Source organism: Antechinus flavipes, chromosome 6 (genome assembly GCF_016432865.1).
Source record: "Antechinus flavipes isolate AdamAnt ecotype Samford, QLD, Australia chromosome 6, AdamAnt_v2, whole genome shotgun sequence".
Taxonomy (NCBI): domain Eukaryota; kingdom Metazoa; phylum Chordata; class Mammalia; order Dasyuromorphia; family Dasyuridae; genus Antechinus; species Antechinus flavipes.
This window is the reverse complement of record NC_067403.1, coordinates 68,352,643-68,641,000: the sequence shown is the minus strand read 5'-3', so window position 1 is coordinate 68,641,000 and position 288,358 is coordinate 68,352,643. Positions and strand designations below refer to the sequence as shown.

The 288,358-nt window shown below is 35.1% G+C and overlaps 1 protein-coding gene and 1 long non-coding RNA gene across 3 annotated transcripts; both read right to left on the bottom strand.

Moving 5' to 3' along the window:
• Nucleotides 1-106,230: 106,230 nt before the first annotated feature.
• IL15 (interleukin 15) lies at nt 106,231-261,471 on the bottom strand. The gene is made up of 7 exons (XM_051965733.1): nt 259,429-261,471; nt 178,401-178,525; nt 122,372-122,478; nt 119,918-120,005; nt 119,618-119,662; nt 116,400-116,537; nt 106,231-114,879 (listed from the first exon to the last, which is right to left on the bottom strand). The coding sequence occupies exons 2-7, from the start codon at nt 178,464-178,466 to the stop codon at nt 114,769-114,771; spliced, it is 555 nt and encodes a 184-aa protein (XP_051821693.1). The 5' UTR covers nt 178,467-178,525; nt 259,429-261,471; the 3' UTR covers nt 106,231-114,768.
• A 2,125-nt stretch (nt 261,472-263,596) lies between these two features.
• Nucleotides 263,597-276,753, bottom strand: LOC127540841 (uncharacterized). 2 transcript variants are annotated; one of them, XR_007948297.1, is made up of 4 exons: nt 276,498-276,753; nt 266,954-267,045; nt 264,972-265,055; nt 263,597-264,653 (listed from the first exon to the last, which is right to left on the bottom strand). It is a non-coding gene; the product is annotated as an uncharacterized LOC127540841 (long non-coding RNA). The 2 variants fall into 2 exon arrangements; XR_007948298.1 differs by lacking the exon at nt 276,498-276,753 and adding an exon at nt 274,001-274,284.
• Nucleotides 276,754-288,358: the final 11,605 nt, after the last annotated feature.

Below are 288,358 nucleotides of genomic sequence, written 5' to 3'. Positions count from 1 at the left end.
AAAAAAAGTCAAATTCTCAGTTTCCTAAAACACATTAATCATGGTTATATTTGTGAGGGATGCCCTGGTTTTCCTGCACATGAACAGCCAATGAGGTACCATTAGCACTTGATCATTATGATTTCTACCCCCCTACACACTATTGACTCCTTTTTGCCCTTGGGTGATGGATAGTTTAAGCCCCAAGCAAAGACTCATGGGATGTAATTATTTTTTCCAAAACTTTCTTTTTCTTTTCCTTCTTAACTTACATTCTAGCAGCTAATTTCACACTAAGGACCTAATTACTTTAACTTTCCCAACCATCGACTCCACTTTGTAGATCTGAAGTGGCCACCAAAGTTGAATTAGACATCTTCATTAGAGCTAAGAAAAATTTACCTGGCAAGAAAATAATACTGATTGTTGAAATACATAACTTTTTGTTGTGTCCCCCATTGCTCAGCCATTTATAACCTATAATACTACCAAACTGGCTCCCACATTGCTTCTAAAAGATGCTGTGCCTTTTTCTATCCTGGTGCATTTGCTCGCATCATTTCCTTTGCTTAGGAGTGCAGCATTGGAAATATTGCCAATACCAAGTCAGAATTCAAATGGAAAAAATACCTTAACATCAGAAAACAGGGATTCAAATTCAAGTTCTGTTGCTTCTTATCTATGTGACTGCTAAACTCCTAGGGTCTTACATTTTTGCATCTATAAAATAAGAGAGCTAATTAGATGGCCCCTGAGGTCCCTTTGGCTCTTAGATTTATGATTGTTTACGAAACTAGACTTGATTCCCTGAGTCAAAAGGGCTTCTCTATCCATTTTCCTGTTTTTAAACTACTTTGCTCATAAATCATGGGTCTAAGTAAGAAGCAGCATGAAATAGTGAAGAGAATTCTGGATTCTGAGTCAGAAAAAGCTGGGTTATAATCATATCTCTTGACATTTATTACCCACATGATCATGGATGAATTCTTAATGTCTTGGAGCCACAAGCAGTTTCCTAAGACAATATCAAAACCAGAATATTTTTGATAATAGTATCAAGCTTGCCTCAATAAAAAATACTTAAATCACACAAAATAGGTAAAGAGATTTAAAATTTTAAAGTATTGTGTCGATATCAATCACTAATATGCCTTATTACTATTCTAGTTATTATCATTTTGTTATATAGAGATCAGATTTTTAAAAGTCACCAACCTGCTTTGATTCCTTTACGTTAATTCAGGTAGATAAAACGACTGAATTTTATAAAGAAATAAAAACATTGAGATATAGGCTCATCATCTGTAAACTTGTTGAAGACATTGTCAGGATCATTCCAAAAGATGTCCATACGAGAGGTGATTTGTGCTTCTTCCTATTCTCACATGAAGTCAGTTTCTCCCAGTAGGTTTCTATATTTTGAAATCTTCTTGTTTTACATATATAGTTAAGCAATTAAAAAAGTTCAATATGGTAGCATAAGACTCTTTGGTTTCCCTCAGGGTTTTCCTTAGCCTTTAAGTCTTATTATAATGCTGCTGTACAGAAAGGGGATTTACATTTTGATTAGAGATCTAACTAGATCAAAGCTTCTTAAATTGTGGTTTGCAACCCCAGGTCGGGTCATGTATCTGAATGTGGAGTTGTGAAATTGTGATTCATCAGTAAATGCTTTTTTTTTTTTTTTTTGGTATACTTATTTCATATACCCATATACCTGGAGTTATATAAAAATTTCTTGGGTGAAAAGGGGTGGCAAGTAGAAAAAGTTGAAGTGGGGAATCCTCCCTCACAAATAATGAAAAAATGAAGTGGGAAAATTATGCCAGTTGAAGGATTGCATGCTCCAAGTAGATCTTACTGAGTCTTGAAGGAAGGCAGAGATTACATCCCATGGGCCAGTCAGTACAAAGAGATGGGAGATGGAATGCTGTATGTGTGAAGCAGCAAGCTGGCTAGCTTGGCTGGACTGCAGAGTATAGAGAGGGGCTAATGTGTAAGAAGACTAGAAATATAGAAAGAAACCAGGTAGGAATGAGTTTTACATGCCAAACAGGAGATTTTCTATTTGGCCCTAGAGTAAAAAGTGCTTCTAGAAGTAACTGGGTAGAGTGGAAGGGAATGAGGGCAGATTATACTTTAGAAAATTACTTAAGAAGCCATATGGAGGATGGGGAGGAAGGGAAAGACTTCAGAATGGCTATTTCAGCGGTCCAGATGAAAGATTGTGAGGGATTGATTGCCCAAATGAAACTATTATGTGAAACTCACTACACAGGCTTAGTAAAAAAAGTGAAATTGGACAATTATTCCATAATCAGTCATTAAGCTTTACAATTAAAGGGGAAAAGATCTCATCAATCCGATTAAAACAACTTATATATTTAGCCTGGATCCTCTGAAATTCTTTAATTCATTCTGGCTCTATGAACATAGAGGGCCTCTACCAGTGTCTAATTCTGTCGCTTCATTGTGATCCAGGCCCTGAATCATGAGAAGCCATGTCATCCCAAACTGAGACATATTTGTGTACAGAGCTAGATGTCTTCTTGATTGACCAAAGGCTAGCCTAACTTTTAAGAATTTCACCCACATTAAGAATTGTTTAAGCATAGCAACTCTAAGACACATACAGAGAGAAATTACAATATGTATTGGTAAAGGGAAGCATCTTTTTGGTGAAATTACAATCCTGAAATAATGAAGGAAAGATGAATTTGTATGTTTTATATGGAGACACTATCATCTACACAGCTTATTTGAACAATAGTGGACTTGCATTCATAGCATTGTGAGCTAAATTCAAAATAGGCTTATCCGGAGCTTAATTTCCCAAAAGACCAATGTTATAAATGGGTGTTATATTCCCAGAGAACTCCCCAAAGGTCTATCACACCAAAAAAGGAGAGTGAAAAAGCAGCAATAAAATTTGGTAGTAAACAAATAAAATCGATAGATACTAATAGCAATAAGGCTTGTATTTACCCACCTATGCCTAAGGTTAAAATCCAGGGTGCTGAGAGAAAATGAAATGAAGAAAAATTGAAACACAACAATCTCCTAAGTCAAAGTTGTAAAAACTCAACAATATGAATATTTTAATATTTTTTGCTCATCTGATTTTTTTTTTCATTTTAAAGGTACAGTTTCTTGGTCTATAGCCAAAGTAAGTTGCCTGAAACTTCTCCTAAAAAAGAACAAAACAAAAGGAATCTTTTAGAAATATTTTAGCTATGCTAAATGCAATTAGTACAGTCATCAGGGTTAGGATTTTGTCCATTTAGAGCTCATTTAAGTATCATTCAATCTATTTTTAATTCTGAAAGGGAAAAAAAGTACAAAGGTAAATTATAGAAAAAAATTTTTGTCTTCCTTTTGCCTTACTGAAATTTCTTCTCAAGGAAAATAAGAGAAGAAATATGGAAGGAGAATTGTTTGACTCCAGAAAAACTTTTTCTGCCTCTCTCATAGAGTAAGAGTACTCTCATGGAGTAAGAAGAATACCTCAAAAAGTATTCTAGCTCAACTCCTCTAATTTACAAATGAAGAAACTCAGACCTGTGAAGATTAAATGATTAACCCATTTATACAGGTGATAAGTATCAGTGTTAGAAACTGAACTCAGGTCTTTTCATTCCAGAAAAAAATTGTTTTCTTCCATTGAAACATTATTTTAAACTGGGAAAACATTTTTACAATCAAAGGTTCTGATAAAGGCCTCATTTCCAAAATATATAGAGAATTGACCCTAATCTATAAGAAATCAAACCATTCTCCAATTGATAAATGGTCAAAGGATATGAACAGACAATTCTCAGACGAAGAAATTGAAACTATTTATAGACATATGAAAATATGCTCCAAATCATTATTAATCAGAGAAATGCAAATTAAGACAACTCTGAGATACCACTACACACCTGTCAGATTGGCTAGAATGACAGCGAAAGATAATGTGGAATGTTGGAGGGGATGTGGGAAAACAGGGACACTGATACATTGTTGGTGGAATTGTGAACACATCCAGCCATTCTGGAGAGCAATTTGGAACTATGCTCAAAAAGTTATCAAACTGTGCATACCCTTTGATCCAGCAGTGTTCCTACTGGGCTTATACCCCAAAGAGATACTAAAGAAGGGAAAGGGACCTGTATGTGCCAAAATGTTTGTGGCAGCCCTGTTTGTAGTGGCTAGAAGCTGGAAAATGAAAGGAAGCCCATCAATTGGAGAATGGTTGAGTAAATTGTGGTATATGAATGTTATGGAATATTATTGTTCTGTAAGGAACGACCAACAGGATGAATACAGAGAGGCTTGGACAGACTTACATGAACTGATGCTGAGTGAAACGAGCAGAACCAGGAGATCATTATATACCTCAACAACGATACTGTTTGAGGATGTATTCTGATGGAAGTGGATCTCTTCGATAAAGAGAGCCTTAATTGATCAAAGATGGACAGAAGCAGCTACACCCAGAGAAAGAACACTGGAAATGAATATAAACTGCTTGTATTTATGTTTTTCTTCCCGGGTTATTTATACCTTCTGAATTCAATTCTCCCTGTGCAACAAGAAAACTGTTTGGTTCTGCACATATATATTGTATCTAGGATACACTGCAACCCATTCAACATGTAAAGGACTGCTTGCCATCTGGGGGAAGGGGTGGAGGGAGGGAGGGGAAAAATCGGAACAGAAGTGAATGCAAGGGATAATGCTGTAAAAAATTACCCCGGCATGCGTTCTATCAATAAAAAATTATTAAAAAAAAAAAAAAAGAAACATTATTCTTTCTTTCTTTGCAATTGGGGTTAAGTGATTTGCTCAGGGTCTTACAGCTAGTAAGTGTTAAATGCCTGAGGGAGAATTTGAACTCCAGACTTCAAAGCTCTATTTACTCTATTAACTATTATTTACTACTCTATTTACTATTTACCATCTAGCTGCCCCTGGACCACATTACTTCTAGTTATGTAAACACAGTACAAACTCACTAATCCAATTCTGAGAAATAAAGATTTTACCTTATTGGTTGGTCTTGATGCTGAACTGAGCATTTTTTTAACCAACAGACTAAATAAACATTAACCAAAAAATGAATTTAAAAATAAATAATTAGTGAATGATTTCTACTTAGTTCTCAATTACCTCCAAATGTCTCCTTTATGGATAATTGGATAATTCTTAGCCTCTTGTCCCTAATATTCACTTCAGTCTAGATCACTAGTCAATCAAGACCAATGCAGAAGTGGTTAGAGCTTGGACTTGTGGAAAAGCAATGGTGTAACTGATTTCCTTATGGGACTTCACTTCTCCCAGCACTTGTTCTGTTGTATAGATGAAAGAACTGAAGATCAGATGGATTTAGTAAATTGGCCATTGTTATATTATTAGGGATTATCAGAGGCAGAAACTGAACCTACATCTCCTTACTCTAATTAAAGTGACCTTGCTCTTGATATTGTATTATCCATGTGCTAGTTCTGGGTCAGCATTTAGGGTTTGACTAATAAAAGGGAGCTGATACAGTGTGAAGTGAGCAGAATATAGAGAATGATATGTACGATAGAAATACTGTAATAATAAGTAACTTTGAAAGATTTAAGAACTCTGATCAGTGCACTGAATAGCCATGATTCCAAAGGATCATAGATGAAGCAAATTACCTACTTCCTGAAGGGAGTGATAAACTAAGGATACAGAATAAGCTATCCATCCATGCATACATACATATATATGTATGTATGTATGTATTGCATTATATATACATTATAATATTACATAGCATATATAACATATTATATATAATATACATATATATTAGAAGTCATCAGTATAGGAATTTACTTTTATTGACTATGAATATTTGTTACATAGTTTTTTCCCCATTAGGTAGGACTGGGAGGGATAGAAAATTGATTTTTATTCATTGAAAAATTGAAAATTTAATTTAGAAAATTTGGAAATTTAGAAATAGGACACCATTTTGAATAATCTATGACTTCTCTTGAGTAATCTATGACTATGTTTCAATGGAAAAAGCAGTTTTTTCTGGAATGAAAAGACCTGAGTTCAGTTCTTAACACTGATATGTATCACCTGTATTTATAGCCTTGCCAGATCTGACTCAAGTGGTTCTTTAGTCTAGGTTTGATATTGAAATAAAATAAGAGGCTGGTAGATGATTTAGTAATTAATAAAAGAAGGTTTTCTCAGCCATAGCCAAGAAAGGATATTCAGCAGAGATGCAGCATTAAAATAATAATAATGTTAACAAAAAGAACTAACATTTATATAGTGTTTACTATATGGGAGATGCTGTGATAAAATTTTTATAATTATCTCATTTGATTCTCACAATAGCCTTGGGAGGTAGGTGCTATTATTATTCCCATTTCCCAGATAAGGAAATTGAGGCAAAAATAAGTCAAGTGACTTACCCAGGAATACATAACTAGTAATGTCTAAGGAAGGATTTAAATTCAAGGCTTCATGATTACAGGCCTGGTTTTCTATCCATTTCACCTCCTATTTTCTAGTTAGCTTAGATAGAAGGGCCCTGTACACAAACATATCTAATTAGCAGGAAAGACCATAGTGACTCAGGCAGCCAAATCTCCAAGCTCCCTTGTGTGACAAGGGACAATCATTAGTATAATAAATAGCCGTGGCTTTATATCTGAGCACTGTACTCAGTATTCCATTTTGAGCAAAGAATCTGCTTTTTGTATTGGTTCTCTCACCTTTTTCTATATGATGAAGATAAGTTTCTTTTAAAAAAAAAAAAAGTTGCTCTTATTTGATCCTCACAATAGCCCTGGAAAATAGAGACCGTTATACCTAGATTTTTATACACAGGGAAATTATAGCCAATGGAGGTTTGCCCAGTTTTCCACAGCTAGTGTTTAAAATTAGGTATGAACTTAGGGTCTCCATGACTCCAGACCCAGTTCTCTATCCACTCTGCCAAAAAGCTGGCTCTGGGGTAACTTATCATGCCAGTTAGGAACGTGCCAAGGGAGATTTGCCCTCCAAAAACCTCATTTTCTGCCTTTACTCTGCCATCTTGGCTCCATCCCCCCCCAAAAAAAAAAAAAAAAAAACACCTCATTTTCCACTATGGATAAGATGAGGTTTAAAAAGGTTAAGTAATACAAACATGCAAAGTGATAAAATACAAATATGCAAACCAAGAAGCTACAATTTCAACTGTGTGAGAATTTTTTGGTATGCTAATTCCCTGCACCAATGGGGATTGCAATCCTTAGCCAAGGGTTGCATGAAGCATAATAAGGTTATTGCTTTATCCTGGGTCACAAGACTGCTAAATAACAAAAACAGGTTTTGAACCCGGGCTTCCAAGCCTAAGTCTGGCAATTCTGCCAGAGTATAAGTAAGCATTTAAAAACAAGGTCTTCTGACCTATAAATCTACCACTCATTGCCTGATACCACATTGCCTCTGCTGTATATTTTGCAGAAATAATCAAGTCATTTGTGCCGAAATAGAAAGTTTCTACTTCATTAGTTTCTCAGCTGAAGAGGTACAAATCCAGCCTCCCATTTCACATTCGCTATCTGTATTTTCATTGCTTTTGCTCCCAGTGGAATTAGTATCACTACTGGATTCAAACTTAACCTAACTTTTCCATTGATCAGTCTCAAGAGTTATACAGTATAGGGTACATGCAACCCTTGTCATTCTGTTTGAAACTTTCAGGCCAAATTGCTATTTCTTTCACCTTTTAGCACTCACTCTAGTTCACCTTCTCTTTCTGAACATGACATCCCTTTGTTCCTCTCTTCCCACCCTCACTTGTGTCACACCTTCAGCATCTCTGACTGTATCAAAAGGAAGCTCATGGCTAAAGCTTTCTTTCTTTATAACCATTTTTAGCACATGCTACAGGGAATTTCTTTGTCTCAGAAAATCCAAGGACATAGTACAAATGCCTTAGAAATCAAAATCCAAAAGACAACTTTATTGCATTTCGAAGCGAAGAGAAGACCTGGGGAGTAGTGGGCCAAATCCTTAATTACAGGATTTCGACTTGACCAAATCAATACTGTTACAGACTATTCAGGAGTAATGAAAACAAATGTTTGCCCACAGATACGGTAGTGAGAAGAATTCCAGATGTGTCCAAAGAAGTCGTACATTGGAACTTAAAAAAAAAAAAAGAGGAATAAAAGAAATGTCTTTTAAGTATTCCCTCATCCAAATATTTGTTGGTTTTCAGGGATTTTTAGTCATTTCTACTTTATTTCATTTGGATACTGAACTAGATTTGTAGCTGAGAAGCACTGGGTTCAAATCTTGGCTGTGTGACCACAAGTCACTTCAGTTCTCTTAGTCTCAGTTTCCTTATCTATAAAATCAAACAATCTATCAACATATATCTATCAATTACCTACTGTGAGACAGGGCTATGAAAACAAAGCAATGTTTAGCTTCAGGGAACTTACATTCAATCATTGAAAAAACATACACACACACACACATATATAATATACAAAATAAGCTTAAGAGAATTTCTCTTAGGAAGAAGGTGGTATATAGAGGCAATATCTGTTGTCAGGAAAGGGGAAAGGCTTCATGTAGATCATGGTTTTTGAGCTGAGCTTTGGAGAAACCTCCAGATTCTAAGAGACAGAGTTGAGATGAGGATGAAATGTGATGGAATTTAATTTATGAGAGACAAGAAATAGGCTATATTGGCTGGACTGTAGATCATGTGAAGGAGAGTTATGATTAATGAGGCTCGAAAGGTAGGCTGGAGGCAGATTAGGAAGTATTTTAAATGCCAAACAGAACATTTTGTATTTTCTTTTAGAAAAAATAACCACTAGAAATTCCTGAAATAGGAGGTAGCATTGTCAGATCTGTGCTTTATGGAGGAAGGAATGGAGAGTGAAGAATAGTCTCTCCCTATCTCCCTCTCCACTCTCTCCCCCCCTCCCCACACACATATGTGCATATACATACCTACACATATACTCTATGTTTAAGTGGGGGGGGAGAGAGACAAACAGACAGACAGAGAGACAGAGAGAAAGAGAATATTCTTTCTCTCTCCTTTTCACTCTCTCCCCCCATCTATAAGCACACACCCACATATGCATATATATATATATATATATATATATATATATATATATATATATATATATATATAGAGAGAGAGAGAGAGAGAGAGAGAGTATTCTTTCTCTCTCTTTCCCCATAGATATATACATACACACTTAGAGAGAGAAAGAGAGAAAGACAGTCAGATAGACAAAATATTCTCTTTCTCCCACTTTACACATACACATAGATACACACATATGTATACATATATACACATATACATATGTATGTGTATATGTATGTGTATATATATATTATATATATATATATATAATATATATATACACACATATCTCCTATAGACTAGGGTTTCTTAGATTTTTGCCACTTGCAACCCTTTTCACCAGAGAAATTTTGACCCCAGTTATATAAGTATATAAAACTGGCAGACAAATCAAACATTACCGATAATAAATCATAACTTCACAACCTCCACATTCATCCCTTTTGGGGCTGTGAGCCACAGTTTAAGAAGCTGGGCTATAGACTAAAAAAGAAACAGTATGAGCCTAAGATGACAGGAAAAAATAATGATGAATGTTGGAGGGGATGCGGGAAAACTGGGACACTAATGCATTGTTGGTGGAGTTGTGAACGAATCCAACCATTCTGGAGAGCAATCTGGAATTATGCCCAAAAAATTATCAAATTGTGCATACCCTTTGATCCAGCAGTGTTTCTATTGGGCTTATATCCCAAAGAAATACTAAAGAAGGGAAAGGAACCTGTATTTGCCAAAATGTTTGTAGCAGCCCTGTTTGTAGTGGCTAGAAACTGGAAAATGAATGGATGCCCATCAATTGGAGAATGGCTGGGTAAATTGTGGTATATGAATGTTATGGAATATTATTGTTCTGTAAGAAATGACCAGCAGGATGAATACAGAGAGGACTGGGGAGACTTACATGAACTGATGCTAAGTGAAATGAGCAGAACCAGGAGATCATTATACACTTCGACAACGATATTGTATGAGGACATATTTTGATGGAAGTGGATTTCTTTGACAAAGAGACCTGAGTTTCAATTGATAAATGACGGACAAAAGCAGCTACACCCAAAGAAAGAACACTGGGAAACGAATGTGAACTATCTGCATTTTTGTTTTTCTTCCCGGGTTATTTATACCTTCTGAATCCAATTCTCCCTATGCAACAAGAGAACTGTTCAGTTCTGCAAACATATATTGTATCTAGGATATACTGCAACATATCCAATATATAAAGGACTGCTTGCCATCTAGGGGAGGGGGTGGAGGGAGGGAGGGAAAAAAAATCGGAACAGAAACGAGTGTCAATATAAAGTAATTATTAAATAAAAATTTAAAAAAAAAAAAGAAACAGTATGAGCCTCTTGAAGTAGACAGTCCTTCATTAAGCACTTTTATGTGTCGGCTTTGACCTGTCTTGTGAGAAATACAAATATAAGCAGAAAGACAGTTCATGCCCTTAATGAATCTACACTCTAAAGGGAGAAAACAATACATTAAAGGAAAGGGTACTGAGGCTTTGGTGAGATAAATAAAATTTTGTGCAGATGTCAGGAGTATATTCTGGTGAGGAATGAAGACGTGGTTAGCCTGGGGTCCTTCCTTAAAAATGGAGCTTCTGGGAAGTTCTGGCCAATTAGAGGCGTGAGGGTATTTTGGCAGAGCGATCTCCCGTGGTTCAGAGTTCTGAGGTGTAGTAAAGTCCCGTAGAGATGAGTCAGGAGTCCAACTTGGAATGAGTGAGAGCTGAACTTGGGGGGCCACCACAGGAGGGGATTGGAGTTACTTACAGCAGAGATCATGGAGATAGAATTGATATGACTTAGAGTCTCACCGGAGGGCAGGAAAGGGAGAATGGGGACTCCACGTTGAAAAATCAGGGCAGCTGGAAGGATGGTGGAACTCTTGACAAAGAGAGCAGTTAGAATGAAGAGAATGAGGGGAACAATAATGAGTGCTGCTTTGGACATGTTGGATTTGAGATGCCACAAGGATGAATGTTCAGTTGAAAATATCCTCTAGATTTGTTGAAGAATCACCTAAAATATAAAACAATCATTAACATCATGAAAGAAGACTCAGATTGTAGACAAGCTAACAGAGGTCATAGCCATGAGCTAATCAAAAGATTTCTTTTTATCAGCCTTTGGAATACTGGGACAAATGGTTAAATGCTTTTTAAATGCTAAAGGGCTAAAGAATTGGAAGAAAAATGAGGAGCCAATAAAGTTGGGCAATGAATTGAGTTTGGTATGATTGCAGTTTTGCAAGATTGAATAACAATGAAAGGACAGAGAAAGCTAAGCAGGAAAAAGAAAAGGTTAATAGTTCCTAGCTAAGGTTATAAGTATATAACCGTTTGTAGTAATGTCAAAGAAATCAGCAGTTATCAACTCAAAAAAGTGCAGTGCCAGGCATTGAACTAGGTACAGGGGCTAAAAATGAAGAGTAAAACCATCTCTATTCTCAAGGACCAAGTGTTCCTCAGACTCCCTAGAAACACAACAAATTAGTAAGCCCTGTGACCCCAAGGCCGTTAGATGATGTAGGACCAGATCTCGGAAGAACAGCCAAAGGGGAATGATAAAACTTGTGCCCCTTACCTCAGAGGGCTGTCGTGAAATTCAAATGCTATCAGATATATAAAGTATGTTAATGTTACAACGGATGCATTTTAGATGGTGCTGGAAGTCATAGTAACTGTAGTAGCTGTGTTAGTGGTGAGGGTATGGGTGGTAGTGGTGGTAAAAGTAGTAGTCGTTGGAATGGTAGTAATAATACTAGTGGTGATGGTGGTGATAGTAGTAGTGGTACTACTAGTAGCAGTAGTAGTCATGGTAGTAGTAACACTAGTAATACTAGTAGTGATGGTGGTGGATAGTAATAGTGGTACTAGTAGTAGCAATAGTAGTAGTAATAGTAGTAGTAGTAATACTAGCAATACTAGTAGTGATGATAGTGATAGTAGTAGTGGTACTAGTAGTAGCAGTAGTAGTAGTAATGGTAGTAGTAATAACATTAGTAATACTAGTAGTAATGGTGGTGATAGTAGTAGTAGTACTAATAGTAGCAGTAGTAGTAGTAGTAATGGTAGTAGTAATAATGCTAGTAATACTAGTAGTGATGGTGGTGATTGTAGTAGTGGTACTAGTAGTAGCAGTAGTAGTAGTAATGGTAGTAATACTAATAATACTAGTAGTGATGGCGATGATAGTAGTAGTGGTACTAGTAGTAGCAGTAGTAGTAGTAATGGTAGTAATACTAATAATACTAGTAGTGATGGCAATGATAGTAGTAGTGGTACTAGTAGTAGCAGTAGTAGTAGTAATGGTAGTAATACTAATAATACTAGTAGTGATGGCGATGATAGTAGTAGTGGTACTAGTAGTAGTAATAGTAATACTAATGGTGATGGTGGCAATAGCAGTGGTACTAGTAGTAGTGTTGGTGATAGTAGTAGTGGTGGTGATAATAGTAGTGGTAATAGTAGTAGTAATAGTAATAATATTAGTGGTGAAGGTAATGATAGTAGTGGTACTAGTAGTAGCAGTAGTAGAATAATGGTGGTGGTAGTGATAGCAACAAAAAATGATAAGTAGTAGAAGTAGCAATTCCGTGCTATTTTCTTAGACTTGTGAATGAAGAAGTAAAGCAAGGTATTTATGGTCATTCTGCTTTAACATGGGAGGAATTTTGTGCACTGAATTTTTTTTTAAACCATAGGTAAGGCTATTTCACAGTCATTAGCTGACTGAACCTGACCATGAAATCCTCAAACGTTACCCTCTTTTACTTGGTACCATGGCCAAGCAGAGATGTCATAGCAACTTGACATCTCAGCTGAATTGAAAACAGTTCAAAGATGAGCAAGTTTCCCAAGGGAGAGATTGTAGGTTTTTGCTCAAGAGGACATAGGGTCTAATTCAATTCGTGCCCCAAATAATCTTTGAAGGGGAAATGCCAGCAACTCTAAGAAATGTTTCCTAGAGATTCTGAGTCAGCTGATTCTTGGTTGTCAATGCATTCTCCTGCTTGAAGCTATTAAAAAATGAGAAACCATTCTCCCTCCCACCCACAAAAAAATACAAGATTTAAAAATAAAATGTTTGATTTGTCACAGAATTTCTCTTAATAATTGATTCCCTTGATTTGATTCACTGTATGACTATTTCTTTTAAAATGGCCTCAGTATCATACATGGTAATAATTGCTTATACTTATATAGTGCTTGAAGTTTTGCAAAGCATTTAACATACATTATTACATTTGATCTTCATAATACCCATGGGAAGTGGATGCTACTTTCACTCCATTTTACAAGAGAGGACGTTGAGAATCACTTAACATACGTTAACTTAGCCAGGGTCACACAGTGTCTGAGACAGAATTTGAAGTGGTTCCAGGTTAGCAACATGATCCACAATGCCAATTTAGTGCATTGTTGTTCAATCTCACAACCAATATTTATCCTTTAACCAAATCGCTTTGAGAATTGATAGAACTCCATTTTACCCTACCCCTGTCGATCCCTCTTCTATACCTTTTAGCACTATATGAACAATGATAAAAGCAAAGAGATGGATATTATCTCTTAATGAAGAGGCAAGGGGCTGATCTTTCGCAGAAAGTAGACCTGAGGATCATGACTTCTGGACCCATTAAAGTAGTTCTGTTTCACTTATTAGATTATCATCTAATCACAGGATATGAGAAAATAAAGCCTCCTCCTGATTTTTCTTTATGATGTATGAGTGGAGTAGGAAGACTATTTAGGTTGACTTGATCTCTACTAGGTACTAAGTATTTTTCCATCCTCATTGCTTTTTTATTGTCTATCAACTTTCAGAGTTGGGAGTAGATTGAATGACCCAGATTGGTCTTAAGGGAGTTGTTCTGAATCTGAAAAATTTAGAACCTTTGGCTCCTAATTCCTTGGGTTGTGGGATGCATTGTATCCCTCTGGAGAGACTAAACTAAATTAAAAAGAACCCTCTGAAATTCTTCCTGTCTTATCACAAGCCCTCAGTTCCCATTTCTTGAATGAATCACATCAACTTAACAAATGTCTATTTGCTTGCTGACATATTTGTTTAAATTACTTTTTATTCGGTGCAGTAATTTTTATTGAAAGTAATAATCAAAAAAAAAAGCCACTATCAACAATCTATGTTGACTAACACTGAAAAGTTTTAAAAGATATTCAAGCTCATCTTGTAGCTTTTGCCAAACCCACACCTAGATCCCAATTGATTCTAGAGATATGCTGGGAACTCTATGATTAATTCCCAAAGTGATAATATTGAGTTGCATTGTGTCTTTTTAACAACAATTCCCACCATAGTAATTTTTAAATTTAATTTAATTCAATAAGCATTTAATTTTTTTTGTTTTAGCAAAAAACTTTTAATTTAACCTAATGAAAGTTGTCCATTTTTGTGTTTCATAATATTCTCTAATTCTTATTCAGTCATAAATTTTTCCCTTATCCAAAGATCTGATAGGTAAATTATCCCTTGCTCTATTAATTTGCTTATGATATCACCTTTCACAGTCAAATCATGTATCTATTTTGCCCTTATTTTGGTATGGGGTGTGAGATGTAGATCTAAGCTAAGTTTCTGACATTATTTTCAAGTTTTCCCAGCAACTTGTGAAATAATGAATTCTTACTTCAGAAACTGAAGTTTAGGGGTTTATCAGATACTAGGTTACTATAGTCATAGATTATTGTGTCATGTGTATCTAATCTAGTCCACTGATCCACTACTCAATTCTTTAGCCAGCATAAAATGATTTTGATGATTGCTGATTTATAATATCATTTTTAGTCTGGTACTGCTAAGCCACCATCCTTTGTATTTTTTTCATTAAATTCCTTTGATATTCTTGCCCTTTTGTTCTTCCAGATGAATTTTGTTATTAATTTTTCTAACTTTATGAAATAATTTTGGCAGTTTGATTGGTATGGCATTGAACAAGTAGAACAAGTTAGGTAGAATTGTCATTTTTATTTTTATCTCAGCCTGCCCCATGAGCAATTGATGTTTTTCCAATTGTTTACATGTGAGTTTATTTGTGTGACAAGTATTTTGTAATTGTTTTCATGCAGTTCCTGGGTTTGTCTTGACAGGCAGACACCCAAATGTTTTATTTTGTCTACAGTTATGCTAAAATGAAGTGGAACTTCAAAGATTTGGGGAATTTCTCTTTCTATCTCTTGCTGCTGGGTTTTGTTGGTTGCAACTTTCCTAAGGCTGTTAATTATTTCAAGTAAGTTTTTGGATGATTTTCTAGGATTAAGTATGTCATCATATCAAAGATATGCAAAAAGTGATAGATAGTTTTATCTCCTCATTGTCTATTCTAGTTTCTGTAATTTATTTTTCTTTTCTTATTACTAAAGCCAACATTTCTAATAAAATTAATAAAACCAAGAGTTGATTATATGAAAAAAAAAAACACAACAAAATAGATAAACCTTTGGTTAATTTGATTAGAAAAAGTAAAGAAAAAAAATTGTCAGTATCAAATAAGAAAAGGTGAGTTTACTACTAATGAAAAAGAAAATAAGCCTATTTAAGAGCTATTTTGCTCAACTATATGGTAGCAAGCCTGATAATTTAATCAAAATGGATGAATATTTACAAAAATATAAATTGCTCATACAGTTTAGTAATTTATTTTATTTTTTAGAAAATAGAAATTTTATTTTAGAAATTTTAGAAAAAGAAATTGACTCTATCCTATTTGTCACACATAGCTACAAGTCACCAAAATATCCTTGACATGCCCAAGATCACTCTCTTTGACACTATTGCTCTCCAGGAGCAGTCTCAAGTCATCCTTCACTTGTTAGTTCCTAACAAGAAGCTAATAATAGATGCATCTGTCCATCTTTCCAGTAATTTGGTGGAAAATGCCCTGAAAAATTGGAGTAGAAGTCTCCTTTGGAACAAATGAAGTGGAAATTCAAAGATCTTGGAAAATATGTGCTTGAATATATTTCTTGCCTTCTCTGTTTTTCTGCTGACCTATTTGCCACCATTAAGCCAGGCTGGACAATAGAGACCCATCATATTCACCTCCAAATAAGTTTTTTCTTGATAGAATCTGTGCTCCTTAAAGGCATGCATAGTCTACTATGAGTAAGTATGTTTCATAGTCCATTCTGCAAAGTCAAGAATCTTCTCTGATTGGAGGATTGGGTTGAAACTTTTGTCTTTGTACAGTATCCTCAATTTTGCACAGTTCCTGATGTACACCTGAGATGGACCCTTATTCTTGTTCAGTCATTTCAGTCAAGTTCTTGGCAGAGATATTAAAATGGTTTGCCATTTCCCTTTCCAGCTCATTTGACAGATGAAGAAATTGAGGCAAACAGAATTAATGACTTATCCTGGGTCACACAACTATAAGCCATATTTGAATTCAGAAAAATGAGTCTTCCTTACTCCAGGCCTAATGCTCTATCCACTGCACCATTGAGTTGCCTCCTGAAATGAACCCTAATATCATCAGATTATGGATTTGGAGCTCTAAGGTTTCCTACAATTTATCTATCCCAATCCTTTCATTTTACAGATGAGGAACCTGAAAAGCTAAGCTGGCATTTGCTCAAATAATAATCAGTAGGACCAAAATTCTGAATTTAAGATTTTTATTTCCAAATACAGTAGAATTTCCACTGTCCCAGGCATGAAAATACATTGCTTGCATTTTCTTTTTGAAAGTGCAATTCAGAAGTTGATGAAATACATTTAGCAAATCTACTTGTTTCTTTTTTCAATGATTATGAGGCTACGATATAAAGCTATGAACTCAGAAGTTGATTTTGAAATATTCAGATATACAGTTAGAAATTAAACGTCCTTAACAAATCTGGCATCTTAGCTCCTTGGGGCTGTGCTATAATAAAAATGTCAATGGAAATGGAGACCTATTTGTGATATGTGATATTCCGGGTCACATGGAGGTTTCAGATGAATTAGGCTGGATTGGATATATTGGATGTGAGACCATCACGGTCTTTTGGTCTTTCTAAAATATTGTCAGATGGGAAAAACTCATCAGATATAAAACAGAAGAAATTATGATTTTGCAGGAATAGGGAATGATGCTAAAAGGAATAATTCTTTCAGGAATGATTTGCAGAGTTGTTGTCATTAAATGGAATATCCTCCTGGTATAGGCAGAACTCAGTTATGGACGACATTAAGTATAGAATGGAGGAAAGGAAGCACCAATAACATTTTCATTCATTCAGTCCTAATGTTTAGGATGCTTTGTGCTGTTTCTGTTGGTCTCCTGATCTCTCCTGTTCTCCTTTTCCCCTCCTCTGCTCTCATCAATCAGGAATTCATTTATTCAATAAACATTTATCATGTATTTAACTACATCATACCTCCGAGTTTTGTATTGTATAGAATACACAGTCTCTTTCTCTTCTATCACATCAAGTAGATTGATATAATTTTAAAAAATTAATTTTCATAAAAGTGTATTTGTGTAGAAGAGAGGGAGAGGGAAGAAGGAAGGGAAGGAGAGAGGGAGGGACAGAGAGAGAGAAGGAGAGGAAGAGAGAGAGGAAGAGGGAGAGTCTGAAGTCACAGAGAGCGAGAATGAGAGAGAGAGAGAGAAGAGAGAGAGAGAGAGAGAGAGAGAGAGAGAGAGAGAGAGAGAAAGGGAGAGAGGGAGAGAGGGAGAGAAGGAGAGAAGGAGAGAAGGGAAGGGAGGGGGAGAGAGAGAGAGAGAGAGAGAGAGAGAGAGAGAGAGAGAGAGAGAGAGAGAGAAGAGAGAGAGAGAGAATCTGAAGTCACAAAGTTGGAGAGGGAAAGGGAGAGGAAGAAGATGAGGGAAAGAGGGAAAGAGAGGGAGAAAGAGAGGGACATGGAGAAGGTGAGGGAGGGAGAGAGACAGACACAGAGAGATAGAAATAGAGACAAAGAGACAAACCGAGGCAGAGAAAGAGATTAGAGAAAAAGACAGAAAAAGAGAGACAGAAATACACAGAGAATGAGAATTAATTTGAGATGAGAAAAAGATTCTTTTGGGCCATTTAGGAAAAGCTTCATGGAGAAAGCATTATTTAGGATAGCTCTTGAGAGCTAGGAAGGGTTTCAACAGAAAGACACGAGAGAAAATGGCATTCTTAATACACGTAATGGCACAGGTAATAGAATGAGGCATTGGATAGGTTCAGGTGAGTATTCTACTTCGGTTGGAGTATAAAATATATCAAGGTGTATAGGCTGAGACAAACTGGAAAGGCAGGTCCTCACATGTCAAACTAAAGACCTTAATTAGTAAGTATTACATCTGGGGCTCTCACCACGCTGTCAAGATGAATGGGATAGAATTTCATACAGAGTCCCATCCAGAGACAGCCCTAGGTTGTCTCTGGGAGATGTTATCATCAAGATTCACTTATTCCTGGAAAACTGGCCAGCAGACATGATGGGGAGGTGAAGATCAAGCTCCATATGTGTACTTCCTTTGGAGAAAAGAGAAATACAGACAAACATGAGAATCCCTTAGTCCCCTTCCTAGAGCGTAGCCTGCCAGGGGTGATGTGACCGCAAATTAAGATGCATTTATGTGTTTTCCCAAGCTGTAGAATCTTTCCTGAGTATAAATAACCTTTTCTGAGGGCAACTAAAACTGGTACAAGGATCAAAAATAACGACTATGAAAGTTAAGAGATTCTTTCTTCCTCCTTCCATCCCCTACCAGGCAAGTCAATAAAGCATCGCGGATTTATTGGCCACCTATTCTCTGCCAGGCACTAAGCTCAGCCTGGGATGGAAGAATAGGCAAAAGACAATGTCCGCCTTTGAGGAGCTCCCATGAACCCTCACAATGGCACTGTCCAAAGTTCAGCTGAGAGCAATAGATTGCTTATTTTGCAAAGCGTGAAGGACTCTCCTACCCAATAAAACTGTGATCCTTGTCTGTCAATAGAGCAATCATTTTTATTCAGAGAGAGGCAACATGTAACCTTCCCCGTGCTAGGATTATCCCAGGACCTGCGGTAATGATGGGTGCATCACAATTCCTGCTTTCTAGGCAATCATTTCTCTCCCACCCTCTGCCTTTCTATCATAATGACTCTGTTATGCAGCATGATGGATCTGGAGTCAGGAAAACTCCACTTCTGACATGTAATATTGCTCATATCACTTATTCTTTGGAAGATTCAGTTAACTCTCTAAAGCCAAAAATCATCGGCGGGTCTCAATCTGGCGAGGGGAAGGTGTTCTCAAGTGGACAAAAATCAAAGGCTCTTTATCCTGTTGTACCTATGATGAAAAGGGCACTGGACTCTGCCATGTAAATTTAGAACAGTGGGTGATGAAGGGGAGACAGGGATTTGAATTCCCCACTCCTACTTCACTTAGTGTAATCTAAGATAAAAAGATGTCACCAGAATAGCAAGGTGGAGTCAAATAGGAAGGTAAGTCACTTAACCCCTCTCTCTGTCTCAGTTAAATAAGGAAAAATCCCAGGTTGGATTAGCTGGTCTCTGGGATTCCCTCTAGCTTCATGACTAAAATCCTATGAAAGACACTCTTTACTCTCCTACATTTAATCTCTCTGTGTCTCAGTTTCCTCATTCATAAATTTAACAGGTTGAATGAGATGGTCTGTAAGGCTTATGTTTCTAAACCCATAAACTGTTCAGGATTAATTTGCCTCAAGCCCCACAATCTCTCTGAGGGCCATCTCTCTTCACTGTCTTAGAGAGCAGCTCTGGAGGAACAGAGCCTTTTGTGTTTTATAGAAACATAGATACTCATGAAAGAAAAGAAAAAAATTCCTCCCCCCCCCCTCATAGAAACCCATTATCTGAGTAACAGCCCTCCATGTCAAGTCTGAGAAGGCAGAAAAACAGGCTGGCTTCTCATATCTCTCCTTTTAAAAATCTCATTGAGCAAAAAAGAAAAAAAATTAAAGAAATAAAAGAAAAGAAAGACAGTGTAATCAGGTATTTCATATCCTCACCCCAACTCCTTTTTTCCCCTCTGTGAGAAATCTTTGTAGCTGTTCCCCAGTGAAGGAAATTAAAGAAAATTAAAAAATTAAAGAATGGAAGTCAAGCCATTTTTTTTCTGAGACGTTAATACAGTCCCTAGAAATTTGGAAGAAATGTAGGGTTTGGCGTCAGAGGATCTGTGTTTGAATTCCTCATCACTTACTTGGTGAGTTCTAACTGGGGACTTGGGCTTTGGTTTTCTTATTTAAAAAAAAAATGATTGGCCAAGAGAGCATTATACATAGCAAACAAGATTATATGATGATCAATTCTGATATACGTGGCTCTTTTCATTAGCCAATGAAGTGATTTAGATCTGTTCCAATAGTCTTATCATGAAGAGAGCCATCTGCAGAGTAATGTGGGGGCTGTGTGTGAATCACAACATAGTATTTTTACCTTTTTTATTGTTGTTTGTTTGCATTTTATTTTCTTTCTTGTTTTTTTTTCCCTTTTTGATCTGACTCTTCTTGTGCAACATAGTTATGGAAATATGTGTAGAAAATATGTTGGATTACATACTGTCTAGGGAAGGGATGGGGAAAGGGGAGGGAAAAATTTTGGAATATGAGAGTTTTGCAAGAACAAATGTTGAAACTGTTTATGCATATATTTTGGAGATAAAAAGCTTTTTAAAAATGACTGGGTTAGACTAGATGGCCTCCAAAGTCCCTTGTCCCTCTAAATCTATAATTCTATGTCAATAGAGACAGTGACTCACATGAACAGTTCACTTCATCTCAAAAAGTGTCTGAATTTTACAGCTATATAACAAACAGTGATAATAAGAATAACAAGCATCAGCATGCTATAACAGTTAGAAGGTCAGTCTCAAAGTCAACAAGGCCTAGGTATAAATGCTTTCTCTTATAAATACTGGCTGTAAATATATTTATATTCTAAAAGAGGAGTCCTTAATTTTATTTTATTTTTTGGTCATGGACCATTTCTTCTCAGAATAATTTGGTTTTTTTTCTTCCATTAATAATTTTTTTTTAAATTGTAAATTTCAATTGTTGTGGAATAGTTTCAACCATGTGACCCCATTTTGGGTTTTCTTAGTGAAGATATTAGAATGGTCTGCCATTTCCTTCTTCAGCTCATTTTACTGATGAGGAAACTAAGGCACACAGGATTAAATGACTTGCCTAGGGTCATATAGGCTTTGAGGTCAGATTTGAAATCCCTGAGAAGAGGGAGGTGATTTTTCCTGACTCTAGTCTCTATCCACACTGCACCACTCAACTGCCCCTAAATTTCAATTAGAGGATAGTAAAAATAAAAAATGTACTTTCTCCCTATATATGTTCACAGACTTCTCTGAAATCACTAGGATTAAAAATCTTACCTTTAGACAGGATGTCCCCAAAGTCTTCATGCAGTTTTAAGCTTTAAAAGATTAAAATTGTACTTAGATTATTGGAAAACTCTGCTATATAGCTTTTACATCATATATCTATATATATTTATATATAGAGATATATATATTCAATAAACAGATACATGCAAAAGATTAAAACCTTCAAAGATAACAATTGTGCTATAGCTTGTATAATATATATGTTGAATAAACAGACACATACATATGTATGTATGTACGTGTACAAATGTTTTTCTGGTCCTGGTATTTCATGAGGAGGAAATATTTTATCTATGTCAACTAAAACTGGCTTGTGTAACTTGGAGTTTCCTAAACGGTTCACTATCGTGCCCAGAATCAGTCAGTAGGTATTGGAGAATGGCTTTGAACCCAGGTGATAAAGATTCTGAGACTAGCCCTCCATCTTCCTCCACCTCAGACCTAGCCCCCGCAGGTGGATTGCTTGGTGAAGCATAAAGCTCCCTATTTGAAAATCAAGTATTAGTAGATTGAAAGTTGGGCTGGGAGTTAAAGAGATCCAGGTTTACATTCTGACACATCATGAGATTGGGTGAATTATTTAATCTGTCACAGTGCCAGGCAACAATCTAAACTATAAATTTTAGAGATTGTACTAAAACAAAAACCCATTTGTAAAAATTTCCTCACTTGTGAGCTCCTCAAACTTGTGAAATCACAGGTCCAGTCACAGAACAGTGACAAAAATACTAATACGAATATAAAACCTTTGACAAACCTCTGTGATACTGAGATTATATATCACAGCTATCCAATAAGCCTAAAACACCCAAACAGCTCTCCCTATCACATGCATGTGTTTAATCACCTTCAGGGATTTATATTTTTGCCAAAATGCAGCATGGGAAATCTAACCCTGAATATTATTATCTTTCTCCTTTTAATGGTTTTTTTTTCCTCTCAGTTAAATAAGTGGCTTATGCCCCCAGCCACTCTGAAGTGTCAGAATAGCAATTACGTTTATAGCACCTCAATAATTTAAATCTATTTCCCTTCCAGGTTTGTCCACCCTCCTTTTCAAATCTCACTACTCACAGAGAGGTAGGAAGAATTGGCCCAGATTTGAATTAAAGAGTTTTATTTTTCCTTTGATGGCTTTTAATATAGTGTCATCTACATATGAAGAAAATTTTAAACAATACTTTTTTATTACAGCTTTTTATTTTTAAAAACATATGCATGCATAATTTTTCAAAATCTTGCAAAGTCTTATGTTCCAAATTTTCCCCTCCCTTCTTTTTATCCCCTCCCCTCGATGGCAAGGGGATCCAATATAAAACAATACTTCTTAAAGAGATAACATCCTTAAAAAGATCAGATTCTCCTTTCAACCACCAAAACAGTATGAGCACTTTTCCTTTATTTCACTTTATTCATATGGATAGGTTATTGTAGAGAGAATAGACATATAAAGAATAGATTGACCCATTGGGAACATGGCAAGACATGAATAGGGAGAAGATCTAATCCAATCTCCCCACAAAACCCTGTTTTTAAATTTTACATGTATTCTGTCAGGCTCTGGATTATCACCTCTGTTTTTTTGGTGTCTACCTGTCTAACATCCTTTCTGTTATAGACTGACAGACACATAGTTGAAACCATGATTAAAAAAAAAAAAATTCAGCTTAAGGAACCAATTAGGTTCCTAACTGAGCCTCTCATTTGTAGTCTCTTTCATTCTCCATCATTCTCAAGGGCAACTTTCTGGTCCTCTTCTTCCCCCTAGATATAAAATTCCATCCTGTTTCCCAAAGCCTGCACAACTATGAAAATTAGCCCATACCAAACACCCAGAATTATTTAGTTCCCAGCTCCAAGTACTTTCACAATATGTGAGGGGTGGGACTGCATATGAAGGATTCAACTGATTTCCTGATGAGAATGCTGTATTGTTGACTTGTTTGTTGGTTTTCCATCTATATATTCTCTTTTATCATTTCACATCAAGATCTTTGAGTTTTAAAATGTGGATTTGGATTTTGTTTTGGATGAAATCTTATTTTTTTTTTTTTATCTTAGGGCTCAGATTTGCTTTTGAGTTTAGCCATGATCACATTTGGCAAAACAGAATCTAGCTAGAATTTTAGCCAAAGCTGAAATCCAGAGCCTACTTGGAGCTCTCAGCACAATGACATTGTTATTCTGGCAGCCTGACAGCCAGCTACTGATCTCAAGGTCTGGTGGCTGGAGATAAGGACCCATGACATTCCAGGATGACTGCTTTCACTAACCCTATTTTGCAACTACTGTCAACAGGGACCAATGCCAAAGCCAGTCATTTGAGGGTGGTGTTTGTTTATGAATGAAAGGAAATTGACACAAACTTTACAAATATCTCATAGTTAGATTCTGGGTCTTTATAATTTTTTTTCTTTTTTTTAATCAAGGAGTTTAAACTATAGTCTTGAGAAATCCCATCTGGATGATTTTGTATCACAAAATCTAAGCAACAGAAGGGATTTTAAAGATTATTTAGTCCTAATCTCTCATTTCACAGGTAGCAAAACAGGCTTAGTTAGCTAGGTGATGTGATTTGTATAAGATCACATTGCTAAAAAGTGTCAGAACTGGGACTGGAATACTAGCCTCCTGTGTCTTTCATTACAATATGTTGGCTATCGAACGTGGGCTCTAGAGAGTGAATCATAGAAACTAATCACATTTTATAAAGGTTGAAACTGAAGCAAAGGAGAAAATAAGAAGCTGGTGGGGACCTAAAAATGAAAACAAGAATAAAGCCCCCAACCCTCTGAGAGTATAGTCTACACTTTTCTTGGCCACCTTCTTCCCTTGGTTAATGCTGGTTGTTGCCATCTTATCTTAGGCTGTGGAGGTGATATTCCTATGGTAGCTTCCTTTGGTCAGATAATATCTGTAATCTTAAGTTCTAGCTATCAAATTTTTGTAGGGACATTGAAAAGTTGACAGGTGACAATCAAGATGATAAAGACCTCAAGTTCAAGTTATAAAAGGAACAACTGAAATAAATGGGACATATTCAAGCTATAGAAGAAATGGCTTAGGGGAACCAAGGTGATTGCCTTGAGTTGTTTAAATGAATATATTAGAGAAAAGGAATTTGCCTTATTCTTGTTGGTCCCAGACATAATAGGACCTTCTGAGACAGTTTCTTTCCCCCATTCTTTTGGACAGCTCTAATTATTTAGGAAACTTGTCCTTAAAAGTCTTTACTAATTTTTTTTTTCAATTTTTGCCTATTACTCTAATCCTCTACTCATTTCTCCTTCATTATAAGCCTCCAGGCAGAAAATGAATAATTTGTAAAATGAATATGTTATCAAGACCTCTTTTTTTCAGGTGTGTCCCTGAAATCTCTTCCAATGAAGACATGATATGATTCTTTTAGGATATCAGTTTTCCTGTAAATTGGGATAGAAATGAATAAATGTTACTCAGAAAATTATATTGAAAAATAATTCAAATGGGGAATGGCAAATATGATCCATCTTTAGGATTATACAAATATAGCTGGAATTTATAGAATAATTTAGAACTCACAAAAGCTTGTTATCTCATTTAATTTTTACTACAAGTTGGAGAATGAGAAGTTCAGTTGAGCTGTGTATCATATCATTGACATTTTTATTTTTGATGCTTGGGATTTAGGTATTTCTTGGGATTGGGATGTTTCTTTCTTTTTATATTCATGTATTTCCTCTAGAAGTTCTTAAGCTTCAAGGAATTTTTATTAACTCCTGATATCATTAATGTTTTTTTGAGACATCATAAGAGATGCTATTATAGCTTCTCCTATCTTTTAGCACAAGTAGCTGATTTTAAGATAAGCACCTAAGTTCACTTATTGAATTGAACACCTAAATTCAAATAAGACCTCAGTTACTAATGAATTATGTGACTCTTGACTGTCATCTGCCTCAGTTTCCTCATCTATAAATGGAGATGATAATAATAGAAACAATAATAATACCTTTCTTTTATGGTTTTTGGCAGAATAAAATAAGATGGTATTTGAAAAACACTTTTAAAATATTATATAAACACTAGTAAATATTTTGTGGAAGCTTTACCTTGCTTATTATGGGATAGGCTATTTCCTAAACATATAATATTTCTGATTTTATCCAGAGAACTTCTCCAAGAAGACCATTTTGAGAAACCCCTACAACCAGGTAAGTATTTCCTATCCCTTCTCAGAATGTTCAAAGAACTTTGTACCTCTTTGATATGTGCACCATATCCTATATTGTGAAATACATATATATGTGCCTGGGGCTTATTCTAATAGATTGGAAGCAGAGGAATTGAGTCTTATTTGCTTTTTTATACCATGAGACCTCCTAGAAAAAAATCTACCTGTTTTAAAGTACTCAGTGAGTCATAATCTATTCAAATGCATAACTTCTGAATCCCTACCAGTGTGTTTACTTCCTCCACACACACCCCAAGGCAATTGAGGTTAAGTGACTTGCCCAGGGAAGTGTTAAGCATCTTGGGGTCAGATTTGAACTCAGGTCCTCCTGACTTCAGGGCTGGTGCTCTATCCACAATGCCACAAGTATGTTTACTTTTACTAGTCAGTCAGATGAAACAATGATCATAGATAGTGCCTTGTATTTATCTAATAGACACAAGTCAATATTTGTTGAATAAATGGATGGATGGAATGAATGACAATTTTCATTTAGTTAATTGACCTTATTTGGGGCATAATTCTATGATCTTTGAGAAACAACATGGCTTTAATGGATAGAGAAATAGACTTGTTAGAAACGCCAAATTTAAAATTCAGCCTTTGATATGTTATCTGTTTGATCAACCATAGGGTAGTTCCTTAATCAATCCCTTTGAATTTCAGCTTTCTCTTCCATAAATTAAGTATAATGAAACCTGTAGTTTTTATCTCTCAGGGGTGTCATGGTACTTAAATCATAATGGGAACAAAACACACTTAGGACTTTAAATGGACATAAATGTTATTTATTATTATTTTTTTATCCCCACTTCTAACTGATATACCCTATACAGTTAACAAATGTACACATACTATATCCCATAATCTAACCTCATCCTTAGACTTTGGAAACACTTCTGTGAATCTCCCCCCATTGAGCCTAATTAGATAGAAATACCAAAATATTATTGCTCCAATCTTGTACTGGACTAGATAAGCCCATATTGGGGGAATGAGCAATTTTCAGATGCATGATCAAGAAAATGAAAAACTAGTGAAGTTATTGAGATCAATGCCCCCTCAATACATGTGTTGTGCTTCCTGAGATAACCTTGTGAAATGTAACCTCCAATGTTCCTTGAATCCACTGCTTAATTTATACCCAAGGCCATTGAGTACTCCTATGAATAAACACCCTGTTACTAAGTTTATAGAATATAGATGGTAAATAGTCCTTGGAGAGCATATTGCAGGTTGTTATAATAGACACACATCCTTTTCAACTAAAACTTCAGCATCTGTTTCAGCCTCTGATTATAAATGCAGAAACTCACAATCATTCACCCTTGCTCCATAAAAAGGAAAGGTGGTGATTAAACCAGATGGGTATGATCTTTAGTCAAGGCAGAATTACAGCTGTCGAGGACTTCTTATGTCTAACAATTCGAGGAGAGTATGAGTCGTTGGGCTGATTACTTGTTTTCCAGATGACTATTTTTTGTTCTCTCTGCCCTACTGTTTATTGTTAAAATCTCTGAAAACAAATCTCTTTCTCTTTACATTAAAAATGAAGCATTAATAACAAAACAACAACATGGCAAATTTTCCTACTCTCAAGTTTTATTATTTTAACAAAATAATTATTGACCAAATGACCATAAGGGACATGTGATCCATATTCCAGGAGGTCCCTTCCCACAAGGAGATCTTGTTCTGAGCTCACAGGAAAACTGTAGTTATGCTTATGATAATCTGATCCCAAAAAGATATGATCAAAGTCCCCTCACACATTCTGCTTTCTTATGTCCCAATCTTAAAGTAAATTTCTAAAGAAAACCTCTAACCATTGCTTAGATAGATAGAGCTCACATCTATTTGGGTCTTCCCAAAAGGACTCATAATCTCTTCTTTGAAAAAAGTGCTCACTGTACAAAATAGGTGTCAGGTATAGAATAACTATTTATTTCCTCCAACACAAACAAAATGTTTAAAATATGACTCAAAAACATTAAATATATTATCATTAATTTTAATTAATTAATTATATTAAATAAATATAACCCATCATACATATTATACTCTTTGAGAGGTAGAGATAAATTTGTAGGACTGTTGAACAGATTTTTCACACTTGCTTTGGATCTGCACCATCCTAGCAACCAACAAAGTCCAGAACTTGTGTCAGTGCAGTATGAACCTTTGGTCACTTTAGATTTAGGATGATCATGTTGATAGTCATCTCTCCCTCCAGGTTTTGATGTAGTTGCAAGTATCACTTCAGGTTGGAGAATCACTGTGAACCAGGAACCCAGGTTTTCTTAAATATTACAAATAGCTCCCAAGCATGGAAATGTCCATTTCCCATCATCATTGATGCTCAGGGGGAAAAATAAACATGAAACAAAAGAGGCAGCAAAGGACTTTTGATAGTGTCTTGAGTTCATTCACATATGCATATATTCTTGCTACCAGGTACCTGTAGCCATAATTATTTTGGGTTGAGGATGGGGGAGTGGGTGAACAATCACCTTTCTCCGTGGCTAGAAGTTCAGAGGAAAGTTGACACTAACTACCTAAAAAGCAAAGGAAAGATGGCTTTTTGCAATTTTCATCACCCACAGAGATATCTGGTTCCTCCTTGCTTAGGAGCCAATCAACTTTGAATCTACTTTAGTCCCAGAAATCAAGGGATCTGTCAAAAGTTACATATGTATTTTGAGAAGGGATCAGACTATCCATGCTCAGATCTTTGAAAAGTACCACCATCTAGCAGTTCAGGAGACTTCCAACTATCCGTGTGACAGAGGAAATAGACAATATCAGTCACACAAAATTTTAAAAGCTTTTGCTTGAATAAAATCAATCACGATGGTAGAAGAAACAAAACTTCCCAGTGGGGAAAACATTTTTGTCAAGTATCAACGATACTTGACATTGATTTTACCAATGATAAAAGTTCCAAGATGAAGAAAAAATTGGTTTTATACATACATACATATACATATATATACAAATACAGTTCCCCATAAAATAGTCTTTGTGAGAAGTGTAAGTCTGGCGTCCAAACAATGTGGCCAGCCCATTGGAGCTGGAACACTTGGCAGTTTAGTTCAAGAAAGAACTTCAGTGTCTGGGATCTTACCCTGCCATCTAATCTTCAGAATCTTCCTAAAACAATTGGTTTAAGTGTGTTTGCTTTGAAAATGGTGTGTTTGCTTCTCATATCCTAAAACTGGATGGAGTAAATCAAGTATAGTTAGATTTATGTTTGCTTTCTTTGTTGTCTGCAAGGGGGTGGGTAAGAAAGAGTTCTTTTTTTGTCTTCTTGGGGAAACTTCCCAAATGGTAGCAAGTGGTAGGTGTGGACTCCCTAAAGGGGTCCTCAAACTTTTTAAACAGGGGGCCAGTTCACCGTCCCTCAGACAGTTGGAGGGCCGTACTATAGTAAAAACAAAAACTTTGTTTTGTGGGCCTTTAAATAAAGAAACTTCATAGCCATGGGTGAGGGGGATAAACGTCTTCAGCTGCTGCATCTGGCCCACGGGCCCGTAGTTTGAGGAGCCCTGTGCAGCCTAAACTCTCTGTGCTTAGGCTGAAGTTTTCCAAGACTAAATGTAAAATTATGGCCCCTCTTCAGTTGTCCTTTCTGACACACTGTGGGGCTCAGTGTGACGACCATTTGAAATTGTCTTGAAGATTTGATGATCCTTAAATAAAGCATCATAGTATTGGGAGGGGAAGAAGGGGTGTGTGTGTGTGTGTAGATAGATAGATAGATAGATATAGATATGTATAGATATATATGTGGTACCCTGCTGGTATTCCTTCTACCTCAACAAAGTCCTTCTGCTTCATATGCCTATAACTTATAATTAAGTTCAGACTGAGTTTTTTCAAGTGGAATAACTAATCAACAGTTTGAAAGTAAAGAAGAATTGGGGAGGTAATTAGGTGCAGTAGACCTATTGTTATGTAATGAACGGGATTCCATGGACTCTGGAATTGGGTTAAATGTGGGAAAATGGAAATATATTCTCAGCTTGAATGCCCATCCAGTGGAGAGTCTACTCAGACAAGGCAAATACATTTTTAATGGATTTAATTGAACAGTCAATATGGCTAATGGGATGCCCATGTTATGAACAGGGTGGAAAGCCCCCCATACGGACTCCCGTTCCAATGATGAAAAGGGAACAAGAGCTAGAGTACTTGAATGAAATCCAGGGGCTCCCTAAGATCTTGGAAGCACCTCTCTCCAGTGAGTCCTTGACTGCTTCCCCTCAGTTCTAGAGAGATTAAAAAGAATCCCCCCTTGAGGGGCTCCTGGAATTGCTCTCCAAACAATCAGTCAAGTGCTGACACACCATCAGCAGCCACTCTCCATGTCCACCCTAAAGCTGCCCCTACCAGCCCAGGCTTGCTGCTGCCATCTGGAAAGAGCTTCCCTCTTCTTCTTCCTGCTAGTTTGGCCCTCGATCAGTCCCCTTTAGTCTTAGACCTCCAAGTCTGTAGGTCGACTGGCTGCAGTTTGGTACTTGATCACCTTCCAATTGTCTTGGGCTCAGATCAGCGTGTGATGAATGTCTTAGGATCAGATCACTAGGGCCTCATGAATAATTCCTAAACTATTTTTCCTGATTATTTTTACCTGTCCCATCTAAGTGACCACAAAGAGGCCATTGACAAGCTCTCATAAGACTTTTCCTCTCTTCTCTCTTTTGAAAGTCTCTAGTCTGGATTCCTCCCTGGCTTTGCACAAATGAATTTCCTTTTTTTTCTTTCAGCAAAAAAAGGCCCTCAGGGCCAGGCAGCATGACTTCCCTCACTCTCAGTGCTTTATACTGGAGTTTTCTAAGGCTGAGCAAGAAATAATCAACTCTTCATTGGTTCTTTTTGACTTTCCCTGGGCCCTGCCATCATCTTGAATTATTTAATAATTCTTAAGTGATGGCTGATGCAGTGGGTAGAGCACTGGGCTTACAATCTGGAAGACTTCCTGAGTTCAAATACAGACTCAGACACTTAGACATGGTTGCCTTGGTTTCCTTATTTATAAAATGAGCTGAGGAAGGAAAAAGCAAACTCTTGTTCCTTTTTCTTCATTAGGATGGGAGTCTGTTTGGGTGAGGGGCTAAGTTATGTGGGGGACCTTCCACCTTATTTATAACATGGGCATCCCATTAGACATATTAAGACTATTCAATTAAATCCATTTTTTAAAAAATGTATTTGCCGAGTCTGTGAGTAGATGCTCCACTGGATCTGCATTCAAGCTGAGAATACATTGGATGTTGGATGTATTGGAAATCCCCCCAAAATGGGCTCCCAAGGAGTGGAACACAACAAACAACAACAAGAGGTCAGGATGCTAAAATAGAGAGTCACACAAAGTATAACACTGCTACTTCTCCAGTGGCAAAATCCTTGTCTCCTCTGTACCTATAGCTTGTTATAGCCCATATCTATATATTTATACACACTAATATACTGTGTTGTGTGTATATTGATATATAGTCTATAAGTTCAGACTGTGAATTTCTCAAGATGATTTTGTCAACAGTTTGGAAGTAAAGATTAGAGCAAAAGTGGGAAGGTTAATTAAGATGCAATGGATAGAATAAGAATTTTAGAATCACGAAAATCTGAGTTTGAATTCTGCCTCAGACATTAAACTACATGTTTGATCCTGGCTTTTGTTTGTTCTGGTTTTCTCGTCTGTAAAAGAGGGATAATTATTCCACTTATCTCCCAGGGTTGCTGAGAGAATAAAATGATATAATATTTGTGAAGCACCTCATTACTCTCAAAGGGCCATATAAATGCTGGCTATTGTTATTTTTCCTATTCCATTTTTCCCTTTAGCCAGATTAATGTTAGATCACATGGAGGTATTTAGAGCACCTTTTTGGACATCTAGCTGTCAGCCCCTAGCTCCCTCCCTAACATATCCATTTTTAAGTAACCTTTATCTCTTTCTTGGAACCTATTCATTTAAAATCTCCTCCTGTGATTCCAAGTTCAAGGTTCATAGTTTCAGCAAAATAGCCTCAGGGAAAAGAAAACAGACATTCAAGGACTACCTCTGACTTTGCTTATGTTTGCATCCCCTCATACTCAGTATAGTGCCTGACACATAGAAAGTGTTAAATAAAATGCTTGTTGACTGACTGACTCACTCACCAGCTATGTGATCCTGGACAGATCACTTAATCTCTCAATGCAATTCCCTGAGCTACAAATTTCAAGAAAGTGTCCACATTTTTATTAGTAAATATATTGATACATATATTAGTAAAGGAAGTTTCCTTCCCTCAGAGTTCCCCATATATATGAGTTCTCATGTCTAGCATTTATATGCTCTCTCCTTCTACAAAGATAAGAAAGGGCAAGAGATTTTTAAATGGGGAATAAGCTCTGAATTTGCAATAGCAACATTCCACTCTCTATCCTCCATAGTATTTTCAATCAATTTTCAGTCACTTTTGAATCTTTGTAACCCCATTTGTGGTTTTCTTGGCAAAGATACTAGGATGATTTGCCATTTCCTTCTTCAGCTCCTTTTGTAGATGAAGTCCATAAGGTTAAATCGCTTGCCCATTTTCACATGGCTAGTAAGTATTTAGAGCTGAATTTGAATTTGGGAAGCGTATTCTTCTTGATTCTAAACCCAGAACTGTACCACTGAGCAACCTAACTGCTTCTACTCTTAAGAAGTTTAAAGTCTAATAGAGGCAACATTTAAGAGTTCTATTGGATATACATTTTCTTCCCCTCCTAATATTTATTAAAATTAATAAGCCTTTATTTTCTCTCCTACTCCCTTTTCTTTCCTCCCCTCAAAAAACACAAGGAAAAAAGTCCTTGTAGCTTTAAAATTGAATATTTAAAATAAAAAGGGAATTGAGGACAGTTATCACACCATCTATGATTTAACCTGAAAAACCAGGTCACCTGACTCCTCAGAGGTCAAAGACAAAGAATGATTTACAGAGATGGTTTTTGTAACAACAACAACAAAAAAAAGGAATTGGAAAAATGACAGAAACTTGTTTTGGATATATTCAGTTGGACAAGGCAGGTTACCTGACTAGTTAGTTTTTCCTAGACTTTCTTCATCCTGTGCCAGATGTTCTTTCCTTCACATGTTGGTAACTTTGTTAATCAGAAAGTATACTGGAAAAGAGGACCTTGTGGTCAGTAGTTAGTGGTCACCCTCCACCACCTTTTGCAGAATACATGTCTACACTTAAAATGGAAAGAGGAACTTAACCTCTGGCTCACTTTTCTTCAGCTGCCAGAAATGGAGACTTATCCTCTGGACAAACTCCCCTTTCTTCTGGTAAGGAAACATAGCTTTTTAAATGATTATTTTATTATGGCTTATTCTAAATTATTTGCTACTAAATAATAAAGTCTTCTCCATCTATTCGCTAAATCGATAGATAACTTAGACTTAAAGAGACTGTGGTCATCTGACTTCTTTTAGGGTCTTCCCAAAAGAGGGAACTTAATTTTATTTTTTTATGACACAACAGAAAACATTTATTCAATGAGACCCTCTGTTTCAAACCAATTTTCATAAGTTATTTTTTACATGAAGGAAGCTATAAATCATAAAATATCTCATTTTCTAAGTTCTACAAATACAATGAAAACCAAATACATTTTAAATATTGTAAAATTCACTGAGTGATCCTCTTTAAAAATCAATAATTAATCCAAACTGACCACTTCTCAGATCATTTGAAATAAAGACATTTAGCAGAGTAGCACCTAAGGACTTTTTGAGCAAAATCTGATTAGAGGCAGGAAATTTTAATACCTATATTTTAATATTAACCAATCATAAAAGTTCATCCTGTCAATGTAGAGAACTGCTTTGTCCCAGAACTGCTACTTACATCCTATATTTATGCTTTTGGAATACCTATTGTCATTATTTTAAGATGATTTTTCAAAAGATGCTACTAAATTTTTCCCATCTTTTTGAAGGACTAAAGAGAGTTTATATCAATCCCTTATTTAGGGAACTTAATTTTATAATGAAACTAAAAATATCAGAGTAACTAAAAATAACTGATTTTTTTTCATAACAAATTCAGTCAAGTAAAATAAATTCTCATATCAGTTATGTCCAAAAACATGTGTCCCCTTGTCCACAATTTGTCCATCATTCCTCTCTCAGGAGGTGGGTAGAATATTCATTTCCTAAAGAACAGAGGGAGGGAATTCAGATATTAGGTTCCCAGTTACAACAGAGAACAGTCTGTTTAGTGAGCAAGAGTAAGAACCAAGTTTCTACTTACCATAATCATGCTGTTAGATTGAAGTTAGAGGAACTGAACCATATAATTCACTAATTGGGTGGAAAATAAGGAAGCCTTCCAGGCTTAGATTTGACACAAGTTAAAAGGTATGGAAATCCAAGTGAAAATCTACTTCTTTAAATAACTGTGTTAGTAGATAAAAGAGCTTTGGTCTTTGGGGAATTTCAGAGCCTTGCTTAATGATAGGAATTCATTGCCAGCAAAGGCCAAAGGAATTGCTCTGAATCCTGTGTCCCAAATCACTTTCATTCCCTGATTTCTCAGTGACACATTTGAGATGCTCAGAAAATAGTTGAAGGAGTAAATTCTTTGGATTGCCTGGCTGTTTCATAACTTCTGACTTCTTGATGTTTGCCCATGAAGAAAAATATTCTGGCCAAGAGAGTACCTTAATTGAGTGGTGTCCAGTTCAAGGTTGTCTAATCCAGTTCAGAAAATGGAGGTGAGCTTCCCACCTTTCAGCATTTGGAGCCCTCAAGTAATCATCTTCACCATCTTAGATGAAAGTAGGTTCCTCATTTGCATGGCTGCTGGCTGTAAGAGCTAAAAGCAGACAGAAGAAGACACAGTTGGGAAAATAGTCCCTGATCCTTCCAGAGAGGAGAAAGGTTTTTAAGAAAATCCCTTCTAGTCTCATTGCTGAAACATCTAGTTTCTCAGAATTAGCATTTTTATCCTTTGAAGCAAAATACCTTATGCCATTTTCTTTCCAGGTTATACATTTTCCCCAGGCCTATTTTAATTAAAGTTAAAACCCTGTTCTTCATACATGGGGCGTTTTCAGTAACACAGCTCTAATAGCCACTAGGCGAGCACAGGTCAATCACTTTCTTGGATTTCAGAATGAGACTAGGCAGCTTGCCCAGGAAAGGTGAGAATGAGAAGGGGCCTCTGGGAAATTGTGTTCCCTACTGCCTTTCCTGCAGCCTTCTCCTTGAAGTAAAAACCCCTGAAACATGTGCCCTAGTATCTGAAGAACTGATCTGAAGATCACCTAGCAGACTTATGATAGATCTTTAGCAGGCTGCAGCATATTGCAAATAAGGAGTTACATAAAAGAGGAAGTAAGGGTCCTCCAACTACTGCCTGAGGGCCAGATGCGGCAGCTGAGGACGATTATCCCCCTCACCCAGGTCTATGAAGTTTCTTTATTTAAAGGCCCACAAAACAAAGTTTTTGTTTTTACTATAGTCCCGCCCTCCAACAGTCTGAAGGACAGTGAACTGGCCCCCTATTTAAAAAGTTTGAGGACCCCCTGAAAGGATATTATCAGAAACAGGAAAGGGTACAGTAAATTTAAAAGGCAAAAAGTAGCCCAGCTAGACTAACACATAAAGTGTGTGAAGAAAAATAATATACAAGAAGACTGGAAAAGTAAGATGATCCCATATTGTGTTAACAAGCCTTGAATGCTAGACAAAGGAGTTTGAGCATTATCTGGTGGCCAATATAGAGATTCTGAACATTTTTTAAAAAAAGGTATTACATCATTGGCTCTATGTGAAATACCTGGCAGCAGCCTGAAAACTAGATTGGGAGATATAGGAAACAAAGCATCTGCACGTGGTATCAAGTTCAGAAAGACTTGTTTCATGTGTGATATAGAAATTTTAAAGAACTTCTTAAAATCTAATAATTAGGGAGGCTGTAGAGGCTTTGTCTAGTCCCTAAATCCTGTTTTCAGACAGAATCATCTCTAATAAATATTTAAAGACTTCTAAGTCCCTAAAAAGGGGGATTTAGCAAACTCCTTTTTTATTTGACTAAAAGGTAAATCTCCTTGTTATCATGAATTCTTTCTTATCTTTCACAATATCATAGTCTCAGAGGGTTAAAATCCTGTGTCACCCAAAGAGGGAAAAGCACCTGGTAAATGTGAATAAAATATAGGAGATAAGCAAGAAGGGTTGCAAAGTATTGTAGAAGTATCATTATAGAGATTTTTTCAATTGGTAAATGCAGAATATTGGTCATATAGCCCGACTAATGGGTGACCAGTAAGCAGTCTGTGCACCTTGTAGGTACCCATGCATATGAAGAGCTCAAGAAGAAAAGTTGCAATATGGTGAGTGATTCTTCTGTGATGGATTTATGGAAAGCATTTTGGGCATTGTGCTGGATACGAAATTTTTAAAAATGCTTGTCTTTGAGCAGTTTACATTCCTCTAGGAAAGTTAAACAAAAGTTGTCCACAAACAGATCTATTTGAGTTGTGAAATGGTGCTCTGGGGGGAAGAGTGTAGTTAATGAGATCACAAATCCAATCAGATTTTTAAAAATTCTTCCTTATACTATGTAAAAGGGGTAGAGCCAAGAAGTTCTGGTTCAGATTTTGCCTCTGACACATACTGGGTATGTGACTTAAGTTCTCAATACCTAGCTCTTCTCTTTCAGAGAAGCTACTGACCTGATGGAGCTTCTTCAGCTGAGAGTTTCCTATATCAATGAAATCATTAATCTCGTCCCAATCTTAGACTAAACTTAAATCCTCATACTGCCATTTATATTCCCTCTTCCCAGCCACCTCATAATGCAACTAAAAACTGGTATTAATGGCATGGTGCCATCCTGGCTCTTCTCTCTTTTTAGTTTGTAAATCCTTTAATTATTTCCTGGACACATTCCTGATCGCTTCCTTTTCCTGCATAAAGGGAGAGACAGAGACAGGGACTGAGAGACAGAGACAGACAAATAGAGATAGGGAGAGACTGAGACCAAGAGAGACAGAGACAGATAGAGATAGAGAGGGAGGGAGGGAGAGATGGAGATAGAGAAAAAAGGAGAGAGGGAGGGAGGGAGGGACACAGAGAGACTATTCCTTGTTAGTTCAATAAATTCTTTTAGTATTATTCCAGAGCATCTTTGAATACTGAGTTCAAGTGAAGTTTTTTCCTAATGGGAATTCCTGTCTTCAGTTGTTTTTGTTGTGGGTTTGGTTTTTGGGGTGTGGGGGTATGGGGAGGGGCAGATTGGGAGAATGTCTCTTCAGGGAGAATCAGCAGAAATGTAGCAATTATTAGAATGATTTCCTCATCTTCTTATCTGTCCTACATTGACAAAACTCACTCAAACTGTTGGGTCACATTATGAACAACTGACACCAAAGAAGTTGACAACTGAAGAAGAGATGTCATAGAAATAACTCATCTCGGAAGAAGGGGGACCAAGCTCCAGACTTCCTTTCAAGTTCTATCCTTTTCTAAGAGAAGAAAGAAAACTCAGCAAAAAAAAAAAAAAAAAATCCCTTCCTTCTTTCTTATCATCATTTTCTCCTCGATCATTTTAATCCTAACTGAAGCTTGAAAAGTATATGGATTTATAGTAGGCTTTGTTTCTCCTTGAGAAGATTGTTTCTCAGCAGTGTGGGAAAGGTTCCAGAGGTCCTCAAACTACAGCCTGGCCAGATGCAGCAGCTGAGGACGTTTATCCCCCTCACCCAGGTCTATGAAGTTTCTTTATTTAAAGGCCCACAAAACAAAGTTTTTGTTTTTACTATAGTTCAGCCCTCTAACAGTCTGAGGGACAGTGAACTGGCCCCCTATTTAAAAAGTTTGAAGACCCCTGAGAGTATAAGGACCATTAAACTCAACTTTCATTAGCCATACTTCTGGGCACTTAAAAAAGTCTTTCCTGGTCTCTGAGTTAGGTCATAAAAGGGAATATTCCTCAGAATCTTAGGCTCCATCATCAAACAATATATGTGGTCTTCTCCATTTATATAGCTACTTGGACCATGTGCTGCAAAATGTGTCCCTAACAGATCTGTTGAGTTTACAGCTTATGCTTCAAAAATGAAATGTCATTTCATTCAAAAAAGAGAAAAACAGCTTACAGGTAGTCTAGGATCCCTAACTTTTGCCTTTCTATTTCCTATATGTAAAAGATGAAACTAGAAGGAGAAACAACTAGAAAAAGAATTCATCAATGATAAAACCAATCCCAGTCTGACTAACAAAGACAAAAAGGAAAACAATTCCTGTGCTCAAAGAGGTAATATTTATTGAGGGTTTAAGGGGAGGATAATATGCAGCATGAAAAAAGATATTTGTGTGTGTGTATGCATGTATATATAGCAAATAATTGTGTTAGTCTATATTAATTTATATTTTTATATTATGGTATATGTATAATTTAGCATTTTATTTTATATATTTCTTTATCATAGTTCACATACATACAGACACATATAGTCATCCTTTCCACATCATGGGGGATAGGGCCACCGCACCCCTGAGGTTTGAAAAATCCATGTAAAATTTTTTGGTCCTCTGTGGATTGAACTTTTCTTTTTCTTTTATACATATTCTTTTTTACAGTGCCTTGTTATAAAATTTATGTTAATATTATACAATATTATACATATATTTTATGCATTTCTGAGTTTCTAAACCTTTTCTGTTTTATTCAAAGGCCTTCACTTGTCATCTACAACTTTCACAAAACTTCCACAAAATTCCTATTTCATTTCTTTTGCTAACCTGTGATATATCAAAACCAAAATGGGAAATGTTGTGATGTAGAAGGGATAACTATAAGTTTATAACATATATATATGCATATAACTGTAACATAAGTAAATAGTAATATTATATATACAAGTATATTATATATGTATACATATGAAATTATTTGAGGTGGAATAGGGAACACTTACAAATAAAGAAATCAAGAAAGACTTTCCATAAATGATGATACATAAGCTGAGTCTTGAAAGAAACAGAAGATTCTAAGAGAAGAGCATGAAGAGAGTGTGCATTCCAGGCATATAGTCTATGCAAAAATATGGAAATAGGAGATAGAATGTTATATAGTAAGAAGAAAGAGTAAATAGCCCAATTGGCTGAAATATAAAATACTTGGAGAAAATAATGTAAAATAAGTTTGAAAAGAACAGGTTTTTCACACCACATTGTGAAGGGCTTAAAATACCAGAAAAAAGAATTTTTTATTTTACCCTAAAGGCAATAGGGAACTATACAAGATTCTTGAGCATGGTGTATTATGTGATCAAACAAATATAGAAAAGTTTAGAGTGGAAAATTTTGGGTGGATTGCCCATTTCTTGGGCAATGGAGTTTAAATTATTTTCACAAAGAATGAACTAACTTATCATGGTGCAAGGTGGCTAACAAGAAGATGGAATGATAGAATCAAGCCCTTCTGCCCCACAAACAAAATCAAATCCATATAGCACAGATTCAATTGATAAGTAAGTCTAATGAGGCAGCCTATAGCAAATGGTTTGCTTCAGAACCAAAACCACCAGCCCTGATTTTTATTCATTAATAGGTAATTGTTCTTGAGAGTTTCATAATGAGAAATGTCATGGTGTCCATGAGACTCTTGGGTGATTGACATTGCTGTTCAGGCTATCAATGGCCAAAGTAATTATTGTTTTTTGGACCCACAGTTTATTATCTTAGAAAATTACTAATGCCTGATTCCCTAGGGGGAGGCTGAGGTAAGCCAAGATGAATGAACACTCCAGGGACTGCACATAGTCTAGTGGAAAGCCAGGATGTCAGATATGCTCATAAAAATTGCACAATTCAATTGTCTCTTAGAATTCTTTGCATTCTGAATTTTAAGGGCTTTAGGGATTTTGAATTTTCTTTTAGAACTGCAACCCAGACTAATGCTAGACTATTTCTTTGGTAATTGTTCTTACTAAAGATTGGGGATTTTGATTGTCAAGATCCATGTTTTTATTGCATTTGTCAATGTTTTGCAGCCATCTTGGAACATGCTGTGAAAGAGAATCCTGCCCTCCCTCCCCAGTATAATTGAAAATTAGGCTTTAATTACATGGGAACCTCTATATTCTATTTTTAAAATGACATTCTAGTCTCTGACTAAATTTAAGCCAAGCCATAATATCAATTCAAATAATCAGGGCAAGCAAAAATCAAGTCGGTAATTCATGATGTGAGAATAATTAATTACTAAAGATAAATTCAGTTGAGCAGAATGAAAGAATATGTTAAATTTTAGTGTCCTTAAAATTTTGATGTCTATTTCAAAGCCTTATTTGCCTCACCTTGGTTATAGCTCTGACTCTTAAGGGATATTTTCCTTCTACCCTCTGGCTTTTAACTTCATCATTCTAATTAAACTGTTCTTTCCAAAGTTTCCAGTGATCTCTTAATTATGTTCAGTGATAGGAAAATGGAACAAGGAATGCCAAAGTAGACCATAGTAAAAAGTTGAATTATTTCACCAAGCATTCAATGTAAGGGACAGCAGAGAATGTTTCTACTGTAGGGGTGATAGTTTGAGAAAAAAAGAAGAGATAGCAGCATCAAAGGTTAAAATAAGGATGAAGAAATTAATGGTTTTAAAGCATAAGGATGACATAAGAGATTATGATCAAAAGTATTTTGGAATTCATGAAGATAGAAATAGAACCTTTGTGAGTAATGATCAAGGGTATGGCTCTCTCATAGGTCAGGACAATTCAATAGTTTGAGGAATGGTAGTATGTGACATACTGATTGAAGAACACTTTGAAAACCTTAAAGCCCTATATAAACATCAGCTATTTAAATGTAACATTAATATCATTATTATTCATCTCATTCTTCTTATCTTTTTAAGTGGAGTTCAGATAAAACAGTCCTGGGACAAAGCTTTATCCTGCTATTATTCTTTTATGTAAAGTTCTGTGGGCTATTGCACAGGAAGATAAAATAATTGCTTTTTAGTAATTGGATGAAATTACTAGCTCTTAAGGTTATATTCTCTAGGCTTACTTTAGCAGCATATAGAATGATTGGGATAATATGTGCATTGTCCTATTCTCATACAACTGATTTTTTTCTACTGAGTTTCTATTTTAAAATCTTTTTGTTCCATACTACTTAGAGTTTAGTAATATTTTATATGGATAGATCCATTAAAATATTGTTTTAAAATTTTTATGCAACGATGTTTTATATATATATATATGAGTGATGTAGTATAACAATTATATTTCTCATAATCATATAATTCCAATTCAGCTTATTGGTTGAATTATCAAGAATATTTTATGGTCTGATTTGTTAGACAGGGATTTATCCACTATTGGTCTATGAAATATTTGATGTAAAACTCTAATCACTTGATTGGGTCTTTCTAGGTACTTTGTTGTTGCTATGTTTTGCATCTTGTTCTGTTGCATACTTTATGCTCTTTCCTTGCAAAATTTGCACTGATCTATAAGTCTACACTCTTAAGTATAACCCATCCACACTTTCTGGTAGCAATGACCTGGCTTTGAATTGCTATTATAAGCCATTCCCTTTCTTTTTCAGTCATTAATGCTTCTTGATTGACCTATTATTGGCTAAATTCATGTAGATGTTCCCCAAAAAGGACCTTTTGGTTCCAGCCTTGGATTATAATCTTTGCAATGGCTCTATCCAAAGGTAACCAGCCATAAATTCAATCCATCCACTTCAGGGTTCATTTAAAAAATGCAATATCAGATACATATGGTCAGCCTTAAAATTTATTGATGAAGTAATATCTATTTATTCCAAAAGAATTTCTCTTAATTTCGTATCATATGTTCCCTCCTTGATAAGAAAAAATTCATCTTTCTTTATAACTATTTTGAAGTGATAGGCCCTGTGTTCACAAATATTGTCCATATTTTCCAAATATGCTATGATCTATTTTATAGTTCTGAAAGCATGTTAAGACTGGCATTACCTAAGTGTTCATTGCTTTAAACATGTTGCTGATGCTTTCATTATTATTTTTCCTGGTAACAAGATCTTAGATTTCAACATTATCATTATTTTCTGTAGTCTTCTCCCATTTTCTTCCAGAAAAAAAATGCTTTTAGGTTTGCATTTTTAGCAATCAAGAGCTTATAAATCATCTCTGTAACTTTGTGTCTTTGGAAAATCAGATCATACCGTTAGAAATGTAAGAATCTTAAGGGGAATTACATGACTTTTGCTCAAGATCATCCAAATAGAAAAATGCAGAGCTGTAATTTAATCCCAGGTTCTCCAAACCCAAATCCCACACTCTTTATGCCTTATGAAACCTTCACTTTCCAATTTGAAATGCAAAGTATCCCTGTAAGGATCAGAACATTAATGCGGGATTTAGGACATCTATATTCTCCCAATTTTGACCATAATTCTTTGTGGGATATAAGGCAGTTATCTTGAAAGTTATTATTGAAAGTGAGTTCCAAATTCTGAAGTAATTTTAATAATCATGTTGATAATCAATGATTTTTCTGTGGTACTTTTTTGCTAATCACAGATTTTCTCATTCATTATCCTAAAGCTTGACATATTACCCACTAAGTTTATCCGTGGCAGGGTGAATGGAATTTTGGCCAAGATCATCTAATTTAAAGGTACTCAAAGCCTTTCAGTTCATTAGCAATAAAAAAGAGGGCTTAGAATTTAGCAAGAACATTTGACTAAAATATGAAAATAGCAAATGGCCCAACATTTTTTCCCCAGTAACTATACTTTAATGAGTTGTTTTTTTTTTGTTTTTTTTTTGTTTTTTTTTATAGTGACAGTTTCCCCAACAATGGATTCCTCTGATCTGAAGCAGGATCTAGGCTTAAATTAATTAGAGGGAATACTTCCTGCTTCTTGCCTTACATATTGTTGGTTATGGCTTCCTCCCAAAAGATCCCTATTTATGGTTCTAGTACTCATTCCCTACAGCCATCCTGAATCATCAACAGATGCACTATGAAGTAGTAGCTATCTACTAAGTTATTGCCAAGAAAACCCCAGATGGGGTCACAAAGAGACAGACATGAATGAAACAACAAAACAATAAGAAATTATTATAAGTTTTCAATGATCAAACTCTGATTCTTCTTATGCAGCAAAATAACTGTATGGATATATATACATATGTTGTATTTAACATATACTTTAACATATTTAACATGTATTGGGTCAACCTGCCATCTGGGGAAGGGGTGGAGGGAAGGAGGAGAAAAGTTGGAACAAAAGGTTTTGTAGTTGTCAGGACTGAAAAATTACCCATGCATGTATCTTGTAAATAAAAAGTTATAATAAAAAAATAAGTTTTCAATGAGCATTTAATCAGGTTGGAATCTATATTGACTTTCATTGAAATCATAAATTCTTAAATCATTAAAACTGTCACTGATTAACCAATGAATAAGGTCTTGTAGGGCAAATAAGAGCTTATTTCAATACTTATGTGGAAGACACATATCAGAAGGGTTACCCGTGTTCTACTTGGCCCCAGAGGAGAAAACCAGGAGCAAGTTGAAGTGACAGAATGTCAGATTTAGTCGTAATATAAAAAAATTTTTTTTTTTTCTCCCAGTTAGAGCAACCCCAAAAGGGACTGGCTGGCACAAGTGACAGTCATTCCCACTCACTGGAGACCTTAAGGCAAAGGCTGACAGAGTACCTGTCAGGTGCATTATGGGATTTTAGATATTGCCCTGATAGGGAGCTTATCTAGTTCAATCCTCTTCCTTCAAAGATAAAGAAACTGAAGTCTAGGGAGATAAAGCTTACTCAAATAAGAGATAGCATTTGAAATCTGCCCTGTGGCTTTAAATCCTCCAGCCTAATTTAAAGTGGGTATCACTTTGCATCCTTCATTATATTACATTGTCTCCCTGGAATAAGAATGATCTCTTCACATAAGTCTATGAGAAGGGTAATTCTGTATTGGTCTTTATCTCGGTATGAGAGAAGAAAAATTTTCCATAAATTGAAAAAGGGCTCCTGCCAAGTAAAAGATATAGAAGTGTTGTCTGAAATAATAACAGTGATGAGAACGAGAGGGAATATAGTACAGGGGGAGAGAGGGCTGGACTTTGAGTTAGAAAAATTTGAGTTTGAAATTCGCCTCTGATACTTATCTGTATTCCTGGACAGGTCACTTAATCTCAATATGCCTCCAGCAATTTCCCTAAGATTTATCTGTTTGGTTATGAATGGATTGTAAATTGCATTGTTGGAATGAGTTCCAGGTCATAGATGGCTTATGATCAATGTCAATAGAGGGAGTTTCCATACCCAGAGTTCCCTATGTTAAAGAAATCACAAGTTCTTCTCATCTTTCCAAAATAATTATGATAAAGTTTCCAATCACCAAGATAATGTAATTTGGCATTTGGTTAACCTTTTATCCTTTAGGAACTGAGAATTGTTTTCTGGGCCTTGGTTCTATTAAATTCATTTCAAAGGGGGAACAATGAGTACTTCTCAGTTCACAGCCTAAATTTCCTGTTCCTAAGGAAGTCACCTACAAGAGCAGCAAGTTTTCCTTGCAAATAGCTAACCTCACTCTGCTGGGTCAGGGAGCTAATTTAGTTCTTCATAATATGATAATGTTCCTTCTCAGGGGATATGAAGTGGAAATTGGTGTCCTCATGAAATAGCAGGTGAAAAGAAATCATGAAGCTACTAAATGAGCTTGGTTTGTTTAGACTAAATTTCTTCCTTTCATATAAACCTTAAGACTATATTTGCAAAAGGCTTCATTTAGGAGTTAGTGGGAGGAAGAAGGAAGACCTACAATTATTCCTGCAACTAGCCTTCATTCTTCCATGTTCACCTGAGGAATTAGTGCTTTTGAAATGCGCTCTCTGGAGTAAGCATTCTTATTCAAGGAGAATAGAGACCAAAGGAAGGATATAATAATAGATTTTCCTTGATATGGTCCCCATAGTCTCCCCTTCTACCCATTGTGAGACTTTTAGAAAGCAGAAGACAATTTCAGAGTTTTAACATTGCATCTATAGAAAACCTCTTCACAAATAAATGCAAACGACCTCACCATAACAACCCTTTTGAGCAGCAAATTATAGAAATAACCAATTCAAACATAAGAGAAAATCAGCTTTCATATAATTTGACAGGGATTCAAATTCCAATGAGAAGAAATTAAGTTTATTCAGTGGCTTGTAACTTTCTGTTCTTGGTAAGTGTTGAAATTTATGGTCAAAATGTCTTGTGCTTCCTTGTTTTTTTGTTTTCTACTAAAACATAAAGAAATTAAGGCCAAATTATTTTCCTTTTTTTATCCATAATCATATGCAAATATAAGAAATACTGAGAATAATTCATTAAACCAATTTGGAAAGTCATATATTGGTATACTTACTGCATTTCACTTGTTGTTCTGTCATGTCCAATTCTTTGTGATCCCATTTGGCATTTTCTCAGTAAAAAAACTAAAATGGCTCATTCTACAAATGAGAAAGTGAGGTAATTAGAGTTAATTTACTTACCCAGGGTCACACAAATGTCTGAGACCAGTTTTGAACTCAGATCTTCTTGACTTTAAGTCAGGTACTTTATCCACTGTACCACTTTGTGGCATCTTTCACTATACTTTGTAACTTAAATCAAAACTGCTGATGCTTCCTATCTGGGTATACAGATGTAACTGAAGACACAGTGTTTTCTCTAGTACAATCAAGTAGATACATGAAATTACTAGCTTCCTCTTTTCTCCTCTCTCACTCTCCCTTCTTTCATGGATTTCGAACCTTCATTGGTTCTAACGACTCAATCATTTGCTGTTTTGTTCATTTTGGGTATTGTCTAAGTTACTTGTTACTTTGCTATTATAAGGAGATCTGAGTTGTTAAAGATTCGAGGTGATCAGGTAAAGTAAATATGTGGGTCATAATACCTGCCAAAATTATCCATTGTACCTTTATCTGAAGTGACATAAGATTAAAGTGGAAGAGATATGCATCCAAGGGCAAAGAAAATGTCCACTGAGTTAAGACAAGTCCAATATCACATTTCCCAGTAGACAAAAGGATAGCTGCTATTCCCAAAATAATTAAGTCCAGAGAATCAAAAATAAACACAGAAGGTTAAGAAATTATCCAGAGTAGACAGTCAAGGGATTTGACCTTAAATTTTTTGGAGATTAAGAGGCTAGCCAGAAATGGACCTTATAATTAGCATTTGCCTGGTGGACAGAAGAACAGAAAATGGAGAGAGGGTCAGTGGTATATATTTAAGTGGAGAAAAGAATACCATGACCCTGTCAAGGCAGGTCTTTCTCAAAAGGATATAGTTGGACCATTTCCAGCTATGGAGGAAGCATACTCAATTTTTGAAACAGAGGTTCTTAATCTTTTTTTGGGGGGGGGGAGCAGAATTGGACAATTTGAGCAAACTGGTAAAGTGTAATAACCCTTTCTCAAAATAACATTTTTAAATACATAAATAAAATATAAAGGATTATAAAGGAAGCCAATTACATTGAAATACAATTATCATTTAAAAGAAAAAGAACATCCTGAGAACCCAGTTTAAGAACCCTTGTTCGAAGGAACAATGGATTCACAAGTGGTACTTGATCAGAAGTTCTCCAGCAATTCTTTGAGGAAGACAAGGGCAACCATGATGACTGAGGGGTACATAAGCAGGTATGTGCTGATCTAGCATAAACAATAAGATCTGCTAAGTTTCCAGATCGAATAGGTACAATATGGCAGACCTGATGAGGGACAACAGGAGGATTCCAGAAAACAATATTAGGGAATATATTATCTTGAACCCAAAGTTAACAACAACATCCTTTGTGGAAGTGTTTTCTATTCTCCTAACTTTTGAAAATTAGGAATTCAGAATGAAAGGTAAGTTGCAATGTGAGTAGAGAATTGGCAAAGAAGATGCTTTCTGAGATTGGGATTTAGATTTCTGTCATAATTTAAAGTATAGGAATGATGGGAAATTGGCCAGAAAAAAAAAAGCTTATAAAATATATTTGTAGGGAGTATTGAAAAATCTAATCATAAGTGTTTTAAAAAGAAAGGAGAGGATAAAAACTGTCTCTCTGAATCTGCCAAGTCCAAAAATTACAGACAAATATATTAAAAATAATGGCAGCAGAAAGGACCAATAGATAATTTACAGAAGACAACATTGAAGAACAGAGACATTAACATAACATAACATAATGGCCTTAGATGTCTAAATAAAAATATTCAATGTGTGGATGATAAATAGCTTGAAATAAAATCCTAAAACAAAGAGTCACACTGAAGATTTGGAAGCATCCAAGATGTGACTACAATATGATGCTGGAATGGTCTGGTTATTAATTCAATTTGACTCAATAAACATTTTAAAATCAGCTCCTCTTTGCCAGACCCTGTACTAAGTCCTGGATATGCAGAGAAGAAAAAGAAAGTTAGTCCTCATCCTCAAGGAGGTTACAATCTATTCGGGATAGTCAACAACAAAAAGAGTTAGCAAAGTAAAGGGCGGGACAAGTTTGTGGAGGTGAGGAGGATACTTGGTGCTGTTTCAGAGAATTGGAACCAGGCAGAGCAGCCAATGAAAAGTAGACTGAGCTGGAGTCTAATTTCTGCCCTCTTTGGAGGGATTTTATACTTCACCCTATAGCCCTTCAATCAGGAGAAGAGGCTAAAGGAGATGGAATCAAATTATTATATGTGTCAAAAATGAAGACTCCATAAATTCAAGAAATGAACCATGGAGAGTATTTGATGAGATCGAGAAAAATAAATGATAGTTACATGGAAATATATGGCGCCAAGCTGGCAATGCATATTAACAACATGAAAACAGACTTCAAAGAATTCAAAGAAGAGATTCAATAGTTGATTTTCTGTAAGGAAACTTGACTGGAGAGTGATGGAAAAGAAATATAAGATTTTTCCTTCTTAAGAAGGAAATTAGGAAAATACAAGTCATTTCATTTGGGAGGAAAGGGGAACTATCTAGAGGTTTAAATGTGGCTACATAGGGAATCCATTGACCAATTTATATTTTTAAAATAACTTCATAGAAAATGAAAATGACAGTATGAAATTTACAACCAAGAATAACTTGCCCGTTATAACTTCCCAATGGGGGGGAATGATTAAATAAAAGACTTCCAAGCATTTTTGGTGAAAACACTAGAACTAAGTCAAAATTTTGAAATACACATATAAAAATAAAGAGAAACTTAAAATGATAAATACTTTGGAGTATAAGAATGAAATGTTTCCATTCTGATGAAGAAAGCAATGAACTATAATGTCTGCAAAGGCCACAAAAGAAATTAAATTAAGGTGGAGGACCTGGGAGTAATTTTTGTGTTGTTTTGATGTCCTTTAAAGGATTAAGAAAAGGGACATATTTGGCAATGGGAGAGGTTGTATCTGACATCAAGTAAAAGTAGAAGTCTATAGGAAAGAAAAGGAAAAGAAATCTATAGGAAGGAAAGAAAAGGGTAAATTTGTGAACTGATGGAGAATGAAGTAAGCAGAACCAGAACCATTTATATTCTAGCAAAAACATTGTTAAAAAAAAAAAAGATCAGTTTTGAAAAACTTAACAACTCTAATCAAGCTATGTAAAATATAACTATAAACGAATTGTAGCTTACTTTTTGACAGATTAGAGACAGACTAAATAAATGCCAAGATATACATTTTGGACATGGCCAACTTGGTCATATTTTGATTGATATATTTTAGGGGATTTGTCTTTCTTGGATTTTCCTTAAGGGAGAAAGAGGCAGATACTTGTTCACTGAAAAAAAATTTGAAAAAGTGAGGAGAGTTTGCTTAATACAGATTAATAAATGATTTCTATTCCTGGTAAATTTTTTTTAAAATTTATTTTCAAAGAATGATTTATGAACATTTATCTAGAGAAAAAAGTGATCACTAACATAAATATGTATCCATTAGAAATATGTCATCCCAATATTTTATAAAATATATCATAACCTCAAGATGAATGTGAAACCTAAGTATTAGTCATACCATTAAAAATAATTAGAAGATAACAAAATACTTCCCTAGCTATGAATATGAGAGAATTCTTAACTAAATAAGGCATAGAGACAATCACAAAATATACTATTTTATTTATGAGCTCGGAAACTTTTGTATCAGTGAAAGAAATACAAGTAGGATAACTCTGACAGAAACTCAATAAACATTTACTAAGCTCTTAGAATGTGTCATGCACTGTGCTAATTATTGAATATGAAGAATGAAAAGGGAAGCTACTAACAGTGAAAAGCTTTCTATCCTATCTTTTGCTAAGGGTCTAATATCCAAGATATTTAAGGAAATAACACAAATATATAATATCAAAAATCATATCCCAATGATAGGTGGGCATAAGATAGGAAAAATTAATTAGCAAAGGAGAAATTACAAACATTACCCTTAAAAAATACCATTGCTATTCCTAGCAAGTACCATGGAAACAAAAATGTTCAAAGTTGTATTTTTTGGTAATAGCAAAAAATTTAGATAGTTGCCCATTGGAAAATAGTTAATCAAATTTTGTTACATGAATGTAAAGAATTCAGATCAACATGTAAAGACATAAATTAATATAGAATGAAGTAAGCAAAACTAAGAAAACAATATATAAAACTATATGTATAGAAATTAAAAAAAAAAAAAAAAGCAGAATGGTCAATGACACCAAACAAGAGATAAAGAAAATGCCTTCCTTCCCTTCTTTTGAGTTTTCCCCAAAATTCTTATCAAAAAGGGAATTATTCCCCCCAGTAATTTATTTGCTAATTCATTAAAGATGGGGAAACTACTTTTTTATTATGTATATTGCTGTCTCTTTTTCTCTATTAATTTCCTTTTCTTTTTTTAACTATATCAAATCCTTTAAATAATTACCATTTTAGGAATATAACCTGAAGTCTCATGATAGTATATCCCTTTTATTCATATTTTCCCTATCATTTTTCTTGACCTAGATTTCTTTTTTTGCTCAATGAACTTTGTTACTATTTTGTTTAATTCTAAAGAGTATCCTCTTGTTAATTTACTTAGTATGACATTAAAAATGTAATTTAATTTAGATTATATCATAATTTTAATTATATTGACATAGCTCAAACATGAGTAGTAGATATCTCTCCAATTTATTTCTATTTTGGTCAAGGGCTTTGTACTTATATTTATGCAACCTAACTCCCAGATATTATGGTGCGCTTATATTTAGAAAGGAATTTTTCTTATCTTTTATTTTTGTTGGTAGTTTCAAGCACTAACAATGTACACATTTATTTTGTAAGTTGTAGCTATTGTCAGGTTTTTGTTTTTGATTTTAGGGGTGGGGTTTGGCTGATTCCATGAGGAAAGGGGTTTTCAGATTAAGATCATATCATAAGCCGCTAACAATAGTTTAGTATTCTCTTTGCCAATATTTATGCCTTTGATTTTGTTCTCTTATCTGAATCCTACAAGAAGTATTTTTAGATTTGCATCAATTAATGGGAAGAGAAAGTGTTTTCTTATTTTATTCATTTGTACTGGAAAAGCTTCTAGTATTCCTTCACTGTAAAAAATGCTGACTCTTCGATCAAATAGAGAAGAACCTTTTGAATATCAAGCAGAGGATTTTATATATGATTGTGGAGTTAATAAGGAGCCACTGAAGTTTTTTGAATAGGAAGTGACATGATCAAATTTGTACTTTAGAAAGATTTAATTTGATAGCTAGATATGAAATGGATGGAGTGGACTGGGAGACACTCGAAGCAAAAAGATCGACCAGCAGACTATTGCAATAGACCAATTGAGAGATAATCAGTTAGAGATCTACAGGATGTCCAGTTTGGATGTCCAATAAATAGGAAGAGATTTGGTCTGGAGGTAAGGAGAGAAGTTAGAGCCGGATTGTTAGATCTGAGAATCATTAGCATAGAGATGATAATTGAATCCAGGAGAGTTGATGATATCGCTAAGAAAACTAGTAGCAAGGGAAAATGAAATAGGGCTCAGGACAGAGACCTGCATGACACTTACTTTTAGGGATATGACTTGGACAAAGAAAATGGATAGAAAGAAAACCAGAATTTTGAGAAAAGTTAGAAATCTTCTAGAGAGGAAAGATTCTCTCTTTCCTTCCCTCCCATTTTTTCAGCTTCCTTTTATGAGTTGTCTTCCCCCATTAGATTGTAAGCTCGTTGAGGGCAAAGGGACTCTTTCTTTTCCTTATCTTATACCCAGTGTTTAGCATAGTTCCTAGCACATTGCAAGTACTTTAAAAGAGTTTATTGTGTTATATTGTTGTAGCTACATCCTACAAGCTTTATTATGTTGTCGCATCTTATAATTTTCTGTAATATAATTATTTATGTTTCCATGTATTTATTAGCCCTATTATTATTCAGTACATCATTACTCAGTCACCAATTAGGTCTTTATCCTTTGCACATTGCCTTAGATCATGTAGGTTTTGGGGTTGTCATTTTTTTTTTATGCTATGTAAAGGGCATACTTATTATAACTGACTTTTTGCATTGGTTATAATTTCATTATTATCTTGCAAATGTCAAATTTTTCAACCTTCCAAAACTACTATAAGCAGCTGGGGGGAAAAAAGTGTTTTCCAATGTTCCCATTCAAAAATTAATATAAATTGATAAAATCAAGTCTTTCCAACAATTTTTTCTGCTGTAAATTTTCCTTCTTGTTTATCTTTTTATTGAATATATCCTGCTCTAAAAAAGGAATACTAAAGTCTCTTAGTATTAGTGTTACCTCCAGTGTCCGCTACCAACTGCCTAGCTTCTCTTTTAAGAATTAACTGCTCCCAGATATTGGATATTTAATTTCCTTATTTTTGCATTATCTCCGCACAGTATAAGTTGTTTTTTTCCTTTTTTTCCTTTTTTTTTTTTTTTTTTTTTTTTTTTTGCTTCTCTCTTGATTTTATTGATTTTTATCATTGCCTTTTCTGGTCAAGACTGCAAGTCTTCCTTTTTTTTCAGAATTTACTTAAGTATACTAGGTTTTATTTCATGCTCACAGTTTTATTTTATATATACCGTTCTCTCCCCTAGGCCATGTTGACTGTATATAAAGATGATGACTACACTTATGATTTAATTAGTATGGGGGAGGGGAAGCCCAGGTGAGGCATTTTCTTTACCAATGCTGGTGGACATGTTTTCAGCAATTTAAAATCTAAATGAACTGCCTGGAGCACTGAGAAATTGCTTGAGTTGGCCTGTGTGTGTGTGTGTGTCTGTGTGAACATAAATACACACACATTCAATCACAGAAACCAAATTGCAAAATCCTTTCAGCATCTCATCAATAAATGTTTAACAACCTAATCAAGCCCCAAGCTATAGTTTTGATTGTTTCCCCAATCCCACATACATGTTCCTACACATTTATGACTTTCCCTTCTCAGCACAAGACTCAATTTTATACTTTTTTCAAAATGAGCTTCAGCCTCTTATGTTTTGCTGGTTTTGCAATCTTTCAGATTCTTTCTTTTCTTCTCTCTTTTTTTTTTTTCTTATTTGGGATGTTTTTTTCCAAAATCCAATCTCAAGCAGATCAGAGCTGTCTTTGAATAATCTCCACACTGAGGATTTTTTAAAAAAATCTTTCAAGTAGATTAATTTCGTTTATAGGGAAATCAAAATAGATTTTGCTTTTCTAGTTGTCTGTTAATTTTTACTAATATCATTTTTCTTATATTATCTTCATTTATAAGTATATCCTTCCCCTTTCTCTACCCAGAAAGCTATTCTTTACAATATAGAAATAAAAAGAAATTATAAACAGGCAGTTCAACAAAACCAATACATCTATCAAGGTTGACAGTACATACAAGTTTCCACACCCATCATCTGCTACCTTTGTAAAGAAAAAAAAAAAAAGGTACATATTCTCATCTCTTCTCTGGCTATCATTTCAATAGAGTTTCAGTTTATTCCCATTTCCTCAAAATGGCTTTCAATTCTAGTGTGCTTTTCAGATTCTACAACCTTTTGGATTCAGATCAAATAAGATAATATTTTTAAAGCACTTAGCCTAGTGCCTAGCATATAGTAGGCACTTGTTCCCTCTTTTCCCATTGCATTTATATTATTAGGACTATGTATTTCTCTAAAAAAAATTTATTGCTACTAGGCAAAGATCTTGGCAAAGAAAAAAATATTCCACAGCCTTACAAATAATTCCTTCGCTTCCTTAAGCACTCTTTTTTTTCCATACCATATACTAAAAATTAATAAGTAGTTCAGCTGCGTGAAACATAGAAACTAACTATTCATTATTCCTCTAAAAGTTGAAACTGTTTTAACTTGGGATTTCAATGGAATCTTTGCCTCCAAAATGGATTTTCTTAAATATTTTTCAGTGGTTAAGTCAAATGACATTTTCCTTTCCTGGTCTGATTAATTTTCTAAAAGAAAAATGAAAAATAAATAATATCCAGCAAATTGTTCACTTGTCACATAAGATTGATTCTTCTCAAACACTACATGTTTATTTCCAAGAAGTGCCAAAAATGAGACCCAGGTACCAGCACAAACCCAGCTGGAGGTAAAGTTGCTTGGTTCTAACAAGTAGCCATTGCAGGATTTTATTCTTTTCCTGTAAATATTTATATTTGATGAGCTAACAAATGAATACCAAAACTAAGGGGAGCAGACAGAAAAGATGGAAAGATCAGAGAAATGGAAATGGCATTGGAGAGAAAAAGTCAAAAATACTAGACAAAGGGAAACTTATATATTGTAAAGATACCAAGGGAAGTGAGAACAAATATTGTGCTTTATTACTCAAAACTAATTCACAAAGATAATCTTCTGGCATTATGCTTGTATATCAGGGGCACTGGAATACCTTTGTTCTACTGAACATATTGAAGTTGAAATCTAGTTTATATGACCCATAGTTGGATGTCCAGGGCATTGATGACTCAGGATGCTGTATTTTCTTGGGCAAATTGCTCCCCCTTAAAATGAGGAAATTGAGCAAGATGATCTCTAAATTCCTGAAGGGATGGAGTTAAGTGATTTTCTCTATGTCACATAGTCATATGATGGCAAAGCTAGGAGAAGCAACCTGATTTCTAGGTATTGATATGATCAGTTTCCCTATCTATAAGATGATGAAGTTGGACTATAACCAAATGAATTCAAAGGTCAGTCTCCTGACATTACCTCCTCAACCCCTAAATTACGCCTTCCTTTTCTATCAGTACATGCACAGTGGGAAAAGGCAAAGTCTAAAAGATCATATGGATTAGCTAAATACAGTGGTTCTCAAACTTTTGTTCTCAGTATCTTCATGTTGTTAAAAAAACTATCAAGGATCTGTTCAAAGAGTTTTTGTTCACATGGGTTATATTTATAGCTATTTACTATATTAGAAATAAAAAATAATTTTGAATTTATAGACCTTCTGAAAGGGTTTCAGAGACCCCAACAATTCTTTGGACTACACTTTGAGGAACACTGAGCTAGAATATTTCAAAAATTATGATACCAAGAAGTAAAAAACGTCTGGGACACTCAGATCTCTTATGCCTCTGAAATTTTATGACTCTCGGATTCAAGATCCATTTCAGGTGCAATCTCTTACAAGAGGCCTTTCCTGATTTTCCTAACTTTTTACTTACCCTAGTGCATATTGTTTTCTCCTAGGAAAATGTAAGTACCCTAAGGGTAGGGAAGACTTTTTTGTTTATCTTTATATTCCCATGATAATCATGATACCTGTGCAAATGATAATTGCTTACTAAATGCTTTTTTATTTTTTTATTTTTACAAGATGTGCATGGATAATTTTTCAACATTAATCCTGGCAAAATCTTGTGTTCCTATTCCCCCACACACACTTCCACCACCCCCTTCCCTAGATGGCAAGTAGCCCAATATACATTAAACTTGGTAAAATATATGTTAAATCCAATATGTGCATTAATATTTATACAATTCTCTTGCTGCACAAGAAAAATCAAATCAAACAGGAAGAAAAGAGAAAGAAAATAAAATGCAAGCAAAAAACAACAAAAAAAGTGAAAATGCTATGTTGTGATTCTCACTCAGCTACTAGGGTCCTGTAGATAGCTCTCCATCACTGAACAATTAGAACTGGCTTGAATTATCTCATTGTTAAACAGAGTCACGTCCATCAGAATTGATCATTGTATAATCTTGTTGTTGCCATGTACAATGATCTCCTGGTTCTGCTCATTTCAAAATGCTTTTTTAAATTATTGGATTGTTTTGGATTGAATGAAGTTTGTTGAATTTTGGATTTATATATTCATTCCTTCCCCAAGGTGTTCCCCTGGTATTTCATCAGAGCATGAAATTGATTCTGGGTGCTGAAAGTCTATGACAGTAAAAGGCAAGTAATGACCAATTTTACCAAGCCAGAAAGGACGAGCCTGGTAGAAAGAATTGTTTTCTTTGAGCGCCATTAAATACTTCGGTGAGAGACAACCCAGCATGGCAGATAGAGCTGGCCGCAGATTCAGGTGCTTCCATGCGTGCTGTTCATCCCAGGACTAGCCTTGCCAGATTAGCTTCAGGGCAATGAATTTTTTGACTATAACAACCCTTGAAAACCACCAACTGAGTAGCAATTATGATTTGTGTTTTCCCCTAGAACATAGTATGTTCTTAAATAAATAAACAAATAAGTAAATGAGTAATTAATTGGCTATCCCTAGAAAGGAGTACTCATGCTGATAAAATCATATATTTTTGATATGTTGGAATTTGGCTTTCTTAATTTTATCTAATGAATTTTATAATTACTTTAATTTATTAATTTATGGGGAGGTAGAAGGAATCCCAGATCTGTGTGACTTTTTCTACCAATACAGATACATAACTTCTCTCTAGTTTATAATCTTAGAGATTAATTACTTAATTTCTATAAATTTCTACAATCTACATAACAAAAAATCCTCAAAAAAAAGTAAATCTCTAAGTTTCGACAATCTACATAACTAAAATGACTTGCCTAGAACCACATGGTCAGTATTTTGTCAGAAATGGTACTTGTACCCACTTCTTTCTGACTCCAAGATCAGCTCTCTCATGCTACTTCTCATTGGAGCATTTATTTGTTTTCAAAGAAAATAGTTCTTTCCATTTAAATTGTAAGGATTTTTTTCATTTTAACACATTTCTCTTGTCTATTCATTGATGATATGTCCTCCCTCACATTATATGCTGTCCCTCAGTGCTTAGCTTGACAATATTTCAAAAAACCTCTGGATAGAAATTGAAGCAGAGATCTCCTGAGAAGGGAACGAGCAGCCCCAGAAAGGAGCAGTTTATTCTCCCCTGCATTCAGACAAAACACATCAGGTAGCGTGTCCTCTGAGACAGAGCAGAGAAGCTGGCCAACTCAGGTGCACACGTCTGAGCCAAATGAAGGAATGGTATCTCCAGCCTCATTAGAGAGTGGTTTAATGACCCGTTTCCCTGGTAGCTGCAGGACATTTTCATGTTGTGATTTTAAATGTGTGTTCTCTAGCAGTGAATGATCTATGAGGTTTTTGTCTGTTTCTTGGCTTCAGTGTTATTTCAGCTCTCTGGAGATTCTTTTCTGAGAGCTGAATTTCATTGTCTTTCTGATGAGTTCCCTTTGAGAAATAGAGAATAATGAAAACATTCTCATCATTCTTTCTGACCTTTCCTTAAAGTGAGCAATGATCCTTTCACTGTCCAATGAAAGCAAAAGAGAAGGCCATGACTGGAGAGCAGGATTCTCCTAGAGCTAGATGATCCCTGTCCCTTCCTCTTTTCTGAAGTCACTGGGGGAGGATTATTTTCCAAAGCCAGTTAAATTCTTATCTTTGCATTGGAACCCAAGAAAATGTTTGCTCTTTTTCTACTATGGTAACCCAATCTCTATCTACATCAGAACTCTGTAGTAGAAATGTATGATTGAGCTTTCCTTCCTTTTCTTTTCCCTTTTTTTATTTTTATTTTTCCTCAGTTATATTAGTATTCATTTTTAAAAGTTTGAATTCAAAATTCTCTCTCTCCACTTTCATTAAGTAGGCAAGTAATTAGATATGTTATACACATGTAATCATGCAAAACATTTTCATAGTAGCCATATTGTAAAAGAAAATGTAGAACAAAAAGTGCTCAAAAAAAGTAAAAGAAAAAAAGTAAAGAAAGCAAAATAAGTGTGCTTCAGGCTGTATTCAGTTACTACCTTTGTCTAGGAATGGATTTCATTTTTCATCACAAGTCCCTGAGAGTTGTCTTGGATCATTGTATTGCTGAGAGTAGTTATGTCATTCACTGATGATCATCTTACAATATTGCTGTTATTTTGTACATAATGCATTCTGCTTCAGTTCATGAAAGTCTTTTCAGGTTCTTCAGAAAGCATCCTGCTCATCATTTCTTATAGCACATCAAGATCACATACTACAGCTTATTCAGATATTCTCCGAAGAATAGGCTCTATAGAAAAGAGCTTCTGTAACTACACACATGCACACACATAATCTTTTAAGATAAGACCTAATAGTGGTTCCTTGGTCAAATGGTACACATTTTTCCTTTCCTGTAGTGACAAAAATCTGCTCAAGGAGAAATAGTGTTTTGGTTTTGTTATTTTTATAATGATAGCTGAACTAATCTGTTAAATGATGCATATATAAACTTCTTACTAACAGCTGAGTTTGCCAACAAAAAGATACTTTGACATCTGAAGTATTTCTTTCAAGTTGTCCATAAATTATACAACTTTTTTATTTTAAAAAAAATTCTAATGAATGAATTACTAAGTGAGTGACTTGAACATAACAATCAAATAGGGTTTTCTCTGTGCCAGATTACATCGTATCTAGAAAGCTCGTTTCTTTTGCAGAATTTTTATATTAGGACTTGCTATGCAGAGCTCAAAAAATATACAATGTCACTATTTTTTCTTGCTTTCCACATTCCAGGTGAATAGAAATCCTTTGCTTTCCCTAATTGTGCTCATTTCATTCTTTATCCCCATGATTGTCTGTCTTCCACACTTGCTATTTACCCCTTCATCACCTTAAATCCTGAATTTTATTAAAAGTTTAGCCTTTCCTGATTGAATAGAATTAGATTTCCTGCACAGAGAGTATCCTTAACCTTCTGGCTTCATTCAATTAAAAAAATCAGTCAAAACTTTTTACTTTGTATTAAGAATTTAAGATGATATACCTTAAAATCAGTGACACAGAAATGCAAGAATCCCTGAGATCATATAGTTAAACCCCTTTAATCAAAAAAATAAGGAAACTGAGATCCAGAGAGGAGACATCATTTGTCTAAGATCCCAGAAGCAATACAGGGCAGTTGGAAGTAAAGACCAGGGCCATTTATTCTGAATCTCCCTGTACCATGTTGTTATTCAGTAGAAAGCAGTTCTCAGCTTATATCCTCAAGGCTCTTGGAGGGTCCCCATGGTCTTTTTGGAGAATCTGCAAAATTAACACTATTTTCACAATAAAACTAAGATGTTACTTACCTATTAAAATACTCTTTTCCAACTAAGTTTCTGCTTGAGGCTGGATTTTTTCCCTCAGATATTCTTATTCAGTTGTGTCCAACTCTTTATAACTCATTTAAGGTTTTCTTGGCAAAGATGCTAAAGTGATTTGCCTTTTCCTTCTCAAGCCCATTTTACAGATGAGGAAACTGAGGCATATAGGGTTAAATGAATTGACACAGGGCATATTACTAGTAAGTAGGTGAGGTCAGATTTGAATTCAGGAAGACGAGTCTTCCAGGCTCCAGATGCAGTGCTCTATCCACCATGTCACCTATTTCATCAAATAGAAAATAGAAGCAGATATGATTATCCAGTTGTCTTTTATTAAGCCAGACATTAGAGAGAAATGCAAAAATATAAAATACTATTTTTCTCATTAATGTGTGTGTGCACTCAGAGAGAGACAGAGACAGAGAGAGAATAAATGAATCAATGAGTTGCTTTTTATCCTTATAGCACTCTACAATTATCAGTGATTGTCATTATTAGCTATTCAGGAACTCAGAATATTGTAGGGGGAAGAAGAAAAAGGGCAAAATAGATGTGCTTCACAAGCTGTTAAGGGATGAAATTGCATGTGATTGTTTAGTCATTTTTAAGGTTAACAAGCAATAAGTAGCCTTAGAGTTGGTATTGGTTATTTGTAGTTGAAGAACTATTCAGAAAATAGTGACCAGGTAATTGGATATGAAGCTAAGGACTCTTGTAAGTGGGATTCTCCTTGATAAATGAATGGATTAATTAATTGATTGATTCTAGAGGGATCCCATAGATTTCTGTAAGACGGAGGCATGGCTACATGCTAATAACTCCTACAAAATATGGGAAACCCTAGGATACAAGATAAATGTAGTGTGGTGTGAAGTAGGCAGAAAGCAATAACAACAATAATGATAGCTACTATTTATATATCATTTTAAGGTTTAGAAAGTGCTTTACAAATATTATCTCATTTTATCCTCACAGCCACCTTAGATGCTGTTATTATCCCCATTTTGCAAATAAGGAAACTGAGGTACATAAAAGTGACTTGTTCCAAGTAATACAGTTAGGAAGAATCTAAGACCAGATTATTTTTGCAGAGTTTGGTTATGAGGTTCAACATTTAAATATGTCTATCAGCTTGCATATCCTAACTTCTCTGAGCTTCAATTTCTTTATCAAATGACCTCCAAGCTCCCTTGCTATTCTAAAATAATGACCAGAGATTACTCTAAAACTGGTAATCTCAGAGGAAAAGCTTGTTGTCTCTACTAGAATCTGTGGAGACTCTAGAACTGGAGACTTTCCAAAGTTTTTTGGATGGGGAGGAGGTAGATCATGTAACAAATAACTTATCTCTTCCTCTCTCTCTCTCTCTCTCTCTCATAACACACACACATACACCTTTGTCACTCCATCCTACTGTTGACAATCTCCCATGACATTCCAAAAGTTTTCATTTAAGTATTTAGGATACATCCAGAATTTTTCCCAATCAGCTACACCATCAAAACAAACAAGATAATAGCACCAATAATAAATATTGTGTCTTCCATCCAACATCCTCATCTCCTAATCACTCCCCAACCAGTCTGTTTTATTTTAAATGATGCTTAAACTTCACTTACAGTCAAGGTTTTTGCCTGCAGTTAAAAGTAGCTCCATGAAAAAGGTCACATTCTCCAATTGTCCAAAGAGAATAGACTTACTGGTCAAGTCAACTCTGAAAATGGCACCCACAGATTTAGACCAGAGATTATAAATTTCTCCTGGTGAAGGCAACATGGTGACATTTCTTGTTTCCAAATAAGGAACTGATGATCTTTTCTTACTTGTAATCACAGTAGACATGAAGACGCACTTAGAAAAGGTCCGGTCATGTATTTGGTTAACAAAGTGGATGAGACAGATTGAAAAGAAAAGTAATTTAGGCACTTGCCTTGGATATATTCTTTTTTTCAGAATTGTAGCATCTTGATGTCTTAATTATATCTTATTTCATGTCGAAATAAGTGAGTTTGAAAATATTTTTCTTATCCTTTTTTTCCTCTAGCTCTTAGTTTTTATTAGTTAATTTATTGAAGTTGTCTCAAATGTTCATTTGGTAAAGAATTGAGAGTTTGGGTCCATTTGGTCAAGATTCCTTTTCCAACTTCAAATCTCCACACATATTATGTCTACTTATGCAAAGTTCTTAAAATTACTTCTGAGTCAAGGACTAATTTCTTAACCTCTTTGAGTTCATTTCCTATTCAGTATGATAAGGATGACAATACTAAGACTCTTACCTTGAAATGTTCTAATGAGTCCATAGAGTGGTCACATTACCCAAATGCACGCTGCATATTTCTACTAAGGTAGAACCAATTAACATAGCATATATATATATATATATATATATATATATATATATATATATATATATATATGTATTTATATATGTGTATATATATATAATTTTTAATAGTACAAATTGGAAAAAAATGTGACTATTTTCAAGGGATTCATTATTCACACTAACAGGACCTAGCTGTGCCTCATAGAATTACTATGAGACAAAAATGAGTATATAAAGCTCTTTGCAAACTTTACAAGTGCTACACAAATAGTAGTGTTAAATAACTAAAAGAACACTGGGATAGAAACCTGAGTTCTGGACTCACCTTTGGCATTGATTCCATGGAACTATAAGAAAATCATACAGCTGCATAGAGTTATGCAAAAAAGTTCCTACTATCATAAGAAGATCATAGAATTTATCGTCAGTTGTGAGAACACAAAATTTGGAGAGGGCAGATTATCCTGTCTTCTAAGCTAGCTATAAGGCAAGATATAAGGGGGCCAATAAGTTCTTTCCCATTATGCCAATTGTAGGGACACAGACCCTTTCAGACAACACTGACATACTAAAGAAAGAGCTGGTATTAAGTGGGTTTTGGTAGTTTTTATTAGGTTAATTGGGTTATTTCAGGCACTTTATTCATAAGACACAGCTCTTGGTTGGCAGGAGGACAGAATGGTATACTGGATACCTGCACCAACCTTAGACCACATAGGATAATATATGGAAACAGAACTAAGAAGGCACAGTATCAAAGTGGCCCAGAGTCACATATAAGTGGCCCCATGAGATTGTTGAAGCTTCTTTTGCTATTTACATTTACTCAAAGTAGTTTACATTCTTCTGTGGAGTTATAGATCACATTCCTACTCTGGCTACCACTATATACCAGTAAGAACCTAATTTTATAGATAAAGAGCCTGAGGACCAGAGTTTAAATAATGTACTCAAGATTAATCCAATTATGATTAATAATTATAATAGTTCACAATGATATATCACTTTAAAGATTGCAAAGTACTTTGACAATAAAGTGTTAATGATTGCAATGTGAAGAGAGTGATAGGATTCTGATTTTTGTCCCCAGTCCAAACCCCACAGAAATCCTCAATCACTAGTTTAAAGGTACAAGTTAAAACCTACATGATCTATAATTCCATCCTCTATCAAGTCTAGACATACCATAAAAATTAACCAATAAAAAAAAGCATCATCATCAATGGGATGTAGACCAGGACATTAAACTACAAACTTTAATAAATCTTTCCATTGACATGGCACCTGTGTACTCTCCTTCTTTACTCTACTTTTGGGTAAACTTATGAAGAAGTCAGGATAATTATAATATCATTACCATACATTAATACTGTACCCAGTGGGCTTTTCTATATACATTCTGGATAATTCTAGGTAATACAATTCCATCAAGGCTTTAGGCCCTCCCTATGTTAGCTAACTCCTTCTATAATTTTTAAATGAACCTATCTTGTGCTGAAATCAGTACAATTTACTCTATAAAAATTCTTGTCTTGCTTTGCTAGGCTGCCAACTTCTTTAGGGTACTTGGTCTGCCCATAGAGCATGTAAATCTGATTTAAATGAATTTGCTTGGGTTAGAGACTGTCTGAACCTCAATTCTTTCAGAGTTGACACCACAATACATACCTGATAGCTTCACATTATTATCCCCATTTCAGATGAGATATGGAAGCTTATATAGATGAAAAGCATTTCTACTGGTTGCCAAGTTAGTAAATGTCTAAGGTGGGGCAACCTAGAACCCCCAACCAAAATAGTTTGTACATAGAAGAGTCTAAGTCTTACTTAGGTCCTGTCACTACAATTACAAGATTCTTTTTTGTGTTCTATAAATACTCTTAGGAAATAGACTTCTACTGTAGAAGAACAGACAAGAAATGGAGGTAGAAAACCAGCCTCTCAATATAGCTCATCTTTATCACATTAAATCTTTATTCCAGTTCCTGGAACACCAGACTACCAAAAATTCATTTTCTAACAATAGAACTCCATAAGTCTTATTAACATTAGTAGGCAAGACTGATTGACTTCTGGGAAAGGGCACAGAATAGATAAACCAATTTATAAGTTAAATCATCTCTATTTGGCAAGGGACAGATGAATTTCCATAGCACACCAACATGGCAGAGGAAGATGCTTCCTCATAGGTGTACCATGATCCCTGTGCCTTCTCTGGAAGTCCCCTCCCAACATTTCAGATGTCAGCATCCTATTGCAATGGTGCTCCTCTGCCAGCCTGTCTTACCCATAGTTCCAAACCAAAGGATTAAGTGCTATCCCCTTTTCCAGCAAGACTATCTTCTGGTTGTGCTCTCTCTTTTTTTTTTTTTTTTACTATCAGAATCCTCCAGTTCTGTCCCACATACCTATTTTTATACCTATTGAAAAATTTTCTCTATTACTATTTTATTCTTTCCACCATTATCATGTTTTCCCCAATGCAGCATCTGTTTTATAAGATCATTCTTCATGTAAACCCATCAAACAAATCCTAGTATATTCCAGGAGACGTCAGCCTCTGGGGAGGTGGTTTAAAATTTATTGAACACATCAGCCTCCTTTAGTAAGTTATACTTTGTTTTATGCTTAACTCTGATAGCAACTAGCAAAACACCTGTTGCCAGATTAAATGAGAGGATGCACACGGCAAGACTGGGGGACCACGGTCATCAATTTAAGGACAGGCTTTCATTTTCAGTGCAATTAGTTGTCTAATTGAGCATCCAAATTTAGCAGGGCATTTGCATGTGCAATTAATTATGATTTAAAGGCACTCTGCAGTAGTGCTTTCTTTCCCATTATCTACAAATGTAATTACAAAAGGGTGGATTAAATTTGGAAATCACTTGGGAAAAACATTTAGTCCCATGAAGCCTTGCACTATTCCTCTCATTAACTAAGAAATCAGAGCACCACACATAGCACTCAGGGAGGTTTAGAGGGCCAAGGAAGGAATAAGTTTAAGGCTGGGATAGGTATCTACTGACAATTTTCTACTTATTTTTTATGAAATTAAAATTTTGACAGTTGTAGGAGATTATCTTGGCTAGTGTTGTTTCACAATCTTGGGGAAAATCTCATGCATTTGGAAAGTATAAGACTAGTCCCGGAATTGTGTGGTTACAAATGCGATGACTTCCTAGGATATGTTATTTGTGACAAAGGAAGATCTGTCTTTTTTCCCTGGAACTTGGCTTTTTCTCTGGAACTGCTTTCAGGCTCCTCCTAGAAGCTCTCCACAACTCAGGGGATGAGGAGTGAGCACTGGAGACCATACACAAACCCTTCACGCATTCTGTCTTAGCTCAACAGTCCTCTTTTCTGTTTATCATTCACAACACCCCTTCTCCTCCATCTATGTTGTTCATTATGCTAAAAATGTTCTCCTTCACCTCCATTTCTTGAATCTTCAATTTCCTGCAAAGCTTCACTCTTGTATGAACTCTACAAGAAGCTATCCTGGGGGAATTAATAAATCATAACTACATGTTCTTCAATTTAAAAAAATCATTAATGCTTTCCTGAGTAAAATACATGTCTTATGAGAAGTCTTTTAAAATCTCATCTTTATCTCTTCCCTCCCCCACCAAAAAGTACTTCATATATATATTTTTTATGATTACCTATAGTTTTCCTCCACTCCAATAGAATGTAGGTTCCTTGAGGGCAGAGACTATTTCATTTTTACCATTATACCTTCAGGATCTAGCACTGCATAAGGCATAGCAGAAATTTAATGTTAAATGAATGAACAATGAAGTTGAAGAGAGCAAACACTAAAAGAGACTCTTCAAAAACTAAAAGTGAAAATAAGAACTCAGAAATTTTCTAAAATTTAATATATTGCAAGCATTTTAGTCAAAATCCCCACCAGGATTAGCACAAGATCTGGATCAACAAAAGAAAATGATATGGTTGCCTTAATAAAATAAAGGAACACAATGACCAGAAAACAGCTTGGATGAAATTAAAATCAGATGCTAAGAATGTATTAATTGAAGATACTGATATCAAAGTTAAGGGGTTGAAAGTACATGTAAGATTGGGTCTTAGTCTTTGTTTTTCTTACTTTGAAGAATAGTCATAAAATTCAGACTTTTTTGATTTTATAAAAACAGAACAAACAAAAAACAACCTGTCACTTCTGGAAATTTATCCAGGGTCTTATGCAAGTCAATGTGACTAAAGTGGAGATGGATAAAGTGAAAAGGATACACAATAAATTAATCTTGAAATTACTCCAAGAACTTTAGTCTCTTTGTTGTAGAACATGGGGACACTGGGTCATTGCACCATGCATCTCTGGGAGTTAATGACCAAAATGGCTCAGAAAGTAAGTGAAGACCAAGCTATTTTTTCTCCATGGGGAGAAGAAAAAAAATCTAGCCTAAGAAAGAAATTAGGTATAAAAGATGGTGCTAGTGAGGCACTAGAGGATTCTAGAATTTAATTTAAACCGGGCAATAGAAGAAAGAGGGTAAGAGTATGAAAAAAATTTTTCAGAAGAAATCTTTTTTTTTTAATCATCATAATTCATTTTTTATGTAACACTTTGCAAAGCACTTTGTTCACAATAACCTTGTACATCATTCCTAAGGGTCAAAGGAACGGAGCAATACATCCATATGTAACAAAAATCTTGTGACCCCCAAGTTTAGTTCTTTCTACTGGACTGTATTGCCTCTTAGGAAATAGATGTTTATTATGACAACATGACAAATGACTTGAGAATGGGAGGAGGGACAGCTTTCATGAATAGGTCACCTTTAACCTACTGAACCTTCCTTTATTCCAGTAAAGGTATTCCTTTTCCTAGAACTTATCACTGAAAAAAGATTCAGTGCCTATGGATATAATCATATGATTCTTATTAACATTAATGGGTAACGATTGGTTGACTTTTTAAAGAGGGCACTGAATACATAAACCAATTTACTAGAGTTAAATCATCTCTAAAGATTTTTTATGAGCAACATAGAAATATAATCTTATGTTTGCATGTTTTATGAGGTGTTATTTCTAGCTGATCACTTCCTACAATATTTCTGGGAGTGATGTACTGTAAATGCAAATGTTTTAATCTGGAAAGTAACAGAGAAGCAGGGTAGAAATGTGGGTGGATATATTGATCTGATAAGAGATTTCAAGAAAGAGGAATAAAGTTCACCCTCAATTAAGCTAACTATAAGTCTTAATGAATAAGTTTAGAGTGAATGTCAGCCTTTTAGTCAAAAAAAAAAAAAAGACATGGGTTCAAATTTTACCTAGGCTGCTGGTCCTGGAGTCAGCTGTGTGTTCCTGGGAAAATTTATTAAACTCTATCTGCCTCAGTTTCCTCAACTGTAATATAAGGGCAATAATGGCACTTACTTCCCAGGTTGTGGCAAAGATCAAATGAGATAATACATGTAAAGATTTTAGCACAGTACCTGGCACTCAATAAATGCTCCCCCTCCAGATGCACTTCCTCCTACTAGCTATATAACCCCAAACAAGCTATTTAACCTTTAAATCCAAGCAATTCTCTTGAAGCAGAAGAGGTGCTCATCACCTCTGAGAAAAGGAATTTCCTTTGGGGGGGATTCTCCATACATGAACTCATTGGTCTGATATCTTCTGGATTCTTCCAAAAATTAGTAATGTGGACACAATCTTCTAGTTCATTCTAAAATGTATTTATTAAGTGCTTACTATATGCAAGACATCATTAAAGTCCCTAGATAAATGTGAATAAAAAGTCCCTGGATATACAGATCAAAATAAAGTCCCTAGATATACAGTGAAATAAGTCCTTGCTTTTATGAAATTTACATTCATATAGAAAAAAAAAATAAAAGAAAAATATATACATCTTTTCTTGCTACTTGCTGGTTCTCTTTCTTTCTCCTAGACTGGGAATAATCAATGATTCCCCACCTTTACAAAGACAAATAGCCTGACTGATGTCAACAAAGGGAGATGGAACCTTTTATTAATAACATTGATTGAGTAGATCAAACAAGTCTACATATGAGGCTTTAAACAATATCCTTAGAGATAAGGTCAAAAGCTAAGGAGAGCCAGAATTAGTTGTTTCTGTCCCTAAGTGTCATTCCTCTTCCAACTGGATGAACAGGATAGACCTAACCAGTTCATGTCAGTAAAGGACATCAAACAGACATCTGCTAAAGGTAAAACGGTTTATAAAAGGAGATCTGATAAATGATAAATTATCAACAAAATGATTACAAGCTATTATCAAGCTAATCATCTTTAAATTATTTGTTACTTAAAAGTAATTACCCTTGTTAATTTTGGTACTTGATTCTGACCAATAGGGAAGATATAATTCATGAAGTGGAATTCAATTCTTCAATAATTAATTGTATCCTCAAGAAAACATTCCCATGATGATACCAAAATTTATTCAATGATGATGGAAGAGGGATGGTATCCAAAAACCTCACCTTAATAGCTGATCCCAACTTAGATTTGAAAAGGACACATACTAGTAGAAATGGTAGTTGGCAGAAAGGCCATGAACTTGAGTATAAATGAAAAAAAAAAAAAAAAGGCAGTCCCTACTTGATAAGAACCTTCTTATCTTCTCTATCATTTTGTGAGTTTGAAGGATAACTCAGATTTCCTACTATTCTGAAGAGGGAAGCAAAATCATTTCTACAGTTAAGATTTATTTAAGGTCCTATCTTAATGTAGTCAACTGTATAAAGCTAAGGAGAATAAGTCTGATACAATTTAACAAACATTTGTTAACCACATAATATGTGCTAGGCAATTGAGATATAAAGACAAAATTAAACACAAGTCTCTATTCTCAAGCAGTTTGCATTGTAGAGGTTGCAAAATGCAAATGAGTAAGTATGTATGTGATCATTTGATAAGTAGAGTGAGAGCACTAACTACACAAATCAGGAAAAACATCTTATGTGAGATGATTAGGAAACATGATTATCCATCCTCAAGGAACTGACAGACCACAAAACACAATACTGAGTTGGTTGAATTTATCAAAGGATTGATGAAATAATAGCTTATCATAACATCCAAACAAAAGACCAGGAACCTACTGGGGGAAAAGTTCAATAATGGGGATTTACAAGAATGTTTTGTCATTGCTTTCAAAGGGATTTTGTCATTTCTCTTTTTTTGTTAACGGGGAAAGCTTCAATCAACAAGTGGGTAATTTCAAGAATGGGTTATATGAAGAGAGAAGTTTTGGAGAACTTTAGCATAGTGATTCTCCAGGCTCGATAAAACCTGAGAGAAAAATGGAAAGTGGATAAAATGTACAACTAAGATGATCAAATAAATAGACTGTTGGATAGGTATTTAAGGAAGAAGCAGAGAAAACATTCTGAATAATATGACATAATAAGGGAAATCAGATAGGGTTTGCTGGTCAATATTTGACGATCAGTTTTTAAAATTTTAGGTTCAAAATTCTTTCCTTTCCTCTCTCTTCCCCGCTTCCTCAAAATGGTAAGCTTAATCATGAAAATGGGGAGGGAAAAAGACCAAAAAAAAAAATTAAAAATTAAATGAAAAGAAAGTTCTAGAGGCAGATAGTATTTTTCAAAATGAGTCCTTTGAAATTATCTTAGATCATTGTATTACTGGGAACAGCTAAGTAATTATCTGTTGAATCACTATACAACATTACTATTACCACGTACAATGTTCTCCTAGTTCTGCTCACTTCACCTTGTGTCAGTTCATATAAATCTTTCTAGGTTTCTCTAAAACCATCCTACTCATCATTTCTTTCTTCTTATACTCCTTTACAATCATATACCACACCCTGTTCAACTGTTCTTTAATTGATGGGCATCCCATAAATTTACAATTCTTTGCCATCACACAAAAAGCTTCTCTAATTTTTTTTTGGTACAAATAAGTCTTTTTCCCTTTTTAAAAAATCTTGTTGGAATACAAGCCTAGTAGTGATATCAAAGGGTATGCACAATTTTATGGCCCTTTGGAGGAATATCAATAGCCTGCTCTATTGAAAGAACAGTATCTTAAAGGGCCAGTACCTTATCAAAGGGAGAACTTTTCAGGATCTAAAGGTCACAGATATTATTCAGAAGGTTTTATAGTATCTAGTCTTCCAGAAATCCTAATTAATCACAGAGACATAATTTTTCTGGAAGTGGTTGCTCTTACCCAAAGGCAAGGTCATCCTATTTAAAGTCCATTTGTCCACCTTATATATGGATTAGTTTTTCTCAGACACAAAACTGAATACATGCTTCCCTTTAGAATGATTAAGCTTACCCTTCTCACAAATATCATCTTTTTTATTTTAAGGTAAACAGAGCTGAGTTGTTATACTTAAATGATCATTATTTGCAGAAACTGGCTATACCCAGGGAAGAGTTTGGGATGGATTAACAGAATCAGCATAAAATTGAACTAAAAGAGTCTTTAAATTTGCTAGGGTTAGTGACAAATAGTCACAAGAAAAGGCCTAAGACCTCAAAAATCTGCAGGCCAAGCAATGATCACCATTATCAAGTAACAAAACTATGTGACACAAATTTCCAGGGCCTAACAAGATCCCCTCGCCCCATCAAGACATCTGAAATTCTACTATTAGAGATTCATTTTCTTAAATCTAGAAGGAGTCTCTTGTTGGTTTTTTATTGTTGTGGTTATTTTCAAGAATCCCTATTAAAAAGCAAATATGGCTGAGAGGAGTAATAGTTTAAAGCCTTATTAGATGTCATTAGCACTAGCTATTTAGGCAGTGGACTACAGGATAGAATGATAGTGTGATGCCAGAAAAACTGAGGCAAGATAGAGATTAGAGAGTTTTTAATATTTTATTTGGATTTCTGAGAGGGAGAGATTGTGCTGGGGGCATGTTGCCCTTAGGGCTGATGTCCAAAGCATCCAGCAGCGAATGTGAGGTTCCCTTGAAATATATATACACATGTAGCTCCAAGCTCTAAACAAAGGTGGGAGTGAAGGAGGGGGGTTAGAGTCCAAACTCTGGTGAGCAGGAATCTCCAGGCAGTGACCATCAATCCAGTTCTGAAAGGTTGAGAGTAGGATCCTAAATTCTAACAAACTGGGAGTTAAGGAGATGTCCAACTAGAGCCAGGAATTCTAGACTTAGAGGATACAGACAATGCCAATTAGGTATCTGAGAGAGGACATCTGGAGTCTTATCTTCTGGTATGCCAGATCTCCACAGCTCTAATTATCTCAGTTCTAATGAACAGAAAAGGGGGGTTGCAACCAGGAAAACTGAGGCAGAACAATTCAAGGAAACGGAGGCAGAAAAATTGGGGAAACTGAGGCAGAACAATTCAGGGAAATTGAGCCAGGACAATTAGGGAAACTGAGGTGGAGCAATTTAGGGAAACTGAGTGAGGATAAAAAAATTAACTGTAGCACAACATTCCACACTCTCTCTTCTGAATATCCAAATCATTGAATTACCTTCCTCTAGATAGCTGGAAGGTCTTGGCTCCATAATTTTGGCCAACCCTATGTGAAGCAAATAAACCAAAATAAAACTAGAAAAATGCAAGGACAAATCTCTCCCTGACATCCCCAGAGTTAACAGCAGTACAAAGGTTTTCTGTTGCAAGTATGTCAGGTCCTTTGCTGTTTGATCTGAGTTAGATCTGTGGCCATTTGTGCACTTAACTTGCCAGTCAGGAGGGCTGCGGTGCTAAGGGCAGTGTCAGCCCAAGTCCTACTATGAGGGGAAGGAATGGCAGAGCACATCTCTGTCTGATAGACTCTGGGGGGGAAATGGGACCAAAAGTGTTTCTATCTGTCCAATCCTGGAAGGACAGACAGACTGGGAAATACTACTCCCAGGATATAGAAAGGATACAGATTTCTGAGCAGAGCTATCAGAATATGCAGTTAGACCATCAAGGCAGGCAAACCCCAAACTTTAGAGGCCTGATACAAAAGTTCAAGGTCCTTTGAGAATGCTGAAATACTAATTAAGGAACTGGGGTTACAGAAGTGGAAAAACAGATCAGAGAGACTGCCAGTCCCAAAATAGGTGTCTGATTTCTAGTTGTTTCTAAAAACTAATCCAAAAAACTGAGTCTGCCAGGACAATTCCAACAGAATAAGGAGTTTCGAAGTTAAAGCATAATCAGCAATCCTAGTCCAGTAAGTTTAAAGGAGTGCTTAAAGGACTTCCAATTCAGTCTGAATTAGTGTGACGGGGTGGGGCAGAAGTGCCTAAGGCAAAGAGAATAGGAACTAGGGGTTCCCATTCTTTCAAGTATTGAGAAAAATCCACCAGTTTCCCCAATTTCCTATCTCTTCCTCCCCCTTTTTTTTCCTCACAGAAAAGAATTATCAAATAATCATCCCACATATAAATCCCAAGAGTAAATTAAAATTCCTATACATAACAGATTAGTGTAGTCCTAAAGATCCCTCAACATAATGGCAATAGTTACACATGTTTAACAATTTCCATCCCAAATCTTAAACACACAATAATAGATGACCCAGTCAGGGTTTAATAGTCATTCATCAACCATTCCCCTAATTCCTATTCTCTTTGCTTTAGGCAAATCTTTCATATCCAAGTAAATATTTCATAAATTGAACATTATATAAATCATTTTGTTTTAAAATACCCAATACATAGAAAAATTCCAAATTGTATATTGTCCATAACAGAAACATTTTGAAAAGGACAAAGAAAAAGCTATTATTTCAGAGGCTCTTTAAATAACCAATACAATCAATTAAACTTATACAGAATATCCTACCACATACCACATAAGAGAATATGAAAGGTTCTTAAAAAATTAATTAAACTGTTAGAAATAGCCCTGCCAATTACAGACCACATTTATGACCATATTCCTTAACCAAGAAAACCATTATATATCTTTAAAAAAAAATTCAGTCAATTAACTTAAAAACTAGTCCTTTTAAAATCACAGTTTGCTCCTTTCAGCTGAGAACCAAGTTGCAACTTGATAAAAAAAATTGGCTAGAACACACTTGAGGGTAAAGGGGGGGCTGAATTAAACTGTACCCTGGACAAAAGATTCTCTCCCGTTTTTCCCTCCCCCATCTAACCTCTTTTTCCTTCCAAATACTTTCCCAATACTTTCTCTTACTCTCTAAAATCATCTAAACCTTTAATTGCTCCTACATATCAATCCTTCATAAATCACCTTCATTCTCCTTTCCTTTCCCTTCAAAACTTTTAAGATTCACAATACAGTGAATAGCTAAATAACTCCATAAAGCATAACTTACAATGTTAACAAATTACCCAATATGTTTCAGAAGGTAACATACTCTGAACCAAATCAAATGCAGTTTTTTTAAAAAAAAGTTATTTTTTCTTCTGCCTGAGTGTTCTTCTCACAGTAATTAGCTCTCTTCTCTGTCCAGGCTGAGCTTCAATCAGATTAGATTTTATTGCCCTTTACTCTACTCTAGCAGGCTTTGAATACCTGCTTTTCAGGGAAAAACTTTCCTGCCAGTTTAAAATAACCAAGCTTGTCTGTTCTTTTACTTATAAATTAGTACAACAGGGTAAGAAGTTTAAAATCACAAGCAAATTTGTATATACTAAGCAGTTGCAACATTGAAATATCCAATTCGTAATTGTTGTTCTTAAAATTATCAGAGCTTAACAAAACAGACAAGTCCCAGAACATAGAACACAAAACACACCAACATAGACTGCACAATTACAACATTAAACAAAGCATTTAACATACAAACTAGGGGCAAATTCCTGATATCTCAGGAGTGCCATGAGGGGAGTTTTCAGACAGACAATCTCTTCTTTCCAGAAACCCAAATTGAGCCTTGTAAATAGACTTCCAAGCCCCAATTTGGTGCATTTTTCTGCCTTCACAGAGAATGCCCAGATATAACCATTCAGTGCTCAAAGGCAATCACAACCAGATAGTGATACAGAGCATCCCATTGACACTTTCCAGAATTGAATAGTTTATTGGCCCAGCTGTTTCTGGGGACCCAAATTTGCTACCAATCAGATGGGACAGAAAACTTACCCTGCAGTGTTTTCAAACCAGATTCTCCTTTGGCCAATAAGGGTGTTGGTGGTGAGTTCTTGCTGTGGCTGGAACTGGTCTCTCCATGGGATTCTGGAAGAAACCAGATGCCGGCTTCCCTAAAAGAGTCCAGGACCAGCCAGCTCAAGGCTCCCTGTCAAGACCTGCTGTTCTCCAATCTCTAATCCTGCTGTCAGATCTCATCTCACTGGGGCCTCCAGATGTAATGCTGGAGAAACTGAGGCCAGATAGAGATTAGAGAGTTGCAACTAGGGGGACTGAGGCAGGATAATTCAAGGAAACTGAGGCAGAACAATTGAGGAAACTGAGGCAGAACAATTAGACAAAATGAGGCAGGACAATAAAAGGGAACTGTGGCACAACAGTAGGGGAGGGAAGAGTAGGAAAACTATCAAACATTCACCAGCAAACCTTGCCTGATTTTCCTTTTTATGTTTTACTATTCAATACCAAAGGCAAATTACTCTGGATTTTCCATTTTTTCCTGAGGATAGTCCTATGCTGAGGATGGATCTTTTTTTTCCCATCTATATTGTTTTAAAAACATTTTGAGTTCCAAATTTTCTCCCTTCTTCCCTCTGCTCATCCCTATATGGTAAGCAATTTGTTATAGATTATACATGTGCATTCATGAAAAAAAAATTTCCATATTAGTCTTGTTGGGAAAAAAACACAAAGGAAAGAAGGAAGGGAGGGAAGGAGCAAGTAAAGGAGAAAGGGAAAAAGAAGGAGTTTGCGATCTAGAATAGATAAGCCGTCTTTCTTTCCTTTTATTTTCATGAATTCCCTTGATATTCTTGACTTTTTGTTTTCTGGAGCAATTTTGTTATTATTTTTCTAGGTTATAAAATAATTTTTGGTAGATTGGTATGGCACAAATTAAATAAACTTAAGTGGAATCATCATTTTTATTACACTGCTTTAGTCTACCTGTGAGCGATTGGTTTTTTTCCTGATTGTTTAAATCTGACTTAATTTGTGTGAAAATTGTTTTGTAATTGTCTTCATATGGTTCTGGAAGGTAGACTCCCAAGTACTTTATGATGTCTATAGTTAATATTACAAGGCATTTCTCTTTCTATCTCTTGTTGCTTTACCTTGTCGGCAATATTTCAAAATATTAATAATTTATGTGAGCTTATTTTATATCCTGCAATTGGCTACAGTTGCTAATTATTCTGACTAGTTTGTTGTTGTTGTTGTTGATTCCCTGGGTTTCCTCTTAGTATGCCATCATGTTATCTGCAAAGGTTGATAGTTTTATTTCCTTGTTACCAAATTCCTTCAATTTTTTTCTTCTCTTATTGGTATAGTTAATATTCCTAATATATATAAAATAATCAGTCCAAAAATTTTGTTTGGAGCCAGATCATGATAACACTTAAAAATTAGGATCATCCTCTACATGTTCTCTATCAATCAGCTCCAAAAATATGGAGCTAAGAACCAAACACAATGATCCAGAATGTATCTGGACAGGGCAGAATACAACTGAAATATCAGTTCCTCATTCTAGATACCATCACCTTCATTGTTGTTCAGTCATTTTTCAGTCATGCCCCACTGTTCATGACCTCTAATAATACAGCTTTTATTACTGTCATGCCACATTATTGACTCACCTTGAACTTTTAAGTTACTTATATTGTTATCCAGTTCTTATTACTCTATCACCATTTAAAAAACATAACTTAGACATTTTCTTATGCTTTCAATTAGGAAGCTTAAATGCACTAGAGTAAGATTTATGTCATCAGCAATTTTCAATCTAAAGTGGATTTTGAACCTAGCATTCAGCCCATCTTGATTCATTCTCTGATTGAGATCTGATTAGCTCACATTTGTTTGTTTTTTAAAATATTGTTCTGGTTATGGAATATTATTGTTCTGTAAGGAATGACCAGCAGGATGAATACAGAGAGGACTGGCGAGACTTACATGAACTGATGCTAAGTGAAATGAGCAGAACCAGGAGATCATTATATACTTCAACAACGATATTGTATGAGGATGTATTCTGATGGAAGTGGATCTCTTCGATAAACAGAGCTAATTCAGTTTCAATTGATCAAGGATGGTCAGAAGCAGCTACACCCAAAGAAAAAACACTGGGAAATGAATATAAACTGCTTGCATTTTTGTTTTTCTTCCCGGGTTATTTTTACCTTCTGAATCCAATTCTCCCTGTGCAACAAGAAAACTGTTCAGTTCTGCACACATTTATTGTATCTAGGATATACGGTAACCTATTCAACATGTAAAGGACTGCTTGCCATCTGGGGGAGGGGGTGGAGGGAGGGAGGGGAAAAATCGGAACAGAAATGAATGCAAGGAATAATGCTGTAAAAAATTACCCTGGCATGAGTTCTAGCAATAAAAAGTTATTAAAATAAAATAAAATAAAATAATGTTCTGGTCTAAGAAGGGAAGGAGAAGAGAAATAGCCATACTGTGGCAAAGTGTTTCTTATTTGAATGTCTTTCCATTCCCCATTTTTAAATTTCTGGATTGAGAGACCATAGTAAAATTAAAATACTTAATTATAAATGGGCATTTGGTATGGCTTAATTAATGTTGACTTACTGCTGAACTTAAGATAACCTTTATTATTATTACAGCAACTACTCTAACTTTCAAATTACTTCCTAAGTATTTAATTTAGGTCCCACTTCATCATCTAATTTTTCTTATGATTTATTTAGGCAATATAAAATGTAAGGGGAGGAAGCAGCATAAGTCACTTTCCTTATATTATCTGAAAAGAATATTAGTCTATCCCTTCACCCCCAACTATCTACCCCCACAAAAAAAAAATAACAGCTCACTGCACCATAGCAATAAACAATTTATGGGTCTGGATCCTTGTGCTATAATTTAAAGCTTGGTAGATCTCTTGAAGCAAAAGGGGCAACATGAATTACCTTTCTAACCAGATTAATGTTACTCTTCAAAGTTAGATTCAATTCTTAGAAAAACCTGAAATGATTTTACAAGCAATAATTCATAGTGTAATGGCTATTGTCATTTATATATTTGGATTTGGAAAAGTTAAAATTCAGATGATTATCTGTTACCTCCTTAGTACTTTGAAAATAATTAGTATAAGCAACAGCTAAGTGGATAGCAAAATCTTATTTGGAAACTAACATGGGCTGATCTAGCTATAGTGGTTCGGGGGTAGAATACTAGACTTGGCTTCGGAAATACCTCACTTCAAATCTGGCTTCAGAAAATTAGTAGGTATGTAACCGTAGGTAAGTTAGCTAACCTCAGTTTACTCATCTGTAAAAAGAGGATAATAATAGTACCAACTTCCCAGGGTTGTTGTGAGAATCAAAAGACATAGTATTTATAATTTGCTTATAACACAGTGCTTGGTACATAGTAGGTACTCTATATTGTTAACTACTATTATTATGGTTTTAAAGAAAAAAACATGTGTACTTTTCCATTCAATCATTCTATTTATTTTTTTTTTAAAGATTTTCAAAAATAACCATCAGCTGAATTCAACAAATATATAAATAATATTATATCTACTATATAGGAAGTAGTTTTGTTGGCCTATAATTATATTAAGGTACAAAATTCAGACCAATATTTCAAGTGAGATTTTTTTTTACCAGTTGCATGTCATGGAAACCTTTGACAGTCTTTTGAAGCTCATGGACCCCTTCCCAGAATGTTTTTAAATGCATAAAATAAAATCCATAAGATTATAAAGACAACCATTTATACAGAAACATGGTTATCAAAGTATTTTAAATTTCAAATTACTGGACCCCCTGAAATTTGCCCATAGATCCCAGGTAAAAAGTTCTTCTTTTAAAAGAATATTATCTCCAAGTTTAATTATTTGCTTCATTGGTATTAGATGCTATTGTGAATCTCAATTTAATCAAAACTATTTGCCTGGCTCGAATAGAACTAATTATTAGTGTGGAAACAAAAAACAAAACCAAAAAATTTTCCCAGCTTCAATAGGCTACAGAGTCTCTGTGTCATTTGTTGTCAAAAGCAAACCTTTTCATCTATCAACAACTTCTTTCTGTCCTTGTCATAAGAAGTCTCTCTATAGAAAAGATAGAAGTTAATGGGCACTTCTAATACATAATGTACTCCAAATATGCAAATAAGTTCAAGAGCCATCTCTAAGTAAAGGGCTTTATCTTTTTCTGAGCATCTCTCTATGTTTGTATGACCATCCCTTAAGACCTTTACTTTCTCCATCAATGGAGAGAAGCAGAAAGAGAAAGATCTGTTATAGCTACACATTTACAGCATCAAGGACTATGGCTGTTATTTTTCCATTTGGAATGCATAATTTTTCACTCTCTCCATTGGACCACTACTTACCTATCTTTTTAGGAGAAACTCCTGCTTTTTAGCCATCAATTATTTGCATGTAATTTGCATATAATTCTTAAGTTTAAAAATTAAAAACCTTTGTACCTAATTTTTCCTGTTGAACTTTGGGTTTTGATCCAGATTTATTTCTGAGAAAGCTTGGAGTAAATGCTCACAACATCGCAGTTCAAATTCATAATCTCTTGAGATGTTACTTAGATCCTAGGAGAGACTTTGTTGAATCCAAACATAAAAACAGCAGTAAAATAGGTATTGTTAGCCAAACAAAAACATCACAGAAGAATGGAACTTTGGAATCTCTTTAATAATCCAGACAACTATATATGCAAGTTTAAATTTAAGCAGGAAAATAAAACAAAGCATATTAAAGTTATAAATGAATGCTGATGACAACTATCTACTATCTACAAACATTGTGATAATAGAAAAGTATGTACATTAGGTTTACAATGAGGAAGATTCTGGTTCAAATCCCTCTTTTGACACTTGGAAACAGATTGAGAAACAGAAGGAAATTTACATGAGGAAATTGAAGCCAAAAGAGATTGGGATTTAAGTGACATGCATAAAATCAAATAGCAAATAGCAGATCTGGGAACCACTAGCTTTGAGAACCTGGATCAGTCATTTAACCCCAAAGCTTAGGCAATTTCCTAGGATTTCTCATATTAAATCATCTTTTATCTGAACTATTGAAGTGGCAGGTAGTACACAAAATGTTTTAAAACCTCTGTTTGTGATATTGTTCACACCCTTAGTGTGTCCTTTGCCCAACCATAATTGGCTATTTATGCACAACCTCTTAATGGTTTTGACACCTGAAAACTAAATTCTCTTTCTTTTTTTATAGTCTTTCACCTTTAATTTAGAAGTATAGAGTAGTAGACAAGGCACACCAGCCTTGAAGTCTGGAGAACAGGGTCACATCCTGGTTCTTGCATATGTTGGCTGTGTGACAATTGGAAGGTCATCCCCTTTTTAGTCCTTGATAATAATAATAATAATAATAATAATAATAATAATAATAATAATAATTTACAGATGAGGAATTCTGACACAGAGGTTCAGTGCCTGGCCTAAGTTCACACAGGTAGCGAGGGTCAGAGCTGGGATTCAGATGTTCTCAGATCCCAAATCCACCATTTGTTCCCCTCACATCAAGCTGCTTCCTTATGTTCATGTAACTTCATAAGTTACTAAGAGACGCTGCTCAGTATTCAATAAGATTTCTTCCAGAGCCTGAGAAAAGCATCTCAGGTGATTATGAACTGATTTGTGACCCACTCATCCCATGCATAATGTAAAGTGTTGGGCAGGCATTTTATCAAAAGATTAATCCAGGTCAAAGCCATTGAGTGCTCACTTCAAAAGCAAACATGTTTGGCCATCAAGCATATGGACCACCATCACACTCTGTGGATGCACCAGAAATATTAAGTCAATCAATTAGCTCCCCCGATGGTTTAAAACTGCCCAAGTAGGCTATTAAAAAAAAAAAAAAGTCCATCATCATGATGCTTTAAATTCTTTCTCCAGAGATGGGCAGTGAAAGTAGCCTGTTCAGCAGACCCCATTATGTTAATCTGCTCTAAGTGGTTGGGAGGGAGGCAAGGCTCTTGACAATTGAACAACAGAAAACTCACAACAAAAGAGAATTTCTTCATTATGGGAGAAGCTATTTTATCTAGTTCTGCATTTACTCTACAATTATAATGCAATAAACATTTATTAAGCACTTACTGTGTACAGAGCACAAAAAAATAGATATTGAGAGAGAGATACAAAGCTAAATAAGAACAATCTCTTGGAACTTAGGTTCCCTTTGGAGGACATGTCTCAATCCTCCCTCTAAAATTTGTTTGCCCAAGTAAATAAATTAGGCTACTTGCTACTTCTCTGGGCCCCATTTCTTCATCTATAAAATGAGAGCATTGGACTAGATGGCCTCTGAGCTGCTAATCCTCAGATTTGATGACAGTTGTAATATAGTTCATGACAGAACCAAGAGAAATATAGAGCTATAAAACAAAATGTTCTCTGAGGGCAAAGGGGAAAGACTATCACAAATCTGGTCATCAAGGGTGACAAAAAAGTACAATTTTCTTCCATCCTCTATACTTTGCAACTTTATCCATGATAAGTATTTAGTTAAATATGTGTCTGTGCACAAGGCATTGGGCAAGACACCGTGGCTGCAAAGAGAAAAATGAAATAATAGCTGTCTTCAAGGAGCTTACATAAGAATTAACCAATTCACCCCTCAGAAATCAGAAAGTGCTATAAATCAGGTCTTGATTTATTGCTTTATTGATTTGTAGGCTTAAGAAAATGATAGGAAAAATGTTAATAATCTAGATTAAATTTATAAGTATATCAGGCATTCTCCACTCCTTTCAGAAAATATGAATTCTTTTTTTTTTTTATTCAACCCTTTCTGAATTGGGAAAGAATGAGAAGTAAAGATTATGACCATCGAGCAGAGAACTGTAGTATATAATTGTAACAGAATACTATTATCCTATAAAAATGAAAAATTCAAAGAATTAAGTTAAGTGTGAGAAGTCTTATGTGAACAGATTCAAAGTCAAGTTAGCAGAATGAGAAAAACAATCCACACAATGACCAGAACTTTATTTCTTTGAATTAGATTCGGTATAGGGAACTCCCAATAAGGAAACCCTTTCTACTGATGTAGGTAGATAGTAGATATACATGTTTTGAAAATAATTGAAGTCTGATTTAAACCATAGAGGGTTCTCTAAGACACTGAAAAAGCACATGATTTCACAGGGTGAAACTGCTAATAAGTGTCACAGGCAGGGTATTCACTATTCTGTGCTGCTTCTGTCTATAATGACGGGAAGAAAACAAAGTTGAATAACATTAGAACTCTCATCCATGTGATGATCAATTTTGAGTTTAGAGCACTAATTGTGAAGATTGCTTCCTTCTCCTTAAAGAAGTAGTGGACTATAAGCAAGGCTATGCTAGAGTCAACTCAAATCGGTTCTTGAGAGGCAATTGTTAAATTTTTCATTGTGAATATTTACTCTTCAGAAATCAGCAAACTCTAAAATATAGGGCTTGATTTATTGTTAGATCAATAGTATAAACTTAAGAAAGTGATGGAGAAAATGATAATGCATATTAATCTGTCTCATGCATACTCTCTCCCCCCCAAGAGTTGGTTGTTAAACATTCACCACAGCTATAAATGAGGTACATTATCAAAAACTGACAAACTATTCCTTTATCTTGTGTAGCTGTACTTTGTGACAGAAGAAGGCTCTGTTGAGGTATGGGGTAAAAAAAAAGAGGAATTAATGTGAAATAATAGTAATGTAGAAAAGAAATAAGCATCAATAAAACATCTATTTGTAATATAAACCAAAGAAATTTAGGTTACATGTTGAACTAATAAAAACCTGCCTATGGATGGTATGTTTTAGGTTTATAAGTAAAAAAGACACTGTCCCTCCATCATCCACCCTAAAAAAGCTCCTACATGGAGCATATATCTATATACATATACATATTAGAGCTGTATTTTTTTACCATGTTTGCATATAACATGCCCTATTTAGTGTGTGATCTGGGCCAGAATTGTACATGTATAATCTTAAGATTTAGAGTTGGAAAGAACCTCCATTTGACTGCTGAGAAAACTGAGGCCTAGAGAAGTTAAATGACTTGGCAAATATCTTACAAGTAATAAATAGAAATTCAGGTATTTAAACCAAAATTTCTTGTCTTGAAATCCAGTGTTTTGTCTTTTTGCTATACCTTGTTATCTTCTGATGTGGAGCATACCTTACAGTAAATAAATGAAGTAATAGATAGATAGATAGATAGATAGATAGATAGATGGATGGATAGATAGATAAATGGGTGATTAGATGGATAGATGAATAAGTAGATAGATGGGTAGATAGATAGATGAATAGATGAATAGTAAATAGACGGATAAATTGTAGATAGATATGTAGATAAATGTATATAGATTGATGGATGATTAGCTAGATGGATGGAGGGATGGACAGACAGATAGGCAGGCAAGCAGACAGATGGACTGACAGATAGATAGATAGACAGATGAGTAGATTAATGGATGGATAGATGTATAGTTTGATAGGTAGATGGATGGATAGTAGATATATGGACAAATAAATGTGTAGATAGATGGATGGTTGATTAGATAGATAGATAGATAGACAAACAGGAGGCAGGCAGATGGATAGATAGACAGACAGATAAATAGATAGATAGATAAGTGTATGACTAAGTAAATAAATAAATGACACATGCCCTGAGACTTTTCTACCCTGTTTTGAGAGCAATTTAATTATGTGTAGGAGGCTATGAGCTGATTCCACATATCTCCAGGTGTGAACGAGGCATAATCATTCAGATTCTGAATATGGTTAACATTTGGTAGTAAGGAGGGTTTTGTTTGGGGACAAATAGAGAATATACAGAATTGAGAAATGAACTGCTCTATTGGAATTTTCTTATTAACCTACAGTTGTTCATCAGTATTATTGAAATCTATAAGGAGTTAGCTTAATTTAAAATTTTTCATGAAACAAATTCCCATCCCCTCCCATTCCATTGTACTTGAGAGTTAACAAACTAAAACTATTATACTTTTCAAGCTGTTTGCTAAGTCTCCAAGCTTTGTACTTCAGATTAATCCCGAGGTAGCTGCTGCCTTTCCCATTGTTTTCTTTATTAGGAAGGCAAGATTCCCATATGTTTCCCTATAAGACAGAATGACTCAGCCATTTTATATTTAGTGCACCCTCAGATATCTGCTTTAGGTTTTATATGCTGCTGCAGAAGAGTACCAATTGGCTGTGACACCGTCTGTTGATAGAATACAGAGCATGTCATGGGGGAAATGGAGATTTTATGTTCATGGTGAAAATAGACAGGAAAATTGTGTCTGTAGATTCCACTGTTTGCTAGCTAAAAGTCAGTCAAATTAATTCATGGCAGTACTTGGGTCCCCATGTTTGGGCTAGAGAAGGAGAAACAACAAGCTTCTACCTTAAACTTAGTTATACATATTTCAGCAAAAAAAAAAAGTTCATGGTAGAATCATAAAGGTGTTTTTTAGAGTAATGCATCTAGCCCTTCCAATTTTTGGTTGCCCAAATTGATTCAACTGTTCTAGACCAGTGGTACTCTCTGGGTACCAGTTTTACCTTCTATAAAATGAATGGACTAGATTTGATCTTTATTATCTTTTCTTGCTATAAATAGTATGGAGCAAGGAAAAGCATGCAGAAGGCATTACTATGACATTTTCAGAATATTTAGAGGAACATAGATTAAGGGCAGTTAGGTGGCTAGACTATTATTCCTGAGTTCCATTCTGGCCACACACAGAAGAACATTCTGTTTTTCCCAGAATGTAAAATGAGCTGGAGAAGGAAACAATAAGCCATTCTTGTATCTTTGCCAAGAAAACTCCAGATGGGGTCACAAACAATTAGACATGACTGAAATGACTAAACAACAAAAGATTTAGAGATGTAAAGGATTCCAGGAGTCTTTTAGTTCAATCCCCTCATTTTACAAATAAAGAAACTGAGTAACTAAGAGTTACAAAGATGATGACAAAGACAATATTTGAACTCGGCTCTTCTGACTCCAAAGTCACTATTTTCTGCCATTTTGTCAGGCTGCTCCAGCCCTTTCTCTAAGAAGTTAGTAAAGAAAGTCATTCTCCAGTTCTCAGGGAATCACCAAAGAGAAAGCTAATGTCCTGTTCACAGGCTTTCATGGGATCATCACAGCCATGACTTTAATCCTGTTAAGACTTGGCCATTCTGCAATCCTATTAGTTACTCTGAGAACAACCCAGACAGGACCATGACTTAGGACCTCATTCATCCGGCTAGGTGAAGATCATACACAGCTTCTATGGCCATATGGAGGAGAATGATGATTCAGGAGACTAACCTTCAAGAAGGTTCCCTAGGAAACTGTCACTTTTTTGATGCTGTTGCTATTTCTCTGAACCTAATAAGTAACTGGTTTTCAGCAATATGGCATGATGAAAGTAGAAGTTAAAAAGCTTCAATGAAACCTGGTTGCTGTATTTGTGGAAAGCAGGTTTTCCTTTTCCTAAGTGCTTTGTCTCCTAAATCCCTTATTTTTAGGGATGCAAATGTATATTTCTTACTGTATTAGGTTTTATATATGTATATATTATATTACACAAATAATATGTATAATGTATATATATGCATATATCTTTGTATATAAGCCTGGAAACTTTCCATTATTAAGCAGAACCATTTTGCTCACTATCCCTGCTCTCCTTGTTCTCTCTCAGTACATAGCTGTAATTTCTCTATAGACTATATAAATCCCACACAGATATATTGATTCTTCATCAGTCTGTCTTTTGTCTCCTCTGAGGTTCTGCTTCTAGTAAGGCAAGTTTATAAAGCAATGTTACCGATCTTTTAACAATCACACCAGAACTTACACATTCCCATGAGGGTCATCCCCTTAGAAGGCTATTACATTCATTATTGAATGAAGAGGGATAAGGACAGGACTTGGGATTTCATTAGTTCAGAGAACTCTTAGTTAAGAAAACTTACCAGTGTAAGTTAATACCTTCTCTGAAACCTATACAGAGTTTCCAAGAGTCCTTCCTTACTTAAGAGACTGTTTCTCGGTCTTCCCATTTACTCATTGGATGTTTAGTAAATATTTGATGGAGTTTCAGAATATTTTCTCTTTTACTTTTTCTTCCTCCCTTACTTCTCATTTTTTACTCCTTCTGCTTTTCCCTTCTTATCTTTCTTCCTTCTTTTCTCACTTCCTCTTTCTATTTTTCTTTATTTTCTTGCTTCCTTGCTTTTTTCTTTCTTCCCCTCCATCCCACTCACTCTTCCATTCTTTCTTTTCTTTATTTCAGAACTCACAGGAAACCCCAATGATGGCAAAATCAGCTCAATAGGCTAAGCATCTCACTTCCCTTTGAAGTCATTCTGAACTATACTGTGAAAATGAACTCCATTTGTTAAGTTAATTGCACAGGTCTTCCCCAAACAACAGCTTCTTTATTCCTGCTGGGGAATAAATCTCATTCAATAAATGCCCTTGTCTTTATCTTCATCTTCAAAATGACTGATCATCAGTGTCCACGAACCATTTCAGTGTCCAATGATGGCCAAAATCTGACTGGAGTTGGTCTCAACCAATAGAAATAAAAACAAAGACATAGTTTGGCCATGTATATTCAGTGAGAATAAGCTAGAAATGGACTGTGTTGTATTGGTGTCTATATCAATAGCTATTTTAAAAAGTCATTCTGGTTGCTATATGAAGGACATGGTCTCTGTATCTACACAGCAAAAAAATGATAGAATGATATAGCAATTTTCTAGCTCAATGGATTAAGGCAGGCAGATCTATCTATCCAATAACTCAGACCTGAAAAAAATTTCCTGTTTGGATTGTTAACGAGATGACTTTTGCATCAGTCTGTATGTGCATAGAGACGGTATCTCTTTTTTTGCATTTTATACATAGAATTCTTGGTGCCTGAGGACTAATATCTGGGAAAACTTGACAAGTGAGAAATACACAAGTTAAGGATTCCTGATGGGGTATGTGAGCAAGGGGAAAAGCCAGTCAAGAGGAAATAAGGTCCTAAGTGCTTCTAGAAAACAAGATAAAGTAGAGGGAAATTATTTCTAGCAGTACGATTTCAGTAACTGCAAAGAGGAAAAAATGGAATTGCTAGTCAACAGCATTTAAGACAATCTCTGGTGGGGAAGGCTTTATGTGCCTCCTTCCCCACCACCCCCAAACCTTGTGATTGTCACAGAGTAAGATGAAAATAAACATCAATGAAAGAGTAAAGAAATTACCAAAAGAACACCTGAAATGTGTTTATGGAACAGAGGTATTAGAGGAAAGGCTCTTAGTTCAGGTTCAATTTTTGAAAGAAGTGAGATATTTGTAAATTATTGAGCAGTTCACAAAAAGATGTTGACTTAGCTCTAATATAGTAAAGATATGTATGCGATAATGATTTAATGCAACTTAGCTTCTTCTATTGATGTATCTCTCCTCCTCATGTCCATATAAAAATGCATCTGCTCTCAGCAGGGCAAGACATGGTGACTCATGTTCTTTGGGCATCCATCAGTTCAGATGGTACTGACACTATAGAGGTGAGACATTTCTGCCCTGAAGTGACCAGAAAGGAGACAGAAGCAAATCAGGTCCTAAAGAGAGCTTTGTCTCTTTTTATGGAATACTAGGATTTATCTCAGGAAGAGAGTCTTTCAAGTCATACCTACTTGCCCTTGGTGATAGTTGGGAATGTGTAAGGAGGTGATATATAAATTATTCATATGTACAAAAGCCTCAGGATTCTCTTAGCATGGGTTCTTGGAGTCAGTTCCCTTCCCTTTATTAATTCATCCCTGTATCATTTGAACAAGTGGTAATTGCTGATTTTTACAGTTTATTTTGGTTTAAACCTATTCCCTTGGCTTGAAAGTCTCTATATCCATTGAAGAAAATCACTTAACTATTACTGAAGTTTCCTTATTTGTAAAATGCAGGGACTGGACCAAATAACCTTTCAAGTCTCTTTTAGCTCTAAATTTATGCTACTATAGTTGTGAAAATGGGAGAAAAAATTAACATTTGACCTTCATTGATAATTCTATTTTATTATATTTTTAGTATTAGGATTTTTAGTAGTATTTAATTCAATTTCAAAAAGTTATTTATTGTAACTTGGAATAGAGGCTTAAGTAAGGATCAAGATAATGGGGAAGTTTTTTTGAGGAAATCAGGAGTGATTCATGAGTTCTGACAATACATAAAACCAAACATAAGGGCAATAAGAGCAAAGCAGTAACACAAGATATAGATCTTACAGGAAAAGAAGAAATCAGCTCTTTGAAAGTTATAGAGAACCTGGAGGTTATACCCTAAAGCTCACTAGATATATGGGATTGAGGAACTGATTGATAATTCCTGATCTTTACTATTGCATGGGGTTGGGTATTAATGAAAATAACCCCTAATTGCTACATTAACAAATTGAAGATTGGTAAGTGGAAAAAGCAGTTGTCATTGATCACATTTCTAGAAATAATTATTAAAAAAATTGAGTCTTACCTGAGAGTATTATCTAAAAAGAACAGGTATGTCTCCAAGCAATCTCCATTTATTTACTACTTTTGAGATTTGTGTGAACTAAGATTAAGATATTTGATTCAATTGTGAGGACCCAAAAACAATGTTAGAATGACTTCAGATTTTGTCTAAAGATGGAAATATGAATGCTTTTTCTACAGTATCTCTTTTTCTCATCAGATAATATAATCAATATTTTTAAAATTATAAACACAAAGAAATAAAAAGTTAAATATTTCCTGAGAATTTTACTAATTTCGAAATAAATTAATGTTTAGGGCACCTGCTTTGAAAACAGATTGCAATGGATTCTTAAAATGAAGTTAAGTTCCTTCTTTCTTTTCCTGGACACATAGATGTGGCTATGAGTAGAAAACAGCTAGTGGAAATGACTGACCATGATTCCTAAAGAACTTGATCTTTCCACCCAATTGATTTCATTTTTTTTTTCTTTTTCTCATGAGATCAAAAATTTTGGCTTCAATTCTTAGCTACTTGAGGTTCATGGAAGGTTAAGGGCTTCTTGTGTTTTGATTACAATTCTTTTCCAAAGATGAACCAACAGTCTCTACATGAGTTTTTGCTCTATATTCTTTTCCAAATATAAAAGAAATAACCTCTTTAAAGATTTAAATTTAATTTCTTTGCTGGATTTCCTTTTTTTTCTGTTTCTTTGTCTCTGTCTCTCTCTATTTTTTTCTCTCTCTCTATGTGTGTCTCTGTCTCTGTCACTCTCTCTTTAATCTTTTTCTGGTTACTTTTCTTTACATTTTGTAAGATATTTTTAACAGAGAACCTCAGAATCTCAGTTTACTTCTCTTCATATACCCCCCCAACACACACCTATAATTTATATAATTTATGAATTCATAGAAAGAACCTTTTCTAGGAGTCTAGGTTCTTTAGTTAAATTTCTAAAGCATTGTGTTAATGGGATCCAAGGTCTAAAACTTGAGAGATAATGAACCTGACTCAGTTTCCAGAGTTTAGGAGCATGATCCAGACTACCACCATAGGCTTTTTGTAATATTTTGGGAAGATCAGGATCCATATTATCATTTTCTATAAAGTATTAGGCTTTATTGTTATTCTTTCAAGATCTTTTAAGTTAAGCAGTGTCTCTAGAGCCAACTAGTCTAAGAATCTCTTATTGTTCATTCTGTTTTTGTTTTTTTTTTTTAAGAACACCAATGACATCATGGATAATGTCTTAACTTGTACATGTATTGAATTCAAGTGAGGCAGAGTTGCACAAAATCATTAGTTTCACTCTCTGTTCCAGTTATTAAACTCTAGTGTCAGGACAAAAGTGAAGATGACTGATGATAAATGATGATCCAACCTTTGCTTGTAATCCGCAAGTGCAGAGATAATTGCAATATACAACAATAATGCTTGTAATTTGTTATTGTCATTTTTCAGTCATTACCTACTCTTTATGACCCATTTAGGATTTTCTTAGTAAAGATATTAGACTCATTTGCCATTTTCTTCTCCAGTTCATTTTACAGATGAGGAAACTGAGACAAACAGTGTTAAGTGATTTGCCCAGAGTCCCTACTAGTAAGTGTCAGATTTAAATTCAGGAAGAGAAGTCTTCCTAACTTTAGGCTTGGCATTCTATCCACTGTACTACTTAGAACATTGCTAATTATAGTTCCAAGAAATTACTGGAAAAGTGTCCTTAAGGAGCCCAAATATATTGATTAATGTAGATTATCTTAATGTCCTTCCTAAATTTTGGCATCTGGAATTAAAACCAGTACTCCGATGTTGTCTGACAGGGACAGAAGATATTGTGATTATCACCTCCCATCTGCTAGACTAATTTTTTTTAATCATGATCTGTGATTTCATTGATACAGGGAACTTCCAGGGGAAAAAATTCCCTTTACTGATGCCAGTTGGCACTTGTTCTATAAATTGTAGTCTTAGAGTGTTACATGACATGCCCAAGAATAACGATGGACTCATGATGCAGAACAAGATAGACAATTCTGGACATGAACAATATGGGCATTTGTATTTGACTATGCATGTTTGTTACAAGGGTTTTGTTTTTCTATTTCTTATGAAATGGCTGTGGGATTAAGGCATGGGAAAGAGAAACAACAAAAACTTATTAATTGAAACATAAAATAAAATGAACCTAGAGTTTCCAAACTTGGAGGCAGGTATAGCTGATAAAATGCAAGACTTGAAGTCAAGAAAATATGTGTTCAAATGCATTCTCTGACATGTATTAGTTTTGTGATCCTGGGCAAGTCACTTAATTTCTGTTTGTGTCAGTTTTTTATTTGTGTGTGTGTGTGTAGAATGAAATGGTTGTGAAGATCCAATGAGATAATGATTATAAAATATTTAAGCATCTAGGGCCTAGCAGATAGTAAGCACTCTATAAGTGTTAGTTATCACCATCATCAACCACTCTGAGGCAGATTTCTGTTTACGGAACTGTCTGTACCTCTGTTCATTTTTGTGTTCCCCAAATATTCCAATCTCAAATCTAAAAGACTGTGCTCAAATTAAGCATCCTTTATGTAATAAAATTAGAGGAAAGCAGGAAATTAATCTTTTGGAATGGACTTGCCCCTATGAGAAATAAAAACCTCTGCTGTTTTTAAAAACCCCTGGAGAAAAAACACTCCCTTCCTTCCTTTGATATCTTTTACCAGTGTCTGGCAATCTCATTGAGAGATGACCAGCCAGCAATTCCTTAGTAGTTTATGGGCTCAACCCTACAGGTCGAACCTGAATTCCTTTTGCAACAGTAATTCTCATTTCCACTTGATGGATTCTCCTATGTCTGATTGCTACAACATTAAAACAAAATCATTCATGGGGACAATTTTATTTTTGAGTTCTTTGGAGAAACAACTGTGCAGAGATCAAATTATTAGTACTTGAAGAAAGTGGTGCCAAAAAAAGGCATTTTGTCTTGTGCTGATAGTGTGCAAAAACTGTACATGGCTTAAACTTGAAGACTCATTAAAAACAAAATGTTCCCCTTTGTGTTGGGATGGGCAATGAAAGTGTTCTCATCTAATTTCTGAATCATTTTACCTGACCCAAGGCAACTCTTGCAAGAATCACTAGGATAGTCATGAAAGGAGGGTTAGGGGAAGGGGGAGAGAACCAGGAGACAAAAGAAGAAAGAACATCTCCCACTGACTGATTGTCTAGGACAGACTCCACCTGTATGCATCTAGTAGCTATAAAGGAGCTATTTACATGAATCTGAAGATGTTTAGCTTGAGGAGTAGAAGATTACAGATGGAGACAGTATCTATCTTCAAATCCTGGATGAAGTCTCATTTAGAAAGAGGATTATTTATTCCTCTTCTCTTCAAAGAACAGAACTAAACTCAATGGGTAGAAGAAAGAGAAGGGCCAACTATCTTCATCAATAACAATATTTTTCAATAGATACACTATGGATGCTATCTCAGACTTAAATATTAGTTCCTGGAATTATCCACTCTCTTGCTCATCACCCCGACATCAGCCAAGTGGAGCTGGTCCAGAGAAAGATAGCCAAGGTGGTCAGAGAACTGGAGACCATGGCATATGAGAATAGGTTGTAAGAATTAGAGACATTTTATCCAAAGACATGGAACATTAGAATGGATAAAATAGTTATTTTCAAATATCAGAACTGTCAAATGGAGGAGGTTTGGCCCCAAAGGTCTGAATTAGGAGCAACAGGAGTTGAAGAGAAATAGATTTTGGCTTGAGGAAAGGGGAGAGGGGAGTCTTGATACTAAATAAATATGTCCAAAAGTAGAAGAGGCAAATAGAAAGGAAATAATAGAATCCTTCTCACCACAGGTCTTCAAACAGAGACCACAACTTTCATTCCCCATCTGATTGTGCTTAGGACTTTCTAGACTTCACTCTGATCTCCTTGCTGCAATCCCGGTATACTTTCTCTCTTCCCTCTTTTTAGTTTTCTTTAATTCATTATCTTTTTCTCTCCCTCCATTAGAATATAAGTTGCTTGATGGCAGGGATGACTTTTTTTTTTTACTTATATTTGTACCCCCAGCAACTCAAAATGGTGCCTGACTCTTAGTAAATACTTGTTCCTGACCTACCTACCTGCTGTAGTTATCTTCCTTGATTTTTAGCCTCTTTTTATATCCAGGACCCTTTTAGCAGTTTGATAAACTCCATGGATCCCTTAACAAAATTCTCTTTTTATAAGCATAAAATAAAATATATAGGATCCCAAAGGAAACCAATTACATTGAATGATAAATATTGAAATATTTTTTAAAATAAGTGTATGGAGCCAAGGTTAGGAACCTCTAAAAGTCTAAGTATTCTTCTAGTTGCCGTATCAATGTACCACTGCAGCCTTGGGAATGGGAAATGGTTGAGAGTGACTTATCCAGTGAGCAAACAGAAGAACTTCAGATCTGAAAGATGCTGTATCTTATCACCTGATGTGTCAAGCTTTGGAATCTGATGGACATTCCTCTTAAAGAGGAAGATATTATTTTCTGAGCCAGAGAAGGGAAACCTCATGCTAGTAACAGTTGTAAGATAGTTTCTTGGCTACACTGACATTTTCCTCTTTGCCTTCTGAAGTCTTGCTCACTTCTTGTAACTTTTCCTCCCTCATGGCATTTTGTATTCAATCTCTTAATAGGCACAATGAAAATGTTCCCAGGTATTATTAACCATTATATTACTCACAGATTTGTGAAGATTTAGTTGCTAACAAGAATGTAAAATAGCCACGTCATGGAGAACATGAATCCACTGAAGTCGTGTCTTGAAATAGTGTAATTTTAACTCTTTTTTTTTAATTGGAGCTGTGATTTTTCACATACAGAGATTATAATCTTTGGTCGTACTAAAAATCAGTTTTATTACTTTATCAATGATGTCACTGGGTACTGAAAGGTCAAATGTTTTCTCTAATATCACCTTAACATAAGACTGGACTCATAATTCACTTTTTAATTGTGTAATCCATTAGATAGTCCTGCATCCTTATTCCTGCTGTGACCTTAGATATAAATATGATCATAGATATGAGTTGTTTGATAGCACTAGTCATATACAATCTATCTTTTCATGTTTTACTTTGCTGTGCCTTCTTCACAGTACAAGGCAACATAATATAATGGAAAATACCCTAGGATCTTTATTCAGAAGGTCTGAGTATATGCTCTATGAAGCTCACATGAAGGAGCTAAAAATGTTAAGCCCAAGGAAGAGGTTTGAGAATGAGGAAATGTTACTATGCTTTTCCTTCTAGAGATTATGGGATAAATAGAGATTATAGGATGCACCAGATTATGGGATAATATAGTTTTATGGAATCTCAGAGAGTATATGTTTCAACCCCTCATTTAATAGATGGATAAACTGAGCTACAGAGAGAGAGAATGATTTGTCCAAGGTGACTGAGCTAGTGAGTAGCACAGACAGAATTTTAACCCATCACTCTGATTCCCAGTCTCTCATGCCTCTTATTTTCACTTTCCTGCTTGATTTTAAAGGGCTAATGAGCAGGAGTTTCAAGAAGGCAAACGTAGACTTCTTATAAAGAGAAAATTCCTCCTCATCATAACAATTCCAAGTATCATGGGATGCCCCTGCTGCTGGAGGGATTCTTTCTTATAGGAAATCTTCAAGTAATGGCCATAGGTCTGATGTGAAGGGATTCTTACTTGGGGGAGTCTTTAGCTGTTGGAAGGGCTCTGAGATGATCCCAACTCTCAGATTCTGTGACTTAAGAGTTTGTGAAACCTCTGTTAGTGAAGAAATCCCATTTCACCTTCTCATCTCTTTTTATCAGAAGCCCAGTTGCCTAAAGTCAAAATGGTACTGGAAAGATTGGTGTATGCTCCATTATGTCAAGTAATGGTGATGGAGTGGGGGAGGATGTCATAGCATTAAATTCTCACTAAAATTGTGTCAAATGCACCAGGAAACTGCGCTCGAGAAGTAGATCACTCCTTTTGTGCCCAGTCTTTTGTCACCTTCCTCAGCAATGATGGATAGACTGGATGAGAGCAGGCCTTGAGGACATGATAGCCTGCTGGATTTCAGATCTAACTGTCCTGTCAGCTGGAAGTAAGTAGTAAATACTGGTGGTAAATCCTCAGCATCTCTAAACCAGAATACAATAAAATATAAATAAATGAGTCAATGTCCAGGTGACAGTTTTCCTAGATCAACCTAGAGTGCATTCTCACCTGGAACTACTTCTGGGACCTGGAGACCATAACCACAGTTCACCTTTCCTCTCTAGCAGACATCTCAGAGAGAAGTGAGCCATCTTGTCTGGCCAGTCTACTGACTTCCCTGCTAGGAACAACTCAACATTAATACACAATGTCACCGGTATAATTGCTCCCTCCTACAATCCCGAGGGAAACAGAAAGCACTCTGTAGTACAATGTAAATCACAGGGCTTGTCTTTATATTTCAGTGATTTGGAGTGACATCCTATTAAAAGTGCTTGCAGACACAAACAGGATCAGGTGGTAAGAAGAATTAAACAAGAATTATGCTTGGCTGGGTAATCTCGAGCCTAAAATCCAATGTTATAACCATCAACTCTACCCAGGTGTTCCACTTGGATATGTGTAGTGAGCTCTTACTTCAGAAGTAACCTTAAAAGTAGAAAAATAATAATACAGGTTATTAGTCTTTGCCACTGCCGTTATTTCTTACTCTTGCTTAGCAACCAGCTGCCCTTTAGTGAAGGATGGGGATTTTTTTTAAAAAGCAGACTTTGTTTTATCTCTAGCCTGTCGTATCTATCAGTTTTGACAGCTCCCCAATAGCAAAATGGTGCTTGACCTCAATAGATTAACAAGTGGGAAGGAGAAGTCAAATAGTAGTGATAGAACTAGATGAAATAGCAGAAGGAAGAAACACCATAGATACCATCTTCCATATGAAACCTTTCCTGATTTCCCCAATTGCTGCTTGAATGGTCAAGTGTGCTGTCCATGGAGCACAAGACTCAGAATAATAAGAACCTGAGTTCAAAACCAACCTGATGCTAAGTGGCTATGTGAATCCAAGCATACCTCATTCCCTTATCTGTAAAATGGACACAGTAATAAAACCTACCTCATATAATGGCTACAAGAATAAAATTAATTACATCAAACCAACGAGTCAGATTCTGACTCTGGGCCTTACTATAAGCATTACTTTGGGCAAGCATTTAAACTCTCTAGAACTCAGTTCTTCATATGAAAAATTGGAGGGATAGTTTAGAAAATCACTAAGGTTCCTTCCAATTCAATATCTGTGATCACTCTGTCCAAGACATTAAAAATTTACTTAAATATATAAAGTAAATATTGATATGTAAGAGTGTGTCCTTTTTTTTCATCTAATTCTCATTCACTATTTGAGATTATAAATCTCAAAAAATCAGAAACAAACCTCACTGGAGTAGGTGAGTCTTTCAGTTCCTTCGTACCTCCATACACAGATCTAATCCAGATTTCTTTGTTCTCTAAGAACATAGAAAATGAAATCCATTCAATTGATTTTGTTTTTATTGATGCTTACTCCAGCTATTCTGGTAGGCACTAAAAATATGAAGACCAAAGTTAATCTGTTTCTGACATTACTGTCCTTCCCTTCTCCCCTGAACCTAGTTTCTGAGGCCATGATTAGGATCTGAATCTGTAATCTAACTGGCATGGAGAACTCCCAAGTGAAGAAATTGTATCTTCAAATGCCAACTCCATCCCTACAATTTATAATTTTAGAGAGTTGTAAAGTTCTTTAGTTGGTGGAGTGCCAATTCTAAGATTTCACCTCATTATCTGCCCTGGCCTTCAGAGGACTAAGCTTTGACCAATTCTCTGAATCAATAAGGAGAAAAATCTGGATCTCCCCAATATTTGGTTATCTAACAATTATTTCTCTCATTGGCAAACCTCACTTATTATATAAACATACATATATACCTGTGTATACATATATATGTGCATACATAAACACAGCATATACATATGAATATGTATATATGTGCATTTATATCTGTATGTATATGCTATATATTTACATGGTATGTATATATTTATACCTATATATATTTATATATGTATATATATATGAATATATACATACTTTTGAACACATACTAGAAGTAAGAGTTTAATATAGTAGTAATTTTATTGTGAAATTGCATTGGTTGGGACAACATAGTACAGGATATGCCTGTGTGGGCACTGACAGAATGACCTCAAGATATATACTATGTTTGTGTTCCTGCAAGACCCATTCTCCATAAATATGCAAAAAGTACAGACTGGTTTCCCTTCTTAGAGAATGCAGAGAGCTTAAAGAATTGCTCTCTAGTCTGCATTTTCTCTGGTAAGGTGAGGAGTTCTTAAACAGGATGGAAGAAATAAATCTAGGCAAGAAGCCAAAAATAATTTTAATAAAAACTAGAAAAAGAGATAATAATTCCAAAATAATGTAGGAAAATGTTGGTGAGTAGAATAATATGACAAGAAAAAATGTAGTGTCATCTAAAATTTGAAGTTATTTTAGTGTGATTAGGTATGTTGGGGGCATATGTATTTCTTAAAAATAGTACAATACTTAGTTTGATTATTCATATGAGCAGATAGGAAATGGAGAAGTTTAGAGCATCACATTATTAATATCGCTATTTCAAGAAATCAGTGGTCATTTGTGTAGGGATTTAAGCCAATCCAACAAACATCTTTCTTTCTTTCAATCATTAAGCATTTATTATGCACTTAATGTGTATAAGAAATTATATTGATTGCTGAGGAACAAAATAAAGCACAAGGCAGATCTCAAAGAAATCACTAACTGAAGTACTGGGAATTTGATTCTAGACTCCTAGAGGGATAAGGGGCCTTTTACTAATTCTTTCCTTTCTTTTCTTTCCTTTCCTTTCTTTCCTTCCTTCCTTCCTTCCTTCCTTCCTTCCTTCCTTCCTTCCTTCCTTCCTTCCTTCCTTCCTTCCTTCCTTCCTTCCTTCCTCCTTCCTTCCTTCTTTCTTTCTTTCTTTCTTTCTTTCTCTTTCTTTCTTTCTTTCTTCTTTCTTTCTTTCTTTCTTTCTTTCCTTCTTTCCTTCCTTCTTCCTTCCTTCCTTCTTTCCTTCTTTCTTTCTTTTCTTTTTCTTTCTTTCTTTCTCTTTCTTTCTTTCTTTCTTTCTTTTCTTTTTTCTTTCTTTCCTTCTTTCTTTCTTTCTTTCTTTCTTTCTTTCTTTCTTTCTTTCTTTCTTTCCTTCCTTCCTTCCTTCTTCCTTCTTTCCTTCCTTCTTTCTTTCTTTCCTTCTTTCTTGCATTTACTGAGCAGAGGAGTGACTATGTCACACCTGCATTTTAGATGAATTACTATGTGTGGAGGATAGATAGTCGTGGAGAAAGATTTGAGGCAGGGAAGTAGGTTGTTATAAAAATCCAGTTGAAAGATGATGAAGGTCTGGACTAGAATTGTGGCTGTGTGAATGCAGCTGAGGAAAATTATTAGAGAGATGGTATAGAGATAAAATTGACAGGATTTGGCAGCTCACTGAACATGTGGAATGAGTCAGAAGCTCTCGATGAAAACAATAGTGGGCCAAACAATGACCTAAAAACAACCTATATGCTAGATAAACAGAGAGAAAGCACTAGAATTAAAGATCAGCCAATCAGAAAACAAACAGCACCAAAACATTTATTATGCACCTATTATGTGCCAGAAAGTGACTGTCAACTCTGGTAACAAATAATTAGAATCACAGAGGTTTGGCAATCATTGTTAACTCCCAAATACCTCACACTACTAGTTAAAAGCAAAAAGCTTTCTTTTTTCTATCAAGGTAGAAAAATTAGATACATGTGTTGGAGCTTCTTTAGTAAGAGAAATTAAGCAATGAGGGTAAACCTTGATTTATGTATTTGTGACTAGATAAAGAATCCACATAATGTAGCAACAGTGGTGAGACATAATAGCAACAGTGAGGAAAAAACCATTCATAGAAGAACTTCATGGCTGGGCCTGTTGGTGTTTGTCCAGGCTCAGGGACCATCAGTTCTGTGAGTTAGTCGCAGGAAAGTTCATTTAGAGTCCAAAGAACTGTTAAACAGCTCAGGGATAGCTTGCTTGCTAAGGCTTAGTTCTGGAAAACAGTGTCTAAAAAGAGAGAGGTGGTCTTCGATCCTGATGAGATACAAGTTAGTCCTGGCCCTCAAAGAACTCATGATTTTTCAGGGGAAACAACAAACAACCAAATATGTACAAATAAACTACATACAGGATACATAGGAAGGAATTAAAGAACAAATTAAAGAGATATTGAGCTGAGATGTTGAGAAGGGCTTCCTATAAAAGATGGGACTTGAAGAAAGCCAATAGATAAAGATGAAGAGGGAGAACTTTTCAGAGAGAAGTGAGGGAGAGGGAATGTCTCAAATCAAGAAATGATGTGTTTTATTTGTGGAATAGAAAGGAGGTCCCTGTCACTGGATTGAGGAGGACATGGTAGGGAAAAAGATTTAGGAAGACTGGAAATGGTAGCATAGGTTATGAAAGCTTTTGGACACCAGAGGATTTTGTATTTGGAGTTTATTGGTCAGACTTGCACTTTATGGAAATCACTTTGGGCTGAATGAAGGATGAATGGGAGTGGAAGGAGTCTTGAAGACCACTGCAATGGTTGAAGCTTGAGATGATGAGAGCTGCACCAGGGGGATGGTGGAGGAGATGTTGCAAAGGTGAAGTTGATAGGCCTTAACAACAGACTGAATATGGAAGGATGGGGAATAAAGGGAGAGGCAGTAAGGGACTAATGATTAGACCTAGATCACAAGCCTGAAGGAATAAGAAGATGGTCGTTGTTTATCCTTCTTCAAGAAGACCATGACTTCAGAGAATGGGTGCCATGACACGCAAGTGAGGGAGGGCTGAACAAGGTGACCTGTCTTCCTTTCCCTCCAGAACCTTCTGGTCCAGTAGTCAGATATAAATCAGTATGACAAGAGATGGCCCTAGATACAGTGTGAGACCTTCACTTCAACAAGTCTTCAATGGGTCTCAAATTGACTAAGGCTATACCCATTTGTGATTAAAACTGGGTAGCAATTGAGGCAAATAATCTCCTCTTTGACTTAGTCCAAAATACAAAAATCTAAATAATAAATAAATAAATCTGGGATGGGGAGACGCTCAGGGTTTCTGGCCAAAGCAGAAATGATTGCTATTTACATTCAATTTGAGTCAATTGGCACCAAAATAACAACAGTAACAGAGAAAAAAAGGAGTGTGAAAGAAAGTGTTTAAAGGAAAAGATAATGAATTCCATTTTGGATATGTTGAGTTGAAAAATTTTACTGAACATCTAGTTTGTGGGATGTTCTGGGCCAGAACTCTGAATTTGAAACAAAGGATTCTTACAAGGTACTAAGTCAGTGGAATTGATAGAGACAATAGTTATTTCATTTAGCACGGTTCAGTATGATTAATTTAATCGTACAAGGAGATGTTATGGGCCAGAACTTGAAACAAAGTACTAAGTGGAATTGAGGAGACAATGATTAAATCGAGTTTAACATTGATTAATCTTACAACAAATAATGGTTTCCTAGTGATATAATGATTGGTTGTACTCAGTGTGGAGCATATAAGCTAGAAGCCTCAGCCAGGGAGATTCAGAGATTCAGAGACAAGTGGACAGAAGGCTGGAGGCTGAAGCTGGAGCACAAACCCTTGGACTCAGATAGATTCATCCCATCTCACACCACCTTGGTGGCAGGCTCTCCTGCGCTTCCCCACTGAAATCAAGACTCCAGAAGGCCTCCAGAAAATTGGCCATGTCCCAAGTGAAGGAGATAGAACTTTGAAAGAGATAATAAAGTATTTGCACTTTAACACCTGGCTGTACTTATGATTATTGAACTGAAATGAAGGCTGCCTCCAGAGACCCCAAGAAAATTTCAACAGAGAACATTACATTTTAGAGAGAACATTACAGTGGGAGATGTGAGATTGGAGGCCAGCAGAGAGGTGATTGGAATGAGGTTTCTCATAGGATTGTACCGTGGATTCAAAGGAAGTCAGGAAATGTTCCTATTCTCAACCTAGGAACAGCAAGGAATTTAGTCACTGAGTCACAGGGTCCATCGATGAGTGTGTAGGATGTCAGAATTTTTGTTGATTCTGAAGGTGATTGGGGGCTAATGGAGTCTGAGTAGAGGTATTGATGTAATATAGCCTCTGGGGGAGACAGCAATAATTTTAAGGTACTCTGACCTTAGGGTGTTTCTGTTTTTATAATATGTCGATGATTATAAAAGTCCTTTGGCCTAGGAATATAATAATATCTCTTCTCTTAGATTTTAGAGAAGATATATTAGTGATCCTGAGACTATCATTCTAACAATATGTCAATGATTTCAAGTCTTCTGGCCTTAGAATAGTCCTACAAACATTATTGTTGGTTGGTTAGTGATAAAATTCTTGAGACCACTCCTTGATTCTACCCCTAGGCCAAACATGAACATTTCATTAACATAGAGAACTGGATAAATGTGTCCCTTGCTTCTGTTTCTTTGCTAAAATTCTTGGAACTTATCCAGCTTATTATAAACTTTGCCCCTTGTCTTGGAGATGAGCTCAAGCCTGAAAATTCTTTTGAGGTACCTTGTGACACTAGTCTGAGACCCCAACTTTTGGGATCCCTTCCCCCAATCTCAACAGTGTGACTTGGTCAGTCCTTTGTTCTAGGAAGGTCATTAGCAGCTGAGTAGGATGAAGTGGAGTGTGGAGAGACTTGAGAGAAGGAGACCAAGCAGCAGACTGTGAGGGTTTGTGCTGGCAAAGTCAAAGTAGAACAAGACCCTATGCAAGAGATTAAAATCAACAAGCTTTGGCAACAGGATATATAGGAAGGTTGAATAAGCAAGTGAGATGACACCTGGTATGGGAGTCCAAGTGGCCAAAAAGATGGTCCCTTGACAGTAACAAGGAGATATGGAAGGAGGGAGATTTGGGGTGAGGAGATAATGAGTTCAAAGGTAGAATCATCCTTGAGTTGAAATAGAGTAGAATAGGTCATGGAAAATGAGTAAACTGAGCAGCTGGGATAAGTTAATAGTAGAATAAATCATAAAAAAATAATAAGTTGAGGAGAGTGTTTGAAGAGTCATTATGTATGTTGAAGTCCTTTAGAGAGACTGTGTACCAGATTAATTCACTGGGGAAAAATAAAACAGAAGTGTCATGGAGGGCAGAAAACAATAGTTGTCAGAATTTTGATTGAATGAACATGAGAGTCAGAAAGATTACTGAGTGAGGGGGAGGGAGAACTTGGAAGTGGTAATGGATACCAATGGGTATCCCCACCATGATCTAGTTGTTCAGAGAATGGGTAAAAAGGCAGTCAGTGCTGGAGAGGGAGGTCCAGGATACCAAGTCACCAGGATGCATGCAGGTCTCAGTGAGGATCAGAAGATGGAAGGAATAGCAAAGAAAAAGGTTCAGGATGACAGCAAGTTTGTTGTGAATGGAATAAGCATGTTCCTTAGAGTTGCAGTGGAATTATTGAATGGATTTAGATTGTAACACTGAAAATGGGTGAGGGAAGGCTGAAGGCAATGGACACAAGGCATTGGTCTGGAGGGGAAGAAATATAGTTGGGATGATAACCACTGGGAGTTCGGAATTATTGGGATGGTTGGAATATGGTTAGGAGTTTATCACTAAGAAGTAAGTATAATTGGATTTTCATGGTTCATAAAGGTTTGATCTCAAGATGGAGTCACTTTGGGGCTCTCTACGCAATTCAAGTGGGGAAACAAGTGTGTTTTTCCTTTTTTTCCAACAAAGGAAATGAGGCTAAAGCTTGAAGGAATGGCCTTTCTCCTCTTTCTTAGAAAAGAAATATGTAGTGATTGATGGAATGGTGTTTCTCCTTTACAATCAGGAGACAAGAGATCAGACAAAAAACCTTGCCCAACAGAATAGCGACTTTACTCCTAAAGCAGGAGACTGTGCAATGACATTTCTCCTCCTCTCCCAAGAGACAGGAGATGAGGCAGAAGACTTCATATGATGGAATGGCATTGTTCCCCTTAGCTTGGGGTGGGCTAGGGCATAGCTGCCTAGGGAGGAAGAAGGAGCCATGTGGAAGCTTCTCATTTTTAATTTCTCTTGCTAACTAGGTGCCAAATTCTCTTCTTTCTTCTGCTAGGTTAATCCAAAATGCCTGAAGAGCCCTATAAATTCAGTGTCATGAGTGTGGTAGTGGACACCTCATTCTAGTTATGGCTCTGATGACCAGGTAGAATCCAGCTGTACAAGCACGTGTTAAGGAACATATATGTCTACAATATACAAGATACTGGGATACAAGGCAACACCTTCTCCCTTGAGCAGCTTATATTTTACTAGAGGAATACAGCAAATAAATAACCACCAAAAAAGGGGTGCAGAAAGAGTAGAGATCAGCCCATCCATACCTTCTTATAATCTGTGATTCTTTTCATGTTCATTCATAGGTTCTTCACACATTGGAGGTTTTATTACAGCTCTTTCTACCAACACAACACACCTATTGTAGAACCAGCCCAGTCTCCTTTTCCCATCATTTATCTTTTCAATCTTACCCATATCCTTGGCCACATGGCATTGATAGATAATATGCTGCCATTTACTTATCCCCATTAGGTGTCTTATCCCCTTTGGGGGACCTTGATTCTCTAAATGTTGTGGGGATTCTGTGACTAGAAATCACATGCCAATAGGAGAATATTTGTATTAAAAAGATGGTATTCTGTGCTTGACACTATCTTGGAATCTTTGAACACTGTGCACATTTGAACTTGAAATTGCATTCATTCTTTGGCTTTTTGAACTCAGCTCAAATCACCCTCTGGCTGCTGTATCTGGTCAAGAATTTTTAAATTAAACACACACACACACACACACAATCTAGTTGTTGTCCAATTGGTTGTTTCTATATATATTATTCATTGATTGCTTTTGATTAATCATGACACTTATTTAGGAAACCCTGTAATATTTTGGATTATAGTAAACTTACCCAAACTGGAACACTGGGGGGCCTTGCCCTCTTTGAAGAAACAAAATCCTTTCATTTCAGGCCTGTGGCTCATGTCAGAGATTTATACTTTAAATGAACATACATCTCCCTGTAATAATTAAAGAGCTATTTTCTCCGAGGTTGTATTTTCAAGGATGCTCATTATTAAAGAAAAGTCCTTAAGCATCCTAAATTACTCTATATTGTTTGAGGTAAATCACAACCATTGATGACCTAAAAGATGTCTTAAAGAGGTAAGTGTCTGAGGCAGAGAAAGATTAAATAATTTGCCCTTGATTGAAAATCCTGCTCTGTCAGATTTAGCATTTGAATCTTCAGGCTCCAGAATTATATCCATTATATCATGTTGGCATATGTAAATGGAGTGGATAGAATGATGAAGTTGAAATCAAAAAGACTTACTTTGAAGCCTGCCTCATACATTTACTAGCTGTGTCACCTCCAGCTTTTCAATTAATCTCTCTTAGTTTCAGTTCCCTAATCAGTAAAAATAGGATAATAAGAGCAGTAGTGAGGATCAAATGAAATGACACATGTAAAGTGATTTATAAACCCTAAAGAGCTGTTATTATCATTTAACTTCAGCAATTTTCCTCTGTATCCTACATTAAGAAGAACTATAAAATAAAATAAAAAACTAGTAAAGAAATTATGAACTAAGATTCTTGCCTCTTCCATAGAATCCTTGCTGATTGATTGAATGAATATAAGGCAACAGAAAGCTGAGGTGAATACTTTGAGAATGGTTGTGTTGTTATGCAAATAATTTTCTACCCCAATACTTTGCACAGGTTATGACTTCTAGGATTTCTAAGATCAACTTCAAGGCAGATCTCTTGCTGAATTGTAAAGTTTCCCAAATTTAAAAATAAACAAAAACAACAACAAAATCAATCCTACTGGAGAGAGGGGGCAATGTTAGTGGTATTCCTACTGTTCAGACCACATTCACTGGTGTTAACTCCTGATGCTAGGACATACAGCCCTCCAGTCTCCTATGTCTTTTCAGAAACTAGACCTTGAAATCCCAAAGACATGATTTGGGTAAGGGAGGAGTACCTGATTTTAAAGACTCTAACCAGAGGGGTTGCTTCCCAGAGAATATATTATTGTTCTTCTTTTGCAGCAATTTGGATAATAGGATTGCGGTGTTCACTCTTTAATAAACTTGAGCTCACCAAGAGCCTTCATGGTATTGAAGAGAGAATATTTCTTTCCAGATGAGTTGTTTAGAGGCAGTGCTATTAATAAAGCTGTGTATAACAGCTGCCTTTATTTATTCATAAATATGACACAAACATCTTACTTGTCAAAAGGAGAGGATTTTCTTTTACTATAAAAAGATAATTAATTCAGGCTGGATAAACTTAATGGCGCATTTACCATCTGGGCAAAGCAAACAAAACACCAGAATAGAATTGTGTGAAGACAGAATAATCAAAATATGGAATAAAATTCCATGCTTAAACTGGATGTTGATCTCTTGAGCAACAAATAATTTTCCACCCCGAGTACTTTGCACATGTTGGTTTGAAAGGAGAAACACAACACAGTAGTGCACAGAGAAATACAGCAGCTGAGCTGGGAACCAAAGTGGCATCCACTTGTGCTTTAAATGAACAGCCCCATTAAATAAGGGCTCTGTTGTGGTAGCTCAGCAGCTGACTTTATTTGCTTCTCATGAGAAATATTTGCAGGTATGAACAGCCCCCTGAATCCTGAGATTCAGCCACCATTGAGTCTCAGGAAATATTTGTTTTGGAAAGTGAATAGTAGGTAAATGATGACCAAGATCTTCAAATTTTTCAGTTCGGACAATTGAATTTGAACTGAAAGATAGCACTTAGCCAAAGGAGAACTTTTTTCACCCCACCCTATAAGCTTTCCTTCTAGATATCACCATAGTCAGAAGGGAAAACTTTTTGGCTACTCTATGGAGAATGGATTGGAACACGGATAGACCATTGTAGTAATCCAGGCAAGAGATAATAAAGATTTGATATAAGATGGGGACTGTAACATTTAAGAGAAGGGAACATCTGGGAAAGATGCAGTGAAAGTAGAAACAAGAAGATTCAATTGAATATATTGGGTAGGGGAGAGTTATGAGTCAAGGATAACTTTAAGGCTGTGGACTTGAATGGTGATATCCCAGTCAATCACCTCCAATATATTACTCCCTATTACCTATGACTTTTAAAACTCTACAACCCTGACCCCAACTTATTTTCTATACTTAGAAAATATATTATTATACATTATTATTATATTAGAAATTACTATACTTTCCTCCCTTCTTGCACTAGCATATGAACTAGGATTGATAATTCTTTTCTCATCAACCTGCCTTTGCACAAGTTGCTTTCCATGTATGTAATATTCTCCCTCCTTTTCTCTACCTCAGATCAGAACTGACATCAAGCAAAACCTTTTAGTGAAACCTCACTTGACTATTCGTAACTGTGAGCACCCTCCACCACAAATTACTGGCATTTATTTTTTACATAATTTGTATGTGCTCAGATTTTTTATTTCTTCTCCCCTGAGAAAATGTAAATTTATTGAGGTAAAGGGTTGTTTTTTTTTTTTTTTTCTTTTTGTACACTCAAGTGAATACTTCACATTTAGCTAAGAGGATATTGATTATTTTGTTTTTTAAAATGATATTTTTAATAATGACCTTTTATTTTCAAAATACACACAAAGATAGTTTTCAACATTTACCCTTGCAAAACCTTGTGTTCTAAATTTTTCTCCCTCCTTCTCTCTTCCCCTAGATAGCAAGTAATCCAATATAGGTTAAACATGTGCAAATCTTTTAAACATATTTCCACATCTATGATGCTGCACAAAGAAAAATCAGATAAAATAGGGGGGAATGAGAAAGAAAGAAAAAAGCAAAAAAAAAAAAAAAACAGTGAAAAAGGTGAAAATATTATGTTGTGATCCACATTCAGTTCCTGTAGTTTTCTTTCTGGGTGCAAATGGCCCTCTCCATCACAAGTCTATTAGAAGTAGCCTGAATCACCTCAATGTTGAAAAGAGCCATGTCCATCACAATTGATCATCATATAACTTTGTTGTTGCTGTGTACAATTTTCTCTTGGGTTTACTCCCTTCACTTAGCATCAGTTCATGTAAATTGTAAGTCATAATCATCCTGCTAATCATTTCTTATAGAACAATAATATTCCATAACATTCATATATCAAAACTTATTCAATCCTTCTCCTTCTCTTTAATCCTAGTCACCATTCTAGATCAAATACTTATTTCCTCTTGCCTGGATGATTACAATGGTCTACTAAAGGTTTTCCCTACTTCAAGTCTCTCTCCCTCCAATCCATGCTCCATAGAGTTTTCCCTTCTGACATGTCACTATCCCACTCAATAACTTCTAACTGCCACTACAAAAAGGTTTGCTACAAACATTTTTGTACATGTGGGTCCCCTTCCCTTTTTATGATCTTTTTTGAGATACAGACCCAGTAAAGACACTGCTAATTAAAAGGTATGCACAGTTTGATTGTCCTTTGGGCATAGTTCCAAATTGCTCTGTAGAATGGTTGGCTTGGTTCACAATTCCACTAACAGTGCACTTGTGTCTGTTTTCCCACATCCTTTCAACATTTATCAGTATCTTTTCCTGTTATCTTAGCCAATCTGAGAGGTGTGTATAGTACCTCAGAGTTGTATTAATTTGCATTTCTCTGATCGATAGTGATTTAGAGCTTTTTTTCATATTACTAAAAATGCTTCAGTTTCTTCATCTGAAAAGTGTTCATATCTTTAGACTATTTATCAATAGGAGAACGACTTATGTCCTTATAAATTTGAGTCAAATCTCTATATAGTTTAGAAATGATGCCTTTATCAGAGTCTTTGGACATTAATTTCCCCCCAGTTTTCTGTTTCCCTTCTAATCTTGGGTGGATTGATTCTATTTGTACAAAACTTTTTAAATTTAATATAATCAAAATTATTCATATTGCATTTCATAATATTTTCTAGTTTTTCTTTGGCCATAAATCCCTTCCTTCTCCACAGATCTGAGAGATAGACTATCCTTTATTCTCCTAATTTGCTTATAATATCACTATGTGTGAATCATGAACCCATTTCAACCTTTTCTTGGTATAAGGTGTTAGGTGTTGATCAATACCTCCTTTCTGCTATACTATTTTCCAATTTCCCCAGCAATTTTTGTCAAATAGTGAGTTCTTATACCAGAAGTTGGTGTTTTGGGGTTTATCAAACGCTAGATTACTATAATCATTAATTATTATGTCTTGTATACCTAATCTAACCTATTCCACTTATAAACTACTTTATTTTTTGATCAAAACCAAAAATGATTTTAATGATCACTGTTTTATAATATAATTTTAAGTCTGGTATTGCTAGGCAATCTTTCTTTGCATTTTTTAAATTAAGTCCCTTGAAATTCGCGACCTTTTGTTCTTCCTGATGAATTTTATACTATTTTTTCTAGCTCTGTAATTTAATGGCATTTTAATTGGTATGGTACTGAATATGTACATTAATTTAGGTAGAATTGTCATTTTTATTGGTTTAGCTTGGCCTACCCATGAGCACTTGATGAAATGTTGAGTGCTGATTGAATGTTGACAATGTTGATCATTTCTTAACTAGCATCTTGGAATTTAAAGTTTAAAAGGGTCTTTAAATGTAGTTCAAATAAATCTCTGCAATATTCCCAACAAGTGGTCATCCAGCATTATTATAATACCTTCAGCAACAGATGTTGAAAGTGGAGTTCTAGTCCCCTCCCAACTAATTAACCCATCATCAGAGTAGATTTAGTGCTAGAGAATTTTTCAATAGTCTCATAATTTGTAGACACAACTTTAATCAACTTGAACTTTTGATCATGGAATGAAAAACAAATGATACCATATAGGAAGCATCTTTTTTAAAAAAGCTTTTTATTTTCAAAACATATGAATAAATAATTTTCAACATTCACACTTGCAAAATCTTATGTGTAGGAAGTATCTCATGACTAGTTGAGAAGAACAAGCCTTTTGGGCTTTCTATAAAAATGTGCACACGCACAAACATGTATGTGTGTTTGTGCATGATCCCTTTTGTGTATTTGGAGAGAGCTAGAAAAAAAGATAGATTAGATAGATATCAGTAAGCTAACTTGTAAATGATTTTAGCACTGAAAAATTCCAGCTTTAGGAATCATTTTATTACTAGAGAGAAGTTGAGGGGAAAGTTTCTTCCCTCTCTCTCCTTTCTTCTTCCTCTTCCTTTTCCTCTGCTTCTCCTCCTCCTCCTCCTTCTTTTCTCCTTTTTTCTTCTTTCTCTTTTTCCTCCTCTTCTTTCTTTTCTCCCTCTCTGTCTTCTTCCCTCTTTCCCCCTTTTCACTCTTTCCTTCCTCCCACTTCCATTGTAACCAGTAGGAGGCAATACATCCAGCCATAATGAATGAAGGTAAACAGCATCCATGAGTTATATATGGAAAGGACCTTAGCAACCACTAAGTCCAAAGCTCTCATTTTAAAGATGAGGAAACTGAGACTAAGTATCCTTTAATGATTTGTCCAAGCTCACACAATTAGTAAGCCTCTGATTTAATTTTAGGTCTTCCTGTTTCTAAAGTCCATGGCTTCATCCATTGTGCCATCTTGTTGTGTAAGTGGAAGAAAGGGAGTATTCCAGAGAAAAGGATAAACTACCCCCTGCCTCTGTCTCCTCCCCTGTCTGGAAGGGGACAAATCCCAGGATTAATGACCTAGGGCACAGAAAGAGAGAAGTGGCTATCTCTCACCAGACTGAAGGCTGTGACCACATACCTCTGTACCTGTTTTTCTCTGAACATTTATTAACAAATACTCTGAAGTAAATGTGTCTACATAGCACATTGCAGATTACAGGACACTGGCTAAATGGTCAGCTCAGCAGCAAACTGATCCATATAGCAAAGATGTCATACCCCTCAAGAAAGCAGCCCAGATAAAAGTCTCATCTATCAGAGGTGAGAGGTACCTTTTTGCCACATCTTAAACTATATACTTCATTACCATTGCACTTCAAATATGAACCCAGTCCCCTAAAGAACTTTACACAAGGTGAGAGTATACCCTTGTTTTGGAGAGGAGGAAATGTTTTGGTTCCAACTCTTCTTGCCATAACATCTTAGTCAATACCTTTCCTAAAATACTTTTGCTTACTATTAATAGTAAGCATCCTAATAGGGGCTTAAGAGTGACAGTAGGAGAAACTCAGTCCCTCAGGGTTATTCCTAGAACCTGGAGGAAAGTGAGAGTATAATTTGCCCAGACTGTAAAAGCAAGTGCAAATGGGTGGAACAGCCCTACCATGCTAGCTAATGAATCAGTATATTTTATTTTAAGATTTTTCTAATTGTGTGAAAATTGTTCTTTATATTGAGCCCAAATCTGTCACCATGTAAGTGGCATCTGGCACAACAAGCCAAATCCTCATCCTTGGGGTAGAATTTTGTATATTCAAATTCAGCTATGGTGACCCTGCCCTGCTCATCCCAATGTGCTCTTTTCTAGACAAACTCCCATTCTCTTCAGAGCCTTACATATAGTGCTTATTGAGTCATTGATGGATTAATTCAATCAATCTCTCTATTGAATCTTCTCTCATATACTCATCATCAAAACACCTCCACCTTAGACATATCCTATTTTGTTAACGTATCTCCTGAAACACTATGCCCAGGAATATGCACAACACTCTCAATGTAGTCTGAGCACTTCAGAATAATAGAACTATTATTCACCTCCCTCCTGGCTATTAACATAGTTTTAAAGCACATTAACCTGCTTAGCTGCCAGATCCAATGTCTGACTCATCATAAGTTTGTGGGCAAATAAAGACTTCATTTTTTTTGTTGTTAAAAGTTCATTAACTGAGCCATGGCTCTGCTATTCTGTGTAGTTTGGGTTTCTGAAACGATGGCAATGATCTGATTGCCAGGTTCTCTTAACTATTTCAAATTTATTATAACTCTCTTAAGCTCTTCTTCCAAGGATTCTAATAGTTTTACATATCCTCAATATATTACATTAAGTAAAGTAAGTAAAGTAAAACTTCCCATTCTCTCCAATTGCATTTTTAAAAGGAAACATATTTCTTTAGGGTTTTGAGAGTTATAAAGTATTATTGATACATTAGTTCATTTGAGAGTCAAAATAACTCAGGTAGGATCTATGAGAGTATTATCTCAATTTTGCAGGATGATCAATATTTGTGGAAGTTTCTAAAATCTCAGATCTTTGTAAGAATTGAAGATAGGGTTAACAAGTAGATACTGACATCACCTCACCAGAGAACTCAAAACATGTTTCATATACCTGGACTGAACTCTGGATCCAGTGTTAGAAAAGCCTGGTTTTTAATCCACTGCTATTAGTGAATACTTGTGTGACTTTGTGCAAGTAATTTCATGTTTCTTGATCTGTTTTGTCATCTGCAAAATGGGAGGGCTGGATAGAAAGATTTTTAAGGTCCCTCCCAGATTAGATTCTATGAAAATTGTTAATTTAAAGAAAGGGGAAGCCAGGTGATGCAATGGATAGAGTGCCAGATCCGGATTCAGGAAAGCCAGAGTTCAATGTGATCTGTTAATAGCTGTGTACTCCTGGGCAAGTCATTTAACAGCTATTTGCCTAAGTTTTCTTATCTGTAAAATGAGAAAATAATAGCAGCTTCCTCCCAGGGTTGTTATAAGGATCAAATGAGACAATTTTATTGGAGTATTTTAATACAGCACCCGGCACGTAGTTGGTACTGAGCAAATGCTTGTTGCTATCCTTCCTTTCACCCTCTTTAATAGAATTTTTCTGTTGATAACTTTCTCTTTCTTCCTTTTATAAATTCAATTTTATTTTCATTTTCAAATTCCCTTCTCATCCCATTCCCCCACTCAGTGAAAAAGTAAGAAAAACAAACAAACAAAAAGGATGATCAAGCAAAATTAATTATCTCATTAGCTATGTTCAAAAATGCTTGAGTCTGCTGTCTAAATCCATCATCTTCTATATCTGGAATGGAGAGCATGTTTAAACTGAGTGCTTTGGAATTTTGCTTTTGGTAATTTTTTCAGAAGAGTTCTAAAGTCTTTTAAAGTTACTTATCTTTAAAAAATACCATTGTTACAGTATAAATTGTTCACTTCACTTTGTATTTGTTCCATATAAGTTTCCCGAGGTTTCTCTTAAATCATTCACTTCATTTCTTTTTTTTAAAAAATATATTTATTTTTAACATTTTTTTTACATTTTGAGTTCAAAATCTTTCCCTTCCTCCAGTTCTTCCACTACACTGAGAAAACAAGTGATATTTGAGATTAATTATATACAAAAGGTCATGTGAGATATGGTGATTTTAGCCATATTTTTATTTTTAAAAAAAAGGAAAAAGGAAAAGTAAAAAAGTATGTTACCCAGAGTTTATCAGTTTTCTCTCTTGAGGTGAAGAACCCTTTTTTTTTTTTTTTTTTTTTTTTTATCATGGATCCTTTGAAATAGTTTTGGATCACTGTATTGGTCAGAGTGGCTAAGTCTTTGGCAAATGATCATCATTACAATACTGTTGTTACTATGTACAGTAATCTGGTTCTGCTCAGTTCACATAAGTTTTTACAGTTTTTCTGAAACCATTCTACTCATCATTTCTGATGACATGGTAATATCCCATAATATCCATATATAATAATTTCGTTAGTCGTTCCCCAACCATGGCTCTCTTTAATTTTTAGTTCTCTGATACCACAAAAATGCTGCTATAAATATTTTTCTACATATAGGCTCTTCTCATTTTTCTTTGATCTCTTTGGGGTATAGGCCCCGTAGCAATGTCATAAAGTCAAAGCCTATATACAGTTTGATAGCTTTTGGATTATAAGAAATTAGGTGGTTCATCAGCTAGAGTTCTGGGCCTGGAGTCAGGAAGACAGGAATTTAAACCTGGCCCCATTTACTACCTGTGTGACCCTAAAACTGCCTGTGTCACTGAATCTCCTTTTTGTTTCAGTTTCCTATTCTATAAAATGGGAGTAATAACTCCTCTCAGGCTTTTTGTGAAAATCAAATGCAACAATACAATAGATATAATATAAATGTTAAACTTTATATAATTAGTAGTAATAGTTCTAAGTTGCTTTCCCAAATGCCTGGAACAATTCATACCTCTGCCAATAGTGCATTAATATTCTTGTTTTTCCAACAGCTCCTCCAACATTTGTCATTTTCCTTATTTGTCAGTTTAACTAATCTAATGAGCAGGAGGTGGTACCTTAGAATCGTTTCAATTTGCCTTTCTTTAATTATTAGTGATTTAGAGCATTTTTCATGTGGCTCTGGATAGCTTAGATTTCTTCTTCTAAAACTGCCTATTCATGATCATTAAAGACTAAGATGATTTTAGAATTCCTTGCAATAATTTTTTTAAATATAGTGAAGCAGTCAGATGTATCTTCTCTCACGTATTATTGCATAACTCATTTAATCTTACACACTCTTTCCTCATTGATAAAAAGAAGATAAAAATGGTCCTTACCCTGCAGGACTCTTTTAAGAATCAAATGGGATGATGTCTATAAAGTGCTTTGCAAACTTTAAAGTACTCTACAAATGCTAGCTATTATTTATTGCTAACAATAATTTTTCTTGTTCAGTTACTTTAGTCATCTATGACTTTTCATAACCCCATTTGAGGTTTTTTGGCAAAGATATAGGAGTGATTTGGCATTTCCTTCTCCACCTTGTTTGACAGATGAGGAAACTGAGGAAAGCAGGGTTAAGTGACTTGCCCAGAGTCACACTGCTATTATGTGTCTGAGACACTCTATCCAATGGGCTACTTAGCTGCCTAACAACAACAATAATAAAATCACTGGGCTCACTAGTTTTACACTGATTCTGCTAGTAATTACCAGAGCCACTCCCTCTGAAACAGTCCTTTCTTCTTATCAGTATCCAGAGATAATAAGACTTTTTCCCATGAGAATGTTCATCACTATTGCTTCGGTACAGAGTCTAATCAGCATTAATAGCTGATCCTACTGCTTTATTCCATTCTGTCCACTCTCTTTTCAAAGACCATAGACATAGAGATTAATGTTTTATTTATCGCCTCTGTAAAATGCTTTCAACTTTTCAGGGGAAAGGTGAGATAGAAACCAAATGTATTATTCTGAGATGATGCTAATGATAACTGACATTTATATGGTGCTTTACGGTTTGCAAAGTACTTTGCATACATTGCCTTTTATTATCTCCATTTTAAAGATATGAAAATTTAGGACTCAGAGTAGTCATGACTCACCTGTGGTCATACAGATGGTAAGGATGGGATGGGAACTAAGGACTTCCTGACTCCAGGATCCTGTCCATCACAATACAGTGTGTCTTAGAAGGGCAGATGACAAGACTTGTCCAAATGGGTACTCTATGTGCATATAGATGGAACTCTGCACCCAAGAATTTTTTGGAGAGAGAACTCGTAACTAAATCATTGTCGTTTTAAAAAGAGAATTGAATAAGATACAAACTTATGCTTCATATTTACTCAATTGAGCTTAAATGTTTAACATCAAGAGGTAGCACAATATAAAAAGGACACTGATTGGACTTAAAGTCAGTAGGACCAAGGTTCAGATCCACCCTCTATTCACTTAAGATCATAAACCTAGAATTAAGAGGGCCTTTGGGAGGGCATCTATCCCAAGGCTTTCCTTTGTGACTCTTTTGCATCCAAGAAATTTTTATATGAGCCTGAGTATATAGGTATATAAAAATAGATATGCAAATCAAACACTTACTGATAAAAAAAATCAATCTTGCAATCCCCACATTCAATTATGAGACCCCTAATGAGGTTGCAACCCACAGTTTAAAAAGATGGGGCCTATCCAGCCCTCTCTACTCCTTTGTCTTCCAACTACTTATTCTATAGCTGAAGAAACTGAGCAACTTAGCAGATCACATGATTTACTCAAAATCTGAGAAGTTATATCAGAAGTAATATTTGATTTCAGATCCTCTGATGTCTGAACAGCTCCATGTCTATGTGAGTAGGGGGTAAGTCCTTTGACATAGTCTCAAGGGGATTGATTAACTCAATGAACTTTAAAGTCCTCTTCTATGATCCTATGAAGTATGAAAATTCCTTATATAAAATATTATTTACATATATGCAAATACAAATATATATTTATATATATATATACATATTGTGTGAAAATAAGATATACTTGATAAAATCACAAGTCCTGGTTTCTCAACTCTGACACTTACTAACTATATAATAACAGGTTGTTTCACGGAGTACTAGAGTTTCCTGAGGACTGAAAGCAGTCAGTGGTCAAAGACATGAGCAGGGGCTGACTTTCTGACAGCCTGGCCCTTCACACTTGTGCATAAACTCAATACATGCACAATCCAAGTTTTTCCAGTGAGATCTTGGCCAGTTCTCCCTAAGCTTATTTTCCCCTAGTGCTTACCTACTACCATCTGGTACCGAGAGCATTATATTTCTTCTTTCAGGCCATGATGATGACACTGAGAATACTTTGGAAATAAGACCTATTACTCATGAGTGACAGACATAATATCAAATTTATCTCACGGGGTCCAATTCTCTAAAATACACATTGAAGACCGTTATAAACTCAGGGCAGTGAGCTGGTTGTAGGTAGGAGACTATTCTGGGGAGGGGAGAGAAAGCAAACATTGTGTGTGTCTGTATAAGGCATAAAACTAAGATCCATTCAGGTTCCATTAAAATAAAAATCTATACATCCCTGAGAACCTACGTTCTAAACATTCTGTACTGACTTATTTTTCTATTAACTATTAAAGGTTGTAGAGTAGAAATAAATCAAAATATGTTCCTGAATACAACAACCTGAGAGTTATACTCTGTATACATTGAACAAGTAAAGAGAAAAACAAATACTCCAATCAGTAATTTTCTTCAAAGCATAGTAGATTTAGGGTGGAAAAGGATCTCAGAGGCCATCTAGTCCGCCACTCTCATTGGACAGATGAGGAAATTGAATTCAGTCAGAGTTTTTGAAGTCTTTGTCATTTGAAGTCTTGTCCTCTGATGCCAAAGCCGGTGCTCATTCTCCTGGGTAAATACTCCCACTGCCTTTTTCACTGATTTTGGTTTGTCTTTGCTCTTTTTCCCAAACTAGGATGTCAGGTAAAAGATTCTCTCTCTCTCTCTCTCCTACTGTCCCAGCTCTTTACCAACTTCAAGGTCTTGAGCTATTTACAAACCTGCAGCAATAAGTGTAAAAACCATCTTGCCCCATCATAGTAAGGCATTGCTAAAGATGGAAGCTAATAATATAGTTAGCATTTATATAGCACCTATTGTATGCCTGGCACTGTACTAAGTGCCAAATATCTTTACAACAATCTTGGGAGATAGGTACTATTATTATACCTACTTTATAATTCGGGAAACAAGTTACATCACCTGTAAGACAGTTTTATGAATTCTTCATTGTCATCAATAGATGGCAAAAAATAATGATAAAGCACCCTATCAATCTTGACTTGACCTTTGTTTTTCAAAAACCATTTTGTATTTGAACTACATAGATTCAAAATGTAATTTTTCATCTCAGTGAATCGTGGATTTACATATGGGTTGGACCTTGAAAGCAGTCACTTCTGGCTTTTTCTTAGTTCTATGATTTGGCAAATCATTGAATTTCTGTCTGTCTCAGTTTGCTCATTTGTCAAATGGGGATAATAATAGCATCATCCTCCCAGGGTAAAATGAAATAATGTTTTTGTAAGTCACTTAGACCTTAAAGCTCTGTATAAAGATTAGCAATTGTTGTCTTCTCCAATATCTTCCTTTTACAATTAAGGAAATGGCCTGGAAAAATTAGGGGACTTGCCCCAGAAGGACAAGGTATCCTAGAAGCAGAATTTAACTCATGCCCTTTCCCTCTAAATCCAGTACTCTTCTATCTTACTTCATTTCTTTTCTTTTGGAGGCAAGCAGGATTAAGTGACTTGTCCAAGGTCACACAACTAGTGTGAGAGCCTGACTCTAGGGCCAGTACTCTCTATTGCACCATCACAATGTCCCAATTTCACCGCTTTCAAAAGATCTTTTCCAGATGCATCTGTTCTTTAAATACGAGGCCCAACTCAGGCCTAAACAGCCTTGTTTTCCCATCCCATGTCATTTAGGAAGAAAATTAAAACTCATATTAGAACATTGTAGAGCTTCAATAATAAATTTAAAACAAAGGTAAAAGAGATCACAAGACAATTGGTTCATTTTTTGTCTTTGTTCTGCGACATGAATTAATTCCATAGTCTTGATCATTATCTTGATAAAATGGCAAATTCCAGTGACTTGAGGACACGAGTCCCTGGTCCAGGAGTCCAAGAAGAAAGTTTTCACCAATAAAAGTGCCGAAATGCAGCAAATGATATTAAGATGTGCCAATAAATAACTGGACTATGCGTATGAAGCTCTGTAAAAATTCTTTAACATTTTTTTCCTCCAGTTCCTCACATTCTTTGCATCCTGATTCTTTGATGTTCTGCCAAAGGGGAAGACAAAAAAAAAAAAAAGATTATAGCAAAGTAAGGCTCCATTCTCTTTCCTGGTGTATCCTATCAACTGAGCATTGTGCTAAGAACCTAAGAATGCCCATGAATTTCCTGGGTAGAGCTTTCAGAAAATGTGAGAAGGGTTTTTCTTTCCTTTACTATTGAAAAAGGTTGTAACAATAGCAAAAACATTGCATTTGTCCGATTTTATCCCCCTGAAACTATCATTCTCAAACAAAAAGTTCTTTATTGATTGTAAAATCTGAAATTATTTCTGCTATATGTGAATAAACCTTGTTTCAACCTTAAGAACTTTATACTGTTTTTCTATGCTGATTCAAAGAAAATTTGAAACAAAAAGCAAAAATTGAGTGCCTATTCCTTGCTAGGCACTATTTAGGCAGTTAAGCCTCCCTCCTCCCCCCCCCCCCCCCCAAAAAAAAAAAAAAAAAACCTCAAACAAGAAAAAATACAATCTACCATCAAAAAGTTCCTAATTTAATGGAAGCCATTAAAAAATAGAATTTAATTTTCTGGAAGGATGTGCATTTTAGAGACCTTTATTTCTTTAAAATACAAAGGATTGCCTGATCCATCCCCTAACCACTCTTTGGTAAACCTTTCCTCCTCTTCATATTTCTATTTTAACTCTTAGATACTTTAGATTTATCTGTGTACTTGTTATATATTATCCTAGTCAGAAAGTAAGTTCCTTGAGGATAGGGCCTGTTTGCTTATTATCTTTATCAACACAGAGCAAAATATTTATTGTTATATTCATTTTGAAGCTCTTTAGGTTTCAGTTTCCTTATCTATAAAATGAAAGTGTTGGACTGAATGATCTCTGAAGGTACATCCAATTCTATAATTCCATGAATTATTCTAGAGCAAAGAACAGATAGCAACAAGTTTATTCATTATTCTAGTATGGAGATTCCTTGAGATTAGCTCATATCTCACTCTGTATCTACACTACATGGTGAGACATATACTAAGTTTCATAAAGGCTGTTTGATTAATGAGCCCAATTTTATTTTCCCCCTATTTTTTTCCTTCAAATCAAATGAGCCTGGTCTAAAAGGTGAATGTAATATATAATCTGTGTTCAAATGATATCTGGAAAGTCTCCATTCAAAATGTCTAAACACAATGAATATGATCTAGGAATTATGCATAAACTGGAATAGATTTCATTAAATCAGATTAGAGTTAGTGATGTCTCAGACTCACTGTAGCAACCTTCTTGAGCCTTTTATTCATTCTAGGAAGGTTCCTTATCATCAGATGTGAAATATGGCATCAGACTTTTTCAATTTTGTTTTTGGTCTAATTTTTGTCCCTAAATTCTTTGTTATAAAAGGTTGCTTTCTGAGACGAACAAAAGAGTAGAAATAAAAGGAAAAAGGCAGATGATGCAAAAACAAAACATCAATAAATATCTACTAAAACTACAAACAAACAAAAAACAAAGTTACATCACATTTTTATTTTCAGTACAGAGAAAGCTCACCCTGTTTGATGATAATTCGTTATTGGCAAGGACGACGATGTTTTCTACTGTTTGATGGAGTTGAGTATTATTACATTCATAGGAAATCACATGTAGCTCCAAAAGAAAACACCTCATCATGGTGATTTTGCAACTTGGCTACAAACAGAATTGAAAAAGAGCTGCTTTACAAGAATTCATCGCTTTTTTTTTAGTAAATAATTTCACATTTTAAAATTCTTGATCAAAAACTCATCCTATCCAAACATTTCCTAAGGACAGGTCGTGCTCCAAAATGTTACATCTATGAATCAACTAAGTTAGGGAGTTTTTACTCTGGCAGAAAATGAAAAAGAAAAAACCCACATTCAGAAGAATCCACAATCTAGGACAGCCATGTGGTGGTACATGGGAAACATTTTGGATTAGCATACCTAGGTTCAAGTTATCCCCCAACCAGTCTCTTAAGAAAATCATGGATCTAAAATTGGAAGAAGTCATGAAGTCAAAACCCATCTTATACAAATGGAACCTCAGAGGCAACCTGGATCTCAATGGGAATCTCTTTCTATAGCTTTCTGCATGAAGACTTCTACATGAAGTTTTTCATCCCTAAAGAAAGAGACTTTTTGTCTCTAAAAGCAGTTGTTGGATCTTTTATTTTGGACCACTCTGATTATTAGAAAATATTTCTTGTGTTCAGTGTGGGGAAGGGTTTAAAATGAATTAGAAATCCTGGGTTTGAGTCTTGGCTCAATCATTCATTATCTGTCTGACCTGAGACAAGACAAAATCATATAAAATTTGCCTATGCAACTTCCTAACTCAGTGATTTAAATCTGAAAGGGTCTACTACCTCCGCCATTTTACAGAGGGAGGATTTGAACCAAATATCTCTTTCCCTATAGGCAAAATGGAGAGTACCTCTCACCCATCTCTCAGAGGTATTGAAATGATCACAGGTGATACTCTGTTGACAGTGCCCTGAAAGGGTATAAAGCATTGACACACCTCTGTAACTATTAATCCTTAAAAAGTGATTTTGCTTTTAGAGGGGGAAAACTGAAGTCTAGATAGAAAATGCTGGGAACCTATTCAGTGGTCTGACTCATTCAAGGAAGAATGTCTAAACAAGCAAATTTCACTTCAACCAAACCCTTGAGACTTGCAAGTGCTATTAACAATAAATCTTTCAGCTTGCTGGTGGTTAATTATTCATGTAGTCTGCATGGAAAAAGTATAAAAGTACAAAGAAGGGACTCGGGGAGAAGAAGATGACCAACACTAATCAAATAGTGCCCTAGTTGGCTGGGAGATTGAAGCCACGTTCCTGGCACTGGCAACGATTGACATTGCCAAAAAGATTCTGATTAGGATACTGTTGATGAGAAGCCCAATCGTAAATTAACCCAAACTTTGTCTTCCACGAAATAAAGGAAAAGGTAAGAGAGACTTGGTTTTTATATCCAGAAACATGAGAGAAACCAGATTGCCTCAGGTACTTTCAGTCCAATTAAGCAAGATGAAAATATTTCCTTTGGACATTTGAGAAAATTGATCAGTTTTATAGATTTGTTGCTTGGTTTATGCTACTTATAATAGGCAGGATTTTTTATTTTATTTGTAAGAGAGGGAGATTCCATCTCATTAATGCACACATTTGCTCAATTTACAGGAAACAGAGTTGATGTGGGTATATAATGAAAGTGTGGCTGGGTGGGCTGTAGAATTCTGTGGAGGCTAAGTCATAATAGGTAATATAATTGGCCTGACTGTAATGTTTTGTTTTGTTTTAACAATGACTTATATTTTTTCCTTCTATAACAAAGAAAAAAAAATCCAAAAAAAAAAAAAAAAGGCAGAGTTGTCTTACTATGGCTTACTACTATGAATATGTTTTCTCCCCCCCCCCCCTCTTTTTTGGTCTTCTCAGTTTCTTTCTGAGGAATGCAGCACCATATAATAGATACAGAGCTAGGTTGAATCTGTTTCAAACACTAATTAGCTGTGTGACCAAGTGAAAGTCTTATTCCCCTCCCCTGTGTTTAACTTCCTGATTTGTAAAATTGGGGGGAGGGGTAGACTAATTGATCTATAAAAGCATATAGATATAGATATGATGGTATAATCCAATGAATTTGAAGCTGTGAGTCTAAGACATTTTGGTATGAATTGGTAGTTTATATTATATAATCAAAGGTTCTTGGCACTGATATAATGCCAAGTTTGTCTGAAAGGAGATTTTTTGTCAGCATCCTATGAACAGGAGTCCATGGAGACTTTTTCACAATATTTTAATTTAAAATTAATTTAAAATTTAAAAATATACTGACTATAGAGGAACATATTGAAGAGTGAGACTTGAATTCTTTAACTTCAGCTAAATTATAAGTCCTAGCAGAACAAAGTCCTCTTTTGGCTTCTCAGAAAAAGTAATTCACATTCTTTAAGTCTGTTCCTTCTCATTTTATTCAGGGAAATGGGCTCAGCATGAACCAGCCCTAGAGGCAGATCCAGCAAGAACTAGACTAGTATATATCACAGAGGAGATATAGGTCTATAGGGGCAGTCATCTTATACCCTGGGGTACATTCAAGAGATGAACAAAAACCAGTGTATATTGATTTTGTTTCTAAGGCAGCTCTGGGATGATAGTTTTCTGGAAGTGGGTAAGGAGAAAAGTCAGGGATTATAGTAGAGAATCAGGAGACAATGTTCTAGCCTGTTCCTAACATTAACTCACTCATATCACAATATCTTGAAGAATGAGAAATATGAATTGTATGATCTCTATTATAGAGTCCCAAATTATCAGAATTGTAAGGAGGGTGGGGAGAAGGAATCTGGTTGGGGTCAGAGTCATTTAACCTCTGCCAACATGCATTAAGGAGCACTCATTAATTATCCCTCACAGTTGCACATTATAACTTTAGACATCTCCAATTATTAAAAAGTTTTGCCTAACATATGCTTTTCTGCAATTTCACCCATTATTCCTGGTTCTGTTCTTTGGGGTCAAGCAGAGCAAAACTAGCTCCTCTTCCACATGACAGCTTTTAAATTCTTGAATACAACTATCACAATCTCCCCCAAATCTTCTCCAGGTTAAGAACATTTCAGTTCTTTAATATAACCCTTCCAGGGTTTCTTGATTCTAAGAAAATTCCCTCTTCAGGTCTCCAGCAATAGAACAACACCATAATTATGGCACATGTAAAAGAAACGGCAAATATACTCACATGGGCATTACTTTCAGTATACAGAGTCGTATCAATATTATGTCCCTAAAAGAAAAGACAATTATATATGTGAAAAATTGGAGGATGAAAACATCGAAAAAATTTTTGAAATTAAACAAAGGATTTTTAAAACATGAAAAGAAAAGTGTTCATGTATCATTCCGCTAGAACCTGTTTATATTTTCCACATTTGGGCTGTGTACTAGCTAATACCCAGACAAGTAGACTTCCAGTAACTTTCTAGTGTTATACAGGTAAAGCCAGTTAGCCCCGAGTGGGGATAGGAGAATCAATACTTACTTCGATAATACCTGGAATCCGCTTCAATTCAACTATGACATCTTCCCAATGAGAAGCTTCAGTTTTAGGCAGATGGGCACTGATGCAGCTGAAACAAAAGCAAATTATGAGGTCTTTCTGTACTAGCATGCCTTTCGTATTAGTTAGCTACTAATAGGAAGAGAACATGGAATCAAAGGATCAAAGGCTTAGATGAAGTCACGTAGGCACTGATTAAGTCAGAAGGGTGAATAATAAAATCAAATACATTGACAAGACTTCATACCAATGAAAAGCTAAAACCCATTTTGTTGTTGCTGTTAGTAACATCCATTTTCATAGGGTACTTTAGTAGCACAGTGGATAGAGTGCCAGGAGGCAGGAAGACTCATCTTTCTGAATTCAAATCTGGCTTCAGACATTTAATTGTGTGACTCTGGGCAAGTCATTTAGCCCTGCTTGTCTCAGTTTCCTTATTTGTAAAATGAGCTGGAGAAGGAGAAGTCAAATCACTTTGGTATCTGCCAAGAAAACCCGAAATGAAGAGTCGAGTGTGGCTGAAAAATGACTGAACAACAATAGACATCCAAGTTAGTCATCTTAAAAATAATTTACTCTTTTAAGTAAGTTAAATATACTCCCTTAAATCATGAGCTCACTGTTAAATCTGCTTGACAAATCCATCTTTTATAGCTAGACCAGCAAGATTGGTCTACCAGAAATTTTAAAATCATCTATTTAGATTTAAGTATGCCTGAGTTTAAATACTAAAAGACAGTGAACAAATGATGCATTCATCCCACTTAAAATGTAGAAAGCCTCATCTTCCAAACTAGAAAGGCCTAGAGGTTTTTAATGCAAGTCAACACCTGTGTGACCTTGACCAAGGTCAATTAATTTTTTCTGGGATTTCAAGTGCTTCATCTGTAAAATAAGTGGGTTAGAGAGAGAGGACTGTGGGAATTGAGTGTGGATCACAACACAGCATTGTCACTCTTTTTGTTGTTGTTTGCTTACATTTTATTTTCTTTCTCATTTTTTCCTGTTTGATTTTTCTTGTGCAGCAAGATAATTGTATAAATACGTATGCATATATTAAATTTAACATATATTTTTACCATGTTTAACATATTTTGGACTATTTGCCATCTAGGGGAAGGGGAGGGGGAAAATTAGAACACAAGATTTTGCAAGAGTAAATGATGATAAATTATCCATGCATATGTTTTGAAAATTTATAAACTTTAGTGAAAATTTTTTAAAATAAGTGGGTTAGTTAGATGGCCTCTGGGGTGTCTTTTAGCTACAAATCTATGATAAAAAGAGAAGCAGAAGTAACAGCTGATTTTAGGGAATTTTTTACAGAGAAAGAGTCTAACCCAACCCTGTTCCACCTTGCCAGAAGGAATGGAATATGGCAGCTTATCACTTTTCTTTCTAAAATCTGATTCCATTGCCCTTCTGGTGATGTTTGTTACAGGGTAAAATGGGCTGTCATATTTTTAGATTAGGAAACATGTCACCCTAGGAAAATCCTCAGAGCAAAAAAACAAAATAAGAAATACTTTTGGAAACAACAAAAGAAAGGGGGGGGGGGGGAATCAGTAATCTGCAGAGACAAATGAGTATGTAGCTGGAATAAAACAATTAAACTTTCTTTGTATCCTCATTGATATAGGGAATTTCTAATGAGGAAATTCCCTCTCTTAAAGCAGATCATCAATTCCTCTGTAGTTGCCAGGGGTACTGGGAGTTTGGTACCTTGTCCAGGATCACACAGCAAGTATGTGTCAGACACAGTATTTGAACCCATATCTTCCTGGCTGGCTCACTATCCCTTACATCATACTATCCCACCTTCATACTATCCCACCTCCATTCTGCCTGATCTCCATCCCCCCAAACAATCCAGAAGATGGATTTCTTAAAAGTATGTATGGTACTTTTTATATATAGGGGGTCCAATTTATTTGGGGACACATAAGAAGCAACATGGTATCAGAGCAGGGTTATCAAACACAGAAAGGGACCCCTGTAGAATGCATATTGATTTAGAAAACAATTTCTATTGGTGTTGTATTTTAATGTATTTTGTTCAACATTTCCCAATTATTTTTAATCTATAGGGGGCCCGCTTGGGAATTTTGCCTGATATTAGTCTGATTTTGATACCTCTGTTATAGAGAATAAGGCTACCTAATTCAGGAGGATTTGAATTGAGGGCCTATTGCTGTTGCCCTCAACAACTTTCTAAGATTATAAATTGAAGGCTAATAATAAATCCAACCACACACTATAAATCAATTACACACACTACCCCCTTCATCCCAGATATATTCAAGGAAGAAAATGAATGAGGGAATATGCCTTTTCCTCTAAACCATTGTTTTATATCAAAATGCCCAGAATGTGAGCAAGTTGAATTAAGCAGAGACAACCATTTGTACATGTAGGTATAATGAAAGAGCATGTTACCTGAGAATGAAGAAATATGTCCCAGATTCATTTAAAATACTGAAAAAATGGCAATTTAAAATGGGCCACAAGTAGCACTGGATAGATGTGCTTCTTAAGTTTGATTTCTGAAAAACATAATTAGACAATGGTTATTTGAACAGTGTCCATTTTATGAAAGGTGCTGTGTTATGGCTAATAATGGGAAAGAAATAAATATTTATTAAGTTCCTACTGTGTGCCAAACACTTTACAAATATTTGATACTCACAACAATCCTAGGAATTAGATGCATTTGTTATCTCCTTTTATAGTAAAGAAACTGAGGTAGACAAGTGATTTGCTTAGCATCACACAGCTAGTAAGTCCTTGAGCTACATTTAAACTCAAGTCTTCCCCATTGCCCATCTGAATTCTATCCTTTGTGCTAGGAGGCATTAGAAGGCACATAAACAATCCTCACATTATAACTAACACATCTACTCACCGTTTCATTTATTCATTCATTTGCTTATTTATTTTTTAAAAAACACAAAAAAATTTGAGAAGGGGGAGAATCTGAAATATACAAGCCTATACATTACAAATCAGAATTTGATTTGTTTTATTGATTGTCTAGACTTAATAATGAAGATAATGTTAATTCAGATTTAACTTAAAAGTATGTCATTAATATTTTTTTAAAAGAAAAATTGTTTGTTAAATATTTCCCAGCACACCAGAAAAGAATGCACTAACCTGACAGGAGCTTTGACCATTTTCCCCCAATTAACGTTTGGCATAAATTAACTTGGATTGTGTTTCTCTCTTTCACCCTCTCAAATCCACTTGTTGGTAAATGAAAAGATATTTACAAAAACTCAAAATTTTCTTTAAACTATTAAAATCCCAGTTGTTCTGAGGTCTATAATAAACTCATTAGACAGGAATTTGGAACTTATATCAAGAAAGGAATAAAAGGAACTCACTGGAAATGTAGGTACTAAAATGTAGGTGCTATTTAATTTTCATCTTTTCTCTAACCATATCAAATATAGACTTTCACTTGTTTTATTGTGAGATTGTCTTTAGAGAGGGCTATCTTTTGCTCAATGTCTTTTTTTAATTAGTATTTTATTTTTCCAAATACCTGTATAGATAGTTTTCAACATTCATTTTTGTGAGACTTTGTGTTCCAAATTTCTTTCTCCTTCTCTTTACCTCCTTTCCCAAGACATCAAGAAACCTAATATAGATTAAATATGTGGAATTCTTTAAAATATATTTTTATATTTAACCTATTGCCACTTGGTTATATATATTTTACAAGATTTAAACTTTCATAATTATACTCTGCTTGGGTCAACAGCAACACTCACTCTAGAAGAATAATAGGCTAAAAATAAAAAGAGGCAGACTAGAAACAACTTACTTCTGCAGCTAACTGATTCACTAAGTGGATAATTTACATATAAACAAAAGTTCATAGATCTAGCTTTCAAAGGGACCTAAGAATCCATCTAGTCCAACCCTTTCTTTTACAAAATGGGCCTGGAGAAGTGATTTCCCCAAGATCACAAAGATAGGAAGGAATACAACTTGGATTGAAAGCAGGTCTCCAAATCCAGTGTTCTTTCAACTGTATACCACCATCCTCCTTGAGAGCTGAGAGTCCATGCAGCCTTCTAAATGTTAAAGGTCTGATGGCCCTAGAATTTCAAAACAAAAATTTTCATGGTAGGTACTTATAAAATCCTGGTAGGTTTTACACACATTATCTAAGTTTTTCTGCAGAATGCTCTGCAAATCTAATTATATTCATTTACAGACAGGAAACTAGGCTGGGAGAGACAAAGCGACTTCCTAAAGATCATGCAACCCCATAAGCATTTATTTAAATACCTCTATTTGTAAAGCTACCTAGCTTTAATCATCGAATGGATGTGAATCCAGTCAAACTGAGATCTGTTGAAGACCTGAGCTTAAAAAGCCCAAGGTCTCCCCTTTTCATATATTTCAACTTTTCTTTTTGTTACCTTTTTAGTTGTGTGAGAAATGGATGGGTATTTGTTTAACAAAGTTGTGAAAATTAAATTAGAAAAATGAAACCCACTGAAATGGTGACCTAAGATTTAAAAAGAATATTGTTTTTTTGCCTCTAAGCCTCCTCAGTTACCTCCTCCTTTCTAGAATGGAAGCTCCTTTGGGGCAGAGACTGACTGTGTAATAAAGGATGGAGATTCATGTCCGGTAACTTCTGTAACATCCAATTAATGGGGAACCAGGGAAGGAAATTGTGCTTCAGGATAGGAAATAAAATGCTGCCCTCTGGAGTTTCAAAGGTGTTTCTACTCACCTACGTACTCATTGTTGTAAGAATGTAAAATAAATCTTTCCTGCATTCATCAGTGGAGTTCTTGTTAAGATATTTTGTTTCTTACAAATGGGGGCTCATCCGGGATCTGGACATTATGAGTTGGTGTGGCCCCTGTTGAAGTACAAGGAGATGCAACCCATTGATTTCAATGACTTTGTAGCTTGGCTCCAGGTCCCCCTTTCAAAGACTGTCCAAGATCTAAAGATCATATTGGTAAGTAAGGACACTGATGAATCCAGGAAATCAGGAAGGGAAATATAGTAGGTTCTTCAGTAGCCAGGAAAATCTGTGCACAGCTCAAAGGTAAGACTCCAAAGCATCTATTATTGCTTTTGGTGTCTGGGGCTTTTGAATTGTCAGACTGGTAAAATGGGGAATTTTATAGTGTCAAGGAATGGGAAATCCTGGAAATATCTCTCATAAAATCCTGGAAGAGAGGGGATATAAGGAAATGTAGATTTGAGTAAATATTAATGATCTGGGATCACTGGAGTGTGAAGATCTCCATGCAGTGGTGCAGGAAGGATCTATAGAGATATTTACAAGAAACTTTAGGGAAGAAGTAAAGAAGTAGGATATTGGAAGAGAAGAGGTTCTTCTCCAGGAAGTAGAGAAGGAACAACTCTGTACTAGAGAGAAAGAAAAGGAATTTAAAAGCAGTTTGTGTTTAGTGTGTGAGTGTGAGTATGTTTTGTCTACTGTTTCAGTCAGCTGAATTACAAAGTAAAAGAAATGACCATTGGGGATTTAAAAGTGCTTGTTTTGTGCATCATGATGCAAAGTAACTTGAATTTTTCTTAAGCTTTCAAAGTTCTGGCCCTAGAGGGGAATGACCAGGGCTGCTGCATGTGGATTATGTCCAGTCCAGTCTCTCATGTCCCCATGCTCTGAAGTCAGCCTTAGTTTTTATCTAGATGGGTTCCAACCAGAATCCCAAAACTCTTCTCAGAGGGCTTTGGATTCTGTAAAAGGGTGTGGCCTACCTCCACATGGGTTGGAGAAATCAAGGGAAATCCACTTTATACGTTAAAACCTTTCCCCCTTCCCAATATAGCAGTCCACATAGGGAAGAAAACAAAATTCAGGGGGAGAGGGAGGGATAGGCGCCATTGTCATTTTGTTCTCAAGGGCTTGTGTCTCCACTTCAGGTATCATAGTTTATTAACATTCCAAAGATTTATGGCATTTTAGGAGAATGGAGTTTCTTTTCTTTTTTGAGGAGGAGTTTTCTCCCAAAAAATGGGACCTAAATTACTATGTGTTTAAATTTAAAAATCAATTGATGTATTTGGCACTAAGATTTTAGAAATATGTTGCATTAATATTGAATTATTGCTACTAGAATTTTGTCTGTATTTAACGTGAAGTTATTAAAAATGGGTATTAAAATACTTCTCCAGTTACTTACCTAAAGTAGTCACAAGTAGTCTATATCTCCTTATTAGATGAAATATATTTATCGCTTGCTTATTATGTTATTTGCTAAATTATATATTGGGCAATTTCTAAAAATTATATGAGCTATAATTTAAAATTTTTTCAGCTCTGCTGAACATAAGGTATAAATTTTGTGAAATTTGTTCTAAAGTGATTTAGATATTACCTATATTCTGAATCTAAAGGTTTATCTTGTTTTCTCTCTTTAACAAAGAAATACTTAAAGGGTAGAATTTATACAACTTTATAGAAAGTTTTAAAAAGGTAGTTTTAAAAACAAGAGACAAGAAAGATTGATTTGCAAAAGCAATTGATAATTTGAATGGAACATCTAGTAACTAGATGTTAGAATCTCACGGGCTAAAGTATTGATTTTTCAAATAATTTTTTAAATTGGTATTTGTGTTAAAATTGGAAACTTGACTGTAAATTACATGAGATTCATATCTACTTTTGTGATAGCCAAATAGACATAATATAGCCTATCACTTATGAAAATTGTGAGATTGCTAATTAAGTTATTTGTGGTTATTATCATAATATTGAAACCTAAAATTGATAAGTATTATAGATATGAATTATGTGTGGCTACAAAGAGAGGAATGGGATATTGAGCCGGCACCAAATGATGTGGTTTGAGGAGCCAAAAATGAGGTGGGTTGTGTAGACACCAGATGATGATTGATATCAAAAGTTGGAGTTTGATCATGCGAAAAATTCAGTGACCATTCTCTTTGGCAAAACATACATTTATTTAGGGAAGAGGTTGCAGATAAAATGGAGGGCTATAATAGACATCAGAAATGGTAAATATGAGATAGAGCAAGAGAGCATAGAAATAGGTTTTAATAATTAATGAGGGAATGGGTAAGTTCCTTAGTGGAACTTGCCATTTGCCAGGAGAAAACCCATGGTGTTGGTTTGCCTTTAGCTGACAAACTAAATTTTGAAAGGGACTTAGCTGCCTAAAAGAGTTCGCTATAAGGAAGAGAAGAGAGGTTGGGAAGCTTAGTGGCATTAAGGGAGATACCACATGGAAGGGGGTAAAGGAGTGGGAAAGACACCATGAGGCAGACTGACCCAAAGAAGGGCAGCAGTCATTGGATGGCCTGTAAGTAGATTTTAAAAGTAAATTTAACCTCAGAAACATAATGAACAGGTCATGGCAAGGTGAAATTGCTCAAAACCTCTACAGATGATGGGTCTCAGGAGTTTGATATTACTTGGATTTCAGACTGGACCACCTCCCCAAATGGGACCATGGAGCTAAACTGATTTCCATCAGTGCCTTCTCCCTGCCTGCCTCAGGGACTCTAAAATGGATTTGGATAGGGGAGGTGGATTCAGCTCCTGTTCTGGGGTCATTTCCCTCTTTTATGAACTTTCTTGGTTTGGAAAAAGCTTGATTCTAGGTGTAGAGTTCCAGTCTCTTCACCTTTAGGTTTCTGGAGGTTCTTGGTTGGGATTTTTGGTAGTTAATCTGAAATTTAGGATTGAAAACTGTATACTAGTTATTTGCATGATCTGTTGGCTCAGGAAGGTGAAGGCTTAGTCCACCCTTCCCTACTGGCTATATGGGAAAATTCACTCACTCATGCTCACCCTCTCTCCCCTAACCTTCCCTAATCCCCACTTCTAGGTGGTTAAATGAAATTCCTTTAACATTAATTGCTTCTACTGTTTGAAGGAATAGCTTATGTTTATATGGTATTAATAACTGAATCTTTATTTTTGTTTTTCAAGTCCATGGTTGTTTTAAGATAAAATCATTTGTGGTACTATATGAAAGGTTCTACTACTGAGAAATGCAAGGATAACCTTTAAAAAAATTTTTTTTGAAGTAAAAAGAGTAGGATTTCAGCCTGATAGTCCTGCATATAATTTTGATTGTGCTCTGCAGACATATGGGATAGGTAATTTAGGATCTAAAACCTCTGATTAGTGAAACTTGCTATCAAGATGAAATCTCTTGGGATTATAATGGATATTGTTTTAATTTTTGAATTTGGGAATGATTATCTGATGAATTATTGTTAGTAAATTTGAGAGCTGAGTTGGCTATAATGGGGATTGTTACTACATGACTGGTTGTCAGATGTGACTTATGAGCTCTCAGGCTGAAGCTCTAAAAGGATCAGTTTTGTGCAATTATAATCAGGCTCCTGATTTTTCTTCTTATAGCAAGATTCTATAATTAGAGTAAATGGTCAATAGAAATAATAAGCACAGTTCCAAGTATGTAATATCTTGTTGTTTTCAAACTGTTTTCAATCTAGTCATTATACTTTATAATTAGGTAAATGAGTATTTGACCTAGTCATCTATCTGTTGTGAGGGCCTTATTTCATACAGATATCAATCCTAAAAGATTTAAAAATAATGTAATAAGAATTGATACAACTATCTGTGGGACCTACCTGTTATTTTATGATTACTGAAACCAAAGCTGGTTTGGAGAAGAGGATTTTAGTCTATTCAAGTTTTCTTGGAGAGATGTAATTTAGGAACTATTTCGTTATATCAATGAGAAAGTCAATTTTATTTAAGTTTGTTATTAACATAGGAAATAATATTTGCTTGTATGGTGTGTCCTATGGCACAAACATGTTTTCTTAATTTATTTGACATGAAGAGCTGATGCCCAATCTATATTGGCCTCTCCCAGTAGAGAGATAATTGTCTAGGAAAAAAAATACTGGCAGAGAGGCTTTATACATGCTTCTTTTACAAGTTTGGGTTAATTTCTATCTTAATATCCTGGCTTTAGACAGGCAAATGAGGCCTCTGATAGAAGAATTTTGTATATACCTCTGTTACTATGATGAGATTCCTCCTTTCTCAAAATTGGTTTTGTTATAATGTAGTCTACTAAAAGAAATGATGCTTAACTAGCTATTTACAGAATCTTCAGGGAAGATAAGAGTGCACACCCCAAGAATGAGGGTGCTCTTAGTGCTCTCTCATACTCTCTCTAGTTTTCTTCCTTTAGGGTTAGAGCAATTCACTTTAAAATGATTAGCATCAGAAAACTGCATTGAAGAGGGGTCGGACTCAACCCACTAGTTCTTCAATCAGCTCAGAACTCCTCTAGGACCCTGTAGGATGACCCAGCTCAACACTATTTTCAGCAGGAAGTAGATTCAGAAGATGAGATCATTGTCCCATACCCCAGAGGACTTTGGCCATTTGTTTGAGAAGGAAATGGAATTGATTGGTAAGTGGACCCCAAACTACCCATTTTCTGAGTGGGTTCCTTGTAAGCAGTTCATTGATTCTGCGAAGGTGGAGGTTATATAGGATTAATGCTACACTCCTGCTACAATGTATTTGAGACTATGGATGGGGACATTTGATTAAGATTTGGGTTAATGTTGCTGTCAAGGATACCTCATGAACAATACAGCTTGATGCTTGTCAAATTATGGAATATGGGGACATAAGAATAAATTTTGGGTTAATATTACTGGGAAGAATACTCCATGAATAATACAGTTTGATGCTTGTTAAATTATTGAGGATGGGGACATTGGATTAAGTTTTGAGTTAATGTTACTGGGAAGAATACCCCACAAACAATACAGTTTGATGCTTTTCAAATTATAGTTATAAAGATTTGACTAGCCAGACAAGTAGTTGCCATAAGAATTTGTGTCCTGATAGAAAAAGAGGATTTTATGGAACTGACTGTCCAATTTGGAATAATATTTGTTTTTTACTACAAGGGCAGGACACTTGGAAAATGTAGATCAAAGAGTAAGTTTGGAATATATGTAATAGTTATAGATCTCTTAGTTTGGAATCAAGTCAAGGACTTAAGGCAAGTAATAGACATTAAAGCCTGGGTAGAATTTGGTAAAGTACTTTGCAAAGAGTCTGAATAAAAAGCAGTTTCTATGACTGTGGTACAGATTGCCCCACGTACAGATAGTGCCATTCCCTTTGCAGATGGAAAAACATAAGAGTTAATTCAAATATGGGATCCTTCAGTTAAATGAAATAACATTTCTAGGGAGAACTTCAATCCTTTTTTTCTACCTTTCCCTTTTATAAAGAAATAAACCAGGATATACTAATTGGTTAATATTTTGTATAATAGTATTTATATTAATATTTAGCTCTGGAGATCAATCAGTTTTCCTCTCATGGCAAGGTGAAAGATTCCTTGGGAGGTATGATAGAAGCAAGTATGATAGAGGTATCAAACCAGCTTTACCTGGGAACTGAGTGGCACCTGTGCACTGATCCAAATGGTTACTCTTTTTACCTTGGCATTCAATGAATTAAGAAAGACTAACTCAGGAAGAATTAAGTCAAGGATAGTAACTGATGAATTCAGGGCTAGAAATTTAGTTCTGCATTAAATTCATTCCTTCTCTAGTAAGTAAATATTATTGGATAAGTTATTTAACCAGAGAGGCAGTGAAGGGAACAGCAGAACAGTTAGATGCCACTAGCAGAATGGCATGGGAAACAGAATGATTCTAGAAAAGTTATTGACAAAAAGGAGGAAACAGTTAAAAGTAGTTTCATTTCTAGTACAGCCCTGTCAGAAGAATTAGCAGAGAATTCTTAATTATTCATCCTGTATAAGTAAATCTGTGCAAATGTTTATAGACTTCTATGAACTGGGATGTAAAAAAAAATATTAGCCAAATTTGAGGGGTTACAAAAGGATGTGGAAATCAAATTATTAAAAAAGAAAAATGGAGAAATAGTGAGAAATGGATGGGCCTTTGGTTTCCACAGCTATGAAAATTAAATTGGAGAAATGAAACTTAAATTAGAACACTGAAACCCACAAAGATATCAAAGAATAATCTAGGGTGGAACTTATCTTTCTCCAAAAGAATGTAAACTGCTTGGGGGGCAGGCACTGATTTTTTAATCAGGGGTGAAATCAGGGGTGATAGCCTGAGATTTGAAGAGAATTTTTTGTTCTCTGCCCTTAGCCCTCCTCTGTACCTTACCCCTTTCTAAAATAAAAGCTTGGGAGCAGGTACTGGCTATATAATGAAGGTGGAGATTCATGTCTTGTAACTTCTGTAGCATCTAATTGAGGAATCAGAAGAGGGGACTTGTACTTCAGAATAGGAAATAAAATGCTGCTTTTGGAGTTTCAAGGTGTGTCTACTCATCTAGGTACCCATTCTTGCAAGAATGGAAAAAAAAAATCTTTCCTTCATTCATCAGTGAGTTTGTGAAGTTCTTGGGAAATATTTTGTTTCTTACAGTTGGAATTTTATTTTGAAGGACATTTATCTATTAAGTTATGCTGGCACTATGAATATAATACTATCTAACAAAGCCAGTTAGGGTTAGTGTGACTAAAAGCAGATAGATAGGTGTTGACACAAAAATTACAAATTTAATTTATGCCTAAAATAAGGTATGACTATAAATTGTAAAAAAAAAAAAAAAAAAAAAAAAAAAAAAAGCAATGACCCGCATTGGTAGAAAGACACTCCTTATACAGAAGGTCTCTTTACCCAAAAAAATCATAGGTCTGGTTCAATCACTTTTGAGATTAAGTATTTAATTTGTCATCAGGTAAAAGAATTAATTTTTCATAGCACACACCCTCTTTAAACTATTTAAGTCTTCTTAGGCACTATTCCTATAATTCAAAAGCCTGCCACCAAGTAAATAATGGTGCCTATTTAAATATGTAAGACAGTTGGGATAACTGGGAGATGAGAAAGCACAAGGCTCTGTCTCTTAAGTATACCTTTCATGTTAAACAATGTCATGTAAAATAATCATACAAATATTAAACACTAATTTATTATTTGCCTATGACTTGTAGAATAAAATATCATTTGGAGCAAGTCATAATAGGGAGAAAAAAGTTCACAGTTACCTTAATTGTGATCAACCACTATTTACTCTGGTTTTCTTTGTTACTTCAAGAACAAATTTAAATCTATGAGAGCAGCTGCATGGTGGTCCCATGCTTTACCTTAACATTAAAATTTTTATTTGTTTATGTTTTCAGAGTAATAACTACCAATCTGCATCTGCTTATTCTACATCTGTTTTGTCTCTTTTTGAATTGATAAATTCTGCATTATGTGAAACATTTCCAACTATGATTTATACAATTTACAAAAAATTAAAAAAATTCAGCACAATTCTGTCTCCAAATGTGAGAATGCCAAAGAATGGATTAGAAATGCTTTTAGAGAACAGCCTTTTAAATTCATGAAAATTACTTAGAATGAATTTAATCAATAATAAAAGTCTTATATAGAACCAAATCAAGTTTTACTTAAAATCATTAACCTAGAATTCCAAATAACATGGGGGCAGTTATAAGGGCATGTTGGGATATGCTAGGTATCCTAATTATCAAAAAGCATTTATAATATTCTGTCTTGCAAAAGAATGATTCCAATATAATTCCTTTCCTCAATTACCCTATGACATAGATATTCAGATGTTCCTGAAAACAGGTAGAGGGAAGGATGGGGAAGAATTGTAACCCTCTCCTTTCTGGGTATGTCTCTATTATATAGCAATAATGTAGCTATGATTTTTTTTTTCAGGCTGTGTAAAGCTTCAAGAAAAACATGGCTAGATGACCCTAGGAAAATCATGGTAGGATCATATTATAACTCAGCCAGCTCTCCTAGAGTATTTTTCTTAGCAACCACAAAGTTAGTTTTTTTCTCGGACAAAACCCTGACTGTTCATAATAATAACAGCTCATAATTTAAACCGCTTTACTCTTATAAAGATGTTTTCACACAGATCAACACATTTGAGCTTCACAACCAGCCACCTGTGCTAAATAATTTTTATCAAATTGAGCTCATAATACTCCCCAATCCCCAATGTTGAGGATGCTAATGCAAGGGTATTTTTTTTTCTCTGCCTAATTTCCTCCATGGTGGGCTGCCATTATCATAAGCATCCAGGTTAAACCTATTGACAGCTTGCTAAGGGCAGGTGAAGAGATGTGAATAGAATTACACTAAATTCTGTTTGCTGAAAATTTTGCTCCAGGGCATGCCTAGCTTTTCTAATTTGCTTTAACAAGCTTTCAGAGGACAAAACTTGTGGAGGACACTATTTGCCATTGCTGCTAACCACTTCAGCAGTCTAGAAAAGCTAAGAGGATAAGGAACTATATGCTGTGATAATAGCCCTGGCTCCAGGAATATCAGTTAAAAAATGATTTTGTGTTTGAATGAATGGGGAGAAAAAAACATTGAGTACAATAGACCAAGCACTGGGAAAACAAACACAAAAGTCAATTCAGTTCTTGACATCAAGGAGTTTACATATTTAATAGGGTCACAGCATACCACCCAAAGATCAAGGAGAAGTACTCAGGTCCAAAAAGTTACAGGAATGATGAGTGTATTGAAAGAACAATTGCAGAGTTGATTCAATCATGGTTCCCAAAGGATCTTGGAGGAAAAGAGCAGAGAGGAGAGAGTAAAGTGGGAAAGGGTGGGTGAGGCTTTCCTGAAATAATGGTCTAAGACAAGTAGCTGCCCACTGGGATAGAAAGATCCCAAGTTTGCAAGATAATAATACATTCATGTATTCTTTTTTTTTTTTTAACAGCCATTCTCCAATTGATGGGCATACATTGTTTCCAAGTCTTTATCACAGATTGCTACTATGATTATTTTTACATACCCAGAAACTTAGATTTCCTTAGGATACAATGATCCTGAGTTTTTGAAGGCTATTCCCACACAGAGCAACTGATAGAATGCTAGATTTAAATTGGAAAAGATCTCATCAAGTTTAATTCCCTTCTTTTTTACAAATGAGGAAACTGAGAGACATAGTTTGACTAAAACGTCAAAGTCCTTGGGATATAGACAACCTACCTGAATTCATTCATCAGTAATTTAAAAACTACTTACATTTATTCATGTGGTTCTGAACCTACTGCAGTCAAAATCCGAATCATAATTGCCATCCTCCAGTTCTCACTGAGACCTGGCTCTCCTCCTGATGACATGACCATCCTTAGCTATTCTTTCCAGCATTGTTGCGCTTTCACTTATTTCTCTGACTTAGTCTTGGTAGGGGAATTGGAATACTCTTTACTCCAACTTGGGACACCAAGGCTCTCCTCTTCCACCATCTCTTCTCCTCTTTTGAGGTATACTCAGTCCATATGCACTTCCCAGTCAAAATTTGCCTTTAACCTCCAAGCCACTTCTCTTATTTCCTCAATGACTTTACTGCCTGACTCACATTCCCAAACTCCTGCCCTTATAAGTATAGACTTGAATATACATATTGATAACCCTTCAAATGCTGTACTCTTACAGTACCTTAATTTATTTCCCACCACCTATCCTTCTACCCATCTCACTTTGTTATGGATATGGTCTTGCCATGCCCTACAAATGTTCCACTTCTGTATTCTGAAATTCTGAAATTCCATTTTATAGTGACAATCTATTGTCATTTCACCTCTTCCTTAAAACCCCAAGCCCTGTTCTTCACCCTTACCATGACCTACAAACCCCCAACCTCTCCATTCTCTCCCAGGTCTCTGCCCTTGCACTACTTGCATTTTCTATCCCTTTCCTTATCTCAACCCTTCACTAAACTAGTTCAATTCTATATTCTCCTCTTTTCTCTAGTCCCTGGACAAATTAGTCTATCACCAATCTTCCCCTGTCCAACCAGACCCACTGACTTTGTTTCTAATTATACAAATGTGACTCACTGAAAATGGAGGAAAATAACTGGGGCAATCAAATTCTTTCACATTTCTCTAATTAACTCACAATCTCCCTCACCAATGCTACTTTTCCAAACTTTTTTATCTCTCCTTAGACTTTCTGTGATTCTCCTTCTCACTGTCTCAACTGAGAATCTTGCTCATAGTTCACTGAAACCTCACAATTTAGGGGTCATCCTTGATTCTGCACTCTCTTATTTTCCACATACACTCTGTTGCCAAGTCCTGTCAATTTTACCTTTGTAACATCCAAACTCCCTTTTCTCCTGCATCCACCATCCTCATCACCTTAACCCCTACTGATTGGTCTCCCTGCATTTCTTCCCACTCCAACTCCATTCTCCATATAGTTGTCAAGGTAATCTTCCTAAAGTGCAAATCCAACCATGTTAACCTCCTTTATTCAATCAATCCCACTGACTCCCTAACATTTCCAAGATCCAATAAAAATTATGTTTGACATTCAAAGTCCTCCCTCCTCCCCTAACCCCAGTTTTTTATCCAGATACAAATGGTTTCCTTGCAGTTCCTGGCACAAGATACTCTATTTCCTGACTTCTTGCTTTTCCATTGGCTGTTCCCATGCCCCACATTCTTCCTCTACTCATCACTACCTTCTGGCTTCCCTCACTTCCTTCGAGTCCCAGGTAAAAATCCCATCTTTTAGGAAAAGCTCTCTTAAATTCAATCCTTTTCTTTGGTTGCTTACCTATCATTTCTGGGTTTTGTTTGTACATAGTTTGCAGGTTGTTCCTCATTAGACAAAGACTTGAGGATAGGACCTTTTTTTGCCTTTCTTTGTATCCCCAGGGCACAATCCAGTGCTAATGCATAAAAGAAGCTAAATAAATGCTTATTGACTCACTCACCAACAACTATAAAATATCTGAGGTGGGCTTTATGCCCAGATTTTCTTGACTCCAGATCTGTCCAATACTATACTTGATCCATAAAGTCTACTGTCTGTCTCTCTAGACAAGAAAATGAAAATAGTATTGGAGTAACTAAACCCAGAAACTTTGAAATCACGTGAAAATGAATTATTTACTGCAGCAATTTGAAAAAAACAATATTTTACTTTGTTCTATTAATTAGAATTAGAAATTATTTTTTGGTAACTGCTTCTTAACCATTCAAAAACTCAAATCTTTTTCATTGTTGTTAGGTAGCAAGTAAAATCAATAAGTGTGCTCTTGCTGATTTAAAATGGATTTGACTCACCGAATAACAAAAATTTCCTTCTTTTTCCCCCTGATTACACAGAAGATACATATGGAATCTCAACCTCCCCAAACTACTTTAGTTATAAATGCTATTATATGTGTGTGTGTCCAGCAAAGAATTCTAGAGACCCAGACCAGAGTGAGTGAGCACTATATCAGGTAAGTATAGATATGACCCACCTCTGCCTGAAACATTTCAAGAATGACATATATTGCTGGTACTTTGGGAAAACAGGCATATTGAAATACTGCTGGAGTTTTGAATTGACATAATTTGCTAGAAATCAATCTGAAATTATGCTCCAAAGGTGACTAAACTGTATATAGCCCATGACTCAGAACCCATGAGTATAACACTCTAGCAGCTTTAACTAGAAACCAAGGGGGTATCCATCAATTGGGGAAAGGCTAAACAAATTATGACATATGACTATAGTGGAATTCTATATTGTACTATAAGTTAAGAAAGATGGTGTCAAAGAAACTGGAAAGACATGTAGAAATTTATTTTGAGTAAAGTGAGCAGAACAACAACATGCTACAGTATCAACATTATAAAAACAATTTTGAAAGTCTCAAAAACTCTGATCAACACAATTATCAATCATGCTTTAGATAATCAATAAATGATAGAGAAGTAATGTATTAAGATTAAGTCATATCTTGGGCAATATACAAATTTTTGTACTTGTCAAGGCTTACTTTTTTACAAGTATTTTTGTTTTGTTTTGTTTTTATGGGAAGGGGGAGGAAGAGTTGGAGAAGTGGGAGAAAAATTCTCAATAATTGAAAAAAATGAACTACTTTAAAAAGAAATACTTTTTTAATAAAACATATTTCTGAAACATCCTTCCCTATTCTAAGCAAAAAAGCCATTTCTTGAAAGAAAGACTTTTAAGAAGAAAAAGAAATCATTTCAGCAAAACTAATCAACATATTAGCTACAGCTGACAACTTGCACAATATTCCTCACTCATAGTCAGCCACTCCTGTGATGACAGGAAAGAGATGCATTAAAAAAAAAAAAAACTCTTTTCTAGGGTTCAGTTTAGCCACTAAAATTATGTAATATTTGACTTTTTTGTCCTTTCCATTTACATTTTTACAATTATATATATAATATAGTTAGATTAGATAGTTTCCCTGATTCTGTTTTCTTCACTCTTGTCTCACTTCATATAAATCTTCCCATTTTTCTATTATTTCTTCATATTTACCCTTTCTAATGGCACAGAATACTATAATTTTTTTCACCTACAAAATTGGTTCAGCCAGTCTCCACTTGTTGACCACTTACTTTGTTTCTTCTTACTTGCTGGATGGCTTCTTTCTATTTTCACTTGCAGAAGTAATAAAAAAAAATCAGTTTTGCTGTTTCTTCTCCCCCACATTTTTTTTTTTTTTGCTGTTCTTGTACTTCTTCTATATTTTTAAATTCTATCTAGGGCATTCTATTCCTCAGAGAATCCACCAGTTATTAAGATATTGAGATCCACCATATGTTCTAAGCTGTCATACTGTGGTACATTTTTAACCCTATGCTATTTTAAATGATTTTATTTTTAAAAAATATATTTTATTGAAGCCTTCTGTCTTCAGAGATGAAATGACTTGATAGCAAAGTAATTTCAGACCCCATTCCCTAAAGATATTTTCAACCTTATGAAAAAGAAAAAAAAAAAAACTAAGCAAAACCCCCTCCATGTAGTGATTCTAGCTGTTGATGTATACAGTGCCTTACCCTAGTTGTCCCTCACCTCTCTGCTGGGAGGGGGAGCTACGGTTCTCTCTCTCTTCTTTGGGACCATCATTAAATTTTCATTTACACAGACTTCAAATTCCTGTGATGTTATTTATACCCACAAAGTCAGGGTTGGTTTGTTCCTTGTTTTTGCTGCTTCTACTTTCACTTTGCATTCATTTACACAAATCTTTTCACATTGCTGTGAATTCCTCATATTTCTCATTTCTTGTTTCACTAAACTATTCCATTACCCTCATGTGCCAAGTTTTGTCAGCCATTCCCCATCCAGTGGGCACTTTGTTTCTATTTCTTTTCTACCACAATCAGGACTGCTTTGAATATATATAGATATATGCAAGTGTTTATATATGCATGCACATGTAAATATATTTTATTTTCATATATTATATTGTATATGATATATAATGAATATATAATTAATATTATATACACTTATTTTGCATATTTTATATTATAAATGTCTTATATATTGCATATATGTGTGTGGTGGTGTTATTATTCAGTTGTGTCCAACTCCTTTTGACCCAATGGGCTATAGCAAGTCAATAATGTCCATGGAGTGTTCTCAGCAAAAATACTGGAGATTTTGCCATTTCCTTCTCCAGTAGATTAAGGCCAACTACAGTTGAGTGACTTGCCTACTGTTCCTGATTCCAGTGCTCTAACCACTGAAAAATCTAATTGCCTATGTGTGTATACACACACACACACACACACACACACACACACACACACACACACACATATATATGTATATTTATGTACAATATATATAAAAAACACACTTTTTTTGTCCCTCCCTTCTCTGAGAAATATTTCCTAGAAGTGAATTGCTAAGCCAAAGGAAAGAGAAAGGTTAGTTACATTCAATGTCGAATTGTGATTTTTCTGTTTCCATCTATGACAGACTTAGTAAAGTGGTTTCAGGATAAGTGACAGACGTCAGCTTCTTGATATGAAAGCAGCCTCTGGGAATATGTTCCTACTTTGTTTTCCCTTCTTCAATTTAGCACTGTAGATTTCACTTCTGTAAAATAGCAAAGATTGGGGTAAAAGGATCAAAAGGATTGCAGGAACATTTCTGAATTACAGGATCATGGAGTGTGTCTTGGGGGGAATCGAGAACAATCCCCCCATTTGACAGATGAAAAAAATTGAGTCCCAGAAAAATGAAGTGGCTTAATCAAGGTCACAAAAGTGACAGCCAGGATTCAACTTCAGTGCTTTTCTCACTATATCTCCTTTTCAGAGTGAGAGAGATTGAATTAACTGTGTATGTCAATGTGGATGAATGGCATAGATTGAATTGGATGGTCCATCTAATTAAAACAAATTATTCTGGATCTAGTTGTAAATATTTGAACACCTGAAAGGAATTAGAAGTAAAGACATAAAGAGATTAAAATTACACACATACTCACATTATGTATTTATGGGCAAGAAGAGCTGGGCCCAAATTCCAGCAAGAGATCAAACTGGAAAGATAGCTTAGAAAAAAGGAAAACTTGTGCTCTGCAATCTGACAGTTTCACACTTGATGACTCAGTAGGGAAAAATGTAGAAATTTTTAAAACTCTGCAACATGCATAAGTCAACTTTTCTCTCTCTTCCTTTCATTCTCAGAGATCTCTTCAGTTCAGATGGATCTAATTAACATATTTATGCAGATGATATAGCTCCCCAGTATCTCCCTTAAGCTTTAGTCCCTCATTGCAAATTGCCCACTGAACATTTCAAACTGATTGTCTTGGAAATGCCTCAAATTCAACATTTCTAAAATATATTATCTTTCTCCGGAGCCCTCTCATTCCCCAATCTTTATTTGGTTGAAGTTACAACCATTCTTTTAGTCTCTCAGGTTTGTAATCATGATGTTCTCAACGATTCTCTCTCCCTTCTCTGATAATTCAATTAGCTGCAGAATCATATTCTTCCTACCCCCATACCATTTCTCGCATATGAACCCTTCTCTATCTTCTCACAGAGCTACCATCTTAGTTCAAGACCTCTTTACCTAAGATTATGACAGTGTCCTCATTGTCCTGGAAAGCTCAAGTTTCTCTCTCTTCCAGTTCAAATTTTAAACTATTACCACAATGATTTCTCTTCAACTCTAAAGAGATCACTTTTTTTTTGCTCAAAAACCTTAAATTTCTCTCCTCTGTTTTGATTTTAAAGCCCTATACAATCTTGGTGCTAATTTATGTTTCCAGTTTCATTGGACCTTGTTCACTCTTCCCACACTCTGTGATCCAATCAAAGGGAATATCTCTCTGAAGAGACCTAGAAATAGAAATTTACTTGTCCAATGTTATAGCCACAGTAGTAACTGGAAGATTTGGTACTTGAACTCAGGACCTTTGATTTCATATCCAATGCGCTTCCACCAGAAATAAAAGAATTATTGATCTATTACAGAAAGAAATGAATATTGTTATGTGGGAGGGATAAAGAAACAGGAAAATGTAAAAAAAAAAAAGTAGGAAAATGAAAGCTAAGTTTTAACAACCCTGAATTAATTAGAATTAGAAATTCCAGAATCTACAATTAGGAATGGTTCCATTCAATTTGGGGGCAAATTTTTTAAATCTATCAATCAATTAGCATTTATTAAACTGTGCCAGATACTGTATAAGAACTATAGATTCAAAGACAAATAGTCCAGATTGTATGGGAGCTTGTATTCTAATAAAAACAGAGTACATGTAGAATAACCTAAAAGAAAATGGCACTGGCAGCTGGAAGAGAGTAGTGTACAAGGAATCTTTTCAGAAATCAGGAATTCTAAAATTTAGAGGCTGGAAAAGAAAGCATTCCTAATATGATGGGAAAAAAAATTGTGCAGGAATAAGGATTTAAAAGATAAAGGTCAATGTGTGAGAAACAACACATAAGCCAATATGATAGAATGTGCAGTGTACAGAATCAAAGAAGGGTAGAAAGGTAATAAGAGGCTAGGATATAAAGAGTTTTAAATATCAAATAACAGACTCTAATATTTGACCCTGGAGGTAACAAGAAGTTCCTAGACTTGAGAGTGGGGAAAGAGGAAGTGTTAACATGTATTTCAGCAATATGGAAATCATCTACAGAATCTATTACCAGATATCTCCTGAACAGGCCAAAATAACTAGTATTCAGGTGGGAACCTTGAATACTAGATTGTCCAACTATGGCAGATTTTTCCCCACTCTACCTGGAATCAGCTAGGGATATGCTGGGAGCCAGCTTCTATGAAGATTTAGGCTTCAGAAACACTACCACTCAGGACTTTATTTATTGTTCTATTGATTGTATAGACTTAAAAAAATTAGAGAAAAATTAATACTGCAGAGTAAATTTAAAACCATGTCATATTTATAAGTTTTATTGCCCCATCTGGAGATCTGGTTGTTAAGCATTTACTAGTACACCTGTAAATGAGCCTGACTCAAATTACTTGGGATAGCAACTGTTGGCATTCAATGGTGGAAGAGCACAGCTTCAACATCTGAGTAGTAGAAGCTCAATGAATAGAGTATCCCTGGATTGAAAGTATTCTATACTGAAATACAATAATAAATCCAAATTCTGGCTAACATCACTTTGGATGAGAACTATTAAACTGATTTCTGAATTGCTGTAGAAGCAATTATATTCTATCTATTCAGTTTGGAATTGAAGGATTTATTGACATAAACACTTTCTCTAATATCTTGAATTTGTATAAGGTCCTTAATTTCACATTGGCTAGCATACATTCTCTATAGGTTATCTCAGTGGTTATAGAAAACCTGTGAGGTAAGGGTTAACATTATTCACATGTTACAGATAATCAAGTTGAGGCTATTAGAGCTTACATGACTCAAGTAGGATCACATAACTAGTATCTGAATTGAGATTCAAACTCAAGTCTTACTCCAACTCCAGTTTATCTACAGTGACATTTTTCTTCTTAACATTTCTTCCTGGGTTCCAATAGTACAATTACTAATTTTTCTATGTTCCTTTAATAGTCTGCTACTTACCCTATTATTTGGAAGGATATTTACTGACTTCACAAATTGGTTCTAGAGACAGAGTAAGAATACTTCTTATTCTACCCCCCCCCCAACACACACACATTCTTATCTCCTCTTACTTCCATGATCCAGCAAAATTACCCTTTGAAGCTCACACAATCAGAATTTTTCACAACACAGATTGTGGTGGTTATAGTGTAGCTAACTCCAGATTACTCTCAATTCCCACCTTAAGGAGTTCAGCAACTGACTCACCATTTTCCTGTCCTCTCCTCCCCAACTCCTGCCCTTATAAGAGAGACTTAAATATTCACATAGATTTGCCAACAAGCTCCCAAACACTCCAATTCTTCAGTTTTCTTAAATCTCACGTCAGCCACACAGAGGATGGCCACGTGCTACATCTCACCACTTGCTCACAAGAGTTTCATTTCCCTAAGTAGAAATTCTGATACTCCTATCTGACCATCTCCATCTAACCAAAACCTCCCATGAGTGCACTTCCCTCTATTCCCTTATCTCTCCTTAAACTACTCTTTTACCCACATTGAAACCTCAGATCCCTCTAACCTTTGATATTCTCTCATCATTACACACACTCTACTTCATTTTTTCCCCTCTCTCAATCCAATAGTTAATGATTTTAACTCTACTTTTTCATCTACCTTCTAATCCTTTGATTCCTCATCCCATTCATTGCTGCTTTTCTTTTGGCAAATAACAGTCTTGGATTATTTTCACTATCTGTCCCTTTTGCTCCTAGACATTAGCTTGTCTATGTCTGTGGGCAATGCATGTGGGCAAATCTCACGAGAGTGCTAACAAATTAAATTGAAAATTCATATTATCCATGTTCAAACTGGATTCTTCTTTTATCAAGATAGATAGTCCTTTTATTTCTCTCAAATCTACTTCCTATCTTATTAACCCACAAAAGTTAATACACAGCCTCTCATGCCTCCCCATTCCTCTCCCCATCCCTCTTATTTAAATCTTAATTTACTGGGAAAACAGACCATTTGACAGGAGGTCTTTCTTTTTCCAATCTTTTTACCTCAAAACTGCTGGACATTCTGTGTGTGTGTGTGTGTGTGTGTGTGTGTGTGTGTGTGTGTGTGTCTGTCTGTCTTTTCTGACTGTCTCTCTCCCTCTCCATTCCCAAAAGAATTGGTCCTTCTTTTTGCAGTGGCCAATTCCTTCACATGAGGACTTCACCACATTCCTTCTCATTCTCTACTGCACATTGTAATACCAATCATCCAAAACTATTTGAAAAGTCACAAGTATCAGCTTGGTGAAAAAAAGATTTAAAACAATACCACACTTTTCATGCACCATCATAAATCTAGATGGATGAAAAAACTTTGTGTTTTTTTTTAATACCATTAAACTTTATCAGGAAAATAGTTAGAATTTTAAAAATTGTGAACCGGGAGAAAATTCATAATTTAATCATGGTTAGAGAAAATTTCCAAAAGACAAAATGAACAGTTTTATAGAATCCCAGAACTTCAGGCTTACATAAGGTGTCAGAGATTCCATTATCCAATCTATTTCACAAAAGAATCCCTTTCACAATATACCTAGCAAGTAGTCACCTGGACTTTGTAAAAGACCAACAATAAGGCAGAATCTATTCCACCCTCAGCAAGCTCTTTCCATTTGGAGACAACATTAGGTGTTAGGAAATTTTTCTTGATATCAAGACTATATTCACCTTTTTGAAATTCTCAACTATTCCACCTAGTTCTGTCTTTAGAAAAAAAAAAAAACCAGAATAAATCTAATTCAGATTCAACAACATAGCTTATCAGATCCTTAAAGATAGCTATCATGTTCCCTAAGTCTTTTCTCCAAATAAAACATCCTCCAGCTTTCAAATGATCCTCAAATTATATCAACAACTTCTATCCTCCTTTTTTATGTCCTCTGGATTCTCTAAGATTATACATGTTTTTCCTAATATGTGATCCCCAGTAGAGTATTTTCTCTTCACATCTATTTTTTTCACAAACAAATCAATGGAGCTAAAATAAGTAGAGAACAAGTCTGGGGGTGGTAGAGAGTGTTTGAATTAAATATCTTTGAAAACATCTTTATATTCAAAATCTAGGCATTAACCTATATGCTTAACATACAAATAATCAAAGAATATGACAAAAATTTTTAAAGAAGGATATAAATTATTAATAGCCATTTGAAAAAGTGTTAAAAATCAGCCATTATGAAAAAATTGTACTTCAGAACTCTGAGGTAGAAATTCATCCTCATTTTGTTGATGAAGATGACAAAAAATCTGAAAAATTTGGCACTGGACAAGTTGTGGTGAAGATAAAAATGCTTATTTATTGTGGGTGGAGTAATGAATCATTCTATCCATTCTGAAACACAGTTTGGAATTATATTAAAAAGTCACTACATTTTTAACACTCAGACTCAGTGGTTCCATTACTAAGCAAATTTATACAGCAAGAATGTTCAAAACAGTAAGAAAGGACTCCCTTTTTTCCTCATTGCATCATTTGGTGTAAGCAAATAACTTTGCCCAAGCTATTTACTCAATGATTGAAAACAGTTAAAGAAATTGTAGCTTAATTGACCCACACTTAACACGGTATACCAAGATAAGGTCAAAATGGGTTCATGATCTAGACATGAAGAATGAGATTATAAATAAATAAGAAGAACATAAAAGAACATACCTCTTAGACCTGTGGAGGAGGAAGGAATTTGTGACCAAAGAAGAACTAGAGACCATTACTGATCACAAAATAGAAAATGTATATTAAATTAAAATGTTTTTATACAAACAAAACTAATGCAGATAAGATTAGAAGGGAAGCAATAAACTGGAAAAACATTTTTACAGTAAAAGGTTTTGATAAAGTCCTCATTTCCAAAATATATAGAGAATTGACTCAAACTTATAATAGTTCAAGTCATTCTCCAATTGATGAATGGCCAAAGGATATGAACAGACAATTTTCAGATGAAGAAATTGAAACTATTTCTAGTCATATGGAAAGGTAGATATCTCTTAGATTGGCTAAGATGACAGGAAAAGATAATGACAAATGTTAGAGGGGATGTGGGAAAACGGGGACACTTATACATTGTTGATGGAATTGTGAATGCATCCAACCATTCTGGAGAGTATTTTGGAACTATGCTCAAAAAGTTATCAAACTGTGCATACACTTTGATCCAGCAGTGTTTCTACTGGGCTTATATCCCAAAGAGATACTAAAAAAGGGAAAGGGACCCACATGTGCAAAAATGTTTGTGGCAGCCCTTTTTATAGGGACTAGAAGCTGGAAATTGAAGGGATGTACATCAATTGGAGAATGGTTGAATAAACTGTGGTATATTGATGTTATGGTATGTTATTGTTCTGTAAGAAATGACCAGCAGGATGATTTCAGAGAAGCTTGGAGAGACATGGATTAATGCTAAGGGAAATGAGCAGAACAGGAGATCATTTTATACAGCAACAAGATTATACAATGATCAACTCTGATGGATGTAGCTCTCTTCAACAATGAGATGATTCAAAATAGTTCCAATTGTTCAGTAATGAAGAGAATCAGCTACAGCCAGAGAGAACTATGTGAAATGAGTGCACACCACAACATAGCACTTTCATTCTTTCTGTTATTGTGTGCTTGTATATTTTGTTTTCTTTCTCAAGTTTTTTTTTTTCCTCTCTTCGTAGATCCAAAAGTAGTCACCTGGACTTTGTAGCAAGATAACTGTATAAATATGTATACATATATTGGATTTAACATATATTTTAACATGTTGAACATGTATTGGACTACCTGTCATTTAGGGGAGAGGAGGGGGGAAAGAGGGGAAAAGTTGGAACAGAAGGTTTTACAAAGGTCATGTTGGAAAATTACCCATGCATACATTTTATAAATAAAAAACTATAATAATAATAAGAAGAAATTGTAGTTTATCTGGATGGAAAATGGCATTCACATCAAGAGAAAGAACTATGGGGATGAATGTGGATTGAAAGGTAGTATTTTCTCCTTTTTTTTTTCTCCTTTAATTGTTTTTTTTTCTTTCTTATGAGTTTTTTCCTCTTTTGATCTGATTTTTCTTACACAAATATGAAAGTATGTTTTTAAAAATTGCATGCATTTAACCTCAGATTGCTTGATGTCTTGTGGAAGGAGGGAGAAAGAGGAAGAATAAAAATCTGTAACCCAATCTTACAAATATGAATGTTAAAAACTATGTTTACATGTATTTAGAAAATGAAATACTATTGAAAACTGAAAAAAAAAAAAGAAATTGTGGTTAATGAGTACAAAGAATATCACGCCATAGTAAACAATGAATGTGAAAAATTAACCAAAATATGTGAAGACTTGTAGAAAGTGATGGATGCAGAATACAGAGAGGCAGTCAAAAGAACATTGTATACTGTCCAATTACCACAATAAAATAATTGATGGCTGTATTCATTAGAAGGCAACAAAAATCAGGTGAATATAATAGATAATGTCCATGCCAGATTATGAAAGTATAATAATTCCCTACACATTGTACTTTAAAATTTCCAAAGCACTTTAAACACATTATCTCCTACATCTTTGCAAATGGTAAAGTACCAAAGTGGAAAATGACATGTACCATCTGTCACAATCACTTCATTAAGTGGTTTTGCATCAGTGTTGGGGAGAATGTTCTCTTCCTGGAGTTGTTTGGGTATTTTCTTGAGCATATCTTCTGTGTCAAAGCAAAATGCTTTAAAAAAAAGAAGCAAAGAAAAAGTAACATATTTAAAGCCACAATGTTAATAACTATGGGACTGGATCCATTTTTCAAATTCCAAGCCCAGAACACTTTCTACTTCAATGAATATTTCTAGATTGTTCCCCTCCAGAGGATATAAAAATCATTTAATTTTTGAGCTTGAAGATTATTTGCTCCTTTTTTCAAGATGAGAAAACTAAGAACATGAATTTAACTTGTGCCCAAGTAATTAATTGGGGTCTCACGCCTAATAATAACAACTAACATTTATATAGCACTTTAAAACATGCAAACATTTTGCAAACATTCATTCATGAGAAATCTCTAAAGCCGGTGCTTTTGTAACTATTATCTTGATCTGACAGATAAAGAAGATGAGGCTGCATAAGGGACCATAAAGACAGGAATTTTAAAATACCTGGAAGGACCAAGCTGAATCAATTAACACAGTGTAATATTTTCATCATCTGAGAGATAATAGGATCAAAATATTTCTTAATAAAATAAAAAAAGGTTTGCATCAATTTTCATTCAGTGGTCAAAGCCTGAGTGGGATTTAAATCCAGGTATTGCTCCCTAGGGATCCAGTACCCCTTCCATTATTGGCATTTCAGTGCTTCTTGAATAGCAAAGTATTGGAGCTAGAACCCAAGTGTCCCAGTTCCCAATCTCACTGTTCTTTTTGGAAATATATACTCTCTTTAAAAAACATAAAAGCATAGGGTAGCCTAAAAATCTTAGTACAGTTTTAAACTTTGATTGATTAAATTAATTTCATTTAAGCTATTTAAGTTTAAAACCACTTTGGGGACATCTTTTATAAGGGTAGCTATCATTTAATTAATGCTTAATAATCACCATGCAATTAATATTTGAAGATTGATAGGTTTTGTGCTTTAAGGCTTTTAAGACTAAACCAATGAAATGCATGCTCTAAATGATGTGTATTGGGAAATAATGGAAAGTCATATATATACAGATCAACCTATCAATAAGTTTGTCTTCTGTGTGCCAAACATTAGAGACAGGTTGAGCCAAGAGCCTGGATAACTAGCAGAAGAAGTTGGACATATTCTGTACCCTAGATTATAGAAATCAAGGCAGACTTTACGAAAGTAAATGACATAATAAAGGTAGTGATTACCCAAGATTTCTCAAAAAGTAATTAAGTATCATACAGATTTAAGAAAGTGCAGCCTTGAGCCAGAGATCAACTAAATGATAACATTTATTTACACATTTACATGGCTGGAAGTAAACCTTGGAGCAGCTGTTTCATCCATTTGTTTATCTATTAAATGCTGAGAGGCAATTTCCTTTATTTGACAAATGTTTTATGTGGTTCGCAGAACCGCGGGATGTCAGAGTTGAAGAGATCTTTGGGAGCCATATAATCTAACCCATATCTCAAAAGGTTACCCTGTTACCAGGCCATGCTTAAATACCTCCAGTGCTAATCTACATATTGGATGGCTCCAAATGGGGAGGAGCCCAGGGAGGCAAAGGGGAAAATGCACAGCATTCTCTCACTTCAATCCAATTCACTTACATGTCATGGCAAATCCTCCCTGAGGTCATGGTCTTTTTTGAGAATAAAGGACAAACAGCAATCTTTGTGAGTAAGAGTAGCTGCTGCCCCATTAGGGACCCGATCAGAACTGGTCAGTTAGGAAACATGGTTCTTTTCTTTGTTTTCCTTCCCTTTGTCCACAGAAGGCATCATACTCTTGCCTACAGTACTTTGCCCAAAAGAATGTAATTTTGATTCTTCAAACCTCCCAAGATTTCTCTGGGGTTTACAGGCTAGATTTCATTCTTAAAGACCATGCCTTCAACCCTTTTCATTGATTGGTCAACAATAAGTCCCAGATGCAGCCCTACTGGGTCATTGCTTAGTCCATAATAAACTCAGAGTAAATGTAAAAAGCAATTGTTTCTCTTTTTGCCAGAAACCTTGAGAGTCTCCTCCTCCTCAACACACAGAAGGGGAGGTGGGGGTGAGGGGGTAGGTAGGTATATAGCAATATAGATAGGTAGATCTTTGACTAGGTAAAAGCAAATGCTGACTCATTTCTTACCTAGCCTTAAGCACTGCATCCAGGGCCATTTCTGGTCCTCCTGATCGATGTCTTGACCCAGATAGCTCTATAGGGAAAAGTGAGGTTGATGACCTTGAACAGCCTCCCTCCTTTAAATCCAATTCACTTAACATATTATGGCATCCCCTCCCTGATGTCATGGTCCTTTGTGAGGATGAAGGACAAACAATAACAACAAATATCTCTAATGAACAAAAAGTTATTTAGGCTTATTAAGCATTGTTCCCTATCTCTAGGAAGGCTGGCTATCTTTAGGATCTGATGATGGACATCAAAGAGTCCTTAGTCAGAGTATTAATTATGATGGCTTGGATATAACTTAGTTAATTCTATCATTCTATAATGATGATCTAAAGGACAATAGAATTAAATCATCTCCTTCTGTACCTTCCTGCCAGGGAAAGGAAGTAACATTTTTGTTAGAAGAGGCTCATGGTAGAGTTGGGTCCATTGAGAGACTGTTACCGAAGAGAGATTAATAATAATTTGTGGTATATTTGGGAGTGGTGGTAAAAGTGGGGTCCCATATCCTTCAATATACAAAAAAGTAATTTACAATCTGCTCTACCCCCATACCTTTATCATATAGGAAAAGCTTTTTAAGATGCAAAATTAATCTATCAAAGGTATAAACTAGGTGTTCATTGAGTGACTTGATAATAATCTTAGAGTTGAAGGGAAATTACTCATGCCCTCCTGAATGCTACCATGTCTAGCAAATAGTAAATGCTTAAATAAATGCTTGTTGATTGATAGCTGATTGGGGGATGGGGATGAGGGATATGTGAGGGAGTATTAACAACTGAGGTTATTGATTAAATTTCACTTATAGAAGCTAGCAAGTAAGCTAAATTGGGGAGGGAGCTGAGGTTTTAATCTCTTTCTACTTTTAAGAAGTCAAAAGGACTTAATGGAAGATAAAATTGAAACCGCACACTAAAATCAATTATTTGTATTATCTATGAATTTGTTACATTATTTCCCTAGCCATACTGTTATATAAAATGAAAAACCTACTATTTATATATGTCTGAATGCCATATTTTCCCATGGCCCATTTTTTCTTTGAAATAATTTTTTAGGGGTGAAGGATTTGGAGTATCTCTGTGAAGAGAGATGTGTTGAGACAAAAGTGAGATATTAATCATGAGCATGAGGACTCATTGCATTTTGTTGCATGTTTAATCTTGTGTTACTATGACAACTAGGATGGGAGGGAATATATGAAAAGGCAGAGAAACATCACATAGAATAAGATCACATTTAAAAAATTGTCCCCTTGGTCAGTGGAAGGAACATCTATATTGAAGAAATAATACTTCTTTCAAAAGTATTAAAGAGTTTAAAAATATATTACATGTAATTAGAAAAAATATACAATTTTTCACTTAAAAAATTAAGAATTAATTCTTACTCAAGAATTCCAAACAAATCCACACAAGTAGAAAAAAATTCTACTTTTGTCCTGGAGAATAATCAAACAATTCTATGTTAGAGTACCCCACATTAATGAGTCTTGACTTGGTGCACAATAAAATTTCATTTAGAAGAACCTCATTCCACACAAGCTCCATGAAATAAGCCCAGTGATTAGTGAATTAAATTGCAGAGCTTAGTCTGTCTGCTTATTCTATGAGGTACCCCCGAGGAAACAGTTATGGCTCAGTGGCTCAAGATTGATCAAAATCAATGGAAAGGAGAAAATTTCTTCCTAAAATCACCAATGAACCTACTGCATACCTCAAAAGAAATGGTTGGGTTATTAGGTGAATAAAAGGAAAAGATCTGCAGAAAGGAAAACAGGCTATGAAGAATCACTTATTGGGAAATTATTTCTATCTTGCGCAAAAACAATCCCATATAAAATTAGCTGAAAAGGGGAAAAATGATATCAACCTACTTAGTTCATTTGTACCTTCTTGGGCACTCATTAATAAGAATGGAGTATATTCAAGTAAACAATATAATTAATTAGAAAAACCAAAGGTTTTGAAATTTTTTCATTTATAATATTCCAATATCTGAATTTCCTTCAGCCGTTAAAGATAATAAATGAAACTAATAAAATTTGGACAATTCAAAACATCACTGTGCTGTTTTTTACTATGGGTAAGCTTAACCTTCTTTAAACATGATGGACTAATTAAGCTTCCGGGTTTCTTTTTTATTCCCAATCTCGTGTGTGTGTGTGTGTGTGTGTATGTGTGTGTGTGTGTGTGTACACATATAAAATATTTTATATTGTGTATATATGTTTATATATAGTTAAAATTATTATATAAAAAGTTACACAAATTTCATATTATGTTAATATAAGATACAAAATATCAGTACATTATATACTACATATATATTTTTCATATTACATCATTACAACTCTGAAAATTTTTATATCTCAACAGAACAGGGAACAAAATATTTTTTTAGGGAAAGAGTTCGATTCAATCCAATTTAAATATCTATTACGTGCCAGGTTTTGGGTTAATACTTGGGGATATAAAGACAAAAAAAAAAAGGAAATAATCCCTAGCTTTAAGGAGTTTATATTCTCTACTGGCGATACAATATGTAAACATGTAACTGTGTCTAACCTGAAATGAAATAAAGAAATCTTGGAGGGAAGCATTATTTGGTTGTGTTCAATTCTTTGTGACCCTGGATGAAGTTTTCTTGGCAGATATATTGGAGTGGTTTGTCATTTTCTTCTCTAGTGAATTAAGAGGTTAAGTGAGTTGCCAGTGCATTAAGAAATTAAATGATTTGCTCAGGATAACACAACCAGTGCGCCTCTGAAGTGAGATTTGAACTTCAGGTGTACTTCTCTATGGACTAAGTTACCTCGCTGCTACAATTTTGGAGAGATATATAAATGCCTGAGGATTTTAATGTCAGAGAGAGAGAGAGAGAGAGAAAGAGAGAGAGAGAGAGAGAGAGAGAGAGAATGAATGAATGTTGCATACCTAGGAGACAACCAGTACAAATGCGCCATGACAGGAATGTTCAGGAGTCATGGCCAGGAATACTGACAGGACTATAGAACCAATAACAGTGAAATGTGGAAAAGCTTAAGGATTATTGATAAAATATCTACTATGGGTCACACCACAGGGCTAGACACTAGGAGACATGAGCACCAAAGAATCAGGAAGGTTTCCTTTGATACTTGGCAAGCAATTACATGTGGAAATAGAGTCTCTACAGGACAGTGATGATGTGCAGAATTACATGGCAGGGATGGAGAGGATGATGACAGGTCAATTTTTTGTGGCACTTTGTCATTGCCTTATGTCAGTACTATGAGGTAGGTGGTAGAGCATGAAGAGATTAGTCCAATTGGGTACAGACCATTACGGACAAACCAATCAGCAATGTGGGAAAAAACTGCACTGAAAGAGGATGGAGGAGGGGAAGCTTTACTAAGCCTAAGGTTTGTATCTTTGGACAAGAAAAAATAGAAAAGTCTGCACCAGATCATGAAAATAAAAAAAATCAATAAAAATCAATTCACTTATTTAAAATTAAAATAAATTTAATCCAAATTTTAAAATAAAGTAAGTTTACCTTTAAGATATACACAGAGTATGAGATGATTTATATGGTACAATACTATTTGTGGAAAGAGGTAAGAGAAGGAATCATAGAATAGGGATAACATCTGGTACCCTGAATTATATACCTGACACAAAGAATGGTCTTAATAAATGCTTTATCTATTTATCTAATGTTATATCAGCCAAAAGAAAAACAAAAGTGTAAACATGAAATCAAAAGGCAAATGCAGACTTGGATGGTTTCACTTTCTTTCTAAGTTGAAACAGGATCAGGAAAGTCTATCTGATTCAAGGAATCTTTGGGAATACAAGTGGAAAAAAATGATCTATAGGAAAAATAATGTGTTCAAAGAGTTTTGAGCTAAAAAGTTGCTTCAAGATCATCAGCCCTAAGTCATTTCTTTTTTTAAAATTTATTTTGTTTTTTAATTTAGTGAATGAAACAAACATGTCCATAAAATAGTACTTTTTTTAAAAAAGTTGATTGCACATGAAACTTACACCTACTATATATAACTTGCTATTACTTTTAAATACACACCTATCATGTATATTATATAAATTTCCTTTTTTCCCCTTCCCTCTGTCTCTCCTTACTTTTCCCTTCCCCACTTCTGAAAGGCCAAAAGATTGATTGAAAGTCATGTTTGGTGGTAAAGAGCACTTTGGGGTCACACCCACTTTCCTTGATTTTAAATTCAGCATTCTTTCCACTGCCTCTGGCTGCTACATAAGATGCCCTTGGTGAGTATTGCTAAAGACACGAAGAACCAAACAGTAAGATTTGGCAAAGGGAAAGGAATGCTCTGAAGAAAAAAATATTATGAAGTTTCAGAATTGCTATTTTGTTATGAGAGTATGGGTGGTATCCCGTAAAGATAATATCCAATCAGATTTTATGAGTTTTTTGGTTTATAGCCAGGACATTAAGCAATCTCAATGGAGGTATTCTTACAATAAGCCTTTATATCAAGTGTTCAACAGAAGTAAAGCCATCTGATATGTATCTCCTGTTCAAACAAAAAATAAAAATAAAAACAATAATATGGTATTCATTCAAGAGTTGAGAAACATAAAACACAGCCAATGGCAGACATCTGGACAAAGAGTTGGAGACATTAGCCCCTTTGCCTCCAATACTCCGACTCATGTTCTCCCTCCAGCTATCATAAAATAGTGTTATTGAGCTCAGAAATCATTGGGTTGGGTTCCAAAGCACATGGACTCGGTAGTTCCCTATCAATATCCTACAGCTTTATGAAGCCCCATACTGACAGAATGGCCATGTAAAAAGAAAATAAAACTCAAAGAAAACAGATAAACAGCTGTTTCCCTTTGCACTGACTGAAGCATCCTTGCTTTTATGTAGAGATGCATACATGGGTTTAAGTTCTCACACTGCAAAAGCTCCCTTTGTTCCTCAAATCCCAAATGAAAATGGGCTGACTTCAGGCTTTATTAATAAGCAACTCCTATACCTATGTTGTATAGAATACTAGTCTCCCTTCAAAAAAGAAGAAAAAAAAAAAAAGAACTGGAGCATAACACTCCATTCTAATGTATTCATACATTTCTTTATTTTAGGGAATGCAAAAGGGACCTAATCAATATTTTCACTGATATAAAGAACTCTCAAGTGAAGGAGACTCCCTCTATGGCATCTCCTCTGCAAATTATAATCTCAAAAAATTGCCTAATTATATAGAAGGTCTAAGAAGCTTTGGAATTTATTGACAACAGGTCTGATGGACTAAATAATCACATTGGATGAATTCTGCATTAAACAATGCCATGAATGTCAAAGACACTTAAATCAACCATTAAAAAAAAAAAAAAGAATTGCCTCTCAAAAGACATATCTTTTATATATCAGAGGTCCATCCTGGCTCAGAAAGCACTCTACTATCCCATACTATCTCCTATTTATTTTAAGACTTTTCAATTGTAAAAATATCCAGGCTTGTCACATTCAGGAGTCATGTATTTTTAGGTAATATTATTCAAACAACGAGACCAGAGTGGTACAAAATCATTCTCCTAAAGATGGACATAATCACCTTTGTTCTCTAAAAGAAATTATTCATTTTGGATCCCTATTCTATTTCAATCAGTATTAATTTGATAGATAGAATAATTTCAAAGTTCTATATAGAAAATCTCAGAGTTATGAGCTACAGATTCTAAATTCCCTTGCCTTAATTTTAGGCCCTCCATCCGTGTTTTGCCTTGTGATGATGACCAGTTTGGCAGAGGTGACAACTACATGGAAAGTCTCTCAAAATATTTTTGTACCTCCAGATCATTCCATTGTCCAATAGAAGCAGATGATCATCTTATGACTACTTGGATCCCTGACTGTAATAGCTGGTACTATTTCCTCCTGCCCAAATTAAGGAGAAGCCATCCAAAGTACGTGGAGATATTCCTTGCTTCACCCATCTTGTGACCCGCTGATATATTGCTTATTCAGTGGAATTATTGCTTTCGGTATAGCTGTTCTGGAATGACTGAACCTCTAGCTGTATGAAAATAGGGCCCAGGAAGGAGAATGCATCTCAGATAATGAGGAAGATCTGAGGTCCACTTCATTAGAGGGAACCATGGACCCTTTAATAATAATGGCTCAGAGCTCTGCCTCAGTCTCTCTTATTGTAGATGGGATAATTTTAATCTCCATATCTCCTGGCCATCAAGCTTTCCCTCAGCATGCCATCTCAGTCTTCTACATTTTCATGATTCCATGAAGATAGTTAAAAATATCTATTTTGGTTTTTATACTGTGCAAAATCAGGGCTGAGGTAGCCTTTGAATAATATGTCATGGGGTCATTTCTGGTTATTAAAAAAAAAGAAATGTATTTTTTTGCTCTGTTAGAAGAGCTGTAGGAACTAAGTATATAAAATATGAAGCAATTTTATTAAATATGGAAAACCACACCTATCACTTGGTCATTTTCTCTATAAAATTTGCATAAAGATATCTTTAATTCTATTTATGAGCTCTCTGGAGGTCTACCAAAATGTATTTCTCAGTACTCACAGAAAATGAAATCATACCAAAAAAAATGAAATGTTAGTGAATTTTCACCTCAATCCAAAAGATAAATAGCAAATAAAAATAGAAAGATAAAGAGCAGAGTTTTTTTTTTTTAATGTAGTTATATCTTTAAAATAGGATAAGTAACTGAGATTCCAGGAGATCAAGTGACTTACATAATTAATATGTGCTTTGGCTTTACCCAACCATCCAGGACTATTACTTCACCCACTCAGGATTCTAAGAGGATTCCCTGAGGGCTTGGATATTTCTAATACTATAGCCTAAGTCCCCACTGTTATTAGGTATTAGGTATCCAATTAACATCAACAAAAGGAGCATTTGCTCTGATGATATAGCAAAAACAGAGTAGTACAAACATTTTCCCCTAATTCGCGAGGATATTCTCCTCTATAAAACCTTGGTATCTGAGGAAAAATGTTGAAATTTAATATAGCCTTGGTCCTACCAAGTTCACACTTAAATGTTCCATCCAATATTAGTGGCTAAGTTCTTATATCAGCTACCACTAGGCTGGATCACTTCCAAAAGTCATGTCTCTGAGCCCCGAATAGCATGGACTTCCCTCTTTGCACTTTTCTCATGTCTTAAAGCTCATAATCTCTGATTACTATTTCTAATTTCCCCCTACTCTAAAACAAAGGAGGAAAGCCAAGAAACAAAGCCCATATTTACAAGCCCCACACCAGCCTCAGAGGGACATCCCAAGGCCTCTCCCTTTTAGAGCACTGTCTCTTTTCTCCTAAGAGACAGTCGGACAGGAAGAAATATTACAGAGCGTTAGGACTGATGCTCTGATCAGCTAATACCCTCCCTGTAACCCCCTTTCTGGCTATGTAGCCATAGGCTACTCTGTCACCAAGTCACTCAGGCTCCCAATCTGCCCAAAACACATCAGCATGCTCATTCATATGGTCACATGTTCATTAGGACTGGAATCAATGGCCAGAATCTCTTTATACTTAAGATCTCAGTGTATGGAAGTGACCTGTGGATCCCAGGTTTTCTTATTCCTATTCCATTACTCTTTCCAATTTAACCAAATCGGTTTTTTATGACACTTCAGCTAATTCTTCCACATAGCACACTATAGTGCTTTCTCCCTACTTCCATAATTTTTTCACTTGCTGTCTCCAATACCTGAAATAGGAAAAACAGAAAAAAATTATATAGCCCCTATTATACACAAGACACTGTGCTAAGAGCTTTATAAATATTATCATTTAATCCTTACAACACTAAGAGGGAGGTGCTTTTATTACCCCCATTTTGCAGATGAGGAAATTAAGGCAAACAGATTGAGTGATGTACCCAAGATCACACAGTTGCTAAGCAGAGATGATAAATTCATTATTTAACTTTCAAAGCTCACCTGCTTATCTGTTACCCTCTGAATAGTCTTCTCATCTCTGCATTTTTTTTTCAAAATGATTCAGTAGCCCTCGTTTTTTTTTCCTTTTTTGAGGATGGGAGACTGATATCACTAGGCACCCCTTTCTATCCAAATCCCATTTAATTTTTGAAAAAAGGAAAACACAATCTTTATAATAAGCATGAATAAAGAAAAATCAATCCACAATTTGACACTTCAAAAGTATGTCTCATTCTTCATCTGCAAGTCTTCATCAATCTGTAATTTTTTTTATTTTAATTTTATTTCATTTCTGTCCTCAATTTATTACTGGATAGGGTTCTAAAGTTTTTTCCAAGCTATTTTTCTTCATGTTGTTGTTGCTAATGTATGTTTCCTTTTTTAATTCAACAAACACTTTCCAAAAGAGAATATTTTCATGTACATAGCAGGAGGAGTATTATATGTGAAAACATGAACCTCTATTATGTACAGCTAGTTTGGGGATTTTTTTTTAAGTATACAAAATATACTTGGAGCAGCCAAGTGATGCAGTGGATAAAATGCAAGGTCCAGAATCAGGAAAACTTGAATTCAAATCTCTTCTCAAACATTTACTAGCTATATGAACATAGGTAAGTCACTTGACTCTGTTTGCCTCAGTTTCCTCATTTATAAAAGAAGATAATAATAGCACCAATCTTCTATGGTTGTTCTGATGATCAAATGATGTAAATATCAAGAGCTTAGCACAATGCCTGATACATAGTAGGCACATGGTAGGTTAGCTATTTGAATTATTCTCCTGGATCTGCTCAATTCACAAGAAGTTTATTCCAGTTTTCCCAGACTTTTTTGAAACTCACTCCTTCATAATTTCTCAAAGGAATGATGATATTCCATTATATCTATATCCCATAATTGCCATTTCCCAATTGATGGGCACACTCTCTTTATTTCCAGTTTTTGCTACAATGTAAACAACTATTATTCATATTTTATTTTTTTAACACAGAACACCCTCTCGAAACTAGCATCTCACTGAAACATATTTATCTCCACGTACTTTGAAAGCAGAAGAATTTCCATTTATTCTCCTACTAGACAGAAATGGCTCAAAACTTGTCCCAATGATTTGTGGGAAATTCCTAACTCTTTATAATCATTTTGAATCCAGTTCCCTGAAGAATCACATGCCCTCTATTATCACCTAAAACTAACAAATTAACAAAGGAGCAGCATTCAAAGGCTTACTATTTGTATCTCTCTTCTGTGCCAGGACAATATTCAACCTCATAATTTTCAGTTTTGCAATGAAAGTTACAAGAGGGTAGGGTGTGCGATGTTCTTTTACCTAATTTCTATAATTTTGATATATTATAGCTAGCTTTGAGTTATGGGAAAAACAGGCACTCGGATGGTAAGGGAGAAGCTCATCGGAGAATCAGAAAATGCTTTAGAGAATATGTTTAAAAGAATTACACGTTTAATCTATATTAGATCATTTGCTATTTTGGAGAGGGGAGGAAATAAAGAAGGAAGAGAGAAAAACTTGGATAGTCTTATAAAAAAGAATGTTGAAAACTATCTTCACATGTATTTGGGAAAATAAAATAATATTGAAAATAAATAAGTAAATAGATTTAGAGTTCAGTGGTATCAATCCCTTCATTTTATAAATGAGGAAAATATTCAGAAAAGTAGAATAGTTTGCTTGAAGTCACACAGCTAATGAGTATCTAACAAGGAATTCCTAACTTGCCCAGCACTGTAGCCACTATGGAGGATGTTTATGTAATGGAGGAAGAAGAATAAACTCAATATTGCTCAGTATGATTCTCCCAAAAGATATTCTAATAATTTATTTAATCAATTAATTTAATTAAATAATAATAAAATTAAAATCAATTAATTCAATCAATTCCATTCCACAAACATTTATTAAGTGTTTACCACGTGTAAGGCACAGTACCATGTCCTAGGGACAAAAGAATGAAAAATGACCTTCTTGTCTCCTCAGAAGTTCATGGAATCTACTGGAATAACATTGATAAAAACATCATACAATAGGAAATGATACAGGTAAATGTGCTCTAGAAAAATCAGAGGAAGAAGAACTTATTCAAAATCTTCTACAATCTAGCTTCAATCTATTTTTCCACACATGTTATATCCTGTATAAGCTAACCAAACTGGGCTATTATTATTCTGTCCCTTCCCACCTTTGTATAAACTTCCTATTGCTCCCAATACTTGAAATGCACTCCCCTATTTTTGTCTGTTAAAATTCTAAGCATCCTTCAAGGTCCACTTTAAATTCTGCCTTATCCTTCAGACCCCACAAAGGACATAATTTTGTAGCCTTTGTCTGCATTTATCATTTATTATTATTATGAATTACATAGACCACAGTGTAATGGAGAGACAGCCAAGAAAATATAGGCTGAAGTCTTGCCTTTGACACAGAATGACTGACTCAGAGCAAGTCATTGAATTTCTCACCATTCTGAGCTATTCTTAGACTATAAATTGCAGAGTCAGTGAAAATCTGGGGCAGGCACTCCTTTCTGGAGAGGGAGTTCCTTCTACCAAGAAAATCCTAGGTCCACTCTCAATGACTCATGTATGTCACCTCTCAAAGGTCTAGGAGGACAAATACCATGACTTGTATTTTCCCTCAGTACAGAGGTCTCCATATGAAGTAGATGCTTAATAAATGTTTATTGCTGTTTAATTCTCTGATCTCTTAATCTCAAAGAAACTTCTCTCTTCCCCCCGTAGTATTGCTTTATTTGTCTACTATGTACTTATATTTATCTTTGTATTGTGATAAGTTTTGTTTACATTTATAATTACCAGATTAGAAAGTGCTTAGAGGGCATTTTATGTCTTATTTATTTTGTTTCTCCCCAACAATCAAAGGGAAATGACAGACCCATGGCAGGTTTAAACAGTCTGTAACCAGAGTCAATAAAAAATTTTATAGATAAAAGCATATCTCCATGTCTTTTGACCCAGTTATCCCAGTGCTGGGCAGTCAAAGACAGATAGAGTATCCCATATTCTAAAACATTAATAAAATTACTTTTGTTCTACTTTAAAAATGGAAATGAAATGGGCCTTCATTGAGTTGGCAATGACTGAAAAGCATTATATAACACTATTGTGTCAAATAAAACAGTGTTCATGAAGAATACAAAGAAATATGAGGTCTGCAGGAACTGATAGAGTGAAAAAATCAGATCCTAGAGAACAATCTACAGAATGACGACAAACTTCTATTAAATTTTAATTCCCTATCTTCATCCCGAACACAGATAGTAAAATCTAATACTCTTCTCTCTCTTAGGATGAGATATTATAAATGGGTACCTTATTGTGTATGCTGTCAGATGTGGTGGTTGATTTTGCTTAATTTTTTTTCTTTAGCAAAAAGGGGTATTCCATATATGAATATGTCTGATATTTTTAAAAATGTAGAAAAAATTAATAGAGATTGTTTCAGAGTGTTATCATAGACCAAGCCCAGAGACAAATTCTGTCTACTGTTTGTATATATATAAGTTTGAAAACCTATATAAGTTTGAAAAAGTTTGTTATCAAAGGGTGATGAATTTTTGGGTAAAAGCCACTCTCAAACAGCCTTCGATCCAATATTATAAACATTTGCTAGCTATTTATCTTATACAAGGCATGATGCTAGGTCCTGCAATACAAAGACAAAAAATACTTCCTGTCCTCAACGAGATGATATTCCATAATTGCCAAGAAGCAGAGGGATTACAATCTGCTTCAGTGTCCAGTCTGCCAAAATTGAAGTTGTTTGAAACACAGAGTATATATCTATATATATATGTACATAAACCAAAAAATGGTTATTGTATTTTCATATCAAATAAAAATGCTTATTACATTTGTAGAGAAACTGCTCCCAAAAAATTCAGATTCTGTAAGGAGAAAAAACTGACAAGTGTAGACAATCAAGTGTAGAAGTATATATAATCACATATGGTGGATCTAACATGTATTTCAATATATTTAACATGTATTGGACTACCAGCCAGCTAGGAGAGGGGGTGGGGGAATGAGGACAAAATTTGCAACAAAAGATATGTAAGGGTCAGTGTTGGAAAAATTACCCAAGCATATGCTTTGTAAATAAAAAGCTTCAATAAAAAAAGAAGTGTATATAATCAATCAATAAACATTTATTAAGCAAGAATTTCTTCTTGTGTGCAAGAAATTATGGTAAGCCCAGGAGATATGAAGAAAAAACAAATATAGTTATAACCTTCAATGAATATTTTCTAATATTATTACATAGAGTAATAATATATTAATTATAAATTATTATAAAAATAGTGCTTTAAAGTATGTAATGCATGATCACATATATTAACTCATTTGATCTTCACAATCTTAGTGTTATTCTTATTTTACAAGTGAGGAAACTGAGACAGAGATGGGTACAAATAAAGTCAACGTCAAATAACCTAGGAATGGAAGTTTGCTGGGGAGACAGAAAAAGCTTTTTGCAGGTCTCAATTTGGGTTGATATTTAAAGGAAGAAGGGAATGTGAGCAGAGAGATCTCCATTCCTTAGATATGGGGAAAGTACAAAGATTCGGAGAAAGGAGACTAAATGTTATACATGAAAAATAGAAAGGAGGTCAGTGGATTGGGAATATAATAGCATATGGAAGGGGATTAAAATTTTAAAAGACCAGAAAGGTAGGAAAGAATCAGTTTGTGAAGAGCTTTAAATACTATCCTTGGTAAGGTCTGGCTCAGACCAGTCCAATGGTAGTTTAAATTTGATACTGGAATGAAATGAGACATTTGTAGGTCATTTAAAAATTAAAGGAGGAAAATTACTTAGCTATAGAAAGCAAGGTTAGAAATTGAGGAAGACACTTCCTGTTGATTAGTGAAGCAAAGCTGCCCTACACGAGTTGTTCTGATAGCAAGTAACAGATCTGAGATTTGAACTAAAGTCCCCTGACTGCAAATTTAATCTGAAAGCCCAATACTCTCCATTCCAGCTTCCGGGATGTTTCCTGATCATCACTGACCAAATACATGAGATGCAATTAGAAAAGGAGAACCATATGCTGAAGGAAAGTAGTAGGTCAGGATTTATACCAGAGAAGGGAAGGAGAGAATAAAAATCTAGAAATATTCCCAGGAGAGGCTGGCTTTCAGCTTTGATTTATGTGGAAGGATCTTAAAGGGTGCCAAACAATTTTAAATGACTGTAGCTCACATTATACAGCACTTTGCAATTTACAAAGCAGTTTTTTCCCCAACAAATCTATGAGGTATATAGTTCAAACATTACAATGCTGATTTTATGGATGATATAACTGAGGCTTGGGTAGTTTTTATAGCTTGCTGAAGGCTACACAGTTAGTCATTGAACCAGGACTCATAAGATGCATAAAATCTTGATGCTGGAAAGAACCTTGGGGATTATTTTATTCATTGGTCTCCAAAGTTAGGGCCATGACATTAAGAGTTGTGTGTTCAGCCAATCAGAGGGAACAAAAATGGGAAGAATCCCACCTTTACTGTGATAGTTAATCATGGGACATATCTCCAACATAGTCACACCTCATGTTCCCCAGTACAGCCCAATCCGCCCTCATTCCACTCCTTCTCATCAGATGTGGAATGATCCAACCTTCTCCTTTTTGAGATGAGCATCAGTCCCACAGAGCAGTTATAATTTATCCCTGACTGAAGCATCTGACAAGAATCCCTGGGAATATTACTTCTTCTTTCCTATCCCCTCTCCCACATCCCCCTAATCAGTATATTCACCCTAGGGGGTGGGGAAGAAATCTTATTGATAATCATGCATGAATATGTTTGAAACCACTGATCTAATTCAATTTCCTCCTTTAGTTGCATAATTCAGATGATCAAATTGAAGACCCCTTGTCACCCAAAGCTTTATTCCTGAATCTGTAAGGCTCCATTAGTCTCCCTCTCTGTTGTAAGTATTCTGCTGCCAAGCTTCATGAGCTCTCCACTGTCCCACTGGTGAAGATGGAAAATTACTAAACTCTTGGGAAAGGAATTTTCCATTATAATGACAAAAGAAATATGGTACCAGTTGAACAATGGACTAGAGGAGGAAGTATCTGTACTTGTTCATGGCCTGAATATAGAGAGATAAGAGGCAAAAATATCCAAGAGTACCCCAAACTTGGGGCTTGGAGGGCAGAAGATAAAGGGAAATAAATTAAACAGTGCCCAAAATTAGCATTAAGAAAAGCTTAGCAAAAAAAATTATATATAGTATAAAAAAGATAGAGCTTAAAAGATTTATTTTTGGCAATGATAAAAACTGGAATTTGGGATACAAAGTAAACAGACAATGAATCCTCACATGGGGCTTTTCAAACTGTGTTCCATGGACGTTTGCTAGGGCTCTGTGGGATGTCTGGCAAGTGGCTTGGGGCTTAAGGCCATTTGTGAAATTGCTGTACCTTTTCATTTTTAATGTTAGTGACTGAGGACATAATTTCTGAATCCAGTTCCTTTTCCTTCAAGTTTTAAATTACTCTTTCACATCTTTGCTCTGTGGGGGCGAATTTGTTCCCACAGGCAATCAAGGACTGAAGCAGAGTAAACAGAATAAATGTCATAACCTCTAGGAAGAGAATTCATGACTATTTGTTTTTTGTTGTTGTATTTTGTTATTGCTTTTTTATTGTTGTTGAGGTTTTTTGTTTTTGTTTTTGTTTTTTGAACTATGGCTTGGATAAGTAATACCATCAAAAGGAAAGAGAAATATTATTACAACCTTGAAAATTTCCATCCAGATGGATATGGTATAGGGGAAAGAGAAAAAGATTTGGTATTGGAGGACCTGGCTTCAAGTTCCAGCGTGCTATACCTGGATAATTCATGAGCTTGGTGCTTCAATTGCCTATAAAATTAGAATTATAATATTCATAAATGTATTAGAGTTGAACTGATTTCACAGGGTTGGTTTAAGCATAAGTCAGATTCACACCAATTACCCTCATCTCACTATAGTAAATATTCATTAAATATAAACAAGACAGGAGCACTTCCACTGAAAAATCAATCAATGACAGACTTTAGACTAGGTTTGACGCTGATCAGTTCTGTGTCTTTAGAAGTCAATGGATTAATTGGGGTCATGTTGCATAGAAAGTCTATTTAGAATAGTTGAGAAATGTGGGGCTTGTGTAAAACCAGTGAACTAGTTGGAATTGAGGGTTCAAGTGTCTGGCAGAGTGGAGACTCGGGGAACAATGCATCTGAGAAGGAATTGCTTAATGGGGGTGGGGGGAGAGGAGGAAAAGAAGCCTGATCTTAGCTTTACTTAGTCTCAGTCTCCTCTCCCCTATCTTGTGAGATTTGGTCTGAGAATGCAGACTTTTCCTTGGAGTTCTAGCACCATCTCTGGAAGAGTTAAAAGCATTGTCCATTTTAGCAATCAAGAACAGACTGAATATGAGGAGGAAAAGCAAGTCCAAGGCTCTCCAAAGAGCCTAGCAGAAAAGATACATGATACCCAAGAAAAACATCTTCAGGATTCCAAGAAAATGACTCCCAGGTACAATTAGAATTAGAAAATAAAAGATAATGACTCCATGAGATATCAAGAAACAATAAAAAACAATGTCAGAAAAATGAAAATATAGAGGAAAATGTGAAATAACTCACTGGGAAAATAACTAATCTGGAAAACAGATCAAGGAGAGGTAATTTGAAAATCATCAGACCACCTGAAAGCCATCATCAAAAAAAAATTTTTTTACATACCATATTTAAAGGAAATAAAGGAAAACTGCCCTCAATGTCATAGATCTAGAAGGTAAAATAGAATTGAAAATATCCACTGATTAGCTCCTGAAAGAGACTCCAAAGTGAAAATTGCCAGGAATAGTAAAACCAGTTTCCAGAGATTCCAAATTTTAGAAAATGCCAAGACAAAAAAACCAGACCTAATAAAAAAAGATAATCAGGGCAACTATATATTTCTAAAAGATAGACAATGACAATGACAGTATAGACAATGAAATATCAATACTGAACATATTGCACTACATGGCAAAGTATCAAAATTACTAAAGTAAAAGGTTACAGGAGTTACAGGAGGAAATAGATTGCAAAACTATACTAGTAGGGAACACTAATACTTTCCACTGTCAGAGATATAATAAAAATAGCCATAGAATAAATAACAAAGAAGTTAAGGAAATGAATAAAATCTTTAAAAAGTTAGACATGATAAACTTTTGGAGAAAAATGAATGGGAATAGTAAGCTCAGATTATTATTAATGGGAATAGTACCTCAGCTGTACCTGGAACTTCAAAAAAAAATTGACCATGTATTAGAGAATGCAAACATTAAAGCCAAATGCAGAAAAATAGAACTGTTAAATGTGCCTTTTTCATCACATAATGCAATAAAAATTACATTCAAGAAAGGGTCATAAAATCATATATTAAAAATTATTGAAAATTAAATAATCAAATACTCAAGACAAAGTGGTTCAAAGAACAAATCCTAAAAAAACCAATAATTTTATTAAAGAGAATGACAATAATGAGACAATATACTAAAATTTGTGGGATATATCCAAAGCCATATCTAAGGAAAATTTACATCTCTAAACATAAACATCAAAAAAAAAAAAAGACATCATCAATACTTTTTAACAAAACAAAAATATTTTGATAGCTAAGCCAAGGAGAGAAAAATTAGAGAAAGAAAAGCTATGAAACAATTTTTCTAGTGAATACTGATACTACAATTCCAAATAAAAAATGAGAAATGAGATTATAGCAATATATGACAAAGATCATATACTACGATCAAATGGTACATGTCAAAAATGCAGAGCAGTCTGAATATTAGGAAAACTATTAGCATAATTGACCATATTAATAACAAAAAACAAAAATCGTGCCATATCAATCAACACAGAAAAAACTTTTGAAAAATACAAAACTCATTATTAATAAGAAATACTAGAAAGCATAGCAATAAATGGAACTTTTCTTAAAATATCTGAAACCAAGAGCTATTATTATCTGTGATGAGAATAAAACATAACTCCCCAGTAAGATTAGGAGTGAAGCAAGAATGCCCATTGTCACCACTATTAATAAATATTGTCCTGAAAATGCTAGCTATGACAATAAGAGAAGAAAAAGAAATGGAAAAACAAAATTGGGCAATGAGAAAACAAAACTAACACTCTTTGCAATGATATGATAGTATACTTAATGTACTCTACAGAATCAACAACAACAACAATAAAACTAGTTGAAACAATTAACAACTTTAGCAAATTTTTAGGACATAAAATAAATCCACATGTCATCAGCATTTCCAACAAAACACAGCAGGAAGAGATGGAAAAAGAAATTTCATTTAAAATTTCTGTGGACAGTATGATATATTTAGCAGTGTATTTACCAAGACACACCCAGGGATAATTGCATAAAACTTTTCACACAAATAAAGAATAATTGGAGAAAAATAATTATGAGCCAATGTAATAAAAGTGACAATTCTATTTATATTAGTTTACTTATTCAGTTACATATTAATCAAACTGTCAATGAATTATCTTATAAAGCTATAAAAATAATAGCAAAATTCATCTATAAAAATAAAAAGTCAAGACTGTCAGGGGAATAAGTGGGGAGAAAATGTGAAGGAAGAAAGTCTTGCAGCATCAGATTTCAAACATATTTCAAAGCACTAACCATGAAAAAATAAAATAAATGTGATACTAGCTAAGAAATAGGAGTGGATCAATGGAAATATTTTATGTATATAATAAACAATAGTAATGATCATAGTAATACAGTTTTTGATAAACCCAAAGATACACATTTTGGGGACAAGATCTCATTATATGACAAAAATTGCTGGAAAAATTAAAAAGCAGTCTGGCAGACATGAGGCATAAGCCAACTGTAGTCAGGAAGACTCACCTTTTTGAGTTCAAATATGGCCTCTAAAACATGAGCTGTATGTAGAGGTCACTCTTATATCACTCTGAATTTCAAAATGGATGCCAAAAAAGGAGTCTGGTAGGACACCTTCTTTGCCCATTATTCCAAATAATTTATTTAATATTGGAAAAGTTGGTCTTTAAATATTCAGTAGAATTCACTTATAAATCTGTCTGGTCTTGGTATTTTTCCTGAAGAAGCTCATTTATGTCCTATTCAATTTATTTTTCCAAAATAAATTTGTTTAGCTATTTGGGGGCAGCTAAATGGCTCAATAGATAAGCATAGGCCCTGAAGTCAGGAGGACCTGAATTCAAATCTAGCCTCAGACACTTAACACTTAACTAGCTGTGTGACCCAGGGCAAGTCACTTAATCCCAATTGCCTTGCCAAAAAAAAAAAAAGTTAAAAATAGATATTCTATTTCCTCTTCTTCTAATTAAAGAAGTTCCTTTTTATAAGGAATTTTCCCAATTCATTTAAATTGTTAAGTTTTTGACATATAACTGGGCAAAATAACTTCTTACAATTGCTTTGATTTCATCTTCATTAGTAGTATATTTACCCTTTATATTTTTAATACTAGTGGTTTGGTTTTCTTCTCTTTTTAAAAAAGTCATGTTAACCAATAGTTTATTTTAGTTTTTCCATAAAAACAATTCCTAGGCATTGAACTTAGGCAATTCATATAACACTCTCTGCCTCAGTTTCCTCATCTGTAAAATGGCCAACCACTCTAGTATTTCTGCCAAGAAAATCCCAAATGGGGTCATAAAAAATCAGACATGAACAATAACAAACCAACCATTCTGGAGAATAATTTGGGATTATGTCCAAAGAGCTATAAAACTACATACCTTTTAAGTCAGCAATATTATTACTAGCTCTGATCCTAAAGATATCAAAGAAAAGGAAAAGGCCCACATGTGCAAAAATATTTATAGTAGCTCTTCTAATTGTGGCAAATAATTGGAAGTCTAAGGATGCCCATCCAATCTGAAGAATGAGTAAATTATATTACATATTATTAATATAATAATAAATTGTATTAATTTTATTAAATAATATATTATATTACATATTATACATCAATAATCACTATTCAAATCAACATTATTAAATAAATTATATATTAAAATTAAATATTGTATAATAGTGATTATTAATATTATTCACAATAATTAAATAAAATACTTTATAAATGTGTTATATATGTATATACATATACATAAGTGATGTTATATAATATATACATATACAAACAACATTATATATCCATTTACATATGGACAATATTATATATACATAAACTAAATATTTAAATAATATTATATTATTTTAACTATTATATTTGTAGATATAACATCTACTAAATAAGTCATGGGATTGTTCCCAATACATTGGGAAGTACTGTAGTATGAGGAAATAGCAAGATATCTGTAGTTAGGCAATATTTGGAATCCAGTTCTAGAGTCTGCCATGTAGTAGAGTGCCAATATTTGAGACATTCGATATCTGTGAGTCTCAGTTCCTCATGTTTGACGCTGGGGATCAGAGTAGTATAGAAAACTGCCTAAGAAACATAAGGTTTAAATTCTACTTCTAATACCCACAAATAATGTGATCCTGGGCAAATGATTTAACTTCTCAGTGACCCAGGCCACTCTTTAACACTCTGAATTCCAAAACAGATGCAAAAAAAAATAGTTTGGTAGGGCCCCTTCTTTACCTATTATCCCAAATAATTTATTTAATATTGTAATAGGTTGGTCTTTAACTATTCAATAGAATTCACTTGTGAATCTCTTGGTCCTAGTGCTTCTTCCTGAGGAAATTGCTATATGGCCTATTCAATTTATTTTTCCAAAACAGATCTATTTAGATATTTGGAGGAAGATAGATCACTATCTGTGGATAGAGTACAAGTCCTGAAGTCAGGAGAACCTGAATTGAAATCTATTCTCAGACACTCAACACTTTCTAGCTATGTGACTCTGGGCAAGTCACTTAACCCCAATTGCTTTGCCAAAAAAAAAAAAAAAAAGATATTCTACCATGTTTCCCCAATAATAAGATCTATCCCGAAAATAAGCCCTCCCCTTACTGTGTAAGATTCCTCTAAAATAAGCCCTCCCCTGAAAATAAGCCCTCTTGAGATTGCTGCTGTAGTGAAGGTGATCCCCCGCGCTACACACTACATTATGGTACCCTCTGTATGCACCGTCTTTCCCCCTCTTCCCCCTCCCCCTCCCCAGTGAAACACACGCCGCGCCTCGAGCTGCATCCAATCAGAGCTGCAGCAGTGAGCGCGTCATCCTGTTCTTCCCCAGTGATTTGCTTGCTGGCACCATTGAGAGCAGTGCCGCGGAGGAGAGCTGAGGCAGGACAACATAAAAACCCAGTATGTAAGTGGGAGTGAGGGGGCATGATGGAGGATAAAAGGGGCATGATGGAAGATAAAAGAAGAACTCAGGGGGCATCATGGAGGATAAAAGGAGCACTCAGGGAGCATGATGGGGTTAAAACATTATTGAGGGGCATGATGCAGTGAAAAGAAGGACTGATGGTCATAATTTTATTATTCTGTCTGCACGGGTCACCTTTGTTTTGGCAATTCGTTTGGATGGAAAGAAAGCCATACCTCTACTCATCAGTAAGGGCAAGAAAAATAAGACTGAACGTGTATCAGGCATTTACGTTCTTGAAACCGAAAAAGCCTGGTGTACACAAGCCGTTATAAGAAAGTGGGTTGATTTAATGCTGCCACTTGTTATGCGAGGTAACCAAAGAGGTCTGATAATCTGGGATTCAGCCAGCACTCACCGAGCTAAAGAAATGAAGAACTTCCTTGCAGAGAGAAGAATAGATCAAGTAATGATTCCTGCAGGAATGACTGCCTATCTCCAGACCCTTGATATTGCAATAAACAAGCCATTCAAGGACCATTTGCACATGGAAGTCAATGACTACATTGAAAACAGAATGGAAAGAAATCAGCGTGGAAACTTTATGAAGCCCTGTCTGCAAGAAGTCGTGACTTGGGTGAAGAAGTCATGGGATCAAATTACTGACAGCTGTGTCGCCAAGGCTCTACGAGCAGGTTACCTGGACAAGACATGTTCATTTAAAGAGAGCTATATTGCTGGACATCACAGATTGGGTCCACTTCTTCTGAAGGAAATAGAGACGCAAGACATCCAGGATGGAATTCAGGATATGGACACTTATGACGATGTTGTTGAAGAAGATGACATGATCATTATTGAATAAAGGTACTTTTTTTGTTCACATTTACCTGTTTATTAAAATTGTTGTCAATGTTCATTAAAATAAGCCCTCCCCTGAAAATAAGCCCTCTGGTGTTTTTCTGTCCAAAAAAAAAAATAATAAGACAGTGTCATTATCGGGGAAACACAGTATTTCCTCTTCTTCTAATTAAGGAAGTTTCTATTTTTGTAAATATTCTTCCATTTTACTTAAATTGTTAAAAGTTTTGACATATAATTGGGCAAAATAACTTCTTATAACTGTTTTGATTTCATTTTCATTAGTGGTATATTTACCTTTTTATTTTTAATACTAGTGATTTGGCTTTCTTCCCTTTAAAAGAAATCATTTAGCCAATAATTTATCTATTTTTTCATAAAACCATTTCCTAATTTTATTTATTGATTAAATGGTTTTTTTATTCTAAATTTTATTAACCTTATCTTTATATTTTACTGTTAGAAAAAATAATAAAATTCATTTGGAAGAACAAAAGGTCAAGAAAATCAAGGGAACTAATAAAAATGTAAAGGAAAGAGGTCTTGCAGTATCAAATCTTAAACTATACTACAAGGCAGTAATTATCAAAGCAATCTAGTAGTGGTTAAGGAATAAAAAGGTAAGAAAGACAATAGCTTTATGATTCACAGCAGCAAATGACTTGTAGCATTGTTTTTGACAAGTGTAAAAAGAATTCATCATTTGGTTAAAAAAATGTTGGGAAAGCTGGAAAAGTCTGGTAAAAATTGGGCATCAACCAATACCTTATACCATTTACCGACACTATTGATGCCAACACTATTGATAAGGTCAAAATGGACATATGACCTAGATATCATAAGAAAATTTAACAATCAGACTTATAGATAGATGAACAATTTATGAATAAACAAGAGGTAGAGAGCAGTGTGAGGTGGAAAATAATTACTTTTGGTTATATTAAATTTTTTACAAGTTTGTACAAATAAAATAAATGTAGCTAAGATCAGTAGGAAAGCAGAAAATTGGGGGAGATAATGGTTTCTCAGATAAAGGCCTCATCTCAAACATTTAAAGAACTTGTATGAAAATGAACCATTCCCCAATTAATAAATGGTCAAAAGATATGAACAGGTAGTTTTGCAATGAAGAAATCAAAACAATTTATATTACTGAAAAACATGCTCTGAATCATTATTGATTAGAGAAATGAAAATTAAAACAATCTTGAGACATCATTTTAATCTAAAATCATCAAACGGGAAAGAGACAAATGTTACAGGGGATGTGGAAAAATTTGAACACTAATTCACTGCCAGTGGAATTCCAAACATATTTAGCCATTTTGGAGAACAATCTGGAATCATGCCCAAAGTGTTTTAAAAGTACCCCTACCCTTTGGCCTAGCAATACCACTTATAAGTCTATTTCCAAAGATGAGTAAGGAAAAAGGAAAAGATCTGATATGTTCTAAAATATTGTCTCATTGTGGTAGCTTCATAAATTGTGTTTTCCCCATATGGCCACTTAATTATAGGCATAAAAAACAGTAATTGAATAACCTGATAATAGAAAATGCTCCTATTTATTTTACAAAACATTTTCTCCATAACCCTCTTATGAAATGAAGATTGTATTTGGTATTTTTACATTAAAACCATTTTTCTACTTTGGAATTTTTATGGAAGTTTTATCTTTTAAGTGATAGGAATCTAATTTTTTTCCTTCATACTGCCACTCCTTAGAAAAAGAAAAAACAAAACAAAATCAAATTCATCATAACACATATGCATAATCAAGCAAAAGAAAATCTTATTGGCCATGTTTTAAAAATATGAATTGTTTTGTATAGGATTTGCATGGTTCCCTGGAATCATAGCTGATTATTGCATTAATCATATTCCTTACAGCTTTCAGAGCTGTTTTTGTCTTTACAATGTTATTGCTATTATATAAATCATTCTCCTGGATCTACTCATTTCATTCTTCATCAGTATATAAAAGTCTTTAAAATTTGTCATTTTTAGAATGTTGTTCTAGTATAAATTGCTTTTCTACTTCTTCATCAGTTCATACAGATCTTCCCATTTTCTCTGACACTATCCTCTTCATCATCTCTTATAGCACGATAATAGCCCATCACATCTACATACCACAATTTGTTCAGCTATTCCCCAATTTATGAACTTCCAGTGTTTGCAGTATCTGTGCCACCACAAAGAGCTGATATCAAGATTTTCATATAGCTTGGGGGCAGAGAGGAAAAGAAAGAGGGAGATGGAAAAGGGTATGAAGGGGGGGGCAAACAGGTAGAAGAAGGCAGAGAGAAAGAGAAATCATTATTATGATTATTTTGAGTCAGGTATAATGGACAGCTAAAAACAGTTACCCTGCCAGAAGCAAGCAGTAACAACAGACAACAAGGGGGAGAAACAGAGAAAACCATACAGCAAATCCAAAAGACAAATATATATATATATATATATATATATATATATATATATATATTTACTTATTTAAACCTAAGTATCCTTGACCCATTTAGAATACGGGCAAGCAGGCTCAAAAAGAATGAATCTGTGTATTACATACATACATTACATTAATCAGTACTTCAGGTGATGACTCTTATCAGTAAAAGGTTTATTATTTGTTGCCTTTATTCTTTCTCAGAGGACAGAGAGGATACACTAATTTTTTCTCAATTTCCCTACTTTCTTTTATTTTAATTAAAGCTTTTTGTTTTTCAAAATATATGCATGGTAATTCTTTGACATTAACCTTTGCAAAACCTTGTTTTCCAATTATCCCTCCTTTCCCCACCCATTCCTCTAGATGGCAAGTAGTCCAATATATGTTGAACATGGTATGTTAAATCCAATATATGCATCCATATTTATAGAATTATCTTGCTGCACAAGAAAAACCAAATCAAACTGGGAAAAATGATAAAGAAAATAAAATGCAAACAAACAACAACAAAAAGAGTGAAAATTCTATGTTGTGATCCACACTTTGTCCCCATAGTCTCTCTCTGGGTATTGATGGCTCTCTTAAGATCACTAGAACTGGTCTGGAACATCTCATTGTTGGAGAGCCACATCCAGGATACACTATTTTTAAAGAAGTTTAATTGATATAAATCGATCTTCACACTGAGATTAACAAAAACCAACTCAACAAGCATTTATCCAATGCCTACTATGTTCTAGGACCTGTGTTAAGCACTGGAGATACAAAAAAATAAATAAAAAGCCACAAAATATGTTCTAATGGAGTTCAAAATATGGGAAGGAAAACATGAAAATAACTATGTACAAAGAAGATATTGGTTACGTAAATTAGAAATAACCTTAGAGGGAAGGCAGTAGCATTAGAGCAATTTGGAAAGACTTCTTAACAGAGGGTAGAATTTTAGGTGGAACTTGAAGGAAGCCAGGGAAGTGGCAAGATTGAGACAAAAAGTGAGAGAATGTCAGGTACAGGGAGACAGTTCTTGAAAATGTACTGAGTCAGGAGATGGAATGTCTTATGTAAAGAACAAAAAGGAAGCCAGTGTCTGAGTTTTGCAAAGTATGGAGAAGAATGTCAATTCAATTCAAGAAGTGTCAAAGGACTAGAAAGATAGGAAAGGAACAGGTTTAAAAACAAAAAAACAAACAAACAAACAAACAAACAAACAAACAAACAAAAACAGAGGGCCTTATATATTTGGTCCTAGAAGTAATAAGGAGCCACTGGAGTTAAGCAAATAGAGAGGCGGCTATGCTTTATGAATATCAATTTGACAGCTGATTGAAGAATGAACTGACAACACTATTACTTTGTCAGTCAGAAAGATAAAAAAGCCAAGGATAACCAAAGGACTCAATAAGACATCTTTCTGGGTTCAAATACAGCCTCAAACTAGCTGTGTCACTTAATCCTGTTGGTCTCAGTTTCCTCAGCTGTCAAATGAGTTGAAGAAAGAAATGGCAACAACAACAACAACAACAACAACAACAACAACAAAAAAACCTTCAATATCTCTGCAAAGAAAACTCCAAATGAATTTGCTCAAAATACTCAACAAGTCACACAATAATCTGGATGAGATCTTTTAAAAGGCCCACAATCAAAATATCATTTCTTGAAATCTGAAAACTTTAATAAGTTGTATTTTATTTTAAAATGTTAAGGTTTCAGCAAAGTTGTATTATAAACAAAGATAAATGTGAGCATCGACATCCTGAAAGAAACAATACAGTATAATTTCTGGGTTGATATTTGTGAACAAAAAAGAATCTCTTCTCTTCTTTATAAATGTACTGTAAAAACAAACCATCTCATCTCAACCTGCAATCAATAAAATTTAGTTAGGAAAATACACTCTTTAGTAATCTACCCAAATTGAGCAGATAAATGGGTTCATTAATTATAGCCAGTTAATGGGCTCCTTCAAATTACTTCTATCGATTTTAGTTAAATTGGGTCGAGTTAAGGAACTCAGATTGTTGTTTTTTAATACTTTTCTATAACGCCATGGATTGGGGCCAATTTTTTTTAATGGACAGAAACCACAAACTTCCACAAATATACTATATAGCCACATTTCTTGTCACTAGGTGACCTACTGGTCATAATTCCTATAGCTTGTTGCACCTAGTCAAGCATAAATGTCAGAAAGCTCCATCCTATGCTCATAATTCAAATGCCTGCTTTAGCCTCCTCGAGGCTTGCAAAGTCAGATCTTGGTTTATGTTCATTTTCAGGGTATTGTGACATTTGGGATTTTCTTACTTTCTTATCAAACTGTTTCACAATTTTAAAACGTCTACTTTATCCAAAGCATATATTTTATTTAAATTTTTCTCATTTGCATCTCTAGTAAATAGGATTCTTTACAAAAGATTCTTTACAAAACTGTTTTACTAAACTCCTAAGGAATGGAGAATGTTTCCACAGAATCATATCTTTGGATAGGAACTGTATCTGTCTTTTTCCCCATTATTTTTTTCCTAAGGACAAAGTCTTTAATGAAATTCATATTGTCTCCAATACATAAAATACTTTATCTCATCCTTTATGTTTGGAATATACTAAATCCTTGCCTCCAGGTATATTTAGTAGCCTCCTTTAGTGCTCAATTTAATTGCCACCTCCAACATGAAACCTTTTTTCATCCCTGCCCCTCTCACTTCCAATAATTCAAAGGAGCCCAAGATTTTTCTTTGGGGGGAGAGGGAGAAGAGAAAAAAGAAATATATTTTTATTTATTCATCTGGATATATACTGTTCCTTTTCAATGTATGTCAATCTTTTGTCACACATGAATGTGTATGTATGTAAATAATTATGAACATATGATGCGTGTATACATACCTATATGTATATGTGGTTATACACTCACCCATTCTATATTCATAATTGTTTACCTCTTGTTTTTCATTAGCATGAAAACTCCCTGAGGACAAGGATCATTTTTGCTTTTGTAGCCCCAGGACTTAGCACAGTGCCTGGCATATAATAGATATTTAATAAATGCTTATTGACTCGATCTGACTATATATGGATAAATACATATCTTAGGACTCATAGCAAAAGATATATGATACACATATACACAAAATACATAGAACCCATATCAAAGTAAAAAGAGTTCTAAATTCATAGAAAGTGATGCCAGGTTTAAATCCCAGATCTTCTAGCTTTACTCTTTGCTTAACCTTGGGCAATCACAACTTTTCTGTACCTCAATTTCTTCATTTGCAAAATGAAGGAGTTGAACTAGATCAAAGCTTTTTAAACTGTGGGATGTGCCCCCATGTCTTGTAACTGAATGTGGAGATCCCCAAATTATTTTTTATTATCAGCAAATGTTTGGTTTGTGTATTTATCTATATATCTGGGGGCATATAAAAATTTCTCAGGTAAAAAATGGTGGCAAGTAAGACTAAGTTTAAGAAGCCTGTACTAGATGACCTAATATTCCTAAATTCATGATCCTTTGAACCAGTCATACTAACAAGCCAAGAAAAATCTGTCCTCCTTTAGTTTTCATTTCAAAGGAATTCAGTAAAACATATATTAGATATATATGCATATATAAACATTTGTCTCTATAACAAGAACACAAGATACCCATGCTACTAGAAAAAAGGAAAGGATGCTACAAATGAATACATATGTTTCATTACAAAAAATATGTTATGATAGGGTAGATGGTCCTATGTAATAATATTTCTATACCTTATATGAGTCATATTATGATATATTAGGTAATAATTACATATAATAATGTTTTATATGTTATGTATTCCTATATTCCTAATTCAATGTAAAAAGTCAAAAAAACAAGCACTTTCCTGATTTAGTTCCAAAGAATTGTCTTCAAGTGGTAATCATATGATGGGAACTAAAAGTTTTTCAATCATACTTTCCCTCTCTATCTGCTTCATGTCTTTCCTTCTAAAGTAACCCTCCATCTATTATGTATACATCTTGCATATACCTATTAACATATGTGTTGTCTCTTCCTTTAGAATGTAAGCTCCTTGAAGGCAGGTGGGATCTGTGGCTATGAGAAAGAATTTCTTTCTTTTTTTTTTCCTTTTGCCCCATTTTAGGTCTCCAACACTTAGCATAATTTCCAGCCTATAAATATGTGCCTAATAAATGCATGTTGATTGACTGATTGTGATAGCCCTCCTCTTGTCACTCTCTTGCTTATCTCTGTGGGTTTTTTTTCCCTAAAATTTTATGCCAAGAACTAAATATAACACTCCAGATGGAGTCAGACTTAGTAGAGTAAAATGGCAAAAAGCCAACACAAATACTGATTTGTCTGGCCTCTATCACCATAAGTTACACTTCTGGGGAAAGCTATCAAATTAGGTGATCACAGCACCAGCAGGAAAATGGAATAAGAAATCTCTTTAACTACAATGTATTCATAAGTTGACTAGAAGCCAAACTTGATTTTCCACCTTTAAGATTCTGGATTTTTAAATATGAATAAGCAAGAACTTCTCGTTAACTCTTCTCATCCTTTCTAATCTCTGGTTTGTAAACCATTATCTTGAGAAAATTCAGCTCCCAAATAACTCAAGAATTTCATTCAAAAAAGGACCTAGGAAGAATATGATTGATACCTCCTTCTTTCCTCTAATCAATTCAGAGATAGGTTTTAATAGTTGCTAATTCAAAGTAAGGGAAATAGACCATTAGTTACTTTTTTTTTCTAGATCCCATAACTTGACAAAATAGCAATATTCCATGACCACAAAACATTTAACTATCCTAAATTGTTCAGGACAGTGGGATTTTATTTTTGACATCTTTGATTTTCTTAAAATTCATATGGATGAGAAGACCAAGAAGTACCTTGAATAGGAAAATCAACATCATCATGGATTTGGAAGGACTCTTAGAGAAAATCTAGTCTAATCCAAATCTGAATAAGAATGTCTACCACCACTACCACCAGCAACAACTGCAACAGAAACAGCAATGATGTATCACAGGCAACAAGTAGAGATCCAACCTTTGCTTGAATATTTTCCAGGGACTTCCTACCCAGGCAGCCCAATCCATTTATGGAGATTGACAGTTTTTCATTAATTTAAATCATTTATTTAACTCATTCCAACTTCTACCTACTGAACCTCATTGTGTTCTTGGAGACTAAACAGAAAGATCCCAATCCAACTTCCAATAGAGCCTCTTAAAGGCTTGTAAAGAAAGTTATTATTTCTCTTCTACTTCAGCCTCAAGGCAAAACATTAAGCCCTTCAAATCATTCTCCTGTGACATGAATTCCAGGCCTTTCACCATGCTGGCTGCCTTAATCTGGACACTGAACAGTCTGCCAATATTCTTTCTAAAATACGGTGACCCAGCAGTGAGCACAATGCCCTAAGTGTGATCTGCCTAGGGCAAAGTACCCTGAATGCCATACCACTCATATGAAGACTAAGACTGAATTCACTTTCTTGGCTGCCAAATGTCTCTACGTCAAAAACTGTGTCTATTTACTGATAAAGGAGATGATTAGAAAAGAGTCTAGATAGTATAGTTAAAAAGAGAGAAAAATACTAAGGGAGACATTTTCTCAGCACCTGCACTGTGGTTGCTCATCAAAAATTGTCCACATATTCATACCTTACACTTAGTTTGAAATATGGCAGCAAGATATTAAAAGCAACAACAACAATAAGAGGTTAAAGGACTCCAGGTTAACTCCAACCCCAACCCAAAGTAAGAACTAGCCACTCCAATAGCACAATCTCTTGAAAAGTAGAGAATTGTTTCCACAGATCTTATTGCTCAAAAGGGACCAAGTAAAATTAATGATAAGATTCCAATCCTGCTTCTGCTGTCAGATGCTGACATTATACCATCCGCCTTTAAGCAATGTTCTGGTATGGTGACCACCATTTTTTTCATTATTATTAGCCGCATAACTTTTTTGCATTGTATTGAAAACTTTTTTTAAACACTTACCCTACCCCCAATAGACTGGCTGTATGCTCTCGATGTCTTCCGTGGTACCCGTGACATTACCAGCATGGTGCATGATGCTGCAACGTTACTCCATGGAGCCAGATGGCTGCATCAGGAATTGGACTCTATAGAATTTAAAAGGAAAAGAAAAAAAAAATGAATGTTCTCTGCTTTAGAGTTCTGATTCCAAAATCAACAACAAAACAGGGTTTTGTTACAAAAAGTGAGTTAAAATGGGGATGAGCATAGCACTGCCATGATTGAAATTAGGGTAAACTGAGGTAAAAAGTACCAAACACCTGACTCCTCAGTCAACCAAGAGACTACAAGGAAGGCTTGCTAACCTTTACATAGTTTTGACAAGAAAACAAAGAACAGGAAGTATCAAAGATGGAAAACAATATTATTGGTCCCAAATTCTGAAGTATCATACATAATGGAAAACAATATGATTGGATGGAAGTCTGGAAGGCGGGACTAATAACAAATCCTCCTTCCATTTTGTTCTTATGGAAAAACTTTCCATAAACTATTAGGATAAACTATTGGTGGTGTCCACCTGTATGGCTAGTCAGTGTTAGCAATAACTGACTTACTGGCATCCACCTGCATCTTGTAAGGCTGATATGTGAGATAACATCTTCATTAATTGTGTGGGGATATGCAAAGCTGTATAGAGATAATGTAATTGAGTCTATAGGACAACTGGATTTTAAATGAGTTCTGAGAGGAAAAACTGAACTTCTGGACTCATGAACTTCTGAACTTAACTCAGGGGAAAAAAAATAAACAAAAACATGGCTGAGGTTGTTACATAATAGAATCAAATAGAAAATCAATATTTGATTTTCTACATGCAGATATATTTCTCTTGAGCTCACCTATTCAATCCTGAGAATCAATCAGGCACTGATTGTTCCAGGCACTGTAAGGATTTTTTAAAATAAAACTCATATTTATAGTAAACACGTATATCAGATTTTGGAGGAGAAAAACCTCAGTCTTGGTATTAGATTGTTAAGTTCCTTGAGGGCATAAACCACATATAAAGTATCTTCCCAAGAACTAAAATGGTTCATTGCAGATGCAATCTGACAAAGAGTCGACCAACTAGTCATCTATATGTCCCCAACAGTTCTGGGGACTGGGAATGAAAAAGGCAAAAACTGGTACCTTTCTACTTTCAAGGAGTTTTTATTCTATCGAGGAAACAACATGTATGTATAAAATTAATATAAGATATATAAACAGAAAGCACTGAAATCTCCATGTGCGAAGAAGCACTAGTAGCTGGGAGAGAATGCTAAAAAAAAAAAAAAAAAAAAAAAAAAACCCTTCCCATAATAGGTGGCTCTCAAGTTCAGCTTTGAAGCATACTGGAAGTTCTAAGTAGTAGCTGATAATAATTGGTGGCAATTAGCACTTTATTGTTCGCAAAAAGCTTTACATGTGTTATTTCATCTGATCAACAATAGTGCTGTGAAGCAGTTACCCCGATTTTTATAAATGAGGAAATTCAAACACAGGGAAATTAAGTGACTAGTCCAGGGTCACACAACTAGCGAATATGTGAGGCAGGATTTAAACTCTGATGTTCCTCTTTCCAAGTGCTGTACTGTATACCAGGGCTTCTGAAACTTTTTGTCATACACAAACCCTTTTGACTTGAGAAATTTTTATGTGACCCCAGATATACATAAAATATATAAATGAAACACTGATAATAAATCATAATTTCATGACCCCCATGTTCAGTTACAAGATTCCATATAGGGTTGCAAACCATAGTTAAGAAACTGGGTTCTATACCACCATGTCAATCAATTACCCTTAAAAAAAATGGAGGTAAAATATATTGGATTTAATATATATTTTAATATGTATAACATATATTGTATTACTTGACATCTAGGGGATGTGGTGGGGGGAAGGAGGGGAAAATTTAGAAAACAAGGTTTTGCAAGGGTTGAAATTTTATCTATATTGAAAAATTATCCATGTGTGTGTTTTGAAATGTTTTGAAAATAAAAAGTTTTAATTAAAAAAAATTAAATAAAACTACATACCTTTTGGTCCAGATATTATCTGTATCTCAGATAATAAAAAAAAAAATGGAAAAGGACCCATATTACAAAAAAAAAAAAATGCAGGTAAAGAGGGAGTACATTCCAATCATGAAGATTTGCTCATGAAAAGTCACTAAGACAAGCAGTGGAATGCTGTATAGAACAGCATGAAGGAGATTCTTGTATCATACGCCTGGAAAAGTGTACTGGACCCAGACTATAAAAGGCTTTGAATGCTGTATAGAAGAGATTGTACTTGATCTTTGAAATAAAAGACCACTACGGGAGCATTGTGAGTCAGGGAATAACATAATAAGAAATATGCTTTAGGAATATGATTTTGACATCTGTTTGGAACATTAGCAAGGTAGAACAGTATGAGAGAGAAGTGATGAGGGCCTCAACCTTGATAATGGCCCATGAGGGGAGAAAAGGGAACAGAAGCCAAGTGGCAATTGAGGTAGATCCAAGAGAACTTGGCAGCTGACTATCGGGTATGAAAGAGAATGAAGAGTTGAGGATGACCATAACATCGTACCCTGGATAACTGAAAGGACAGATGGTAGGTATCCTTTACAGAATTAGGGAAATTTTTTAAAGGGATGTTTTGAGAATACATAGAATGTGTTAACATTAAGTTTAGGATGGCTAGAGATATCCAATGGGAAATGGCCAATAGGTTATTGATGATGATGTACAGGAGTTCAGATGAAAGACTAGAACTAGATATATATACCTGCAAGTTATTTGCATAGAGATAAAACTCCGAGGAGTTTTAGTAATTATTTTTTTTACAAGGTTCACTGTTATCACATTTTATACTCATATAAGATGCTTTTTTCAAAGACCACAATTTTTTTTAAAGACTGAAAAATAACATCAATTATAGACTGTACTCAAGTTTTATATAAACCATGTGAAATGTTAAAAGTTAAGGCAATCAATATTTGGATCAATACACTAACATTCATTGCTTTGTTTAAAATAATTAATAAACTTGATATTAAATTATGTTATTCTCTAGAATAGCGAATAGAATCATAAATTAAGAGCTGAAAGAAACCTTAGAGATCAAGCTAGTCAAACCAGCTTGTATTACAGACAAGGAAACTGATTGACACAAAGTAATTCAACAAACAGAATTCAATAAAAATTTAAGTATCTACTGCAGACATAGTGCAACTAGGTAGCACAGTGGATAGAATAGTGGCCCTGGAGTCAGGATGATCTGAGTTCAAATGCAGTTCTCCAACACTTATTAACTGTATGATTCTGGGCAAGTCACTTAACATGATTTGCCTCGGTTTCTACATCTGTAAAACGAGCTGGAGAAGGAAATGGCAAACCATACTTCCTATTTTTCCCAGGAAAACACCAAAAGAGGCCATGGAAAGTCAGACACAACCAAAATGACAACCACTACCACTAACAAATCACTAAGCATTGCCTTAAAGATACAAAGACAAAAATGAAATAGATCCTGCTCTCAAAGAGCTTACATTGTACCAGGTAGGATACAGCACGTGTACAGATAAATACAAATCAAGTAAATGCAAAACCATATTGATGTGGAGGCAGAGGAATTAACTAATAGGGCATTCTGGAGCATTCTCATAGGGTCAATGGCATTTATTCCTTTCCAGAGAACTAAAATCTAACATTTCCTTAAAGGGAATGTTCTGTTACAAAAGAAAAAATCCTCTCCAATTAAAAGGAGAGATGGAGCACTTTAAGGAAGAAAAGCAGCTTGAGCTTACTAAGGGCTAGAACCTACAAATCTTGGTAAAGAGCTGTGATGGTAAAGAGCATGGCAGTGGTGTATTAAACCCAATCTATCTTTTTTAGCTGCACGTTACCCCTTTTTAGTAGTCTGCCAAAGTAGGTTAAGGCTAAGGTTTGGGTTAATGCTCTCTGCTCCTAGAGCTCCATGTGGGAGATAGATTTGGTACAGACACTCAACTAGCTTTAGCCCTCATGCAGTTCAGAACTTCCAAGCCCAAGTGATTCACTTGGGCTCATCTTGTTCAGTAGCTGGTATTACAAGGATGCACAGTAGAATGAGAAAAAATTGTTCCAATGGCCACAAAGGCAGCTAAAGCAGCTCCAGAGAAGAACCTAAAGCTTAGTCAGATATAGAAAAGATCAAAAACACCAAGATCTACTGCCTCCTGGACCATCCACTGTCATCTTAACTTTTGTCTTGCCACTGGACTTAGATGAATGAGAGAATGAAACTGATGACTTTACTTTATACAACACTGTCTCATTTTAGTCTAATTCATACTGGGATTATTCTTGACCTGTGATGTCATTGATCTTCTTCCAAGCAAAGGACATGCCATGTCCAGCCCATGCACATCAAGTTTAGTTAAATCCACAACTTCCATCACTTTTTTTCTAGTTTTTTCTAGTTGAATTCCTGAATGTCTTGAGGAGATGAGAGAAGAGATGATAAATATAAAAAGAGAAAAGAGAAAGGAAGAAAATAAAAAGAGGAAAAGGTAGAGGAGAAAGATGGAGAGGCAGACTGAAAGGGAGGAGAGAGCTGATCCCTAGTTCTCTTTTACTCTCTTACACAAACTTGAATCAGATCTCTATCTGCTTTTGTTTCTTCCCTTCCTACTCTAATGCTACCAAATATCAAATTAATAACTAATTACTGAGAGTATTATAATTTTTAAAAAGCCAGATTGTATAGTGAAGCAAAAACAACTAGTTTCCAGACTTGGTTCTTCTACTTATTTGCTATGCATTCTTAAACAATTCAACTCATTTCCTCTGAATCTATTTCCTTTCCTCTATACAAGAAATAGCAGAAAACTCTATGTCCTGGACAGATTGCATAAGGGGAAAAAATATGTATTTTGAATCAGAAGACCTGAATTTAAATCTTGCTCAGGTACCTGCTACATATGAGACTACAACCCAGTCATTTAGTTATTTTTAGGTCTCCTCCTCAGCCATAAAGTAAAGAAATTAAAGTAGATGACCTTAAGTTTTCGAACAAGGCCTTAAATCTATAATACTATGATGGGTTTCTGCTTGAAAATGTTCATTAACAGGAGAGTCCACTAATTCATGAGGTAGCCCGTTACAATTTTGGACCACTCTAATAGCTGGAAAATTTATCCTTACTTCTATGCTGAAATTTGCCCCTCATTTATCTTTACCCATTGGTTCTAGTTCTTCTCTTTGAAACAGCCATTCTAAGCAGATGGCCTGATTTAGACAAAGGATCCCAGGAGAAAACATACAGGATGTGTTAGTCATAGAAGGACCAGTCTTGAAAGAAGCTGAGAGCAGGTGAAAGGAAACAATAATAACGGCTCACAAAAGAATCATAATATTTCCTCACCATCATGGCAGAAAGGAATTGAAAGCCAAGATGGTATTTTGAAAGCAGACAGCCTTGAATCCAGGATAAATAAGTCAACAGCATTAGACAACCAGCCAAAGCTTTTAGGCCAAGGAACGACATTATTGGAATTATGCCTTAATTTAGACTGAATAATCCAAAGAAAGAGTGTACATCTGCTTTCTAGATCTCCTTGCAGATCACTGATAAAAATATTAAGAAGAATAGGACCAAGGACATAGCCCTATAATATGCTACTGGAAAATTCCTTCCTGATGGGCCCCTTCCATTAACCAATACATTTTGGGTACAATTACTGCTCTATGAATTCACCTATCATTTCACTTCCACTCTTCCAACTAAATTTATTAATAACATTATCAATTGCCTTGTTGAAATTTTGATAATGTTCTTTTAATGATAATCCCATGGTATGTCTATATAGGGACCCAATCAAAATTCAAATTAGAAAAAAAGGTCAGTTCAGCACAAATTATTCTTATCAATCATATGCTGACTTCTTATTATAACTGCTTTCTCAGTTTAATTATATGTTCTTAGAAATTTACTACAATGTCAAAATCACCTAGGCATCTAAGAAGTACAATGAATAGAATGTCAAGCCCGGAGTCAAGAGTTCCTGAGTTCAAATCTGATCTCAAACACTTAATATCTCAGTGACTCTGAGCAAATCACTTGATCTTGTTTGCCTCAGTTTCCTTATTTGTCAAATGAGTTGAAGAAGGAAATAGCATACCACATCAATATTTTTTCTAAAAATACAACAAATACGATCATAAATAATCAGACACAACTAAAACAACTGAACAACAAAACAACTTATTTTTTGTTTCCAAACTAATTCTTCTCTTTCTTATAAAATTTGGTCAACTTTGGACCATCATCTAGCAGTTACTCTATCCTTTAAAATTTTTCCCAGGAGAGACAAATAGATGGTACAGTAGAAAGAGCTCTGGAGTCAGGAAGAATAATGAGCTCTTGGCCAGAGATGGAGTACATCTAAAAAGGGTTAGTTTATTAAGGAAAAAAAAAGTATATTATCCAGAAGTTTGGAAAAATCTAATGAAAAAGCTTTTAACTAAAAAACAAGAGGGAAGAGAAAACTGATAGCCCTTTAATGCATTATATGTAATTGTTCTACTATCTCTATATCCATGTAAGAGCTGAGAGCATATCCAGCATATAGAGTTGCAAGAGCAACATTGAAAAATAGCAAAGAAATGCTTGAATTGACAAGAAACAAACCTAAAAAAACAATAAAGATCCTAGTATTAGATATTGATACACAAATATACACATCATGAATAAGAGATAAGCGAGAACTGTGGTTTTGGCTTTTTCAAAATAATTTTTTTTTATTTTCAAAATATATGCAAAAATAGTTTTCAACATGAACCCTTGTGTTCCAAATTTTACTCTTCTTCCACTTCCTCTAAGCAGCAAGTAATCTATGTTAAACATGTGCAATTCTACTATATATATTTCTACATTTATCATGCTGCACAAGAAAAAGCAAATCAAAAGGGAAAAAATAAAAAAGAAAGAAAACATATAAAGGCCACAAAAATGGAGCTAAATTTCAAGCTTGGACCAATAACAATTATATTTTTGCCAGCAACAACTTTCCTGCCACATGTTAAAATGGATAGTAGTACCAGTAGATATATATCACAAAGATCATATTCTATTACCAGGTGAGATTTATCCTAGGAATGCAGGACTATTTCAAATTTAAGAAAAGTATCAGCATAATTGACCATATCAATAACAAAAACAACAATCATATGATTATATCAATCAAGGTAGAAAAGGCCTCTAATAAAATATAACACCTATTAAAAACATTAGAAAACAGAAGATGAATCAATAGAGCCCTTCTTAAAATAAGTAGTATCTATCTAAGACCAAGTGCAATCATTATCTGTAATGGTGAGAAACTTAAAGCCTTCCCAGTAAGATCAGGAGGGAAGCAAGGATGTCTTCAATCACCATTATTATTCAAATATTATACTAGAGTTGCCAGCTCTAGCAAAAAAACAAGAAAACAAAGAAATAAAAAATAATCTATGAAGAATTAAACTATCAGTCCTTGCATATGATATGATAGTATACTTAGAGGACCCTGGAAATTCAATTTAAAAACCAATTGAAACAATTAACAACTTCAAGCAAAGTCACAGGATATGAAATGAACCCACATAAAATTATCAGCATTTCTATATACTACCAACAAAACACAGCAGAAAAGGTAAGAAAGTTAAATTTCATTTAAAGTATAGTTTATAGATGAAGAAATAAAAGTTATGTATATACATATGAAGAAGTGTTCTAAATTACTCTTCATCAGAGAAATTCAAATTAAAACATCTCTGAGGTATCAATTCACACATATCAGAGTGACTAAAATGACAAAAAAAGGAATGATAAATGTGGAAGAGAATGTAGAAAAATTGAGACACAAATTCACTATTGGTAGAGTTGGAATACCATTTTGAAGAACCAAACATTCTAGAGAGCAATTTGGAACTATGCCCAAAGGACAACCAAATTGTGCGTCCTACCACCACGTCTGTATCCCAAAGAGATCATAAAAATGGAAAAAAGTATCTACATATGCAAAAATATTTATAGCAGCCTTTTTTGTGGTAGCAAAATATTGAAAACTGAGGCGACAACCACCAATTAGGGAATGGCTAAACAAGCTGTGGTATATGAATGTAATAGAATACTCTTGTGCAATAAGAAGTTATGAAGAGGAAGATTTCAGAAAAACCTAGAAAGAACTGTATGAACTGGTGCAAAGTGAGCAGAATCAGAAAAATATTGTACACAGCATCAACAATAGTGTATGATGATCAACTCTAAAAGACTCAATTCCCAGCAACACAATGATCCAAGATAAGTAAAAAGGACTCACAAATGGAAAATGCTATCCACATCCAGAACTTATTCACTGAACTGAAGGACTCTGGATGCAGATTAAAGGTGAGACAGAGCTCAAATGCCTTACAGAATTTTCTAGCCTAAATATTCACTGATATTTTTGCCTAAAAAATACAGGCTGATGTAGTGAAATCAAAAGTTTTCTTACTATGGTACTATGGTTCAATTTAAGGAAATAGAGACCTGGGTAGAATTACCTCATTCTGGAAATTTAATAACTCCTTAGAAATAAATGGGCTTCTGAGCATAGTAGAGGTCAGTTTAGAACAAAGAGTTCAAAGTTTAGCAATGAAAAAAAATCAGTAAAAAAAAAAAAAAAAAAAGAATAGAAGATTTCTAAGAAGAGGAAAAAGAACAGCTAATTTCAGCCTAAGTCCCTGTAACTTCCTGTATCATGTTTTCTTAGCGGCTGATGAAATTGATTGGGAAAACTATATAGAATATTCTGTCTTTTGATTGAAAACAGATAAAGAAAGATCCATAGCTATTAGATGACAAAACTATCAAATACAACTGTAACATTCTCTTCAGTGGAAAGGTTTACTAATCACAGGCCCTTGAAAGTTTAAATGAGATTTGATGGGATGGCCCTGAAGCTTCAAACATGATTCAGAAAAGAGGTATTTTCTTAAAAAGAAAAGTAATGGCTAAATCATGGGGAAATTAAAGTATTGTTTCATATCAGATATATATGTGTGTATTCTGTGTATACATATATTTATTCAGATAAAAAAAATTAGGAATTTTAGTGGGAAAGATCACAGTAGAAAGCATCTATGTGAAGACCCATAGAAATAGAATAGAAGCAACATTGTTGTGAGAGAATATTACAGACTGTCTAAAGGGAAGGAGGAAAAGGAGAAGGAAATGAGAGATTAAGGCTACGTGCCATAAGCCTAGCACAAAAACATGAAGAAGTTTTGTGGAATTTCAATCGTCAGATAATTGCCAGAGTTTTCTCAGTCAAAAGAAGAACAAGTTATAAACAACTAATTGCTTTCATGATGATTTTACCCTTCAAATGACAGAGGAGAGGGGAAAAAAAAAGAAAAAGAAAAACCACACTGCTATTCTGCACCTCATTTTCAATGACCAAGAGTAATGGAAATAACAAGAATCTATTGTTTTTGAGTCATACCAGTTATGTCTAACTCTTCGTGACTTTATTTCCAGTGTTTGTGACAAATATACAAGAGTAGATTGCTATTTCTTTCTCTAGCTCTTTCAATATCTGGGGAAATTGAGATAAAGCGGATTAAGTGCCTAGGATCACAAAACTAGTAGATATCAGAGACCAGGTTTGAACTTCTAAAGATGAGTCTTGCTGACTTCAGGCCCAGATCTATCCACTTTGCCACCTAGATGCTCAGCAAGAACCTGAGGGATAAGTAACTGCTACATTTTAAAACATTATGTTAAGGAAGGAAAAGAAGCCAGGCATAGTCTAAAATACAAACTAGATTTGGGAAGAAAAGATTCCAAAGGGTTTCAGAAAAAGATAGCAAAAATGCCACAAGGGAGACCAGCCCAATGAGGATGAGAAGTTCAAAAAAAAAAAAAAAAAAAGGAAATTCTAAAGAAAAAAAGAAATAATCTTGAGGAGGAATGCAGTTTCTCCAAACAAACAAATGTAGATGCCAAACTTCTTAGTCCTCATATTTGTTTAATAAGGTATAAAGTGAAAGCAAAGAAAAATTATGAAAAATGAAAAAAATTATTACATTAGACACAGTAAAATTCAAAGTGAATATTGAAATAGTTTTTCCATGATTGCACATATATAATCTACATTAAATTTCTTGTCTTTTCTGTTAGTGGGATGGAGAAAAAGAGGGAAAATGGACAGAATTTAGAACTCAATTTTTTTTTAAAAGAAATGTAAAAAAAATTTTTTTTACATGTAATTGGTGGAGGGGGGAAGCCTGATAAGTCTGACAAGAAATGTTTAGGACAGCAAAATGGATTTAGTCATGAGAGCTGTAATAGAGGAAAACTGAAGTTAAAATGAGGGGTAGGACAGCTGTTTGAGGTAGAAGAGACAAGGATAAAAGAAAATAGAAAGCAAATGAAACATTCCATTCTTATTTGGATTATACTTTTTCTGTTGAGGAAAACGCTCTTTGGACAAAAGAGAATATAACAAAAATAACTAATGGAGAATTGAAATCCAAGATATGTAGAAAAACAATAAAAATCTGGCTACCCCTCTTTGATTATTTTAATTCATCAAGTTCAATCAAACCAGATCCCTACTTACCAAATAAATGCTAAGTAATTGTCAGTATCTCAAAAATTATGGGAAACAAAAACCAGAAGGAGAGAGAGAAAGAAAGAGAGAGAGAGAGAGAGAGAGAGAGAGAGAGAGAGAGAGAGAGAGAGATCTGAAAACCAGAAAATGGCCATTATTATCTTAATTTCCTTTTTGTATCTTTTTCTCTCCAAGAAAATCAAGGTCAGATTTATTTTAGCTGAGATTGATTGTTTGGGTTGTATACATACTCCCCCCCTCCATTACATGTAAAAAAAAAGTTCCAAACTGCTTTCCAGAATGGCTACATTAGTTCACAATTCCACCAACAGTACATGTCTCAATTTTTCTACATCTCCTTAACATGTGATTTGTCTTTTCTGTCATATTAGTAAATCTAAGTGCTTATGAAGTGTTATCTCAGAATTGTTTAATTGGCTTATCTCTAATCAATAGCAACTTGGGGAGTTCTCAGCCCACAGACCATAAGGGGAACAGACAACTGATCAAAAGAAGAATACAGAGGACTCTTTGTTGGCACTGAATGCAGGACTCTATTGCATTGTCCATATGTATTGCAAGTTCCCACAGTGAGGAGGAACACTAGTGCACTAGAGTATGATGTTACAGGGGATGAGGATCCTGATCACAGTTTCAGGACAGATAATAGTACTTGTGGCTGCTCACAAATCAGAGCACAGGCCAAGAAAGCAGGGACCATACCTCTCCTAGATCATACCATATTAGAACTGCAAATTTATAGACCTCCAGAGCTAGCTCTGAAAACAGTAGCACAAAAATCCCTGAAGCTTGGGATTGTGCCTTCTCTACCCTCATGACCCTGTTACTCCAGAAGTCATCTTGAGATAATATTTTAAAGTTGTTTGCATGAGAATTTGAAGGAACTCAGGGGCGTCCCTGCCATCTTGGTTCTACCCTTAATTTTGAATAAAGAGAAAAATGTAGTATATATAAAATACAGGCCATCTATTCCTGGCAAAATTGCAAAACACATTATAAAAGACTTGGTGAGCATACAGAAAAGGAAGTGGTGACTACAAAGAGCAGCATGGTCTCATCAAGAACATCTCATCAAAAACTAACCTTGTGTCTATTTTAGTGTGTTAAAACTGCTAGATTATTAAATCAGAAAAAATGTAATTAATAAAAAGGTAAGCAAAGCATTTGACAAAAGGCATTACATAGTTCTTGGGAATAAGACAGATGTGTCAGAAGATAAATGAACTGAAAAACTGATTAATAGCTTAATGTCAATTCAGAGAGAGGTTCTAGAGAAGTATAATAGTCATCTAGCTATCCTTGACTTTATAGTATTGAATTTTTTTAGTAATAACTTGTTTATCAAATCAGTAGGTAACACAAATGTAGAAGGGATAGGTATATAAAAAGAATGATAGAGTAAGAATCTAGAGTTACTAAAAATCTAGAATACTGCACAGTTATATAAGATTAAATTTAATAAGGTAAATGTAAAAATCTACAATTGGACATAAAATCAAATGGATTGATAAAAATGAGAGAGAGCGAGCTAGACAGCAACTCACCTTAAAATACTGTAGCCTCCAGAGAACTCCTAGCTCAATGTGATTCAGTAGGATGATAAGGCACCCCTAGAAACTAATGTGATATTAGACTTATGCAAGGCAGATGGTTCAGAATAAGGGAAGTATTTTGTTCTTTTCTGAAGCTACAGGGGGAGGGGATATGGTAAGCTCATGTATAGTGTCCCATTTTAGAAAGGCCATGGATGAGGTAAAAAATATTCAAAGAATGGTGGCCTGAATGATGAGTCAAGCCACACGAGGATTGCTTAACAGAACTAGGAACGTTTAACCTGGAGAAGAAAAGACTGGTGGTTCACATGACAGCGACCTTCAACAAGCTAAGGAACAAAATAGAAGAGAGGCTGCAAAGGTCAAAAATATTTTCATAATAATACTAAGATGTTTAAATTTCTAACATGGTAAATTTTCATAAATATAAAAAAAGCTCTTTAAGGAGTCCTCAATTAATTTTTAAGAGTGTAAAAAAAATGACCTGAGACCAAAAAGGTTTATAATTATTGAAAAGAAGAAGTATTATATTTATTCTGTTTAGTCCCAGACGACAGAACTAAGAATAATGGGTAGAAATTACAGATTTACAGCTATTCCAAAGTAGAATGGACTGCCTTCCAAGGCAATGGGCCCTCTAATCCCCAACAACACACACATACACACACACACACACACACACACACACACACACACACACACACTGGGTCCCCTAGCAACATCCAGAGAACCTCTCATTGGGATAATGTCCAGAATGTTACTGTCCAGTTGTGGCTTTCATCAATTAGCCCGAAGTACCTTCTAACTCCAGTATCCCGATTGGAATTGTAAGTCTTAAAATGTTATAGAAGTATAAGCTGTGATTGTATGAGTTAAGAGAGAAGAGGGACTCTAGGCAAGCATGAAGGATAAGGGGGAAAGGTAGGAGACAGGTTTGTGTTACATACATTTGTCTTATTTGACAAGCTCTCTCACTTGCCCTGCTTTGTTCATTACTATGATTCAGCAAGAGCCATCTCATTATTCCTGACTTTGGAAAACTCACCCATTTTATCTACCTCCTAGCCTGATCTAGTGGCACTAATACATCTCTTCTGCTAAAAGTACAGTGACAACTCTACTCTCTCCTGGTGAGACCACCATGAAAGTACTAGGAGCACAGAATATTTTGGGTCAGGGGACGGAGGTTTGTACCCTGCTCTCATACTTACTGTCTGGATGATATTGAAAAAAATCACTTAACAGCTTTCAGTTTTCTTCTCTGCAAAATGAAAAGAGTGAAATGGATAATGTCTAAACTTCAATTACTAAATGTATAATCTTCATTTCTTTTTTAAAAATGGCAACCTAAAATGACATTTCTGGAAAACCAGTGGTACTCTCTCCATTAAACTTTTGTAACTAAAATCATACCAGTCACACCTCATATAGTCACACAGACCTTAAAAGTCATTGCATCCAATCCCTTCCTGTGAGTAGAGCAAGGGAACCAAGATGAAGTGACTTTCCCAGTGTTACACTGGTATTAAATGGAAGGGCTGGAATTTGAATCCAGCTCATCTGGCTTCAGATGCAACTATATTTCCATTGTATCATAGAGCCACCATGTGTAAATGTTGAAAATGCAAATGCTTTGTTGAATTCTCCTGATATTTCTCAAATATGATCTTTAAAAATACCATCCTTCATCCTAAAAATCAGCCGTTCATTACAAAACAATTTTCCGGCACTGCCAGGATGGATAATTGTTTGACTATTAAAGTGTAGACGGTGATTTATAACCCTCATAATGGCAACAATCTCCAAACGATCACTCTGAGCTGCCACAGAAGACGTACCTCGTCTGTTGCTGCATGAAATACTGTACAACAATTTGCAATGATGCACATATCTTATTACCTGCTGGTAATAACCTATCAGTGCGGACGACAGTTTAATTATACTGCACATCTCCTGCTGGCAAACAACTGAATTCCAAACCTTTCTGCTGTTTTCCAGCAATCCCTCCCTGAGACACGAGAGCCCAAGTTACCATCCCTATCCTCAGATTCTGCACTCAGGGTAACGTAATAAAAGATTTTTTTAAAGGCAACAGCTGAATCTCTGTTAAATACAGCAGCACTTCTAATGGAAGATTTTCTCAATACCATGCTTTCAACTATTTTTCCTCAAAGTTGATGGCCCTTCTATACATATGTACGACTATATTACTACATATTAATTATACATAGTTGTTTATTGTATTATAATTATATTATATGATACACAGGCATGCATATATCCTTTATATGTACTTTTTTTTTCCTTTATGCAATCTCTTTCTAGGAAAGGGAAGGGAATCAATGCTGAGAAAAATTAATGTTACATTAAAATGTCAATTAGTGTGTATGTATGTACATATAACACATAATTTATGCATTGCGTGTTACATAATATATTTAACATGCATGTGTATCATGTGTATATAACAAATACATATATAATACAATGTATAAATGTGTGTTACAAATATATGGATATAACAAATACACACATATATATTTATGTTATGTTATGTTTATATGTGCCAAGGTCACTGTGGATAGAGTGCCTAATTGGAAGCCAGGAGAATTCATCTTTCTGAGTTGAAATCCCTCTTTAGACAATCACTAGCTGTGTGACCCTGGGCAAATCACTTAACCTTGTTTGCCTCAGTTTCCTCATCTGCAAAGTGATCTGGAGAAGGAAATGGCAACCCCTGCAGTATTTTTTGCAAGAAAACCCCAAATGGGGTCACAAAAAACTGACCACAACTAAACAATTACAAATGCTGAGATGGGGAACTATGCATATAGATCATCACATATATCATAAAACACAACTGACATACTCATTAGCTTGACTGATTTTTTTCTATTTCTTTTTTTTTATTCTTTGTCCCCAGGGAAGACTTGTTGAGTAGGGGTGGGTATAGGAAATGATCAAGATTTAAAACAAAAGATACCAATAGAATTATATCCATATAACCATTCTTTCCATGATTACAATGATATTAACAAAAAGACAATTGAATCCAATGAAGGACTGACCATTTTTGGTTCCAAAGAAGTACACTTCTCTTCTTCCTCTCACTAAGTACTCACTATGTATTAACCATTGCCCTAAGACTTAGGGGCTATGAAGTAAAAAAAAAAAAAAAAAAAAAAAAAACAGTCCTACCTTCCAGAAGGAGGGGAGTCTATGAATATGATAGGTGGTATACAGCATCAAACAACATCCCTAGGCTAGCTGCTTCTGCTTACTGCATTTGTTGCAAGTTAAGAATCCCTAGGGTGGGGTAGGAATAGTTGTGGTGTGAAAATAAAGGACATTAATAAGACTTTAAAAACCACATTTTCAAAAACAAAATTTTGTTCATGCACTATCTGACCTTTTGTGACTTTCTATTAGCTTCCAGTTTTTCTATCCCAGACAATGGCTCTGACTCAGACTGAGTACTGCCACTAGTTTTCCATTACGTAGAACCATGAACATTTTGCTTTCTGTGAACTTTTTGGACAAGTAAATTAATAAGCTGTCTAGTCCCAGACATAACATGAATACTTCTGTGCACGCATGTGTCTGTGTGTGTGTGTGTGTGTGTGTTTAAAAACTTGCCTTGGAAAACTTCTGTTTGATTGACTCATGATTGTTGGGACATTTCAAAGAGCATCCCAGAGGGATTGGCCTTCATTGCCCCTCTCTCTCTCTTGAAGTCATTCTGTTGGACTTCAGGCATTATTTGATCAAAACAAGACCCAAGAGTCTAAATTACTTGGGTCACAGAGGCAGTTCAGCAGGAGAACCAAGAACCAAACTGCTAGTCTTCTGATTCCAATCCCAACACCTTCACATTGTGACCCTCTTAATGGATGGTACAATATACATACACACATATATGTATATAATATTGTTGTTGTTCCATCATGTCCAATTCTACATGACCCCATCAACTTTTGTCCATGGGATTTTCTTAGCAAAGCTAATGGAGTAATTTGTCATTTCCTTCTCAGCTCATTTGATAGATGAGGAACTGAGATAAATAGGGGTTAAGTGACTTTCCAGGATCAGAAAGTAGCTTTCTTGACTCCAAACCCAGTGTTCTTTCCACCTAGTTTCCCTGTATAAATTATACACACATGAATATGTATATACATACATATATATACATATAATTTGTTATATACAATGACTGAAGAGAGGAAGGGAAGAAATACTGGGAAATTTGCTTCCCTGTATAAATTACACACACACACACACACACACACACACACACACACACGTATATACGTACATATAAATGTATATGTGCATATATATTCTTATTTGTTATATATAATGACTCTAAGGGGAGAATGCAAGAAACCTGGGGAAAATTAAAGTTATGCTAAAACAAATAACATCAATAAAACTCATGACATTAATATAATGTCAATAGAATAGAATTATTTTGAACATGTCATATATTCACTTATCTGTATACATGTTATATCCTTGACCATTCCCTTATCCCCAGCAGAATGGCAGCTCATTAAAGGCATAGCCTTTTCATGTTACACCCAAAACTTAGCAAAGTGCCTAGCATATATAACACATGCTATTTAATTTATAAATTTAATACATATGTATTGAGTTTATGTATTTAATACACATATAATCAGTTCAATATACATGAATCAAACTCAGTTGAAAATCTCTTAGATTTAAAGGAAGATGACTAGAGTTCAAATCTGTGTTCATTATATCTAGGTGGTACTATAAAGAATATGTAATGTGTTCATTATACATTCATTCATTCATTCCTCAGGGTGGTTAATTCAAAAGATATTTTTAAGTACTTACCATGTATTAAGCATTGCCCTAAGTGTTAGGGGTTATGAAGTGGGGGAAAAAAAAAAAAGGTCCTATCTTCCAGAAGACTATATTTTTCTTAGTGAGGGATGGGAAGAAACAACATTTAATAAAGTTATAATCCTAAAGAAGTTATTACTCACTTTAGGCTCAGGCTTAGCAAAGCTTCTGAAACTGAGTTGAGATCCTTCTTGGGGATCAAGTTACAATATGGAACTTGAAAAAAAATTTTGGCAACCAGAAAGGTATCCAATATTCCACCAAGATTTAATTGTTTATGTAAAAATAAACAAGCACATACATCCCATTGTACACCAGTAGGCTTTTGTTTTTAAAAAATGGTAAAATTGTATGTATAGTGAAGAATTATTTTCAAATAAATTTCTTTATAATTCATTATCAGTAAATGTTTAATTTGTATAAATGTTTTATATACTTATCTGCCCTTGGTTGAGTAAAAATTTCTCAGGGGGAGGGAGGAAGTTGTGATTAGAAAAAAATTAAGAAGCTCAGTTTTATAGCATTAAGGAATTAGACTACTATATAATGTCCACTGTCATTCCTTATGGGATTTTTAAATTTATTTATTTATTTATTTATTAACACATATTACTTAATGAATCATTTTGGGAAAGAAAAATCTCCTTTCTTCTGGTAAATCCTATCACCATTTAACAATAGGAGATTCAGTATCATGCACGTTGGAAGTTATTTTGCTGTATGGCTGGGGTACTAATATGCAAAAAATCAACAATAGGGTAAATACATTTATAGGCTGTGCCAATAATAATAAAATTGACCATGCAAACCACATTGTGCCCCTAAAAACTATTATAAATCACAAAGCTTGTGTTATTAACACATTTGACAATATCCAAACAAAGTAAGAGGAAACTAATTCTGAAGATGGACATGATTTGGAAGAAGAAAGGTATAGTCAATCAATTGAAATCCTACCATCTGCAAGGCATTGTATTGTTCTGGGATACAGAATTAAAAAGAAAGTGTAACTATGAATTGTAAGGTTCCATCTGAGGTTGATCAGAGTCAGAAAAGAGAATTAAAAGAAATAGAGACAATATACTCACAACTGTAGACTTGAAACTCAAATAGACAATGAAAAGAATACAAATGTGCTTTTAAAATAGAGAAAAAAATCAATTTGGTATTGATTCCTAAATAGCAGGAATATTAGAACTAATGAATTTTCACCCAAACAGGGACAATACAAAGTACTGACCTTTACTAGGAATCAGAATCTACAGTGGAAGTCAAAAAGAAAGCCCAAAATTTAGGAAAATATTGCAGAAAGTTTTTGGAATTTTAGATTTCTTTGACCTTGTGGAGAGGTTAACCAAGCTGAAACTGGGATCTGAACTCTGATTTATGAGACCATTTCTCTATGGGTTTTTGGCCATCCCTTTAAGTTCTTATAGGAGGCCAACTGCCCCTTCTAGCACAAATAATTTGACACAATCAGGATGGAGACCGCCTCCCCCACAGGTTGGTTCTATTAGATACTAGCTCACAAGTGACCATATTATGGAAGCTACAGATCCAGTAAGAGAAAATGAACCAAATTTCGATAAATGATTTCAGAGACTCTAAAACCCCAGGTTGGAAAGTGTATATATAAAGCTAAAAATCACAACTTGGCCTGAGGAGATCTATAGAGTAGTTGCTATCTCAGGGTCAGAAGAAGCAATAATTGGAATTGACATATTGAGTAAAAACTTTGCCCTATGGCAGAAACCAAAAATTAATGTTCAATTATTGATGGGAAAAGTCTTATGGGATCCAGCAGACTTGGCTACCCCAAAGCAAGCTATAAATACCCCTTAGTAGAAAATAAAAGAAGAGGATTAGAAAATTCGCGCAATAGAGTAAAATATTTGTAACAGAAAAAGAAAGGCCTAATTAGGAAAATTATTAACCCTCATAATTCTCTGGTTTGTCTACTATAAAAGGCCAGAGGAGAATGAGATTTACAGCAAGTAATAGGAAAGTTAATGCCAAGACTGAATTCATAAAGGAAATTCTTCCTAATATTTAGGAAATGATTAAATAAAATGAACCTTTGGTTTTTTGTTCACTGCTCTAAATGATTTTAAGTTCATTGTGACTAAGAAAGTCAGGAACAATTTTCCTTCATACGATAGAGTAAGTACAATATGCCTCCTGTTGTTTCCACAAGATAATAGCCCAGTTTTATGTTTTAATTTGTATAGACAAGATCTAAGTGAAATTGAAAAAGATACTTGCCTTATACAATATTACATAAATAACTATGAATAAAGAAATCATAATAAGTAAGAAGTGAAAGAAGTTACAGAAAAGATTACTGAGAGAATACAGAAAAAAAGATAATTATCCAATACTATATGATGATCAAATCTGATGGACATGGCTCTCTTCAACAATGAGATGAACCAAATCAGTTCCATTTGTTCAATAATGAATAGAACCAGCTATGCCCAGCAAAAGAACTCTGAAATAATGTACAATTAACCTGTGAAGGAAATAAAAAATGCAGATGGACAAAAATAGAGGGATTGGGAATGCTATGTAGTGGTTCACACTCATTTCCCAAAGTCCGATTCTTCTTGTGCAACAAAAGAACTATATGGATATGTATACATATATAGTATTTAATTTATACTTTAACATATTTAACATGTATTGGTCAACCTGTCATCTGGAGGAGGGGGTGCAGGAAGGAGGGGAAATATTGGAACAAAAGGTTTCACAATTGTCAATGCTGAAAAATTACCCATGCATATATTTTGTAAATAAAAAGCTATAATAAAAAAATAAAAAAGAAAGAAAGATAGTTGTCCCACAGAATTTATGGAAAAGGTACTTTATCAGTTAAGTTTCTATATATTATTTGATCCCTGAAGGTAATATCAATTCCCCAATCAATGGTAACTAATAATAATAATAATAATAATAATATACCTTAATCTTGAAAAACCAAAGGATAAAAAAGAAACAGGGATTTATTGGATTGCTCAGTCCTTGGGAAAACAAATTCCACCCTTAGATGATGATGCTAGCCCCAATGACTGAGGTCATGAGAAAACTGAAAAATTGGGATTGGGGTCTAAAACAGCAGGCACTAGAGCAGGTACAAGAGGTTATGACATGTTGTGGCTCCTCTTCTGATTTCTTCAGATTCTGTCAGAGTAGAACTCAAAAATGAATGACACATGATAGTCCTTGAGAAACAAGCCAAAGAGGAATAATGAGAAGTCTTACATGCCAAATATATCTGGACCAAAAGATGACTGGTCTTTAGATCAACTACACTATTATAAAAATGACCTTGTCAATGGATTATATTGTTAAGGAAACAGGGGGTTTGATCCAAGATGGACCACTGATACTATGAACATTGTTTCTTGTATTAACATGGATCAAAATATTGAAATAGTGACCATGCAGCTTCTCTCCCTTGATGAGAGATCCCTTGCCCAAAGCTGGCCTGATTACTGCTGTATTTGAGCTCAGCAGCTTATGGTTCTATCCAGCCTTTATGACATGGTAGGCACACCAAAACCTCCCCATGCAGCCTCAGTTTCTAAGTTGGGGATCCTTTGTGTTCCTGAATCTTCAAATCCTCCTCTTGGGACCCCAAGTATGTATAACGGTTTAAGTTCCAGGGTCCTGAGTTTACAACTTTTTGCTATGGGGCCAGAAAGATTGGCTCTCTTTTATGCATTTTAGTTGTGAAATGTAAACTTTACCTGATGAGCTACACCCCTCCTTTCCCACTTAAAGCAGCCATGATTTCAACATGAGACAGAAACCATGCAGTCATTATTCAAGTACAAATGACTTATAACTGACAGATCCAGTGCTAGGAAAACAAGGAGATAATGACCTTTACTATTGAAGAGCATGTCAACTAAGCTGTCAAGAAAGGGATATCACTAGACTAGGTAAACCCCTGGCTGACTGGCCCCCAAACTGTCAAAAGGTAACAGACAAAAGACATGGTTCATGGAGAGAACCACCGTTGTCATTGGAAGTAGTGAAGAGTTGCCCTCAGTCAATCCACGGGGTACCAAATGATCAAAAAAGGGGTTAGAAAGTCAGCCCAATATACTCAATTAAGATCAGTATTTGATTGTCACCAGAACCATTAGGGAAAATGTGGATGGTGTTGTAATTTATACTGATTCAGCCTGTTGCTAATGGATAAGCTAAATGGAGGGATGATAATTGGACAGTGAACAACGAGGTTTGGAGAAATGAATCATAGGAAGATAATGTGAACATAAACATGAAGATTAAGGTTGGGCACGTTTCAATTTGTACCAAAGTAAAATCAAATGAGGCAAAATGGATTGAGAAAGTGGATTATATTAGCAAAATGAGGAAGACAAAAATAAAGGAAGGTAACAAGAGAGATGGAACCATAGTGAAATGGATATATGAGAAAACTAGACCCTTAGGCATTCAGCTCACTAGTTGTGGATGGAAAAAAATGAAAAATAGTAATATAGTAAATTAGTGATATAGTAATAGAAATCCAACGTACGATTTGCCCTGTTTGTCAAAAAGTTAGATCATTACTAAAACTGTTACCTAAATCCATCACTAATGACTCTGAAAACAGTGTGGCAAGAAAATTATATTGACCTACCAAATGATAAAGTAAATAAACAATGTTGTCTAATGGTCTAATTCCAGGCATGTACAAATATATATACCTGGGATTAGGCTTCAGATATTCTTATATGCAAGCTGAGACTAATTCCATTATAGAAGAACTAAATTTAGTGGTAGGCTACTATGTAGTAGACTATTATAATGATTAAAAGGAAGCAAGGTTCTCATTTCAAAGCAAACAACTTTAAGAATTAGACTGAATTAGGTAGCACTACTATGTAGCATATAATTACAGAAAGAAGTGGAAATGATAGAATATTCAATAGAGTATTAAAACTCAGGAAACAAAGGTTACCAACTAGAAAACAAAGGTTAGAGCCAGCTAAATAATAGACCATCCTAAACCCATAAGTTATTTTAAAATTGTATTAATTTCTCCCTCTTGATTCAGAAGAGAATAAAAAACAAACATTACTGAAGAAAGTAAAATGTGGTAGAACAAACTCACTTCAGCTACCAATTGATGCTATGGAAACCACTGGAGAATAAAATCAGAATACAGTATTTGTCACAGATGAACCCAGTAAATTATTTCATGTCCTTTAAAGATAACTCATATTACAGAAATCTGCCAACTTCTATTTGCTCTTAACATATATGGAAGTGTTGTGATTTCAGGATCAGTGTCTTCATGATCCTACTGCTTCTGATCTCTATTATCATCCCTTTCTTGGATGCTCCAGTACAAATAGAGTATAAAATTTTTAACCTTGATTGAAACTCAACAGAACCTTAGGCATTAGGCAACAATGATTTAAGCATCACCAAGGGGTTGTGCCAGCATTTAAAGGTTTAGGGCACACTTAGCAAATAGAATAAAACAAAATGAATGATCATCAATACTAGCCCAAGAATTGGATGCCATCAGAGCAGCTGGGAAATTAAAAATCTGTGCAACATCTTTTTGTAAACGGATAACATTTTTGATCTAGAGAAGACCAGGTGCAAAAGACTATAGATAATCAGAAAAATCCTAACTGGAGGTTACTTTGGTCTATCAATGTCTTAAAAAAATATTTTTAATACTTAATGTGATATCAATACTTATGTGTATTAATCTTAAGTGATACAAACATTGCACATTTGAAGTTGTTAGATGGACACTTTTAGTGACTTTTGGAACCTGTTATAGACCATTTTATAAGATTGCAAAAGTATCCAGCAGCCAGAGGGTGATACTGTAAACATTTTAACAGAATGAACAACTCCATATTAAGTATCCTCCCTTTGTTTTAACTAAGTATTTGTTATATCAGTTATTTTTCTGATATGAGATAAGCACTTGTATACAATTTGGCCTTGATATATGCACTCCTAACATGGTAAACACCTACTATAAAGTGTATATCCCTCAAATCTAGTAAACAACTGATAAAGACTTTCTAATGATGTTAGCTTTCCTTGATGCTTTCCTTCTATCATAAACATAGGCAAACAACCACCTATCAGAATCTAGATGCAATCTGTAAATATCCTTCCTTAGGCAGAACCATAAAATTTCCTGAAGATCCCGGGCAACATCCTGCTCCTGGGTCATGACTAGGACAGACTCCTGCTGTTTTCCCACCTGGAATGTAATCATCCTATGTTGACAGGAGTTCAAATTGATAAGAGTCTTTTCAGAATGCCCCCTTAGAGGAAGATACATGGCCATTCACTGGGGAGAAAAGGAATCTTGTAAAGAGAACCAGAATGAAACATGCTTACTGAGATCTTTAAGTTAATAGTTTGTCCTTAAAGCATTTGATGTTTATATCATCAAAAAGTCGATAAAGCTTGATTGTATGCACTGATGAGTATGTCCTATTAATAAACTGTCAGTCCTAATAAGCTTAAGTAGTGGTAAATCAGATTACATAAGCATTGTATGTTGCAACTATGTTTAGTACCAAATACTTGACAATTTTCAAAAGAAAAAAAAAAGTGAAGTATTTTACGCTTCTTATTCTAACATGAAAATGCTTATTTTAGGTATTCTTCTTGGATACCTTTTTCCTACAAGGGTAAGTAAAAGAAGGAAATAATTAATATCATACCTACAGCCACCAGCCACTGTGCTGAGCAGTTTTATTATTTTTATTTTATTTTGCCAAGTTATATGCAAAAACATTCATCCTCCACACACTTCCATATGAATCATTTTGAGAAGGAAAAATCGGAAAAGGGAAATGCCACAAGAAGAAAAAGAAAGTGAAAATAGTATGTTTTGATCTCTATCCAATCTCCATTGTTCTCTCTCTGGATGTAGATGGTGTTTTTCATTCAAAGTTCCCCGAGATCAAATCAGTTCCAATGGAGCAGTAATGAACTGAACCAGCTACACCCAGTGAAAGAACTCTGGGAGATGACTAAGAACCATTACATTGTATTCCCAATCCCTATATTTTTTGCCTGCCTGCATTTTGGATTTCCTTCACAGGCTAATTGTACAATATTTCAGAGTCCGATTCTTTTTGTACAGCAAAATAACGGCTTGGTCATGTATACTTATGGTGTATCTAATTTATACTTTACTATATTTAACATCTACTGGTCATCCTGCCATCTAGGAGAGGGGGTCGGGAGAAGAAGGGGAATAATTGGAACAAAAGGTTTGGCAATTGTCAATGCTGTAAAATTACCCATACATATAACTTATAAATAAAAAGCTATATTTTTTTAAGCTATATTAAAAAAAAAAAAGTTCCCTGATATCATTCTGGATCACTGAACCAGTGAGAAGAATCAAGTCTTATCATAGTTGATCATTGAACAATATTGCTGTTTCTGTGTATAATATTTTCCTGGTTCTGCTTGCTTCACTCAACATTATTTCACATAAATTCTTCCAGGCCTTTCTTTCTAAAGCCAGCCCATTTTTTTTTTATTTTTTTATAGAATAATAATATTCCATTACTTTCATATGCCATAACCTATTCCTCTATTCATCCATACTGACTGGCATCTGCCCATTTTCCAATTCCTTGGCACTACAAATAGAACTGCCACAAATATTTTTGCATATTGGGAATCCACTTCCCCCTTTTAATATTTCTTTGAGATATAGAGGTGGTGGAGAACTAAGCATTTTTATAAATATTAATCTCATTTGACCCTCACAATGACCCTGTGAAGTATTTGCTATCATCCTCATTTTTTACAGAAGAAATTGAGATAAACAGAGGTTAAATGATTTGTCCACCTACTAAGTGTTTGAGGCTGAATTTGAACTCAGTTCCTCCTGACTCCAGGCCAAGTGCTTTATACAAGGCAACTACTTTCAACTTTCAATAATGCACATTACAATGTATGCAAATGTATGGTAATCTTCCTTTTCTACTTTTTTTCCCCCTAGACAAAATCTTCAAAATAAGCTTTAACTAGAGTAACCTTTAATATTTGATTAAAGGTTAACAACCTTAACATGGTATAAACACAAGAATTCATTTACTTTGAATTACAATGAATACGTTGAATAAATGGGGAATGTTCACACTGGAAGAGGAAAATGGAAAATGAAAGCTACCTTCAAGTATTTACAGGAACTGCAAATTTTTGTCTTTTGTCTTTGAATCTCCAGCTTTGAGAACAATGTTTGTCATGAAGTACATGATTAATGTTTGTTGGTTGATGTCATGTGGAAGAAACACATTTATTTTGCTTGGCATCAGAGAGTAAAACTAAAGAGATTAACTAAGATTAACTAACAGAGATTAACATAAGGCATAGAGAGGCAAAATTTGGCTTGTTGTATCGAAAAACTTCCTACCCACAAGTGTAAGTAGTTATCTGGAAGCATTAGGAGTAGAAAATGTATTATCCCCTTCAAACAAAAGTTCTTTAAGCAAAGTGATAGACATTTGATCATGATTTCATAAAATCTTCAGGTATGTATTGACTAAAATGAACTCAAAAGAACCTTGAAATCTTGGCATCTTAATAACAGCTCATATTTCTACACTCGATTTCAAACCCACAATTTCATAAATGTAAAATAGAAAGACATGGCAAAAACAGCATTCCTGTTTAAAAAAAAAAAAAAAAGAATGGGGGGAGGGATTTCCATGGGCCATTAAGTCAATATAAGTAAACAACATAATATGGAAGCTAAAAAAAAAGCTCATGTTATCTAGCTCAGTCAGTCAATAAACATTTAGTAAGCACCTAATATGTGCCAGGCACTGGGCTAAGTTGTTGCTGTTTGTCCAATTTGGAAGAGGACCATGAGCTCATGGAGGAGATGCCAGGACATACAAGTGACTTGGATTTAAGTGAGAGGGCTAGGCAAGGTCACCTGCCTCCCTCTGACCTCCAGAGCCATCTAAGTTCAGTGGCCAGATAGAGATCAGGATGATTGGAGATAGCCCTGGATACAATGGAAGACCTTGATCTTTTTAAGCTAAGGTTTGACTGAGGCTGCAACCATTCTGTGATTAAGGCTAAGTAGCATTTGAGGCAAAGAATCTCATTTTTCAACCTAGTCCAAAAAAGAACTAGATAAATAAATAAATGAATGGATGAATATGGGAAGGGAAAACGCTTTTGGTCAAAGAGGAAAAGAACTGCTATTCACATTCATTCTGAGTTGATCAGGACCCAAATAATGACCAAATGGGGTTTGATCTAGGACCTCTCGATGGCCACTTAGAATCAGATAAGTTTTGGCTTAAGACCTGGTCCTTAAGAAAGAAATATAGCCAGGAAATTCCAAGATATCTTGGGATGGTTCAAAGGTACAAAATTGAAAAAAAAATGCTTTTAAGAGAATCTGTAGATAAGGATATGATACCCTATGTGGACAGAGGAAGGGAGAGAGGGAGGAATAGAAGAAGGGAAGGAGAAAGGGAAGAGGGGAGGAGGGAAGAAAATAGGAAGGGAGAAAGGGAGAGAGGGAAGAAAAAAGGGAGGGACAAAGGAAGGGAGGGTGAGAAAGAAGAAAGGAAAAAAAAGAGAGAAGAAGGAGGCCCACAAACTGGACCAGGCTAAGTGATGAGAATGTAAAGAAATAATAGTTATGACAGGGGGAGTCCTGAAACTCTCTCTCTCAGACTTTGCGGGGAAGACTTGAGAAACTCCCAGAGAAGCTCTCCCCTCAGAGACCTGCCCCAGGGAATCAAGATAAAGTGTTTTCTTTCTGTTATGTGGATGGGACTAAGTGAGTTCAGGACCACTCCTAAGAGCTGGAGATCTAGATATGAAATCTATTGAGTTGGAGATTAGTCCACGGACACTTATTCAATTCAAAGAGTCTCTATTCTGATTTCTGATTTGAACTCAAACTGCTCCCAATCCCCACTAAGCTTCCTCCAGCTCAATTCCTTGCAGAGGACCTAAAAGCAGGAATTGCGCCAGGCCAAGGAACCTCCTTTGGCATAGCTACCTGTGAAAGACTTTCTGCCCACTGAAAAGACATTCTCTTTTTCAGGGTTAACCTCTCTTTGTCTCTCTCACACATTTCCCTAACAGAACTATCCCTTCTTTACCTTTCTATTGGGACTTCTCTGCTGGACCTTTATCTCTCTGCTGGGACCTTGCCACTTGGAAATCATTCTTCCTAGCAAAGGCTAACTTCCCAATGCCAAGTGCCAATAAACTTCTTTTTGCCAGTCTAACTTTTTGGGTTCATAAATTCATTTACAAAGGACCTGTGCCGACCAGAAAGTGGTTCCCAGAATTCTCTGCCCTGTGTCAAACCTCATCATTTTTTGGCTCCCTGATCCGGAATCAAGGGGAGCAGTCATCATTTTTGCTGCACACTACTCTGGTCAAACAACAGCAGGATTAACATACAACAGCTAGTGCCTATGTGGTGTAATATACTAATCCTGTAGAAAGACCCGAGTTGGAATTCAACCACAGACATTGTATTCTCTGGGATTCCTGCTTTACAATTAACAGGCTTTTATCTAAATTCTTTTTCCTTTCTTGCTCCCACTACTTGCTAACTCTTACTGATCCCTGGATCCTTCCTGTTGATGCATCCCCAGCCACTCTTTCCAGAAGTGCCTTTTCAATACTTTCACTCCTACCTCCTCTACTAAATGGCTATTATGGAAAAGTCAAAATGTTTCTTATTCCACACTGTTATTTCCAGAATCTGCTTCTATCACTATTACTCAGTAATCTCTCCTCTTTCAGATTTCAATTCATACTTATCATCTAATCAAGATTGCAGTAACTGTTACTTCTGACATACAAAGACATAGCTAAATATCCTTTCCATTCTGTTGTTATTTAAACTCCTTTTGTTAGGTGGTATGCATGTGGTACTTCATAGGGCTCTCCCCCTGTACCTAATCCATTGTATCCCTTTGAATCAAACCTAGATGATATTTATATATTTATACATATACACTTGCATAAATACATACATATGTAAATATTCAAATGCATATGTGCACACACGTTTAGTCATTCATTCATTCATTTATTTGTAGTAGATGGCCACAATTTTAAGCTATTAAAGCTTTAAATTACACAAAGGCTTTTGGGATACTGTATATATAAACATTTATACACACACTCATTATTTTTTAAATCTATCCTTTCACAAAACAGCTTTAGCAGCATGAATTTAACAAGTCAGGATAGAGAATGGAGACTTCTTTTCCTCATTCTTCTTAATACTCAAGAGATGTTCTTGTAAATAGGAAAGGAAAGCCAAGAAACCTGAGGTGTCACTATCACCAATACCTAACAAATTAGAATTTGAGTCAAATCAAGCAGTTTTCTTTCTTTCTTGGGCTGAATCTGAGCTTTCATTGTTATAGAAAATGTCTCTTATGGAAATTTCCATTCTTAAAGCAATCCAGCATAGGCTCTCCACTTTCTTCCTGGCATTAACACAGTTGCCTTCAGGCAATGAGAGGTTTCAAGCCTAACCAGAGAAATACAGCCAGTGATTTCCAAGGAGAGATACAAACCAGGTCTTCTTGACCACCCCCACCACCCCCTCCCCACCCTGCCCCCAACTCTCCCCCCAGTTTTCTGAACATTACTCAATAATGCAAGTATTTTGAAGGAACATAAGCATAGCACCCAACCAGGTTTGCCATTTTCTTCTCCAGTTCATTTTTACAGATAAAGAAATGGAGGCAAACTAGGCTAAGAGACTTGCCCAGGACCACATATCTAGTAAGGTATCTGAGACCAGATTTGAACTCAAAAAGATGAGTTTTCCTGACTTCCCATACAGTGCTTTTCCCACTGTGCCACCTGGTTTCCCTTTAGCTAAGGATCATAATTGGATTTAAAGCTGGAAGGGAGCACATCTCCATTTTACAAATGAAGAAACCTGTGAATCATAGTAAGGTGATGAGAGAAATTCACACAGTACCATATGATGGCGTAGAGAAAGGCTAGAACCTAGGGCTAAGCTTCCAAATTTACATTTTTTTCCCCTAAACCATGTTATACCTTCAAACTTGTTCTTCTACCTAAAATAGGAGAATAAATATTATATAATGACAAGGCACACTTGTTACATTAACACTTTTCCTACAAAGAGATTACTGTACTATACAAAAGCATATTCAGTTCTCTGGAGAAAAGATGTCCTACTAATAATTTAAGGCACTCAATCTTATTATTGAGATCATTTTCCCAGTAAGTAAACTACTTACTTTTGTGGATGAAGGCACTTTGGGAAGCTGCATCCAACTCTTTCAGGCCTTTTAGCAAATTATTGCTTCAGGATACTAAAAATAGTCCCTTGAGAGTGAAAAGCAACTCTGGAAAGTGCCAACAACCTGAGAATTGCTTAAGCCCTGTTGGAATCAGATTACTAAATGAAAGCAGCTACTCCAAATCCAGCCAGGAATGATTTAGGGGGAATAAGAGTTTACTACAGTGAGTTCCTGATCCCTTGATCTACAACTAGGAAGTCAAGCTAAGGGAGTTTCATGATGAAAGAAGAGAAATACTTCCCCACTTGGCCTAGCATAGTCACTCTGTTGGGGATAAATGTTTCTAAGTCCCTAAATGAGAAAGTAAATAGATGGGAAAGTCTTGAAAATTGTATAGAAAGGAAAGTCTTGATAACTATGTCTTGATTCAGTGGTGAGGTTGGAAGGTAGTGAGTAATTTTGTAAAACTTAAGATGCTACTGAAGTTCAGAATCATGCATCAAGTATTTGGAAAGGAAATTTAAAGGGCTACCACAATACTCTCCTGGTTTTGAGGTATGCTTTCTCCTTTGCCTGTTCCTACCCCATAGAAGACTCATTCCAGCTCATTTTTTCTTCTCTTTCTTTCCCCGTGAGCTTTACCACAAAAGTATGCTGGTCCATCACCCCTTCTTGCTGCTGCCACTTGCAATGTGGATTTTATTTTGCTGTTATTTATTCATCACTATTTTCAGAATTCAATACAAAGAGAAAAGAAAGAAAAGAACTAAAATACCAAGGAACCCTTCCAAGATCAGTAAAAAGATACCAAATCGTTATAATCCAATAAGATTGGTTATTTGTACTTGCTCCCCAAACTTGAGGAGTCAAGATCATTTATTCTTTTTCAATACAAGAAAGAGATGTATTATATCAAAAAACAAATTTAGTACAGTCAAAATCAAACATAGGCAGAGGTGTGACCAAGCTGAGTTAGCCATGATGTCATAACAAGATGAAAAAACTGAGTAGGAAAGACCAAAGCACATCAGAAAGAAAGAAAATAATAATTTAACAAAATTTAATGATAGAAAAAATTTACATTCATCAAAATGACATTCGTTATTAATTATATAATTAACAATAATTCCAGGAGAGTACTACAAGTAAAAATGCTTTATTTGGAAATTTTAGAAACTTGCTAATTCTATGACTTTAAGCAAGACATTTAGCCTCTGAATGTGAACAGAGTATAATAGTAGCAAATACCTCCTAAGGACTGTTGTACAGACCAAATGTAATATAAAGCACAGTGTTTGGCACATAAGTAGATACTTAATAAGTGTTTGTTTCCTTCCTTCTTTAGTTTAATATTTAATAATATAAAGATCGTAAAGTCTGGTTCCAGGGCTTAGCACAATGTCTGATACATACCAAGTGCTTAATAAATGCTTGCCGATTAACAAACTAAATTTGTTTTATTTCAAAATGTAGTTTTAATGACTTTCATAGATTTAAAAGATATTGCAGAATGATGGAAGATATGTGGATGCCTATGGGAAAAAGTGCCCAGTTTATGTTTATTAAATCATGATATTCATTATTTAATCTCCCCGATCAATTAAGTAAATATTTTTTAAAAGTTCAATCACTGAACTTCTATCTTCCCTATGTCAACCAATTTCCCATGCAAACAAGTTCAAAAGTGTTGCATCTTTATATTTTTAACAAATGGATTCAAATCTCACTAAAACTCTTAGATTTTAAGATACAAAAGAAAATTCTATTTCTTTTTTTAAATATAAAGATATGTTTTCTTGCAACAAAATAACATAATGATGCAAACATTTCCACACACCCATTTTCAAAATTTTCAATAGCATGAGTTCTTTTGAAAATTGAAAAGCAATTACTTCCCAATTCCTTGGGAAAAAAAATACAAATTCTTAAAACTGTACTTAACAGTTTGATTAATTGCTGTTTGCATGATAATTATAAGCATTTTTTTTACAATTATAAGATAAAATCAGGCATTATGATTTCTTTTTTTAAAAATGTTTTCTTGTATGTCCCAAGAAGGAGGAGAAGATAGAATAAGTATTTATATGGAACCTACTATGTGTCAGCACTTTTGTACTAAGCACTTTTTTAAAAATATATATTATGTAATCTGATCATCACAACCACCCTGTGGGGTATTATTTTTTTTTCTCACTTTTATAGTTGAAGAAAACTGAAGCAGACAAAAGGTAAATGACTCACCCAAAATCATACAGCTAGGAAGTTCCTGAGGCTATATTTGAACTCAGATTATACCTGACTCAAAGGCCAATCCTCCAATCACTATAACACCCTACTACTTCTCTCCTAGATAGTAGGGAGACCTTATAAATAAGAGTCGATTAACAATTATCCCATTAATCTGATTAATGTAACTAGCTAAGTGGATTAAATTCAATATTAAAAAAAAAAAAAACCTCACCCCTTCCTATCAAAAACTGAAAGGTAGATGAAGTTGGTATATCCCATAAGTTATTATGGGAGACAAGATGTACATATACTGATGAGGGAAGTGGGATTTTTCCAATAATAGCTGCCAAACAACTAACTCCTGTTAAAGAGAAAAACTCACTGGTTTTGGCAAGAAAGACTATAGCAGAATAAGGAAACGTTGACTGAACATAGGTAAAGGGAGTGATGGGAATCATGTTTCAGACATCTCCCATGATCATCAAGAGAGCAATGCAAACCACCTTCAGATTGGTAAACCTGCACCTCCATAATTTATACACATCTTAGTTTTATCCACTCACATGAGAAAGATTGTTTCTTTTGGCATCTAAGAACAGTAAGTTTTTGCTAACGGGCAAATTTATTACAGAGAATTTCAAATTGCCATCCTATTTTCTGTCAACTACAATTATTGTGGACATGTGTGTGCAAGTTTAGAGAACTGGAAAATACTAACAAAAACCAGTACTGCTCAAGATTAAGGGACAATAAGCACAGATCCATCCTCACCTTTTACTACTGCATGAAATTAAATAAAAATATTATCAGTCATTCTCTAGAATGCCCCCAGATACTGCTACCACTGTCCCAACCACACTCATTTAAAGTTAATTATTAACAGAATCAATTAATCACCAGCACCATCTACATTTGACAAGGTCCCTCAAGTCTCTCTCACCTGGGACTCTATACATAAAGAAGATGGTAACATTCAAGAAGAGGGGGAAAAAATCCCAAATCTTAGAAAAAGTATGAGAAAATTTAACCTTATTTCATATCATATGGAGAGAATATGGAATGGTCCCAAAGGAAGAAAAATAACAAATATCAAAGTAATTGTGTAACCAAAATCAAAGAAAAGTATAACTGGAAGGAAATTTTTAATGATACAAATTAAAGTAGCAGAGATGAAAGCTTAGATGCATAACCCAAGAACCTCATAGCAAAAAAAAAAAAAAAAATTGTCTTACATTTTTTACATTCTGAAATCTTACAGGAAATTATGAAGAAACAAAGTATATCATATATTTTGAAAAATCATACATGAAAATTTCAGAGATATTAAAAAAAGATGAATAATAATTTGTAGAATATATCAGATGTCAAGAGAGAAGTCTAAATTCAAATTGGCCAGAAAGCAGTTGTCAATGTTTAGAGTTCAACGCATTCAGGAAAATCAAAACAGGATTGTAGATTTAGATTCTGATCTCAATGGCTATTTATCCCAATTCTCTAATTTTAAAATAAGGAAACTAAATTCCAGAGAGACTAAGTGACTTATCCAAAAAAATAATAATAATTTTTTTTTTTTTTTTTTTTTTTGCTTTTTGCTGAGGCATTTGGGGTTAAGTGACTTGCCCAAGGTTACACAGTAAGGAAGTGTTGTCTGAGGCCAGATTTGAACTCAGGCCTACCTAGCTGCTCCCAACTTATCTAAAATTACAAAGCTAATTAAGAATACTGTCTTATCTTCATATCTAGACATGTTTCTTTTCACATCTCTAATGGATGCATATGTAAAATTACTACATAAAATACTAGCAAATTACATCAATGCATCCAAAAGTTATTTTTACCATGCTGCAGATATATCAAGTGTGCAAGAGCAGTTCAACACTAAACAATAATAATAATAAATTGGCATTAGAAATATTAACAAACCACTAAAACCAGATTCGATCATTAGTTAGATTTAAAAAATCTTCAATAAAGTAAATTTTATGTTAATAACTACTGAAATATTAGTGACAGAAGAATGTTTCCTTGACATGATAAAAACATATCTTGTAGATGATAGAAAATCATGAGCAGTATCATTTCATTAGGCAGAGAGAGGCAGTAAAAGAGTAAAAAATCATTTTTAAGAAGCATATCTATCCAATTTTTAATCCCAAACTTCCAGTTAATCCTAAAGTCCATATTACTTCTCCTAACTCCAAGTAGAATGTAAATTCTTTTGAGGGCCTCTTTGCTTTGTCTTTATATCTTTGCTAGCATAATGACTAACATATAGTAAATGATAGATTCACTCTAAGTTACTCATTCAATTGCATATCATGACCTGGACATTAGATATTTTTCATATCAGTTTTTTCCTGTTTGGATAATTAGGCCATTCTCGTTTTAATGTTTTCTACCACTTGGGGGGTTCTGCAATGTTCTCGGGCTAGAGGTAGTGAATATAATGGTATATGCAAAAGAAACAAAGAGAGGACCATACTATTTCCAGGGAATCCCTTTTTAGCTTGGACTCTGTGCTGGATTATCCTTCAAGATAGCTGCCGCCATTTCTTTGTCTGGCATAACACTTCACACCAATAAGCACATAGTTGTCAAACAGAGTTATTTGTTATTTATATTTTCCAAGGAATATGATAAAATTTTCACATATAGAAGGAAGATAATTTTGCTAGAAAAGAGTCCTCAAAGTGGTGTTTTTTTCCTACCAAATCAAAGGTCAGAAAACATTATACACCGGGGGATCATTTATGCTTTATATTTTTCAGTCAATTGCATAAGGATAAAAATATGACCTATTCCAAATATCATTTGTAAAAGCTGTCAGGTTTATTCTAATATCTTAACTAAGGATATCTTCAATGTGTTTGGCAGATGAGCTTTAAAAATTTCTGTGTAAATAGGAAAGGAGGACTGTGGACCTGTTAATTGTTAATGTTCTTTTGGAAGGATATATAATATATATAATAACATATAAAATATATATAACATAATAATAAAATTTGAATTTCTCTTGATATATCTCACAAGAGATTCAAAACTGTTGTTCCTTCTGACATGGGCCTTCATGTATATACTTGGCGTAGTCCACCTGCTTTTCCTGACTTCATGTTGTCTAGTGCTATTGCCATATAATCTCTATGCACATCCAAAATTGTGATGAGTCCAAAAGAAGTGATTCTACTGACCTTAGAAAGGAAAACCTCCTGTTATTTGTCCTCTTCTTAATTTCATCCTTAAATTACTCCAGATTACTTTGCTTAGCTAAGTTTTTTCAAAAGTTTTTTTTTTCAAATTTATTTTATTTAAATTAACAAAATAAGGAGAAAAAAGCAGAAAAGGAATACAAAACGAATGGGAACACTGTCATGTGCCCAGCAGCAAATCAGAGAAGATTCAAAATATATAGCAACAAATACCAGTTCAAGAAAGTATAAATATTAGTAGAAGAAATTATATTCATGAGTGTCCATCTTTTTTTTTTACTTCCTTGCAAATTATTCTTTTGTTCTCTGCTGTGCACCTTTTTTTTTTATTATTATATTGATTTTTCCCCCTTTTCATCCCCACTACTTTCCCTAAGCAGACTATATTTAAGGATATATAATTTATATATGTATGTGTGTGTATGTATATATATATATACATATATATCCTAGATATATACATACTTACATGCACACACACACACACACACATCTCCACACATACCCCAACACTGTTTCTATCCTTGCTCACCTTTTGCTTTACTTCTACTCCTAATTTGCTTTGCTATTACTTAACATACTGCGTATCTATGGATTCCTCTGTCTTCTTACCTCATTCTTTGTTTTCCTGTCCATCCATCCCTTCCCCTCCCCTTATTTCTTTAAAGATTTAAAGAGAGAAAGAGAAGAGAGAATAAAGTAGAAAAGAAAGAGGAAGAAGAAGAGAGAGGAAGAAAGGGAGAGAAAAGAGAGAGGAGAAGGAAAAGGGAGGAAGAGAAGGAAGAATGCTATACCCTTATATATGTGGTGTTGCCTATTTAACCCATTCCTGACTTAAGGTTTTCAGAACTATAAGCCCTTCTCCCCTCTCTAATGACTCTGTGTCTATTCTTCCTCTAAACCTCATTGTGTGACATAATTACTATTTTACCTTGACTCTGCTCCAGTCTTTCATTTGAGCTGCCCTATTAATGCCAATCTTAAACATACATTTCCTACAATTTGTCCATGTTGAATTTCTTGAAACTGATTTTTGATATTGGTTCTTATGTTAAATTTTCTATTAAATTCAGGTTTGGTTGATTGAAAGTCCTGAAAATCTTCAAATTCACTGAACGTTCACTTTTTCTAATTCAGTATTATAAATAATTTTGCTGGATGTGATATTTTTGGTCACAGAGTTTTGATTGTCGGTCATTATGATTTCAGTTCCTGTGGTCTTATTGTGGCTGCTGATAAATCCTGTACAATTCTAATTGTAGCTCCAGCATATTTGAACTTTTTTTTTTCTTTTTCTTGAAAAATTTTCTCTTTGATCTGATGGTTACAAAATTTAGCAACAATGTTCCTATGTGTTTTCCATAAAGGATCTCTTCAATATAGATTTTTTTCCTATTTCTATTTTCCCTCATGTTCTATCACTCCAGAACAATTTTCTTGGATTAGTCTTTTTGTTGGTCACAATTTATAGGCAGTCCAATTATTCTTATATTTTATCTTCTTGATCTATTCTCCAGCTCTGTCATTTTTCTTATATTTCACATTCTGTTCAATTTTCTTGTTCTTTATTATCTGTTTTGTTATTTCTTGGTCTCTCATAGCTTCACTGGCTGTACTTTGCCTGATTTTAATTTTTGAAAAAAAAATTATTTTCATCTTTGAGACTCTGCAACTCGTTTTCTGGTTGGTTAACTTTCCCCCCCATAATCTTCTAGTTTTTTTCTTGCATAGTTTGAGGGAAAACTAAAATAAATAAATAAATACAATGTCTCTTATTTGATTCTTAAATTCTTTTTTGAGTTCCATAAATTACCTCTAGGAAGGGAACCATTTCACTGTACTTTTTGGAGTAAAAACCTTTTTTTTTTTTTTTTTTTTTTTTTTCAGTGTCCTTCTCTGAAGATGAACCAGGTCTTCCCTTTTCCCATAGTATCTTTCTATGGTGTTCCTTCTCTTCACCAATTCATTTTTTATAACAGGTATTAGTTTAATTGTGGAATGGGGGGGAGGGATGGTGCCTCAAGCTTCCTTTCACTCTCTCCTCTAACCAAGAATCTCAAAACAAGAGCTCCCCACTTCTGCAAGTACCCACAGTTAGCAGCACGCCTACTCTACTGCCTCTTCACTTACCAAGTGCTAGTTCCTTCTCGCTCAGGATCACCTCTCAGCATCTTGGCGCTCCTAATTATCAGAGCTTCCCCCTTCTATGGGCTCAGACCCAGAGTCCACAAACCGATGAGGAGGTGAAAGTTCCTGTGGTTCTTGCAGAGAACTCCAGCCATACCCAGTATGCCCTAGGATTCCCCACGGGGTGTTTCTAGTCTGCAGGTGTTTGCACTTCAGACAGATTAATCCCTCTCAAGAATTTCTTTCAAATCTTCTCAGGTGGTGTCAGGAGGACCTGGTTCTGCCCCAAGTCTTGATTTTTCACTTCAATTGCACTGAGGTGCAAATTTATTCTATTTGTGTGGGAAATCTGGAGAGCTTAAAATTTACCAATCTACTCCACCATCTTCCCAGAATCCTATGCCTCTATTTGGCAAGCAAACCAAATTTTTCTGCTTACTACAGTGGTTTTAGGTTCTTTTGGATCACCTCAGTGGAGCAATTAATTCACACTGATTAAACTTATTGATGAAACTGTCATAACCTTTGTCAGTTTCCTTTCTTCCATCTATTTCCTACTATTTAGTATCAATGGTATTTAATATATCAGGTTGGAAATGTTTTAATTGCACATGATTTCTTTTTCTTCCTTTTATTCTTTCTTCTAGATTTATTATTTTGATTTTGGCTCTAATAAATCACTGAACTGATTGTATACAGAGATGACTCCTACATCAGTAAAGAGTAATCTACAGAACCTATCCATGTTTTCATTCTCTATAGCAGATGTTTTAATATTAGATTTTTTTTTTTGCAAATACTTAATCATAAGCATGGTAACAAAAGATGACCAAATGCCCCCCCCCAAAGTGATTCTTCTTTTTGCCCTTTGATGCACAAAAAATCCAAGTTCACAATTTGCTGTATTTGCTTTTCCAAGGATAATTTTCTAGCCAGTATCCCCTCTCTCCCTAAAACTATCTTCCACATCAAGTCTAAGTTTCACAGGAAATGTAATACATTCCCTATCAAGGTCATGCCTGGTACAACTACTTGCTGAATCATAATTGAATGCTCTTTTCTTGTAAAGAGAAACTTGTTTATTTGAAATATAAAATTAAGTTGGATTTTTCTCAAAGTAAACAGCCAAGCATTCCAATTCTACTGCAGAAAGTACAATTCCACTGGGCTGACCATATTGTCTGAATTTCAAACATACACTTAACAAAAAGACAATTATTTATTTATTTGTTTGTTTTGATGAGTCAGTTGGGGTTAAGTGACTTGTCAGGGTCACACAGTTAGGAAGTGTTAAGTGTCTGAGGTCAGATTTGAACTCAGGTTCTCCTGACTTCAGGGCTGATGCTTTATCCACTGCACCACATAGCTGACCTCCAAAAGACAATTTTATGGAAAATTCACATATTTTCTGTTATTGGCTTATTTTTTATTTTGTCATTTTTTTCTTTTTTGATCTGATTTTTCTTGTGTGGAAGTATGTATAGAAGAATTGCACAGATTACCTACTGTCTATGGGGAGAAGGTGGGGAGGAAGGGAAAGAAAAAATTTGGAACACAAGATATTGCAAGGATAAATGTTGAATACTATCTTTGCATGTATTTTAAAAATAAAAAGCTATTATTTATAAAGAAAGAAATGATGAACTCAATGATTTTAGAAAAAACATGGAAAGACTTCTATGAAATAATGCACAATGAAGTAAGTAGGGCCAAGGAAACAATGCACACAATGACTACAACAGTATAAATAGAAAAAACAACAATTACAAAACAAAAGAATATAAATTACAAAGAATAAGCAGAGTTCCAAAGAAAACATATGAGAAGACACCTCCTCCCACTACTTTGCACGAGGAAAAGGTTTACAATAATAAAATATACTAGTATAAATTTTCAGATTTTTGCCATTGGTCATTTTTTGCCAATTATTTTTCTCCTTTTCTTGTACTTTAAAAAAATATTCTTCATTATATGGATAAGGGAGGAGAGGAACTAAAACATGTCAATTTTTTTAAAAAAACAGATACTAATAGCTAAGCTAATGGATTATAAGTTGCTTAACTCTTGTTTGATTCTTAATAGACCCAACTTCCCTGTGGAAGTGGGCAGCACAGGAAGTTTATTGGTTTATGGCTGGTTGGTTCATAGGTTGCCATGGCTGAAGAAATTACTACTAAGTAGCCAGTAGGTTACTTAATGACTGCCTGTACCATATTTAGCTAAATTGGTGCTCAGAAAACTTATGAAATCTGCTTGAAATTATGTAATATGTTACAAAACTTCTCATATGATCCCAGTTTTGGATTTTTGAGTAAATGAAATTAATGACAAGAAGAAAGACCCTCTATAGGAAAAAAAACAAAAACAAAAGCATTTAGAATAACTCAATTTATAAAGTAAAACCAAGAGAGAAATGAAGCACAAGTGAAAGAGAGAAAAGGAAAGCAGAATGGGAAAGAAGGAAAGGAAAGAGAAAGAAGGAAAGGAGGGAGGGAAGAAGGAAGGGAGAGAGGAAGGGAGGGAAAAAAAAACTGAATTCAATGTCTGAGGACCTTAATCAGCTACTTGTTTGACCCAGACTCAGGCACTCTGAGTTTCATTTCTTGATCTAAAAGAGGTTTGGAGTAAGAACAACTGGATTCAAGTTCTACATCTCTCACTGTGAGCTTGGACAAATACTTAATCTCTAAGCCTCAGTTTCCTCATTTGTAAAACTGAAGGGTTTTCAAAGTCCTTTCTCACTCTGCATTGATAATACTTTTTAGGTCCTCTGACTTCACATCTACTGCTGACATGCCTTCTTAAAGAGAAATTTACATGAATAGTGATGTAAAAATTTCAAGTAAAATATTAGCAAAGAGATTACAACTTATCTGTATGATCTTACACCATGACCAAATATGATTTACAGGAGGAATAGAGAATTGCTTCAATATCAGGAAAAACTGTTGCCATAATTGACCATATCAGTAACAAAATCAATAGAAATCATAATCTCAATAGATACAGAAAAAGCTTTTGACAAAATATAGCACCATGCCTATTAGATACACTAGAGAGCATAGGGACAAAGGGACTTTTCCTTAAAATAATAAGCAGCATCTATCTAAAAGCATTATTTGTAAGAGAGAGAAGTCAGATACATTCCCAGTAAGATCAGGGGTGGAACAAGGATGCCAATTATCACCATTATTATTCATTATTGTAATAGAAATGTTGGCTTTAGCAATCATAAAGGAAAAAGAAATTAAATAATTTTTTTTGCAGATGATTCAATGATATACTTAGAGAATCCTAGAAAATCATCCAAAAACCTACTTGAAATAATTAACTGCTTTAGCAAAATTGCAGAATAGAAAATGAATCCACACAAATCATAAGCATTTTTATATATTACTAATAAAGCCCAGCGGCAAAAAAGAAAAAGAGAAATTCCATTCAAAATAATCGTAGACAAAATAAAATATCTGGGTGTTTACTTGCCAAGACAAACCCAGGAATTATATGAACACAAAAACACTTTTCACACAAATAAAGTCAGATCTAAAAAATGGGTAAGTCAAGCTAATACAATAAAAATGACAATTTTACTTAAATTGTCCTACTTGTTCAGTGCCATAACAAACTGCCAACATTTTTTTTTATAAAGTTAGGAAAAAAATTATAACAAAATTCATCGAGAAGAACAAAAGGGCAAAAATATCAAGGGAATGAATGAAAAAAATAAAAAGCAAGGATGGTGGTTTAGCTATACTGGACCTAAAACTCTATTATAAAGCAACAGTCATCAAAACCACTTGTTACTGGCTAAGAAATAGAGTGGTGGATCAGTGGAATAGATTAGATACACATGACACGATAATCAATGACTATAATATTTTGGTATTTGATAAATCCTTAAACTCCAGCTTCTGGGATAATAATTCACTATTTCACAAAAAAAAAAAAAAACTGGAAAATAATATATCAGAAATTCAGCTTAGACCTACAAATTTCACACCCTATATCAAAATAAGGTCAAAATGAGTATATGATTTGGGCGTAAAGGGCGATACCATAAATAAATTAGGAGAGCAAGGCATAGTTTGCCTATCAGATCTTTGGAGAAGGGAGGAATTTATGACCAAACAAGAATTAGAGAACATTGTGGAAAACAAAATGGGCAACTTTGCATTAAATTAAAAAAGGTTCTACATAAACAAAACCAAACACAAATAAGATTAAAAGGAAAGCATAAAGCTGGAGAAAAAAATTTTTACAGTCAGTGTTTCTGATAAAGACTTCATTTCTAAAACATATAAAGAACTCTGTCAAATTTATTAAAATATAAGTCATTCCCTAATAGAGAAATGGTCAAAGGATATGAACAATTTTTAAATGATGAAATTAAAGCCATCTCTAGTCATTTGAAAAAAATGCTCTAAATCACTATTGATTAGAAAAATGCAAACTAAAACAACTTTAAAATACCACCTCACATCTCTCAGATTGGCTAAGACAAGAAAAGATAATAATAAATGTAGGAGGGATGCTAGGAAAAGTGGAACATTAATTCATTGTTGGGGAGTTGTGAAATGATCCAATCACTCTGAAGAGCAATTCGCAACTGTGCCCAAAAGGCTATAAAGCTGTGCATACTCTTTGATCCAGGAGTGCCATTTACTGGATCTGTATGTCAAGGAAATTATAAAGGAGGGAAAAGTACCCACATGTGCAAAAATGTTTGTAGCAACTCTTTTTGTGGTGGCAAGGAATTGGAAAATGAGTAGTTGCCCATCAATTTGGGAATGGCTGAATAAGTTATGGTATATGACAATCATTGTTCTATAAAAAATGAAGAACAAGTTGATTTTAGAAAGGCCTGAAAAGATTTACATGAACTGATGCTAAGCAAAACAAGCAGAAATGGGAATATATTGTACACAGTAACAGCAAAATTGCGCGATGATCAACTATAAAAAACTTGCTTCTTCTCAGTGGTTCAGCAATCCAGGGCAATTCTAATAAACCTTGCCTAGAAAATGCCCTTCACATTCAGAGAGAGAACTATGGAAACTAAAGGTAAACTAATGCATCATATGTTCAGTTTTTTTTCCCCTCTCTCATGGTTTTTCTCTTTTGTTTTGATTTTTCTTTCCCAACATGATTCATAAAGAAATGTGTATTTAGGGGCAGCTAGGTGGTACAGTGGATAGAGCACCAGCCCTGAAGTCAGAAGGACCCAAGTTTCCATCTGACCTGAGACACTTTAACACTTCCTAGCTGTGTGACCTTGGACAAATCACTTGACCCCAATTTCCTCAAAGGAAAAAAAAATGTGTATTAAAAAAAAGATTAATGTACATGTATAGCAAGAAGAAATAAAACAATTAAAAAATAAAACATTTTTAAAAGAAATAAACTTAATTAAATCAATTTCTTTAGTCCTAATTCTTCAAAGACACAAATTCATTTCAAGGGAAAAAATGTCTGGTGATTTACAGAATTTCCATATCCCTACTGTAAGTAAGAATTGCATGTCATGGGTAAATTCCTACAGTTAATTTTATCCAGTAAAGATCAGTATTTTTCCAGCCTCGAGCAAGATCACCAAAGTCACATTTTGGGTGGACAATGTTTGGCAGGGATATAAAAAATGACTCACACTAAAGCAACAAAATCTGGTTTTAATAGCTTCCAAGGAAGCCACCCGCCTCCACTTAAATCTATTAATTATGAACCTATAGGAGATCATCAGAAATACTATCTACTACAGAAAGGATCACTGGTGATATCTGGTGATTTGAAGGCAATTGAATGGAAAAGGAACTTTGCCAAGAAAACTCTTAAATGGGGCATGAAGAGTAAAATAGGACTGAAATGACTAAACAACAACAGCATATATATAACCTTATATGGCACCTAAACCCATTCCCTCATTTTACAAATCATAAAACTGATTCACAGAGGCAAACAGCTTAAACTGTCTTATTAGGGGGGTCACATAATTGAATGTAGGGGTCATGAAAAATTTGAAAACAGTAAAAGGTTTCTGAACACAGAAACCAAATATTAACTCAAAATCAAACACACAATCAACCTGAGGTGTTTCTGGCAGTACTTGCCCCTGTTGAATTGTGCAACTTCAATACACTCTTGGTTCTGAACACACAACATGCTCTTTGCACTGTGCATGCTTGAACACTACCAGAAATATCTTGGCTTGGATTCAAAATGGGGTCATATAAAAATTTTTTAGTGTAAAGGGCTCAGGAGTGGAAAAAAAAAAGTTAAGAAACCCTAAACTAGATGACTTCCCCAAAAATCAGCATCCTGGGACTTCAGCTGAAGTTCTCTGATGCCCAATCAATAATTCTTTATACTGGACGATATAGACTGATGAAGACCAATTCTAGATTCCATAATCCTAGGGAGACAAGTCAAAGTAATGGATCAAACACAAGAAAATCACTTTGAATAGAAAATACGGGCATTTCTAAAATATGTTTGATGAGACTGAATAATCAATACAAATACTAAAGCTTCAGAAATGACTGTTTCTTAAGAGGCAGCCTGGCATTTTATACATGGAGACATGGTCTCAGAATTCAAAAGATACAGATTTAGGTACTGCTTCAGAAAGGTACCAGCTGTGTGACCCTAGCCAAGTCACTGAAAATCTCACAAACCCTACTCTTTAAGTGACATAAATGGTGCCAATCTGTATGGATACAGGGAATTTTCCCACCCTACCAGGAGTTCCCTACACTAATACAATCATAGGTGCAGGTTAAAATATATACACAATTTTATATATTTATATATTATTATTACATAACATATAATATTAGACATCTATTTATTCATACAGTTTCTCATCTGGGAAAGGAGTTTCTTGGGTTCCATTTTCAATATTCTGATTTAGTGACTTATTTTAAAAGTAGAATGATATCCTTGTGAGGTTATTTTAAATATTTGGGGTCAATGTTTTATTCAAAAAAATATGTGTTTTAAGGTTTGTGGCATTTTAAAACTACGTATTTTTGTTTCCCTTTAGGGCAGCCACATTTCCCCCACATACAAATCTGCCCTCATGTATTCTGGTCATCCTCTTCTACTTTTTTCCCCAAGAGTCTTTTGATTCTTTTCTTCAGCTCTGAGAAGCAAGTTTTCATTTTCTCTTGTCCATAATCAGGCTACTTATATATAGCAGGCCATTTCCTGGACATTTCCAAAGTCCACTTCCATAGGTATACTCATTCTATCTATTCTAGCTATCCATTGGAATAGAAGTCCTCTGAAGACAGGACCACCTTTCTTGTTATTTAAAACAATGCCTGGTGCATAAATATCCAAAGAAATCATAAAAAAGGGAAAAGGGACCCACAAGGCTGTAGCAGCTCTTTTTGTAATGGCAAAGAACTAAAAATTGAGTGGATGCCCATCAGTTGGGGAATGGCTGAATAAATTATGACATATGGATGTAATGGAATATTATTGTTCTATAAGAAATGATGAGCAGGCTAATTTCAGAAAAGTCTGGAAAGATTTACATGAACTGAAGCAAAGCGAAGTGAGAAGAACAAAGAGAACATTATACACGGCAACAGCAAGATTATACAATGATCCATTGTGATGGACCTGGCTCTTTTTAACAGTGGGTTGATTGCTGGCAATCCCAATGTACTTGCTATGGAAAGAGCCATCTGTATTCAGAGAAAACTATGAAGACTAAATGTGGATCAAAGCATAATATTTTCACCTTGTTTTTGTTTGCTTGCTTTTTCCTTTCTTGTGTTTTTTTTCCTCTTCTGATCTGATTTTTCTTGTACCGCATGACAAATATAGAAATGTGATTAGAAGAATTGCTCATGTTTAACTTGGATTGCTTCCTGTCTAGGGGAGGGAAGAAAGGAGGAAGAAAATTTTGGAATACAAGGTTTTGCAAAGATGAATGTTAAAACTATCATTGCATGTATTTGAAAAAATTAAAAGCTACTAAAAAAAAAAAAGATCGGTGTTATTATCACCCACATCTTACTTATTCAGGAAAATGATTTAGAGGTTAAGTGATCTGCATAGGATCACACAACTAAGAAAGTATTTCAATGGAGGTCTTCCAAAATTCAAATCCAGCACTGTATTCACAATGCTAAGTAAACAATTCTTTGGCATACCAAACAGCCCCACATTTGGACAGCTAAAAGACTGGAAATTATGTTTGATGTTTACCTCCTTATTTTTCTGCTCACTCTGTTGATTTCTTTATTCTTCCATTTTCTTGATTCCACAAAGTTATCAGAAAAGGAACATTCCCTTGCACACTGACTTCTAGGAAGTTATCCATCCATGGAGTCTTAAATAACACAGTCAAACAAAAGATGCTATTTTCTAAAATGTTGTAAAGCCTGAAAGTCGTTAAGTCTTCAATGCAGTCCCAGTTTCACACCAAAGTTGTCAAATGTAAGTCAAATCAGATTTACAATCTGGTCCCCTTCTTGGCAAGCAAGATGAGAAGCATTTTCCCAAGCAAGGAGGAAATAAGACATGAATACTGGGAGTGAAGTCCAAATAAAACAAACATGGATTTGAAAAATTAACAATGAAATTTGGGGGTTATTGGAAATTCTTTAAGGACATCAGAAATGTTGTTTAGAATGTGATTTTGCTCAGTTAGAACTCAATGGATAAGGCACATAGGAATCCAACCCTTCTTATAATTCTTGCTGGCAAAGTAATTTCCCATGAACCCTTCCTTCAAATCATTTTGGTTTGGGACCACACTTATAGTTTCATTATCACAGGGAACTTGCTAGGGAAAAAATTCCCTCTACCAATATAGATCACCAGCATCTTCTCTACGGACATGTACTCATAGAAAGCTGAGGGGCAATAAGTTGTTTAGTAACTTGTCCAGAATTATGCACATGGGTGTGCCGGAGCAAACTCCACCCTGATTACTAAATTTTGAGCCCAAGTATTCATACACCTCATCATTCTGCACACCTCATAAAATTATAAGTCAGGGCTTGATTTATTATTTATTGACTGATTTTTTTAGACTTAAGAAAGTAATGGTGAAAAAATTAATAATATCAACAAGCTTTAAAATAAGCCCTGGTTCTTCCAGTGCCCAGGTGGCAGAGTGAGGAAGGAAACCTCTGAAGCCTTCCAAATTCCCTTCCAAACAACTAGAAAGCCATCTCAGAATTGGTCTAGTAACAGGATTACAACTACTCAGTCTGGCAGGAAAAGGTCAATCTCACTGGGATGGGAGGGAATCTTGATCCAAGAACAAGAGTAAGCAGCAGCCTACAGCACAACAGGGGACCTGCAGCAAGGCTCCACATCTGGGGCAATCTTCCAGGGAGTTCCTACCCTCCTGCAAACCAGGAGAACGCTAAGCAAGTAAGCAGTCTATGTCGCACAAAAGGTCTCATCCCAGTGACACTTCTAGCACAGGCCACCTGGGAGGGACTGACTGACCCCTCTCCAATAAGACTCAGCTCCTGGGACCTACCAGTAGAGAAACCTTATTTCCATAGCAACCCAGCAGCAGGGCCCCACCTCTGGGACAGACCAGTAGCAAGAACTCTCCTCCATGGCCAGTCACCAGAAAGACTCTTATCATAGCAATTCAGTAACAAGGCCTCACCCCTGGAACAGGCCAGAAGCTAAACCCCACACCCAAGGGAGGCCAAAGGGGAGTCCCCAGGACAAACCAGAAGGGAAGTCTGTCTTCTAGCAAAAGTATACAACTAACTGGAGAGAGGGGAAGGGAAGGGAGGGGAGGGAAGAAGGGAAGAAAGGAAGAGGGAAAGAAGGGAAGAAGAGAGAGAAGAAAGAAAAAAAGAAAAGAGGTTGACGATAGAAAGTTACTATGGTGATAGAGGAAATCAAGGTATAAGATGAGATGAGAATGATAGTATCAAAAATAGTACATGTGAAGCCTCAAAAAAATGTCATTTGGTTTCATACCCAAAAAGAAATTATGGGGAAAAAAGATTTTTAAAAAGGATAGGAAAGTAGAGAAATATAAGAAAAGTGGGAAGAGAAATGAAAATAATATAGAAGAATCATGAAAATAGAATAACTATCAAGGGGAAGGGAAACAAAATTTACCAAGGAAAATAACTCCCTAAAAAACAGAGTTGGCCAAATGAAGAAGGAAGTACAAAGGCTCACTGAAAAAATAATTCTTTAAAATTAGAATTAAAAAAAGTAAAAAACAATGACTATGAGACATCAAGATAAAATAAAACAAAATAAAAAAGGAGAGGGAGGATTGAAATTTCTCACTGGAAAAATAACTGACCTTAGAAAATAGATCCAGAAGAGATAATATGGACTACCTTGAAAGCCATAATAATGATAATAACAACAACAATGACAACAATAAAAGCCAGGACATCTTTCAAGAAATTATTAAAGAAAACTTCCCTGATAAAGAATCTGAGGACAAACTAAAAATTGATAGAATCCATTGATCATTGCCTGAAAGAAATGCCAAAAGGAAAACTCTAAGGAACATCATTGAAAATTGAATAATCTAATAATGAAAAAGTGGACTGAAGAACAAATCACAGAAATAATAACTTCATCAAAGACAATAACAAAATAAGACAACCTAACAAAATGTATGGAATGCAGACAAAATATCTCTAATTGTTTACATGAATAAAATAGAGAAAAAACAAATAAAATTGGGCATGCAACTAAGAAAACTATAAAAACAAATTAAAATCCTCAGTTAAACACCAACTTGGAAATATTGAAAATCAAAGGGGAGATTAATAAAATTGAAAATAAGAAAAACATTATACTAATAGATAAAAATAAAAACTGATTTTATGGGGAGAGTGACAATAAAATAAATAAACCATTGATTAATTTTATTTTAAAAAGTCAAGGAGAAAACTAGTTTATTGGTATCAAAAACAAAAGGGGTGAATTCTCCACCAATGAAAAGAAAATTATGACAACTGTTAGGGTCTATATTGCCCATTTGTATGCCAATAAATTTGATAGTCTAAATGAAACAGATGAATGATTACAAAAATATAAATGACCCAGATTAGCAGAAGAGGCAATAAAATTTTTAAATAATCCCATGTTAGAAAAAGACATTGAACAATCCATCAATGAACTTCCTAAGAAAAAATCCCAAGAACCAGATAAAGTATTCTACCAAACATTTGAAGATCAACTGATCCCAATACAATACATATCATTTGGAAAATTGGCAAAGAAGTCCTACCAATTTCCTTTTACAACATAAATATCCCAATCAGGAAGAGCCAAATCAGACAAAGAAAATTATGGAGCAATTTTCCTAGTGAATATTGATGCAACAAATTTTGAATAAAATACTATCAGAGATTACAGCAATGTATCACAAAGATTATACCCTATGACTAGATGGGATTTATACCAAAATGCAGGACTGGCTCAATATTAGGAAATCCATTAGCATAAGTAATCATATCTATAACAAAACTAATAAAAATCATATGATTATCTCAATAGATGCAGAAAAAGCTTTTGACAAAATATAGCAGCCATCCCCATTAAAAATACTAGAGAACATGGAAATTATTGGAGTTCACCTTAAAACGATAAGTAATATTTATCTAAAACCATTAGATAGCATTATCTGTAACAAGCAAGAGTTAAATGCCTTCCTAATACAAGCAGGGGTGAAGCAAGGATGCCCATTATAGCCTCCATTATTTTATACTATCCCATAAATGTTAGCAACATGAGAACAAAAAGAAATTAAAGGAATTAGAATATATAATGAGGAAACAAAACTATCACATATCATCATTGAAGATAAGATTTTATACTTAGAAAGTCCCAGTGAATCAACTAAAAAACTACTTGAAGTTATCAACAAATTTAGCAAAGATATAGGATACAAAATAAGCCCAAATAAATTCACCATTTATACACATATATAAATTTACCAGCAATGAGGTAGATAGAGAAATTCCATTTCAAATAATTGTAGACAATAAAAAATATTTGGGGGTCTATTTGCCAAAACTAACCCAGAAACTATAAAACACTTTTCATACACATAAAGACATATGTAAACAATTGAAAAATATCAATTGCTCATTCATATGCCAAGCCAATATAATAAAAATGACAATTCTACCCATTAATCTATTTATTTAGTATCATACCAAAGTATCAAAAAAATTATTTCATAGAATTAGAAAAATGATAACAAAATTCACCAGAAGAACAAAAACTCAAGGATATCAAAGGAATCAATTGGAGTGCTGGGGGGGGGGGGGGGGAGAAGGTGGTCTAGTCATACCAGATCTCAAACTGTAAATCATCAAATAGTAAATCATCAAACAATCCAATACTGGCTAAGAAATAGAGCAGTAGAACAATGGGCTAGATTAGGTACAAATTAACTATAGTAAATTGCTATAGTATTCTGGTACATAATAAACTCAAAGATCTAAGTTTTTGGAATGAAAAATCATTAATTTACAAAAACTTCTGGGGAAACTAGCAAATGGCATAACAGAAATTAGACAAACACCTCACACTGTATCCCAAAATAATGTCAAAATGGGTACATTTTGATTATAAAAAAATTAAAAAGGTTTTGTACAAAGAAAATCAATGGAAGCAAAAATATAAGGAAAACAGAAAATTGGAGGGGGGTGTAACAAAGGTCTAATTTCTCAAATATATAGAGCACTGAATCATATTTATAAAAATACAAACTACCCCTCAATTGATAAATGGTCAAAGGACATGAAATCAATTTTCAGACAAAGAAATCAAAACTATATATAATCATATTTTTAAAAATATTCTAAATCACTATTGATCAAAGAAATGCAAATTAAAACAGCACTGAGATATCATCTTACACCTACCAGAGTGACTAATATGATAAAAAAGGAAAATTGATGGTTGAGGGGATATGGGAAAACTGGGACATTAATGCACTGTGAGTAGAGCTGGGAATTACCCACCCCCCATTTTAAGGAGTAAATTGTAACTCTGCCCAAAGATCTATAAAAGTATGCATACCCTTTGATTAAATAATAGCAATGTTAGGTCTATATCCCAAAGAAATTTTTTTTAAAGGAAAAGGACCTGTTTTTACAAATATACATATACATATATATATATATATATATATATATATATATATATATATATATATGTAGAGAGAGAGAGAGAGAGAGAGAGAGAGAGAGAGAGAGAGAGAGAGAGAGAAATATCGCGCACATCTTTTTGTGATGGCTAAGAATTGGAAATCAAAGAGATACCCATCAGAGACTGGCTAAACAAGATATGATATGTGATTGTAATGGAATGTTGTGCTATAAGAAATGACAAGCAGGATGATTTCAAAAAAATCTGGACTTTCACTGATTGATTCATAGTCAAGTGAACACAATTAGGAAAACATTATATACAGTAACAGCAATATTGTTCAATGAGAAAAATGTGAATGACTTAGCTATTCTCAGAAATAAAATCGTCCAAGACAATCCCAAAGGACTAATGATGAAGCATATGACCTGCCTCCATAGAAAGAGCTGATAGTGACTGAATATAAACTGAAGCATGCTGTTTGTCACTTCCTTTTTTTTCATTTTTTTCCCTTTTATTTGAATCTTCTTGTACAAAGTAACTAACATGGAAAGGTTTTCCATAATTGCACATGTATAACCTACATCCAATTGCTCAGCAAGTTTTTAGAGGGAATATAAAATTTGGAACTCAAAACTTTAAATAAAAATATTTTTAAAATTAAAAAAAATAAATTAAGTGTCCTGATTTTCTCCCCAAAGTTCATATACATCAACTGGCACATGTCTGATCACACTAACATGTATGAGAAACAAGATTTGAACTCAGATCTTCCAGATCCAAAGTCAACTCTCTATAGACTCTTCCCTCTTCCCTCTCCTGTCTAGGAATAAAAAATAGTTATCCCTCCCATAGCATGACTTTCCCAATCATCATTTTGACATAAGAAAGCAGGGAGAGATTTGCAGAAGCCATACAAGGCCAACAGATGACACAATGTGGAAGGAATAACTGTAATCAATCTGGTGAGCACCCAAAGGGAATTTACTGAAGGAATTTACAATTGCCTTGTGGCAATTTCCCTCTTCCAGAATATTTTGGAAGAATCCATAGAGATTATTCTCAGAGCTGTGCTCACAAAAGTTGTATTCAGAGATCTTTTAGGTGCCTTACAATTCTACTGCCCATCTCTTTTCCTCTTGCCAAAATAACAATGATAATAATAAATACAAACACATACACATGCAGGCACACACACACACACACACACACACAATAAAGATAGGAACAGAATTTATTTATTTCCCCTTGCCCTCACCTCTAATCCCATTCCTCCCCAGAGATTTTAATAGAATGCCAAATTCGTTTTCTGGTCTCTTGAATAATTTGACTTTTGAACTAGCTTGATTAATTTATAAAATCGACATAACCAAGAGTTCTTAGTTAATACTGTGAAACTTCACTCTCATTCATTCAAGGACTTTTTCATACTAAAATCTAAAGCATGGGTTCACCTTTTGGATGTCATAACTCCACCTTGGGAATCCTGAACATGATTCTGAGAAGGAAGCTTGGTCATGTTAGACATGATCAAGTTAGCCCTGAAGTGAAATTATTCAAGAGTGTGGGATGTCATAGTCCCTGATAAAGAAGGGGAGTTCTCAGTTTTTAATGATATGGATCTCCTCACTCTCTTTCCCCTTAAGCTGGCTAGAGGAAGACCTGAAGGGTCTGCACTTCCCTCTGGATCTAACTGGCTATACATCATTCTCAACAAGCAATTGTCCAGACTCTACATAAATCCTCCAATGAAGAGGAACCTATTACCTCACAAATCAGTCTGTTTCACTTTCAGATAGCTTTAATTGTTTTGGCTCTAATGATTTCCTTGTTTGTTTTTCACCTCATGTCATGCATTTGTCTGATTCTATGCTGTCTCCATCCACTGCTCCTTAGTTCTGCCCTTTGGAGTCAACTCTAATCACTCTTGTCTTTAATAGTCTTCAAATTATTTAAGACAACTACTGCTCCTCTCCCTAATCTTTTCTTTCCTGTTTCCAAGAGTCTTTTTTATTGATACTATTCCCTCCCTTTTCCTTGGGTTTCCACATAACAGATTCCTTCTTAAAAGCCTATTTACCTTCCCTAAGTGTTTTAAAAGGGATTCAGTAAAAAAAAAAAAAAAAAAAAAAACACTATCAATTTCATTGCATATGTATAACATATTAAATTACTTACTATCTCAGGAAGGGAGGAGAGCAAAGAGGGAGGAAGAAAATTTGGAACTCAAAATTCTAAAAAACAGATGTTAAAAAATTTTATACCTGCAATTGGAGGAAAATGAAATTATTGAAAAAGAAGAAAAAAAGTAAAGCAATAGCAATATAGCAGCAAGATAGGGGAAAAGGAAGGCATCAGAACAGAGAAGAAAGGTGATTGATAAATAACAAAAATTCTTGTGAGTTAATATGAGAGTTATGTGAAAAGTCAAGAGAACTGCATCTTATTCATTATCAACTTCTTGGCAAGTCTGATTTTTGTGGTTGATTCTCAGTTTCCGTTCTCTATCTATATGAAACTTACCATGCCCCAACATCACTTCAAAATTCCTGGTTATAACCTGGTGAGGTACAATGAGTTGCTCCTAAATCACAACAAAGAATAATAGCAACAGTAATTCCCATTTACAGAGCTTTTTATTGCTTATAAAGCACTTTACACATATGATATCTATTAATCCTCACAATAATCTAGTAGTGTGATTGTTGTTGTCAGCTAGGTGATTCAGTGGATAGAGTGTCCAGATTCCTCTTAAATTCAAATCTGACCTCAGCTACCTGTGAGACCCCCATCAAGCTACTTAGCCCTGTTTGTCTCAGTTTCCTCAACTATAAAATGATCTAAAGAAGAAAATGGCAAATGTATTATTACTCCCATCTTAAAGAAGAAAGCTTGGGAGGTAAGAGAAATATCCTTTCTTTTTCTTTGGCTAACCTCCCTCATCTCCTTCTGAAAACTACATGTTGTAGCCACTGGGATATGTTTCTCCTCTTATCCTTTCTTTCCTTCACTCCAGTTTCTATTGCCTCTTCTCTTTGCCCTTATACTTTTCCCTTTCCTTTGTCCTTTTTCTCCCATACACACCTCTCTCCCTTTCTTCTCCTCACTCTATCTTCCCATTTCTTTTCTCTTTTTCCTCTCCCAGTCTTTATTCTCCTTTCTTTATTTCTTCCTTCCTTCTTCCTCCCTTTCTTCCTTGTCTTTTCCCAAGTTCTAATGTTCCCTTTTGATTAACTTCAGCTCTCCACTAACTCATTCTGAATTGAAACAACCCTTAGCATAACAATAAAACCAGACGGGAATCAAATAAGACTTAACTTCATATTCCACTTCTCTAAAATAACAACAAACAAATCTCTTATCTTCTATCATTGACGTCATCTGTCAAACAGCCATAATAATAGTAACACTTGCTATACTTGTCTCACAGGTTGTTGTGAAGATAAAAATGGGATAATGTAATGCAAAAGCTCTTTGCAAGACAAACCTTTTTATAGAGATGAGCTATTATTATTACTTAGACCATAAGTAACAGTTCCAGTTCTCAGATGCTACCTTTTATTACTTAATGTAATATTATAGTGAATATCATGACTCATACTTGGGCTCCACCCTTGTGAGAGTGGACTCTGTAGTATGTTGCCCTAATTAAAGAAAAAAAAATACATGAACATAAAGCAATTGTATAAATCTTAATCTCTCCCACCTCAACTTCACTAGGTCATATACCCAGCAGAGTCCCCCATCTTTAAGATGTTTGTTTATACCAATGGACAAAAGTTTATGACCATCAGAAGCATACAAGTATCCTTACTTATCATAAAGCAAGCAACTGTTTTAGACGTGACAAGACTGGAATTTTGCTTTATTCCTAAAGCACAATCACAACATTTAAAGATAGAAGGAAGCAATCTTTGGAAATCATTGAATTCAACAACTTCATGTGACAGATGAAAAACTGAAGCTCAAAGGTGTCAAGTGAGTTTACTCAGATAATAAGATTGAATAAAAGGATCAGGCATTCACATGAATTATGATTTGTCCATCAACTTGGAGTCATATGACTTTAGAACTGGAAAGAGAGCTAAGTAATAACCTAGTCTGAGCTCTATATTTTATAGAGGAGTAAATTTGGAAAGATTTTCACTAAATATTATTGAAGTGTCTTTGAGTAAAAGTAGAAAACAGGATCATTAACTGTTTTAAGAGAGCCAAGTTCTCCTTATTCCTAAAGTTTTAGGAAACATAACTACCTTGGTTCTAATTCTATATGTTAAGTGATAATCTATGAATAAAAATCACACAATTTTGTTTTAAAAAATTCTGTATATGTGTATGAGGGTAAAAGCAACAGTTAGAAGAGAATCATTTTTACTTTACTAAATTATTTATAAGCAAGGATATCAATGAATCTAATTAAATTTGATTCATGACTATTTAAATTAAATACAAAATGTTTCTTTATTATATCAATTTTTCCTTGAATCTAAATTTTCAACAGAATTCTTTGTCTATTCATTCTTTAAATACTCATGCATGCTAATCATCTGGTTATACTCTTTTTTTTTTTTTCATTTTCCACATTACAAAGTATTTCCTCATTTCTCAGTTTCTTTATCTGTCTTGACTGCATTATAGTATTCTACTGTATTGATGAATATTGATGTACTCTATATTTGTTTAGTTATTTCTCTATTATTAGATAGTTTCTAGTATTGGTTAAAATTCAGATTTTACAGTAACAAATAAATATGAAAATATTTGAACTTCCTTTTTTTATTAAAAGGAATTATTGGATCCAAGGGCTTAAGAATTTTTCTAACTGTAACCAAATCTTAATTGCTATCCAAACATTATTATGATTTTTAAGTCTACCAATAACAAAAGGACATGACTTTTTCTAAATTCTTATGTATATCAAATTTTATTTACTTTTAATTATCTGATGCTTGTGCAGCATTATCACATTGTTTTAAATTGAGACTTCAATTAGTAGAGATGTTGCATTGCATATTATTTAAAGTGATTATTAAAAAGTTATGTTTTTTTTTCATTTTAAAACTCTCTGTTCATATCAAATTTGACTTGGTAGTTATTATCCAACGTAAATAAAAATTCGTGGAAGATAATAGATTTCAAGTTGGAAAGGATCAATCATGGTACAGTAGAAGAAATTGACCAAATAGGAACCATGACTTGTCTAAGTCTAAACAATTGCTAGGTGTCAAAGGCAGCATTTGAACCTAGATCCTCAGATTCTAGCTCCAGTGTCCTTTCCAGAGTTACCAAAAGGTCATTAGTTTATTTTGTCCCTATCTGGCCCTTGCCTCCACTCCTAGCCATAGTCTTCTCACATCACTCATCAAATGCTTTTTAGACACCTCAAAATAGATCTCTCTCATTTCCTTGAATGTATCCCAAAATAAATTTTATCTTTTCCCCAAAACAGACTTTGCTATCACTACTGAAGGCATTACCATATTCCCAGTCACTCAGGCTCACAACCACTGTGTCATCTTACTCACACTCACTCTATATATCAAATCCATTGTAAAACATTGTTTCTACCTTCACAATATCTTTCCTACCTGCCCCCTTCTCTCCAAATCACACAGCCATCACCCTGAGGCAAGCTATTTTTATCTCATGTGGACTATTAATATAGTATTTTTATTTCTTTTACTTTTAATAATTTCCATAATATTTAAAAATACCAATTCAATAAGTAACCTAGTAAAACAACAGTGTGATTGTACATGATACTGCAAATATATTATGTACAATGTTATTATTTTCAAATGCATAATAAAATTATGCTGTAACTTTTTTTTCTCTTTTTTCTTTCCTTTTTTTTTCTGCTCTCCATACTTCCTACCCTAGAAATAGCTACCATTACAAAAATATACATATTATATATTTGTACATATTTACATTTTACAGATATATACATATGCATGTTATACATGTAAAATCATTCTATACTACTGCTATTTCTCAGCTTTTTCTATGGGTGCCAATAGTGGCTTCCTTCGTAGATTCTTTGCAGTTCATTTCAGTCTCCCAGTCTCAAATCTCTCTCCTCAATAATCCATCCTCCAATTATCTTTGCTACCAAAATGCTTTTCCTCAAGTGTAGTTATAATCATGTCAGCTTCCCCTCAATGATATTTGCCCTTTATTTTCAAAGAGGACCAATGACATCTCAGGGCGATTGAGTTGTGCAAGAATTAGTGAGGCAGAGTTGATCAAAGTCTCACCCTCTTTCCTCTGACTCTTTGAGTCAGTGAAGGCTAGTGGCAAGACAAAAGTCAGGATGACCAGCAATGGCCCATAATGTAGCAGGTGACCTTGTGCAGTAGATAGAGGACAAACTTTGGAGTCAGGAAGACCTGAGTTTAAATCTGGCCTCAGACAATTATTAGCTGTGTGACTCTGGGCAAATCGTTTCACCCTGTTTGCCTCGGTTCCTTTTTCTTTTCTTTTCTTTTCTTTTTTTTTTTTTGTTGAAGCTTTTTATTTTCAAAACGTATACAAGAATAATTTTTCAACGTTGATACTTGCAAAATCTTGTGTTCCAATTTTTCCCTCCTTTCCCCTAGCCCTTGCCCTAGATGGCAATTCAATATATGTTAAACATGGTAAAACTATATATAAATCCAATATAGGCATACATACTTATACAATTATCTTGCTGCACAAGAAAAATCAGAACAAAAAGAAAAAATGAGAAAGAAAATAAAATTCAAGCAAACAACAACAAAAAGAAGTGAAAATGTTATGTTGTGATCCACACTCAATTCCCACAATCCTTTCTCTGGGTGTAGATGACTCTCTTCATCACAAGATCATTGGAACTGGCCTGAATCTTCTCATTGTTGAGAAAAGTCACATCCATCAGAATTGATCATCTTATAATCTTACCATTGCCATGTACAATGATCTCCTGGTTCTGCTCACTTCACTCAGCATCAATTCCTGTAAATCTCTCCAGGCCTCTCTGAAATCATCCTGCTGGTCATTTCTTACAGAGCAATACTATTCCATAGCATTCATATACCATAACTTATTCAGCCATTCTCCAACTGATGGTTGGAGTTTCCTCTCCAGTTTCTTGCTCAGTTTCCAGTTTTTTGCCACTACAAACAAGGCTGCCATAAACATTTTTGCACATGTGGCACATGTGCCTTTTCCCTCCTTTAAGACCTCTTTGGGACACAAGCCCCATAGAAACACTGCTGGATCAAAGGGTATGCACAGTCTGATAACTTTTGGGGCATAATTCCAGATTACTCTCCAGAATGGTTGGATCAGTTCACAATTCCACCAACAATGTATCAGTGTCCTATATTTTCCCACATTCCCTCCAACATTCATCATTATCTTTTCCTGTCATCTTAGCCAATCTAAGAGAGATACGTAGTGGTACATCACAGTTATCTTAATTTGCGTTTTTCTGATCAATAGTGATTTAGAGAACCTTTTTCATATGGCTAGAAATGGTTTCAATTTCTTCATATTTGACCATTTATCAATTGGAGAATTTGCCTCAGATTCTTTATAAAATTAGCTGGAATAAGAAATGGCAAACCACCCTAGTATCTCTGCCAAGAAAATGCCAAAATGGTCACAGAGATTTCGACATAACTAAAATGATCCAACAAAAATACTTAAAACTACACTAAGCTTTTTGGGACACTCTATACGTGGACATACATATATATACACGCACACATACATATATAGATAAATGGGATATATACACATATACACATATCATCAGGATCAAATAAAATAATCTAAGTAAACACTCTGTAAACCTTAAAATGCTAATTAAACACATGTACATACACACACACATGCACAAAATGTGTATGACAGACTTGAAAACAAATACATAGAATAACGAGGATTTCTTCCACAGTAAACAGGATGGGCATTTTTATCCTCATTTAATTGATCAAAAATGAGGCCCAAAGCTATTATTTAATTTGTCTTAGATAACACATTAATGTGGATAGAGCACCACTCCTGAAGTCAGGAGGACCTGAGTTCAAATCTGTTCTCAGACACTTAACACTTTCTAGCTGTGTGACCCTGGGCAAGTCACTTAACCCCAACTACCTCACCAATAAATAAGTGAACAAATAAATAAATAAATAAATAAAAAGGTGAGCAGGTAAATAAATAAATAAATGATGAGGATGAAAAAATAACAAATTAATAAATAGCAGAGTTGAGACAAACACATCTTCTGCCTTCAAATTGGAAACTCTTAATAAATGTTTCCTCTGATCCCAAAATATAAATCCACTAGTATGAGGGTAAACTGGTTGCAGGAGGTAGTCTTAGGGGTTCTAATCTATCTCTTCTAAGGTTTATTTGAAGACTGGGGAAGGCTTTTCACTATTTAACCCTATCTGCTCTGATACTAAAATTTTTTCCTTTATTTTATTTTTTTTAGGGGAACTAACAGTAGAGATGAGAAAGTTGATGAGGATCTTAAACCACAGGTGCTTGTTTGGGGGAAAATCTGATCTCCAAATATGAAAAGGATAACAGTTGCCATACTTCACAGATAATTAGGTACCTGATATTATTTTTTCTCACAATAAAGAGCTGGTCTTCGCAATTTGAGTTGAAATATGAACAAGACAATGAGCGAGATATGCTACTTAGTCTTTTTTGCTCTCTACTCCTTAATTTAAGACAAATGAAGATTTTTTTCAGCTTCTTTATCCCAGTGGTCCTTCAAACTAATGCTATGCTCATCTGAGCTTCCTAAACCTGCTCTCCCTTTCCATTTTACTCTTGTTGGTCTTCCATGTTTGAAACTGAGTATCTGCCTTAGACCCCTCTTTTCTCTTTACCTTACACATAGTTATACAGTTACAGAATCCTGTGGACTTCCAGTGTCTTCACATCTGACTCCAACTCTATTTGTCATTTGTGTATATCATTGTAGGCTGAGCTAGCCAGACTGATGGCTGAGTGTAGCTAACCCACTCATATTCAGCCAGTTCCAGGAGATGACATATCTTAGCCAGCCATTCACTAGTGAAGAAACTAGCACTTACCAAACTTCTAATGATCTGTCCCGCAGACTCACAGGTATTGTCATTACTACCTCCTTTCACCCCCTTTTCATCTTTGACAGTAGAGTCACTAATTTTCAAAATAAAATTTATCATTCATTTATACTTAATATGTACACTTATGTGTGTAATATGTATACTTTATATATACACACATATACATATTTGTATATTATATATACTCAATATACAACTTAGAGTATAAGCTCCTTGAGAGCAGGAGCTGTCTCATTTTCTAGCTCTTAGCATTTTGCTCTACCCCTAGTAGATGTTTAATTGTTTTTTCATTCATTTATTTCCTGTCTCCTTTCTCTTCTTTTTCTTTAAGATGCTTGTCTTGGCAATTCTCAGACGAAGAAATTGAAACTATTTATAGACATATGAAAATATGCTCCAAATCATTATTAATCAGAGAAATGCAAATTAAGACAACTCTGAGATACCACTACACACCTGTCAGATTGGCTATGACAGGGAATGACAGGGAAAGATAATGGGGAATGTTGGAGGGGATGTGGGAAAACAGGGACACTGATACATTGTTGGTGGAATTGTGAACACATCCAGCCATTCTGGAGAGTAATTTGGAACTATGCTCAAAAAGTTATCAAACTGTGCATACCCTTTGATCCAGCAGTGTTTCTATTGGGCTTATATCCCAAAGAGATACTAAAGAAGAAAAAGGGACCTGTATGTGCCAAAATGTTTGTGGCAGCCCTGTTTGTAGTGGCTAGAAGCTGGAAAATGAATGGATGCCCATCAATTGGAGAATGGTTTAGTAAGTTGTGGTATATGAACGTTATGGAATATTATTGTTCTGTAAGGAATGATCAGCAGGATGAATACAGAGAGGCTTGGAGAGACTTACATGAACCGATGCTGAGTGAAATGAGCAGAACCAGGAGATCATTATATACCTCAACAACGATACTGTTTGAGGATGTATTCTGATGGAAGTGGACCTCTTCGATAAAGAGAGCTAATTCAGTTTCAATTGATCAAGGATGGACAGAAGTAATTACATTCAAAGAAAGAACACAGGGAAATGAATATAAACTGCTTGCATTTTTGTTTTTCTTCCCGGGTTATTTATACCTTCTGAATCCAATTCTCCCCATGCAACAAGAGAACTGTTCGGTTCTGCACACATATATTGTATCTAGGATATACTGTAACCTATTCAACATGTGAAGGACTGCTTGCCATCTGGGGAGGGGGGGAAGGAAGGGGGGAAGGAGGGAGGGGAAAAATCGGAACAGAAGTGAATGCAAGGGATAATGTTGTAAAAAATTACCCTGGCATGAGTTCTATCAATAAAAACTTATTTTTTAAAAAATGCTTGTCTTGGGATTTTTCTAGGGTTCAGAATCTAGGGCAGCCATAAACCCACAGAGATCCTTGGTCCTAACCTATTACCAAAACTCGCATAGAGCCATGATTAGTTTAAGCTGAGAATTGAAGGATAACTAATAGTCCACATTAAAATAAGAATTTAAAAGGTTTAATAAGGTGCTTTCTTCACAACTCTGTGAAATGTATATCTAGATATAGATATTTTAATATATGTATCTAAACTCCATTTGACAGATGAGAAATTGAAGATGAAAAAAGTGGAGATTTGCCCATCATCCTATAACTAGCAAGGGTCAGAGGGACTGTACACCAGGACTCATATGCCAAGTCTTGATTCTGTCTACTCTGGGACCATATGAACTTTATTTTTACCTAAATAATATTTTTTTTCTTTTTTTCTTTTTTTTTTCTTTTATTTTTCCAATTATATATAAAGATAGTTTGCAACATCCGTTTTTGTAAGATTTTGAGTTCTAAACTCCTCCCCTCAAAACTTCTCTACTTACCCCTCTACAATAAAGCAAGAAATCTGGTATAGGTCATACATGTGCAATCATTTTAAACGTATTTCCATACTAGTCATGTTGTGAAAGAAAAATCAGAACAAAAGGGAAAAAAACACAAGAAAGTAAAAGCAAACCAAAAAAAAAAAAAAAAAAAAAAGATAAAAATAGAATGCTTTGTTCCGCATTCAGTCTTCTTATTTCTTTCTCTGGATATGGATGGCATTTTCCATCCTAAGTCTATTGGAATTGTTTTGAATCACTGTATTTCTGAGAAGAGATAAGTCTATCATAGTTGAGCCTCAGATAATCTTTTTGTAAGTGTGTACAATGTTCTGGTTGTGTTCATTTCACTCAGCATCAGTTTTATATGACCTTTTTTTTGCTAATAAAGGATTAAAGTAGTGGAGAAAAAGGAAATCTTTATCATACCGTAACCTGGTTTTCTGGTGGATGACTGAATGAAGTATGAAGCATGGTCTGGATATAGTGGGTTAGATGAACTCATATTCACTCAGCAGTTTACCACTCTGGCAAAATTAAAAACACCCCCCCAAAAAAATTGTCTAGAATAATTTTTACTGCCATATCAGTTAATATATATATATATATATATATATATTACTATCATCATTTTCCTATCACTACTCCTAACAACACTATTTTTGACTCTAATGCTTTTTATAGAACACATTTTTCTATCATTTTCTCCCTGCATAATTGATCCCAAATACCTCCACTTTTCTAAGTTAGAGGCAACATCTAGAGAAGAAAATGTTCTGTGGGAGTTTAGAATTAAGTTAAGCAAAATTCAGTCTACAAGAATATCCAAACTAATGGTATTCTAGGAAGTCTCTTCTTATCTCACCATAAAAATGAATAATCTTTGATAGATTTATATCTGGAGTGTGCGAGTTGTTTTTTGGTGTAGTTTGTTTCTTTTTAACTTATCCATACTATTAAAAAAATTATTAAGTACCCAATGAATGAAAAAAAAAAAAAACAAGTTTATTAGACAATTCATCCTTATACAGTTTTCTCAAAAGGACTCATACATTTCATGAAACCACACTGGTCTGGAGTAGGTACAATTCAGATAAGGTGCTTGAAAGTTAAGGAGGATGGCCTAAATTTGTTTCTAACTAAAGAGTTTTCTCCAGGAGTGGCATATAATAAAACAACAATTCATTTCAAGTTCAAGTGATCCCAAAAAAGCAAATTCTTGAAGGCAAATCCAGAATTTCCTCTGCCACTAAATCAGCAGGTTTCTATTCTCTAAAATTTCTATAAATAATAAGACAGAGTAGAGGTGATTATGGGAGTGATATAAAAGTAGTGAGGGGAAGGATAGATCAGTGACCAAGAAGATTACTACTTAGGGCTCAGGTTGTACATCCCTAACTTCATCTGACCAGCTGCCATCTGATTACAGGAAGAAAGACCAGATGTAAGTGTGGCACAGTGGTAAGAACATTTACTCAGGAGTCAGAAGTTATGGGTTCTTATACCAATACTGCCGTTAATTAGTTGAGTGATCTCAAGAAACCACTGGATGTTGCCAAGCTTCCATTTCATTATATATAAAATCTTCTGCCAACTCATTACCAAGACTAATTGGTGGAAAAGTAGGGATTGCACACAGATATTATGCAATCAGGGGGTTCAACTATATGTTGGCTAAAGTTTTGGCCAGCTCTATGAATTGAGAGTACTCAGAGAATTTTAGAATTAGATAGAACTCCTCCCCCTATCCCAGGATTAGAGAAGCTTACACTAATAGTTCTCATAAAAAAAAAAAAAAGAAAGAAAAAAAAAAAACAGCAAGAAAAAAGAATCCAAGCACAAAAACTTGCTACGGGAATAAGAAAGACTAGGGTTCATCTTCAGAGGAAGACACTGAAGTTTAAGAAAAAAAAAATGGTTCTTCCCCAAAGAGTAATGTTAAATGGCTACCTACTCAGAAAGAATTCATAGAAGAACTCAAAAAAGATTTTAAAAATCAAATGAGAGAGATTGAGGGGAAACTAACAAAAAAAATTAAAACAATCAAACCCTACCCCCAAGATTATGAAAAGAAAGTCAATCAATTAGGAAAGGAGATAGAGTCTTAAAGAAGAAAATAATTCTTTGAAACTTAGAATTGGTCAAGGAGAAGCAACAAAACAAAATATAAAGAATGAAAAAATGGGAGAATGTGAAATATCATAAGAAAAACAACAGATTTAGAAAACAGATCAAGAAGATAAAATATAAAAATAATTGGAATATGTAAAAGTTGTGACCAAAAAAAAGAACCTTGACCCAATAAAGCAAAAAATAATCAAAGAAAATTGTCCTGGAGTGATAGAACAAAAGGGGAAAGTAGTCATAGAAAAATGCACTGATCACTGCCTCAGAGATCCTACATGGAAAACACAGAGGAATATCATTACTAAATTTTGAAACCCCCAGAGAAAATTCTCCAAGAAACAAAACTTCAAGCATGCTGGAGCTACTGTTAAAATTGTACAAGATTTATCTAAAGCTACAATAAAAACCTCAGGTCCTAGAATAATATATATATGCATATATATATACACATATATAAAAAATGAAATGAATGAATATGATTTATGAATAATGAATTGAGTATGAATAATGAAATGAATTATGAATGAAAAAAAAAATGGACAATCAACAAACTTACAAGTTTCCAGGACTTTGTCTCAATGAAACTTGAATTTAATAGAAAATTCAACATATAAGAGTCAGCATCAAAGTTTAATTTCAACAGGCTCAACAAGAACAAATTGTTTGTTTGTTTCACGGAAATATTTATCATATGTTTAAGATCGAAAGCAGTAAGTAGGTAGCTCCAAAGAAAGACTGGGCAGAATTGAGTATGCTATGACTCTAAAAAGGAAAACTGCCTAGCAAAAGGTAAAAATAGTAATGATATTATACAAATGAGATATAGAGGAAGAACTAACACAGTGGCATTAGAAGGGGAAGGAACCCTATTCTGAAAACTTATTTCAGGAATGGGTTAAATAGGGAACAATACATATATACACAATGAAGGGTGTATAATACCCTCTAAAATCTATAAAGAAATAAGAGGGGGTGAATAGGATAAGGTGGGGCATAAAAGAGTTTTTAGATTAAGGTGAGTAGGATAAAGTATGTAGACTAAAGGAAATGGGATAAAAAGAGAGGGAAAAGGTGGAAGGGGGAGATAGGGGAGGGAAGGGGGCTGGAGACAAGTTAAGGATTAGAATTAAAGTAGAAGAATTAGCAGGGATAGGAAATAAGAGATATACACAAACACTATAACCAGAATTAAGCGTAGAATTCATTAGGGAAAAAAAAAAGTAGGACTAGTACTAATTAATCTCAAAGTCAAACTTAAAAGATTCAATCAAAGCCTTGAAGTCAAAAGGACCCTGAGTTCAAATCTGACCTCAGACATTTAATATTAACTGTGTGACCCTGAGCAAATCAGTTAACCCCAACAACCTCAACAAAAAACAAAAAAAAGAAAAAAGAAAGAAAGAAAAGAAAAAAATTCAATCAAGAGAGAAATCTACATTATGTCTACATATGTGAAAATGTGTATATATGTATATTGATATATATGTGTGAATGTATATATGCTATGATTCCTTGCTAGCATTTTTTTTCAAAAATTTTGTAATGATATTCATGAGGAAGACTGATCTATAATTTTCTCTGTTTTTGCTTTTCCTAGTGTAAGTATCTATGCCATATTTGTGTCATAAAAGGAATTTGGTAAAACTACTTTGCCTATTTTCCAAATAGTTTATACAATATTGGAATTAAATTTTGTTAGATGTTTGGTATAACTCAGTTGTGAATTATCTGATCCTGAAGAGTTTTTCTTGAGGATCTCATAGTTTGTTAAATTTAAATTAAGTTTTTTTAAAAAATCAAAGCTATGATAGACTTCTGTAGAAAATTTAAAGGGAATAGAAATAGAGTAGACCTTTCCCTTAGTTATGGATGCTATCTTCACAAAAACTGACCATGTATTAGGTCTTAAAAAATCTCACAACAAAATGCAAAGAAGCATTAGTATTAAGCACATCCTTTTAAGATCATAAGGAATAAAAATTACATTCAATAATATGGAGATATAGATTAAAAGTTTTCTAAAATTCTATTCATCTCCTTAACTACTTTCTTGTTTATTTTTTGTTAGATTTATCTAGTTCTAAAAGAATAAAGTTTAGGTCTCCCAGAAGCATAGTTTATTACCTGTTTCCTCCTGTACCATATTTAACTTGTGCTTTCAGAATTTAAATGCAGATTATTTGGTGCAGATATGTTAAGTATGAAAATGACTTCACTATTTATGCTGCCTTTTAAACAAAATGTCATTTCTCTGCTTACCTTTTTAAAATAGTTCTACTTTTGTTTTTGCTTTGTCTTGGATTATAATTGATAGCTCTGATTTTATTTTTTATCTCTTTTGAAGCAATAATTATCAATCATCCCATCTGTAAGTAAAACAGAAATAAAGATATGAAAAGATCAGTCTTTAAATTAGGACATAGTGGTAGTTATATTAACCCCTGCAAGTATAGAGATGTTAAAATAAAATTCATCTATTACTCACCCATCCATCTGTAAATAAAATATTCTGAAAGGGAGTCTATCATTTGCCATATTGCCCAAAAAGCACATCGCACAAAAAAGTTTAAGAAGCCCTTATCTATGGCAAGGTAAGAACCATTGGTGGCAGGAGAAAAAAAAGTGGGAACAACATGCATCTTAAGCTTCAATGAATCTAAAGAATCCCAAATGTCAAGATAGCTTTATTTTCGGGAAGGACAGTCTAGGCTTGTGAAAGAAGAATATAGTGAACTCCTGGTATGGAAATGCCTTCTACTAAAACAGTAAACAGCCTATCCAAAAAAGTAAGGCACTTGTTCATAAAAAAAAAAAACAAACAAAAAAAAAACAAACAAAAAAAAAAAAACCCTTATTCATGAGAGTCTTAAGTAAGTAGCTGCCCCATGTTCTAAAAAGTTCAGTGATTTATGTAGAATCACACAACTTTTATGTCTCTGAACCAATCCGTTAACTTAAGTCTTCTACAGGTTCTTTGGATATCCATGCTATTTCTTTTTTAAAGATGAAAAACATTTCATTAAAGACTAGAAATGTGTATGTGTGCTTGTAAATTTGCCAATTAATAAAAAAAAAAAAATACTGACTGAGCATTACCTCAGACGCCACTTAAGATATTCTTTGAATAATACCCCATATTAAAGTACTTTATAGTCCAGTACACATTCAAGAAACAGCTCAGAATTACCCATGGTACTTCAAAAGACATTCAAACAAACAAAATCACATACTGAGGAAATCTGTATATTAACAAATCACTATAATTAACCTGTTAAGAAACTCAAGATTGGTCATCAATTCCTTCCTTCACCCCCTAAAATCTCCTATTCTCATTAACTTTAAAGTCCCTGCCATGAAAGGGACCAGCCTTGAACATTCTAGGAAAACCTGTAGGACCTACTTCTGACTCCAATAATTTTGGTATGATGTTCTGAAAGAGCATCCTGCCAATTAGCCAGCTATCAAATATGTATTAATTTCTAAATTCCAGGTGCTGTTGATAGAAAAAAAAAAGGGGGGGCAAAAACAAGGCTTTGGTCCTCAAGAAACTCTTAATGGAGGAAAGAACATGCAAACACCCATATACAAAGAAGATATACATAGTGTAAATGGGAGGTAATTTGGGGGGAAGAGTTTATACAATACTTTAGGAAAGGTCTTCCACAGAAAGTGGAAAAACCCAGAGGAAAGATGAAAACAGAGCATCCCAGCTATGAAAGAGAGAGAACAAAAAGTCATAGAGTCAGGAATGAAGTAGGGGATGTGGGGAGCATCCAATGGGGGGCCCTTGTTATCAACTTCCCCAGAGAAGGTCAGGTGACATAGCCAGTAATCATCTGAATTGGGATTTGAATACAGATCTTCCTGACTATAACATACTTGGAGGCTGGCAAGTATAAGAACTAAAAGATGGAAAGTGAAGTGATTGTGAAGAATTTTAAACCTAAGGGAGGAATTTGTATTTGATTTAGGAATAACGATCCACTGCAGCTCCTTTAACAGAAGTAGGGGTAAAGTGACATGGTCAGGCCTGTGCTTTAGGAATAAATCTTAAGGATTTTTTTCCAATCTACCCATACACCCAACTCCTCAGTCCTGTACTCTCTCCTATTTTATAAGGATCAAATAAATGGTCCTTATAAGGAGCAGATGATTTTAACTCATAAACATGAGATGCATAGATAATATCATGGAAACAACAACTATGATCTTGGATAGAACTTAAGAGATAGTGAAGTTTAGAAGGGCCTGGTATACTTTGATTCATGGCTTCGCAAAGAATCAGATGAGATTGAGTAACTGGATAACAACCTAGCTGATTCCTGCCTTTTTGGTCCTGCCTTCCACAATCTCCAATTCAGTAAGACTGGCCTTGCTGTGTTGCCTTTGTATCCCGAAAGCTTAGCACAGTATGCCTGACACATAGTAGGTATTTAATAAATGCTTGTTGACTCAGTCAGACTCTGAGAAGATAATCAGTGGTGAATTTCTCCAGCCATTTTTATATCAGTTTGGAATTGTGAAAATAAGTTGACTCAACCATTTATTCCTATCTAGCAATAACTCAAGAGAAGTCAGAGACAGAAATAAAGGTCCAATATGTATCAAAATATCCCCAGGAACTCTTTCTGTATTGGCAAAGAATTGGTTCGACAAATTGTGAGACGTGAACATAAGAGAATATGGTGGTACTATAAGAAAAAATGATTATGAGGATTTGGGAGGAATATAGGAATAGTTATAAGAAGGTATGCAGAATGAAATAAGAAAAAAACCAACTTAACTATACACACAATGACTGCAGCAGTGTAAATGAGAAAAATCAATAAAAGTAAGCTGAATACTGAATAAATGAAAGATAGTCAAGTTTCCAGAAAAGAGATGATGAACTTTAATTCCTTTCTGGGGAGGAAAAGGACAGTCACTAATAAGGCAATCTATCACATCCATCTGTGTAACAGGCATTTTTGATTGATTTTCTATGTTATAAAGAAGGGTTTGAATTCCTTTGAGAGTAAAGAATAGGAGGAGTGATGGATTCAGAAAAAAAAAAAGTAAAATAAAAACTAATCAATTTTCCTTAAATAAAAGTAATTAATATTCCTTAAAATAAAGTTAAAAGTGGGTTTTTTGGAAGATAAGCTCTCAAGAACACATACAGACCTTCATTTATGTTAGTTATTTATGCCAGCAATAAGTCACTACATGTAATTAACAATTTAGAGCCCCTAAGTGCTAATAAGAAAATTAGAAAAGATCTCTCCACAAGCTAATGACTATAAAATCATGCTGCATTTAGCCTCTAAATGCCATACACTTTATGGAGCCTTTTACAGCAGCCCCAATGTAGGGGTCATTGACCTTGGCAAGAAGTCAAAGCTGGGGACTTCCGGTTAAGATGGCGGAGAGGAGGCTCACAGCTGCATAAGCTCAGCGCTTTCTCTCACTATCCACTTCATTACAAGCCTCTGAATCAATGCTTGACTGAAAAAAACCCACAAATAGTTACCAAGAGAAGCCATCCTTGAGATCCGCCAAGAAAGGTCTGTCTTTACTGGAGGGCTGGGGCGGTTTTAGATCGGGCGCAGGCGGCGGGCAGCGGCAGTGAGAGCACGGGAGCAGAGCTGAGAGGGGGTGGGGAGTGATCGTAGCCGTCTCTGCGGGGAGAGCTTCGCTACAGGTTTGGAACCTGCAGCAAGTCAACAGCCCAGCAGAGAAGCTAAAAACACCGGGGCTGAAGAACACAACCGCAAACAGCTGGAGTCTCTCAGGACCTGCCCCCCCCCTTCCCCCCCCTCAGTGACTCAGCACGCTCTGGGATCTCAGAGCGCAGGCGCAGCACAGTCCTGCTAGTGCCTCACTGCTGCCCCCTGCAGTCTGTAGAGGAAGCTCGATAACACACCCAGCCCCCCCCCCAAAGAAAGACTCCAGTTTTTTCTGTTTTTCTTTGGTAGTTTATCTCTGATTAATAGACAGAATGAGCAAGAAGCTGAAGAGGACTTTAACCCTTGACAGCTTCTACACAGATAGAGAGCAGACTCTAAATCCTGAGGAGACTAAAAACAGGCAGTCCCCAGGTGATTCCCCAAAGGAGGAGATTGTCTGTTCCTCAGCACAGACGAACCTCATAGAAGTGATTAAAAAGGCTCTCACAAGGGAGCTAGAAGAAAAATGGGGAAAGCAGAGTGAGGCTTGGGAAAAGGAGAGGGAGGCTTGGGAAAAGGAGAGGGAGGCTTGGCAAAAGAGCCTGGAGAAAGTTAAAGAGAGAGTGGATAAAGAAGTAAAATCCTTGAAAAATAGGATTAGTGAATGAAACAGAAAACAGCTCTCTAAAAAACAAAATTGGCGAAATGGAAAAAAATTCCACAGAACAAAAGAACTCAATTGGACAATTAGAGAAAGATTTTAAAAAAGTGAGTGAAGAGAATACTTCACTGAAAATCAGAATTGAACAAGTGGAATTGAATGACTCGAGGAGACAAGAAGAATCAGTCAAGCAAATCCAAAAAAATCAAACAATGGAGAAAAATGTGAAATACCTTCTGGGAAAGACAACAGACCTGGAAAACAGATCCAGGAGAGACAATCTGAGAATCATTGGACTCCCAGAAAAACATGATGAAAAAAAGAGCCTGGACACTGTCTTCCAGGAAATTATCAAAGAGAACTGCCCAGAAGTCATAGGAACAGAGGAAAAAATAAACATTGAAAGGATTCATCGATCACCCACTGAAAGGGATCCTAAAATCAAAACACCAAGGAATATAGTGGCCAAATGCCAGAACCCTCAGGTGAAAGAAAAAATATTGCAAGCGGCTAGAAAAACCAATTCAAGTATCAAGGAGCCACAATAAGGATCACCCAGGATCTGGCAGCATCCACATTAAAAGATCGAAGGGCCTGGAATATGATATTCCGAAAGGCTAAGGAACTTGGTATGCAACCAAAAATAACTTACCCAGCGAGAATGAGCATCTTTTTCCAGGGAAGAAGATGGACATTCAACGAAGTAAGCGAATTTCATCTATTTCTGATGAAAAAACCAGAACTTAACAAAAAGTTTGATCTACAAATATAGAACTCAAGAGAAATCTAAAAAGGTAAAGATTAATCTTGGGAACTATATTTTGACTATATAGATGTATAAAGAATACATGTATACCTTGTTCTAGAAATTGATGTGGAAAGGACATTGTACCAGAAAAAGGGTAAAGTGGGGGTAGTACATCTCATGAAGAGGCATAGGAAACCTATTATATCTGAGAGAAAGAATGGAGGGGGATGAATATAGTGGGTATCTTACTGCCTTCAGAATTGGCTTTAAGTGAAAAATCTTAAGACATATTCAATCTATGGTGAAACTTCTCCCATCTCATTGAAAAGTGAGAAGGGAAAAGTGGAAAGGGAAGGAATAAGCTAAGCGGAAGGGAATACGGGAACTGGGAGGGAAAGGGGTAAGATAGGGGGAGGAACTCTAAGGCGGGGGGAGGGACACTAAAAAGGAGGGCTGTGAGAAGCAAGGGGTGCTCACAAGCTTAATACTTGGAAGGGGGGGAAAGGGGAAAGAAGGGAGGAAAGCATAAACCGGGGTTAACAAGATGGCAAGTAATACAGAATTGGTCATTCTAACCATAAACGTGAACGGGGTAAACTCCCATAAAGAGGAAGCGGTTAGCAGAATGGATTAAAAGCCAGAATCCTACAATATGTTGTTTACAGGAAACACACCTGAAGCGGGGAGATACATGCAGGTTAAAGGTAAAAGGTTGGAGCAAAATCTACTATGCTTCAGGTGAAGTCAAAAAAGCAGGGGTAGCCATCCTGATCTCAGATCAAGCTAAAGCAAAAATTGACCTAATTAAAAGAGATAAGGAAGGACACTATATCTTGCTAAAGGGTAGCATGGATAATGAAGCACTATCTATATTAAACATATATGCACCAAGTGGGGTAGCATCTAAATTCTTAAAAGAGAAACTAAGAGAGCTGCAAGAAGAAATAGACAGTAAAACTATAATAGTGGGAGATCTTAACCTTGCACTCTCAGAATTAGATAAATCAAACCACAAAATAAATAAGAAAGAAGTCAAAGAGGTAAACAGAATACTAGAAAAGCTAGATATGATAGATCTCTGGAGAAAATGTAATGGAGACAGAAAGGAATACACTTTCTTTTCAGCAGTTCATGGAACCTATACAAAAATTGACCATATATTAGGACATAAAAACCTCAAACTCAAATGTAGTAAGGCAGAAATAGTAAATGCATCCTTTTCAGACCACGATGCAATGAAAATTACATTCAACAAAAAAGCAGGGGGAAGTAGACCAAAAAATAATTGGAAACTAAATAATCTCATACTAAAGAATGATTGGGTAAAACAGCAAATCATAGACATAATTAATAACTTCACCCAAGAAAACGATAATAATGAGACATCATACCAAAATGTATGGGATGCAGCCAAAGCGGTAATAAGGGGAAATTTCATATCTCTAGAGGCCTATTTGTATAAAATAGAGAAAGAGAAGGTCAATGAATTGGGTTTGCAATTAAAAATGCTAGAAAAGGAACAAATTAAAAACCCCCAGTCAAACACTAAACTTGAAATTCTAAAAGTAAAAGGTGAGATCAATAAAATTGAAAGTAAAAAAACTATTGAATTGATTAATAAAACTAAGAGTTGGTTCTATGAAAAAACCAACAAAATAGACAAACCCTTAGTAAATCTGATTAAAAAAAGGAAAGAGGAAAATCAAATTGTTAGTCTTAAAAATGAAAAGGGAGAACTCACCACTAACGAAGAGGAAATTAGAGCAATAATTAGGAGTTACTTTGCCCAACTTTATGCCAATAAATTCGACAACTTAAATGAAATAGAAAAATACCTCCAAAAATACAGCTTGCCCAAACTAACAGAGGAAGAAGTAAATATCCTAAACAGTCCCATCTCAGAAAAAGAAATAGAACAAACTATCAATCAACTCCCTAAGAAAAAATCCCCAGGACCAGATGGATTTACATGTGAATTCTACCAAACATTTAAAGAACAATTAACTCCAATGTTATATAAACTATTTGAAAAAATAGGGATTGAAGGAGTCCTACCAAACTCCTTTTATGACACAGATATGGTACTGATACCTAAACCAGGTAGGCTGAAAACAGAGAAAGAAAATTATAGACCAATCTCCCTAATGAATATTGATGCTAAAATCTTAAATAAAATATTAGCAAAAAGATTACAGAAAATTGTCACCAGGATAATACACTATGACCAAGTAGGATTTATACCAGGAATGCAGGGCTGGTTCAATATTAGGAAAACTATTAGCATAATTGACTATATCAATAACCAAACAAACAAAAACCACATGATCATCTCAATAGATGCAGAAAAAGCATTTGATAAAATCCAACATCCATTCCTAATAAAAACACTTGAGAGCATAGGAATAAATGGACTTTTCCTTAAAATAGTCAGGAGCATATATTTAAAACCATCAGTAAGCATCATATGCAATGGGGAAAAACTGGAACCTTTCCCAGTAAGATCTGGAGTGAAGCAAGGTTGCCCACTATCACCATTATTATTTAATATCGTATTAGAAACACTAGCCTCGGCAATAAGAGTCGAGAAAGATATAAAAGGAATTAGAGTAGGCAATGAGGAAACCAAACTATCACTCTTTGCAGATGATATGATGGTATACCTAGAGAACCCCAGAGATTCTACCAAAAAGCTATTGGAAATAATTCATAATTTTAGCAAAGTAGCTGGCTACAAAATAAATCCCCATAAATCCTCAGCATTTTTATACATCACCAACAAAACCCAACAGCAAGAGATACAAAGAGAAATTCCATTCAGAATAACTGTTGATACCATAAAATATTTGGGAATCTATCTACCAAAGGAAAGTCAGGAATTATATGAGCAAAATTATAAAAAAGTCTCCACACAAATAAAGTCAGACTTAAATAATTGGAAAAATATTAAGTGCTCTTGGATCGGCCGAGCGAACATAATAAAGATGACAATACTCCCTAAACTAATCTATTTATTTAGTGCTATACCAATCAGACTTCCAAGAAAATATTTTATTGATCTAGAAAAAATAACAACAAAATTCATATGGAACAATAAAAAGTCGAGAATCTCAAGGGAATTAATGAAAAAAAAATCAAATGAAGGTGGCCTAGCTGTACCTGATCTAAAATTATATTATAAAGCAGCAGTCACCAAAACCATTTGGTATTGGCTAAGAAATAGATTAGTGGATCAGTGGAAAAGGCTAGGCTCACAAGACAGAATAGTCAACTATAGCAATCTAGTGTTTGACAAACCCAAAGCCCCTAACTTCTGGGAAAAGAATTCATTATTTGATAAAAACTGCTGGGATAATTGGAAATTAGTATGGCAGAAATTAGGCATGGACCCACACTTAACACCATATACCAAGATAAGATCAAAATGGGTCTATGACCTAGGCATAAAGAACGAGACTATAAATAAATTAGAGGAACATAGAATAGTTTATCTCTCAGACTTGTGGAGGAGAAAGAAATTTGTGACCAAAGATGAACTAGAGACCATTACTGATCACAGAATAGAAAATTTCGATTACATCAAATTAAAAAGCCTTTGTACAAATAAAAACTAATGCAAACAAGATTAGAAGGGAAGCAACAAACTGGGAAAACATTTTCACAGTTAAAGGTTCTGATAAAGGCCTCATTTCCAAAATATATAGAGAACTGACTCAAATTTATAAGAAATCAAGCCATTCTCCAATTGATAAATGGTCAAAGGATATGAACAGACAATTTTCAGAGGATGAGATTGAAACTATTACCACTCATATGAAAGAGTGTTCCAAATCATTATTGATCAGAGAAATGCAAATTAAGACAACTCTGAGATACCACTACACACCTGTCAGATTGGCTAAGATGACAGGAAAAAATAATGATGAATGTTGGAGGGGATGCGGGAAAACTGGGACACTAATGCATTGTTGGTGGAGTTGTGAACGAATCCAACCATTCTGGAGAGCAATCTGGAATTATGCCCAAAAAATTATCAAATGTGCATATCCTTTGATCCAGCAGTGTTTCTATTGGGCTTATATCCCAAAGAAATACTAAAGAAGGGAAAGGGACCTGTATGTGCCAAAATGTTTGTAGCAGCCCTGTTTGTAGTGGCTAGAAACTGGAAAATGAATGGATGCCCATCCATTGGAGAATGGCTGGGTAAATTGTGGTATATGAATGTTATGGAATATTATTGTTCTGTAAGAAATGACCAGCAGGATGAATACAGAGAGGCTTGGAGAGACCTACATGAACTGATGCTAAGTGAAATGAGCAGAACCAGGAGATCATTATACACTTCGACAACGATATTGTATGAGGACATATTTTGATGGAAGTGGATTTCTTTGACAAAGAGACCTGAGTTTCAATTGATAAATGACGGACAAAAGCAGCTACACCCAAAGAAAGAACACTGGGAAACGAATGTGAACTATCTGCATTTTTGTTTCTCTTCCCGGATTATTTATACCTTCTGAATCCAATTCTCCCTACGCAACAAGAGACTGTTCGGTTCTGCAAACATAATTGTATCTAGGATATACTGCAACATATCCAACATATAAAGGACTGCTTGCCATCTAGGGGAGGGGGTGGAGGGAGGAGGGGAAAAAAAAATCGGAACAGAAATGAGTGTAAATATAATGTAATTATTAAATAAAAAAATTAAAAATAAAAAAAAAAAAAAAAAGAAGTCAAAGCTCATCTAGATGCAGCTGTTATCCTTCAATCCCATCAACCAAGTCATTCTTCCTAGTTTGTTCACTTCCTGGTCAAGAAATCAGAATAGAGTACACCAGGCTAATTATGTGAAAATATCTATTTTACCACTGTTGGGCAACATTATTTTGTCCTATCCCTTATACTCATATATAGCCTAAGAAATTTTAAATAATTTTCCAGGGACAACTAGGTGGCACAGAGGATAGAGCACCAGCCGTGGAGTCAGGAGGACCTGAGTTCAAATATGAGCTCAGACATTTAACACTTCCTGGTTGTGTGATCCTGGGCAAGTCACTTAACCCAAATTGCCTCAGGAAAAAAAATAATAATTATAATAATAATAATTTTCCAGATTCAATTTAATTCATCTTCATCAAATTGGCAGGCCAGGGATAATGGCTCCATTTTACTAATGGTTAAATGTGAGTTGGTATCAAAGTGTTGAGCACAAAATGTGGTGGTAAATGATTGTATCATGGATTTAGAGTTGGAAGAGACCATGGAGGCCATGTAGTCCACCATCTCACTCACAGATAAGAAAACTGAAGCTCAGAAAAACCATGATCATACAGAAAGTGACTAAAACCGTAGAGATTCAAGCCCACATCCTGTGGTCCATAGAAAAGAGGCTTTCTATTTCATCATGCTGTTTTCTAATGAAAGTAAGGGCAAGTCACTTGCAGTTACACTTTCCACTAAACCATCCTAGCTCTTATTTAGTATTTTCCTTTCTTTTAAAGGGGGTATTATTACATTAAGAGGCAGGAGCATGGCAAGGTGATATAGAGGGCCATCTCAGGAGTCAAGGGGTCCTGAATTCAAGTTTAGCCTTTGATGCATATGAGCTATGTCACCACAGGCAAGCAAACCATTTCACTCTTCTGTATCTGACAAAGATAGAGGATGGCTCTATAGCCTATGGATATAATCACAGATCCAAACCAATTATTAATATTAGCATACAGATAATAATACTTTTATTACATTAATATTTTTAAAGGTTATCATGTAAAAATTGGGGGCAATTAAGTGCAGCAATGAATAGGATACTAGACCTATAGTCAAGAAGACTTATCTTCATGAATACAAACCTTGCCTCAATTACATACTAGCTTTATGATTCTAGGCAAGTCACTGAACACTGTTTACCTCAGTTCTTCATTTATAAAATGAGCTAGAAAAGGAAATGCCAGACCACTCCAGTATCTCTTCCAAGAAAACCCCAAAGAGGGTCAGGAAGAGTTAGAGATTATTGAAAAATGTCTAAACAACAGCAAATCACATAAAAGAAAAATACATTTTTAAAGCAGGAGTTAGAGGTCATCCCCAGTTTTATAGATAAGGAAGCTGAGTTCCAAAAAGTTTGAGAATGTTGACCAAGATTTTATGTACAGGAAGTTACAGAACTGTGATAGTTATTCATCTCATTTAATGGAGAAGCAAGCAAGATGGTCATGATAGCATCTCATTTAATGGAGACAGAAACAAGTACTCAAACATCTAACATGTCCAAAAAGTGAAGAAATCTCCGGTTCCAAATCAATCCCAATTTCTCCCCCCTCAGATGGAACAAAGAATAAGTGTCTACTTCCCAAGGGTCTTTAGCACAAAAAGAGATTTCTCATCCAATCCATCAGCTCCAAAAATTCTCATACTCTACAACAATAATAAATCCTGTCAAGAATTATTTCTTGTGTTAGAAAACTAAAGGAAAAAAGAATGAATAGGGAGAGGGGGGAAAGGGTAAAAGGAATATGAGACTGATATAAAGAAGCCTACATAAGACAACAGCTCTTAGTTTGGATTGAGAAATCAAGCTAAGATTGAGAACTGAAGACCACTTAATTGCATCCAGAATTCTTGAAGAAAGGCTTTTGCCCCCTCAGGTTCACTATTGTTGCTTATTTTTCCTACCTTTCAGTGATCACCATCTCTCAGCATTCCTCCTCTCCTTCCAGACTCACTTTACTGCCTTTGGCCATTTATAACTTCTACAAGTATAGAATCTCCCTTCTCAAGAAAATTGCCTTTCCTTCAGCTTCTGCTGAGCAAGATAGAAGACACCCACAGATAGAAAGGAGAGTCACACCCAACAAACCTGATTTTTATTTTGTAATTGACAAAGGGAGGGGAATACCCTTTCAAACAATCTTAATGGAATTGCTAAGTAACTCTCACAAGTCTCTCAAAGTCCCAAATGGTAGAAGGGGCTTTGGATTTACACACAGAAGATCTGCAGTTAGGAATTCTGTGAGTTTTGGGTAAAATATCTTTTAGTTTTCCTATTTGTAAAAATTAAGAGGCAAGACTATACAAGTTCTAAGATCCCTTATGAGACAGCACAGTATAGTCACCTCCATGACTTCTGACACAAAGTGGCAAAGTATTGAACCTGGAATCAGGATGACTTGAATTCAAATCCAGCTTGATTTATTAACTTATTTACAGGTGAGGAAACTGAGGCTCAGTTTCCTCACCTGTAAAATAAGATAATAATTACTTACCTCCTAAGCTTATTGTAAAAATCAAATGAGATACTTGCAAAGCATTTTGAAAACTTCAAAGTATTACATAACTGCTAATTATTATCATTTGAATTCCTAGGTATATACATTTCTAATTGTGACAAGAATAATCTTGGGAAACAGAATGGGATATAGTTAGTAGTAGCAGCAGTAGTCATCATTTATATGGCTCATTTAATTCCCAGAAAAATCCTGTAAGGTAAATGTTACTATTAATGCCATTTTACAGATGGGAAACTAAGGCTGAAACAGCTTAATTTAAACTGACCAAAGGTCAGTTTACTGACCTTACTATTCACTGGACCATGTACCTGCTTCTAAGGCAGTGGGTAAAGTATCATAAAGAGCAGGTCCCAAAATCAGGAAAACCTGAGTTCATGTCAGGCCCCTGACACACATTATCTAAATAACTATCAAGTCATTTAACCTTACAGTGCTTTGAACAGCTCTAAAACAAAGATTCTTAAGCTTTTGGGGGAGTTATAAAACCTTTTGACCCTTTTGGCAGTCTGGTGAAGTCTGTGGAATCATTTCTTCTCAGAACTCATAATTGAACAGAAAGCTACATTTCAGGCAGAGTTTAGGCTAAAAAAAAACAACAAAAAAAACCAAAACAACAACAACAACAACAACTGGGCATATTCTTTGATCCAGCAATGTTTCTACTGGGCTTATCTCCCAAAGAGATCGTAAAAGAAGGAAAAGGATCCACATGTACAAAAATGTTTGTGGCAGCCCTTTTTGTAGTGGCAAGAAACTGGAAACTGAGTGACTTGTCCATCAGTTGGAGAATGGCTAAATAAATTATGGTATATGAATGTTATGGAATATTATTATTCTATAAGAAACAATCAGCAGGATGATTTCAGGAAGTCCCGGAGAGATTTACATGAACTGATGTTAAGTGTATCTGGCAACAACAAGATTATAGGATTATCAATTATAGATTATAGGATGATCAATTCTGATGGATGTGGCTCATTTCAACAATGAGATGATTCAGACTAGTTTCAGTGATCTTGTGATAAAGCCATCAACACTCAAAGAGGGATTGTGAGAACTGAGTGTGGATCACAACATAGCATTTTCACTCTTTTTGTTGTTTGTGTTTTGTTTCTTCATTTTTTTCTTTTTTGATCTGGTTTTTCTTGTGCATCAAGGTAATTGTATAAATATGTATGTTCATATTGGGTTTAACATATTTTAGCATGTTTAACATATATATTGGATTACTTGCCATCTAAAAGAGGGGGTAAGGGGAAGGGAAGGAATATTTGGAACACAAGGTTTTTACAAGGGTCAACACTGAAAAATTATCTAGATGTATGTTTTGAAAATAAGGTTTAATAAACATTTAAAAAAAAAAAAGAATGATGAACTCAGTGATTTCAGAAAAACATGGAAACACTTCCTGGAAATAATGAAAAGGGAAATGAGCAGAACCAAGAGAGCCCTATATACTGTCCAGCTTCTTAAATTGTAACTTCTTGCAAATTATGATTTATTATCCGTAAATGTTTGATTTGTATACCTATTTTATAATACCTATATACCCAGTATGACAAAAATTTCTTGGGCAAAAAGGAATCACAAATAGAAAAAGTTTAAGAAGCTCTGGTATACAGTGACAGCAATATTGTTTTAAGAATGACTTTGGGGGAAAAATGAGCAAATAAGTCATTTTGACTATTATAATCAAACACATTAACTACAAAAGACTTTTGAAGGAAGCTATGGCCTGCAGTCAGAGAGAAGATTTTATAGATAAATGTATAGAATATTTTACATATACATGCATATATATGTATATGCAAGTGTGTATATATTATATATAAACACCTATTTGAGTCAAATGGTGGCATATCTGAGTGGAGGACAAAAAAGGGAAAAAAGAAATTTACATGTTAACTTCCTTGTATATTTAAAAGGAATAGTAAGTTGTACACAGCAGATTTGCACTTTCATACGTGACCATCTTTTTATTATACAGTGTTATGGAAATGTTTGTTTCCTTCTGCGAACTAAAAATGAAATAAAATTTTTCAAAAGGTATTGCCAAAATACAATTAAAGATGTGAATAAACTATAGAAGAAATAGTCAAAATACACAATAGTCAGCATTTCTTCCCAAAGAATTCTGGCCACTTCCCAACAATCACTTCATTTAGGATCTACAAACTTGCCCGAGATGCCCCTGAGCTAAGAAAGGGCAATCAACTAGTATTTATTAAGCACTTACTGTGTGCTCTGGCACTTCCCAATAATCACTTCATTTATGATCTACAAACTTGCCCGAAATGCCCCCGAGCTAAAAATAGGACAGTCAATCATCTAGTATTTATTAAGCACTTACTATGTGCCAGGTGTTGTGCTGGGCGCTGAGGGTTACAAATAAACACAGGCTCTGAAGGAGAGGAGGAGGAGACCAGAACGGTCGGGGGGATGGGAAAGCGGGGGAGGGGAGAGGTGTGTGTGTGTGTGTGTGTGTGTGTGTGTGTGTGCGCGTGTGTGTGTGTGGGAGAGACACAACATACAAGCAAACGTGAGTTAACAGCATACGTACAAGAGATAACTGAGAAACTGGAGATAATGGCAGAGGGAAAGGCTTCTTGCAAAAGGGGGCACTTTTAGCTGAGACTCGGAAGCCAGAACGGGTAGCAGAGGTGGGAAAAGGTCCCAGGTCAACCCTTGGGGAAGTGTTTATCTGAATCAAGACAGTAAGGGGACAGCTGGTGAATAAGACAATCATGCGCAACACATACATACGTACACACACACGAGGAGGAGGAAGAGAAAGAGGACGGTCCTTCTATAGTCTCAATAGTGACTGCGACACTTGTCAACTGCAAAACTCAGGAGCGCAGTTTTTGCAAGCGCGACTTCTCAGAAAACCCGCAAGTTCCCGGCTTTACTGCGTGCTCCCCCCCTCCCTTCCCCATCCTTCCCCTCCACCTGCTCGACTTCTCGGCCAAACCCTTCGAGCGCAGTTTCTCGCGGTCCCCACTGGGGTCTTGCCATCCAGAGTCGAAACTAATGTGGCAGCAGATCTACGATTTGAGGATACTGGAAAGAAACTGGAAGTGGGCAGAGAAGGCATGGCCGGGAAGGGGGGGGGGGGGAGGAGGGGGAAGGAGGGAAGAGAGCGGAGCGCAAGGACTAAGGAAAGCGCTCGTGAGATGCCTAAAGGTGGACTCTTGGGATGGAGGGTTTATTCGGGTATCGGGTCTTCCTGCTTCCCAGGCAAATCGCATTGGACGAGTCATCGTAATTTGGAACTCTGTTTTCTCTTCTGTGAAATGACAGGGGTTGGACCTCTAAGGTTCTCAGCTAGAACTCAAACGTAGAAAACTTTGGCGACTAAGTCAATAGCCTGGGGGGTGGGGGGAGTGGGCTCAGGAGCCTAACTAGGACACTTCCGGGGTAAGAGAGAAGAAAAAAGAAAAAGCAGCAGTGGGCATGGGCCGGGCAACTCCGGGAGGGCAGCGGGATTCGGATGAGGAATGACTGAGAGGACTAACCTTCAAGTTGTTTAAGGAACGCCCACCCCCCTTCCACCTTTCCAGCCCAAAGCACGCAGGTCTTACCTCCATAGGGTCGCGGCTCGCTAGCAGGTTCTGGGCTGCGGTGAGGTGGCGGACGGGAGCCGGGGCCGGAGCAATTAAAAGGGACTGCCGGGGTCCGACCCAGACAACGCATTTGCACTGCTCTGCGCTGAGCGCAGCCAGAGGAAGCCCGCCCTCCGCCTTCCAGGGTCAACAGGGTTTCCCCGAGCGCCAAGAGAAACAACCTTCTTTGGTGCTCAAAAGAAAAGTGAAAGAGGAAAGTGTCCGAGAGCCGCAGCTGGCTTCTAGAGCCTGACCTCGGCGAGCTGGCCCCAGGCCGGGGGGAGAGCCCGCTGGGGCGCTGGGAGCGGGGAGCGGAATGGGAGCGGCCTCCTTAGAGTGCATGTGTCCCAGGTGTGGCTAGCCTCGCCAGGCTTCTGGTCAAGCCCGGAGTCCCGCGTTCGGGCAAATGGATTCGGGGCAAGCGATCCCCAAGTTGTCCGCAACTCAGACTCCACTTGTTGGGATCATTGCGTTGGGGGAGGGGAGAAATGGGCGGAGCCACCTGTCTGACAGGTGTCCATATCCTGGTGGCAACAACGCCTGAGATAGAGAATTTGGCTAATTAGGAACAAGTTGTGCACCAGTCCCGGAGTGAGGCGGGGTTGTGAGAAGGCAGCTGTCGCGGCGCAGAATGGCTAGAAAGGATCAGAGGAGCACGTAAGACACCGCAGGGATCGAGTGTCCCGGGATGCCTCAGCCTCCAGGCACCTGGGTAGTGTGGTTTTAGCCGGGGAAACGGGGACTCGAATACACCTGAACACTTCAGGCTATGTTGTCTGGAGGTTTGCACGAAGCCATGAATCCATGAATCACTGAAACTTTCTGAGCATCAGTTTTCCACTCTAGAAAATGGGACCATTCTATATTCTGCACAGTATTTTGCAAGCACGGTACCTGGCACATAATAGGCGTTTAATAAATGTTTATTGAATGAATGTAATTAACCTGATCAATGTGCCAGGTGAATATGGAGACAACCAGGTGGCACAGTAAACTGAGTGTTGGATCCAGATAAAGAAAGACCTGAATTCAAATCCTCCCTCAAACAGCAACCAGTCGAGTGACGTTGGGCAAATCACTCAGATCAGGTTTTAAAGTAGTGATAACGATAGCATCTACATCACGGGGATGACACGAGGCTTAAATGAAGTAATAACTATAAAGTTCTTTGAAAACTTTAAAGAGCTTTATAAGTGCTAATTGTCATTATGGTGACAAGAGATCTATTCACATTAGATTTCACACTCAAAAATAAGCTCGAGTGTGTTCCGGGAGCCACCTGCGAGTGGCTGCTGAGGATCTAATTCTGACCAGCAGAATAGATCCCTTCATGTGAGAGAGAGGATGATAACGTTACAAGGCAGACTGAGAATCTCTGACTTCCCTTCTCTTTCCTTTATGCGTCCGATTTATTTCATTCCCTATTCAGAAGCAACATCTGCGTCACTGAATGTTGCTTTGCAATTCCTTCAGGGGTGTTATGATTCACAGCTGTGGGGACCCGGGAGAATCAACTTGCCCATTCACACTTAGGTATGGTCCTTAACACGAGCGCAGTCTGCTTCTCGTTTTTCCTCTGTATTAAGGAGGCTGAGGACTGCACCTTCCACACAGAGGTGCTTAATGAGGCCCTTAATAAAAACTTGAAATGAATGGAATAGAATTGCCTTAGAATCAGAGAACGATGGAAGAAGGAGGAAGAGAAAGGAGGAGAAGGAGAAAGAGGAGGAGAAGGGGAGGAGAAAGAGGAACAAGAACAAGAAGAAGAAAAAAGGAGGAAGAAAAAGAAGGAAGTAAGAAGAAAATAAAAAAGAAGAGGAAGAGGGAGAAGAAGAGGAAGAGGAGAAAAGGAAGAGAAAAGGAGAAAAAGGAAGAGAAAGAAGGAAAAGAAGAAGAAAAGGAAGAAGATGGAAGAAGAGGAGGAAGAGAGAAAAAAGGAAGAGGACAAGGAGGAAGAGAAGAAGAAGAGGAGGAGGAAGAGAAGAAAAAAGGAAGAGAAAGAGGAGGAAGAGAAGAAGAAGAGGAGGAGGAAGAGAAAAAAGAGGAAGAGGAAGAAGAGGATGAGGAGGAAGAAGATGAAGAGAAGAAGAGGAGGAAGAAGAAGAGGAAGAAGAGGAAAAAGAGGAAGAAAAGGAAGAAGAGGAAGAGGAAAAAGAAGAAGAAGAAGGAAGAAGAAGAAGAAGAAGAAAAAATAAGTAGAGGAAGAAGTCAGGTATGCCAATTTCAGACCTCAGTACATCCTTTCCTTTTCCATTCCCAAATACTTAGTTCCAATTCAGTTTCCTAATTCATTAAAAAACTGCTTCCTGCATATAGGTAAAGTTGTAATTAGGGACTCCAGAAGAGTAAAGGTTTGTAGCCCAAATTGTCACAATAACTCAGTACTAGGAGAAAAAACGTTCCCTGAATACAACTTCGATTTTTATTGAATGCAGAACGTTTGGTCAGCTATCAAAAATTACAAACAGTGATGAGCAACTAAATAATTACTTTAGGATAAAAAACTATCATATGAATGTTTTCCTCAAAGCTTATCAGCAACATGAACTCAAGATTACTGTCAGAAAATGACTAAAAACATGTCCATAAGCTACTGTTATCTTGATTCTGACATTGATAACTTTTATGACCTTAAGGCAAATCACTTAATCTCTTCTGATTCCCTCAGTATCCGGTTCTTTAAAATTAGAAGACTGGACTAGGAGATTCCTATGAAAATACACCTACTCTCTAAACCAGTAATCTCCAACATTAGAAAATGAATCGCCTATCTTGGCATTTAGAATTAAAAACAACTTTAGTTTGACAATTCAGTTTTTAAAATGTCTATTATTTTAAAGATAATCTAAAGTAGGATTTGTCAACTGAAAATTAAGTGTGCCAAAGTCCCACACTTGCCATACATCACAAGTAGAATTTAGTTAGTTGGCTGACTCACTCTCTAAAGCTCTTCATTGGTTTCCAGGTCATTATCTTTTTGAAGTTGTGTGAAGATTAAACTGTTAAGTTAACCATTACAAGCAGCCTGGGGGAATGGAAAAAAAAAAAAAAAACACTGGAGATTCAAAAGACCTGAGTGGGCCTTTTATAAGATATATTAACCCGGAGGAGTTACATAACTTTAAGATTTCTCATCTGCAAATCAGAGTTGTTGTTGTGGTGGGGGTGGTGATAATTATTTTCCACCCAAGGAGCATTTATGAAGTGCCTACTAAAATTTGCAGATATTTGTGTTTAGAGAAAACTAGTACCTTTGTTGTGAGGGCTGCCTAGCCCTTTCAGGTCTGCTTTCCATCTTTGGTGTTCTACCCAACACATTTGTGACTTCAGGAAGCTGTAGCATGCTCAGTGGTCACACCCCCAGTAAACCACTTCAGTAGATGGGTTAAATTGGTTGAGGGTAACCGAGGAGTGTTAAACGTGTCAGTTAGGGGGCTATCTACTCCAAGCATGTGAAGACTTCCTCTGATGTAATGTGTGAATGAGAATAATTTGTTCCAATGGTCATAAAGGCTGCTAAGCAGGCTGTGCTATGGAGTGCTTAAAGCTTGGTTAGACATTGAAGACATCTGGGTCACCCACTGCATCATGAATCATCACTAGTCTTGTTGATTCTGTCTTGCCACTGGACAATGGTAACTGGAAAAGAAAGTGAAGCTGATGACTCCATGTAATTCAATCTTACTTAAATCCACAAATCAAAAGATATCACTCATTCAGTTTTACATTTCTTCCTATCTCAAAGTCCTGTGGTGGCAGGCAAGGGAAGAAGCAGCAGGTGTAAATACACTGAGACCTGTAGTCACAACCCTGCACACAGTAAGTCCAAGCCATAGAATCATCTTCTCACTGGAAGCAACAGTGGGATTTAACAGCCCCTTGGGTGTCTAAGCAGTTTTTTAAGGATTGCATTGCTCATCTCCTGATGTGAGGAAGAAACTAGAAAAGTTGCCCTAAAAATTGCTTACTCAGCCTGACCTGATTATGTGGTAGACAGGATCCCCTTCTGTGGGATCACATGTATACACACACACACACACACACACACACACACACACACACAATATACAAAAAACATCAGCAAAAATGATTCCACTCACTATCAATACATGGAATGCACACACATTTATAGACAACACAAAATCAGTAGACCTAAAAGATGAACAGCTTTTATTGCAAGAGAATTCGGTGGGTATCACATCCAAATGACAGTCCTGAGTGAAACAAGGCTGGCAACTGAAGGTCAGCTTACTGAAATCAGAGATAGATACACATTTTTTTCTGGAATGGCTGCCACATGAAGCTGGTATAAGTTTTACAATTAAAACTAATTGAGTCAGCAAGCTTGTATGCCTTTCGAAAGGAATGAATGACAGGCTTGTGACAATGCAATTGCCACTTGCAGGAAAATATCACACCACCATCATCTGTGACTGTGCTCCCATAATGATGAAGACTGATGAGATAAAAAAAATATATTTATAAAGACCTGGAGACCCTTATCATTAGTGTGCCCAAAGAGTACAAGTTTATAATTCTGGATGACTGATGCTAGAATAGATCCAGTTTGCCAGACATGGCAGGGAGCCCTTAAAATGTATGGATTTGGAAACAGCAATAGCAAAGGGCTCTTACTACTGAGGACTTATACATCTCATGACTAACATTGTCTTCCATTTACCAAAAGCTGCCACTTTGTAAATATATCCTTGCAGCAAACATTGCCATTTAATAGACTATGTGATTGTGAGGAGAAGACATATACTGGATGTGAGAGTAACGAAGGCACTGTGTGGTACAGAGTGCTGGACTGATCATAGACTTAGCATCTCCAAGCTAAATATTTTCATTCAACAAAAATAGTGTGGCTTCAGAAAGAGCCAAGGAATGGTTCATACATTCTTTTTTTCTCAACTCCAAGGGAAATGCCAGAAACAGAATAGAGGTCTGGATACAATGTTTGTAGATCCGACCAAAGCCTTTGATACTATCAGTCATGAGGTCTTATAGAAAATCATGTCAAAATTTGGTTGCCCAAAAAAGTTCAATTTCATGTTGGCATTCTTGCCTGACTTCTGAAGGATAACGGACAATGCTCTCACACTTTCCCAGTCACCAATGGAATGAACCAAGGTTGTGTTCTTGCTACCATGCCTTTTAGCATAATGTTTTCAGCCATGTTGTCAAATGCCTTCAATGAGGACCTATAAACATCAAAGTCAGCTGTTACACATATGGTAAATTCTTCAATTTGAAAAGGCTACAGGCCAAAATTAAAATGGAGAGAACATTAATGCATAATTTTTTGTTTGCAGATAATTGTGCACTCAATGAAACTTCTGAAGGTGAGATTTAATGAAGTATGGATCAATCCTCAGCTTCTTGTACTAATTTTGGCATAACAATTAACACCAAGAAAACACAAGTACTCCATTAGCCAGCACCACACCATCAATATGTGAAACCATCAATTACATACAGCAAATGGAAAAGTTTTAAATCCTGTGCATAAGTTCACTTACCTTGGCAGTATTCTTTCCAGGGATGTCCAATATTGATAATGTTGACGCACACATTGCCATAGCTAGCTCAGTGTTTGGGAGGCTCTAAAAAAAAAAATGAGGGAGATAAGAGGCATTAAACTGTCTATGAAACTGAAGGTCTACAAAGCTGTTATGCTGACTTCACTGCTGTATGTCTGTGAAACTTGGAAAGTATATCAGAGCCATTCTAAGAAACTGAATCGTTTCCATTTGAATTCTTAGGAAGATTCTGAAGATCACCTGACAGGATAAGATACCAAATACTAAGGTCCTTTCTCAAACTAAATTGTCAAGCATTCAAATTCTACAGCAGAAAGGACAACTCCATTGAACTGACTACATTGTTTGAATGCCAAATATGTGCTTGCCAAAAAGACTATTTTCTGGGCAAGTGCTCACAAGGTGGTCAGAAAAAGTGATAAAAGGACACTATCCATGTCCCTCTTAAGAACTATGAAACTGATTGAGCTACAGGGAAGACACTGGCACAAGACCACCAGCAAGACATGCCCTCATTAAAGAAAGTGCTGTGCTCTATGAACAAAGCACAACTGAAGTAGGTCAAAAGAAATACAAGATGCACAAATTTAGAGAATCTACCCCAAATGTTCACATGGACTATTTGTGCCTGATCTGTAGTAGAGGACTCCAAGCTCATATTGCTCTGATCAACCACAGTCAGACACATTGTAACTTGACTCTAACATAGTGATATCATTTTGTTGTTCTTGCAAAAACCCAGAAAAAAATTGTTTTCAGTCCCTCCCCACCTGGACAAAGACATATGACACAAATCATTTGAGCAGTGAGTACCAGCAAATGAAGGATCTGGAAAGCTTTCTCATTTAGGAGGCAATACTTGAGATGAACCTAAAGAAGCTAAGGACTCTAAGGGGATGAGGTGAGGAGTAAGTGCAGTTTAGATATAGCCTACAATCAGTGATATGCCAGGAAATGTTTAACAACCATTTCTCAAAAACTAAAATAAAATCACCAGCAAAACATACAAGTTGAATCTGTATTTACATATTCTGTATCACTTCCTTAAATCTAGACAAGCAACAAAACAATAAATCAAGCCCTGATTTGCCCTGAATGGAATTTATTATTTCCAAGGTATTTGCTCACAGTCAAAGTTTAACAATAACCTCTGGGAATTAGTAGGACCTAGTAATAGAATATCTCTGGTATAGCCTATGCAAATTCATTGTACCTCAAGTTCTTCACACAGTAAGTAGTCCAGGTCTAACCTCAACAGAATTTGTTCATTGGGCTACAGACTTGTCCAGGAAAAGGAATAAACATTCATTTAGCATTTAGTATGTACTAGACAGTATTATTAAGTACTTTACGAATAATATCTCATTTGATCCTTACAGCAACCCTCCAAGACAGCTATGTCTTGAAGATGAAGAAAGTGAGGCAGCAGTGATTATGGATCACTTGACATGGATCACACTACTATTAAGAGTCTCAGATAGAATTTGAACTCAGATCCTCCTGACTCCAGGCCCAAAGCCCTGTCCACTTGGTCACCTAGCTGACTAAGGTTACAGCCAGACACAAGAATTAAACCAATCTGTCCTAATTTAGAGGACAACTGGATTTGAAATGGAGTCTTACTTTCTCCAGATCTTGTTTTTATATTTACTTTGTCACTTAACTGCTTCCATAGTAAATGAGTTAAAAATATTTGATGGACTTAATAATATCAGGTGTGCTCTTTAATATTATAAATTAAGCATGGGACATTTCAATTTACTAAAATAAAAAGATTTTAAGCAAACTGATCACAATAGCAAAACCAAAGGTATTTTAAGAGAGATGTGAACCCATTACTGAAAGTAAAACTTAAGGTTAAACATTGAATATACTTGTAGGAATATTAATTTGGAAGGAAATTTTGATGAAATTCATTCTGGACATAGGTTAATCATAAATGATGGTGAAAATGAGTATACTTGCACATATCCAGATGAATAAGGATTTCTCCTTCTTTCTCTTCTTTCTTCTTCCTTCTCTTTATACCTTTATTGAGGGAGGAACAGTCCCACTGAAGGGGAAAAAAAATAATGGGAGTCAGTGACTGAAGCATTCAGGGCCAGAAAAAAGGGTCAGACCTGGGATTTAAAGACATGAAGCAGTATCAACAATAAGCAGTACTCAATATATGACAACCTCAAGAATTGAGGCCTGCAAGTATTGCTTTGCTATATTTAATTTTTAAAGTCCAGGACATATTTAAAAAAAAAAAAACCTTTAAATAGTTCTAAGAAAATTATCTTCACAAAAACAAGAACAAGCTTATAATAGTTTTTCCTATTGAGATGTTCCTTAAATTTATTTTAATTTATTTTAAGACAGAACTTGTTGGTACTCATCCTTCTTAAATTTATACATTTATTTCATTAAATATTTTCCAATTACAAATAAAATTTTTTCTACCACTTATCTTTTAAATTTTAAGTTTTAATTTCTCTCCCTCTTCTTTGCCCCTCCCTTACCCATTGAGAAGCCAATATTAATTATACATGTGAAGTCATGCAAAACATTTCCATATCAGTTATGTTACAAAAGATAACACGCATACATGCCCACAAAATAGTTTTAAATGTGCTTCAATTGGCATTCAAGGTATTCTTCCTTCTTATCTAGATTGTAATCCTAATTTTTTGCCATCTGCTCAGGAATGTCAAATATCAAAACCAGATTCATAGTTCATGGACATCAAACTATCTCCTCAATCAATTGTGTGTACTTCTCTCTACTTAGGTACAAATCCCTATTTCCTCATCTTTTCTCTGGTTTCTCATCCATTGGAATCAGATCCCTATACCTTATACCTACACCCTTTGCTTAAAATGTTTTTTTTTTTTCAGTCAATTGAAATATTTCATATACCCTATGATATTCTCCAAGAAAACTATTTTCACTTAAAGAGAGACCTTTGGTCCTCTAGCTACGATCCAGAATAATGATATCGAATTCAAAATAGAAAAGAGGGGCTATCAAACCCTGCAGACCACATATTACCTGTTTTAAACTGTAATGTTATAAATGTTTTATGATATTTTCACTTATTTTGTGAAATATTTTCCAATTGCATTATAAATTAATTGTGATAGCTCCAATATATTATAGGGTGTGTGCCAGAAGACTGAGTTTTTGAAACTTCTCCTCTACCAAATTTCCTTCCTGTCCTGTAAGGGTCACCTTTGACTGGCTACCCATTCTCATAGAGGGAGAGCTGTCTGGCTTCTTTCCTATAAAAAGCAGATCTTTAGTTCTCCAGATCACCTCCCTTTGACTCCTGTCCTTTTGTGAGTGGCTACTTGGATCTCTGTCTTTATACTAATCTGCTGCTCAGTCTTCCTGTTTCCCCTTGGTACCCCTCAACTATCTCACTTGATCTGATTCAGGAATCAGTACTCAAAAGATAATTAATTCTTTTTATCTTTCTCCTGTACTTCCATTTCTTTTCATTGTGTAATCTTCTTTATAAAAAACAACCATTAAACAAACTGTGTCTATACAATATGGCAATGCTAAAACAGATTTTTGAAACTACCTACCTACCCATTCAGAGATTGTAGATAAAGAAATGGTGCTGGTTTAAAACTGAAGCAAATTTTCAATTATTTATGTTTAGGAAAGACTTATTTCTTTGCTTTGGAAGACACTTTTAACTTTAAAAAAAATCCATTCTTATATGGGTATTTCTAATAATCAAGAAATTCAAGATACATTAAAATAAGAAAAGATATTGCAAAAGCATAAATATACCAATTTACTCACTTCAGTACCCTTGCTTCTTCACAAATGGCTATATAATAATATAATAGCCAACTCTAATAATATAATAGAGTAGTAGATTTATTCTCAAGAAGAACTGGGTTCCAATCCTATTTCTTACACTTGTTAGTAGTGTAGCCATAGGCAAATCAATTTTTTTTCCTGTTCTTCTGTTTCCTCTTTTATAAAATAGATGACTCACAAGGTACTTTTGAGGTTTAAATTAGATAATGTATATAAAGTACTTTACAAACTTCAAAATGCTTAATATCAGATATGTATTTGGTTATTTATTTGAAGGATACAACAATATCTTCTTGTCCCAAAGTATCTAGAGTCTTCTTAAAGTCCTAATAAATATAGAATACTGTGCTAGGCAATGAGAGAATACAACTACTAAATTCAAAATGATCCTTACTTTTATGAAACTTACAATTAAGTAGAAGGAGATAGTATATACTGTGATGACCATTACTTTAAAATCAGCCGGAGTCAGGAATTCAGGTTAGAGAAAAATTGTTGATCTTTATTCTTAGTGAAGGTGAAGAAGGATCGAAGGTGAAGGGGAATCGGAGGTGAAAGGAGGGGGGGGGGGGGTCACGATAGCAATGTGAACAGCTGTGACAAGAAGCCAGCCAGTAGTCTCTCTTTCTGCTTCCCTCTTCGCCCTCTCTGCCCCCTCCGCCCCCCTGCCTCCATCCACCAAAATCATCATTTCCTATACAACACATCAGGACTTGCACAAAGAGTGGGCGGGGGGCATTCTTTCTCCAAGCATATATATTAATAGAGTATGGTCCAATTACTATTTAGCCTCACGTGCTTGGGACCTCAGTGCATCAACTCATGCCTCAGCCCATTACAATATACCACAGTCACCATAATATGAAATGATAGTAAATAAGTTGCAAAATTAAGTTATAAGCTAAGTTCTGTAAAAGACCTGAGAAATACATTGGAGTTAAAGTTCTTAAATGATAGGTAGAATTTCCATTTACCTGGATAATAATAAATATAAAAATTATATCCATTGACAATGGATATAATAAAGATATGAGTCAAATAGAGCAGAACTGTAAATGACTACCAAAGCAAAGCATAAAGAAGGGTGCAATATGAGATATGACTGGAATGTTGAAATGGTACCAGATTTTGGAAGGATTAGAATACCACACTAAAGAATTTGAATTTGGCTTGGTATTTGGAAGCTGTAGAAGGATTTTGAACTGGAAAGTAACATGATCCTATCAATGGTATGAGCAGTGCTTTGAAGTTGATTAGATATTGAAGGTGTAAGACCCATTGAGAGGCGAGGTATAGATAGATGATTATAGGAACATGGGGTAGGGTGGGAGCCATGGAACTAGAAAGGAGGGACAGATGTGAGAAATATTTTGGAGGTTCAGTGTACAAATCTGACAACTGAGTAGATCTGGAACATGCTCTTGGAGAACAAGAACTGTTTTTTTTCTTTTCTTTCCTTTTCTCCCTTTCTTCCTTTCTCCCTCCCTCCCTTTCTTTCTTTTTGTACTTTTTGTTTTTCTCCTTTTTTCCTTCCTTCCTTCCTTCTTTCTTTCCTTCCTTCCTTCTCTCCTTCCTTCCTTTCTTTTATTCCTTCCTTCCTTGCTTGCTTGTTTGCTTGCTTCTCTCCTTCTTCATCCTTTTACTTTGTATTTCCAAACATGTGTTAAATGGATTTCAATTGAGGTGAGGGAAAAGTCAAAGATAGTAAAAAGTCATATTCTTGATGAAAATAATTAAGTCAAACAGGGATTTTTTGAAAGATGTAAGGATAACTACATTAATTTTAAAGCCATATTGAGCTTTAAGTGAGGATTTTTGATGTTTTAGACTCAGTAGTTAAAAATAAGGACTAAATCTCTAGAAAAAGGACAGAACTATAGATACAGATGTAGGAGTCTTCTGTTTAAAGGCAAAGGCAGTGAATGGCCTTGCCAAGAGACTCATTTCCTCTCCACTAAGGAAGTGACATTTCTAGTAAAAATGAGGCATCTGAAAAACAGTTGGGGCTCTTAGTACTCTCTTGTTTGGGGATTTGGGGTGGCTACTATACTGTTTGAGAAAGAGCAGGCCACATATTAAAGTGAGTGAACTGATTGGCAACTTCCACCTCTAAGATTTGTTGCTGCTCTGTGGCAGCAGCAAATAAACAAACAAATACATGAATGAATGAATAGATAACTAGATAAAGGAATGGATAGAGAGACAGACAGAATGACACACAGAGAGAGTAAGTAAATAGACAGAAAGAATGTAAGAGCTCATTAATGAAAGATGGTTTTAACAAACTATAGTACACAAATATAATGGAAAATTATTGCAACAAAAGCAATAACAAGTATGAGGTATTCAGAGAAACATGAGAAGAGCTATATGGAAAGGAACCAAGAAAATAGTATATTCAATTACTACAATAATGTAAAAGAAATCTAAAATAGAGTCAATATGATGACACAGTACTGTGTAGATATAATCACTACTCTTGACCCAAGAAAAGAGATAAGGACTTCCAACTCTGGTCTTTTTTTTTTTTTTTTTTTTTTGGAGAATGGAAAAGGAGTAAGTTTTCATATAGAACCAAACACTAACTTAAGAATCTTTTTTTTTAAACAAAAATTTTTTGACCATCACAGCAACCTTGGAAGGTAGGTGCTACTATTATATTCTTTTTTACAGATAAGGAAACTGAGACAAATGGAGATTAAAGTGACTTAAGCGGCTAGTAAGTATCTGATTCTGGATTTGAAATCAGGCCTTTCTAACTCTAGCTCCAGTAATCCATCTACTACCCTGTCAGCTACTTCTGGCAATGAGATTTTCAAACCAAGAGTATACCTGTCAGATAAAAGTTATCTTGAATTTCTTTTATAAGAATTCCAAGCTCTTCACAGGGTTTATTTGGGCCTTTTGAGAAGCTTCTTTACTGCATTGGAGGAAACAATGTATTATATATGTATACATTTTCACCCAAAGGATGTAAACTCTTGGGGACAAGGAATGTTTCTTTTTTTTTTTTTCTTTGTATGTCCAGAGCCTAGTACAGTAGTAAGCACTTAAATGAGTGCTGGTTGATTTGTTGATTGATAATTCTTACATTTATTATTATTATTTTTAATTTAACACTTGTTTAACTTTTTTTTTAAAGAACCCAGATCTAGTGGGTAGAAGTGAATATCCCCAAATGACTTTGATTTGAAGATAAAAGGCATCCATCAATAAAATATTAATTGAAAAGGCAGAAAAGGAGGAAAAACTGCAGGAAAAGGACAAGTACCTTTGAGTTCTTTCTTTTAGCAAAAGTGTTACTGCATCTTACCATCTTTCTTTGGGATCTTTAGGTCTGAGTATTGTCTTGTAGTTACATATGAATTACCTAGGTTAAAAAGAGGAATGTTTGTGGCAGACAGCTTCATTTTACCCTATCCCCTTCTCCCCCATTATCAATATCTCCTCATAGAAATGATTTTCTTTCCCAATTTTCATATTCTTTATGAATAACAAAGTCTTAAGGAAATTTGGACACATGTAACATAAGTTTTGTCAGAGCAAAAGGACATATACAATGGTAGTACTTCAAAGACCAAATCCAAATATGGTACCACAGTAGAGCAAATGGGAGCAGCCAGGGAAGAAATGAGATCTATAGGTTGGCAGCAAGAAGGCAAAAAGTAGTTACCTGTATGACTGATTCTAAGTCAAGGGGATGGGAGGCCACAGGAAACAAAAATAGTAAACTAAATTATTTGTAAAATTTGTAAAAAAAAAAAATAGTAAATAAAAAATATTGAAAATGACTACATCTATCTCAGATTGGTGAAAAGAAGATGGACTAAACTAACTTTAAATACTCTGGTGGCCTCTAGCCCTAGAACAGAAAGAAACTTATTTGAGCTTATAAATGAAACTTTTCCTCCCAACTCCCACTGGGCCAAGAGAATCCCAAACATAGTTGATGTTATTGAAGAGAGAAAGTGAGAGTACCAAAAAAATAATTAATTAAAAATTAAAAAAATAAAATTTCAAGATTTGAAATTTAAACAGATAAGCCCACTTGCTAAAGATCTTCTGAAGGGTCTAAAGTTAGCTACTTTAGCAATGCTCAAGATTTTAAAGAACATGTAAATTAACTCTTGGCCCAAAGGCTCCTCTAACAATTCTCTTTGTCTTGAGGGTGATACTGCTTTTTCCAAGGATATGCCAGGAGAGCACAAGCTCCAGCAAGTCTTGTCAGGTCAGAAAAGTACTGAGTATGAGCTTAGAGAACCAGTCATTGGGAGTGGCAGCATAGGGAGAGAAAAAGGTTGGATTGGGGGGGAACAGGGCCAGGTTTGGCTCCTGAAATTTGGCCTACAGGTAATAAATATTTTTAATCATTCATTGAGATTGAAGTAATTAACATTTTTATTAGTTGGGGAAGTACTCATCCTGATGAAATAATAGTTCCTAGGAAGTCTAAAATTTTCCTATCAATAAACACCAAGAGTAGGCAAAATCAACATATATATCACCAACAAAGTCTCCTTTCCAATATACAGGACTGGTCTCAGCCAACTAAATTATCAAATAGATAAATTTATCCTCATTGATCTTGTGAACTTGTGGCAATTATTCCCTTCCATCTGGTGTCACTCTTGAAAAAGAGTGTTCTTGTTCTGTTGGACTTCTCTAGAGCTGGATAGCTAGTATTCCTTGAGCTGTGTGTGTGTGTGTGTGTGTGTGTGTGTGTGTGAGAGAGAGAGAGAGAAAGAGAGAGAGAGAGAGAGAGAGAGAGAGAGAGAGAGAGAGAGAGAGAGAGAGAGAGAGAGAGAGAGAATTATGTTTTAGATAAGAAAGACAGAGAGACAAAGACAGACCAGAGAGACACAGAGAGAAAGTAGAGGAAGGTAGGGAGAGAGTATTTATTAAACACTTGCCACGTGACACAGATCATGCTGATTTCTTAGGTAATAAAATTGAGAAAGTAAGTCAGGACCTACTCTCAAGAAGGTTTACATTCTACTCCAGAAAAAAGAAATAAAGGGGAGCTAGAAAACAAGAAGGGGAAGAGAAAATGTATTCATACAGGGAGGGAGAAGGGCAACTCAGATGGTCTGGAGTTAGAGCAAAAGGTAGCAACCCTAAAAAAGTGAATACTGTGGCTGTGATTTCTCAAGATACTGTGTAACTGAATGTTGATCATAACATAGTATCTTCACCTGTTTTGTTGTTGTTTGCTTGCTTGGTTTTTCTTTTTTCTTTCTGTCTTTCTTTCTTGCTTGTTTGCTTGCTGAGGCAATTGGGGTTAAATGACTTGTCCAAAGTCACACAGCCAGGAAGTGTTTTAAGTGTCTAAGTATGATTTGAACTCAGATCCTCCTGAATTCAGTTTTGGTGCTCTATCCACATTGCCACCTAACTGTCCCATTGCTTGTTTTTTTTTTCTTTCTTTCTCATTTTCTCCCCTTTTTGATCTGATTGTGTGTGTGTGTGTGTGTGTGTGTGTGTGTGTGTGTGTGTGTGTAACATGATAAATGTGGAAATGGAGTTAGAAAAATTGCACGTGTTTTACTTATATTGGATTACTTACTGTCTAAGGGAGGGGAGGAAGAGAGAAAAAATTGAAACACAAGATTTTATGAAAACTATCTTTGCATGTATTTTGAAAAATAAAAAGCTATTAGTATTGAAAAAAAAAAAAGACTATGGTCCTAGCCAGAGACTGATTAGTCAACAAGGACCCCTCAGAATAGGATCATCCTTGAGAGGACAAGTCAAAGGATATAAAGGAAAAGTAGCCCTGAGATTGAGTAGCAAGTAAAGTGAAACACCAAGGCTAGGGCTCCTAAGATACCATTATCCTAGCCAGGAACTCATCCATCAGCCAGGACCCCTCAGGATCTTCTTCAATGTGTAATATAAAATATCTAGAATTGTCAAAAAAAATTACATTAAAATACAATTGTTAAAAAATTTAAAAACAAATTCAGAGATCACAGCTTTAGAACCCTTATCCTGGCTTCCTCTACTATCCTCCAAACTTACTTTGGCTTTGTTCTCAAGGCCCTCATTTCTACCAATGTTTAAATGGTAACATAAATCAATCCCTACTATTATTCTATTAGATAATCACAGTATTATCTTTCCTATGTAACATAATGTTCTAGTTCAAATTACAGGTTCCAGAAGGCCTTGAAGAATGATGTTAATAATGGAAATTTCAGGCACAGTGAATTTCCAGTCAATAGAAAAATATTTCAAGGTTATAAAGGCAGGCTTTGAAAATTTTTCAAATGATTTCTAGGACTTTCCTTGCTCTGCATTTTCCCCTTCTTTATAGAAAATAAAGGGATTATTTTATGAAGTAATAGTACCTTCTTGTAACATTTCATAATATTATCACTATGGATTTTAACACCAGAAAAGCTTTTTTGGGCAGGGGGGGTGAACTATAAGCAACAATCATAGCAATCATAACTTTTAGTATTTCCCCTGTGAACCTGATTAAACTAAATTGATTCCCAGATTCACCACAAGGTCTAAAGGTTTTCACTCTAGTGTCAGGTAGTTGTAATATTTGATTAGGTACACAATATTTATACTTAATTTAGGCTTTTTGTGTCTTTTTGGAAGACCAGCTTAAATAGACAATCCTTATCTATGCTTACATTCTCCTCATAATACATAAAAATTAACTATTAACAGTAACTTTCTTCTTAGTGACATACTTAACAAAGTAGTACAGTAGATAAAGATCTGGACCTGGGTTCAAATCCAGCTTCAGACCTCACTAGCTATGTCACTTTGGGTAAATCCTTTATCCGCTCTTTGCAACAATACTGATGGAAATAGGTGATTTTATTATCCCTGTTTTATAGTTGAATGGGAATAGTAATGTCACCTATTCTCATCAGACTTGTTGCAAGGATCAACTGAGATCGCATTTGTAAAGTGCCTGGTATTCAGTAGTTCCAAAATAAATAATTATTACTTTCCTCCTTTCATTTATTAAGTTCTAAGACAATTCTCTAAGACAATGAATTCAATATAAATAGCATTACTATTTGCTAGATTCCCTTGTGTCTTATTTCCTTTCCAAACCACCCCCCCTCAATCTCTTGAAAAGGAATTAAACAAGTTAAGTCAACAAGCATTTATTATTCACCTACTATGTGCCAGACACCAATTGGAATTGGAATATAATAAGTTAAGTGGAAATATGAAGGTTACTAATTTACCTTTGGGTTAGGGCAAACCATTAGGCCTCCCAACTTAATTCTTTTCATTTTCTCCAAAGGAATAGTAATACCCATTGCGTAAGGTTAACATGACTTGTCACCACCCTATGTGGTAAATATTTAACAACCAGTTCTTAATTGGAGAAAGGAATATATATATATATATATATATATACACATACACAAACACACACACATATATATATTGTGACACACTTTTAAATTGAATCTTCACTATGTTTTCTCCATTAATTTTGTACATTTAGAAAATCAACAAAACAAGAAATAAAACCTTGATGTATAGCATTTGCCATAAGGTAATAAATGCTCACTGAAAATTTAACAATAGGCTTTCAGAGCTTTTTGTGAATATCATCTTATTCCAATAATTTTTTTTTCTCCTCTTGCTCATCATAATCACAACCACAGAAACTGAAACTGAGAAAGTATTTCAGTCATCATCTAGTCCAATATTTACCTGAAAAAGGGTCCATCTACCTCCAGTAGAGCCAAGGAGCAAAAATTGGCATTTCCTTAGCAACCTCCACACAAAAGGAACCAGTCTCTTCCAAAATGTTCCATTCTACTTTTGGACAACACATTGTTTTCCTGATAACGAGCCAAAATTTGTCATTCTGAAATACAACTCTTGGCTTGGTCCTGTGGAGCCGAAGAGAACAAATCTAATATCTTTTCCACGTGACAGAATTTCAAGTCTTTAAAGACAGGACTTGTTCCCCGACCTCCAAATCTTCCCTTATGAAGGCAAAATCTTTGACATTCAAGTAGATGAACTAGCTTAGTGAATTGGTTTACTTATTACATTTACTTATTAACTACTTTTATCATTATTAATTACTTTGTAAACCCAAAGGAGAAAGTCCTCCCTTCACTCAGATCATCCTAATATCACCAAATCATCAGAGAAAATTATCTTTAATAAAGTAAGAGTTGTTGGGAAATTTGAGTCTCTACTTTCTAAAAAAGACAAAGTGTGGCTCCCACCTTCAAAAAAAAGCATACAAATGTACACCTCTCTCTCTCTCTCTCTCTCTCTCTCTCTCTCTCTCTCTCTCTCTCTCTCCTTTCTCTCTCTCTCTCCTCTCTCTCTCTCTCTCTCTCTCTCTCCTCTCTCTCTCTCTCTCTCTCTTCTCTCTCTCTTTCTCTCTTTCTCTCTCTCTCTCTCTCTTTTCTCTCTCAGATGATACTGAAAACTGAGCCACTTTCTCCAGAAGGAAGAGAGGAAACAGTCATTTACAATTATAATGACTGATAAACCCTTGACAACAATGGCAATCAAATCCAAATCTGGTTTATGTGATCTATCTTATTTGATCTACTTAGGACTGAAATAGTTTAAGTTATTTGATGTATGCACATTATTAATGAATTTCTTTATAAAAAATTCCAGCTTCCTTTGTCTACTTCACTATTAAACCTCAACTTCCCTGGGCCATTCTAAATGAGTCCATTTGTTTCTAGAGAAACTAAGGTCTCAAATATCAAGATAGATCTTTTAAGATTAAGAAATGGTATGAGAAGGATCAGAAGCCATAGAGATGGTAGCCATAATAATCCTTAACCTTCTTCACTTAAGGCTATTCAAGAATTTGTAACAATTAATACTTAAGTCTCCCAATATCCCTATAATGGGCTCTTCAAAGATCACTCAGTGGATCTCAATTCCTATTTTTTTGAAAAACATATTTGTATCTTCATTTGCCAAAGTCAGAATGGGGTCCAGGTGATGAGGGTAAAATTCTTCTTGATCTGAGTGAGCCCTTTAAAATTATGTAAAATCACCAAGGAATCCTTTGATCTACAAACCCAAATGGTCTTGCATGCTTTCAGAGCAAGATAAGCTTTCTTGGAAGCCAGGACCCCGGCAAGATTTCACATCCACTGGAGACTTCCCTTAGACTATGCATAAAATGGGACTTCAGAAAATTTCTCTTTGCAGATCACTTCTCTCTTGAAAATGATATGCCCTCCAAGAGAATCCCTCTTGGTGTTTCTTTAACAATAAAGCTTTTTTATCATAGCATTTGGGTGTAGTGAAATTCCTTTGCCAGAACCTGTGCCTTCGAGAACCGAATCTCACCCATTCCTGGCAAACCTCTTCTTCCGTACCCTCTTCCTTCATCACAGGGATAATAGTAAGATAGAAGTAGATGTCTCCTTCTGTCATTTTATCATAAATAAATGTCCTGCTGTTGGCTTGTATGCTATTAATAAACTATATGCTTAGATTAGAACTGAGTATGTTTGGCTTGCTTTTCTACAAGATCCAACACCAGAAAAAAGTAAAGTATCAGACTTCTAATTCAGTCCACTCTTTGTTAAACAAAATTCAGGAGCTGGAGAAAGGATACTTGCTAAATACCAGATTCATATTAAAAAAAAAAAAGAGAGAGAGAGAGAGAGAGAGAGAGATGATTTTAATGTTTGTGTTTATTCTAAAATAAGATTATTGTCATTCAACCCTTTCCATGACTCAACAGGTGCTTCTTTTTTTGACTGAATCATTAAGCATGTTAAGCTACCATAAAATATAAAATCTGTAATTGATAGGTGCATTAGAGTTGCAGGACATTTGAGTAAGCAATATCTTAATGAATAATATATGTAGGGCTCAAGCATCCCTTTGTGAGATGTGCCATACAATGAGGAACTTGCATATATACACTCCTGAACATGTGCATGACCCCTTATGTATGTAAGGGGGGGGGGGAATGGATATTCAGAAATGGAACCCAAAAGCCAGAATGAAAACATTTGCCCAAGTTTTCGCATTTCAAAAGCAAATATACACCTTCCTAAGTAAATTCCTCAGATTTCCTGAGAATGAAGCTGGTGCTTCAGCAAATCCATCACTTTAATTCTCATTTGTTTCTAGAGAAACTGAGTCCTCAAATATCAAGGTAGTTCTTTTAAGATTAAGAAATGGTATGAGGAGGATCAGAAGCCAATAGAGATGGTAGCCATTATAATCCTTAACTTTCTTCACTTGAAGCTATTCAAGAATTTGCAGCAATTAATACTTAAGCCTCCCAATATCCCTATAATGGGCTCTTCAAAGTTCACTCAAGCAATCAATTTAGTGTAATAAAACAGCTGTCCACATGGAGTAACAGAACAAAAGAGAAAAGGTAGAAATGCATGCTACATCTAGCTGAAATGGCAAGGGGGGATTTTACATAGGCAGAATGTAATTAACCAGCTTGGAATTTTTCCCAGACAATAAAGCAAATGCTTGGAGCTTCTAGAGAAAAGTGTCAAAGGATCACTATTGATCACACAAAGTCAGGAGCACAAAGCAATTTCTCATCCAGTAAAGGAAATGCTTAAATATTTCTGATTGCTCAAAAAAGAATTTTTCTATGAAAATTTGCTGTCAGTGGGATTCTTCGGCCCCACCCATTCTGAAAGATGAATGAAAAATGAGATTCTTAACCATGCAAAGAAGGGTCTTGCATTTGGAAATCTGACTTTTAGGCTTGAAAATAACATAAGCATGAAGATAGAACAGGAATTAGATACAGACATATATGAATTGTACACAAACACCAAGCACAGTTGTAACCAGCCATGAACACTAACTTATGGTTTGCACAGAAAGTAAATTCAAAATCTGCTTCTTTTATCATTTGCATTCCTTAACATATTTACAGAAGCATAGCATTCAACCTTCCTGGCCATTCACATTTGCTTTATTTTGCCAAAGTTTAACTAGATGAGAAGCCAGGATCATATATCATAACATCATAGATTTGACCCTTGAAGGGACTTCAGGTACTGTCTAGTTCCACTTCCTTTCATTTTATAGAAAAAGAAATGAAAGCCAGAGAGCTAAAGGATTTGGACAAATAGCATTGACAGAGATCTTCTGACTCCCAAATCAAGCATTCTTTTCCCACTGCCTCATACTATAGAAAATACATATTTTGAAGGGACAAAATAAATGGCAATCTCATTCATTCATTCATCTGTTCATTTATTTGATAAAAAAATTATTGAGTAGTCAATCTTCTCCATTTCAGTATGATGTGGAAATGACAGTAGATTTCAAATACTATGTCAACAGACCATAAGCTTTGGCAGATTCTAACAAGCTGGAATGGTCTTGAATATACCTGATGCATGGTTTTTGTGACTCTCATCCAAGAAGCAGATTAACAAAGCAGTAAATAGGCTCATACAACATCAGAAGAAGGGGAAGGAAAAAATGAATTTTTTTGGTCAAAACAATTGACAAAGACCATTTGCTAAAGTGAGAAGGATTCACAGAAAAAACACCACACTGTTGAAATCCTAGATATGATAATAAGATGTTGAAGTGATTAGAGTACTGGTCTTGCATTCAGGAAGAATGCAATTTGAAGTCCAACTCATAAACTAGTTGTAGGATCTAGGCAAGTCTCAACTTTCTCATCTGTTAAAAAAAAAATGAGGGGTTGTATCAATAAATCTCTGGCAATTCTTCTAGCTCAGAATCTGTTTTTTGTGCCTTATGATTCTTAACTATCACATTCCACATTGTATAAGACATTGGGAGATAATTAGCAGGGAAATATAAAGCATGATTAAGGAATTATAGGATGGTAGGATCATTGTTTTAGTGATGTATAAAGGACCTAGAGGTCAACTAATCCAACCACCTCACTTTACAGATAAGGAAATTGAGATTTAGAGCAGTAAAATGATTTGTCCATAGTCATACACAAGCAGTATCTTCAACTAATCTTTGAGAGAAGTTTTAAGATTTGGTTTGAAGAAAGAATGAGAAGGTCAAAGAATAATGGCAAAGACATCCTGACATAGTAAATAGGGTGATAGGTTTTGAGACAGGAAGAAGCTGTCTAATCTTGCCTCAGATATTGTGTAACATAATAAGCAAATCTCTTAATTTTTCTTTGCTTCTGTTTACTCATCTGTCAAATGACGTTGGGTTGAGATAATTGAGGTAGTGAATGAGAGCTAAGAATCTGTATTGTAGTCCATTAGAGTAAAGAAAGAGAAAAAAGCAATGAACAGTACCTTTAAAGTGAGAGAATAGGACATATGGTGGACTTTGAGCCATAAGAATGCAGAGGATGATTGGAGAGACAGTAGCAGGACATTCTGAAAAATCTCAAAGACTTATAGCAGGTAGAGCCAGTAAGAGGATCAAGATACAGATTGTTATGGAAGATAGCTTCTCAGGCAGGACAATTCAGGAAGGAGAGACTGCCCCTGACACAATCTAAAGCATGTGGCACTGGAGCCTTTCTGGCTACATTAAAATACATTAGTGACTCCTCTTTGCTTTTATCTACCATTTTGTGAAGTTAGCTTTCAATTGCTTTCAAATCACCTAATTTTGGATAAATCACAAAATTACCTCCCTTTCAAATATCACCTGACTTAAGGAATGTCATAAAACTATCCCTCTCCCTCTCACCTGTGTTTCCCTATTCTCTCCAACCAGCTGTTTCAATCTTTACAATCCTATTTTTCCTATTTTTTTTTACTCCAAATGATATATTAACTGTGTAGAAATTAATGTTCTAGATCCTTGGCTACCAATAGTCTTGGTCTCAGTTTGTTTCTGAAACCTCATGTACCACAAAATAAATCATCTAGATGCAATTAATTGTTTTCTTTCTTCTACCATAACATTCCTCACCTTAAGCTACTATTTTCTCAGTTTTGTTCTCCTTCTCATAAACAGATAAATACATTGGAGATTATATACTCTTCCACCTTCTTTTTATTTTATTTTATTTTACTATTCTATTACATTCTAATTTCTTTCCTCTTAATCTTATGGTTCTTGCCACTCTATTATAATATAAACACAAGATAGGGTTCAAGCCATATTTCTTCACTGTTCAAGTTAACATGCAATCCCACAGTTGAATGGACCTAAATCTATCTCTTTTCAACTTCTCATCATAGCTATTTTAACCTTCTGAGACCAACAATTAGAAGTCTTTGATAATCTTCCCCAAACTTGGAGTTATATATTCTTTTGATCTTTCATTTTCTATATTAACATTCCCATTTCCTTCATGGATCCTCACATGGAATGATAGTGACTTCTTTATCAGTCTGGCCATCCTTTTCTGAACACATTCTACTTTATCATTATTATTTCTAAATTCTAAAAACTCGTTTCTACTAGGGGAACTTTGTGAGGAAGTGACCACTCTATCTTAGGATTTTCGATAAAGAAAAAAAGAAAACTTGGTGCAGTTTGGTATAGACCTTAGGTTTTTGGAGAGACTTAAAAGAGTTTAGAGAAAGGATCTTATGGATTAAAATTCTGAGGAAAGTCAAACCTCTTAGCCTGGGAACCTGAACTAAAATTGTGAAGAAACAAAGAGAAACAATTCTAATGAGAAGGAAAGTGGGAAATTTTCTAAAGAGACTTCTGTGAATGTACAGGTGACTGGTCCACTTTCTTTAAAGCTAAGCTCAATGACCTCACTTTGGGGGACAAAGTTTAATTTAGTTAGTAGACAAAAGCAGATCAGACACAGGTACAAGAAGCCTAAGTATGCAAACCATTGATTGGAAAATAGGTGAAATACAATTTTTTAGTGAGTTCTATCCAATTTGGATCATCTTTATCTAGCTCTTTAGATGCTTTTCAGATTATTTCCCTAGAAACTAAACTCTTATGTTATTTCCTCTCCTGCTTCCCCCTCCATCCTTCTCTTTGTCTCCCTCCCTCCCTCCTTGTTTCTCTATTCCTCCCTTCCCTCTCTGTCTCTGTCTCTCTTTTTCCACCTCTCTCTCTCTCTCTTTCCTTCTCTCTCCTAGTGTAATAACTAGTTGATTTAGGATTGCAGAATTAGAGTGGAAACAGTTAAATTAATAACTCACTAGTTACATCATTCTGGGCAATTAGTAAAAATAGGGGGCCTCTTAAGTTCCTCTAGCTCTAACTCAAAAATCATATGAATTAGAGACTTTAGTACACGATTTCAAAATTGTGTGATTCTTTTCAATCGCTAGCACCATCATTATGGGAATAGAAGGCAGAAAGTGAGGAACACTTTAAAATTTTTGTTTATTTCTCATGTGTTTGTGAAATATACCCCAATTCTGATTGATAGTAAATATGATTATTTAGTTGAGATTTATGTATGAATTATCTCAAATCATTTGCAATATGCAGCTCTACATATGACAATTCTATGAAGATTTATCAAGGCTAATTTGCATAAATAATTTATAATCAAACAGGAAATTAAAAAGACAAGGTTCATCGAAGTTATAGTGTCTAAAGTAATAGACTGCTGAGAAACACAGAAGACAGTCATAGAAACATTCATTGTTGTTGTTCTTGATGTTATCTCCTCCAGTTCTAAATATTATATCAAACTTTAGGATTCCTACAACAAACACTATTTTGGTCCTGATTCTGTTACTATGTCCCAGGACTCTCTTGTTGTTGATATGGTACCTGGTCCACTGGTGATATCAGGGGGAATCACTTGAAAAAAATGTCAAGAGAAGCTTGCGACAAAGCTATTCTCTCAGCTAATAAACTTTGAAGATGACTGTATTTTCTAATCCATCAGTAAATTTGGCAGCTTGGGATGGCGATAATTATTTAAATTGACTCAAATTCCAGGTACAAATGTCAAATTAGTCTGAAATGATGAAAAAAAAAATGCGTCACCCAAAAGAGGGATTCTTTACCACATTGTTCCTCCATGCTAACATACCCTTTTCTTTAATACATATTCCCTACAAGAGTGCACATAGCTAAATGAAGTTGGGACTCAAGCACATGAGATTGTGTTTTTGTATGTGTATATATGTTTGTATATGTATGTCTGTATGTGTAAGGAGGAAGAGACTACTTTCTTGGGAAGGAAAGAAGCATCACAGATTTCAAGTCTTATTATGGTCAAGATGACACAGAAACAAGATGTAGATTGAGAACCTTGCTTTTGGTCCTCTTAAAGAAAAGGCAGTGGAGAAAGTTAAGAAAAGGTCAGGGAACTGCACTGGCAATCCAGAGTGGAAGCGAACAAAAAGGATTCAGGAATGGCTCTTATCTCAATTCGTTTCACAAACCAAGCTCTTCCACTTTGCCCTTTGTCACAAATTAAAAATGTTTCCATATATATATATAGATTTCTTTCAATATAGACCATCCAGACTTTTGCTGAGATAGCAGATAATTTGATAATGCACATTTCAGATCCAAAGCATGTTGGTAAGCAAAATTCAAATCATGAAGCTAATAATTATTCAGGACCATGCCATGACTTCATCTGCGTCCAAAGATCTGTTCGGTTAGAGGTCTGATAAATAAGTAAACAAATATTGTTCTTGCTATATGGAAGGCAGTGCTGGCCAGTCCCTTTTGTTTCCTTAGAAATGGTGAAGACATAACAGAAAGGAGGGTAAAGGAAGGGTGTGGTGAATCAATTTTCAGCATTTTATTTTATTTTCTTCACTTTTTTATTCTAAATTTAACAAACATATTAAAAAAGAGATAACATTTCCATATGCAAAGTAGAACAGAAAAAGATGATTTGTGAAACCACTAGTCTCTATTATATACAGCTTGCTATAATCCCACCGTTTTGAAGCTATCTATAAATTTTAATTTAATGCAGAACTTCTGGATAGAATTTTTTTTCTTTAGTTATAAGTGGCAATTGATGTATGTAGTATATTAAAATTTATTGATGATCTCAATCTATGATCTTATGATACTATTGTTTAGGATGATAGAAAGTGCCCTGAAGGAGAAATGATTAATGCTTTTTTATATTAGTTTATGCTACTTTATACTGATACTTCTCAGATTCAGTTTTCTAATTTAAATTGGAATGATGAATTTTGCATTCAATCCTACTTGTACTGATTATTAAAAACTCAAGCTCTTTTTATAAAGACTGTGTAATGGTCTAGACACAATTGGCAGAACATAGATATTTTTCTATTATGAAATGTACAGAATTAAAAATGTAGCTGTCTAATAGTACAATTAAACATACTTACTCTTTACTTGAAACTCTAGAATTTTTTTTAATGAAACCTACCTTTAAGCATACAAAAAAATAATATATATTAACATTTCAGGAATTGATGATTTTTTTGGTATGAATATTCCACTATCAAAGCGGATTTATTCTGCCCTCACCCTCCAATTTTATTATTTATTTATTATGAACACTTTCTTTTTTTGAAATTTTGAATTCCAAATTCTTTTCTTCCCTTTTACTCCTCCCATACCCATTGTGAAGAAAAACAAAATGGTATTAATTATTTATGTGAAATCATTCAACATATTTCCATATTAGCAAAATGACAAAAAGAAATAATAATAATATGAGAAAACTTACTTCAATTTGTACTCAAAATTAATCACTTCTTTCTCTAGAGATGGATGGCACTTATTTTTTTCACCATGAGTCCTTTGGAATTATTTTGGATCACTTTCTTAATCAGAGAATCAAGTTTTTCACAGATGATTATCATCACAACAATGCTATTAGTGTACACAATGATCTACCAATTCTCACTTCACCTTGCATCAGTTCATATAGGCCTTGCTATGTTGATTTTTCTCCCCTGAAATCAGCTTTCTCATAATTTCTTACAGAATAATAGTACCCCATCACAATTATATGCCATAATCAGTTCAACTATTCCCCCAACTGTTAAGCCTCCCATTGATTTTCAATCTTTGCCACCTAAAAAGAGTTGCTATAAATATTTTTGTATATATGGGTCCTTTTCATTTTTTAAGTTTCTTTGGGATATAGATCTAGTAGTGACATTGTTGGATCAAAGGGTAAGCAGAGTTTTACTATATTTTTCTATATGAGAAGATGATACATGTAGCTTCTAAAAACTGAATCATTATTGGAACAATTAGTAGAATTTTACATAGAAAAATGATGTTACAGTGAGTTGATTATGTTGGTATGATGTAAAAAATGTATAGGCAAGAAAGAGAAACATGATGTAAAAGATTTGAGGGAAGAAGAAGGGGGAAATTTTTCTTACATAAAAGAAGCTTGCAAGGAAAAGTTTTTATAGTAAAGGAGAGGGTGATGGTGGAATGGAATGGGGGTGAGAATGGCAAGCAAGATTTGGACCTAACACATCTATATTGGTTCAAAGAGAAAAAAATATATCTACATACTCACTTGGTATTAGAAATCTCTCTTACCTAATAGGGAAGAAGGAGGAGAAAGGGATGAAACAAAGAATATCCTTATAGAAAAGAGAAGTCATTAGATTTCTATAAATCCAAATCACCAGTCTAGAAACCTCTGCATACCCTCTCTCTTCACCTTCATTGATTCTATCATTTAGCAGGACATTTTTCTGTCCTCTTCAGAGAAATCAGAACCTAATCCATGGGTTTTCCCTTCTTCCTCAGTCACTGCCAAGATTTATGGCAACTTCAATATCTATGTTCTATGTTGATTATATTACACACTGCCTTCCCCTTTGCTAAATCTCCTCCTCTCTAAGGAACTTCATCTCCATTTGATTTTAAATGTCCTACAGGCATGGCCATGACTTTCAACTGAAAAGTACTTGACTTTTAAACCTGAAATTCCATTCTTTGACTAATCAGGAGATTCTGGACCAGTCCCACAAAATTATTGGACTAAACGATTTATTCAATGCCATGTTATAACACATATTCAAAGACAATTTGGGTTGACTATCCTCCTCTTTCTCCAACAGACTGTGATCTCCATTACTTTTGGTCTTTTGGGGGAGCTATAATCCCTCCCTCTTGGTTCTAGGCTTTCAGAAACTCAACTTAGAACCACCTGAGGATCAAAAGTCCTAGTTTCCAAATTGACTCAGATTTCTTGGTTTTCAATCAGCAACGGACTCCCTTCTTCCCAACCTGTAGTTCATGTTCTTCTTGTCTGCCATTACTCCTGGTAATTTCATTGCCAATGCAAGATCCATTCATTTCTCTCACAGCTTTCTCTCCAACAGGTGATCACAGCAGTAACTCCAGTTGTTTATTATTGTGTTATAAGGGCATAGGAAACTTCAAGGCTTTGAAAGACATATGATTTCATTCACATGAATCCTCCCTCCAATGATGTAGATTGTAATCCCCCATACTTTAGTGGATGGTCTTCATGAAGGGTTGTTCCTCATGTATCTTCAAAAAAAAATCATTATTTGTTGGATAACATTCTGGTGAAGAATTTCAGGTTGAAGGTGGTAGGTGATAAACATACAGCTTGTTGCTGAATCTATGTTTCAAGTCTTGCAGGAGGGAAGATCCTCTTTAATCCTCATTAAATTTTGACTTGTTTGTCACAGTTCTTGTTATTCTGAGCAGAATATTCACTTCACTAACAATAGAACAATGCTCTTTAAGGCCTCTTCTGAGTTACAAAGATATAACTTTTCTCCTTTTTTCTCCTCTTTTCACTTCTTTTCTTTAAAAAAACTTTAATTTTAAACTTAAGCACACAGAAAAACAACATTTCTATATGATAGAAACATAGAATTCAATTGAAAAATATGAATCTTCATTTCATACTACTTATTAGGTATATAATGTTCTGCACTTTCAAAATTTTTGTTTATCAGTTTCTTTCTGAACTTCCTTCTCTTTTCTGTGCATTTTAAAATGTCTTATTCTCTGTCTCTCTTTGCTTCTCTTTGTGTCCCTCTTTCTGTCTGTCTGTCTCTCTGTGTATTTGTCTCTGTCTCTGTCTCTCTCTCTCTCTCACTCACTTTTCCCTTTATCTCTGGGTTTCTCTGTGTGTCTCTCTCTTTCTGTGCTGTGTCTCTCTGTCTGTCTGTCACTGTAGTCTCTCTGTCTTTCTGTCTCTGTTTCTGTCTGGCTGTCTCTCTGTGTGTTTGTCTCTCTCTCTCTCTCTCTCTCTCTCTCTCTCTCTCTCTGTCTCTCTCTCATTCACTTTTCCCTTTATCTCTGGGTTTCTCTGTGTGTCTCTCTCTTTCTGTGCTGTGTCTCTCTCTGTCTGTCTGTCACTGTAGTCTCTCTGTCTTTCTGTCTCTGTTTCTGTCTGGCTGTCTCTCTGTGTGTTTGTCTCTACCTATGTGTCTTTCTCTCACTGACTTTCCCTCCCCTCTCTGTGTGTTTTTCTCTCTGTGAATCTCTGATGAATCTTTGACTTTTTCTTTGTCTTTCTCTCTGTGTGTCTCTGTCACTGTCTGTTTTTCTCTGTCTCTTCTTGAACCCCCCTCCATCTCCCTATCTGGCATCACTATGGCTATCCATCCTACTTTAACTTCTCCCCACCCCCAATTAAAAACAAAGATAATGAAAGAGTGAGGCAGGAGGGGAAGTCCTTCTTACCAATAAGCAGTCAAACAAAATAA

Excerpts from the sequence above, each read along its gene's own strand:
- IL15 (XM_051965733.1), bottom strand. The coding sequence starts at position 178,466 with ATGCTGGTAATGTCACGGGTACCACGGAAGACATCGAGAGCATACAGC. Across the intron at positions 120,006-122,371 it reads ACATATTTCTTCATTCTCAG|CTGCATCAGTGCCCATCTGC; the intron begins GTAACATGCTCT and ends CTTTTGTTTCAG. Across the intron at positions 116,538-119,617 it reads ATACTGAAAGTAATGCCCAT|CCAAGTTGCAAAATCACCAT; the intron begins GTGAGTATATTT and ends TTCTGTTTGTAG.